Source organism: Nicotiana tabacum, chromosome 1 (genome assembly GCF_000715075.1).
Source record: "Nicotiana tabacum cultivar K326 chromosome 1, ASM71507v2, whole genome shotgun sequence".
NCBI lineage: Eukaryota > Viridiplantae > Streptophyta > Magnoliopsida > Solanales > Solanaceae > Nicotiana > Nicotiana tabacum.
The window spans coordinates 132,531,144-132,819,501 of record NC_134080.1 but is presented as its reverse complement, the minus strand read 5'-3'; positions in this window follow the sequence as shown (position 1 = coordinate 132,819,501).

Sequence of the window (288,358 nt, the reverse complement as noted above, 5' to 3'; positions counted from 1 at the left end):
GGGTGGGGATAGGGGTGGGAAAAGTTAATCTTTATCCATTTATTAGGTAATTAGGTAATGTCTCGTTATCCGGTAATTAACCAAGTACACGCATAATTAAGAATTGTCTCGCATTACTTAAAACTCTACTCAATTTTAATACACTCTACACATCACACTATCGAGGTCATATGGTATCTTGTATGGTACTAGTCCATAAATATTGGGTATTATAGCTCGGACCGTATTTTATCCCAAATCGATAACCTTCAACTAAAATCATTTTCCTTGATTCGTTTACCCTTTATCCTTCATGACACTTGCTTGTCGCTTGTTATAAATAGCATAAATACGTTAACCTTAAGATAGTCTCATCCCCGAGTCTCTGTTGATTAACTGAAGACGAAAATATAACGTACGAAAATGCGGGACCTAACAGATTCTTTATGGGGTTTTCAAGCAAAACGATTGGGTAAGTGTTCTTCACCTAGAATTTATTATATTCCATAATTTTTTTCTTTATTTTTATCATTTAATTATCGTGTTGGGTTAAGGGAAAATGGGGATTTTGAAGAAAACTTTTAAAAAATGAAAATTGATGATTTGAAGGACCAAATGGTATCGGATTTTTATAATTTTAGTATGGTTGAACTCGTATCGAAATGAGTGTTTGGATTTTGTGAAATCTGTTCGAAATAGTTTCTTAAGAGTTTTATTTGTGCTTTGAAGTTATTCTGGTTAGATTTGGGCCGTCTGGAGGTCATCTCACCCGAGAAGTTCATTTTTGAGTATCGGTTTGTCTTCTTTGAGGTAATTATCTTGCCTAACTTCGTGTGGGGAAACTACCCTATAGGATTTGAGTCTTTTATGCTAATTGTAGTCCATTTATGTGAGGTGATAAGTATGTGCTCGGGCTTATTTGTGATAATTTGTCTTGTAGGGTCTTACATTCTGGTGTTCATTGAGTATGAAGGCGTTTTGTTATGATTAAGCTTTCTAAATTGTTAGTTTCACTCTGCTTGCTTAAACTAGGTTTAATTGCTTTGTGATTTACTCTTACTGCCTATTTGGCTCTTATTTGACTTAACTGAAGATTTTTGCTTCTCCTATAGTCATGCTATCTTTTCACAACTGCATTCCTTTGTTTGAAATTATTATTATCCCTCCTATAATTGTTTAGTCTTTATTGAGGTTATGATTATCTTTCCGCTGCTTAGCCTTAACTGAATTTGTTGTATCTTCTTCGTAATTGCCCAACCTTAAAAGAAGTTTAGATATTCTTTACCTTAGTCGACATGTCCTTATTTGGAATTACTTGACTCGTGTTAGCTCCCTTATTGTTGAACTGTATATTGTGAAATCATTGTTACATATTACTTTCTCGCTCGTTGAGCTGTTACGCCTATTATTCTCTATTGTGTTTATTCCTTGTGAAATGGTTCTACCATTTCTTTGTGATCGGAAGTTCTTGAGTTGATTCACTTGCCGTACTCTTGTATATTATTGTTTTTGTATTTGTTGTTGTGATGTGCGAGGTTTATGCTATGCGGTTATTATTGTGATGCACGACGTTTCTGCCGTGTGGTTGTTGTTAATGTGATAAACGAGGTTTCTGCCGTGCGGGTGTTATTGGGTTGCCCAAGGTTTCTGCTGCGCTATTATTACTATTGATTATGCACATGCGACATGACAAAGCAGGCTATATATGTGTTTTTGCACATGTGGTGAGATAAGGTGGGAATATTATTATGCATGTGCGGCCAAACAAGGTGGGCATTTATATTATTATTACACACGTGGCGAGACAAGGTGGGTTGTGTCAGAGATTGATTTGTGATGGCCTGGGGCATTCTTGTTGTTGATATCTGTAAAGTGATGTACTTACCTATGTGAGCCCTATTTGTGGAAAATTATGGGAAAACATTCTACGTATTGTCCGTTTATTCTTCTAATACTTACTAGCTGGCATGAACTATGTTAGAAAACTTGCACAAGAACACACGTAGCTACTCACTCCTATCGGTTAAGAGGATGGATGTTGGTATTGTTAAGTACTAAATTGTTAAAGAAGGCACAAGATGCCAAGTGTTTAGGGTTCCGGAATTTGTACCCATATGTTGTGCATATTCTGAGGTTCGGTTCCTCGTGATGGTTATTGGCTAAAACCTGGTGAAAAAGCTGTCTTTTTGTTAAGTAGTTACTTGTTTTTACTTTACCTGTGATCACCGGATTTAAACTGTGTTCCGCTCATTCTTGGGAGTCAACTTCTAGTTTTTTTGTATTACACTGTTTATCCTTATTTCTGAACAGTTGTATTTAGTAGTTTTCTAACAAACACTCTGTAGATCTTATGACTTGTACTACCGGTTTTGGAGTTGTAAATTTTAAAGAAATTTCTCTTTCAAATTGTCAGATGTTATTTAAATATTATTGTTGTTTCAATTAATATTAGGTTTACCTAGTCCCTAAGTGTAGGTGCCATTATGATACCCGACGGAGGGAAATTTGGGTCATGACATATACTATTATATAAAACAAATGCATAAAGAAAAAATTGAAATGATTACATCTTACACATGCATAAAGGAAAATAAAAAAAAATCAAGACATTGTACTATTCTACTATTACTAAAGAAAAATCAAATAGTGTACCAATTATATATTGCTAATACAACTAAAAAATGTTCCAACTAACATATGATATCAGTATAGTATATAGATATACCAACAGGTATATCATTATACGCTAAGAGTTTAAAATAAATTTTAATTCAATTATTTAACTGAAATAATATCAATTATCAATAAAAAAATCAAAAAATTCTAAAAGGAGTCAATTGTAAGAGTATACCGTTACATTATATAGTATACTATAATAGTATATCATTAGAATAAATTGTATACCAAAATGGTATATGGTATATCATTTTGGTATACAATACAATTTCTTCTTCGCAAGTTCAACGCAATAACTTATACACTATTAAATTAACCAAAACATTATATAATGTGTTATTTTGGTATATAGAGGATTGGTTTATTCCTTCAAAAAAAAGTAGTAGTATACTATTGTAGTTAATTATATAGTCTTGAATTAATTATTGTATACCAATACAGTATACAATTTAACATTTTTGTATACAAACCAATTCTGTCTTCTTTAATAGTTCAACTAAATTTCAACCCAAAATTTTTTATACAATAGACCCAATGGAAAAGTTTAAAAAGGACCAAATTATAACAATATACTATTATATTATATTGTATAATATAATAGTACATGTTGGAATAAATTTTATACCAAAATGGTATATTTGTATGCTATTTGGGTGTACAATACAAATTCGTCTTCTTCTCTAGTTCAACTATATTTCAACCTAGATATCTAAAATCTACTATACAATCTCCACCAAATTGACTAAAACTTTAGATACAACCTCTAATCAACATTCAAAACAAACAAAGCAGGATCAGATCAAAAAAATTAAAAACTCAGACAAACCAAGTTATGAGTTCCAAGATTCAAGGTCTTTCAATTGTGGATTTAAATTTTTGTACAATAAATCTCCGAAAACCAGCATCAAAGGTACAATCTAAACAACAAAGAACAATAACTAATGAATTTAAACAATAAAACACTATAAAAAATTAGATCTAGCATTTTGACTCATTCATACAGGGTTTCAATTTTTTTTCCAAATTTGAAATTACATCCTGTAACGACCCGTATGATTTATTATGACTTATGTAAATTGTCGGTTTTGGTTTTCAGGTTAATTGGAACAGATATGGAAGAATGATTCTAAGCTTGAAGCTTTAAATTTGAAAGGTTGACCAAGTTTTGACTTTCTAGTAGATGATCTCGGATTTTAATGATTTGGTTAGCTTCGTTAAGTGATTCTGGACTTGGGAGCGCGTACGGAATGTGATTTGGAGGTCCGTGGTAGAATTAGGCTTGAATTGGCGAATTAGAAATTTGGCGTTTCCCGGTCTGTAGTGAAAATCTTGATATCGGGGTCAGAATGGAATTTCAGAAATAAGAGTAGGTCTGTTGTGTCATTTTTTATGTTTGTGCAAAGTTTGGGGCCATTCGGACGAGGTTTGGTAGGTTTTTGCATCAGTTTAAGAATTCGAAAGTTTGGAAATCCTTCGACTTAAATCCGAGCGTGATTTGGTGTTTCGATATTGTTTTGAGTGTTCTGAAGGTTTGTATAAGTTTGAATTATGATATATGACTTGTGGTCCCGAGGGCCTCGGGATGGATTCAGATGGTTGATGGATTGGTTTTTGAGGTTTGTGGGTTGATTAAATTTCTAGTGTGTTTCAGCTGTCATAACTGCACCTGTGGAGTGGGAACCGCAGGTGCGGCAACGCAAAAGCGGAGGATCAACCTCAGAAGTGGCCATTGTGAAGAGGGAAAGAGGCGCAATTGCAAACATCGTACCGCATCTACGAGACCACAGTGGCGAGAAGTCGGCCGCAGAAGCGGGTCCTGGAATTTAGGTGAGGACCGCAGATGAGATGGATTTTACGCAAGTGAAGTGTCGCAGATGTAACTAGAAGAACACGGGTGTAGAAGTGCAGGGCAGAAAGTATATAAGTTCCCCTTCACGAATTTCTGTCATTTCTTCACCATTTTTGAATGAGTTGGAGCTTGGGAGCTATGATTTCAAAAGGGAATCAAGTATTTTCAATGAGGTAAGCTACTTTGGCCATGTATCTTGTGTTTATGGCGATTATTCCATTGTTTAATCATGATATTAGTGTGAAATTAGGAAAGAAACTAGGAGATTAGGGTTTGAAATTGGAGAGTTTAAATTGGTGATTTAAGAGGACATATGAGGTCCAATTTTGAGGATTTGGTGTAATGACCCGGCCGGTCGTTTTAATATTTAATGCCCTGATCCCCTATTAATTGCTTTCCCCGTGTTTGTTTCTGCTATTTTGATTTGCCGGGATGTTTGGTTTTGAGTTTCGGAGAGTTTTGGGACACTTCGTCCCTAAATGAGAGTTTAAGTTTTAGAAATTGGACCGTCATCAGAGCAGTGTGAAGACGACCTCAAAATGGAATTCTGGTTGTTCCATTAGCTCTGTTGGGTGATTTCGGGTTTAGAAGCGTGTTCGGATTGTGTTTTGGAGGCCTGTAGCTAATTTAGGCTTGAAATGCCGAAAGTTGAATTTTTAATGTTTCTGGTTGATAGGTAAGATTTTGATCTATGGGTCGGAATGGAATTCTGGAAGTTGCAGTAGGTCCGTTGTGTCATTTGGGATGTTTGTGTAAAATTTCACGTCATTCAGACGTTGTTTGATAGAATATTTCATCAAAAGAGTAGTTCGAAAGCTTTTTGTATTCTTAGGCTTGAATCCGATGTAAATTTAGTGTTTTGATGTTGTTTTGAGTTTTTCGAAGGTTGGAACAAGTTTGAATGATGTTATGACATATGTTGGCATGTTTGGTTTAGGTAACGAGGTCCTTGGGTGAGTTTAGGGTGGTTAAACAAACCAAATTGTTGTTTTGAAAGTTGAAAATTTCTTCAGTTATGTGTTGCAGAGATTTGGCCTTCGCATTCGCGAGAGGTCACTCGCTTTCGCGAAGGGATGTGGTGTGAGGCAGGAGAAATTGCCCTTCGTGTTTATGATGTTGGTCCCACCTTCGTGAAGGGTATGGCATAGTGTGCATCGCGAACGCGAGTTAGGTCCCGCGTTTGCGTAGAGTACTTGGGGCAACTGGGATCCCATGAGCTTTGTGCTTCGCGTTCGCGTAGGTGGAGTTGTGTTCGTAAAGGCTTGGAGATTTTGAGCATCGCGTTTGCGAAAGAGGAGTTGAATTGGTCGGTGATTTTGTGCTTCGCGAACACGAGGTAGTGTCCGCGTTCGCGAAGAACGAAATGTTTGGGCAGAAACTTTAGGTTAAAAAATGAGGGTTTAGTCCATATTTTCATAAACTCATTGGAGAGCTCGGGAAGAGGTGAATTTGGAGAGGAATTTCAAAAGATTAATTGGGGTAAGTATTCTTCACTTGTCTTGGGTTAAATTCCATAATCTAGTCTTGATTCTTATCATTTAATTTGAGAATTTGGGGTAAAATTAGGGAAAATGGAGGAAAATTGGAGAGTGAACTTTGATGATTTGGAGGGTCATTTGACGTCATATTTGGATGAACTTGATATGGGTAGACTCGAAAGTGAATGGACTTTATAGTTTTGTAAAATTTGCCCCATTCCGAGACGTGGGCCCGAGGGACATTTTGGTCATTTTGCCTAATTTTGCGTATTAGCTTAGAATTTATTAGTTGAATTAGTTACTTGAAGTGTTATTTACATTATGCAATTTAATTGAATATATTTGAGCCATTTAGAGTCGAGTACTCGTGGCAAGAACGTGGTTTCGGGTTGATTTTGAGCTAGTTTGAGGTAAGTGTCTTGCCTAACCTTGTGTGGGGGAAACTCTCCTTAGGATTTGGTATTATGGATAATTCAAATTCATTGTACGTGAGGTGACGAGTGCGTACTTGTGCTAATTGTTGAGAATCCAGTTTTCATTAAGTAATTACCATTATGTTTCTTTTCCTGTTTATACTACTTGCAAATTTAAGCCTTTTGTTAACCTAGGAAAGCATGTCTAATTGACTTAATTGCCTTACTTTGTGACTACGGGACGATATCCCGGGAGATCCCCCTGTATGTTTACTTTGGGACTACGGGACGGTATCCCAGGAGATCCCCCTACATATTTACATTGGAACTACGGGACTGCATCTGGTAGATTCTCCCTGTACTGAGTATTTACATTTGGGACTATAGATCGGTATTTCGGTAGGTCCCCTCGCATTATGAGTTGGACTACGGGATGGTATCCCAGGAGATCCACTGGATATTTATATTTGGGACTATAGGACGGTATCCTGGGAGATCCCCGGTTGTTATACTTGAGTTGAGGTGTATTCTTTTCTGTGTTTATTTTACCTTAGTAGTAGTTCTTGCTGTTCTTTCTATCATGTGTTACTTTTACTGTTGTACTTATTTATACTGTTTGTTCTACACTGTTAAGCCTTATATTTTATTTAACCTCAGTAGGCCCCAGATCTTCCTCGTCACTAAATGACCGAGGTTAGGCTTGGCACTTACTGAGTACCACTATGGTGTACTCATGCCCTTTCTGCGCATGTTTTTCATGTGCAGATCCAGGTACATCCACTCAGACTTATCACGCTTGAGACGAGACGCTTGTAGAGACTCCGAGGTATATCTTCCGCGTCCGCAGACCGAAGAGTCCCTTTCTATTCTCCTTTTAAGTATTAGCCCTTCTTTATTTCTTTCTTTGTTAGATATTCTAGAGTTAGACACTTGTAGACATTCAAAAGCTTGTGTTTCATGAGATTTCGTGTTTTGGAAAATGTTGTTAGTTTTGAGAGTTGTTGTTGTATATGTCGAGCGGTATCTTAAACACTGTTTTATTTTACTATTTCGAATTTTAATTATTTCTTCCGCAATTTTTGTTTGTTTTCCACATTGTTAGGCTTACCTAGTCATAGACACTAGGTGCCATTATGATGGTTCACGGAGGGCGAACCAAGGTCGTGAAATTTTGTATCCATAGACTCGGGAGTAAAAGGAATTTCTAGTTTTGTAATTTTTGTTAGATTCCGAGACTTGGGCCCCGGGGCAGAGTTTGAGCAATTTCGAGAATTTTTATTTAATTTGATAATTTTTGCATGGGCTTTGTTCCTTTAGCATGTATTGATGATATAATTCTGATTTTGGATATATTCGGGGTGATTTGAGGCCATGTCGAGCGGCAAGGGCATCGCGGTGTATATTTTTGTCCAGTTTGAGATAAGTAATGATTGTAAATCTAGTCCTGAGGGTATGAAACCCCAAAATTTCGTGCTATTTTGATAAATGAGGTGACACGCATTCCAGGTGACGGGCGTGTGGGCGTGCACCAGTAGGGATTGTGACTTGGTCCGTCCCATGGCAACCAAAAAGTTGCATATGTTGATAAAGTCTATATGATATCTATGTGTTTTAGAAATGACTCTGTTAACTTGGACTGAATGTCATGTTTGGGGACTTGTGCCGTACTGTTTGGATCCTCATGAGTATTTTACTACTATCCTCATACTGTTTTGATTCGAAAGTGTCACGACCCTAGTTCACCAACCGTGAACATGTCATGACGACACCTAGTCTCCGTGACCAGGTAAGCCTAACACTTGCAGAAATATAATAATTGCGGAAAAATAGAATACCATATTTAATTATCTAAAAGGAAATTGTACTGAATGCCGCTCGGCATATACTACTCAATATCTCAAGACTAAAACAAATCGCAAAACCCGGAAACTCACGAGAAAACACAGGCTACAGAAATGTATAGTGAGGCTCCAAACTCTAGAATATCTAACAAACGGAAGGAAAGAGAACTATGTACCAAAGATAGAATAAAGAGTGAAACTCGTCGGTCTGCGGACACAACAGATCTACCTCGAAGTCTCCGTAGTCCTCCTACCTCACTGATAGTGCGCCTGAATAGAGGTACCTGCCTCACCGCTCGAATCTAGTCACAAATTGCTTGAATGCATTAATAATTACTATTGGAACTAATCCCAATTCATAAAAATAGTTTTTACAAGGTTTTTCCCAAAAAGGTCAAAAATACCCCCGGACCCACGTGGTCGAAACTCGAGGTTCGGACCAAAACCCGGTTACCCATTCTCCCACGAATCCAAATATATGTTTTGTTTTGAAATCGGACCCCAAATTGAGGTCCAACTTCTCAATTTGTAGAAAACCTAGGTTCTACCCAAAACACCCAATTTCTCCATGAAAATCTTTGATTTGAAGTTGAAATCATGTTAAAAGAGGTTAAGAAGTGAAGAAATTAAGTTAGAAATCACTTACCAATGGTTTTGGAGAAGAAAAGTTGTTTGGAAAATCGCCTCTTAGGTTTTGGGTTTTTGAAAAGTGGAAAAAATGACTGAAGTCCCGAATATATATACTTTTGCTGGGGGCTGGCGCGGACCGCGAAGAAATGCACCGCGGTCGCGCCGAGGGAGGGAAGAAGTGGGCTTTCTCTGATCCCACCCAGCGCGGACCACACTGATTTAGTGCTCGGCCGCGCTGTTCGACCCTCTGAACTCCACCACGCGGACCGCACAGAAAAGCACCGCGGCCGGGTGGCTGCCAGCGCGGACCGTGCGGAAATGACCGTGGCCGCACTGGGGCTGCAACATCTGAACCTGCATTTTTTAAGCCTAAGACCTCTCGGGCCCCATTCAAAACTCACCCGAGCCCTCGGGGCTCCAAACCAAACATTCATATGATCTCGAAAAGACCTTACGGACTTAGTCGTGCGATCAAATCGCCAAAAACGACATCATATACATAGGATCAAGCCTCTAAACACATGATTTTCTTTCAACTTTCATAAAACTCAAATTCCCCATTTTAAGTCCGAAACATGTCATATGACGTCCGTTGTTAGCCAAACTTTACAGATAGTGCTTAAAACATATTTAAGACTCGTACCGGGCGTCGGAACCAAAATACGAGCCCGATACCATAGTTTTCTGATCAACTTTCTTTTTCCTTTTCCTTAATTAATTTTAGAAAACAATTTCACACAAAAATTCGTTTCTCGGGCTTGGGACCTCGGAATTTGATTGCAGGCACACTCCCAAGTCCCATATTTTTCTACGGACACTCTGGGACCATCGAATCATAGGTCCGGGTCCATTTACCCAAAATGTTGACCGAAGTCAATATTATGCATATTAATATCAAAATTCATCAAATTTTTCATATAATTCGCATATTTCAACATAAAAGCTTTCCGGCTACGCGCCCAGACTACGCACGCAAATCAAGGTAACTAACAACGAGGTTTTCAATGCCTCGGAAGCACAGAACAAGGAAGAATTACGGTGATGACCCTTTGGGTCGTCACATTCTCCACCTCTAAAACAACCGTTCGTCCTCGAACATGCAAAAGAAAGAAGTACCTGAGTCGGGAAATAAATGAGGGTAACGGCTCCGCATATCAGACTTTGACTCCCAGGTCGATGCCTCAGGAGGCTGACCTCTCCACTGAACACGCACTAAAGGAAAACATTTCGACCTCAACTATCGAACCTGCCGGTCTAGAATAGCCACCGGCTCCTCCTCATATGACAGATCCTTGTCCAATTGGACAGTGCTGAAATCCAACACGTGCGATAGATAACCGTGATACTTTCGGAGCATAGATACATGAAACACGGGATGCACAGCTGACAAGCTAGGTGGCAAGAAAAGTTTATAAGCCACCTCTCCCACACGATCAAGAATCTCAAATGGACCGATAAACCTAGGGCTAAGCTTGCCCTTCTTCCAAAATCTCATCACGCCCTTCATAGACGATACACGGAGCAATACCCGCTCACCAAACATGAAAGCAACATCTCTGACCTTGCGGTCTGCATAACTTTTCTGTCTGGACTAAGGTGTACGAAGTCTATCCTGAGTAATCCGGACTTTATCCAAGGCCTCCTGAACCAAATCAGTACCCAATAATCGAGCCTCTCCCGGCTCAAACCATCTAACTGGAGATCTACATCGTCTCCCATATAAAGCATCATATGGTGCCACCTGAATACTTGACTGATAGCTGTTGTTGTAAGTAAACTCCGCTAAAGTTAAAAACGGGTCCCACGAGCCTCCAAAATCAATAACACAGGCTCAGAGCATATCTTCAAGAATCTGAATAGTCCTCTCGGACTGACCGTCTGTTTGGGAATGAAATTCTATGCTCAACTGCACCTGGATGCCTAACTCTCGCTGAACTGCTCTCCAGAAATGCGAGGTAAACTGCGAACCCCGGTCCGAAATGATTGATATGGGCACCCCATGAAGGCGGACGATCTCCTTGATGTAAATCTCAGCTAATCTCTCGGATGAATAGGTGGTTGCAACGGGAATAAAATGCACTGACTTGGTCATCCTATCAAAAATAACCCAAACCGCGTCAAACTTCTTCCGAGTTAACGGAAGTCCAGTAACGAAGTCCATAGTGATTCGCTCCCACTTCCAATCGGGAAGCTCAATCCTCTGAAACGACCCACCAGGTCTCTGATGCTCATACTTAACCTGCTGACAATTCAAACACCGTGCCACATATGCCACAATATCTTTCTTCATTCTACGCCACCAACAATGTTGCCACAAATCCTGATACATCTTCGCGGCGCCCGGATGAATAGAGTACCGTGAGCTATGGGCCTCCTCTAAAATCAATTCCCGAAACCCATCCATGTTAGGCACACAAACTCGACCCTGCAATCTCAATACACCATCATCTCCCAAGGTTACTTTTTTGGCACCTCCATGCTATACCGTGTCTCTCAAGTAACACAAATGGAGATCATCGAACTGCCGATCACGGATATGCTCCAATAACGAAGAACGAGCGACCGTGCAAGCTAATACTCGACTAGGCTCAGAAATGGCCAACCTCACAAACTGATTTGTCAAAGCTTGAACGTCCAAAGCAAGCGGTCTCTCACTGACCGGGATATAAGCAAGACTGCCCATACTGGCTGACTTTCTACTCAAGGCATCAGCCACCACATTGGCCTTTCCCGGGTGATATAAGATACTGATGTCACAATCTTTCAACAATTCCAACCACCTCCTCTGCCTCAAATTCAACTCCTTTTGCTTGAACAAATACTGAAGACTCTTATGATCTGTGAACACCTCACACGTCACACCATATAAGTAATGGCGCCAAATCTTTAGGGCGTGAACAATGGCAGCTAACTCAAGGTCGTGAACAGGGTAGTTCTTCTCATGTATCTTCAACTGTCTGGACGCGTAGGCAATCACCCTACCATCCTACATCAACACTACTCCGAGGCCAACCCTCGAGGCATCGCAATAGACTGTATAAGGCCCCGAACCTATAGGCAGTATCAAAATTGGGGCTATGGTCAAGGCTGTCTTGAGCTTCTGAAAGCTCGCCTCACACTCCTCCGTCCACTGAAATGGAGCACCCTTCTGGGTCAACCTGGTCATAGGGGCTGCAATTGATGAAAACCCCTCCATAAAATGATGGTAGTAGCCAGCCAAACCGAGGAAACTGTGGATCTCGGAGCTGAGGATGGTTTGGGCCAACTCTGCACGACCTTTACCTTATTCGGATCCACCTGAATACCTTCACTCGAAATCTCGTGACCTAAGAATGCCACTAAATCCAGTCAAAACTCACATTTCGAGAACTTAGCATATAACTTCTTATCTCTCAGAGTCTGAAGCACAGTTCCCAGGTGCTGCTCATGGTCTTCCCGACTCCGGGAATACACCAGAATATCATCAATAAAGACAATGACGAACGAGTCAAGATATGGCCGGAACACACTGTGCATCAAATGCATAAAGGTTACTGGGGCATTGGTCAGCCCAAATGACATAACAAGGAACTCGTAATGGCCATACCGAGTCCTGAAAGCGGTCTTCAGGATATCTGGTTCTCGAATCTTCAACTGATGGTAACCAGAGCGCAAATCAATCTTAGAAAACACCCGTGCGTCCTGAAGCTCGTCAAATAGATCATCGATACGAGGCAAAGGATAACGGTTCTTAACTGTAACTTTGTTCAACTGGCGATAATCAATACACATATGCATAGAACCATCCTTTTTCTTTACAAACAAGATAGGAGCACCCCAAGGCGATACACTGGGCCGAATAAAACCCTTATCAAGCAATTCTTGCAACTGATCCTTCAACTCCTTCAACTCAGGAGGAGCCATACGATATGGGGGAATAGAAATGGGCTGAGTGCCCGGCAACAGATCAATGCCAAAATCAATATCTCTATTAGGCGGCATGCCTGGAAGATCAGTTGGAAACACATTGGTAAAATCTCGTACTACTGGAACTGAATCAACAGACGGAGTATCAATACTGATGTCTCTCGCATAAGCTTAACACGCGGCACACCCCTTTCCAACCATACGCTTAGCTTTAAGAAAAGAGATAACTCTACTGGGAGTGTGATCTAAAGTAACACTCCAATCAACACGCGGAATACCTGGCATAGTCAGCGTCATGGTCTTGGCGTGACAATCAAGAATAACATAATGGGGCGACAACCAGTCCATGCCTAGAATAATATCAAAATCAACCATGTTGAGTAACAATAGATCTGCTCTAGTCTCAAAACCACGAATAGTGACCAAACACGACTGATAAATGCGGTCCACAACAATAGAATCTCCCACAGGAGTAGATACATAAACAGGAGAACTCAACGAATCTCGGGCTGCACCCAAATGTGGAGAGAAATAAGAAGACACATAAGAATAAGTAGAGCCTGGATCGAATAGAACCGATGCATCTTTGTGAAAAACCAGTATAATACCTATGATGACGGAATCGGAGGCAATAGCCTCGGTACGAGTATGAATGGCATAATATCTGGCCTGGCCTCCCCCTCTAGGGCAACCTCTACCTCCCCGACCTCCACCTCTAGCTGGCTGAGTAGGTAGGGTAGCAACTAGAGCTATAACCATAGCCTGAGAACACTGTGGGGCACGTTGTGGCTAAGAAGTCTGTGGAGGTGCACCCCTCCTAAGTCTGGGAAAATCCCTCACCATATGGCATGTGTCACCACACACAAAACTAGCTCTAGGAGGACGTGGTGGTTGTGACTGGCTAGGGCCAGGTCTGCTAGACTGGCCTCTGAAAGCACCCCACGCAGGAGGCGCGCTAGAAACCGGAGGTGCATAATATGGCTCCTGAGATCTGGGAGGAGTTGGAGCATTGCTAGATGCTGGAAGAGCTGAATGAACGGGGTGACTCAATAGCCCCTACCATGACGACCTGCAGCTGGGGTATGGGCACCAGAATAATGGCCCTACTCACGAGACCTCTTGGCCTCCCTCTCCTCTCTCTCCCTAGCATGCATACCCTCAATCCTCCTAGCAATTCTCACCACCTGCTGATAAGAAATGTCCATCTCCAACTCACGAGACATGCTAGATCTGATGGGAGGAATAAGCCCCTCAGTGAACCGGTGAACCCTCTCGCGGACAGTAGAAACCAAGGATGGTGCATGCCTAGCCAATCTGGTATAACGAATAGCATACTCTGAAAGAGTCATAGCACCCTGGCGCAAATGTTCAAACTCTGCACGCCATGCATCCCTGAGGCTCTAGGGACGAACTCTCTCAAAAACATGTCTGAGAACTGGGTCCAAGTCAGTGAAGCAGCCTCGTCCGGACTGTCTAACTCATAGGTGCGCCACCACTCATAGGCGGCTCCCCGAAGTTGGAAAGCAGTGAAGGAAACCCCACTCGATCCGGTAATACCCATAGAACCAGAGGCATCAGCTGTCGCTAGTCCACTGAAAACCGGAGGATCATACTTCTTGAACCTCTCGAGTCTGCACTGCTCATCCTCAGAAGCAGTTGCGCCATCCTCGGGCTGAACTGGTACTACAGTCTGTACAGGAATGATCTCTCGGGCCTGCTCAACCTGCACTCGCTGCTTAGTAGTGCGGGCGGAGGGAGTCTGTGCCCCTCCCCTGGCCTGGGATGTGGCTGCAGCAAGGGGAAGCAACCCTGCCTGAGCCAGCGTGGTGTACATACTCATAAACTTTGCAAATGTCTCCTGAAGGGATGGAGTAGTAGTGGTTGTAGGCGTGTCGGGTGCCTGAACTCTGGCTAGATCTGCTGGCGGTACCTCAGCGGTAGCTCGCGCAGGTGCTCTGGCTGCACCCCGTGCGCGTCCACGGCCTCTGCCCCGACCCCTGCCTCTGACGGCTATAGGAGGGGGTGCGGGTGCCTGATCGTCCCGAGTAGCATGTGTCCTCACCATATGTGAGAGAATAGAAGACAGAAGTTTAGAATTGATGTCAAAAATATCGCACGACAAGGAGATCAATAAAGTGAAGAATTTTTCCTAAACAGTTACATAGTGTCTCGTAGATAAGTACAAACATCTCTGTACCGATCAGCGAGACTCTAATAAACCGGCCTGTGTTCCGTGACTCCTATGAACTTAGAGCTCTTATACCAACTTGTCACGACCCTAGTTCACCAACCGTGAACATGTCATGATGGCACCTAGTCTCCGTGACCAGGTAAGCCTAACACTTGCGGAAACATAATAATTACGGAAAAATAGAATACCATATCTAATTATCTAAAAAGGAAATTGTACTGAATGTCGCTCGGCATATACGACTCAATATCTCAAGACTAAAACAAATTCCAAAACCCAGAAACTCATGGGAGAACACAGGCTACAAAAATGTATAGTGAGGCTCCAAACTCCAGAATATCTAACAAATGGAAGGAAAGAGAACTAAGTACTAAAGATAGAATAAAGAGGGAGACTCGTCGGTCTGCGGACGCAACAGATCTACCTCAAAGTCTCTGTAGTCCTCCTGCCTCACTGATAGTGTGCCTGAGTAGAGGTACCTGGATCTGCCCATGAAAAAAATACATGCGCAGAAGAGGCGTGAGTACACCACAGCGGTACTCAATAAGTGCCAAGCTTAACCTCGATTGGGTAGTGACAAGGAAGGTCAGGGCCCTACTGAGGTTAAATAAAATATAAAGATGGTAGGATAAGATAAGAAGTGCAATTGAGAACCTAGAGTAAGAATCTATGCAGGATAATAAGAGTACAATAACAGAAACAATGATGAAAGCAAACCATAAGGAAAGTAACCGGGGATCTCTAAGTATCCTGAGGATCTCTTAGTATCCTCGTCATGTACTAGGGATCTCTTGGTATCCCGAGGATCTCTCGGTATCCTCAATACATATGCCGGGGATCTCCCGAGAATCTAACCCGTAGTCATAAAGTAAATGTGCAGGGGGAATCTCTCGAGAATCTCACCCGTAGTCCCAATTTAAAACACAGAGCAACAACATAAGAATATTAAATTAAACGCTAATTTCGTACCAAGTAAACATTTACTTCTAGCCTAACATGCTTCACGTAATGCAATTAAGGCAATTTAAGCAAATATGCAATTAAGTCAACTAAACATGCCTTTCTAGACTAGCAACATGCTAAATTAACAAGTAGAATAAAACAAGAAAAGAACTCAATTGAAATACTTAAGGAAAAATCGGATTTTCAACAATTAACTCAAGTGCGCGCTCGTTACCTCCTGTACATGCATTTCAATTATCAAATATATCACATCCTAAGGGGAAAGGTCCCCCACACAAGGTTAGACAAGTCACTTACCTCGAATGCTCCAAACTCAACTCACGCTTCTAGAATATCTTTACCCCTCGAATTCACCACAGCTCGAATCTAGTCACAAATTGCTTGAATGCATTAATAATTACTATTGGAACTAACCCGAAATCATAAAAATAGTTTTTACAAGGTTTTTTCCAAAAAGGTCAAAAATACCCCCGGACCCACGTGGTCGAAACTTGAGGTTCGGACCAAAACCCGGTTACCCATTCTCCCACGAATCCAAATATATGTTTTGGTTTGAAATCGGACCCCAAATTGAGGTCCAACTTTTCAATTTGTAGAAAACCTAGGTTCTACCCAAAACACCCAGATTTCCCATGAAAATCTTTGATTTGAAGTTGAAATCATGTTAAAAGATGTTAAGAATTGAAGAAATTAAGCTAGATATCACTTACCAATGGTTTTGGAGAAGAAATGTTGTTTGGAAAATCACCTCTTAGGTTTTGGGTTTTTGAAAAGTGGAAAAAAATGACTGAAGTCGCGAATATATATACTTTTGCTGGGGGCTGGCGCGGACCGCGAAGAAATGCACCGCGGTCGCGCCGAGGGAGGGAAGAAGTGGGCTTTCTCTGAACCCACCCAGCGCGGACCGCACTAATTTGGTGCGCGGCCGCGCTGTTCGACCCTCTGAACTCCACCACGCGGACTGCATAGAAAAGCACCGCGGCCGCGTGGCTGCCAGCGCGGACCGTGCGGAAATGACCGCGGCCGCACTGGGGCTGCAACATCTGAACCTGCATTTTTTAAGCCTAAGACCTCTCGGGCCCCATTCAAAACTCACCCGAGCCCTCGGGGCTCCAAACCAAACATTCATATGATCTCGAAAAGACCTTACGGACTTACTCGTGCGATCAAATCGCCAAAAACGACATCATATACATAGGATCAAGCCTCTAAACACATGATTTTCTTTCAACTTTCATAAAACTCAAATTCCCCATTTTAAGTCCGAAACATGTCATATGACGTCTGTTTTTAGCCAAACTTTACAGATAGTGCTTAAAACATATTTAAGACTCGTACCGAGCGTCGGAACCAAAATACGAGCCCGATACCACAGTTTTCTGATCAACTTTCTTCTTCATTTTCCTTAATTAATTTCAGAAAACAATTTCACACAAAAATTCATTTCTCGGGCTTGGGACCTCGGAATTTGACTGCAGGCACACTCCCAAGTCCCATATTTTTCTACGGACCCTCCAGGACCATCGAATCACAGGTCCGGGTCCGTTTACCCAAAATGTTGACCGAAGTCAATATTATGCATATTAATATCAAAATTCATCAAATTTTTCATATAATTCGCATATTTCAACATAAAAGCTTTCCGGCTACGCGCCCAGACTGCGCATGCAAATCAAGGCAACTAACAACGAGGTTTTCAATGCCTCGGAAGCACAGAACAAGGAAGAATTACGGTGATGAACCTTTGGGTCGTCACATTGTCCACCTCTAAAACAACCGTTCGTCCTCGAACAGGCAAAAGAAAGAAGTACCTGAGTCGGGAAATAAATGAGGGTAACGGCTCCGCATATCAGACTTTGACTCCCAGGTCGATGCCTCAGGAGGCTGACCTCTCCACTGAACACGCACTGAAGGAAAACATTTCGACCTCAACTGTCGAACCTGCCGGTCTAGAATAGCCACCGGCTCCTCCTCATATGACAGATCCTTGTCCAATTGGACAGTGCTGAAATCCAACACGTGCGATGGATCGCCGTGATACTTCCGGAGCATAGATACATGAAACACGGGATGCACAACTGACAAGCTAGGTGGCAAGAAAAGTCTATAAGCCACCTCTCCCACACGATCAAGAATCTCAAATGGACCGATGAACCTAGGGCTAAGCTTTCCCTTCTTCCAAAATCTCATCACGCCCTTCATAGACGATACACGGAGCAATACCCGCTCACCAAACATGAAAGCAACATCTCTGACCTTGCAGTATGCATAACTTTTCTGTCTGGACTAAGCTGTATGAAGTCTATCCTGAATAATCCGGACTTTATCCAAGGCCTCCTGAACCAAATCAGTACCCAATAATCGAGCCTCTCCTGGCTCAAACCATCCAACTGGAGATCTACACCGTCTCCCATATAAAGCATCATATGGTGCCACCTGAATACTTGACTGATAGCTGTTGTTGTAAGCAAACTCCGCTAAAGTTAAAAACGGGTCCCACGAGCCTCCAAAATCAATAACATAGGCTCAGATCATATCTTGAAGAATTTGAATAGTTCTCTCGGACTGACCGTCTGTCTGGGGATGAAATTCTATGCTCAACTGCACCTGGGTGCCTAACTCTCGCTGAACTGCTCTCCAGAAATGCGAGGTAAACTGCGGACCCCAGTCCGAAATGATTGATATGGGCACCCCATGAAGGCGGACGATCTCCCTGATGTAAATCTCAGATAATCTCTCGGATGAATAGGTGGCTGCAACGGGAATAAAATACGCTGACTTGTTCAGCCTATCAACAATAACCCAAACCGCGTCAAACTTCTTCCGAGTTAACGGAAGCCCAGTAACAAAGTCCATAGTGATTCGCTCCCACTTCCAATCGGGAAGCTCAATCCTCTGAAACGACCCACCAGGTCTCTGATGCTCATACTTAACCTGCTGACAATTCAAACACCGTGCCACATATGCCACAATATCTTTCTTCATTCTACGCCACCAATAATGTTTCCACAAATCCTGATACATCTTCGCGGCGCCCGGATGAATAGAGTACCGTGAGCTATGGGCCTCCTCTAAAATCAATTCCCGAAACCCATCCACGTTAGGCACACAAACTCGACCCTGCAATCTCAATACACCATCATCTCCCAAGGTTACTTTCTTGGCACCTCCACGCTATACCGTGTCTCTCAAGTAACACAAATGGAGATCATCGAACTGCCGATCACGGATATGCTCCAATAACGAAGAACGAGCGACCGTGCAAGCTAATACTCGACTAGGCTCAGAAATGTCCAACCTTACAAACTGATTTGCCAAAGCCTGAACGTCCAAAGCAAGGGGTCTCTCACCGACCGGAATATAAGCAAGACTGCCCATACTGGCTGACTTCCTACTCAAGGCATCGACCACCACATTGGCCTTTCCCGGGTGATATAAGATAGTGATGTCATAATCTTTCAACAATTCCAACCACCTCCTCTGCCTCAAATTCAACTCCTTTTGCTTGAACAAATACTGAAGACTCTTATGATCCGTGAACACCTCACACGTCACACCATATAAGTAATGACGCCAAATCTTTAATGCGTGAACAATGGCGGCTAACTCAAGGTCGTGAACAGGGTAGTTATTCTCATGTATCTTCAACTGTTTGGACGCGTAGGCAATCACCCTACCATCCTACATCAACACTGCTCCGAGGCCAACCCTCGAGGCATCACAATAGACCGTATAAGACCCCGAACTTGTAGGCAGTATCAAAATTGGGGTTGTGGTCAAAGCTGTCTTGAGCTTCTGAAAGCTCGCCTCACACTCCTCCATCCACTGAAATGGAGCACCCTTCTGGTTCAACCTGGTCATAGGGGCTGCAATTGATGAAAACCCCTCCATAAAATGACGGTAGTAGCCAGCCAAACCGAGGAAACTGTGGATCTCGGTAGCTGAGGATGGTCTGGGCCAACTCTGCACGACCTCTACCTTCTTCGAATCCACCTGAATACCTTCACTCAAAATCTCGTGGCCTAAGAATGCCACTGAATCCAGCCAAAACTCACATTTCGAGAACTTAGCATATAACTTCTTATCTCTCAGAGTCTGAAGCACAGTTCCCAGGTGCTGCTCATGGTCTTCCCGACTCCGGGAATACACCAGAATATCATCAATAAAGACAATGACGAACGAGTCAAGATATGGCCGGAACACACTGTGCATCAAATGCATAAAGGCTGCTGGGGCATTGGTCAGCCCAAATGACATAACAAGGAACTTGTAATGGCCATACCGAGTCCTGAAAGCGGTCTTCGGGATATCTGGTTCTCGAATCTTCAACTGATGGTAACCAGAGCGCAAATCAATCTTAGAAAACACCCGTGCGTCCTGAAGCTGGTCAAACAGATCATCGATACGAGGCAAAGGATAACGGTTCTTAACTGTAACTTTGTTCAACTGGCGATAATCAATACACATACGCATAGAACCATCCTTTTTCTATACAAACAAGACAGGAGCACCCCAAGACGATACACTGGGCCGAATAAAACCCTTATCAAGCAATTCTTGCAACTGATCCTTCAACTCCTTCAACTCAGGATGAGCCATACGATATGGGGGAATAGAAATGGGTTGATTGCCCGGCAACAGATCTATGCCAAAATCAATATCTCTATCAGGCGGCATGCCTGGAAGATCAGCTGGAAACACATTGGTAAAATCCCGTACTACTGGAACTGAATCAACTGAAGGAGTATCAATACTGATGTCTCTCGCATAATCTTAATACACGGCACACCCCTTTCCAACCATACGCTGAGCTTTAAGAAAAGAGATAACTCTACTGGGAGTGTGATCTAAAGTACCACTCCACTCAACACGCGGAATACCTGGCATAGTCAGCGTCACGGTCTTGGCGTGATAATCAAGAATAACATAATGGGGCGACAACCAGTCCATGCCTAGAATAATATCAAAATCAACCATGTTGAGTAACAATAGATCTGCTCTAGTCTCAAAACCACGAATAGTGACCAAACACGACTGATAAATGCGGTCCACAACAATAGAATCTCCCACAGAAGTAGATACATAAACAAGAGAACTCAACGAATCTCGGGCTGCACCCAAATGTGGAGAGAAATAAGAAGAAACATAAGAATAAGTAGAGCCTAGATCGAATAGAACCGATGCATCTTTGTGAAAAACCAGTATAATACCTGTGATGACGGAATCAGAGGAAATAGCCTCGGTACGAGTATGAATGGCATATCTGGCCTGGCCTCCCCCTCTAGGGCAACCTCTACCTCCCCGACCTCCACCTCTAGCTGGCTGAGTAGGTAGGGTAGCAACTGGAGCTATAACCATAGCCTGAGAACTTTGCGGGGGCACTATGGCTAAGAATTGTGTGGAGGTTCACCCCTCCCAAGTCTAGGGCAATCCCTCACCACGTGGAGTGTGTCACCACACTCGAAACTAGCTCTAGGAGGACGTGGTGGCTGTGACTGGCTAGGGCCAGGTCTGCTAGACTGGCCTCTGAAAGCACCCCACGCAGGAGGCGCGCTAGAAACCGGAGGTGCATAATATGGCTCCTGAGATCTGGGAGGAGTTGGAGCATTGCTAGATGCTGGAAGAGCTGAATGAACGGGGTGACTCATATAGCCCCTACCATGACGACCTGCAGCTGGGGTATGGGCACCAGAATAATGGCCCTACTCACGAGACCTCTTGGCCTCCCTCTCCTCTCTCTCCCTAGCATGCATACCCTCAATCCTCCTAGCAATTCTCACCACCTGCTGATAAGAAATGTCCATCTCCAACTCACGAGACATGCTAGATCTGATGGGAGGAATAAGCCCCTCAATGAACCGGTGAACCCTCTCGCGGACAGTAGAAACCAAGGATGGTGCATGCCTAGCCAATCTGGTATAACGAATAGCATACTCTGAATCAGTCATAGCACCCTGGCGCAAATGTTCAAACTCTGCACGCCATGCGTCCCTGAGGCTCTAGGGACGAACTCTCTCAGAAACATGTCTGAGAAGTGGGTCCAAGTCAGTGAAGCAGCCTCGTCCGGACTGTCTAACTCATAGGTGCGCCACCACTCATAGGCGGCTCCCCGAAGTTGGAAAGCAGTGAAGGAAACCCCACTCGATCCGGTAATACCCATAGAACCGGAGGCATCATCTGTCGCTAGTCCACTGAAAACTGGAGGATCATACTTCTTGAACCTCTCGAGTTTGTGTTGCTCATCCTCAGAAGCAGTTGCACCATCCTCGGGCTGAACTGGTACTCCAGTCTGTACAGGAATGATCTCTCGGGCCTGCTCAACCTTCACTCACTGCTCAGGAGTGCGGGCAGAGGGAGTTTGTGCCCCTCCCCTGGCTTGGGATGTGGCTGCAGCAAGGGGAAGCAACCCTGCATGAGCCAGCGTGGTGTACATACTCATAAACTTTGCCAATGTCTCCTGAAGGACTGGAGTAGTAGTGGTTGTAGGCGTGTCGGGTGACTGAACTCTGGCTAGATCTGCTGGCGGTACCTCAGCGGTAGCTCGCGCAGGTGCTCTGGCTGCACCCCGTGCGCGTCCACGGCCTCTACCCCGACCCCTGCCTCTGACGGCTATAGGAGGGGGTGCGGGTGCCTGATCGTCCCGAGTAGCATGTGTCCTCACCATATGTGAGAGAATAGAAGACAGAAGTTTAGAATTGATGTCAAAAATATCGCACGACAAGGAGATCAATAAAGTGAAGAATTTTTCCTAAACAGTTACATAGTGTCTCGTAGATAAGTACAAACATCTCTGTACCGATCAGCGAGACTCTAATAAACCGGCCTGTGTTCCGTGACTCCTATGAACCTAGAGCTCTTATACCAACTTGTCACGACCCTAGTTCACCAACCGTGAACATGTCATGATGGCACCTAGTCTCCGTGACCAGGTAAGCCTAACACTTGCGGAAACATAATAATTACGGAAAAATAGAATACCATATCTAATTATCTAAAAAGGAAATTGTACTGAATGTCGCTCGGCATATACGACTCAATATCTCAAGACTAAAACAAATTCCAAAACCCAGAAACTCATGGGAGAACACAGGCTACAAAAATGTATAGTGAGGCTCCAAACTCCAGAATATCTAACAAATGGAAGGAAAGAGAACTAAGTACTAAAGATAGAATAAAGAGGGAGACTCGTCGGTCTGCGGACGCAACAGATCTACCTCAAAGTCTCTGTAGTCCTCCTGCCTCACTGATAGTGTGCCTGAGTAGAGGTACCTGGATCTGCCCATGAAAAAAATACATGCGCAGAAGAGGCGTGAGTACACCACAGCGGTACTCAATAAGTGCCAAGCTTAACCTCGATTGGGTAGTGACAAGGAAGGTCAGGGCCCTACTGAGGTTAAATAAAATATAAAGATGGTAGGATAAGATAAGAAGTGCAATTGAGAACCTAGAGTAAGAATCTATGCAGGATAATAAGAGTACAATAACAGAAACAATGATGAAAGCAAACCATAAGGAAAGTAACCGTGGATCTCTAAGTATCCTGAGGATCTCTTAGTATCCTCGACATGTACTAGGGACCTCTTGGTATCCCGAGGATCTCTCGGTATCCTCAATATATGTACCGTGGATCTCCCGGGAATATAACCCGTAGTCATAAAGTAAATGTGCAGGGGGAATCTCTCGGGAATCTCACCCGTAGTCCCAATTTAAAACACAGAGCAGCAACATAAGAATATTAAATTAAACGCTAATTTCGTACCATGTAAACATTTACTTCTAGCCTAACATGCTTCACGTAATGCAATTTAGGCAATTTAAGCAAATAGGCAATTAAGTCAACTAAACATGCCTTTCTAGACTAGCAACATGCTAAATTCACAAGTAGAATAAAACAAGAAAAGAACTCAATTGAAATACTTAAGGAAAAATCGGATTTTCAACAATTAGCTCAAGTACGCGCTCGTCACCTCACGTACAGGGCATTTCAATTATCAAATATAGCACATCCTAAGGGGAAAGGTCCCCCACACAAGGTTAGACAAGCCACTTACCTCGAATGCTCCAAACTCAACTCACGCTTCTAGAATATCTTTACCCCTCGAATTCACCACAGCTCGAATCTAGTCACAAATTGCTTGAATGCATTAATAATTACTATTGGAACTAACCCCGAATCATAAAAATAGTTTTTACAAGGTTTTTCCCAAAAAGGTCAAAAATACCCCCGGACCCACGTGGTCGAAACTCGAGGTTCATACCAAAACCCGGTTACCCATTCTCCCACGAATCCAAATATATGTTTTGGTTTGAAATCGGACCCCAAATTGAGGTCCAACTTTTCAATTTGTAGAAAACCTAGCTTCTACCCAAAACACCCAGATTCCCTATGAAAATCTTTGATTTGAAGTTGAAATCATGTTAAAAGATGTTAAGAAGTGAAGAAATTAAGCTAGAAATCACTTACCAATGGTTTTGGAGAAGGAATGTTGTTTGGAAAATCGCCTCTTAGGTTTTGGGTTTTTTAAAAGTGGAAAAAAATGACTGAAGTCCCGAATATATATACTTTTGATGGGGGCTGGCGCGGACCGCGCAGAAATGCACCGCGGTCACGCCGAGGGAGGGAAGAAGTGGGCTTTCTCTGAACCCACCCAGTGCGGACCGCACTGATTTGGTGCGCGGCCGTGCTGGTCGACCCTCTGAACTCCACCACACGGACCACATCGAAAAGCACCGCGGCCGCGTGGCTGCCAGCGCGGACCGTGTGGAAATGACCGCGGCCGCACTGGGGCCTGCAACATCTGAACCTGCATTTTTTAAGCCTATGACCTCCCGGGCCCCATTCAAAACTCACCCGAGCCCTCGGGGCTCCAAACCAAACATTAAATAATCTCGAAAACACCTTAAGGACTTACTCGTGCGATCAAATCACCAAAAACGACATCATATACATAGGATCAAGCCTCGAAACACATGATTTTCTTTCAACTTTCATAAAACTCAATACGAGCCAAACTTTCATAAGTCCGAAACACGTCATATGACGTCCATTTTTAGCCAAACTTTACAGATAGTGTTTAAAACATATTTAAGACTAGTACTGAGCGTCGGAACCAAAATACGAGCCCGATACCACTATTTTCTGATCAATTTTCTTCTTCCTTTTCCTTAATTAATTTCAGAAAATAATTTCACACAAAAATTTATTTCTCGGCCTTGGGACCTTGGAATTTGATTTCGGGCACACTCCCAAGTCCCATATTTTTCTACGGACCCTCCGGGACCATCGAATCACAGGTTCGGGTCCGTTTACCCAAAATATTGACCGAAGTCAATATTATGCATATAAATATCAAAATTCATCAAATTTTTCACATAATTCGCATATTTCAACATAAAAGCTTTTCGTCTACGTGCCCGGACTGCGTACACAAATCAAGGCAACTAACAGTGAGGTTTTCAAGGCCTCGGAAGCACGGAACAAGGAAGAATTACGGTGATGACCCTTTGGGTCGTCACAAAGAGCATATTCTCATTTATGATTTTTACTTGTTTATTGTCTGATTCAGTTTCATTACTCTGTTTTTAAATATATGAAAGTTGTTTGGACTGAGTTCCCTGATTTTTATCTGAAATTCCTAAGTGGATTGTGAGGTTGATGACTGAGAGAGGCCGAAGGCCTGTTGGAAAAGATTATATAATTATGGATCGAGGCTGCACGCCACAACAATATATATATATATATACACGTCGTAATGATATAGCGCTTGGGCTGTAGGAGCACCTCAAAAGTCTTCACACCCCCAATGAGTGATGTCAACTATATATTTATGGATCGGGCTACACGGCGCAACGATTATTACAAGGTACCTATTGAGCGTGAGTGCTGAGTGTGAGCACTGATTGCTGAGAGTTGAGTCGCGAGTAACTGAGAGGTTTGCCCGAGGGGCTATAGATATATGTGTAATACTTTGCCAAAGAGGCTTGTGTTTACGAAATTACTGTTTTAACTCTTCTTTTATACTGAGCCTCTATTGAAAATGTTGAACAAATGTTTTAAACAACTTTCATTGTAACTAGAATTTTTACGAGATGTTCGAAATTTAACTGCTGATTTGAACCTTGTTATTTTCAATATGGTTTTTATGTTATGAGATATATATAATTTTTAAACACCCGTCACTATACTCAGTCTTTATTTACCTTTGTTACTTAGTGAGTTAGCGTACTCATATTACTCCCTGCACCTTGTGTGCAGATTCAGGCATCTCTGATCTTGGTAACGGGATTTGATTACTCAGTGGCAGGTTCATCGTAGTTAGCAAGGCAGCTGCCTGGCAATTGCAGCCCTACTTTCCTCCCTCCTTATTCTCCGTTAGTTGTATTTAGTGATTTTTTTTCTGGCTATGATGATCTTGATGTTGTTAGATGGTTGTAGTAGATGATCATGATTAGTAACACCCCGATGTCGGGCTTTCTTTCTGCACTGTTGTTTTGCTTTAAACATTTTATAAAGGTTTATTGTTAAATAGTTTTGATTTTATCCTAAGAACAAAAATATTGATTGGTTTTGTGATTGTGTCACCTGCCTAGTTCCATGATAGGCTCCATCACGACCAGGTTGGTTTTGGGGTCGTAACAAGTTGGTATCAGAGCCTAGGTTATATAGGTCTTACGAGTCTTGAGCAGGTTTAGTAGAGTCTCGCGAATCGGTATGAAGACGCCTGTACTTATCTTTGAGAGGCAGCAGAACTCTAAGGAAAAATCACACATTGTTGAATTCTTATTGTGCGAATCCGTTTATTTAGCCAAAAATGTAACACTTTGAATTCCTTTCATGTATTCGAATGTGCGCGTGAGCGCTCGATATCAGTTGTGCATTGACGGATTGTGATTTCCAAGGGTGAGGTGCGAGATATGATTTTAGCATGTTGATAATAGGCCAGTCTGGAGGACATGAGGCTAGGTTTGGTCTATGGCTTGAGTGCTGAGATTTTGAATGTGTGAGCATGAGCATTTGGAACTTATATGTCCGTTTGTGTCCTTATTGGTGGGATTTTGTGACTGGATGACTATGTGGTGAGTGTGATTTGACGGTGAAATGTGTTCAGATTGTTTGACTGTAACAAAAGAATTGGCTAGAGATGTAGAATGAACTATTGAATTTTTGACTTCTGTCTTAAGTTGGCATATAGCCTTCAGTTGTGGGTATATTGAAGGAACTCTCCTATAGTTTAGTTGAGAAGTGAAGTGGACCTTCCTGTTGTGTTATGAGTTCATAGTAATGTCTTTTGAGCTGATCAATACCCTAGTAGTGTTCATGTATCTTACTAATAGTGTATTTTTGCCATATTTGGATTCCTTCGTTATTATGTTCATTGATGACATCCTGGTGTACTCCCGTAGCTAGGAGGAGCATGCTCAACATTTGAGAGTTGTATTACAAAGATTGAGAGAGGAGAAGCTTTATGCAAAGTTCTCCAAGTTTGAATTTTGGCTCGGTTCAGTAGCATTCTTGGAGCACACGGTGTCCAGCAAGGGTATCCAAGTGGTCTGAGAGTGTGGAGAGAGCTTTCAGAAGCTCAAGATTGCTTTGACCGCAACTTCAGTGCTAGTTCTGCCATCAGCTTTCGGTTCTTCTACCGCGTATTGTGAGCCTCGAGGGTAGGCGTTGGTTGGGTTTAAATGCAGAAGGGTAAAGTGATTGCATAATAGCTATGACAATAGGAAGGGTGTAGATATATATTAGTTTGAGGCTAAGTAGGCGGGGTTACTTCCGCGGGGGGTCCTGAGGGCATGTGAACCCTATGTTGTTTATGGTTAGTCCTCTTTTACAAGTGAAATATGTGTGTTGCTATTTGAGGTTGGATCGCGTATGAGAGTGGACATGACTATTATGAGGATGAATGTGAGAGTTGTATATGATTTGAATTATTAGATGGTTTGGGTTACACGGTCTTATGAAAGATTTAGTATAATTCACCATAGTAGTATGGCAGTAATAGAACATGGGTATCGTGAGTTATTGTGTGTTGATTTATGGCTTTGAGCCAAGTGGGGGAGTCTGTTGGTGATTACTTGATTGCACGATTATGTATTGTATGGGTTTCAGTTCGAGGTATACTTGTCGATCATTTATGACTTAGAGAGGTTGAGATCAAGGATGACTCGTGTAAAGGAAATTCTAGATAAGGGTTGTCTTATGCCTTATGTGTATATGAAAAACGCTGGAAGAATTAGTTATTGTTGTAAGGAATGTAACGGGTATGGAATAGGATATCACTCAGCTGCATAAAATGATGGGTTACTTCCAAGTGTATCAGAGTGCTAATTAATCATACGCTGCTTGGACCGCTTGATTTGTCTAATTGAAACTTGAGAAGAGTGGATGACTACCGAGAATGTTCTGACGGATTCAAGATTTATATGTAACAATTGGGAATTCTTCAAGATGTGTATTTGGCTAGATATTGGGACTTACATTGGAAGGCGTCAAGATTTGTGGCATTTCTATATCATAGCGGATCCTACGTTTCGGTATTAATGAAGGGAAAGGATAGCTAAATTCATAGGAAGTCTCTTCAATGTAAGTAATTGAGTTATGTTACTATTGGGATGCTTAAGAGGAACATTAAGTAGCTTATGAGACTTAGACAGTGTGGTTTTATGTCTGAGTCTCGTATGGTGCATCTAGGTTGAGGATTTCAGAATTTTGGTAAGGGGTATGATTAGTTCTTTGGGTGCTTATGAGGTTACGAGTTTCTACAGGTGTCTCAGGGCAATGCTCTTAGGTTTTTAGTGACCTGTGTAGCTTGGTTGAGTTAAAAGGAATAGGTCATGACAGTTTAGTTTTGGTGCGAGTGGGATTCAGAGAGTTCTTGATGGTTCCTACCACGGTTAGGATGTATATCGTCTACTGGCATAGAGATCATGTGATGTATAATGATTTTCTTCTAGATGGAATCAAATGGAAAGTTCTTGGCTAGTCGAGTATGTAGTTGCTTGTGACTTGGAATGGATTAAGATGTTCTCATAATTATCATAGGATGGCATGGTATATACGATATGTTGTCTAGGGTTGAAATTTGCATGTGTTAGGTCACGGTTCGGTTATGGAAGGAAAGTCATAAATTCCTAGGTAGCATGGACAACTTCAGATGACTAAGTAAATGTTATTACTAATTGGTGTGGCTTGATGGTGGTATACATTTCAGAAAGGGGCAACATGCTCGTGTTAAGGATACTTCATTAGTATTGCGACACTCTCTTGTTTGATCGACGATTGATATTCGAGGTTGCTTAGTGGAATAGATGAATTTTAGCAGTATCCCTCAAGGAATGATTGAGTATTAGAGGTGTGCTAAATATTCGAGCGGTGGAGTTGGGATTAGATTTTGTGATTTGTGCGGTTTATGGATTTCGAGACTACGAGTTCTCACAAACAGGTTATTTCAGGGTTGTGGACTGTGAAGATGTGGGCAAAGCTAGTCAGGTGATGGTATGTGTCATGATTCAGTCATTGTGAACTTTCGGAGTGTTAATTATCTATTATGGTTGTCCAATGTTGATTTAGGGTTCATTGGTAGGCCCAATATGGATGTCTGTTCTACATCGGGTCGGAATTGTTGACTCCAAGTTTCTATTGTTGAGGGATGTGACATTCGATTGTCATTGAGCTTATTCACATTCTGGAGTGATCTATGAGTTACCATTCTGTGTTGCGAGGAGTTGTGATTATTTGATTTATGCACAAGTGATATGGTTTTATTTGGGTCTTTATAGCGGAATTTGAATGAGACAGGTATTTGGGTGTTGCATGATTGATTGCGCATTTGATATGTTCTTTCAGGTTGGTATGGCATTGCGTCATTTTCTTCTCCGTGGGTATGGTGATTCACTATTGGTACTAGATATCAAATTGTGCCTGGTTGATGATTTTGAGCATGGTGACTTGAGATGTCTCGTGTGAACCAGTGTTTGGATAGGGTCGCGCATTGCAGCGAAGTTATGTGGAGGTATGATCCTTCGGGTTAGATTCGTGTGTTCTAGTTTTTCGATATGTGATGTGTTCTTAGCATTGTGTTGTGGTTGTACTGGTGAGCTTGTGGTATAGCTCTTTTATTTGAGTCATTTTCCATGATTTGAGTACATTTGGACTGTTGCTTATTGGTGTGCAGGTCGCATGAGTTGTGGCTTTAGATTGTATCGATATGTCATGTCACTAGAGTAGTCATGTTGGATGAGATGAGGCCCTTTGGATCTAGATGAATACTATTGGATTCGACTCCAGCATGTTGGAAGGATAATATCGGGATTTGTCTTAGAAATTTACTTTGGTCCTTGCCGAAGGAGAGGGAGCCCCATGACTAGTTAGTGTGAGGAATGGTTATAACTTTCTGCGTGTTTTGTTTATCATGGGCAGTATACGAATTTTTTTGAATGAGGCCTTGTTTGATAAGAGGGTCTATTACAAGTATTGAGTTGTTTGAGCACCTGCTGTGATTAGGAGTTATTGCGACAAGTGATTGAGTTATGTGGTATATCATGTGATTACATATTGAGTTACAGTTATGTTGTGTTACAACTTGTTCGGACTTATACATTGTATAGATGTGAGATTCTGATCTTATAGATAATTTCGTAAATGGAGATATGGTTCTAACGTTATGGGCTATGGTGAATTGTGAAATTCCAGTTATATTGTTGTGATCGGACCTACATAGGATGGGGTGACGTGGGATCAACCCCTGGGTATGTGCATGGCAAGGTTATGCAATGATTTGATGGCTTTTGAAACAACTCTGGGCACGTTCGAGGACAAACAAATGTTTAAGTGGGGGAAGATGTAACCAATCGTTTTGAGAATTTACACTTTGCTCGCCAGTTCTCGGGCATGACTAGCCCCGTATGATGTACTATGACATATGTAAATCGTCGGTTTTGGTTTTCATCGTAATCGGAACAGATATGGAAGAATGATTCTCAGTTTGAAGCTTTAAATTTGAAAGGTTTGACCATGTTTTGACTTTCTAGTATTCGATGTCGGATTTGGATTTTTATGATTTGGTTAGCTCCATTAAATGATTTTGTACATGGGAGCATGTCCGGAATGTGATTTGGAGGTCTGTGGTAGAATTAGACTTGAATTGGTGAAATTGGAAATTTGGCATTTCCCGGTCGGTAGTGGAAATATTGATATCGGGGTCAGAATGGAATTTCAAAAATTGGATTAGGTCCGCTGTGTCATTTGTGACGTGTGTATAAAATTTTTGGTCATTCGGAGGAGGTTTGATAGGTTTTTGCATTGTTTGCGGAATTCGGAAGTTTGGAAATCCTTAGGCTTGGATTCGAGAGTGATTTGGCGTTTCAATGTTGTTTTGAGAGTTCCGAATGTTTGTATAAGTTTGAATGTTTATATGTGACTTTTTTGCATGTTTGGTTGAGGTCCCGAGGGCCTCGGGATGGATTCGGATGGTTGATGGATTTGTTTTTGAGGTTTAAGAGTTGATGAAATTTCTAGTGTGTTTCAGGTGTCATAACCGCACATGCAGAGTGGAACAGCCGCAGAAGCAGCCATAGCGGAGAGGGCAAGAGGCGCAGGTGCGAAAATCGTACCGCACCTGCGAGACCGCAGGAGCGAACATCGTACCGCACCTGCGAAACCGCAGGAGCGAGAAGTTGACCGCAGAAGCAGGTCCTGAAATTTAAGTGAGGACCGCACCTGCGATGGATTTTCCGCAGGTGCGACTAGAAGACCACTTGTGTGGAAGTGCCTGACAGAATGTATATAAGTTCCCCTTCGTGAATTTCTGTCATTTCTTCACCATTTTTGAGTGAGTTGGAGCTCTGGAGCTGTGATTTCAAGAGGGAGTCAAGTGTTTTCATTGAGGTAAACTACTTTGGCCTCGTATCTTGTGTTTATGGCTATTATTCCATTGTTCAATCATGATATTAGTGGGAAATTAGTGAAGAAATTGGGAGATTAGGACTTGAAATTGGAGAGTTTAAATTGGGGTTTTGAAGGGCCATCTGAGGTTCAATTTTGATGATTTTGGTATGTAAAGACTCGGGAGTGAAATGAGTTTCTAGTTTTGCGATTTTTTTGTATTCCTAGACATAGGCTCGGGGGGCCGGGTTTGACCAATTTCGTGAATTTTGATTTAATTTGATAATTTTCGTGTGGGATTTGTTCCTCTAGCATGTATTGATGACATGATTCTAATTTTTGAATAGATTAGGGGTGATTTGAGTCCGAGTCGAGTGGCAACGGCATCGCAGCGTAGATTTTCGTGCAGTTTGAGGTAAGTAATGATTATAGTCCCGAGGGTATGAAACCCTGGAATTTAGTGCTATTTCTATAAATGAGGTGACGCACATACTAGGTGACGGGCATGCACCAGTACGGATTGTGACTTGGTTCGTCCTGTGGAAACCGTAAAGTTGCATATTTTGATAAACTCTATATGATATCTATTCGTTTTAGAAATGACTCTGTTAACTTGGGCTGAATGCCATGTTTGGGGTCTTGTGCCGTACTTTTTGGATCATCAGGGGTATTTTACTACTATCCTCACACTGTTTTGATTCGAAAGCATATTCTCAGTCATGATTTTCATCTGTTTATTGTCTGATTCAGTTTCATTACTCCGTTTTTAAATATATGAAAATTGTTTGGACTGAGTTCCCTGATTTTTCACTTAAATGCCCGAATGGCTTGTGAGATTGATGACTGAGAGAGGCCGAGGGCCTGTTGGTGAGGATTATATAATTATGGATCGGGATGCACGCCACAGCGATATGTTGGATCGGGCCGCACGCTGCAGCGATATAGTACTTGGGCTGTAGGAGCCCTTCCGGAGTCTGCAGACCCCAAGAGAACGCAGTTGACTATATATTTATGGATCGGGCTACACGCCGCAGCAGTTATTATGAGGTACCTATTGAGCGTGAGTGCTGAGTGTGAGCACTAATTGATGTGATTTAAGTCACGAGTGACTGAGAGGCTTGCCCAAGGGGCTATATATATATGAGTGATACTTTGCCCAAGGGGTCTGTGTTTATGAAATTACCGTTTTTACTCTTCTTTTATACTAATCCTCTATTGAAAATATTGAACAAATATTTTAAACAACTTTCATTGAAACTGGAACTTTTACGAGATGTTCAGATTTTAACTGCTGATTTGAACCTTGTTATTTCCACTGAGTTTTTTTGGTTATGATATGTAAATGATTTTTAGACGCTTGTCAATGAACTCAGCGTTTATTTACCTTTATTACTTACTGACTTAGCGTACTCACATTGCTCCTTGCACTTTGTGTGTAGATTCAGGTATTTTTGAACTCGGTAGCGGGTGTTGATTACTTAGTGGCTGGTTCATCGGAGTTAGCAAGGTAGTTACTTGGCGATTGCAGCCCTTCTTTCCTCCCTCCTTATTCTCCCTTGCTTGTATTCAGTGATTTTTTTCCAGCTATGTTGGTCTTGATGTTGCCAGGCGATTGTAGTAGATGATCATGACTAGTGACACCCCGATGTCGGGCTTTCTTTCCGCACGATTGTTTTGGTTAGAACACTTTATAAATGTTTACTGTTAAATAGTTTTGATTTTATCCTAAGAAGGACAATATTGATTGATTTTGGTATTGTGTCAGTTGGCCTAGTTCCATGATAGGCGCCATCATGACCGGGTTGGTTTTGGGTTCGTGACACATCCATTAAATTTATGTGATTATGACTAATAATGACGATTTTATGTTCATTCCGGGGCTCCAGATATGCACCTCCTAAAACACGAGGAAGGGCCCGATGTAGAGTTTCCAAAATGCTTGGCTCAGAGACAATCTGGATCGACGACTGCCATAGAAAAATGCTAGTTCCCTAGGCACTTGATGAAAGTTGACAAGCTGATGTGCGCCCTTACCGAGGCATTAAATATCTATATCAACCTCATATCTTTGTAATAAATGTATTTGTACTATGTTGGGTTTCCCCCTCATATATAAAGGGGATCCTGGTCATTTTGTAAGACACAATATACTTATTCAATACAAGAACATTCTTTCTGCTCTCTAACAAAAACATACTCTTTATTTGGCTCTATTGCTTACATTTATTGCTTTATTTACATTTATTATACCTCATTAATTGTTCTTCATTTATTGCTTGTTATTGATCATAACAGGCCTCCAACAAAGATATCATAACTTTTAACCCCCCCTCGATTTCTCCTAACCGAGCATCAGACTCGACCTCGAGGCCCGTATATGCCAGCTCGAGGCCCGTATACGCCAGCCCTTTGGTTTGGTCATTATACTATCTACAAGCATTTATCTCGTTTCCTAATCTCTTACTTAGCATCTACTGCCTAAAAACTAGCATAAAAACAGATCATGTATTTTTAGAACCACAAAATAAAATTTAATTGTAATTACCATTTTCAAGGTAAACAGTTTGTCGCCCACCTTGGAGCTAAAAATAATAGTGATTATTTTCTTGCTGGATCACTCCATAATGCAAGTTATCTTTCACACTTTTTCTAGTCCAAGATGTTTGATTTCATGTCAAAATGTATAACTCAATGAATGCATGTGAAAACAACGGTCTTGAGGACGACAAAGAAAATGGTGTAGTTGTTCCAGGTATTGGTGCACCACCACTAAACCCTAGGGACGCGCCATAGCCTATCCCCATAGTTGTGGTCTCACGTGATGCCCAAAACGTCGATATAAGATCCCACACTAATAGGAGCATACGCTAGGGAGACCAACAAGAAGCTCATAAAACCCCAGCGAGGGAAGAACAACAGATTAGCCTTCATGTTATTTTGGAAATGTTACAGGCACAACAGCTTGCAATTGCTCAGCTGCAAAACCACCAAAAGACCCATATCACGGTAGCTCTAGAAACGACTACCCGACTGGAGCAGCTACTAGAAAGATCAAGAAACAATGGGTCTTCAGCCGACCCTGCCATCATAAATATGATAGAGGACCTCACAAAGAAGATCGAGTCGGGCGAGAAAAAAATAGAAGCCAACGATAAGAAGGTAGAGACCTACAATTCTAGGGTCGATAAAATTTCGGACTCACCCCCGGTCCTGAAGGGTGTAGATTAAAAGAAGTTTGTACAAATGCAATTCCCGTAGGAAGCTGCTTCGAAACCCATTCCAAAGAGTTCAGAATGCCCGAACTTCCGAAGTACAATGGAAACTTAGACCCCAACGAGCACGTCACTACTTACACTTGTGCGGTGAAAGGCAACAACCTGAGGGACGATGAGATCGAATCTATCCTGCTAAAGAAGTTCAGGGAAACACTCTCGAAAGCGGCAATGATGTGTATCACAACCTAGCCCCAACCTCGATAGATTCATTTGCCATGCTGGCAGATTCTTTCATAAAGGCACATGCTGGTGCCATCAAAGTAGCTACAAGGAAATCCGACGTCTTTAAGATCAAGCAAAGGGAGAACGAGATGCTGCAAAAGTTCGTATCTCTCTTCCAAATGGAACGAATGGAACTACCATCGATCTCTGATGACTTGGCAGTGCAGGCCTTCACTGAAGGTTTGAACAAGCGAAGCTCGATATCTTCGAAGCAGCTAAAGTAGAACTTAGTCGAATACTCCGCCGTGACTTGGTCGGACGTCCACAACCGATACAAATGAAAGATCAGGGTCGAAGATGACCAACTAGGAGCCCCCTCGGACTCGGTGTATCCTAGCAGGCTTCGGTAAAAGAATCAAAACCGAATAAAGAGAGATACCAACCATACACTGAAGATAGAAGAAATACCCCAAGGCATAACATACCTCGCAATTACCAGACGATGGATCGAGGCCAAAATCCTCGGGGACTTGTTAATATACCTGGGTTCGATAGGCACATGGGGCCAACGGAGGCACCTTGCTTATCAGAATTCAAATTCAACGTTGATATTTTAGACATCGTATTCCACATTAGTAAAATCAGAGACACCAGGTGGCCAAGGCCTGTACAATCAGATCCATCACAAAGGAACCACAATAGTGTGTGAATTTCACAACACGCACGGCCACAGGACCGAAAATTGCCAACAACTCCGGGAAGAAGTAGCTCGACTACTCAACAAATGTCACCTCCTTAGAATTCCTCAACGACCTAGCTAAAAATAAGTTCCAGGAAAATGAGGCGACCAAAAAGAATGAAATGGATGAGCCACAACATGTCATCCACATGATCTTAGGAGGCATTCATTCTCCACAAGAACACATGATTAGAAGAACAAAAATATCCATCACTAGAGAAAAGCAAAGTTGAGGTTACATACTCGAGGACGCTCTCACATTCAGCGATGAGGACATCGAGACCTTGTCTCAACCTCACAATGACGCACTGGTAATCTCTTTTTCTTGTAAATACATTTCAAATTAAACATGTACTTATGGATCCAGGTATCTCGGGTAAGATTATCAGGTCGAGGGTGGTAGAGTAGCTTGGACTACTTTACCAAGCCATGGCCACCTTTCGAGTCCTCAACGGGTTCAACATGGCAAGCGAAACAACGAAAGGGGAAATGACCCTCCCAGTCAACGTGGCCAGCACAACCCAAAATGCCAAATTCCATGTTATCGAAGGAGACATGAGGTACAACACCTTGTTCGAAAGGCCGTGGATACACTGCATGAGAGCAGTACCGTCCAACCTCCATCAAATAATGAAATTCCAAAAAAAAGGATGGGATAAAAACCGTCTACGGGGAACAACATGCGGCAAAAGAGATGTTCGCGGTGCATGATATGGCACCGACACCAACACCTACACTACCGAAGGAGCCAAAGGATAAGCAAACAATAGGATAGCGATAACGAGCTACATTCTCAGCTAAGCCCGACTAAACAAAATGAAGGACCGTACCGAGTCCTCACAACAAACGATTGAACCACATCAAGGTCCGAAACGCCGTCAGCGCTAAGGTATGGTCATCTCCCTTTTTCAGTTACATTTTATACTAACCTGAATGCAGGTGTCCGATCGAAATGGTCGAAGCTCTTTCCAACTCGAAGGCCTTAGGTTCCGAAAGCGTACGTTGCACTCTTTTCCTTCGATTGGGTTTTTATCCCAAGAAGGGTTTTACCGGCAAGGTTTTTAACGATGCAACATCTATATGCTATCTAAGTAAGACTCAACAATTATTCAAGGCTTCTTTTCAATCAACCTCGAATACTAGGGGGCATCCCCCCTAAAGAAACACCTTCTCAGAGAAGACAAGATGCGCTAAATGGGGTCTCGATAGGAAAATAATGTACCGGGCCAAACGGTCGAACGAATCGTGCCCGTATAGAATAACTGAGCCCTTAAAAGCGAAAACATGTATACTTCATCCAAATAATCGAAGAATACTTTCCATCAAAGCATTTTTAGTTTCAAACGACTCCGCTATAGATTGAATAAATGGCCCCAAAGCCAAATAAATCCCCAACACTCAGGGACTGGCGTCAACAATTCGAAGTCGTATGACCTTCGGGTCAGAGCTTTAAACTCATAAGCCATTAATGAGGCAACAACAAGATTACAAAAATGGCTCCTAAGCCAAAAAACGTTCCAAACACTCAGGGACTAGCATCAAACACTCAAAGCCACATGAACTCTGGGTCGGAAACTCCGAACTCATAAGCACTCAATGAGGCAACACCTACAAGAAATGGCTCCCGAGCCAGGATATATTCGATAACTCGGGGACTGCCGCCAATAGCCACCCCTATCGACTTATCAAAAACCAGAGACCATAAGACCCTATGTGGGCAACCTCGGTCTTGTAAGGCATATATAAGGCAGCAAAAATATCTGTAAAACCTCAAGCAAGGCATGAACCTTACTTGTACCAAATAACAATATCTGTAAGATCTCAGGCAAGGCATGAAGCATACTTGTACGAAGGAACCAGAACTATAAGACATCAAGTAAGGCATGTAGAGATTTGTAAGACCTTACAAAAGGCACAAACCCGATCATAAAGTTAATGCGATATGTCGAACTTGTAAGACCGCTAAAAAGGCATACCCTCGATATAGACGCCGAAACTACTTCACTCGAGGACTGAAAGACTCCGACCAAACGCAATGATATGGTCACAAGGCTGTACCGACCAAACTAACACGACTCGGAGATGCCCGACTATCGTTATAAAATCATAAGCCTTCAATTACTTCGAAAAGAATCGGTTAAACAGGCTACCCTCGACATAAGCAAAGAACTTCAACCATATCAGCTCCAAACTATAGGCTTCGAGATACTTAGCCACTGAGCCAAAACCTCCCAATGTGCTCGATCATCGCCACATAATGACTCACAATCGAGGTTCTACCAAACCATCGAAGAGTCAGGCAAAACACAATCTTAAAGGTCCTTAACGAGGGAAAAATAAATCCTATATTAGAGGTCGCACCGACCCAATGCGTAAGAGCCACTACTGCTAGCCCATATAAAAGGTCGTACCGACCTAAAGCGTAAGAGGCACTACCGCCAGCCCATACTAGAGGTCGTACAAACCCGATGCGTAATAGCCACTGCCGCTAGCCCAAAAAAAAGGTCATACCGACCAAACACGTAAGAGCCTAAAGGACATCATTAAATCCAAAACCTTAAGGGTTAAAAGAGATGGAGTTGAAACCCGACTCGAACATTGAACCCGAAATAGTTAACTAAATATGCCTAAGCATAAGAGGTCAAACACAGGCTTATACTAAAAGGTCGTACCGATCAAAGCGCGTAAGACCCTACGGGCCAGCTCAATAAGCCCCAAGGTCGTTCTATGAATAGGAGGATTCCCTTTTAACTCAAAGACCATTTCTTCTGGCTGATGGCTAACAAACATTGAGAAGTGCATGAAAAATGAAGCTGCATGGCTTCTTTTTGTACGTATATATGAAAAAGTACAAAGCTCCATTTACGATATTGGTATTACATACAAAATCGGAAAAGGAAAATCCAATCTACTTCCCCCTCATGGACTATGACCCCTCGACCTCTTCCTCGCTATCCTTGGCATCAGACAAAAGGAACTTAGCATCATACTCATTCACCTTTGCCTGCTCTATCTCTTTCGAGAGATCGAACCTCTGTGCATCTCCTTGAGGGTTTTCCTCCGAGATCTAAATCTAACATACTCTTTTCTCCTACTCTCAAGGTCGAGAGCCCTTCTCAACTCAGCTCGAGTGTCAGCGGCCTCTTGCAAAAAGACGACCACTTTCTTATCAGCAATGATTCCAACCACTTCGGTTTCAGTCCGAATATCTATAACCTTTGTCTTCATATTTAAAATTTTAGACTCAAGCTCAGGCTCATTTGAACTGGGCTAATTGTACGAGCGTTCTGGAATTGCACTTCAAGTGCAGAAGCCTTGGCTAAAATATCCCTCTAGTCTGCAACTTGGGCTTCTAGCTCGTTACACTCACACTTAACCTAGTCAACTTTGCCCCATAGTCATTCCAGAACTTACGTTTTTCTCTATAGCTTAACAGGAGAATATTAGCCTACATAAGCAGAAGGAGGAGCATACATAGTCTCAAAACAAGGGTTACCTAATTTTCTATACAACCCTCGTATTTTCGACATCGATCCGCCTTATAAAGCAGGTATATCAGCTCATTTCCCATTTTCTTGCAAAGAAGCCTGAGGGATTGCTCCCCATCAAAAGCTTTCCATAGCCTGGCCTAACGGCGAAGTAGCTCGGACTTAAGCTTGTCAAAGGCCTGCAAAAAAAAGGCTCAATAAGGAAGGAAAGACATGAAACTAAAAAAGCCTATAACATCTGCCAAAACTCACCATAAAACTGAGCTATTGAGCATCGTCAAAGGTTGAACACACATCTACTGGCTTGGCCTCATTGCCCCCAATAAAATAATTCCCGAAGGGAGTACGACTACCTGACGCTTTATTCGATTCGCTCGGCCCCTGCCCTCGAATGCCCCTCGAAGTACCTTCGATGGGAATGGAAGACGGCGACAAGAAAGAAACTATCTTTCCAAAAATGGAGGACTCAGAGGAAACATGATCAACCAGCATGTCTCTTTTGACCTTCCGAGCGGGGCTTGCTTCACTGCAAGCGCCCTCGCCCTTCGAGGTTTCCTTCTGTTTGTTATCAATCCCCAATCCCGAGGTTGGCAGTTTTTCCTCTTCCTCGAGGGTACACGAACTCATCTCGGAAAACCCTCCAACACCTGCGGCGGCGGAGTTAGTGCGTTAAAAGGAAAGTAACTTTCTAAGAAAACAAGCCATTATTCACCTTGTATGCGATGAATCCGGGGGCCCAATTTCCCTGTCATTAAGTCATCTCGTGGTCATGCTCTGCAAGGATCGAAGCCGAGGGTGAGACTCACCCTTGGAGGTCATCAGGTACTAGCCCCAGAGGGCATTGCGTTCTAACGGCTATAGTATGCGAGGGGGAATTCCAAGGCACACGGCTTAATCTGATAAAGCTGATCTATCTGGGGCCTATCTTAAGATGTCACGTCCAACTGTCTCCTCTCCATGCCTTTACAGTTAAGCATTTTGTACTATAACGGGATTCCCCTCCTATATAAAAGGGATCCCCATCACTTTGTAACTCTCGACTGCTGTAACTCCAACCATTCTACACAAGATCAATAATATATCTCTCTATCTCTTTTCTCTCTAACTTACACGCCCGAGGCTAATCTTTCCATTTATCGCTTTCGTACTTGTTCTTTATTTATTGCTTGATATTGGCCATAAAGAGCCTCTTTTAATTATATCATAATTGTTATCTCCTTCCCGGTTACCCCCGATAGCTCAAGCTCAAGCCGGGTATCGACCTCGAGGCCTTTCATAGATCAGTCCGAAACCCGGATGGCAAGCCCCTATGTTTGATTGCTACCCCTAGCATCAACTGCTCTAACAACTAGCATAAAAATAGATCACGTATTTTTACAGTCCCATTTACAAATTTAATTATTATTACCATTTTCACGGTAAACAGTTTGGTGCCCACCGTGGGGCTAAAAATAATAGTGATTATCTTCTAGCTGGTTTCATTACACAACTCAAGTTATCTTTTATGATTTTTCTTGCCCAAGATCTTAGATTTCATGATAGAGCGCCTAGCTCGGTGAGCAAAATGGGAAACCAGAACCTTGAAAACAACCGAGAAAAGGACACGACTGCTCTAGATGTCGATACATCACCGAACTGAACCCGGGCGGAAGGGAAGGTTCTCCGACAAGACGTCCACATAATTATTGGGGGAACCAACGTTCCCCAAGGACCCATGTTCAAACGAACGTGAACGTCCCTTAAGGAAGAAGGACCGACCCAAAACCGCGTACCCGAAGACACCCTCATATTCAGTGAGGAGGACCTCGAGGGCATGATAGAACCATATATCAATGCGCTGGTGATCTCGTTTCTCTTAAACAATACCAGGATAAAGCGCGTGCTCGTGGATCCAGGCAGCTCGGCCAACATAGTTAGATCAGAGGTAGTAGAACAACTGGGGCTGCTCAATCAAGTTGTTCCCATCCCTCAAATCCTCCATGACTTCAACATGACCGGTGAAGTAACGAAAAGAGAGATCACCCTCCCGGTCCACACATCCGACGCGATTCAGAACACCGAGTTCCAGGTCATCGACAATGACATGAAGTACAATGCATTACTCAGCAGGCCTTGGATACACAACATGAGGACAATACCCTCAACCTTGCATCAGGTGATAAAATTTCCCACGAGGGATGGCATCACAACCATACATGGAGAACAACGGGTAGCGAAAGAAATATTTGCGGTCCACCACGAGGCACCAATCCCAATGTGCCCGATCTCAGACGAGGATAGAAACATACAGGCACCCCGAGGACGACGATGAAGATTTCTTCGCCCAACGAACCTTCATCACCTCCGAAGAATTGGATGCGACCAAATCTACAATCGAAGATTTGGAGCAGATCATTTTAATCAAGCACCTCCCGGATCATAAGGTATACCTGGGAACGGGGTTGACCCCCGAACTCAGGACAATGTTTATTCAATTTCTTAGTTACAATATCGGCTATTTCGCATGGTCCCACCAAGATATGATAGGAATCCTATCGGAAATAACCTCCCATATGCTGAGCGTTGATCCTAAATTCAAACCCGTAAAGTAGAAGAGAAGATCACAGTCCGAGGTAAAACATACCTTCATTAAAGAAGAGGTAGCGTAACTTTATAAAATCGGATCCATTAGAGAGGTAAAGTACCCCAATTGTCCGGCCAACGTAGTAGTAGTGCCCAAAAAGGGGAACAAGCTAAGAAAGTGTGTGGATTAAAAATACTTGAATAAGGAATGCCCCAAAGATTCCTTCCCATTGCCTAATATCAATCGTCTGATTTATGCTACGGGCGGCCATGAGACCCTCACTTTTCTTGATGCCTATTACGGGTATAATCAAATCCAGATAAACCCCAAGGACAGGGAAAAAACCTTTTTCGTCACAAATTATGGTACATATTGCTACAATGTAATGCCCTTCGGGCTAACAAATGTGGGGGCAACACACAAGCGCCTAGTTAATAAAATGTTTGAGCATCATGTAGGTAAATCAATGGAGGTATATACTGATGATATGCTTCCCTGCGTGCGGAGGACCATAGGAAACTTTCAACATCCTCAAAAGCTACAACATGAAGCTCAACACCGAGAAGTGTGCCTTTCGAGTGGGTTCGTGTAAGGCCCTGTGAAAATTTTTGCTCAAAACCCGAGATTAAAAAGATAAGGAATAATGTTTTTCAGAAGAGCGCATTTTTGCGGTCCATAATGCGGTCGCATAATAGCTATGCGGACCGCATAGTCGCCGCAGAGTGAGGCAGTTTGATGGTTAATTTTGAGGTCAACTATGAGGCCAATTATGCGATCGTATAATCAATATGCGGGACGCATAGTCATCGCATAATCTCCTTTGGAATTTTTCGAGTGGCAGTTCTGTGGTGCATTATGCGACTGCAGAATAGGTATGCGGACCGCATTCTTATCGCATACGCGGGCAGTTTGTTCATGTTTTGGGAGCTATTTCACGGTCCCTTTTGCAGGCCGCATGTCAATTATGCAATCGCAGATCTGTTCCGGGGTTCCAAATTTCTAATTTTCTTACCCGAACCCATGTCGATATAATATACACTACCCTTCATTCTAGGCCTATTTTCTGAAGCATTTAGAGAGAGGGAGAGGGTCCTAGAGGGACACAGGGTTCTTCATCAACATTTCTCGTATGATCTTCCTTAAACCTTGAAGATATGTCAAAAAAGGCACCTAGGTCTTCTTCCTAAAAGGTAAGGTTTTATAACCCAAGCTCTTAATTACTAGATATAGCTAAGATAGACCATTAGAAGGGTAATCCATAAGGATGAGAGTGGATATCTTGCATGCATGAGTTCTTAAAGTATTTGGTGAGGTTTTGAGGTAAGGATGGGATGAGGGATGGTAGGATCATTCACAAATAGTTTTAAAAGCATAACGCCCACTTAGTGTTTGAAAATATGCTCAAATGAGCAAGAACTATGATCACCTCTCTAATTTGTGGTTCGATTTGCCATGTTCCTAAGAGATTGACGTTGCTAAGAGTCTTGGGATGTAGTAGGACTTAAGGAAAGCTCAATCGAGGTATGTAGGCTAAACTTTCTCTCTCGGAAGTGAATTCCATATTGTTTTGTAAGCTTAAGTGTGGTTTGTCTACCAAAATGGTATAGCCTTGAGTCACATTTTAAATGAAGGTTAGTATACTAATCAGGTGAGAAGAATTCGATCTTTTTAATGCTCCTAGTTGCTCTTATGTGTATTAAATGCCTTGATTGAATGTGCCTATTTGTTGATAAACTGTAAAGATGTTTGGAAATTAATCGAATGAGAAAATGTGAAACAAATTATGAAATAATCCTCGACTAACTCTTATGAACTAACTTCAAAAATAGAATGGCGTAAATGCCTTGTACCTGAACTATGCCCATAAGTGGCTGTTTTAGATAATGCTTTGCCTTATAAATACATCAATGTAATGCTAGTTCTTACCCATTCCGATGTTGAAATTTTGCATTTGTAATGATGTAAAAAGGGGTAATTCAATGATAATTGAGGTGATTGCTTGCTTATAAATTCAATGTGTATTTCAATTACTGGTTGGCATGCTTCCCTTTGGGAAGAATCCTTTGTGTTTGATGATTTTATTACTATTGACTCGAAAATATATGATTCCTTGAATATTCGGTACATTAATATTGGTTGGTGATCCTTGGAAATAAAGGAGATGGAAAATGTGGAAAACCAAATGTAGCCTTCGTGCCATGAAAAAGATGAATCTTGTGATAGGCCCAAAGGGCCAAAGAAAAACTGTTATCGAGTGAGATTGAGGACATTAATAAAAACTATAAAATGTGAAAGGTATTAAGGTAAGAATGGTTGTGTTTATGCTATATTTGTATACTTGTATTAATACTATAGTTGTGTTCAATATCAAATCAAATCAAAAATATTTTTGGGAGTATCATTAGCAAAACCGAGGAAGGGTGGGTCATAAGGCTCACAACTGAAACTACACGTGCCGGTGTAGGGATGGATCATGGTTATTCCCCTTAATTGGGATGAACTTGGTGACATTTGTAAATTGGTAATGCCAACCCACACGGCATATGTGGGAAGGCAGCCTAGCTGATCTGACCGTAGTCGGACGCCATGCCGCACACATAGTGGTATTGTGATGGGAATCAAAAATTGGAAATTGTGATCGTGGCACATGTATCTAAAGGGACGACCTAGCCAATCAGGTCGTGATCGAACTCCGTGCTAACAAAGACGGTGGTATAACTCATATCGGTGCTAATGATGTCCCAACCAAACTTTATATATAGTATTTTCGTAAACTAAAAGACTTTCATGTTGCTAATTGGAAGCTTGTATGTTGTTGACTCGACTTATTGTTTCATGTTTCTTTGCTTGTATGGTTATTCTATTCTGAAAGAGGACTTTTTTCCTTACATAGTAGTGCTATTCGACGGTGCTAACGTCCCTTTTGCCGGGGGCGCTGTTTTGTTTAATGATACAAGTGGTTCTACAACGAGCAACATCAGCCAGTGATAGCGATACTCTCTTCCCAGCAGTCTCGGTGAGCCCCACTCCATCCTGGGGTCTTGTCATGTATCTTTTGTTCATTTTCTCATCACATTTTGAGGTATAGCCGGAGCCTTGTTGTCGGCATTTCCCTATTACTATTCTATTGTATTTAGAGGCTCTGTAGATTGTTTGTGGGTGGTGGTTGAAGTTGGGAGTCTAGACTAGAAAAGTTGGTACTTGACAAACATGTTTTTCATTATACTTGTAAACTTGTAATATTTTGTAAACTATGAATGAAGTCATTACGGAAATGAAATGAAAGTTTCTAATGGAAGATTGCTTAGTGTTTTGATAAATGGGATAACATTCCCTATTTATTCATGAAATAGCTTGTGTAGAATGAAAGTTAACAGGCTTGCTCATTCGGGTTTACTCAGTTGAGTGCTGGTCGCGTTCCACGGATTTTGGGGCATGACAAACTTGGTATCAGAGCCTAAGGTTTTAAAGTGTCCTAGGATATCTCAGAGCCATGTCTAGTAGAGTCCTTCTTATCGGTGCGTTGTCGACCACATCTATAAGTTGGAGGCTATTTGGACATTTAGGAAATTCCACCCTTCATTGATATTCTGGATCGTGCTATAGAGCTCGGGATAGAGATCTAATTTCCTTATTATGGCCCATTTTCTAGATGAGTAATCCACGAGTCCGAAGAAGCAAGGAAAGAATAACCTCGCCATTGAATTTGGGGGAAATTGCACATGAGTTCATAGGGAGGATGCGTCATGAGTTCACCAGAGCGTGTGGTGAGAGCATCTAATAAACCAAAGTGGGTTGTTGGTGCTCATGAGCCGAATTGTTCATTTTGCAAGAAGCGTCACTTGGGAGATGTTGGATGACTCTTGAGATATGTTACTATTGTGGAAAGAGGGGGCACAAGAAGAATAAATGCCCTAGGTTGGGTACACCTATCGCGGTCTGCCCAGACTTAGTATGTGGAAAGATACATTTAATATCGTGTCGTGAGTATGCCCAACAACGTGTTTGGGGTGGTAGATCAGGGAAATTCCAAGGGCCCACACAACAAACCAATACTGGAATCGGTACTCCCGCATTGGAAGCTTGGAGGAAGGATAAAGGGGAAGTTTGTAATGTATACAAAAATGGTGAGTATCAGGTAGGTGGGGCAAGTCAGTTTAGTGGACCTCATCACCGTTGTGTGAAATGTGGGAAATATTATCCAGGAGTATGTCGATATGGTACCAATGTATGCTACAGGTGTGGTATGTCAGGTCACCTACAACGATATTGTCATTCATCTCGCCAGATCATGGGCAGGGGTGTGGTGCAGCCAGCCAGTTCTTCAACGACTTCATCTATAGCACCTTCAGGATATGGAGCAGTCAGGGGGTGGTATTCAGAGCTCGGTAGGGCCTAACAGGTTCTATGCTATGAGGGGGCATCAAGGGTCGGAAGATTTCTCAGGTATGGTTACAAGTATGTTGACTTTTCAATCTCATGATGAGTATCCCTTATTGACTCTGGCTCTACTTTGTCATATATCAATCCTTATATTACTGTGGAATTTGGGATACAGTCAGGACGACCTTATGGTCCATTCTGTGTATCTACTCTTTGAGTGAGATGTATTATTCGTGAAGCCTCTTTATTACAATTATCTTACTTGCAACCTCTTGTGGAATTGAGTTCTATGATGATTTACTGATCTGAGTCAGAATCCGAGGGAAACTATTTTCACTTGCTTTCCTAGACCCTCGCCAATGAACTATATCTGATAAATTTCTTACAGGTCGTTTTTTTCAAATGGATAATATCTACTCACTTGTGTTTATGCATGAACGGTCATAAAATTTGCCTATGTTGTGACCCCTCCTGCGTCACTCATTTCTCCCTGGTGTAGATGGCTTCTATGGTTCAAATAATCACCTTGCTCTTTCGTCAATATTATTATAAAGACTTATTACTAACTAGTAACATAAGAGACTATCTCATCTCCTATCATATGTGTGCATATCAGTGGAAGTAGATCATTTGTATGTATAAGTTTCTGAGAAATTTGAGATTTTCACAATCCGCCACAAGAAGATCATTTCTCTGCCCATTGTAGTATGACTTTCGTGCTGTCACGACCCAAACCGATGGGCCGCGATGGGCACCCAGTACCTTACTTGACTGAGTACCAACTTAATGTACCTTTCTTATTACATCATTATATACATGTGACATATGGGCCTAATAGGCTAACATAATCATTTATAAACTCAACATAGGCCGATAGGGCCATACAATATTTCACATACATGACATAAGTCTTCAAGCCTCCAAGAGTACATAAGTGTCATATAGGTCGATACAGAGTCCCGCCATACCAAACAATACACATCTAAATCATACTAACCAAATACGCAACTCTGAAGCAAATGGAGCGCACCACCATCTTTCTCTGAGCTGATAGCCTACTTGGAGGGCTCTCGACCTGTCTATCAGGACCTGCGGGCGTGAAACGCAGCGTCCCCAGGCAAAAGGGACGTCAGTACGAATAATGTACCGAGTATGTAAGGCACATAAATAAATACATAGGAGACATGGAAGACATATGGAATACATGCCTCAACCCGTACGTCTGAATAACTTTGTAAATCATAAACTACTTTCAGCGTCATGCATATGCGTATGAATGCCATGTCGTGCATAGGTATATAATTCATAACATCAACAGCCTCTGAGGACATCCCATCATATCATATCAGCCACTGTGGGCAAAATCATCATCTTATACCAGCTTATCAGGTGGTGGTGCGTATATAACGCCATAACCTTTCCCATATCCCATATAGATATATATACATACATATATACGCGTATATAACGCCGTTTGAATACATACATATATATGCGTATATAACGCCATTTGAATACATACCCATATATGCGTATATAACGCCGTTTGAATCATATTTCAGCCACTGTGGGCAACATCATCATCATATACCAGCTGATCAGGTGGTGGTGCGTATATAACGCCATAACCTTTTACCATATCCCATATACATATATTTACATATATACGCGTATATAACGCCATCTGGTCACGGGTCAGTGCACATGAATGCAGTGAATAAAAAGTACGTCAATAAAATTATTCGGAATGTCATAAGACCATTTTGCCTCTGAGTAATATCATAAAGTAAACTCTTTTCAACTTTCGTATTTTTCTAACCCCCATAAACAGATGATAAAATATTATGACACATGGGAATTAAAGAACATAGATATTTCTATTACTTCTATGAGTAGAGTCACTTATGGAATTTGTGCATTTGCACGTTTCGTTCATATCGTATGGATCATGCTAAAAGAAAGAAGGGATAGCCTTAACATACCCGGACCCCTTAAGAAATTGAGACCTGAGCCGCTGAATCCAACAATATATTTATGGCATGTAGGTTTTTTGCGCTTTATTGACCCAAACAACGCACAGTTGGCTATAGGTTTGGTGCTAGAGCTTATCCTATTTTAGAAATGAATAATGCACTTAACCTTCACTTTTCTTGTTGATCATTTTGTGCATTTGCTGCTGAAATGAACGTATCCTTTTTATTTTATGTACACAAACATGAAACAATGGGTGTTTCTGAAGCTTTGTAGTCAAATAGTTAGAAAAAAGAAAAATATATTGTACTTTGGTGATTTTCTTGGAGTACATTTTTGTAAGGCATATAGTTGTTTCCACAGAGAATCTGTAAATGGAAGATTTTTAGTTTCACTTTCAAAATAGGAAAGATGCTTATAGTTTAAAAAAAAACATATCTTGTTTATCCAAAAAATTGAAGTTGTTTATCTATAATATTGTACGTGTAAATAAGGCATTTCATGCCTTATGACTCATCAAGCCTCTTATTGCCACCTTGGGCTTAGATTGATGCCAAGTGGCAGCCCCACAAAGATTCTTTATCCATTTAATTATAATTATCCCCACAATTAATCAACTACCTAAATAATTAAGAATTTCCTCAAATTACTTAAAATTTTACTTATTTTTAATATACTTTATACAACTTACTATTATGGCTATGGGGTACCTTGCATGGTACTAGTCCATAAATATCGAGCATTTTAACTCGGGTCGTATTTTATCTCAAAATGCCAAACTTCGACAAAAATTCGATTTCTTCGATATTACTTACCCTCTTACCTTCACGAATTTACTCATCACTTATAATCCTTATTATCCCCAAATAATCTTTTCCTTGGACTAATGGAAATTACCTTACGACAAACTTAATGTACAATACTACAGGGTGTAACATCATCGTAACCTATTACTGCGAAGCGTAACATCATCGTAATACTGTGGGGCGTAACATTATTCCCCCCTTTGGAACATTCGTCCTCAAATGTTGACTGATGCACTTATAATTTTCATAACTTATATCTTCTGAACACTTTAGAACTTCCCTTGCTATCTAGGCGACTATTCTGTGAATGAGTCCAAAGTCCAGGGCATTCCCCCCCTTAGGCCTCCTTCTCACATCACAACTTGTAGTCGAAATCCTCCCAATCTCGTAACTGTTACTACATTTCATCATGCAGCCTGTACAATTTTGACTTTGTAAGTGTGCCCAATCTCTAGGATTCATATGTAGAGCTTGATAAGATGTCCCTTTGGGGTATATATGAGTATACTGAAGTTCTTCGCTCGGTACTTTGTTGAATTCACGAATATTGCTATATCTCATCGCATAGGTCCATTTAGCCATCCGTATGAATTTACTGCCATAACTCTTACTTTAATTTATCGTTGCTGAGGTCTGCTACCACATCCCAACTTACTCTCATTGATTATTTCATATGTATAAATTTAAGTCCTTTAATGCTTCCTCATTACTGCTCATCTTTAGAATGACGATCCAATCTCATCTTATACTTTGTGACTTTTTTCCATTTATTGTTAATTCTCCTCAATATTGATCTACAATATACCATTGATAACTTAAAACTTCTTACGTAATATTTTGCCACTAGGGGTTAATCCTACTGACTTATCCATTCTCGTCACCTTTTCATTTGTCATTCCTCATCCTTACTTATGCTTCCTTAAAACTTTATCGCTCTACCATACTTTAGCTTGCGACCTATACATATCCGTTTATGAACTTTCCTTCAACTTTCTTGCACCATAGATTTTCTTATGTTATTCTGGAACGTCAAGCGAGACATCACATTGTCTCTAACTTTTTCCTATTTTGTTAACTAGATCTCCCAGTACTTAGAAATCAAAGGCTGGAAGACATTCCGCCGACCATGGCGCTATCATTCCCAGTTATTGGATCCACATGCTTATATCCTTCTATCCAAAATAAGGACTATCCACAGCTTTCTGCGTTTAAGTATCTCGTACGTTGTTCACCTTTACCTTACTTAAAATCCCGCATCGTATCTTCTATCTCTTTCGTGACCTTCCTTCCATCTTGGTGTAATTCATGTCCATAACTTGAAGCTCTATTATAATACTTGCACCTATAGTACATACACAATCGTGTGGGAGCTTCGTACTGACTTCTTATGAGGCTGGTACATCTTATAACTAGCTTCCTTGTAGAGTCATTATAGATTATGGTTGTTGTGTTATTTCTCTTGAACGTCTGATATTTAGAGTGATTCTATCATGTTCTCAAGCAAAACTTCTATAATTTTTCTGGATCCAATAATCAGACTCCTAATTTACTTGGGTGATGTAATTATTTAGTTTCCTCTTCCTTCTGATCAGCCTTTACGTAGGCTTAAGCTGTCTTCCAATCTGTGGCTCATAGTATCAGTTATTACCTTAGCTTTCCATGGGCGTTATGGAATATCCATGATACAATCTTTTGTTTATGCCTTGAGCTTAATTCTTTCTTTTAACTTATACCGGAGTCTTTTATGGTTGTATAATTGTCAACAAATATGCTGCCTGGATAATGTTCCAAAATCTTGAGTGTATCCATAACGTACTAACTCTGGATAATTGATCAAATAATTCTTTCATTCTATCTTAGCTTATCTTAGTGCACACACTTGCTAGAGTTTTTATACAACTCATATGATCTCGAATATTACTTTTAATTCTTACTTTCCATTCATTAGCCACGGTAGGTGCCATTTTCCTTTGGAATGCTTACAATGTGGTTGCGAGATTGTTGTTACGCGACCATTTCTTTTTTTTAGGTTGTTGTGCTTAGGCTGAAGCCTTCTTTCTTATCTCCTCAGGTAGTATTTCATTGTAGTACTTAGGTATAACCCTTGACTCTCGTAAAGTTGTGGGCTTATTACGGACCTTTTTGATGTCCTTACTTGCCTTTAATCATCTGTAGTTGCTTACTTCCATGCCCTTGTGCTTGTATGGTTGCTTTTGAACTGATATTTTGACTGCCTTTCTAGTGGCACTTTTTTTCTAATCCCCGTAACACTTATACGGTACCTTTAACTATCCCGACTTTTGTTTGAACATATCTCAAGTATTATAATGATATTCTTCGAAGCTGAACTCTCCATGTTGGGTTCTACTATGTTTATCTTACACGATCTGATGACTCGTCTATAACCTCCTGTTTAGCCATAACTGGGATCTTCCTAAAAAATTACTAACTACTTGTTGGCTCGTTCTCATATCAATATTCCTCGTAATCATTCTTGGGTTATTTCCTTTGTCTTAACTTACGTCTCGCATTGGCTCCTTATTTATTAATAACAGCTCGGGCAGGAACCTTTACTTCCTTTCCTTGATGTCGTGCTTGCACAATATTTTTGAATCGTAGCGTATTTGTAAGATTTGGATAAGTTCCATCTCATTCCTCTTTCATTTATCGCATTATTCCTTTACCATTCTATAGTCACTAGAACCACTTAATTCTGACTTAATTCCACATCACTCCATATTCCTCCTTTAGGGGTGTACTAAGAGTTGAAGCCACGAGGATCTACCTATAGATGTGTTACCTCTTAATCATTGGTGTCTTTTCTCATCATCGATGACCCTTACTCGCCTTGCGGCAATCCTTCTGTACCAAGGATAACAAATTTCCTCACTCGCAATGGTGAAATTGAGTATAGCTGGCACATACAGTCCCTTAAGCTGAACTTTGCTCACATTGCTTGTTATAAGGAAGCGTCTTCCTGAATAACCATTCTCTGAGTTTCTCATGAATCGTCCTCTGTGGTCCATTCTATTATCGCCGAAAAGCAATATGAAGTTCTTATGATGCCGACCACTATCAAATTACTCAGTCCCTAATTCATGTTTAGTTCATATTTTTCCACCAGTCCATGTTGACTTCAATTACTCTGGGGTCTAACTTTTTCTTCTGAATCACGTTAGCGTCGCGAACTTGTTTCTCGAAGTGAGGATATGACTTTATGACCTATACGCTTTTGTTGTCCTAAGGCATGTCACTTCTCGTTTCTTCCTTCACTTGACTATAGATTTTGTAACATTGTCATCTTTTGATATACCGTTGTCATACATGTATCACATCTTACTCATATTTCTTTATTAACTATTTTCTTATTTCCCGCTAACATTTATGCTTATCACTTTATTATAAAAACTTGAACAAGAGATTCTTTTGCTCTTAGCTTCCCTTTGCTCTATCCAATGGCTCTTCAAGTTGCTTAACGTTCTCTCTTTACTAGAGACACGAGCCACACTAAGATAATATTTATTCTGTTAAGGCTTATAGTGCATGTCTTTGTGGTACTCATAACTGGCTGCACTATTTTAGAGTGCACCATCTAGGTGTCTCATAAAGAGATCTATTAGCACATTTGCACTATCCTTCGGAATTGTCAACTGACGCAATCAATTCATCCATCATATCTTCTTATACTACCCTTGTTAACCCACATAGGGCATATCTGGGATAGATGTGGCCGATTGTACGTACATTTGTTACTGTTGAAGGTAACCTAAAAAGCTTATGTTCTTCTGCATCAATTATAAACGTTGTTAACCTTCATTAATTGGGTGCCTCGTACCTTTCTGCATCTTGCTTCTTTTGCTTGTTGAAACCTGTATTTATCTTCTTAATCTCTCATTTTCTTTCACCATAAAGGTGGTTAAACATTCTTACCTTAAGTCTCCATATCAAGAGGCTTACACCTTTCAGTACTCACATGATCTACTGAAGGCCTCATATTTACTTATCATAAGCATGATACAAAGTCGAGTTCCTCTAATTCCACACTTCCACAGCTATATCTCTTATCGATCATCTTTTTGAACATAGGCATCGTCTTATTACGAATAAAATGGAATTCCGAAATATGAATTCTTATAACTGAACTCTACCACACGATCTAGAGTAAGAAGAAAGAGTGACAATCCTAAATGCCCTGTAGCTTCCTGCTTATAAGTGTGGTGCACGACACACCCATAAACAAGACTCTACTAGACACGGCTTGTAGACTCCCTAGGATAGAACTGCTCTGATACCACTTTTGTCACGACCCAAACCGATGGGCCGCGACGGGCACCCAGTACCTTACTTGACTGAGTACCAACGTAATGTACCTTTCTTATTACATCATTATATACATGTGACATATGGGCCTAATAGGCTAACATAATCATTTATAAATACAACATAGGCTGATAGGGCTGTACAATCTTTTACGTACATGACATATGTCTACAAGACTCTATTTTATGTACACAAACATGAAACAATGGGTGTTTCTGAAGCTTTCTAGTCAAATAGTTAGAGAAAAGAAAAATATATTGTACTTTGGTGATTTTCTTGGAGTACATTTTTGGAAGGCCATATAGTTGTTTCCACAGAGAATCTGTAAATGGAAGATTTTTAGTTTCACTTTCAAAATAGGAAAGATGCTTATAGTTTATAAAAAACGTATCTTGTTTATCCAAAAAAATTGAAGTTGTTTATCCATAATATTGTACGTGTAAATAAGGCATTTCATGCCTTATGACTTATCAAGCCTCTTAGTGACACCTTGGGCTTAGATTGATGCCAAGTGGCAGCCCCACAAAGGTTCTTTATCCATTTAATTATAATTATCCCCACAATTAATCAATTACCTAAATAATTAAGAATTTCCTCAAATTACTTAAAATTTTACTTATTTTTAATATACTTTATACATCTTACTATTATGGCTATGGGATACCTTGCATGGTACTAGTCCATAAATATCGAGCATTTTAACTCGGGTCATATTTTATCTCAAAATGCCAAACTTCGACAAAAATTCGATTTCTTCGATATTACTTACCCTCTTACCTTCACGAATTTACCCATCACTTATTATCCTTATGATACCCAAATAATATTTTCCTTGGACTAATGTCAATTACCTTACGACAAACTTAGCGTACAAAACTACAAGGTGTAACATCATCGTAACCTATTACTGCGAAGCGTAACATCGTCGTAATACTGCGGGGCATAACACGTGCTCACTTAAATCGTTCCAAAATAAGTAGCTCACTTTATTCTTAGTATTGAAGTTTCCCGTGAAGTGGCCCAGTATTGCAACTGGAGAATTATGATAACAGAACCGTGTTAATCTCGTAGAAAAGAGTTTATTCCTTCTCTAGCCAACACATGACCACCCTCCATATTTTTAATAAGTCCTAGCAATGTGGATTCAATCGTGAAAGGTTTGTATTAGATGTTTTGAATTTGGCACATATCATATTAATGCGAAAGGCAAGTTGTCGTATCTTCAGCACTCTCGTATAGGATCAAATATCGGGAAGGGTTGAGCAGTTCGAATTATAGTACCCCCACGAATGTTTAACTTCTATTTCATTCTCATGGTCTTGTGGCACAGATTCCTTGTGTCAATTAATATTAGGAGTGTAGTTTAACTTCATACTTCAAAACCCCTATCTCATTCAAGGTGCCAGAGTATTCCCATTCTTGATAAATTGATCTTCCCTACACTCTAGGAGTCGACCGGTGGTACATACCTGAATAGTCCTCTGTGAATGATTTCTATTGCCGATATGCTATCTAAACTCCATGCCTCATTATTTGAAACCAACTATTTCATCGCAATGATTAATCGTTTCATCATAATCCGTAGTATGTATTATGTTTCCTAAAACAAAATGTAACCTCATGAAATACCCTGCTCAATATATCTACACTGATGGATTCTTGAAATACTTCCAGTCCAATCTCGAACCTCGTTATTCCTATTTGTGGTAAATATGTTAAAGGTATGGGTTCAAGAATGTCAAAAGGTAGCATCGTTCCATGGTCAATCATATTGGGTAGGAACTCTATGGTCGTATATATTCTATCCCCTCGCAGAATAAAGATTAAAAATCGCCGAGTGTTCAACTCGGGTGTCCGCCATAAAGATTTAGAGTTAAAGAAAGTAAGCAGGCTTTCTCAAGGTTCCCTCTAGGAATATTCTATATGAATTGTCCCTAAGGGTAAAGTAGGTATAGTGCACTTCAGAAGTTATGGAACATTGAAAAAGATGGGTCAAGTTATGAGTATGATGTCCCCCCACCATCGTATCGTTGCCCTCCATGGTTCCGTTGTTCCATGTATCTATGTCTAAAAAGGTAATTGGGAATCTTTGCTATATCATCCGGTGAGAATTGTTGAAGGTGGAATCAATGGATAGTCGGCTTATAGGGAGTAGCTAATCGCAATCCGAGATTAAACTAGGTTGATAGTCGTGGAAGGGAAAATATTTATTCGCTTAATTGTATATCATATGGTCATGATTTGAGAGGTGCTTTCTATGTGTGACGTCTTAAATATGTGCAACTCATGTGCAGGTATTGTCTTTGATAATGAAATGTTAGATGTGTGGAAAATCTGTGTTATTTGTATATTGTACTAGTTGCTCAGTTATGGATGTATTGTTAAACTGTATTTTTTAGGGTCTCTCATCGGTGGATGAGCCCAGTTACAAAGGAAGTTCTGGAAAAAATTTCATATATTTAGGGAGTTAGTCAAATTTGGAATTTTTGGGGTGTGAATGAAGAGTCGAATCCAATATAAAGGGACACCGCCAAGGTGGAGGGTCAATTGTTGTTGATGATGTTGTTGGTAAAAGTAAGAGTAGTGTTGAGGCTATGGCAAAGCTTGTAGTTTTGGTACACCAACTGAGCTGGTGGTAACGGCTTATAAATCTGGTGTGGAAGAGAAAGAGGACGATAATGTATTAGGCTTTTCTCAAAAGATGGCTTCTACCCTTTGGCTTCTAGATTTAGTTCTGTTGTTTCCATTGATACTGTCTAGAGCTTATTCTTGTTCGGGGTTTTAATATGAACAAGTTAGTTCTCAGTTCTCGGTAGGATACTATAAGTAGTTTAATGTATAGATTAGGGAAGAGCAGGAGAATCACCTGATAAGTATATCACTATGCATAATTAAGGGGCATGTGAAATTAGGGAGCTTGAGGTATGTAAGGAAATAAGTCCTGTTGGGGTGTTTGGGGAGAGCCATGATCCTCATTCGAGGATGAATTATGTTAAGTGGGTGAGGATGTAAGGCCTTGTGAAAATTTTTGCTCAAAACCAGAGATTAAAATGTAAAAGAATAATGTTTTTCGGAAGAGCGCGTTTCAGCGGTCCATTATGCGGTCGCATAAAAGCTATGCGTACCGCATAGTCACCACAGAGTGACGCAGTTTGATGGTTAATATTGAGGTCAACTATGCGGCCAATTATGCGACTGCATAATCAATATGCGGGCTGCATAGTCATCACATAATCTCCTTGGAATTTTGCGAGTAGCAGTTCTCCGGTGAATTATGCGACTATAGAACACGTATGCGGACCGCATTCTTGTCGCATACCCGGGCAGTTTGTTTATGTTTTGGGAGCTATATCGCGGTCCCTTTTGCGGGTCGCATGTCAATTATATGCGATCGAAGATCTGTTCCGGGGCTCCAAATTTCTAATTTCTTACCCGACCCCATGTCGATATATTATACACTGCCCTTCATTCAAGGCTTATTTTTTGATGCATTTAGAGAGAGAGAGAGAGAGAGTCATAGAGGGAGAAGGGGTTCTTCATCAACATTTCTCCGAAGATCTTGCTTAAACCTTGAAGATATGTCAAGAAAGGCACCTAGGTCGTCTTCCTAATAGGTAAGGTTCTACAACCCAAGCTCTTAATTACTAGATATAACTAGGATAGACCATTAGGAGGGTAATCCATGAGGATGGGAGTGGATATCTTGCATGCATGAGTTCTTAATGTATTTGGTGAGGTTTTGAGCTAAGGATGGGATGAGGGATGGTAGGATCTTTCACAAATAGTTTTAAAAGCATAATGCCCACTTAGTGTTTGAAAATATGCTCAAATGAGCAAGAAGTATAATCACCTCTCTAATTTGTGGTTCGATTTGTCATGTTCCTAAGAGATTGACGTTGCTAAGAGTCCCGGAGTGTAGTAAGACTTAAGGAAAGCTCAATCGAGGTATGTAGGCTAAACTTTCTCTCTTGGAAGTGAATTCCATATTATTTTGTAAGTTTAAGTGTGGTTTGTCTACAAAAATGGTATAGCCTTGAGTCACATTTTAAATGAAGGTTAGTATACTAATCGGGTGAGAAGAATTTGATTTGTTTAATGCTCCTAGTTGCTCTTATGTGTACTAAATGCCTTGATTGAATGTGCCTATTTGTTGATAAACTATAAAGATGTTTGGAAATGAATCGAATGAGAAAATGTGAAACAAATTATGAAATAAGCCTCGACTCAACTCTTATGAACTAACTTCAAAAATAGAATGGCCTAAAGGCCTTGTACCTGAACTGTGACCATAAGTGGTTGTTTTAGATAATGCTTTGCCTTATGATCGCTGCCGACTCGACACTTCACTATGGTAGGAAGAGCGGATTGCAATAGCTTTTACCTGAATAGAGGTCCGGGATCGAATTCCACAGGGAGCTAGTAGTGGAGTTGTATTTTCTGTCTAGCCTAGAGTTACGGTTGTGCTTCTAATGTCACTTCAAGCATCTTTTGAGTTTTTTTATTTATATACTATTATAAAACTACGGATTAAAGCTAAGATTATGCTAGGAGAATATTGCTAAGTTGCAATTATTGGGAAGGAAGAGCACTAGGGTCGTGGCATTACCTTGGTGGCTAATTGAAGGGTAGATGTTACTTAGGTTCGATTGACTTATTTGGGGCTTATGTTATAACGGTTGCACAATATTACCCACTCTCACACCTTTCAGTAGAGAAAGTGATTTTTTACAATTGACTCTCTCGAGACCACTTGGGTTGGCAAATATGACCAAGCAACTAGGGTTCAAGTAGGGTGATTAATCTCTCGATATTTAACCCGTTAATTTGGACTATCATTTCTCATGAGTCCATCCCAATTCTTTGTTGGGTCAATTTTGAGGTCATAAACTCTCTTTCTCAAGAAGAGTTAAACCCACAAAAATTGAATCAGTGTTTGCAACCACCAATTCTAAATTAAATCATAAAATCAACCCAAATAAAAAACACCCATAGTCAATCTAGCCCTAGATGGCAACACCCATCAATTACCCACACTAGGGTTGAGCCACAACCCTAGCTAATGGGTTTAGCTACACATAATTAAAGAAGAAACTGAAGAAATAGATGAAGAAGTACACATATTAATTAATTACTAAGAAGAAACTACAATAATCTAATGTTAATGGGAAGCAAATTTGCCAAAAATGGCTACAACACCAAGCGCAGCTGTTCTTCTATTCTCAGATCTGACCGCTCTCTTAAAAAAATAGTAAAATGTTCTATTTATACTAGGCTAGAAAAACTGGACAAAAATACCCCTGTGTGGTCAGTGCAGGCCGCACAAAATGGACCGCGACCGCACTGGCTCTCGGGCTTCTATTGTTTGATGACTTGAACTGGCAGATGCGGACCGCGTGGGAGTGTATCGCGGCCGCGAAGGCAACTGGCGCGGTCCGCGCAGACGTGACCGCGAACCACGTGAGGACAAATGCCCTTTCCTGAACCTTATGAATGCGGACCGCACAGAGCATGAGTGTGGCCGCGAAGCTTCTCCGTGGGCCGCATGAATCCTACCGCGGCCGCGTGACCCTAAGCTTGAAAATGTCCAGTCTCTGAACCTCCTAGTGCGGCCGCGGTCATTGTTATGCGGTCCGCACTAGGCCCCTTTTTCTTCACTTCTCTTGGTCTTTGTTACTTGAGCAGGTTTCACTCCTTTTTGAGCCGAACTTTGACATTTCGTCACTTTGTCAATCAACCCTTCAATCAAGAACAACTTGTGAGCATTTTGGGACTGTTTTTGTATCAATTTATACTCAAAGCATAGGCAAGTAGGGACATAAACACTTTAAAATCCTAACTTATCAACTCCCCCAAACTTAAACCTTTGTTTGTCCTCAAGCAAACAAAATAAGACCCACCCCTTAAAGGAACATCCAAGTAATTCCAGCTATCGTAAAATAACCTTAACAAGCATCAATTTGGGACTAACAATTGCCCTCAATACGAATGCATCATTAACACATTTAAATCTTTGAAAACTTTGGATCAAGTGTGACACAAGAGCATCAAGAGTTGACACATTTCATCAAAGAGTTTTTCTCACTTACTTTGGTCATTCTGGAACCCAAACTCTCACATCCTCAACTCTCCCTAAGCGAACCTCACCTTTTAAATATTGACACACAAATCGAAGCAAATGAAATTTCACTCCTCTCTCTCAAAAAGGAAGGTCACAAGTCCGGCTTTAAGTACCATATGCTTGCCCCTTATGTAAGTATCCACTAATGTAAGCTCCCTTTAACTTGAGATCAAATATTGCTTTTGTGGAGTCATTGTGAAGGCTTTTAGGCAAGGGTAGGACATATTTTTATTCACATGGGTTCAATCTTCCCTTAAGCACTTCTTTTGATACATTTTGGCGCAATTTTCTTGGCTCTTTTTGAGGATTTCACTTCTTCACAAGGGGTTAGAGACACACATTGTCACTCTTTCTAATACAATTCAAAAACATTTCTCCTTTTTGTACTTTCTCCACAACTTTTTCACTTTTGTTTTCCTTGAATCCCTTTTTATTCTTGTTCACATGGGACTTTCTTTTTGTCCTTTTTCTTTTCTTACTTTTTCATTGCCTTCTTTTCTTTCTTTTGTACCTTACTTCTTTGCTTCCTTTTTTGTCTGTCCCCCCAAACTTAGATTTTTGCCATTACTCAAGGGAAGATTTGGGTGCCGAGAGAGGGTAATAGTTTAGAACGGGTATAGGCTTGTAGCATTGGTTCTTGAAAGAAAAAGGTTTAAGGCTCAAGAGGGTTAACTAGGGATTATTTCATTGGAAGACTATGAAATTGTTCAACTTAGTATTTGGATCAAGGAGAGCCTATAATCATTTCTCAAGTCAAATTTCACCTAGGATTTTGCCTCAACAGACATTCAGGGCAAGTTCTAGACCATTGGCTCGGGACTTGGACTCAAATTTCAATTCCTCACCACACACGCTAGGGATTTGCTAAAGACATCGAGTCGAGGGCCCACAACGACCTTAGTTATAATTTAAACACACAATGGTCCAAAAAGACCACATGATGATCGTTTGGTCAATGCAAGAGTCTCAAAGCCACGACTTTCACCATCCTGAACACAATATTATGTATTTGACCATGGGATCAAAGGCAAATGTGCTAGGCCAAGTGAAGCTTTGCTTGAGGTGCCTTTAACTACACTATCAAAAACAAAAGAAAAATCAAAGAGACTGACTCAAACCCTTAAGAAGGTTGTCACACCATCTATCATTGGGAAGAGCCACCCGGTTCGCACAATACTCCACCCTTGGAAAGAACCGTGACATTAAGAAAACCAAGGGCTTATTGGAAACGCCAAAATCAAAACAAGCGGCTATGAGCCTAACTACAAAGCTAAAAATGAAAATTTTGCGAAAATAGAAAATAGAATGAATATGTACAATAGGGGAGTAGAATATACAACGGGGGATGAATATATACAGAAATGTAAAGTTATATATAGCCCAAAGTAAAAAAAACACAAAATCAATAAAAATAAACTAAGAATCTATATATATACAGTTATCCAGAAAAAATTAGGGTGCACCCCCACGAATAAAAGTTGGCGTTGTCCTCAATGCCAACTATCAAATAAATATCAAAGCAAAAGAAATGATATAGGATCTCCCTAGGTCTGGTCCATCTGCATGGGATCATCATTGGTCCCCAAGTCCTCTGTATGTACGGGAACCTCAGACTGGTTCCCGATCTACCTGCTGCTCAACTGCTGGGACAAGGGCCTGCTCCTGAACCGGCTGACTGATAGGTGCATCACTGGAGGGGGTCTCCTGTGGGTCTGGTAGCTCAATAACTGCACCAACTGAACTGGGGAGCTTCCTCTTCTTTCTTGGGGGCTTGGGTGCCTGCTCCTGCTGTGGCTGTGGCACTGGTGCTGCTGCTGAGGCTGGATCCCCGAATAACAAGTCTAAAGGCATCTAGTCTGCCAATAGCTTGTCCACATCAATCCGTAGCACTCTCACCAACTCCTTATACGCCCTTGACTTCCTCATCTTCTTGTGCTCCTTGGAAATATCCCTCAAAGCCTTGCCATGTGAATCCACCGCCATAGTCAAGGCGTCCCGAGTCCTCCTATTTTAAGTACTGGTTAGAAATTCGAAAACATATAAATATGTCCAAAATAATATTAGAAAAAAATATAGAAGAATATCAAAAAACTAAAGATATTAAATACTTAGAATACACACTTGAAAATATAAAAGAAATTTCAAGGTTAATTTCGTTAGCTACAGATAATCATGAAAAAGCATTTAATTCCACAACTACATGAAAAAGATCCTATGAAAAATAAGATGAACTCAAACAACCCCCCCCCCCAAATTGGTATCAGAACTATGAAAAATAAACATTTATTTTAAGAAACAAATCATGAAAAATAACACTGAAATTAATGTTACAAACCGGCAAAAAAGTGAAACAACTAAGAAATCGCAGAAAATTAGGAAGAAACTAAAGAAACTATATATAGAATATGAATACTTAAGTATCACAAAAATAAACAAAGCTAGGCTGTCCAAATTAATCGATATAATATCTAAAACAGAATATAAATATGTTTGTTATCTAAAGGATAAAAGATGAATAAAGAAGAATTCGCATTAGAAGAGAAAACATATGAGAATCCAGAAGGATTAAAAATAACAATAATATTTTCTAACTTAGGAAGAAGATATAAAAAAATAGGAAATAACCTAAACTTAATGTTAGAAAAAGAAACTGTAAAACTAGAGGATAGTTTAACCGCCATGGTTAGAATAACAAAAGAAAATGAAGAAATAGATAGAAAACGAGAGTAAAGAAATACAACAGCAAGCTAAAGAAAAAATACAACAGGTAGAGGAAGTAAAAAACACTAAAATAACAGAATTAGAAAAAGAATTAGAAATGCTAAAACAAATGTATGCAAATAAACTAAAAGAAAAGGAAAAACGTAAAGAAGAAGAAGAAGAACTAAAACTAACAAATGAAATAGAAAGATTCAAATTACAGTTAGAAGAAGTACAGGAGAGTCCATCAAAAATAAGTATAAACGAAATAAATGACCAAAGTGATAAAGACACAGAACTAGGAGAAAACTATTCAGAAACAAGTGAAACATACACAGAACTTATAGAAAAAACAGAAAAGATAAAAATAAACCCAGAAATAAATACAGGAGATATGAACGAAGATAAACCAAGCATATCAGGAATAAAAAATCCAAAACAATTAAACCCAACCTATTACAGAGTAAGTTATGATGCATATGACAGAAACAAAACATTATGGGATAAAAGGTTAAATAAGAAATGGGCACCAAGACAGATAACTGAACAATATAATTTTTTAGATCTGGATTGTGTAGCAGATATAAATAAAACAATACAATTATGGATAGGATATATCTCAAAACAACTAATAGATAATAAAATAACAATAACGGAAACACCGGGATATATAGAAAGAACATTAATAGGAACTGTAAAATTATGGTTACAAAATTTATCAAGTGAAAGCTTAGACACATTAAGGAGTAATAAAAAACTTGACGGTACAACTACAACAACAGTTACAGATATATTAAATAAATATGAAATAGCAATAAGAAATGAATTTAGTAGTATGACAACAGAAGTAGAAGAACAAAATAAAGAAAAAATTACAAATAGAAATTTAATGACAAAATTAGCAATATGTAATATGTGTTATATAGATGAATATACTTGTGCATTTAGAGACTATTATTATAAAGGAACATATAGTCCAGATGAAAGTAAAGAGATAAGAAAATTATATTTTACAAAATTACCAGAACCCTTTAGCTCAAAAATAATAAAAAGTTGGAACGAAGCAGGACTAGCAGATACATTAGGAGTAAGGATAAAATTTCTACAAAACTGGTTTATAGAATTATGTGAAAAATATAAAGAAAACATGAAAATGGAAAAAATATTAGTAAAAAATTTGGCATGTTGCAAAAGTAGAATAGCACCCCAATTTGGCTGCACAGATAAATATTACAAAAAAGAAGGAAAGAAAAAGAAATTTAAATCAAAATATTCAAAGTATAAATATAGGAAACCAAGAAGAAGATATTATGTAAAAAATTATAAACATAAAAAACCATATAGGAAAAAGAAAAAAACTAACAGAATGTACTTGCTATAATTGTGGAAAGCTAGGACACTTAGCCAAAGATTGTAAATTACCAAAAAACCCAAAGAAGAAACAAATTACCGAAATATTGATAGATAATGATAAATATACACAAATAGAATATGTAGATTATGAATTAAGCAGTGAAGACAGCATATATGAGATATCAGAAAATGAGTTCTCTGAAAATGAAATAAACAAGGATATAGAAGAGTCAGATGAAGAAAATTATGACTGAAAAAGATATACAAATTATACAACAAGAAGAACACCAAGATGAACAATCTTCAGAACAAAAAATAATATTTGACGCTAATATATTTGAACAAATAAAAGGAAAAGAATTGGATCTAAGTATAGACAAAATATTAGAAGTACCAACAATAAAGAATTGGTTTAAAAGACAAAAAGAAGAATACTATGTAGTAAGCCAAAGAGAACATATAATAGATTGTAAATACATCAAAGGTAAAGCACAAATACCAATTTTAAATAAAAGACTACTAAATAAAGAAATACAAGATATAAAAGCAAAAAATCCAATAAAATATGTACACTTAGGAGGAACGGAGATCCTAATAAAAGCATGTTTTAGGGAAGGAATAGATACCCCTATAGAAATATACTTGGCAGATGATAGGATTGTACAACCTATAGAAAAGAGTATAATAAGTGCTGTAAGAGGTAACTTAATATACCAAAAATTTAAATTTATAGTAAGTGCTAACTATTCAGTAGCAGTAGATGATAAAAATATAGATAAATCATTAGTATTATACTGGAAAATGTCTGGAATAGAATTAGCACCAGGAAGTAAAATATTCACAGCAAGATGTAAAAATCTATATGTCTTAACAACAAAACATAAGATAACAGCTAAAAATAAAATAAATAAAATAAAAATAGAAAATCCATTCGAAAGAATAGTATCAGTTATAGACAACAATGATTACAGTTATACAGAAATAGACATGGATGAAGATTTAGAAATAGTAAAAGAAAGATTAAGCACATCAAAACGAATAAATAATGAAATGCCAGAAACATCATCAAGAAGCACATCAAGAAGTACATCAAAAAGAATAAATTATACCACTCCACAAAAATTAATAGAACAAAAAATAGAAGAAATAAACCCACATCATTATTATATAACAGGAATAATGGACCAAAGAAAATATTTAATACTAATAAATACAGGGCAGGAAGAGAATTATGTTATAAGAGAACTAATACCAGAACAAGAGATAGTAACAATAGAACAACAAAATTCAGAACTACCAAAAGCGTTAAGAAAAAACGAAGAAACAACTGAAAAAGAATTAATTATTGGAGGAATACCAATATTAATAAATTTTAAAATATATCAAGGAGATAAAAATATTACACTAGGGATAAAATGGTTAGAAAAAGTCAAACCATATAAATTAGAAGATAGGCAATTAACAATAAGTTATGAAAATAAGAAAATAATAATAAAAAGAACTTTGATATAATGCCAAAGATATACATACTTTCTAAAATAATAGTAGAAGGATATTATAATAGATATTATACACCTATGGTGGATACAGGAGCAGAAGCTAATATGTGTAGACATAATTGTTTACCAGAAAGTAAATGGGAAAAGCTAAAAACCCCCATAGTAGTAACAGGATTTAATAATGAAGGAAGTATGATAACATATAAAGCAAGAAATATAAAAATACAAATATGGGATAAAATATTAACCATAGAAGAAATATATAGTTACGAATTCACAAATAAAGATATATTATTAGGAATGCCATTTTTAGATAAATTATACCCACATATTATAACAAAAACACATTGGTGGTTTACTACCCCGTGTAAACAAAAATTAGGAGCAAAAAGAGTAAATAATAAAGTAAGAAAAACAACACCCTGGATTAAAGGAAGTGAAAAGATTACCCAAAAATTAGAAAATGTAATACAAAGTAACCATAATATAGAGATAATCATTTTCTCAATAAATAAGATAAAACCACTACAAGATAAACTAGAATTACTATATAATGATAATCCACTCCAAGGATGGGAAAAACATCAAACAAAAATAAAGATTGAACTAATAGATGAAAATAGCATAATAACACAAAAATCTTTAAAATACAATTTTAATGATTTAACAGAATTTAAAATGCATATAAAAGAATTATTAGATAATAACTACATACAAGAAAGTAATAGTAAACATACTAGCCCAGCATTTATAGTAAATAAGCATAGTGAACAAAAAAGAGGAAAAAGCCGTATGGTTATAGATTATAGAAACTTAAATGCAAAAACAAAAACATATAATTATCCGATACCAAATAAAATACTAAAAATTAGACAAATACAAGGATATAACTATTTTAGTAAATTTGACTGTAAATCAGGATTTTACCATTTAAAACTAGAAGATGAATCTAAAAAGTTAACAGCATTCACAGTACCACAAGGATTTTACGAATGGAACGTATTACCTTTTGGATATAAAAATGCACCAGGTAGGTATCAACATTTTATGGATAATTACTTCAACCAATTAGAAAATTGTATAATATATATAGATGATATATTGCTATATTCTAGAACAGAGAACGAACATATAAAACTACTAGAAAAATTCATACACATTGTAGAAATATCAGGAATAAGTTTAAGTAAAAAGAAAGCAGAAGTAATGAAAAATCAAATAGAATTTTTAGGTATACAAATAGATAAAAACGGAATAAAAATGCAAACCCATGTAGTACAAAAAATAATTAACTTGAATGAAACACTTGATACAAAAAAGAAGTTACAATCATTTTTAGGATTGGTTAACCAAGTAAGAGAATATATTCCTAAATTAGCAGAAAACTTAAAACCATTACAGAAAAAATTAAAAAAGGACATAGAATATCATTTTGACGAAAAAGATAAAATACATATACAGAAGATAAAAAATATGTGTAAAAAATTACCAAAACTATATTTTCCAGATGAAAAGAAACAATTTACATATATTGTAGAAACTGATTCTAGTGATCACAGCTACGGAGGAGTTCTAAAATATAAATATGATAATGAAAAAATTGAACACCATTGTAGATATTATTCCGGATCATACACGGAACCACAATTAAAATGGGAAATAAATAGGAAAGAACTATTTGGATTATATAAATGTTTGTTAGCATTTGAGCCATATATTGTTTATAACAAATTTATAGTAAGAACAGATAATACACAAGTAAAATGGTGGATAACTCGGAAAGTACAGGATTCAGTAACTACAAAGGAAATAAGGAGACTTGTATTAAATATACAAAATTTTACATTTACAATTGAAGTAATACGGACTGACAAGAATGTTATTGCAGACTACCTATCAAGACAAAGGTACCCAAACAGATGAAAGCCAAGAATCAAAAGACATATTTACAATCCTTACTACTCTATCCTTACAGATGGAGAGTATGGGAAAAAGATTACAACAGCTAGAAAGTCAGCAGCATGACTATAAAAATGCGGAGCTAAGTCGATCGGAAGACTCTAAACTTCCAGAGGTAGAAGGAGACGTTGGGAAACTCCAAAAAACCCATAACACAGTTGCTTTATATACAGCTGCAGGTACAAGCAAACAAGTTAGCAAAAAACCACATATCAATGTAAACCTAAATACCGTATTTGATAAGCCATTTACATCAAAAAAGCCAAGAGAAGCAATAGTTATAGCCCCACAAACTTCAACCTATGCTAATAGCCTACACCACAACAAAAAGGTATATAACCATATTACTCAAACATATATTGAGAATATATATAAAATCCAGACATTTCTAAACCTAAACCCTAGATCAACGACTACTACAGATCCAACACAAGATTATGTAACCCAAAAACTACAGGGATATAATAGGCTTATAGCCCAGCCAAAAACAAAAGCAAACCTAGTAAAAACATGTTACAACTACGGACTTCTTAGCACAGTATATACCCATGACGGAGAAGAAATAATTGAAATACCAGAGCTATACAAAGCATTTGTCACCTTCAAGAGAATTACAAAAGGCAACCTATTCTTCATCAAATTCTATACAGCACCAGCGGAAATACTATATGATGAAATAAAACCCATAATACAGGTGATAAAGATAGGACTAACACGAGATATGATAATACCAGAAGAGATAGAGAAACAACCGGAGATACAGAAAATGGAGATACCAAGTTTCTATGCCAATAAAAGAATAATTGGTATAGCAACTATTATTCAAGAACTAGCTAACAATTATCTACAAGGAAATGCTATCTGGAGCTACTATTCCAGAGACCAGTTGATGATATATGCCAACTCGAAGGAACTACGACAAGGAGATATGGATGAAGTCCAGAAATGGATTTTATCATTATTAAAACCAGAAATGCAACCAACTACCAGAGCATTGAAAAAAGAATTTATTTCAAACGAGTTATTAACAAGATACTGCAAACTAGTAGGACACAAATATCCAGACCACATATGTTCAAAATGCAACGGAGATGATAACTATGTACCAGAAGTCCAACTAGAATGAAGGTATCAACAAGAAGACAAAAGAAGAAGACAGCTACTGGAAACATATAATGTAAAGTAAATAGTACTAGTCGCATTCATGAACAGTAAAGGTCGTTCATGAATAGTAAGAGTCATGTAAAAAAGTCGTAAAGTAAATAGTATATGTCATAATCATGAACAGTAAAGGTCGTTCATGAATAGTAGGAGTCATTTGTAAACAGTAGGAGTCATTTTAATTTTCTTTATATAGAATGTAAATCCGAGGAAGGAAGGACATCCTCAGACATCCTCACCCTTACCTTCTCTCTCTAATATTCTCTCTTCTCTCTTAAGAAATATCTGAGTTATTTACAAGTATCTAATACAGCTATGGAGCCTTTAAACGAGTTACAAAACCAGGTAAGTTTATTCATAATCATGTTTAACTAAACTCTTATATTCCTTATAATCTCTTGAATATCATAATTGATTATCATATTATAGTACTGTTATAAAGAACATCTTGAGAAAGTTTGCCTGTCTAATAATGCTGAGAGTAGTTAAGCCCAGACTATGCCATCCTAAAGTGGAAACCAGTAGGCAAGGAAGCCGTTTAGGGGAGTACACAGAGTTGAGGCGCTGTTAGGGTAAATGATTGAAGCATGAAAAATATGGTAGTGACCAGAAAAGATTGTTCAGTATAACTTATTAAAATATGATAAACTCTATGATAAACAAAGAGGTTAGAGGGAATATGTTTAGTAAACACATGATAAGGATAAATAGAAATCTGAATGAACAACCACACGTATTTATTAGAAGAAAATATTGACTACAAAATACTTATGTTATATATCTTTAAGAGACTTAATAACGATGTTAAAAGAAAAATTTACGATATTTTAGTTACTTTTGAAATAATATATGTAATGGAACAAGCATTTACGGAACTAATTGTATCACATGAAATAGATATATTAGATCTATATGAACTAGATTTATATTCAGACTAATGATCACATATCAAGTTAATAAAATCTTTTTATAAATGAAACATAACACTTTTCATTATATAAGATTCTATAATACCCAGAAATGGAAACTTCTTAAAAACCTCAGTAACATAAATAGAAAAATAGATTGTGTTAAATACAATATTAAAACCTGCAAAGATATTATTAGATATAATAAATTACGTAATAAAGCTTTACTAACTATAGAAAATGAAATTGAATTTTATGAAGATAAACTTGAAAGTTATCAACACAGAAAAGAAATAACACTGAGAAATATAGAAACCATGGATATATGTATCAACAGGTATACATCTCAGTATTAATATGAACAAATCAAAAATTGATAGTTACAAATATTTTAAGTACTGGTTAGAAATTCGAAAACATATAAATATGTCCAAAATAATATTAGAAAAAAATATAGAAGAATATCAAAAAACTAAAGATATTAAATACTTAGAATACACACTTGAAAATATAAAAGAAATTTCAAGGTTAATTTCGTTAGCTACAGATAATCATGTAAAAGCATTTAATTCCACAACCTTGAAATTTCTTTTATATTTTCAAGTGTGTATTCTAAGTATTTAATATCTTTAGTTTTTTGATATTCTTCTATATTTTTTTCTAATATTATTTTGGACATATTTATATGTTTTAGAATTTCTAACCAGTACTTAAAATATTTGTAACTATCAATTTTTGATTTGTTCATATTAATACTGAGATGTATACCTGTTGATACATATATCCATGGTTTCTATATTTCTCAGTGTTATTTCTTTTCTGTGTTGATAACTTTCAAGTTTATCTTCATAAAATTCAATTTCATTTTCTATAGTTAGTAAAGCTTTATTACGTAATTTATTATATCTAATAATATCTTTGCAGGTTTTAATATTGTATTTAACACAATCTATTTTTCTATTTATGTTACTGAGGTTTTTAAGAAGTTTCCATTTCTGGGTATTATAGAATCTTATATAATGAAAAGTGTTATGTTTCATTTATAAAAAGATTTTATTAACTTGATATGTGATCATTAGTCTGAATATAAATCTAGTTCATATAGATCTAATATATCTATTTCATGTGATACAATTAGTTCCGTAAATGCTTGTTCCATTACATATATTATTTCAAAAGTAACTAAAATATCGTAAATTTTTCTTTTAACATCGTTATTAAGTCTCTTAAAGATATATAACATAAGTATTTTGTAGTCAATATTTTCTTCTAATAAATACGTGTGGTTGTTCATTCAGATTTCTATTTATCCTTATCATGTGTTTACTAAACATATTCCCTCTAACCTCTTTGTTTATCATAGAGTTTATCATATTTTAATAAGTTATACTGAACAATCTTTTCTGGTCACTACCATATTTTTCATGCTTCAATCATTTACCCTAACAGCGCCTCAACTCTGTGTACTCCCCTAAACGGCTTCCTTGCCTACTGGTTTCCACTTTAGGATGGCATAGTCTGGGCTTAACTACTCTCAGCATTATTAGACAGGCAAACTTTCTCAAGATGTTCTTTATAACAGTACTATAATATGATAATCAATTATGATATTCAAGAGAGTGAAAACATTTTCTAATTTGAATCTTTCTATTTCATTTGTTAGTTTTAGTTCTTCTTCTTCTTCTTTACGTTTTTCCTTTTCTTTTAGTTTATTTGCATACATTTGTTTTAGCATTTCTAATTCTTTTTCTAATTCTGTTATTTTAGTGTTTTTTACTTCCTCTATCTGTTGTATTTTTTCTTTAGCTTGCTGTTGTATTTCTTTAATCTCTCGTTTTCTATCTATTTCTTCATTTTCTTTTGTTATTCTAACCATGGCGGTTAAACTATCCTCTAGTTTTACAGTTTCTTTTTCTAACATTAAGTTTAGGTTATTTCCTATTTTTTTATATTTTCTTCCTAAGTTAGAAAATATTATTGTTATTTTTAATCCTTCTGGATTCTCATATGTTTTCTCTTCTAATGCGAATTCTTCTTTATTCATCTTTTATCCTTTAGATAACAAACATATTTATATTCTGTTTTAGATATTATATCGATTAATTTGGACAGCCTAGCTTTGTTTATTTTTGTGATACTTAAGTATTCATATTCTATATATAGTTTCTTTAGTTTCTTCCTAATTTTCTGCGATTTCTTAGTTGTTTCACTTTTTTGCCGGTTTGTAACATTAATTTCAGTGTTATTTTTCATGATTTGTTTCTTAAAATAAATGTTTATTTTTCATAGTTCTGATACCAATTTGGGAGGGGGTTGTTTGAGTTCATCTTATTTTTCATAGGATCTTTTTCATGTAGTTGTGGAATTAAATGCTTTTTCATGATTATCTGTAGCTAACGAAATTAACCTTGAAATTTCTTTTATATTTTCAAGTGTGTATTCTAAGTATTTAATATCTTTAGTTTTTTGATATTCTTCTATATTTTTTTCTAATATTATTTTGGACATATTTATATGTTTTAGAATTTCTAACCAGTACTTAAAATATTTGTAACTATCAATTTTTGATTTGTTCATATTAATACTGAGATGTATACCTGTTGATACATATATCCATGGTTTCTATATTTCTCAGTGTTATTTCTTTTCTGTGTTGATAACTTTCAAGTTTATCTTCATAAAATTCAATTTCATTTTCTATAGTTAGTAAAGCTTTATTACGTAATTTATTATATCTAATAATATCTTTGCAGGTTTTAATATTGTATTTAACACAATCTATTTTTCTATTTATGTTACTGAGGTTTTTAAGAAGTTTCCATTTCTGGGTATTATAGAATCTTATATAATGAAAAGTGTTATGTTTCATTTATAAAAAGATTTTATTAACTTGATATGTGATCATTAGTCTGAATATAAATCTAGTTCATATAGATCTAATATATCTATTTCATGTGATACAATTAGTTCCGTAAATGCTTGTTCCATTACATATATTATTTCAAAAGTAACTAAAATATCGTAAATTTTTCTTTTAACATCGTTATTAAGTCTCTTAAAGATATATAACATAAGTATTTTGTAGTCAATATTTTCTTCTAATAAATACGTGTGGTTGTTCATTCAGATTTCTATTTATCCTTATCATGTGTTTACTAAACATATTCCCTCTAACCTCTTTGTTTATCATAGAGTTTATCATATTTTAATAAGTTATACTGAACAATCTTTTCTGGTCACTACCATATTTTTCATGCTTCAATCATTTACCCTAACAGCGCCTCAACTCTGTGTACTCCCCTAAACGGCTTCCTTGCCTACTGGTTTCCACTTTAGGATGGCATAGTCTGGGCTTAACTACTCTCAGCATTATTAGACAGGCAAACTTTCTCAAGATGTTCTTTATAACAGTACTATAATATGATAATCAATTATGATATTCAAGAGATTATAAGGAATATAAGAGTTTAGTTAAACATGATTATGAATAAACTTACCTGGTTTTGTAACTCGTTTGAAGGCTCCATAGCTGTATTAGTTACTTGTAAATAACTCAGATATTTCTTAAGAGAGAAGAGAGAATATTAGAGAGAGAAGGTAAGGGTGAGGATGTCTGAGGATGTCCTTCCTTCCTCGGATTTACATTCTATATAAAGAAAATTAAAATGACTCCTACTGTTTACAAATGACTCCTACTATTCATGAACGACCTTTACTGTTCATGATTATGACATATACTATTTACTTTACGACTTTTTTACATGACTCTTACTATTCATGAACGACCTTTACTGTTCATGAATGCGACTAGTACTATTTACTTTACATTATATGTTTCCAGTAGCTGTCTTCTTCTTTTGTCTTCTTGTTGATACCTTCATTCTAGTTGGACTTCTGGTACATAGTTATCATCTCCGTTGCATTTTGAACATATGTGGTCTGGATATTTGTGTCCTACTAGTTTGCAGTATCTTGTTAATAACTCGTTTGAAATAAATTCTTTTTTCAATGCTCTGGTAGTTGGTTGCATTTCTGGTTTTAATAATGATAAAATCCATTTCTGGACTTCATCCATATCTCCTTGTCGTAGTTCCTTCGAGTTGGCATATATCATCAACTGGTCTCTGGAATAGTAGCTCCAGATAGCATTTCCTTGTAGATAATTGTTAGCTAGTTCTTGAATAATAGTTGCTATACCAATTATTCTTTTATTGGCATAGAAACTTGGTATCTCCATTTTCTGTATCTCCGGTTGTTTCTCTATCTCTTCTGGTATTATCATATCTCGTGTTAGTCCTATCTTTATCACCTGTATTATGGGTTTTATTTCATCATATAGTATTTCCGCTGGTGCTGTATAGAATTTGATGAAGAATAGGTTGCCTTTTGTAATTCTCTTGAAGGTGACAAATGCTTTGTATAGCTCTGGTATTTCAATTATTTCTTCTCCGTCATGGGTATATACTGTGCTAAGAAGTCCGTAGTTGTAACATGTTTTTACTAGGTTTGCTTTTGTTTTTGGCTGGGCTATAAGCCTATTATATCCCTGTAGTTTTTGGGTTACATAATCTTGTGTTGGATCTGTAGTAGTCGTTGATCTAGGGTTTAGGTTTAGAAATGTCTGGATTTTATATATATTCTCAATATATGTTTGAGTAATATGGTTATATACCTTTTTGTTGTGGTGTAGGCTATTAGCATAGGTTGAAGTTTGTGGGGCTATAACTATTGCTTCTCTTGGCTTTTTTGATGTAAATGGCTTATCAAATACGGTATTTAGGTTTACATTGATATGTGGTTTTTTGCTAACTTGTTTGCTTGTACCTGCAGCTGTATATAAAGCAACTGTGTTATGGGTTTTTTGGAGTTTCCCAACGTCTCCTTCTACCTCTGGAAGTTTAGAGTCTTCCGATCGACTTAGCTCCGCATTTTTATAGTCATGCTGCTGACTTTCTAGCTGTTGTAATCTTTTTCCCATACTCTCCATCTGTAAGGATAGAGTAGTAAGGATTGTAAATATGTCTTTTGATTCTTGGCTTTCATCTGTTTGGGTACCTTTGTCTTGATAGGTAGTCTGCAATAACATTCTTGTCAGTCCGTATTACTTCAATTGTAAATGTAAAATTTTGTATATTTAATACAAGTCTCCTTATTTCCTTTGTAGTTACTGAATCCTGTACTTTCCGAGTTATCCACCATTTTACTTGTGTATTATCTGTTCTTACTATAAATTTGTTATAAACAATATATGGCTCAAATGCTAACAAACATTTATATAATCCAAATAGTTCTTTCCTATTTATTTCCCATTTTAATTGTGGTTCCGTGTATGATCCGGAATAATATCTACAATGGTGTTCAATTTTTTCATTATCATATTTATATTTTAGAACTCCTCCGTAGCTGTGATCACTAGAATCAGTTTCTACAATATATGTAAATTGTTTCTTTTCATCTGGAAAATATAGTTTTGGTAATTTTTTACACATATTTTTTATCTTCTGTATATGTATTTTATCTTTTTCGTCAAAATGATATTCTATGTCCTTTTTTAATTTTTTCTGTAATGGTTTTAAGTTTTCTGCTAATTTAGGAATATATTCTCTTACTTGGTTAACCAATCCTAAAAATGATTGTAACTTCTTTTTTGTATCAAGTGTTTCATTCAAGTTAATTATTTTTTGTACTACATGGGTTTGCATTTTTATTCCGTTTTTATCTATTTGTATACCTAAAAATTCTATTTGATTTTTCATTACTTCTGCTTTCTTTTTACTTAAACTTATTCCTGATATTTCTACAATGTGTATGAATTTTTCTAGTAGTTTTATATGTTCGTTCTCTGTTCTAGAATATAGCAATATATCATCTATATATATTATACAATTTTCTAATTGGTTGAAGTAATTATCCATAAAATGTTGATACCTACCTGGTGCATTTTTATATCCAAAAGGTAATACGTTCCATTCGTAAAATCCTTGTGGTACTGTGAATGCTGTTAACTTTTTAGATTCATCTTCTAGTTTTAAATGGTAAAATCCTGATTTACAGTCAAATTTACTAAAATAGTTATATCCTTGTATTTGTCTAATTTTTAGTATTTTATTTGGTATCGGATAATTATATGTTTTTGTTTTTGCATTTAAGTTTCTATAATCTATAACCATACGGCTTTTTCCTCTTTTTTGTTCACTATGCTTATTTACTATAAATGCTGGGCTAGTATGTTTACTATTACTTTCTTGTATGTAGTTATTATCTAATAATTCTTTTATATGCATTTTAAATTCTGTTAAATCATTAAAATTGTATTTTAAAGGTTTTTGTGTTATTATGCTATTTTCATCTATTAGTTCAATCTTTATTTTTGTTTGATGTTTTTCCCATCCTTGGAGTGGATTATCATTATATAGTAATTCTAGTTTATCTTGTAGTGGTTTTATCTTATTTATTGAGAAAATGATTATCTCTATATTATGGTTACTTTGTATTACATTTTCTAATTTTTGGGTAATCTTTTCACTTCCTTTAATCCAGGGTGTTGTTTTTCTTACTTTATTATTTACTCTTTTTGCTCCTAATTTTTGTTTACACGGGGTAGTAAACCACCAATGTGTTTTTGTTATAATATGTGGGTATAATTTATCTAAAAATGGCATTCCTAATAATATATCTTTATTTGTGAATTCGTAACTATATATTTCTTCTATGGTTAATATTTTATCCCATATTTGTATTTTTATATTTCTTGCTTTATATGTTATCATACTTCCTTCATTATTAAATCCTGTTACTACTATGGGGGTTTTTAGCTTTTCCCATTTACTTTCTGGTAAACAATTATGTCTACACATATTAGCTTCTGCTCCTGTATCCACCATAGGTGTATAATATCTATTATAATATCCTTCTACTATTATTTTAGAAAGTATGTATATCTTTGGCATTATATCAAAGTTCTTTTTATTATTATTTTCTTATTTTCATAACTTATTGTTAATTGCCTATCTTCTAATTTATATGGTTTGACTTTTTCTAACCATTTTATCCCTAGTGTAATATTTTTATCTCCTTGATATATTTTAAAATTTATTAATATTGGTATTCCTCCAATAATTAATTCTTTTTCAGTTGTTTCTTCGTTTTTTCTTAACGCTTTTGGTAGTTCTGAATTTTGTTGTTCTATTGTTACTATCTCTTGTTCTGGTATTAGTTCTCTTATAACATAATTCTCTTCCTGCCCTGTATTTATTAGTATTAAATATTTTCTTTGGTCCATTATTCCTGTTATATAATAATGATGTGGGTTTATTTCTTCTATTTTTTGTTCTATTAATTTTTGTGGAGTGGTATAATTTATTCTTTTTGATGTACTTCTTGATGTGCTTCTTGATGATGTTTCTGGCATTTCATTATTTATTCGTTTTGATGTGCTTAATCTTTCTTTTACTATTTCTAAATCTTCATCCATGTCTATTTCTGTATAACTGTAATCATTGTTGTCTATAACTGATACTATTCTTTCGAATGGATTTTCTATTTTTATTTTATTTATTTTATTTTTAGCTGTTATCTTATGTTTTGTTGTTAAGACATATAGATTTTTACATCTTGCTGTGAATATTTTACTTCCTGGTGCTAATTCTATTCCAGACATTTTCCAGTATAATACTAATGATTTATCTATATTTTTATCATCTACTGCTACTGAATAGTTAGCACTTACTATAAATTTAAATTTTTGGTATATTAAGTTACCTCTTACAGCACTTATTATACTCTTTTCTATAGGTTGTACAATCCTATCATCTGCCAAGTATATTTCTATAGGGGTATCTATTCCTTCCCTAAAACATGCTTTTATTAGGATCTCCGTTCCTCCTAAGTGTACATATTTTATTGGATTTTTTGCTTTTATATCTTGTATTTCTTTATTTAGTAGTCTTTTATTTAAAATTGGTATTTGTGCTTTACCTTTGATGTATTTACAATCTATTATATGTTCTCTTTGGCTTACTACATAGTATTCTTCTTTTTGTCTTTTAAACCAATTCTTTATTGTTGGTACTTCTAATATTTTGTCTATACTTAGATCCAATTCTTTTCCTTTTATTTGTTCAAATATATTAGCGTCAAATATTATTTTTTGTTCTGAAGATTGTTCATCTTGGTGTTCTTCTTGTTGTATAATTTGTATATCTTTTTCAGTCATAATTTTCTTCATCTGACTCTTCTATATCCTTGTTTATTTCATTTTCAGAGAACTCATTTTCTGATATCTCATATATGCTGTCTTCACTGCTTAATTCATAATCTACATATTCTATTTGTGTATATTTATCATTATCTATCAATATTTCGGTAATTTGTTTCTTCTTTGGGTTTTTTGGTAATTTACAATCTTTGGCTAAGTGTCCTAGCTTTCCACAATTATAGCAAGTACATTCTGTTAGTTTTTTCTTTTTCCTATATGGTTTTTTATGTTTATAATTTTTTACATAATATCTTCTTCTTGGTTTCCTATATTTATACTTTGAATATTTTGATTTAAATTTCTTTTTCTTTCCTTCTTTTTTGTAATATTTATCTGTGCAGCCAAATTGGGGTGCTATTCTACTTTTGCAACATGCCAAATTTTTTACTAATATTTTTTCCATTTTCATGTTTTCTTTATATTTTTCACATAATTCTATAAACCAGTTTTGTAGAAATTTTATCCTTACTCCTAATGTATCTGCTAGTCCTGCTTCGTTCCAACTTTTTATTATTTTTGAGCTAAAGGGTTCTGGTAATTTTGTAAAATATAATTTTCTTATCTCTTTACTTTCATCTGGACTATATGTTCCTTTATAATAATAGTCTCTAAATGCACAAGTATATTCATCTATATAACACATATTACATATTGCTAATTTTGTCATTAAATTTCTATTTGTAATTTTTTCTTTATTTTGTTCTTCTACTTCTGTTGTCATACTACTAAATTCATTTCTTATTGCTATTTCATATTTATTTAATATATCTGTAACTGTTGTTGTAGTTGTACCGTCAAGTTTTTTATTACTCCTTAATGTGTCTAAGCTTTCACTTGATAAATTTTGTAACCATAATTTTACAGTTCCTATTAATGTTCTTTCTATATATCCTGGTGTTTCCGTTATTGTTATTTTATTATCTATTAGTTGTTTTGAGATATATCCTATCCATAATTGTATTGTTTTATTTATATCTGCTACACAATCCAGATCTAAAAAATTATATTGTTCAGTTATCTGTCTTGGTGCCCATTTCTTATTTAACCTTTTATCCCATAATGTTTTGTTTCTGTCATTTGCATCATAACTTACTCTGTAATAGGTTGGGTTTAATTGTTTTGGATTTTTTATTCCTGATATGCTTGGTTTATCTTCGTTCATATCTCCTGTATTTATTTCTGGGTTTATTTTTATCTTTTCTGTTTTTTCTATAAGTTCTGTGTATGTTTCACTTGTTTCTGAATAGTTTTCTCCTAGTTCTGTGTCTTTATCACTTTGGTCATTTATTTCGTTTATACTTATTTTTGATGGACTCTCCTGTACTTCTTCTAACTGTAATTTGAATCTTTCTATCTCATTTGTTAGTTTTAGTTCTTCTTCTTCTTCTTTACGTTTTTCCTTTTCTTTTAGTTTATTTGCATCCCGTTTCCTCCCTGGGAGGAGTCACATCGGCCGGGTTGATTAGCACCTCTTCCTCATTGTTTTACCATTGTCTGCAAACAAACACATATAACATTGTTAGTTGAACCATAGGCAGTGAAACATGTGACTGAATTAAAATTGCAGAAGCAAAATGAAAGTTGCAGACACTGCTGCAGAACCAGGCACTGCGGACCGCACCATCAGGAATGCGGCCGCGTTGAAGGCACCGCGGACCGCGCTAAGGCGAACGCGGGCCGCACTGAACAAAACCCCAGGAAGGGTCTTCTCTGAATCTCACACCGCGATTCGCACAAAATGGGGTCACGACCGCGGTGGGCCAGCGCGGACCGCACAAAAGTTACCGCGGCCGCGCTGGACACAAGTTTTTCCTCAGTCATTCAAGCATCACAGACCGCGTGGAAGCTTAAAGCGGACCGCCTTAGGGCACCGCGGACCGCGCTAAGGCGACCACGGGTCGCACTGGGTTAGGTTCAGTGAGTAAGCTAGGGAATGCATGCTTTTGTTCTATTTTTGTTCAACTTTTTACCCGTACTTGTACCTACTCATGTACCCAATCCTTAGTTATTTCAAACTAACATGGAAGCTACCCTAGACTAACAATTCGAAGACAATTGTGAAGGCAAAAAAGTTACATACTACTAGCATGCAATTAAAATAAAACTAAAAGAGTAATAATAAAAAATTCATGAAATGTTACCAGGATTATGAAGAATGAATGCAATCTATCCACACAAGCAAGAATCTCAGTCTTGGACGGGGATGAATAGTAGAATTAGTGTTCTAGGTTTCCAATTTGCAAAAAGGGTAAAATGAGACCCTTGGTCTCTATTTATAGAGCCCTAGTAGGACCCATACTTACCTACCAGCGCGGCCGCACAAAAGTGACCGCGGACTGCGCTGGGTTTATTTGTGTGACCCCTCATGATGAAACCTACGCGGGCTACACGAACGTGTAATGCGGCCGCGTCAGCCCACTGCGGACCGCACTAACTTGACCACGGGTACAGTGAAGAACTTCAGAGAGTCTCCCTTTTGACTCATGCCAGCGCGAACCGCACAAAATGCACCGCGGCCGCGCTAGAAATCTTCAGAGACTATGCCATTTTCCAACTTTGTTTTGCACTGCTTCAACACAAACCTTGCAACATCTCATAAATAGTTAGCTGAAAAATCCTAAGCTACACATGGGTTTCCTCCCAAGAAGCGCATGATTTAATGTTGCGGCACGATGCATGTTACCACCATATCACTTTAGATGAAGAAGCGCCACTACGTGGCTGCCATCGAACTTTCCGAGATAACGCTTGACCTGGTGACCATTGACTCTAAAGACTTAACTATTTTTTTTAGATCAAGAGCATCAAACGGGGTCACGAACACAACTTCAAATGGCCCACTCCACTTTGACTTGAGCTTACCCGCAAACAGACATAACCGGAAATTAAATGAGAGAACCATATCCCCAACTTTGAACTCCTTGCCCCGAGCATATTTGTCGTGAAGGTACTTCATTTTGTCCTTATACAAGCACGACCTGGAGTATGCATTGAATCTAAACTCATCGAGCTCATTAATTTGTTCAACCCTCAGATTTGCAGCAACATCCCATTCTAAGTTCAACTTCCTCAAGGCCCACATAGCCTTGTGCTCCAATTCCACCGGAAGATGGCAAGCTTTCCCTAATACCAACCGGTACGGGGACATACCAATCGGAGTCTTGTAAGCTGTCCGATAGGCCCAAAGAGCATCATCCAAATTTTTCGACCAATCAGTCCAATTTGCATTTACAGTTTTAGACAAGATACTCTTAATCTCTTGGTTGGAGACTTCCATATGACCGCTAGCTTGAGAATGATAGGGGTGGTTACTTTGTGATTAACTCCATATTTGGCTAGCAATGAATCAAAAGCTTTATTGCAAAAGTGAGATCCCCCGTCACTAATGATAGCACGGGGATTGCCAAACCTCGTGAAGATACTCTTTTAAGAAATGCCACAACACTCCGGGCTTCATTGTTGGGCAAAGCCATGGCTTCAACCCACTTGGATACATAATCTACCGCCACAAAAATGTAAGTGTTTTCACAAGATCTCACGAAAGGACCCATGAAGTCAATGCCCCAAACATCAAAAATGTCTACCTCGAGAATTGTATTGAGGGGCATTTCATCCCTTTTTGAAATTCCACCGGATCGTTGGCATTCATCACATCTTCTGACCACATCACCAGCATCTTTAAACAAAGTAGGCCAATAAAATCCGCAACTAAGCACTTTAGAAGCCGTTCTCGCCCCGCTATGATGGCCACCATAGGGTGAGGAATGGCAAGCTTCCAAAATACCCAATTTCTCCTCTTCTGGGACACATCGTCGAATCACACCATCAGTGCAAATCTTAAACAAATAGGGCTCGTCCCAATAATAATCCAAGATATCCCGTTTTAGCTTCTTCCTTTGGTAAGAAGAGAGCTCACACGGGATGATTCCGGTAACAAGATAGTTTGTAATATTGGCGAACCACGGTATTCCACTCATTGACACCGCAAGGTGTTGCTCGTCGGGAAATGTATCATTGATCTCAAGGTTGTCACAAGGCCTCCCCTCCTCCTCCAAACGGGACAAGTGGTCCGCCACTTGATTCTCACTACCCTTCCAGTCAACAGTCTCTAAGTCAAACTCTTGAAGGAGAAGAACCCATCTCATCAATGTTGCCTTTGAATCTTTCTTGGTAATCAAATACCTAAGGGCGGCATGGTCGGTGTGCAGAATAACATTAGCCCCATAAGGTAAGGATGGAAATTTTCCATAGCAAAAACAATAGCCAACAACTCCTTTTCGGTGACTATGTAGTTCCTTTGAGCCTCATTCAAGGTCTTGCTTGAGTAGTACACCGGATGGAACATCTTGTTGATCATTTGGACTAAAACCACCCCCACCGCAATGTCACTCGCGTCACACATGAGTTCGAATGGTAAGATCCAATTTGGTGCGGTGATGATGGGGGTAGTTGTCAACTTTTGTTTAAAGAGATCAAAAGCCTCCATGCATTTCTCATCAAAAACAAACTTGGCATCTTTCTCTAACAATTTGCACAATGGGTTAACTACCTTAGAAAAATCTTTGATGAACCTCCAGTAGAAACCCGCGTGCCCAAGAAAACTCCTCACCCCTTTGACAGAAGTAGGGGGAGGAAGCCTTGAAATAACCTCGATCTTGGCCTTATCAACTTCAATGTCGCTTCGAGATATTGTGACCCAACACTATACCCTTTTCTCCCATAAAATGGCACTTTTCCCAGTTTAGAACAAGGTTGGTATCTTCACACCGGGCCAACACTCTATCCAAGTTTACCAAGCACTCCTCAAACGAATTCCCAACCACGCTAAAATCATCCATGAAGACCTCCAAGATATCCTCCACCATGTCGGTGAAAATAGCCATCATGCAATATTGGAAGGTCGCTGGAGCATTACATAATCCAAATGGCATTCTGGAGAAAGCGAATGCGCCATAATGACATGTGAATGTCATCTTCTCTTGGTGCTCTGGGGCAATGAAAATTTGTTCGTACCCCGAGTAACCATCCAAAAAATAATATAAAGCCCGGCCCGCAAGACGATCAAACATTTGGTCAATGAATGGCAATGGGAAATGATCTTTTCTAGTCACCTTGTTCAGCTTCCGGTAATCCATGCAAACTCTCCAAACGTCACTGTCCGAGTCGGAATAAGCTCATTGTTGTCATTGGTCACTACAGTCATTCCACCTTTTTTCGGTACGCATTCCACCGGAGAAGTCCATGAACTGTCAGAAATAGGATAAACCACACCTGCGTCAAGCCACTTGATAACCTCTTTCTTTACCACTTCTTGCATAGCCTCATTTAGTATTCCTTGATACTCAAGTGAATGCCTCACATCCTCCTCAAATATGATTTTATGCATGCAAAAGGCAGGGCTTATACCCCGAATATCAGCTAGAGTCCATCCGATTGCCCTTTTTCGCTATTGAAGAACCCCCAAGGTGGCCTTAACCTGCATGTTAGTAAGGCAAGAAGAAATAATGACAGGAAAAGTAGAATTTGAACCCAAGAATTCATACCTGAGGTGTGGAGGAAGTGGCTTCAACTCTAACACCGGTGGCTCCTCAATCGATGTCTTCGTTGGTGGAGTTTTACGGTTTTCAAGATCTAAAGATAGCCTTCTAGGCTCATAAGAATATGAACCCATACCATGCAATGCATTCACGCACTCCACTCTACTAGCATCATCATTGACATCCATGTTAAGAAGCACGGCCTCAAGAGGATCTTCAACATTGATCATGGAACTTGTGTCATACACTATCACGGCTATGACAATGTCCACAAAAGAACACACCTCCGTGCTATTTGATTGTCTCATTGATTTGCAAACATGGAATACCACATTCTCATCTGCCACTCGGAATGTCAACTCACCCGCTTCAACATCAACTAATGCCTTCCCCGTAGCTAGGAAAGGTCTTCCAAGAATAATCGGCACTTCAAAATCCACCTCACAATCTAATACGGCAAAGTCGGCCGACAATATGAATTTATCAACACGGACAAGAACATCATCGATTATGCCCAAGGGCTGCTTCATCAATCGATCCGCCATTTGAAGTTTCATTGAGGTAGGTCGAGGTTGCCCAATTCCCAATGTCTTGAGGACCGAGTATGGCATCAAATTAATACAAGCCCAGAATTCACAAATGGCTTTAGCAAAATCCGCACTTCCGATAGTACATGGGATAGTAAAAGCTCCGTGATCCTCAATCTTGGATGCCATTGAATGCACTATGGCACTCACTTGATAAGTCATCTTAATTGTTTCACACTCTATCGACCTCTTCTTTGTAACCAAATCTTTCATGAACTTTGCATACCCCGGCATTTGCTAAAGTGCCTCAACCAAAGGGACATTGATTGTGAGGATCTTCATCATGTCAATGAATTTTTTGAACTGATTGTCACTCTTTTGCTTTGCTAACCGTTGAGGATAAGGTGGAGGTGGCCTAGGCAAAGGAGCCTTGGCTTTTTGTACAACCGGCTCGAGCATGTCAATCACGTGTTCCCTAGACGGGTTCATGGCATCTTGAGTCTCTACCTCAGCCTCATCATTAATATCAATCTGCACATCATTTTTCGCATTTTGATTAACCACATCATCAATAATCAAAGGTACATCATCATCCCGCAACTCAACATCTTCATCCATAACTTTCTTTTGCAGTGAAGCATTCACATCACCGCCTCTCCCACTTCTTGTTGTAACCGCCACATGATTATTATTCCCACCCTTCGGATTCAACACCGTATCACTTGGTAGCGCACCATTAGGACGACTATTCAATGCTTGAGTGATTTGGCCTAGTTGCAGTTCCAAGTTCCGGATAGATGTGTTATGCGAAGCTAGTTGGGCCTCAGAATCTTGGTTCTTTTTCATCATTTGCTCGAACATGCTTTCAATTCTCCCCATATCACTTCCGGACGAACTCGGACCTTCAGAAGGAAAGGGAGGTGGGTTGTTCGGTTGTTGGTACATGGGGGGCCTTTGAAAGCTTTGCCCCCGATTACCTTGGTTCCTGCTAATTTTCCACCCTCCTTGATTGTTGTTGTTGCCCCAATTATTGTTAATACAATTCCAATTTCCTTGGTTTCTTTGATTACCCCAATTGTTGTTTTGGTTGTTGTTATTCCAATTACCCCCGCCTTGTTGTTGATTGCCCCAATTTCCTTGAGGATGCCATTGTTGATTTGAAGAGTTACATCTATTCCCTTGGTAGTTGTTGACATATTGGACCTCTTCGCTTTGATCATCACAGCACTCATTTGAATAACCACCACCATCATTGTTGTTGTCATATTGTTCACAATTACCTTGAGGTTGTTGTCCTCTTTGCCTCCTTTTCAACATAGAAACACCTTCCATTGCATTGACTTGGAGCGGGTTTTGGACTTGTTACAATTGCACCTTTGCCAATTGATTCATAGTTGTTGTAAGCTCGGCGATGGCTTGGCCATGATCGTGCAATTCCTTATGCAAATGGATAACTGTGGGGTCAACTTGGGGAACATTTGCTCGGCTTTGCCATGCCGAAGAGGTGTCGGCCATTTCATCAAGTACATCACATGCCTTTTGGTAAGAAAGTTTCATAAAGTTCCCTCCAGTCAATTGGTTCACAATACATTGATTTATGGTGTTGATGCCCCGATAAAAAGTTTGTTGAATTATAGCCTCGGTCATGTCATTATTAGGGCATTCTTTCACCATTGTTCTATATATTTCCCATATCTCGTGCAAAGGTTCCATTGGCTCTTGCTTGAAAGCTAGAATTTCATCACGAAGAGCTGCCATATGACTTGGAGAGAAGAATATGGGAATAAATTTTTCCGCCAATTCATCCCATGTTGTAATAGAATGATTGGGGAGCCTTTCTAACCAATCCAATGCTTTACCCCGAAGAAAGAACGGAAAAGCCTCAATTTCAACGCATCTTCAGACACGTTTGTCTGCTTGCTACCCCAGCATGTATCTACGAACCCCTTCAAGTGCTTGTAGGCATTTTGATCGGAGGCACCCGTGAAATACCCTCTTTGCTCGAGCAAGGTCAGCATAACATTTGTGGTTTAAAAGTTCCCCGCCCGGATTCGAGGAGGAACAATAGCACCAGCGTATCCTTGATTTGGTAAAACTCTGGGAGCCACTCTCGGTGGTGCCGGAGGAGGGTCTGGAATGTTGTTTTTCTCATTTGCATTTACATTGAAATGTCGGCCTATCTGTGGAACTTGAGGTAAGACCTCATCTGGTTCTAGATCTTCTACCTCCTCCCCCGCTATCACATTGTCGAGAGGGTCATTTGCATTAAGAGCCATTGTACCTGATTGATCTACACAAACAAAATTAGTAAACAAGAAGGCATTACCTTGGTGGCTAATTGACGAGTAGATGTTACTTAGGTTCGCTTGACTTATTTGGGGCTTATACTATAACCGTTGCACAATTTTACCCACTCTCACACCTCTTTGTAGAGAGAGTGATTTTCCCAATTGACTCTCTTGAGACCAATTGGGTTGGCAAATTAGACCAAGCAACTAGGGTTCAAGTAGGGTGATTACTCTCTCGAGATTTAACCCGTTAATTGGGACTATCATTTCTCATGAGTCCATCCCAATTCCTTGTTGGGTCAATTTTGAGGTCATAGACTCTCTTTCTCAAGAAGAGTTAAACCCACAAAGCTTGAATCAGTGTTTGCAACCACCAATTCTAAATTAAATCATAAAATCAACCCAAATAACAAACACTCATAGTCAATCTAACCCTAGATGGCAACACCCATCAATTACCCACACTAGGGTTGAGCCACAACCCTAGCTAATGGGTTTAGCTACACATAATTAAAGAAGAAACTGAAGAAATAGATGAAGAACTACACATATTAATTAATTACTAAGAAGAAACTACAATAATCTATTGTTAATGGGAAGCAAATATACCAAAAATGGATACAACACCAAACGCAATTGTTCTTCTATTCTCAGATCTGACCGCTCTCTTAAAAAAATAGTAAAATTTTCTATTTATACTTGGCTGGAAAAACTGGACAAAAATACCCTTGTGGGTTAGTTTGGGCCGCACAAAACGGACTACGGCCGCACTTGCTCTTGGGCTTCAGTTGTTTGATGACTTGAACTGGGGGATACGGACCGCGTGGGAGTGTACCGCGGCCGCAATGGCAACTGGCGCGGTCCGCGCATCGCGTGAGGATAAATGCCCTTTGCTGAACCCTATGAACACAGACCGCATAGAGCAGGAGTGCAGCCGTGAAGCTTCTCCGCGGGCTACGTGAATCCTACTGCGGCTACGTGACCTTAAGCTTGAAAATGTCCAGTCTCTGAACCTACTAGTGCGGCCGCGGTCATTGTTACGCGGTCCGCTCTACGCCCCTTTTTCTTCACTTCTCTTGGTCTTTGATACTTGAGCAGGTTTCACTCCTTTTTGAGCCGATCTTTGACATTTCGTCACTTTGTCAATTAACCCTACAATCAAGAACAACTTATGAGCATTTTGGTATTGTTTTTGTATCAATTTATACTCAAAGCATAGGAAAGTAGGGACATAAACACTTTAAAATCCTAACTTATCACCTTATAAATACATTTAATGTAATGCTAGTCCTTACACATTCCGATGTTGAAATTGTGCATTTTTCATGATGGAAAAGGGGGTAATTCAAGGATAATTGAGGTGTTTACTTTCTTATAACTTTAATTTGTATTTCAATTGTTGGTTGGCATGTTTCCCTTTGGAAAGAATCCTTTGTGTTTGATGATTTTATTACTATTGACTCGAAAATATATGATTCCCGAAATATTTGGTACATTGATATTTGTTGGTGATCCTTGGAAATAAAGGAGAAGAAAAATGTGGAAAACCAAAATCGCCCTTCGTGCCGTGAAAAAGATGAATCTTGTAAAAGGCCCAAAGGGCCAAAGAAATACTGTTATCGAGAGAGATTGAAGACATTAATAAAAACTATAAAGTGTGAAAGGTATTGAGGTAAGAATGGTTGTGTTTATGCTATAGTTGTATACTTGTATTTAAACTACAATTGTGTGCAATATAAAATCAAATCAAAAATGTTTTTTGGAGTATCATTAGCAAAACCGAGGAAGGGTGGGTCATAAGGCTCACACCTGAAACTACACGTGTCGGTGTAGGGATGGATCGTGGTTATTCCCCTTAATTGGGATGAACTTGGTAATATTTGTAAATTGGTAACGCCAACCCACACGGCATATGTGGAAAGGCAGCATGTCTCCAAAGGGACGACCTAGCCGATCGGGTCGTGATCGGACTCCGTGCTAACAAAGACGGTATTATAACTCATATCGGTGCTAATGATATCCCAACCAAAAATTATATATAGTATTTTCGTAAACTAAAAGACTTACATGTTGCGATTTGGAATCTTTTATGTTGTTGACTCGACTTACTATTTCATGTTTCTTTGCTTGTATTATTCTATTTTGAAAGAGGACTTTTAGCCTTACATACTAGTGCTATTCGATGGCCCTAACGTCCCTTTTGCCAAGGGCGCTGTATCGTTTAATGATACATATGGTTCTACAGCGAGATGCATCGGCCAGTGATAGTGATGTCTTCCCAGCAGTATTGATGAGCCCCACTCCATCCCGGAGTCATCTCATGTATCTTTTGTTCATTTTCTCAACACATTTTGAGGTATAGCCGGAGCCTTGTGTACGACATTTCCCTATTACTCTTATATTGTATTTAGAGGCTCCGTAGACTGTTTGTGGGTGGTGGATGATGTTGGGAGTCCAGACTAGAAAAGTTGGTACTTGATAAGCATGTTTTTCATTAAACTTGTAAACTTGTAATATTTTGTAAACTATGAATGAAGTCGTTAACGGAAATTAAATGAAAGTTGCTAATGGAAGTTTGCATAACGTTTTGATAAATGGGATAACATTCCCTCTTTATTTATGGACTAGCTTAGGTAGAATGAAATCTAACAGGCTTGCTCAGTCGGGTTTACTCGGTTGAGTACCGGTCGCGTTCCACGATTTTTGGGGCATGATAGTTCGGGCAAATTCCTGGGCTACATGGTTTCAAACAGGGGGATCAAGATCAATCCCGACAAGATAAAATCCCTGGAAGAGATCGTGGTGCTGAACAATGTAAAGGCCGTCGAACGGCTAACAGGGCGGATAACGGCCCTGGGCAGATTCATATCAAGGTCATCAAACAAAAGTCACAATTTCTTCTCTCTACTCAAAAGAAATAGCAACTTCAAATGGACTACAGAATGCCAACACGCTCTAGAAGAACTGAAACGATACCTGACTAGCCCACCAAAATCCTCATCCGAACCTTGGGGGATGCCGAAACCCGATATCCCTATTTATGAAAATTGGCTCTCGCATTGATAAGCACCTCGTGTAAGCTGAAGCCATATTTTCACGTACCGCCTCCAGAGCATACTACATAAACCCAAGTTATTAGGTCGATTGGCCAAATAGGCCATTGAACTCGGAGGGTGCGACATCGAGTATCAACCTCGAATGGCCATCAAGTCCCAAATCCTGGCAGACTTCGTGGCAGATTTCTCATCGTCCCTTGTACCCGAGGTAGAGAAGGAACTTTTGTTGAAATCAGGCACATCCTCCGGGGTATGGATCCTGTTCATAGACGGTGCCACAAACATAAGAGGATATGGACTCGGTATAGTTCTAAAGCAACCCGTTGGCGGTGTAATTAGACAATATATAAAAACCGCAAAATTAACTAACAATGAAGCTGAGTACGAGTCTATAATTGCAGGTTTAGAATTGGCCAAAAGTTCGGGGGCCGAGACTGTCGAGGCAAAATGTGATTCGCTCCTCGTAGTAAGCCAAGTGAACTGGAGCTACGAAGCTCGAGAGGACAGGATGCAAAGGTACTCGGACAAAATCCAAGTCGTATTACGTCGCTTCAAAGAATGGACCTTAGTCCATGTACCCCGAGAGCAGAACAGCAAGGCTGATGCCCTCGCGAATCTGGGATCTTCTACTGAAAAGAAAGACCTACTCCCCCAAAATTGTTGTCCAATTGTTTAAATCAGTGGTCGAGAAAGGTCACACGGAGATTAACTCTACCAGTCTGACATGGGATTGGAGAAATAAATGTATTGTTTATCTAAAAGATGGGAAGTTGCCCGCAGATCCAAAAAGATCGAGGGTCATGCGAACCAAAGTAGCCCGGTTCTCACTCGATGAAAAAGGGACTCTGTACAGGAAAACTTTCGATGGCCCCCTGGCGGTATGCTTAGGACCAGGCAACACAAATTATGTACTCCAAGAGATCCACGAGGGAACATGCGAAAATCATTTCGGGGCCGATTCCTTGGTCCGAAAGGTGATCAGAGAGGGCTACTATTAGGATAATATGGAAAAACACAACAGAGAATTCGTCCGAATATGCGACAAATGCTAGAGGTTCGCTCCCGTGGTCCACCAACCCGGCGAGCAACTACATTTTGTTTTATCACCATGGCCGTTCAAGAAATGGGGAATGGACATTGTCGGCCCCTTGCCGACGACACTAGGTGAGGCTAGCTTCATTCTATTTATGACTGATTACTTTTAAAAATGGGTGGACCCACAGGCCTTCGAGAAAATAAGAGAGAATGAAGTCATCAATTTCATCAATAAGAGAGAATGAAGCCATCCGAAATAATATGCGATAACGGGAGGCAGTTCATCGGGAGCAAGGTAACACAGTTCCTTGAAGATAACAAAATCAAGAGAAACCTGTCAACGCCTTACCATCCATGTGCAAACGGCCAGGCCGAATCCACGAATAAAACCATTATTCAGAACATAAAAAAGAAACTGGAGAGCGCCAAGGGAAAGTGGAGAGAAACGCTGCCCGAGGTGCTATGGGCATACCAAACAACTTCAAAATCAAGTACCGGGGAAACACCCTTCTCTCTACTCTATTGCACCGAGACGTTGATACCAGTGGAAGTCGGGAAACCGAGCACTAGATTCTAGCACACAAATGAGGTCTCGAATAATAAGGCCATGACAACGGCCCTCGAGCTACTAGATGAAAGGCGGGAAGCCTCGCTTTAGTCGGATTTGCTGCCTAGAAGCAAAAAATCGAAAGATACTATAACAGAAGAACAAATCTCCGACATTTCGGGATAGTGCACTTAGTCCTAATGAATGTTACTCTCAACACCCGAAAACCTAATGAAGGAAATCTTTGCCAGAATTGGGAAAAACCGTACAGTGTCCTCGGGATAGTTGGCAAGGGATCTTATAAGCTTGGCACCATGGAAGGAGAAAAGCTTCCGAGCAACTAAAATGTATCGATGCTTATGAGGTATTACTGCTAGGGAACCCGATCGGAAAATTTTGCAAAGATCCTCCAGCAAACGTTGCACTATTTTCCTTCGACCGAGCTTTTTTCCCGAAATGGGTTTCTGCCGTCAAAGTTTTTAACGATGCAATGTCCACGCACTTCCTAGGAAGGACTGAACAAGCCTACCAGATTTTCTTTGCAATAAACCCTGTACCGGGAAATGACAAATGAGGTTCCAATAGGAAATGATGTACTGGGCCAAACGATCGAATGAACCGTGTCCACATAAGTCGGGCTTACGACTACACAACGACATGTATTTATGCCAAGCAATCAAAGAATATCTTTCGCCAAAAGCATCTCGTACTCTAAAAGAAAATTCAGCATGCTCAACAATTTGGCACCCACACGACCTTAGGGTCAGAACTCCATGCTCATAAGACCAAAATGTGGCAATTCCAAGCTCACGAGTAACGGCCTTCGAGCCTAAGCAAACTCGATTACTCGGATACTGTCATCAATCGCAATTCACTAGAAAACCCGAGGCCGTAAGAACCCTAGCAGGCAAACTCAGTCTAGCCAGATCTATTTTACATAACAACAAAAAACTGTAAGACCTCAACATGCACGAAAAAAATGTAAGACCTCAATAGACATGAAGAAACTATAAGACCTCAACATGCATGAAAATTTTGTAAGACCTTACTGCAGTCATAAAATTCAATCCCGAAGTTTAGGCTATGTGTTGCATTTGTAAGACTCCCGAAAGGGCATACCCTCGATGCAGACGCCAAAACTACCACACTCGGGATCAAAAACGGCTCAGGCCAAACACATATAACTACGGTCAAAATGGCTGCACCAGCCAAATTAACGCGACTCGGGGATGCCCGACCATTGCTAACAAAATCGCAGGCCATTACTTCGAATCTACTTCGAAAAGAACCGGTTAAAATAGGATACCCTCAACAGGCAAAGGAACTTCGACCATGTCAGCTCCAAATCACAAGGCTTCGAGCTACTCATCCTACGAGCTAAACCTTACGAGGTTCTCGAACATCGCTGCAAGCGATTTGAAATTGAGGTTCTTACCGAACCGATGGCGGTTCAGGCAAAATTATTTCAAAATGTCCTTAATGAGGGAAAAACAAAGCCTACATATGCCTAAGGGCATAAGCGTAAGAGCCATAGTCGCCAGCCAAACGAGCCTCAAGGCCACACATTAAAAGGTCGCCAGCTTAAAATTTGAAAACTTGAGGGTAAAAGTGAGCTCGAGTCGTAACCCGATTCGGAGACCGAATCCAAAATAGTTAACTATATATGCCTAAGGGCAAGAAAGTAAGAGCCATTTCCGCCATCTTCATAAGCCTCAGGGCCACATACATTAAAGGTCACTTTGACCCAAGGCATAAGAGCAAAAGTATAAGAGCTCTAACGGCAGTTTACATTAAAGATCGCATCGACCAGGTGCATGAATGCCCCCGAGCTTGCCTAACGATCCATAGGGCCATATCGCAGGTCTAAGGTTTATTGACAATTCTTGCTGGATTTCGGGGAAAGAGGGGAATAAAGGAAATAAAGCCACATGATTCAATTTATACATATGCCAATATGAAAATACTATGTACAAACGGGAAGATCAACCAAAAACCGACAAGAAAATCAACAAACATCCTAATCTATTGCCAAACCGGCATCCTCAATGGCTCCACAAGGGGTTCACCCAGACAATTATGAGTCCCCCAACGACCCCTTCTTAACGGCATTTTCTCTCCCCGGGGATTCGCCACCATTTTTAGCACCACCTGAGCTACCTTCTAACGTGCCCACAATGGTCTGCTTTTAGGAAACGGGCCAGGAACGATCCGCAGCTTGAGGTAATGTCGGGCTAACCCCCTCAAATGCCTTCTCAATGCAAGAATCTTCGACAACAGCTCCCTCCCTATGCGAGGATATAAGCGCCTCAGCCTCGGCTTTGATCAGAATCAGCCACCAGTTCGGAATGAAGACCCTTGTACTTATCACTATCCTCCTTCACATCCTGGAGATGACGCTCGATCAAGGTTACCTTTACCTGGAGGCTGTCCCTCTCGGAAACCATTTCATTTATGTACCAACTATACTCGAAAATTTCGGCATCTTTGGCCCGAAGCTCCCCTCTAAGCAGGGCGTTTTCCATATCAAGTTGCACAAATTAGGCCCGAGAAGTTAAAAGCGGTGGAATCTCACAATGGCTCAAATAATAGTAAAAATTGGGGATGAGTGACCTGCTTGGTAAGATAGTCTTTCTCACGCTCGTGGCGGCTCACCTCATCGTGATGCTGGGTGAAAGCCTGGTTATAAAGCACTTTAGCCTGAAGTCACGTAAAAAGACAAGTTAGAAAAACGAAGACTGGAACAGCCTAGAGCGACGGACAAGGTTAGCAAAAATTACCCGCACGCAAAGTTTGCCCATCTCGTCGAAAATGAATGAAGCATCAACCTCAGGATCTCCCTCGAGAATGGTCAGCGACCTCTCGAGTGCATCTCCGTCTTTGACTAGTGCTCCTACTTCAGAAGGCTCTTCACACGGGACATCTTGCACTTCATGAGATGGTAGGATCTTTCCCCGAGGAGAATCAACAACAACCAAAGGGTTAACAGGATCAGCCAAAATCTTCGTCCCTTGTTCAACCTGGACCCCGGATCCAGGCCCCTCCGAACTGACCACCAAGGGTATCCTAGCTCGGGAAGAATTTCGGCCACCTTCCAACTCGGGGGTTGTGCTCGATACTCCATCCATTGCCTCACCACCACAAAGCTGGGCCACATCAGCATCAGACTCCAGATCGGGAGCATCCATCCGCATGGCCCGAGGGTCGGTCGAGTCTATACACTCTTCGGGAACCGCTGAGAAGCTGCTTTCTCCCTTACCTTCAGCTCGAGGGTTCAACCTTGAAATCTTCCGCCTTAACCCTCTTGAGCTCCGGAGGCCCAACCAGCAGACTCCACTGCCTTTTATTCTTCTCGCCAAGTACCAGGGCATCCCCTCCAATGGGCAGTGCCTCCTTCGTCAAAGGGATTTCCACCAGACCTACATAAATGCAGAGGTTAAATGCAAAGGATGAAGAACGCTACTAATAGCGATCTATGTCAAAGTATGCGGATACAACAAGGCTCGGGGCTCACCACGGTCTTTCGCTTCCCACCGAGGTCAGGATAAATCTCGCCACACTCGTTTGGTATATGGGCAAATTGAGCATAAGCGGGCGACCCAACCCCGAAGATCCGACACCATGCCAGGGTAGATTGCTACTGTTGAAAAGGCAAGAAAATAAGAGTTAGATGCTTGAAGAAATATCGCCAAAAAGAAGCAAGGACAACACGTTTACTTATGCCCAGTGTTCCACTTCCAAGGGAAAGACATATTTTCCATTGGAATCAGGTTAGACTTCCTCACTCGGACGAATCAGCTTACCTGTCCCTCATCCCTGAGCTCCTTGGTGCAGGCAAAAAGGGATTTCGCGGCTTGGAAGCAAAGCTTTATTAAGCCCCCACAGAGAAGATGGTGACTATACATATGGATCAGATGGTTGAGGGTAAAGGGCATCTCCTTTATCATGTTCGAGTAATGCCTGATCATATACATCACGTGCCAGAACGAAGGATGAATTTGGCCTAGAGTCACTTGATAACTCCGGTAGAAGTCGAGAATCACGGGGTCGATCGGGGGAGAAGATGGCCTCACCGGCCCCAAGGTAAATGGGTAGGTGTATACACTCAGAACTCAGCTTTATGAGCTGTAATATCTTACTCCCGATAAGGAATCTCCACAAGCATGGTATCCCCCCAGTGACAGTCAGTCCTCACTCTCTCGATGTCCGTTATGGAGTTGATATACCGAGTTATAGGCTCACGATGCCCTAGCTTCGTGGAAGGTCTCTCGACCTTGAAATCGGAGGTCATCGCAAAGGATACTGCGATGCATTCCTCAGCATAAAAGGGAGCAACCACTTCGCCTTGAGAGAAAAATGAAGAGGATGAGCCCGCAACCTTATGGGAAGCAGAAGTGGAAATTTTCGCCATCCTTGGGAGATTTTGAAGGAAGAAATGAGTTAATTTCCAGAAAAAGAACAAGAATGAAGGAAGAACAAACCTTATTAGGGGTTTTGGCATGAGATGGGGTATAAAAATAAAGGGGGGAGTATTTATAAAAGCACGGTCTGTACATTGAAGGAAGCCAAAGGGCAGCCAACCGCCGCAGTCAATGCTAAAACCTGCAGGAACAACGTGTATGTGCATCTTGGCACCTCGTAGCCGTCGCCGATTGAAAGAACATCAAAGGAGACTATCTGTATGAGGTTAATCCGAGGGCCTGATTTCCTCGTCATTAGGTCATCTCGCCGTCATGCTCCTCGAGGATCGAAGTCGAGGTCGATACTCACCCTCGGAGGTTGTCAGGTACTGGCCCCAGAGGTCATTGAGTTCTAACGGTTATATTATGCTAGGGGTAATTCCAAGGCACACAACTTAATCTAACAAAGCTGATCTATCCAGGGCCTATCTCAAGACGTCACGTCCAACCGTCCCGTCTCCATGCCTTTACAGTTAATGTATTTTGTACTATAACGGGATTCCCCTCCTATATAAAGGGGATCCCCATCACTTTGTTACTCTCAGCTGCTGTAACTCCACCCATTCTATACAAGATCAATAATACCTCTCTCTCTCTCCATCTCTCTTTTCTCTCTAACTTACTCGCCCGAGGCTACTCTTTCCTTTTATCGCTTTCATACTTGTTCTTCATTTATTGCTTGATATTGGCCATAAAGAGCCTTCTTTAATTATATCTTAACTATTATCCCCTTCCCAGTTACCCCCGATAGCTCGATCTTGAGCCGGGTATAGAACTCGAGGCCTTTCATCGATCATTCTAAAGCACGGATAGCAATCCCCTCGGTTTGATTACTGCCCCGTTTTAACTTGTATTTCGTCATTAAACTTCATACGCCTAGCGTCAACTGCTCTAACAACTAGCATAAAAATAGATCACGTATTTTTAGAGTCCCATTTACAAATTTAATTGTTATTACCATTTTCACGGTAAACACACCTACCATGATGTTTTGCCTCGCATCTCCCCTTGGACAGATCTCACCATTTGCACTCATCATAAATCGAGCAAGCTACCAGCTTACGAGACCATTCCGCCTGATCGGGAACCTCGTTCGACAGCCTAGGGATCTATACAAAAAGCAATAAGGAGAACATCTTTATGGATCTCGACTCCACTATGGACAAAAACAGTAAAAGCACAAGTGTACCACTTACGTGTGAAATTCCATTTCTCAGGAAATGGCAGCAACTCTCTATGGATAATATCGACCGTTTGTGCCCGAACAAATCAACTCATCCACCCCTAGTCCTTTTCCTCTTCGTTGTTAATGGCAAGGGGTTGGGTGGATCGATGTCACAGAGTAATAAAGCTCCGTAATGCAAAGGCCGATATAACCTCACGAGATGGCTAAGGGTGAATTTGAGCCCAGCCTTATCCTCAAAGTAGCTTATCGTCAGCAGTATCTTCCAAAGGCATGGGTGAGTCTACGCCAACGTAACCTTATACCTTCTACAAAATTCGAGCAAGACCCTGTTGAGAGTTCCCAATGTAAAGGTGTACGTATACATGCTCAAGAACCCCTCGACATGAGCCATGATGCCCTCCTCCGGGGAAGGTGCCTGCAATGCCACCTCTCTCCCCCATCCACAGTCTTTTATGACTGCCTCGAGATGATCCTCCCCTATCTAGGAGATAAACCTCGAAGCATGCTCCCGATGATCCAGGGCATTGGGAGGTCTCTCTAATGAAAAGTCCCTTTTCGAGACAAAGCACCTCTATGCTAGCTCACCAGACGCCAATGGTGTACCACTGATCGAGCACGAAACTAAGGAAGAAGCCTCCTCTTATTGTCAAGTGGACGTAGGCACAACAGCCATGGCTATTGTAAAGCAATGAAAGGGGAAATGAGAAGACTTAAGCAAAAGCTTTGAGGTTAAGAGAAATTGGCGCAAGAAAGTGGAGCCTTATAAGTGAGATAGTCATTCAATATAGTAGTATCTTCAAAGAAGGGAAGGCAAGCACATATATAAAACAGGTGGTGACCGTTCGCCTGCCCTAACGACCAATAAAATCTGACCATGTCAGTATCGTTTAATTGGGAAATACACTGGTGAGGCCACCTCGGTCATTTCACAAACATATCACTTAAGTGATACTGTCGTGCCAGCGCCCGAGAGTCATTCAACCCCGAAAGATTTCGACATTTGCAGGGCATCGACCCTGTAAAAACTTCTCAGCCCTATCTTGAGATGGTACCCGATCTCAATGGCCTCAACTGCTTCGAGCATATGTTCCAGAGAACCAACAATCAGAATTTGAAGACAAAAACAATAAAACGTAGCGCTCAAATACTGGAAGCAGAAAGAAAAATATTGTATTCCAAAAAACTACATGCACAATGGGGGTAGCATTTACAAAGTCTTTCCCTGAGAAACCCTGAGACAAAAACGGGAAAGGACGACCTTAATTTACTCTTCACCCCCGGAATCATCATCGGAACCCTCATTTGCTGCATCCGAATAGGCAGTTTCTTCCTCTATGATTCGGGCCTCCTCGATCTCACTGAGAAATCAATGCACTTGCCAGTAGCTTCCTCAAAGTCCCACTTCCGTGCTTATTCATAAGCGCGAGCAACAGCTCGAGTCAACTTCTGCTCGACCCCCGCTATTATGTCTTGAGCCTTTTCATTCGCAATAGCGGCATCTTTCTTATATGAGGACGCCTTTCCTCTACCATAGACCTAGATGAAGACATCGCTACAATCTCCTCTTTGGTACTCTTTAAGAGGTCTCGGGACGATGACAGCTCCGTCTGTAGAGAGTCCCTCTCCGAGGCCACGGCCCCATTTTGCCTCCTCACGTCAAGGACCTCCGCATCCTTGACAACTATCTCCTCCTGAAAACGCCCCACGAGAGCATTCTTTTGCCCAACTTGCAAAAGGGGAAACAAGTTGATAAGTACCAAGTGAAAATAAGGCAAGTTCGTAAATTACAATACTAGCTGCTCAACAAGGTTGTCTTTGTCTCGGCTTATTTCTTCCAACCATGCCCGGAGCTCACTCAGCTCCTCCTCCCTTCGGGAAAAAAGGGTCTCCGATTCCTTTAAACTCGAGGCAAGATTTTCGACTTCCTTCTTACGACTTATAAGCTCATCTCACAGCTTGGAGACGACATTGTCGTACAACCTTTTATCCTACAACAAAACGAAAAAATCAGAGAAACAAAGAAAAATACATGAAAGCACCAAAATATATCAAGGTATTACCTGTCGTAGGCATCCCCCCGCTTCCTCGATGGCACCGAGAGCGTCAAGTCCAATATTCTCGCCAACTCCATCGAGGATGTTTCCGAGCTCGCCTTCCCCCTTATGAGAGCCTCCCGCTTTGGCGATGTTCGGGTCCTGTGCATCCCTAAGCTCTCCGGATGAGAATCAAGGACCCAAAGTAAGGCCCTCCAGAACATGAAAGAACCCAAAGGACATGTCCTGTCCCCGAAAAGCTCCAACCATGGGCCCTTTGGAGCCGACAACAACGAGTTCTCCGGCAGGGACCGTGCTGTGTCTGGTCGATAACCCAGGGACCGTATCCGCACCCTCCTTGAGGTATTCCAAAGCATGGGCCCGAGCTGAATTAGTCGTTCCCAATTCAGCGGCCCTCGGCACAGACACTTGGAAGGCATCCGTGCCCGACCTCTTCCTTTGTACCAAAGGGTTATCGTCGTCGTCATCACCCTTATTATCGTCATCAAAACTTGCTCCAGAAGCTGACGACGAGACATTGGCCGCAGTTGTCGCCTTTTTCCTCTACTTACCCTTATCGGGTTTAGATGGCCCTCCCTGGCCGGTAGCAAGTGATCTCATCTGCACTCCATCACCAAGGCATGCGCAAACATATTAATAAAAATTTATCATCATGGGGGATATAGGGAAGAAATATGAAAATGTGGTCCCAATCCATTCACGAACAAATGCACCCTATCACTCATCTCGGCCACCATATGGGGAGCATACCTTGATAAAGAATGGAACTGCATATTGTACTCTCGCACACTCATATTACCTTGTCTGAGGTTCAAGAACTTATCAGCTCTAGCTCGTCGTATCTCAACTGGCAAGTAGTGACGAAGAAAGGCCTCAGAAAATTCCTTCCACATAGCTGGAGGAGCGTTCGAACCCCTGGATCTCTCCCAACTATCATACAGAGAACGGCTAAATCCCGTAGCCGATAATAAGCCAACTCTACTGCCTCTGTATCACTAACATGCATAACCCGATGTGTACAATGAACCTGGTCAATAAAAGTCTACGGGTCCTCCTTGGGGTATGATCCGGTAAACACTGGAGGGTCTAAATTAAAAAAATCAGGAACTCTCGTACTAACTGGTTTCTCAACAGCACCTGTATTCTGCCTCTGAGCCTGAACAACTACAAGCTAGTCAATAACTGCAAAGCACTCTGCATATCCTGGTCTATAGCGCCATACGGAGGAACTGGAGCTACTGGGTGCCTCCTAATATCCTCTGGAGGAGATGGGGTAGCTGAGGTATGAGACGGCATCTCACTCTAAGCCTCACTTTGGCCTGCTCTAGCTTGGGGCACCTGACCGGTACCCTCTCCCGTAGCGGTATCAAGCCATCTACTGATTGTTTGCTTCCTAGTCGAAGGCATAGCTGAAAGAAAACAAGGTGAATATTAGAGACAAACACTTACGACTCAACTCTACGCACGATCTAGATTCAGGAAGAAGGTAACAACCCTAGATGTCATGTAGCCTCTTGATTATAAATGTGGCACGCTACACATCCATAATCAAGACTCTACTAGACACGGCTCATAGGCAATCCCTGGGACAGACTTGCTCTGATACCAAGTTTGTCACGACCCAAACTGGAGGTCCATGACTAGCACCCTACCATACTTGCCGAGCACCAACGTACATTTTATCTAACCTTTTTTTATTATCTTTTAGGGTTGACGAGATCAATATAAATGGTAGACCTGGATCATGGACAACCAACAATAAAATATGATGGCATGAACATACATAGCAGGGGATGACCAGACAATCAAGAAACTACATATAAGGTACGAGCTACCACGCTACCATGAAAGACTATACAACAAAAACCAGCCGACAAGGCATACCAAACTATACATGAGTCGACACTTGTCTATGAGCCTCTAAATGAACATAAGTGCTGCAACATAGCCGAACAGGGCCCCGACATACCCATAATGTCTATAACAAAAATGCATAACAAGACCACGGCAAGTCCGGAGAAGGGATCTCGCAAATCACTGCTGAACTAGACAACCTAATGTGGTGGGGGAGTTGCACCTGCCTGTCTATTAGGGCCTGCAGCACGACATGCAGCGTCCACAAACAAAAGGACGTCAATACGAATAAAGTACTGAGTATGTAAGGCAGGGAACCATAAATATGAACAGTAATGTAAGCAGGGATAGAGAATATACAACCTGGAACATCTGAGTACCTCTGAGGGCTACTGACATGAAATGCATGATACATATGTATGTATATGTAAACTTTTAAAACATACGCCTCTGTGGGCATCATCATCATCATATCGTACCCAGCCATAATAGGCTTGGTAAAAACGTACCCGGCCGTCATAAGGCTCGATAGAATCGTACCCGGCCACGTGGAGCTTGGTAAAACCCAACTGATCAGTGGTTGCACAATATGTGTCGTACCCGGACAACTATAGCGCGGTTTGGTAGAGTAAAATAGATACATATATATAATGCATGCTCGACTCATGGAATCACATTCTAAACCTTTCGGAGTGACGTAAGGTCGGTATACTCCGTACACGTTATTAGGACCAACTCTTCATTATGAACCTTATAAGAGTCAGGAAGTACCAACAACATTGATAACATAAGAATAAGAGGAGCAACATTAACATCAATCGCTCCATAAGTGGGAAAGCAATGTAAGTACTGCTAGCTTCTAAGAGTAGAGTATCTTTGGAAGCTCGTTCATTACATTATGTACAATCGGAGTCGTGCAAAAGAAGAAACAGGATAGCCTCACATACCTTGTATATACTGCCCCAATCACAAGCTATGAAATTGTCACAACTCCTTAGTCTTACTTATTGGATAACTCAGCCCTTCCCTTGGTTCTTCAAACTCTAGGTTTTACCTTCAAATAGAACTTGAAAGAGTGGGAAAATCGATTAGGGTTTGTGTGGGATATTTGGGGAGGAGTTGTAGGGGTTAACTTTGGTTTTGAGGGTCTGAAATATGGATGAAATAACTGAGTTCATAACCCCTTAAATGTCCTCTCTTGGCCGACTTAGGTCTTTTAATTTTGTCCTATCATTTTGGCAAGTAGGTGATGCACCTACTTGTCATCTACCAATCTGCGCAGGCTTGTGAAAATAAGAATATCTTTATACTCCGAGATCGTATTGACAAATGGTTTAATGAGTTAGAAACTAGACTTGTAGATATTTAATTTGGTGGGTAGATTACCCCGTAATTCCTTGTAAACTAGGAGAACAGTTTAGAAACATTTAACCTAATGTTTAAGTAAAATTATGAACCTAAGTTGCGACAATGTTTGTTGACTTTTGTTTCAATAACTCGTTTGACTTCAAGACTTATGATACGGATATTATATGATTCAAACACTTTAATACATGACCTTGAGTGTATTAAGAACCTCTAGGTTTACCTGAAAATACGAGTTACAACATCCTCGATTCGTTTAACTTCTAATACTTGTTAATCACCCTTATACACCCTTGTATCACTTAAGACCAATAGGATTAACTTCTTATCGTCTCAAAGGTAATTCCTTACTGAATTTATGTTAACTAATATATGGAATGAACTAACGCGTGTGGATATGGGATGTAACTGTTTTGTTCTTCAACTAAAATATCAAAATATTAATCTCCAAAAGCAGAAGGGGGAGCATACATCGACATGAAGTATAGGTTACCTGTCTTTCGACGTAGCTTTCGTAGTTCCGACTTCAATCCTCCTCATACCTCAGATATACCAGCTCATCTTCCTTTTTCGTGCAAAGAAGCCTAAGGGACTTCTCCCCATCCAAAGCTTTCTGCAGCCTAGCCTCATGGCGAAGTATCTCTAACTTAAGCTTGTTAAAGCCCTGCAAAAAAAAGCTCGATAAGAAATACGCGAAACTGAAAGAATCATATACCAGCTATCAAAACTTATCATGGAGCTAAGCCGCTGAGCCTTACCAAAGTTCGAGCATATATCTGATGGCTTAGTTTTCCCAGAAGTGCCTTCAGTGGAAGAAGAGGGATGAGCCAGATGACCCTTCTCCCTCGAAGTACCTTCGATGGGAACGGGAAATGTTTTTTTTTGAAAATAGAGGCCTCACAAGCTGGAAGATCGGCCGACTCTTCTCTTTTGAATTGCATAGAAGGACTCACACTACCGCGAGCATCCTCACACCTCGAAGACTATTTTTGTATATTATTGATCATCGACCCAGAGGTCGGCAATCTCTCTTCCTCCCCCAGGGGACGCGGCCTCAAACCGGAAAAACCTCTAACACCTGTGGCAGTAGAGTTAGTGCGCTAAAAAAGAAAGTACCTTTCTAAGGAAACACACCACTAAACACCTACCATGATGATTTTCATCCCATCTCCCCTTGGACAGGTCTCACCATTTGGGCTTATCATAGGTCGAGAAAGCTGCCAGCTTACGAGACCATTCAGCCAAGTCAAGATCCTCGTTTGGCAGCCAAGGAATCACTAAAAAGAATGAAATGAAAAAATATCTTTACCGAGCCCGCCTGCGCTATGGACAAAGCAATAAAAATACAAGTATACCACTTACGTGTGAAATTCCATTTCTCAGGAAATGGCAAAAACTCTCCAGGGATAATATCGCCTGCCCGTGCTCGAAAAAGTCAACTCATCCACCCTCAATCCTTGTCCTCTTTGTCGTTATCGGCAAGGGACTGGTTGGATCGACGTCACAGAGTAATCAAGCCCCAGCAATGTAGGGGGCGATATAACCTGACAAGGTGGCTAAGGGTGAATTCAAGCTCGGCCTTATCCGCAAAGTACCTTTTCATCAGCACTATCTTCTGAAGGGATGGGTGAGCCTATGCCAGGGTAACCAGATACCTCTTACAAAACTCAAGCACGACTCTATTAAGGGAGCCTAACGTGAAGGGATATGTGTACGCATTCAAAAACCCCTCGACATGGGTTATGATGCTCTCCTCCATGGAAGGTACCTGTAGTACCACTTCTTCTCCCCATCCGCAGACTTTCCTAATCATCTCGAGATGTTCCGCCGCTATTGAGGAGATGAGCCTCGATGCATGCTCCCGATACCCGTGAACGTTGGGAGGCCTCTCCAACGTAGAGTTTCTCCTCAAGACAAAGCACCTCAAGGTCAGCTTACCGGATACTGACGTTGTACCACCAACTGAATGCGGAAGAGAGGCAGAACTCTCCTCTCCTTGATGAAAGGATTTTGATGTAGCATCCATGGCTACGTTAAAATAGGAAGAGGTGGATGAAGGTTTGGGCGAAGGCTTTGAGTTGAAATGACGAGAGAACTAGCCCAAAGAACAAAAGTTCTATGAGAGGGATAGTTACCTAGAATAGCAGAATCTCCAATAAAGAAATGAGCTAATGCATATATAGAGGCAAGCGACAACTATTCGCCTATCCAGAAAACCAATTAGGTATGTCCATGACAACACCACTTTTTGGGAAATGTACTAGTGGGAACACCGGGGGGCCCACTACTGTGTCGCATGAATAATTCTGTCGCGCGGTGCTCGGGAAATATCGAAACCCCGAGGATTTCTGCTATTATAAGCATCGACTCCAAAAAAGCTATCGACCTAATCTCGGGATAGTGCCCAATCTCGAGGGTCCCAATTGCCCTCAAATAAAAACTCCTAAGAGTCGACATGAATAGGCCAAACTAGAATCCCCATGATCAGTGAAAAATAAAGAATGCATGGATGGAAACAAAAAATTCTTTACATTGCCAAAAATATGTTCATTAAGCTGATTGTTAGACCTAATTGGTTTTCTGGATAGGCAAACAGATTCGTAGTGGTGGTGCCCCTTGAGGGGCACCTCAAGGTCTAACAATGACAAAACCAATCAAGGTCACCCTTACAAGACCTATTTCCCTAGAAATACATACGCAAAAAGAAAAAAGAGAAGGAAAGGAGACGCAGGATTACTCTTCATCGCCACTACCCTCTGAACCATCTCCGAGATGCTTATCCAAAGTGACCAAGAGAGCCAATTCTTCCTCCAAATCTCGGGCCTCCTCGATCTCAGCGAAGAGATCGACACCCTTAACACTGGCTTCTTCTAAGGCTTGCCTCCTTGCCTTTGCACAGGCATAAGCGATAGTCCGAGTCAGCTTTTGCTCGGTCTCATCTGATATCTCTCGGGCTAGCTGATTCGTAGTGGCGGTGCCCCTTAGATATGTAACGACAATCTTTTCGACCTGAGCCTTGGCCGCAAATAGCGCAACAACCTCTTATCGAGCATTTTGGAGAAGACCCTGGGTCGATGCCAACTCCGAGGTTACGACCTCGTTTTTCCTCCTCAGCTCGAGGATCTCCGTGTTCTTAGCAACACCTTCTTCCCGAAGTCACCCTGCGAGAATATCCTTCTTCCCGATCTGCAAAGGAAAGGATAAATCAGTAACATCGAATTGTGAGGATGGAGAATGAATTTATGAATAACAAGTTACCTGCTCAGCAAGGCCAGATTTTTTCTCGGAGTACTCCCTCCAAACTCGCCCGAAGCACGCCTAATGCCTCCTCCTTTCGGGCACAGGAGACCTCTAACTCCTGCAGTCCCAAGGTGAGCATCTCGAGCTCTTTTCCACGGTATGAAAGCTCATCTTGGAGCCTAGAGAAGGCGTGATTGTACATCTTCTTGGCCTACAACAAAACAGAAGAGTCAGAAAAATGAGGAATGGTACTTGAAACTAGAAAAAGTATACATAAAAACCTCTCTACTTCCTCGATAGCGTTGAGAGCGTCGAGATCAATATGTTCACTAACAACATCAACGCTATTAAGGAAGTTGTCAAGACCATATCTCCCCTTTACAAGACCCTCCACGTTGGTAGCCTTTGGGTCCTGAGCGTCCCTGAGTTCCCCGGGCAAAAATCGAGGACCCAAATTAAGGTCGCCCAGGGCGTCGATATCGCTAAGGGGCAAGCTCTGTCCTTGAGAAGCTTCAGGCCCGTGCCCTTTGGAACAAACAACAACGGTCTCCTCCTAAGGGGTTGCATCACGTCCGGCTAAAGGCTTGTAGACCATATCCGCACCCTCCTCGAGATCATCCGAAGCATGGGCTCAAGCCGAATGAGTCGTTCTCGACTCAGCGGCCATCAGCACAGACACTTGGGGGTATCTGCTGAAGCAAACCACCCGATCTCTGGTGCTCACACTTTACCTGCTGATAATTGAGGCATTGAGTTACAAACCCAACTATATCTTTCTTCATCTGCTTCCACCAATAGTGTTGTCTCAAATCTTGGTTTATCTTTGCAGCACCTGGATGGATGGAATACCGCAAACTATGGGCCTTCTCTAGACTCAACTACTGAAGCCCATCAACATTGGGTACACATATCCGACCTTACATCCTCAATACCCCATCATCACCAATGGTCACATCTCTAGCATCACCATGCAGAACCTTGTCCTTGAGGCCGAGCAAATGAGGGTCATCATACTAACGCTCTCTAATACAATCAAACACGGAATACGGGTAAATCAAATAAGCTAGAATTCAACTAGGCTCCGAAATATCCAATCTCACAAACTGGCTAGATACGGCCTGAACATCCATCACCATGGGACTCTCCGCTGCTGGTTGATAAGCCAAACTCCCCAAACTCTCCGCCCAGCGACTCAAAGCATCGGCCACCACATTGGCCTTGCCCAGGTTATACAAGATAGTGATATTATAGTCCTCCCGCAGCTCTAACCACCTCCTCTGGCGCAAATTAATGTCCTTCTACTTGAACTGATGCTGCAAATTCCGGTGATTAGTATAGATCTCACAAGGAACACCGTATAAATAATGATGCCAGATTTTTAAGGCGTGAACAATAGCAGCTAACTGGAGATCATGAATAAGATAATTCTTATCATGTCCCTCCAACTGTCTGGACGCGTAGGCAATCACCCTACCATACAGCATCAATACCGCTCCAAGTCCAATCATCGAGGCATTACAATATGTAGTATAAGACCCAAACCTGTAGGCAATATCAATATTGGGGTTGTAGTCAAAGCTGTCTTGACCTTCTAGAAGCTCTTCTCACACTCTTTCGTCCATTGGAACGGAGCATCTTTCTGGGTCAGCATGGTCATAGGGGCTGCAATAGATGAAAATCCATCACCAAATGACCTTAGATCTCTGTAGCTAAGGATGGTCTGGGCCAACTCTGCACTACTTCCACCATCTTCAGATCCACCTTGATCCCTTCATTCGATACCACATGACCCAAGAATGCCACGGAATCCAACCAAAACTCACATTTTGAGAACTTCACATATAATTTCTTTTCTGAAGCACTGCCCTCAAGTGTTTCTCATGATCTTCTCGACTCCGGGAGTATACCAGAATGTCATCAATAGAGACAATGGTGAACGAGTCAAAATAGCGCCAGAACACACTGTGCATCAAATGCATAAATGTTGTTGGGGCATTGGCTGCCAAAATGACATAACAAGGAACTCGTAATACCATACCGAGTCCTAAAAGCTGTCTTCGGGATATTTGGCTCCCAAATCTTTATTTGATGGTAACCTAAATGCAAGTCAATCTTAGAAAACACTCATGTACCCTATAACTTGTCAAATAGATCATCAATGCGAGTCAAAGGATACTGGTTCTTCACTGTAACTTTGTTCAACTAGCGATAATCATTGCACATATGCATAGAACCATCCTTTTTCTTCACAAACAAGATAGGAGCATGATGAGTAGTGATTTTACCACTCATTCTAGTCTCATTTCTTTAGCTTTTATGTCCTTTAACTATAATATGAGGTCGTTTATGATGTGTATTATTAGATTTTTAGGTAAATGATGCCATAAAGTGATTGAATTCAATTGAAGTGAAATTAAGCAAAAAAGGGTGAAAACAATACAAAACTCTCATGTGATTACGCATCTGCAGAAGATTGGTCGCAGAAGCGACCTCGCATCTGCGTGAAATTTCCCGCATCTGTGGAGTTGGGAATACTCACCTTGGGACTGCTTTTGCGAGTCAAGAACTGCATCTGCGATTGCGCATCTGTGCATGGAGGACCGCATCTGCGAAGACAGAAATCACTTCAAATGCTCGCATCTGCGGAGCCGCACCTATAAGGATTCTTCCGCAGGTGCGGTCAAGGTGGATCAAACATGGACTGCAATGACATACCACATTTTCTCAATTCCAAACCCATAAATACACGACCTAGCCAATATTTTGCAAATCTTTTGGCTTATTTTTAGTTCCAAACACAAGAGAGAACAAGTTTTGGGAGCTAAGGTTTGCACACACACTTTGGTCTTGAAGATTTGAAGCTTTTGGTTGAAAATTCTTACCCATTTATGTTTATTTCCTTATTTCCTTGATTTGTATTGAGTATCTAAGTATGTAGTATTTATTCCAACACTTGAATCTTGTTTATGGGAATATTCATAATTAAAGTGTGGATTAAATATCTTGTTGTGCATATGTATTGTATGATTTTTATCTTTTTATGAAGTGAGTTATTGTTACTTTAATTATTCTTGTTCTTTAGTGTTTTCAAAAGGATTAGCTAAACCTAGGACTCACCCATTAACTCCGAATTAATTTTGGGAAAGATTATTTGGGGTTGGGAAAAATTAATTAGCAAGAACTTGAGGCTTTAACCCTCATTTTATAGATTCTACCTAGCGATAGGATTGAACTACTTGTAGTCATATTCGGGTGTGCTTAATCTCTTCATTATTTTAGGGATAAATCAATTAGGATGTCTTGTTAGTATTCGAAAGAAACTAATATAGATTTGTTACCTGAGGCTAATTAACATAAACTAGCCCAAATTTGTAGAATCGTGAAATACATTGGATCGCTACTTGAGTATAATTCCCAATGCATCCATACTTGTAGTCGTTGATCATTTTACTTGATTTCTATGTTAGTTACATTTTCGTATTTAGCTATAAATATTTTCCAAAAACCAATTATAAGTGTTTGGGATTGCATAACAAGTGATAATTCTCTTACATTCCTAATCGCCTACATATTGTTCTCTATGGCATTCGACCTCGACTCATAGTTGGGTAAATTTTATTTCATGCGACCGTGTCCATTTACTTTTTAGTAGTGGATTTGTATGTCATAAAAATTGGCGCCATTGCCGGGGAACAATTTGGCGTAATTTAGGTTGTTTGAGAAATAAGCGTAAGTGCTTTGGTCCAAACTTGTGAATACTTGTGTAATTATTTTTCTTACTTTGGTCTATTTTTCTTGTTTGTTTCTTGTTTATTTTCTACACAATGTTATGATCAAAGTAGTATAGGCTGGATTTGCGATCAATTTCGTGATAGCAAAACGAGTATGCGGACCGCGTACGCATCGCATAGTGAAGAAGAGTCGGGCAGAAATTATGTTGTCGCATATTGATTAAGTTGTTGTATAATTGATTATGCTCTCTCATAATGATTATGCTGCAGGTCTGCTGCCCACATATCGATTATGCTATAGCAGAATTGCACCACATAATTGACTTCGGGGGTCATTTTTGGAAATTTTCATATCCGAACCCACTTTGATAAATAAGCTTTGGGGCTTCATTTGGGGCTATTTTATACTAAATCTTGAGAGAGGTAAGAACATTTTAAAGAGAGAAGGAGGAAGCCTAACATTATAACCATTCAATCTTTCATCAATCTTCAAGAATCAAGGAAACCAATCACAAGATCTTCATCTAAGAGGTAAGGTTCTATATACTAGACTTTAATTTTGAGTTTTTGACTATAAGATGAGTTATTGAGGTATGATTCTTGGGTGTAACAGTATTATGCATACATGCATTTACAAATTAGGGTTGTGGGAAGATTTTTAAACATAAATAAGTAAAGATTGGGTTGGGAATGAAGGAAATCTTGTAGACAAGCTTTGAAATCAAGATGCACAACTAGTGTTTGATAAAATGCTCAAATGAGATGAAACCACGAATATCTTTCTAATTTGTATTCGATTTTGTTATGTCTCAAAGTAGATTGGGATTGCTAGAATTTCCGGAACGTTGTAGTAACGTAAGAAAAGCTTAAACAAGGTATGATAGCTAAACTTTCTCTCTTAGAATCGAATTCCATAAATGTTTTCATAAGTTCAAGCATGGATGCTCAAAGTTCATAAATCTTATATTCCGAGTTATTATCCATAAACATGACTATTCCGAAATGAGCCTTATGAATATATATATATATACACACACTAAGTTTATACACACACACACATACTATGTATGAGTTGCATATTAAAATGTTACGGCTTGAGTCATGTTTCAAATAAAGACTAGTATGCCAAATTGTCTGAGAAAACACGATATGGTTGATACTCCTAATTGCTCTTATGTGTACCTAATGTATTTAATTGATTGTGTCTAGTTTTTGGTAATCTATAAAGATGTTTGAAATGAATTAAATGAATTTAGGAAATAGAGTGTGGCCAATGTGCCGAGAGCTTGAGTTATAAATTGTGCATGGTGATGCCTATGACATGAGAAAATGTGAACATATTATGAAATGAGCCTTGACTTTACATTCCGCAAATGACTTCAAAAATAAAGTGGCCTGAAGGCTTTGTACTCAATTTATGCCCATAAGTGGCTGTTCGAGATAATGTTTTCACTTATAAGTACATCCGATGTGATCCGAGTTGTTACATACTCCGATGTTGAAAATGGTATGTTGTCGTGATTGGAAAAGAGTAATTCAGTAATAATTAGTGTAATTGCTTGTTTATGACTTTGACCTGTGTTCCTAGTGTAGTTTGGTGTGTCCCCTCCTTTGGAAGAATCCTTTGTGTTTAACGTTCCATTGCATTAACTTGAGGTGTATGATTTCTAAAATATTCTATATGACCATGATTCATGTTTCGTCTCATGTGTACTTGACATATTGAATTGAATGGCTTGTTGTTGAAATTGATATTGATGAGAAATATTTGAAACGAACTCGAATTATCAAATGCGGCCAATTGCCAAGTATGATGTAATGATTGTGGCCCCAAGTGCTGATGAATTGATATGTGTGATATAAACCTAAAAGGAGATAATTGATGGAAAAATGTAAACGTCTTGGTAAGACGGCTTAGCCGATCGAACGCCATGCCGCACACATAGTGGTATGGTGCTGATATTGAGATTGGAAAGTGACAATGAAATTGTTATTGAGGTACACGTCTCAAATAAGACGGCCTAGCCGATTGGGCTGAGATCAGACTCCGTGCTAAGATTCATGATGGAATATGTATATGTATATATTGGCAGAGAAATTGGGATTGAAATTGGGAGTTGGTCATGATGTGCATATTGTGGACAATGGTATTGTGAACAGTGGTATTGTGAATTGTGGTAAATCGGTATTAAATATCTTATATCCAATAATAGTATTGTCTTCATATCCCGAGTTTCATTTCTTTTTACCTTATGAACTTTCGTATATTGAAAAATTGTTATGCTTAACTTGGTCTTTGGATATCATTGATTGATACTTGTTGTTTACTTGTGTCACGACCCTGACCCTGAACCCAGTCGTGATGGCGCCTCTCGTGAAGACAAGGCCAGCCAGACCAAAAGAGAACACCTCATTTAAACAATTAAATACCATAAATAGTTCTAAAACATGATATAATAGCCATAATTTGCAGAAATAACGATAACAACAGTAGAAACTATCCCGACACAGCCCATACCGGGGTGTCACAAGTCATGAACAACTAATAAATCCGGATACCCGTCTACTAGATATGAAATCATATACAGAAGTTCAAGAACACAAAAATAGTAAAATAAGGGAGGCACGGGGGCTGCGGACACCAACAACTACCTCGTAGTCTCCGAAAAACACTGCCTGGACTGGGAGGATCAACACTCAGGAGCGGACTCTTAGATTCCTGAATCTGCACACACGGTGCAGGGAGTAATGCGAGTACTCCAATTCAGTGAGTAATAATCATAAATAATGGATGAAAGCGAGAAAACACGTAAAGGCACAAAGCAATTCTATATCAAGCAGTAAGATCACTTAAAGTAGTAAATCCATGAAGAAATCAAATGAAATTCCTTTAAACCAAGTAAAACAAGTAATTTAGCAGGTAAATAACAAGTAGAAATCCGCCCCTCGGGCATAGTAGCAATCACTCAAAACAGTATCAGCCCCTCGGGCTCACTCTCAAATCATGATGGGTACCAACGCTCACTGTGGGGGTGCAGACTCCGGAGGGGCCCCTTACGGTCCAAGTGCTATATCAAGCTACTTCGTGGCATCATATCTCGGCACACAGACTCACATCACTCAAGCCACCTCGTGGCATATAATGTATCTCAGTCCATCGGCCTCATATCACTCAGCATATCCTCACATATGGCCCTTGGCCTCACTCAGTCAAAAAATCATCACAATCCCCTTGGGCATTCGTAAAACAGTAGTTCTCAGCCCAAACGTCTTTTAGAAATATCATTTAAGTTTCAAATATGAGTAAAAGTGGCTGAGTTTGTAAAACAGTAAATATCAATAGGACTGAGTTCAAGTGATAAATCAATACAGTGAGGAAATAGTGATAAAAATCCACGGAGGGTTCAAATAGTTGGCACGAATCCCAAATATGGCAATCAACCGAAATCATGATGATAGCAAACAAGTTTCAGTCAAATATGCGGTAAAATCACCAATCGGGACATACCAAGTCAAAATCCCCAATAGTAAACGACCTCACGCTCATCATCAAGTGCGTGTCTCACCTCAATATAGCACTACGATGTGCAATCAAACCCTCAGGACATCATTTACAATTATAACTCACCTCGAACCGGCTAGAACTCTAGCTCGCGACGCCTTTACCCCTCTAATCGGCCTCCACGCTCGTCAAATCCCAATTCTAAGATCTCTTAAGTCTAAAATATTCCCGTTAACCATCCGGATTCACCCCGAGGCCCCTGGGACCTCAACCAAAAACATCAACATGAGCCGATAACTTATTCAAACTTGTTCCAATCATTAAAGCACCTCAATCAACATCAAATTACCCGAAACACATAGGATTCAAGCCTAGTTTTTGAGAAATCTTCCGAAATACGTTTTTGATCAAAAACCCAACCAAACCACGTCTGAATGACCTGAAATTTTGCACACACATCCCAAATGTCATCACGAAGCTACTACAACTCTCGGAATTCCTTTCCGACCTTCAGATCAAAATCTCACCTACCAACCGGAAATCGCCAAAATACTAACTTCGCCAATTCAAGCCTAATTCTACACTGGACCTCCAAAACTAATTTCGATCACACTCCTAAGTCATAAATCATCTCCTGAAGCTAACCGAACCATCGGAACTCACATCCGAGCCCTATAACACATAAGTCAACACTCGGTTAACTTTTCCAACTTAAACCTTCTTAAAAGAGACTAAGTGTCTCATTTCTTACCAAATCCACTCGGAACGCAAACTACCCAACTTGATCACATAAAACACGGATAACGAAGTATAATGAAGCAGAAATAGGGGAAATAGAGCGGTAATTCATGAGACGACTGGCCGGGTCGTCACATCCTCTCGAACTTAAACAAACGTTTGTCCTCCAACGAGTCAAGAAACATACCTAAAGCCTCAAATAGGCGAGGATATCTGCTCTGCAACTCCCGCTCATTCTCCTAGGTAGCCTCCTCCATGGGCCGACCTCTCCACTGCACCTTCACTGAAGCTATATCCTTTGACCTCAACTTTCAAACCTGACGTCCCAAAATAGCTACTGGCTCCACATCAAAGGTCAAATCATCATCCAACTAAACAGTGCTGAAGTCCAAAACATGAGACGGGTCCCCAATATACTTCCAGAGCATAGAAACATGAAATACTCCATGCACGCTAGACAAGTTGTGTGGCAAATCAAGCTCATAAGCCACCTCCCAAATCCTCTGAAGCACCTCAATAGGCCCAATGAACCGCGGACTCAACTTCCCTTTCTTCCCAAATCTCATAACACCCTTCATGGGCGAAACCTTCAACAAGACCTTCTTACTAACTATGTAGGACACATCTCAAACCTTTCGGTCCGCATAACTCTTCTGACGCAAATGTGTTGTACGAAGCCTCTACTGAATCACCTTCACCTTCTCTAAGGCATACTAAACCAAATCTGTTCCCAATAGTATATCCTCGCCAGGCTCGAACCAACCAACTGGAGATCCACACTGTCTCCCACACAAAGCCTCATACGGAGCCATCTGAATACTCAACTGGTAGTTGTTGTTGTAGGCAAACTCTACAAGCGGTAAACATCTATCCCATGACCCTCCGAAATCCATAAAACAAGCACGCAACATGTACTCCAATATCTGAATTAGTACACTCGGACTGCCCATCCGTCTGAGGATAAAAAGCTGTGCTCAACTCCACCTGAGTACCCAACTCTCGCTAAATAGACTTCCAAAACTGGGAAGTAAACTGAGTGCCCCAATCTGAAATGATGGAAACTGGGACACCATGCAATCGAACAATTTCCTGAATATATATCTCTGCCAACCGCTCTGAAGAATAAGTAGTATAGATAGGAATGAAGTACGAGAACTTGGTCAACCGATCCACAATAACCCAAATAGCATCAAACTTCTTCAAAGTCCGTGGAAGTCCAACAACAAAGTCCATAGTGATCCTCTCCCATTTCCACTCAGGAATAACCATCTGCTGAAGTAAGCCACTCGGTCGATGATGCTCATATTTCACCTGCTGACAATTGAGACACCGAGCTACGAATCCCACAATATCTTTATTCATTATTCTCCACCAGTAGTGTTGCCTCAAATCCTGGTACATCTTCGTAGCACCTGGATTAATAGAATACCACGATCTATGGGCCTCCTCCAGAATCAACTCCCGAAGCCCATCTACATTGGGCACACAAATCCTACCCTGCATCTTCAACACACCATCAACACCAGTGGTCACATCCCTAGCATCATCATGCCGAACTTTGTCTTTAAGGACAAGCAAATGTGGATCATCATATTGGTGCTCTCTGATGCGATCATATAAGGAAGACCGATAAACCACACACGCTAACACCCGACTAGGATCCGAAATATCCAACCTCATGAACTGATTGGCCAAGGCCTGAACATCAACTGCAAGAGGTCTCTCCCCAACTGGAATATATGCCGAACTCCCCATACTCACTGACTTTCGGCTCAAAGCATCGGCCACCACATTGGCCTTTCCCGGATGGTACAATATAATGATATCATAATCCTTAAGCAACTCCAACCACCTCCACTACCTCAAATTAAGATCCTTTTGCTTGAACAAATGCTGAAGACTGTGATGATCGGTGAATACCTCACAAGATACACCATACAAATAATGCCTCCAAATCTCCAATGCATGAAGTATGGCAACCAACTCCAAAACATGAACGAGGTAGTTCTTCTCATGGGGCTTCAACTGTCGAGAAGCATAAGCAATAACTCTATCCTCCTGCATCAATACACAACCAATCCGAACTCTCGAAGCATCACAATATACAGTATATGAACCTGAAGCTTATGGCAATACCAATACTAGAGCCCCACCTCTATCTTCTTCGGATCAACCAGAATACCCTCGCTGGACACCACGTGCCCCAAGAAAGCCACTGAACTAAGCCAAAACTCACACTTGAAGAACTTTGCATAAAGTTTCTCCTCCCTCAATTTCTGCAACACAACTCTCAAATGCTCTGCGTGCTCCTCCTGACTACGCGAGTACACCAGGATATCATCAATGAATACTATAACGAACGAATCAAGGTAAGGCCGGAACACGCTGTTCATCAAATGCATGAATGTTGTTGGGGCATTGGTTCATCCGAAAGACATCACAAGGAACTCATAATGACCATAGCTGGTCCTGAAAGCAGTCTTAAGAATATCTGAATCCCTGATCATCAAATGGTGATAACCCGAACGGAGATCAGTCTTGGAGAACACTCTCGCTCCCTGAAGCTGGTCAAATAAATCATCAATGCGAGGCAAATGATACTTGTTCTTAATTGTTACTTTGTTCAATTGCCTATAATCAATGCACATATTCATGGTGCCATCCTTCTTCTTCACAAACAGAACGGGCGTACCCCAAGGTGACACACTAGGCCAAATGAACCCCTTATGTAGGAGTTCCTGAAGTTGCTCCTTCAATTCTTTCAACTCTGTTGGTGCCATACGATACAACAGAATAGAAATGGGCTGAGTGCCCGGCACCAGGTCAATACCAAAATCATTATCCCTGTCCGGTGGCATGCCCGGCAAGTCTGCAGGAAACACATCGGGAAAATCCCTCACAACTGGGACAAAATCAATACTGGGAGTCTCAGCTCCAACATCTCTCACAAATGCTATATATGACGGGCAACCCTTCCCAACCATATGCTGGGCCTTCAAGAAAGATATCACTCTACTAGTAACATAATCAGTCACACCACGCCACTCGATCCGCGGTACACCCAGCATAGCCAAAGTGACTGTCTTAGCATGATAGTCTAGAATAGCACGACACATAGATAACCAATCCATGCCCAAAATGACATCAAAATCCACCATGCTTAATAGCAATAGATCCAGTCGGGTCTTTAGACCCCCAATAGTCACCACACATATTGAAAAATTGTTATGCTTAACTTGGTCTTTGGATATCATTGATTGTTACTTGTTGTTTACATGTGTCACAACCCTAACCCCGAACCCGATCGTGATGGTGCCTCTCGTGAAGACAAGGACAGCTAGACCAAAAGAGAACACCTCATTTAAACAATTAAATACCATAAATAGTTCTAAAACATGATATAATAGCCATAATTTGCGAAAATAACGATAACAATAGTAGAAACCATACCGACATAGCCCAAACTGGGGTGTCACAAGTCATGAGCAATTAATAAATCCGGATACTAGTCTACTAGATATGAAATCCTATATAGAAAATCAAGAACATAAAAATAATAAAATAAGGAAGGCACGGGATCTGCGGACGCCAACCACTACCTCGTAGTCTCCGAAAAATACTGCTTGGATTGGGAGGATCAACATTTAGGAGCAGACTCTTCGATGCCTAAATCTGCACACACGGTGCAGGAAGTAATGTGAGTACTCCGACTCAGTGAGTAATAATCATAAATAATGGCTGAAAGCAAGAAAACATGTAAAGGCACAAAGCAATTCAATATTAAGCAGTAAGATCACTTAAAGCAGTAAATCCATGAAGAAATCAAATGAAATTCCTTTAACCCAAGTAAAACAGGTAATTTAGCAAGTAAATAACAAGTAGAAATCCGCCCCTTGGGCATAGTAACAATCACTCAGAATAGTATCAGCCCCTCGGGCTCACTCTCAGTACAATATCAGCCCGTTGGGCTCACTCTCAAATCATGATGGGTACCCGCACTCACTGTGGGGGTGCAGACTCTGGAAGGGCCCCTGACGGCTCAAGCGCTATATCAAGCCACCTCGTGGCATCATCTCTCAGCAATCGGCCTCACATTACTCGGCACACGGCCTCACATCACTCAAGCTACCTTGTGGCATATAAAGTATCTCAGGCCCTCGGCCTCGTATCACTCAACATATCCTCACATATGGCCCTCCGCCTCACTCAGTCCGAAAATCATCACAAGCCCCTTCGGCATTCGTAAAATAGTAGTTCTCATCCCAAAACATCTTTTAGAAATATCATATAAGTTTCAAATATGAGTAAAAGTGGTTGAGTTTGTAAAACAGTAAATATCAATAGGACTAAGTTCAAGTGATAAATCAATATAGTGAAGAAATAGTGATAAAAATCCCTGGAGGGTTCAAATAGTTGGCACAAAGGACAAATATGGCAATCAGCCGAAATCATGATGATAGCAAACAAGTTTCAGTCAAATACGCGGTAAAATCACCAATCGGGACAGACCAAGTCACAATCCCCAATAGTAAACGACCCTACACTCATCATCAAGCGCGTGTCTCACCTCAATATTGTCACGACCCAAACCGAAGGGCCGTGACGGGCACCCGGTGCTTTACTCAACCGAGTACCAAAGTAACATATCTTTCTTATCATATTATCATGAGTAAATGAGCCAGAAAACCCGTCATGAGATAACAAGAATAAAACATAAGGGAATCCTCAACATATAAAGACCCAATATGATATACAAACTTATATATGTGACATATGGGCCTATAAGACCGACATGACCATTAGTAAACTCGAAACATAGGCCGACAAGGCCATACAAGTATCCATACACCTGACATCTGCCTACAAGCCTCTAAGAGTACATAAAATCATAAAGGTCGGGACAGGTCCTCGCCATACCAATCAATACATATCTAAAGCATACTGACCAGATAGGCAACTCCGGAGCAAGTGGAGTGCACCAACACCTTCGCTGAGCTGATAGCCTACTAGAGGACTATCAACCTATCACTCGAGACATGCGGGCATGAAATGCAGCGTCCCCAAGCAAAAGGGATGTCAGTATGAATAAAGTACCGAGTATGTTAGGCAGGAAAGCATAAACAAGAACAGTAATGTAAAGAGAGAGATAGAGGAGATACAACCTGTAACATCAGAGTGCCTCAGGGGGTTACTGATATGAAATGCATAATACATATATATACATAAACTTTTTAAAACATTCGCCTATGTGGGCATCATCATCATCATATCGTACCCGGCCTCAAAGAGGACTCGGTAAAAGCGTACCCGACCATCATAAGGTTCGGTAGAATCGTACCCAGCCACGTGGAGCTCGGTAAACCCAACTGATCAGTGGTTGCACAATAGGTGCCATACCCGGCCGACTATAGCGCGGCTCGGTAGAGTAAAATAGATACATATATATAATGCATGCTCTCATGGAATCACGTTCTAACCCTTTCGGAGTGATGTAAGGTCATTGCACCTTCGATTAACATTATGGACATCCCTACCATCAATATGAACCTTAGTGGGATTTAAGGATCATACACACTTGTTTAGAATAACTTTATAAGGAAAGAACAACATGGACAACCTTAGTTTCTAGGAGTAGATCCGTTATGAATTAGCGTACCGTTTATGTTCATGTCACTTTAGATCATGCCAAAAGGAAGAAGTAAGTGCCTTAACATACCTTAAACCCGTTGAGTCCTTAATCACTTCCAAGAAACTCTTCAAACAAGTCAACTCAATCTATCATAGTATAAGGAGATCCAAAATCAGTGCCGAGCAAAGGCTAAGTCTATAACTTAAGCTAGTAGCTCGTTTACGTAAATTTTGGCAGCATCTCCCTTGTAACAAGGGCCTCCTCCAATACCATATACAAACAGCAATGACCAGAGCAATCCATCAATACATAATTATCAATATCAAGACACCATATAACAACAACAAGTCACAACTACATTACGACGAGCGGCAAGCTCCGATTGGAATCTGTATACCCCTTATCAATCCTTATAGACTTCTTACTTCAACATAAAAGTATCATTAACTTGATAATGAAGTTATTAATAAATGATTCCAGCCTTATACCATATATTTATAACAACGAAAATAATCCACAACTTCAACTATCCCCAACTAGCAACTTTATTCACTAGTTCATGTCTAGCCCATCCATTTAACTTAATCAATATCAAGATAACCTTAGGCACAAGAAAACATAATGTACATACCTCCTACAATAACTTCAAGTCAAAATCCAAGTTATATTTATTTTACAACAACCCTTAATAGCAATACAACACCATAGAAGTGACTTAAGCTAATCCAAGTATTATCTTGTAGTTTATCATCCTAACAACTTAACCAACATACAAGCAAGCTTAAGCACAATTTGTAGGCTGTTGTACTCACCTTAGACAGCAGCAACAACTTGGAATTTCATCCAAATACAGCCCACAACAATCCTCAATGACAACACAACCTCAAAGAGGTGTTGTTCTTCACTAGAACTAAGTTTTGATGTTGAAATATGGTGTAATCACTTTGGAATCACTTCAAACCCTTGTGGTATATGTTTAGGAGGGTTAGGAGAGGTTTGGAGACGAATTTTAGTTGAAAAATGAGCAAATATAGGGGTCCAAATCGTTTATAAATTGAAGTAGGTCAACCACCGCCTAAGTGGGTCCCATTGGGAGCTGCTTGCGCAATCTTGTGAAAATACGAATATCTCTCTACTTCGATGTCGTATTGATGAACGGTTTAATTCGTTAGAAACTAGACTCGTATACCTTTAATTTGGTAGGTATAACACCCCATTATTCCAAGTATATTTGGAGAAATGCTCAGATACATTTGACCTAAATTTCAGCAAATTTATGAATGTAACTTGTGATGACCTTTGCCAACTCTTGTTCCACAACTTGCTTGCCTTCAAAATGTAGAAAATGAATATCATAAGACTAAAATAACTCATAGAATAACCTCCTTATCATGTTAAGAACCCTAGTCTCACCCCAAAGTACATGTTATAACATTCGAAACTTGTCGATTTCGACAATACTTATTTTCTTCAATTGGTTTAGCTTCTAGGATTTCCAACCCTCTTGGTACTCGTTATTCATGATCTTAAATATTTGTAACCTCCAAGGTAACATGATTAACTTACTTTATTTGCTTCCAAATAGAATCTCATTTCCGAGCTTACATCAATGACTTACGACGTACTCTCACGTATGAAAACTTGGGGTGTAATATCATTCCCCCCTTTGGAACATTCGTCCTCGAATGTTGACTGATGCTCTTATCAGTTTCATAAACTATGGCTCTTACGAATACTTTAATGCTTATCTTTCCATCTAAGCAACTGTTTTGTGAATAAATCCAAACGCTTGGGCATTCCCCCTTTTAGGCCTCTTTGTCACACCATGACATGTGGTTGGAATTCTTCCAACATCGTAACATTTGATACCTTATATCATGCAGTATGTACGACTGTGTCCTTGTATGAGCGCCTAGCGACTCGTATTCTCTTTTTCCTCCATCTTTTAGCCAATCTCTAAGCCTCACTTTATGAACATATATAGAATTATAACAAGTTGTCCCTCTAGGCATCTATAGGTGTACTGAAGTCTATTGCTTGGTACTTTATCGAACTTAAGACTATTCCAATCTCATCTATCCTTTGGAACTTGTACCCATCTATTGTTTATTCACCTTAATGTTGATCTATAATCTATCACTGATAACTTGCAACCTCTTACGTAATACACTATTACTAGGGCTCACATCTTATCGGGGAACATATGAAGTGATTTTCCTGATCCACCTAGGGATAATACTATACTTCAATAACCGTGTTTCATTGCATCCCAATGCGATTCATCTTATGGGGGTATTCTAATCCCGTGCAATTAATGAAATCCCTTTCTCGTTAAATCGTTACTCAATCAAAGGCCTAAGTATCATCCTCTTATCTATCACAATTAGACCCTTATTGTACTACCAGGGCAGCATTCCATCTCTTCTAAATGCACCTAGTCTCAGACTCCTCTATGTTCATTCAAGCTGTACCGAGCTTTTTATTACATATGGAAATCATCAGCTCCCTTAATTTGATGGGTTTAATCCCGAGGACATACATATTCTCGTCACCTTCTCACTAACCTTTTCATATCCTTACTCCTATCAACCTAAAACCTTGTTTCTCTACAATACTTTACCTTAGGACCTACACCGATCTATTTATACTACTCGCAACCTTCATTTAACTTGCTAGCACCATAAATTTCCTTTTGTGCCTTCTCAGTTGTCCTTAAATGTAAGCAATTACTTTTGCTGGTCGTTCTATCACTTGTTGCATGAATACTTGGCTTGTCATTTTGCCTACGAATACTATAATTTCTTGTACCTCATATGATCTCAAACATCACCTTTGATGGCTTTTTTTTACCATTCATTAGCCATGATAGGTGCCACTTTCTTATGGAGTGTATACAATATTGTAGTGAGACTGTTGTTACAGGATAATTTACTCTTTAGCTCACTATGCTTAGGTGGAAACCTTCTTCCTTATTTCCTCAGCTAGTCTTTCATTGTAGTACTTAGGGAGACCTTCTGGCTCTTGTAAAGTTGCGAGCTTGATATATTGTACACCCGAAGGTAATTTTCGTTATTCTTACTCGCCCATAATAATCCTTAGTTACATAAATTTATGCCTTTATGCTCGTAGGGTTACTTCTAAGCTCAAATTTTCATTGTCTCCTTAGTGGAACTCTCTTTTATTTTTATAAACCTTAAAAATGATACCTTTAATTGCCACAACTCCTATCTGAATTTTTTTCAAATGATTGTGATCTCGTATCTGCGAGACTGAATTCACTATGTTGCGGTTCACTACATTTATCTTATGATCTATTGATTTATCTGTGACCTCTTGTCTAGCCATAACTGGGTTCTTCCTGAATCAACTACTAATTACTCGTTGGTCCATTCTCATATATATATATATATATATTCTGCATAATCCCTCTTGGGATAATCCCTCTTGGGATATATCCTTTGTCTTAACTTATCTCTCGCCACTAGCTCCTGATGTATCAAGTGTCCATTCACACTTATTTATCAATAACATCCTGGCCGGAAACTTTTACTACCTCTCCCCGGTGTCGTGCTTGTATAATGTTCTGGAGTCGCAACATATCTGCAGGAACTGAATAAATGCAACATCATCCCTTTCTCCTTTTTACCACATTCTTCCTTTACCATTCCATAGTTAACTGAACCGCTTAACTCCAACTTAATACCATATCACATCATATTCCCTCCTTTAGGGGAGTACTAAGATTTAGTACTACGACGATCTACTTATCGTTGTTTTACCTCTTCATCTTTGGCGTCTTTTCACATTATCAATGAACCTTATTCACCTTATGGTAACCTTCTGTACCAGGGATAACTAAATTTCTTACGCACGAAGGTGACACCTATGGTAACTGGCACACTTAGTCCCTTAAGATTAACTCTGCTCAGAGTGCTTGCTTTAGGTAAGAGACTTCCTAAATAACCTTTAAAGGTTATTCGTCTGTTGTCTATTCTATTATTGTTGAAGCACGATCTTTGAAATTCTCACGATGTTGACCATTATCAAATCCTCCGGTCCCTAATTCATGTTCGGTTTTATCTTGTTCACCAGCCCATACTGATTTTTATTACTCTGGGGTCTAACCTTTCCTCCTGGTAATCACGTTGAAGTCATCAAATCATTTCTCGAAATAATGATATGACTTTATGGCTTATACTCTTTTATTGCCTCAAGGCTTGTCACCTCTTGTATTTTCCTTCACTTGACTATAGACTCTGTCATCATGTCATATTTTGATTTACTGTTATCACTCATATATCACATCTTACTCATGATGCTTCATTTATTTTCTTCTTATTTTCCGGATAATATTTTTTTTTGTCTATCACTTTATTCTGAAAACTTCAACAAAAAGTTCTTTCCCTATAAGCTCCCCTAGCTTCATCTCACTGGCTCTTGGGAATGCCTAACATTCTTTTTTTTTACTTCGGGCTAGAGTCATACTAAGGTAAATATTTGTCCCTTCTAGGATCCCACTACCTATCTTCTGAAATTTTTGAATATTCTAGTATTCATATCTGATTGTACAACTCTAGAGTTCACCATTTAGGTGTCTTAGAAGGAGATCTATTACCACATTTGCACCACCTTTGGAAACATTAGTTAATGATACCAATCTATCCACAATTTTTGGGTTACTCTAACTCCAACTGGATCCTGATATCCCATCTTTCTCTTAAATAATATCTGTTAGCTCCCATAGAACATAACTGAGATGGGTGTGGCCAATTGTACTTACCTCTATCATTGATGAAGGTACCAAAATGCTTATATTTCTCTGCCTGATTTGAAAATATTGATAATCTTCATTATCTGGGTGTCTCGTACCCCTCTTCACCTTACTTCTTTTACTTGTTAAAACTTGTATCTAGCTTCTGAATTCCTCATAGATTTTCACCATATTCGTGAATAGATATATGTGCCTTAAGGCTCCTTATTAAGAAGCATACACATCTTAGTACACACATGATCTGTTGAAGACCTCATATTTACTCATCATAAGCATGATGTGAAATCGAGTTCCTCTGACTCAACTCTTCAACATCCACATGCAATCTCTTACCAACTGTCTTTGTGGATGTAGGTATCATTGTATTATGACTAATGTCAAATTTAGGAGTTTAAATTCTTACAACTGAGCTCTACTACACGATCTAGAGTAAGAAGAAAGAGTGACAGACCTAAATGCCCTGTAGCCTCATGCTTATAAGTGTGGTGCACAACACACCCATAAACAAGACTCTACTAGACATTGCTTGTAGACTCCCTAGGACAGAACTGCTCTGATACCACTTCTGTCACGACCCAAACCGAAGGGCCGCGACGGGCACCCGGTGCTTTACTCAACCGAGTACCAACGCAACATATCTTTCTTATCATATTATCATGAGTAAATGAGCCAGAAAAACCGTCATGAGATAACAAGAATAAAACATAAGGGAATACTCAACATATAAAGACCTAATATGATATACAAACTTATATATGTGACATACGGGCCTATAAGGCCGACATGACCATTAGTAAACTCGAAACATAGGCCGATAAGGCCATATAAGTATCCATACACCTGACATCTGTCTACAAGCCTCTAAGAGTACATAAAATCATAAAGGTCGGGACAGGGCCCCGCCATACCAATTAATACATATCTAAAGCATACTGACCAGATAGGCAACTCCGGAGCAAGTGGAGTGCACCAACACCTTCGCTGAGCTGATAGCCTACTGGAGGACTATCAACCTATCACTCGAGACCTGTGGGCATGAAATGCAGCGTCCCTAGGCAAAAGGGACGTCAGTACGAATAAAGTACCGAGTATGTTAGGCAGGAAAGCATAAACAAGAACAGTAATGTAAAGAGAGAGATAGAGGAGATACAACCTGTAACATCAGAGTGCCTTTGGGGGTTTACTGATATGAAATGCATAATACATATATATACATAAACTTTTTAAAACATTCGCCTCTGTGGGCATCATCATCATCATATTGTACCCGGCCTCAAAGAGGACTCGGTAAAAGCGTACCCGACCATCATAAGGTTCGGTAGAATCATACCTGGCCACGTGGAGCTCGGTAAACCCAACTGATCAGTGGTTGCACAATAGGTGCCATACTCGGCCGACTATAGCGCGACTCGGTAGAGTAAAATAGATACATATATATAATGCATGCTCGACTCATGGAATCACGTTCTAACCCTTTCAGAGTGATGTAAGGTCATTGCACCTTCGATTAACATTATGGACATCCCTACCATCAATATGAACCTTAGTGGGATTTAAGGATCATACACACTTGTTTAGAATAACTTTATAAGGAAAGAACAACATGGACAACCTTAGTTTCTAGGAGTAGATCCGTTATGAATTAGTGTACCGTTTATGTTCATGTCACTTTAGATCATGCCAAAAGAAAGAAGTAAGTGCCTTAACATATCTTAAACCCGTTGAGTCCTTAATCACTTCCAAGCAACTCTTCAAACAAGTCAACTCAATCTATCATAGTATAAGGAGATCCAAAATCAGTGCTGAGCAAAGGCTAAGTCTATAACTTAAGCTAGCAGCTCGTTTACGTAAATTTTGGCAGAATCTCCCTTGTAACAAGGGCCTCCTCCAATACCATATACAAACAACAATGACCAGAGCAATCCATCAATACATAATTATCAATATCAAGACACCATATAACAACAACAAGTCACAACTACATTACGACGAGCGGCAAGCTCCGATTGGAATCCGTATACCCCTTATCAATCCTTATAGACTTCTTACTTCAACATAAAAGTATCATTAACTTGATAATGAAGTCATTAATCAATGATTCCAGCCTTATACCATATATTTATAACAACGAAAATAATCCACAACTTCAACTATCCCCAACTAGCAACTTTATTCACTAGTTCATGTCTAGCCCATCCATTTAACTTAATCAATATCAAGATAACCTTAGGCGCAAGAAAGAACACAATATACATACCTCCTACAGTAACTTCAAGTCAAAATCCAAGTTATATTCATTTTACAACAACCCTTAATAGCAATACAACACCATAGAAGTGACTTAAGCTAATCCAAGTATTATCTTGTAGTTTATCATTCTAACAACTTAACCAACATACAAGAAAGCTTAAGCACAATTTGTTGGCTGTTATACTCACCTTAGAAAGCAGCAAAAACTTGGAATTTCATCCAAATACAGCCCACAACAATCCTCAATGACAACACAACCTCAAAGAGGTGTTGTTCTTCACTAGAACTAAGTTTTGATGTTGAATATGGTGTAATCACTTTGGAATCACTTCAAACCCTTGTGGTATATGTTTAGGAGGGTTAAGAGAGGTTTGGAGACGAATTTTAGTTGAAAAATGAGCAAAAATAGGCGTCCAAATTGTTTATAAATTGAAGTAGGCCAATCACCGCCTAAGTGGGTCCCATTGGGAGCTGCTTGTGCAGTATCGTGAAAATGCGAATATCTCTCTACTTCGATGTCGTATTGACAAACAGTTTAATTCATTAGAAACTAGACTCGTAGACCTTTAATTTGGTAGGTAGAACACCCCATTATTCCAAGTATATTTGGAGAAATTCTCAGATACACTTGACCTAAATTTCAGCAAATTTATGAATGTAACTTGTGATGACCTTTGCCAACTCTTGTTCCACAACTTGCTTGCCTTCAAAATGTAGAAAATGAATATCATACGACTAAAATAACTCATAGAATAACCTCCTTATCATGTTAAGAACCCTGGTCTCACCCCAAAGTACATGTTATAACATTCGAAACTTGTCGACTTTCGACAAAACTTATTTTCTCCAATTGGTTTATTTTAAAATAGTATATTTTGATTGTTTCACTGTTTTGCGGGTTTGTACTATTAATGTCAGTGTTATTTTTCATGATTTGATTCTTAATATAAATGCTTATTTTTTATAAAAATATTTATTAAGTATTCATTCTGCGATTTATTCATATTCAGTGTTATAGCTCTGATACCATTTTGGGGGGTCATGTTTGAGTTCATCTTATTTTTCATAGGATCTATCTTATGTGGTTGTGGGATTAAATGCTTTTTCATGATTATCTGCAGCTAACGAAATTAACCCTGAAATTTCTTTTATATTTTCAAGTGTGTATTCTAAGTGTTTAATATCTTTAGTTTTTTGATATTTTTCTATATTTTTTTCTAATATTATTTTTGACATATTTATATGTTTTAGAATTTCTAACCAATACTTAAAATATTTGTAACTATCAATTTTTGATTTGTTCATATTAATACTGAGATGTATACCTGTTGATACATATATCCATGGTTTCTATATTTCTCAGTGTTATTTCTTTTCTGTGTTGATAACTTTCAAGTTTATCTTCATAAAATTCAATTTCATTTTCTATAGTTAATAAAGCTTTATTACGTAATTTATTATATCTAATAATATCTTTGCAGGTTTTAATATTGTATTTAACACAATCTATTTTTCTATTTATGTTACTGAGGTTTTTAAGAAGTTTCCATTTCTGGGTATTATAGAATCTTATATAATGAAAAGTGTTATGTTTCATTTATAAACAGATTTTATTAACTTGATATGTGATCATTAGTCTGAATATAAATCTAGTTCATATAGATCTAATATATCTATTTCATGTGATACAATTAGTTCCGTAAATGCTTGTTCCATTACATTTATTATTTCAAAAGTAACTAAAATATCGTAAATTTTTCTTTTAACATCGTTATTAAGTCTCTTAAAGATATATAACATAAGTATTTTGTAGCCAATATTTTCTTCTAATAAATACGTGTGGTTGTTCATTTAGATTTATTATTTATCCTTATCATGTGTTTACTAAACATATTCCCTCTAACCTCTTTGTTTATCATAGAGTTTATCATATTTTAATAAGTTATACTGAACAATCTTTTCTGGTCACTACCATGTTTTTCATGCTTCAATCATTTACCCTAACAGCGCCTCAACTCTGTGTACTCCCCTAAACGGCTTCCTTGCCTACTGGTTTCCACTTTAGGATGGCATAGTCTGGGCTTAACTACTCTCAGCATTATTAGACAGGCAAACTTTCTCAAGATGTTCTTTATAACAGTACTATAACATGATAAACAATTATGATATTCAAGAGATTATAAGGAATATATGAGTTTAGTTAAACATGATTATGAATAAACTTACCTGGTTTTGTAACTCGTTTGAATGCTCCATAGCTTTCTGAAGTTTGTATATAATTAGATATTTTATTGAGAGAAGATAAGAGAGAGAGTGAGGATGAGGATGTCTGAGGATGTCCTTCCTTCCTCGGATTTACATTCTATATAAAGAAAATTAAAACGACTCCTACTGTTTACAAATGACTCCTACTATTCATGAACGACCTTTACTGTTCATGATTATGACATATACTATTTACTTTACGACTTTTTTACATGACTCTTACTATTCATGAACGACCTTTACTGTTCATGATTATGACATATACTATTTACTTTATGACTCTTACTATTCATGAACGACCTTTACTGTTCATGAATGCGACTAGTACTATTTACTTTACATTATATGTTTCCAGTAGCTGTCTTCTTCTTTTGTCTTCTTGTTGATACCTTCATTCTAGTTGGACTTCTGGTACATAGTTATCATCTCCGTTGCACTTTGAACATATGTGGTCTGGATATTTGTGTCCTACTAGTTTGCAGTATCTTGTTAATAACTCGTTTGAAATAAATTCTTTTTTCAATGCTCTGGTAGTTGGTTGCATTTCTGGTTTTAATAATGATAAAATCCATTTCTGGACTTCATCCATATCTCCTTGTCATAGTTCCTTCGAGTTGGCATATATCATCAACTGGTCTCTGGAGACCTCAAGATAGCATTTCCTTGTAGATAATTGTTAGCTAGTTCTTGAATAATAGTTGATATACCAATTATTCTTTTATTGGCATAGAAACTTGGTATCTCCATTTTCTGTATCTCCGGTTGTTTCTCTATCTCTTCCGGTATTATCATATCTCGTGTTAGTCCTATCTTTATCACCTGTATTATGGGTTTTATTTCATCATATAGTATTTCCGCTGGTGCTGTATAGAATTTGATGTAGAATAGGTTGCCTTTTGTAATTCTCTTGAAGGTGACAAATGCTTTGTATAGCTCTGGTATCCCAATTATTTCTTCTCCGTCATGGGTATATACTATGCTAAGTAGTCCGTAGTTGTAACATGTCTTTACTAGGTTTGCTTTTGTTTTTGGCTGGGCTATAAGCCTATTATATCCCTGTAGTTTTTGGGTTACATAATCCCTGTAGTTTTTGGGTTACATAATCCTGTGTTGGATCTGTAGTAGTAGTTGATCTAGGGTTTAGGTTCAAGAATGTCTGAATTTTATATATATTCTCAATATATGTTTGAGTAATATGGTTATATACCTTTTTGTTGTGGTGTAGGCTATTGGCATAGGTTGTTGTTTGTGGGGCTATAACTATTGCTTCTCTTGGCTTTTTTGATGTAAATGGCTTATCAAATACGTTGTTTAGGTTTACATTGATATGTGGCTTTTTGTTAACTTGTTTGCTTGTACCTGCAGCTGTATATAAAGCAACTGTGTTATGGGTTTTTTGGAGTTTCCCAACGTCTCCTTCTACCTCTGGAAGTTTAGAGTCTTCCGATCGACTTAGCTCCGCATTTTTATAGTCATGGTGCTGACTTTCTAGCTGTTGTAATCTTTTTCCCATACTCTCCATCTGTAAGGATAGAGTAGTAAGGATTGTAAATATGTTTTTTGATTCTTGGCTTTCATCTGTTTGGGTACCTTTGTCTTGATAGGTAGTCTGCAATAACATTCTTGTCAGTTCGTATTACTTCAATTGTAAATATAAAATTTTGTATATTTAATACAAGTCTCCTTATTTCCTTTGTAGTTACTGAATCCTGTACTTTCCGTGTTATCCACCATTTTACTTGTGTATTATCTGTTCTTACTATAAATTTGTTATAAACAATATATGGCTCAAATGCTAACAAACATTTATATAATCCAAATAGTTCTTTCCTATTTATTTCCCATTTTAATTGTGGTTCCGTGTATGATCTGGAATAATATCTACAATGGTGTTCAATTTTTTCATTATTATATTTATATTTTAGAACTCCTCCGTAGTTGTGATCACTAGAATCAGTTTCTACAATATATGTAAATTGTTTCTTTTCATTTGGAAAATATAGTTTTGGTAATTTTTTACACATATTTTTTATCTTTTGTATATGTATTTTATCTTTTTCGTCAAAATGATATTCTATGTCCTTTTTAAATTTTTTCTGTAATGGTTTTAAGTTTTCTGCTAATTTAGGAATATATTCTCTTACTTGGTTAACCAATCATAAAAATGATTGTAACTTCTTTTTTGTATCAAGTGTTTCATTCAAGTTAATTATTTTTTGTACTACATGGGTTTGCATTTTTATTCCGTTTTTATCTATTTGTATACCTAAAAATTCTATTTGATTTTTCATTACTTCTGCTTTCTTTTTACTTTAACTTATTCCTGATATTTCTACAATGTGTATGAATTTTTCTAGTAGTTTTATATGTTCGTTCTCTGTTCTAGAATATAGCAATATATCATCTATATATATTATACAATTTTCTAATTGGTTGAAGTAATTATCCATAAAATGTTGATACCTACCTGGTGCATTTTTATATCCAAAAGGTAATACGTTCCATTCGTAAAATCCTTGTGGTACTGTGAATGCTGTTAACTTTTTAGATTCATCTTCTAGTTTTAAATGGTAAAATCCTGATTTACAGTCAAATTTACTAAAATAGTTATATCCTTGTATTTGTCTAATTTTTAGTATTTTATTTGGTATCAGATAATTATATGTTTTTGTTTTTGCATTTAAATTTCTATAATCTATAACCATACGGCTTTTTCCTCTTTTTTGTTCACTATGCTTATTTACTATAAATGCTGGGCTAGTATGTTTACTATTACTTTCTTTTATGTAGTTATTATCTAATAATTCTTTTATATGCATTTTGAATTCTGTTAAATCATTAAAATTGTATTTTAAAGGTTTTTGTGTTATTATGCTATTTTCATCTATTAGTTCAATTTTTATTTTTGTTTTATGTTTTTCCCATACTCGGAGTGGATTATCATTATATAGTAATTCTAACACAATATTATGTAACCCAAAAACTACAGGGATATAATAGGCTTATAGCCCAGCCAAAAACAAAAGCAAACCTAGTAAAAACATGTTACAACTACGGACTACTTAGCACAGTATATACCATGACGGAGAAGAAATAATTGGGATACCAGAGCTATACAAAGCATTTGTCACCTTCAAGAGAATCACAAAAGGCAACCTATTCTACATCAAATTCTATACATCACCAGCGAAAATACTATATGATGAAATAAAACCCATAATACAGGTGATAAAGATAGGACTAACACGAGATATGATAATACCGGAAGAGATAGAGAAACAACCGGAGATACAGAAAATGGAGATACCAAGTTTCTATGCCAATAAAAGAATAATTGGTATAGCAACTATTATTCAAGAACTAGCTAACAATTATCTACAAGGAAATGCTATCTGGAGCTACTATTCCAGAGACCAGTTGATGATATATGCCAACTCGAAGGAACTACGACAAGGAGATATGGATGAAGTCCAGAAATGGATTTTATCATTATTAAAACCAGAAATGCAACCAACTACCAGAGCATTGAAAAAAGAATTTATTTCAAACGAGTTATTAACAAGATACTGCAAACTAGTAGGACACAAATATCCAGACCACATATGTTCAAAGTGCAACGGAGATGATAACTATGTACCAGAAGTCCAACTAGAATGAAGGTATCAACAAGAAGACAAAAGAAGAAGACATCTACTGGAAACATATAATGTAAAGTAAATAGTACTAGTCGCATTCATGAACAGTAAAGGTCGTTCATGAATAGTAAGAGTCATAAAGTAAATAGTATATGTCATAATCATGAACAGTAAAGGTCGTTCATGAATAGTAAGAGTCATGTAAAAAAGTCGTAAAATAAATAGTATATGTCATAATCATGAACAGTAAAGGTCGTTCATGAATAGTAGGAGTCATTTGTAAACAGTAGGAGTCGTTTTAATTTTCTTTATATAGAATGTAAATCCGAGGAAGGAAGGACATACTCAGACATCCTCACCCTTACCTTCTCTCTCTAATATTCTCTCTTATCTTCTCTCAATAAAATATCTAATTATATACAAACTTCAGAAAGCTATGGAGCATTCAAACGAGTTACAAAACCAGGTAAGTTTATTCATAATCATGTTTAACTAAACTCATATATTCCTTATAATCTCTTGAATATCATAATTGTTTATCATGTTATAGTACTGTTATAAAGAACATCTTGAGAAAGTTTGCCTGTCTAATAATGCTGAGAGTAGTTAAGCCCAGACTATGTCATCCTAAAGTGGAAACCAGTAGGCAAGGAAGCCGTTTAGGGGAGTACACAGAGTTGAGGCGCTGTTAGGGTAAATGATTTAAGCATGAAAAACATGGTAGTGACCAGAAAAGATTGTTCAGTATAACTTATTAAAATATGATAAACTCTATGATAAACAAAGAGGTTAGAGGGAATATGTTTAGTAAACACATGATAAGGATAAATAATAAATCTAAATAAACAACCACACGTATTTATTAGAAGAAAATATTGACTACAAAATACTTATGTTATATATCTTTAAGAGACTTAATAACGATGTTAAAAGAAAAATTTACGATATTTTAGTTACTTTTGAAATAATAAATGTAATGGAACAAGCATTTACGGAACTAATTGTATCACATGAAATAGATATATTATATCTATATGAACTAGATTTATATTCAGACTAATGATCACATATCAAGTTAATAAAATCTGTTTATAAATGAAACATAACACTTTTCATTATATAAGATTCTATAATACCCAGAAATGGAAACTTCTTAAAAACCTCAGTAACATAAATAGAAAAATAGATTGTGTTAAATACAATATTAAAACCTGCAAAGATATTATTAGATATAATAAATTACGTAATAAAGCTTTATTAACTATAGAAAATGAAATTGAATTTTATGAAGATAAACTTGAAAGTTATCAACACCGAAAAGAAATAACACTGAGAAATATAGAAACCATGGATATATGTATCAACAGGTATACATCTCAGTATTAATATGAACAAATCAAAAATTGATAGTTACAAATATTTTAAGTACTGGTTAGAAATTCTAAAACATATAAATATGTCAAAAATAATATTAGAAAAAAATATAGAAAAATATCAAAAAACTAAAGATATTAAATACTTAGAATACACGCTTGAAAATATAAAAGAAATTTCAGGGTTAATAAAAATTCAAATTACAGTTAGAAGAAGTACAGGAGAGTCCATCAAAAATAAGTATAAACGAAATAAATGACCAAAGTGATAAAGACACAGAACTAGGAGAAAACTATTCAGAAACAAGTGAAACATACACAGAACTTATAGAAAAAACAGAAAAGATAAAAATAAACCCAGAAATAAATACAGGAGATATGAACGAAGATAAACCAAGCATATCAGGAATAAAAATCCAAAACAATTAAACCCAACCTATTACAGAGTAAGTTATGATGCATATGGTAGAAACAAAACATTATGGGATAAAAGGTTAAATAAGAAATGGGCACCAAGACAGATAACTAAACAATATAATTTTTTAGATCTAGATTGTGTAGCAGATATAAATAAAACAATACAATTATGGATAGGATATATCTCAAAACAACTAATAGATAATAAAATAGCAATAGCGGAAACACCAGGATATATAGAAAGAACATTAATAGGAACTGTAAAATTATGGTTACAAAATTTATCAAGTGAAAGCTTAGACACATTAAGGAGTAATAAAAAACTTGACGGTACAACTACAATAACAGTTACAGATATATTAAATAAATATGAAATAGCAATAAGAAATGAATTTAGTAGTATGACAACAGAAGTAGAAGAACAAAATAAAGAAAAAATTACAAATAGAAATTTAATAACAAAATTAGCAATATGTAATATGTGTTATATAGATGAATATACTTGTGCATTTAGAGACAATTATTATAAAGGAACATATAATCTAGATGAAAGTAAAGAGATAAGAAAATTATAATTTACAAAATTACCAGAACCCTTTAGCTCAAAAATAATAAAAAATTGGAACGAAGCAGGACTAGCAGATACATTAGGAGCAAGGATAAAATTTCTACAAAACTGGTTTATAGAATTATGTGAAAAATATAAAGAAAACATGAAAATGGAAAAAATATTAGTAAAAAATTTGGCATGTTGCAAAAGTAGAATAGCACCCCAATTTGGATGCACAGATAAATATTACAAAAAAGAAGGAAAGAAAAAGAAATTTAAATCAAAATATTCAAAATATAAATATAGGAAACCAAGAAGAAGATATTATATAAAAAATTATAAACATAAAAAACCATATAGGAAAAATAAAAAACTAACAGAGTGTACTTGCTATAATTGTGGAAAGCTAGGACACTTAGCCAAAGATTGTAAATTACCAAAAAACCCAAAGAAGAAACAAATTACCGAAATACTAATTGATAATGATAAATATACACAAATAGAATATGTAGATTATGAATTAAGCAGTGAAGACAGCATATATGAGATATCAGAAAATGAGTTCTCTGGAAATGAAATAAACAAGAATATAGAAGAGTCAGATGAAGAAAATTATGACTGAAAAAGATATACAAATTATACAACAAGAAGAACACCAAGATGAACAATCTTCAGAACAAAAAATAATATTTGACGCTAATATATTTGAACAAATAAAAGGAAAAGAATTGGATCTAAGTATAGACAAAATATTAGAAGTACCAACAATAAAGAATTGGTTTAAAAGACAAAAAGAAGAATATTATGTAGTAAGCCAAAGAGAACATATAATAGATTGTAAATACATCAAAGGTAAAGCACAAATACCAATTTTAAATAAAAGACTACTAAATAAAGAAATACAAGATATAAAAGCAAAAAATCCAATAAAATATGTACACTTAGGAGGAACGGAGATCCTAATGAAAGCATGTTTTAGGGAAGGAATAGATACCCCTATAGAAATATACTTGGCAGATGATAGGATTGTACAACCTATAGAAAAGAGTATAATAAGTGCTGTAAGAGGTAACTTAATATACCAAAAATTTAAATTTATAGTAAGTGCTAACTATTCAGTAGCAGTAGATGATAAAAATATAGATAAATCATTAGTATTATACTGAAAAATGTCTGGAATAGAATTAGCACCAGGAAGTAAAATATTCACAGCAAGATGTAAAAATCTATATGTCTTAACAACAAAACATAAGATAACAGCTAAAAATAAAATAAATAAAATAAAAATAGAAAATCCATTCGAAAGAATAGTATCAGTTATAGACAACAATGATTACAGTTATACAGAAATAGACATGGATGAAGATTTAGAAATAGTAAAAGAAAGATTAAGCACATCAAAACGAATAAATAATGAAATGCCAGAAACATCATCAAGAAGTACATCAAGAAGTACATCAAAAAGAATAAATTATACCACTCCACAAAAATTAATAGAACAAAAAATAGAAGAAATAAACCCACATCATTATTATATAACAGGAATAATGGACCAAAGAAAATATTTAATACTAATAAATACAGGGCAGGAAGAGAATTATGTTATAAGAGAACTAATACCAGAACAAGAGATAGTAACAATAGAACAACAAAATTCAGAACTACCAAAAGCGTTAAGAAAAAACGAAGAAACAACTGAAAAAGAATTAATTATTGGAGGAATACCAATATTAATAAATTTTAAAATATATCAAGGAGATAAAAATATTACACTAGGGATAAAATGGTTAGAAAAAGTCAAACCATATAAATTAGAAGATAGGCAATTAACAATAAGTTATGAAAATAAGAAAATAATAATAAAAAGAACTTTGATATAATGCCAAAGATATACATACTTGCCAAAATAATAGTAGAAGGATATTATAATAGATATTATACACCTATGGTGGATACAGGAGCAGAAGCTAATATTGTGTAGACATAATTGTTTACCAGAAAGTAAATGGAAAAAGCTAAAAACCCCCATAGTAGTAACAGGATTTAATAATGAAGGAAGTATGATAACATATAAAGCAAGAAATATAAAAATACAAATATGGGATAAAATATTAACCATAGAAGAAATATATAGTTACGAATTCACAAATAAAGATATATTATTAGGAATGCCATTTTTAGATAAATTATACCCACATATTATAACAAAAACACATTGGTGGTTTACTACCCCGTGTAAACAAAAATTATGAGCAAAAAGAGTAAATAATGAAGTAAGAAAAACAACACCCTGGATTAAAGGAAGTGAAAAGATTACCCAAAAATTAGAAAATGTAATACAAAGCAACCATAATATAGAAATAATCATTTTCTCAATAAATAAAATAAAATTACTACAAGATAAATTAGAATTACTATATAATGATAATCCACTCCGAGGATGGGAAAAACATAAAACAAAAATAAAAATTGAACTAATAGATGAAAATAGCATAATAACACAAAAACCTTTAAAATACAATTTTAATGATTTAACATAATTTAAAATGCATATAAAAGAATTATTAGATAATAACTACATACAAGAAAGTAATAGTAAACATACTAGCCCAACATTTATAGTAAATAAGCATAGTGAACAAAAAAGAGGAAAAAGCCGTATGGTTATAGATTATAGAAATTTAAATGCAAAAACAAAAACATATAATTATCCGATACCAAATAAAATACTAAAAATTAGACAAATACAAGGATATAACTATTTTAGTAAATTTGACTGTAAATCAGGATTTTACCATTTAAAACTAGAAGATGAATCTAAAAAGTTAACAGCATTCACAGTACCACAAGGATTTTACGAATGGAACGTATTACCTTTTGGATATAAAAATGCACCAGGTAGGTATCAACATTTTATGGATAATTACTTCAACCAATTAGAAAATTGTATAATATATATAGATGATATATTGCTATATTCTAGAACAGAGAACGAACATATAAAACTACTAGAAAAATTCATACACATTGTAGAAATATCAGGAATAAGTTTAAGTAAAAAGAAAGCAGAAGTAATGAAAAATCAAATAGAATTTTTAGGTATACAAATAGATAAAAACGGAATAAAAATGCAAACCCATGTAGTACAAAAAATAATTAACTTGAATGAAACACTTGATACAAAAAAGAAGTTACAATCATTTTTAGGATTGGTTAACCAAGTAAGAGAATATATTCCTAAATTAGCAGAAAACTTAAAACCATTACAGAAAAAATTACAAAAGGACATAGAATATCATTTTGACGAAAAAGATAAAATACATATACAGGAGATAAAAAATATGTGTAAAAAATTACCAAAACTATATTTTCCAGATGAAAAGAAACAGTTTACATATATTGTAGAAACTGATTCTAGTGATCACAGCTACGGAGGAGTTCTAAAATATAAATATGATAATGAAAAAATTGAACACCATTGTAGATATTATTCCGGATCATACACGGAACCACAATTAAAATGGGAAATAAATAGGAAAGAACTATTTGGATTATATAAATGTTTGTTAGCATTTGAGCCATATATTGTTTATAACAAATTTATAGTAAGAACAGATAATACACAAGTAAAATGGTGGATAACACGGAAAGTACAGGATTCAGTAACTACAAAGGAAATAAGGAGACTTGTATTAAATATACAAAATTTTACATTTACAATTGAAGTAATACGAACTGACAAGAATGTTATTGCAGACTACCTATCAAGACAAAGGTACCCAAACAGATGAAAGCCAAGAATCAAAAGACATATTTACAATCCTTACTACTCTATCCTTACAGATGGAGAGTATGGGAAAAAGATTACAACAGCTAGAAAGTCAGCAACATGACCATAAAAATGCGGAGCTAAGTCGATCGGAAGACTCTAAACTTCCTGAGGTAGAAGGAGACGTTGGGAAACTCCAAAAAACCCATAACACAGTTGCTTTATATACAGCTGCAGGTACATGCAAACAAGTTAACAAAAAGCCGCATATCAATGTAAACCTAAACAACGTATTTGATAAGCCATTTACATCAAAAAAGCCAAGAGAAACAATAGTTATAGCCCCACAAACTACAACCTATGCCAATAGCCTACACCACAACAAAAAGGTATATAACCATATTACTCAAACATATATTGAGAATATATATAAAATTCAGACATTCTTGAACCTAAACCCTAGATCAACTACTACTACAGATCCAACACAAGATTATGTAACCCAAAAACTACAGGGATATAATAGGCTTATAGCCCAGCCAAAAACAAATGCAAACCTAGTAAAGACATGTAACAACTACGGACTACTTAGCACAGTATATACCCATGACGGAGAAGAAATAATTGGGATACCAGAGCTATAAAAAGCATTTGTCACCTTCAAGAGAATTACAAAAGGCAACCTATTCTACATCAAATTCTATACAGCACCAGCGGAAATACTATATGATGAAATAAAACCCATAATACAGGTGATAAAGATAGGACTAACACGAGATATGATAATACCGGAAGAGATAGAGAAACAACCGGAGATACAGAAAATGGAGATACCAAGTTTCTATGCCAATAAAAGAATAATTGGTATAGCAACTATTATTCAAGAACTAGCTAACAATTATCTACAAGGAAATGCTATCTGGAGCTACTATTCCAGAGACCAGTTGATGATATATGCCAACTCGAAGGAACTACGACAAGGAGATATGGTTGAAGTCCAGAAATGGATTTTATCATTATTAAAACCAGAAATGCAACCAACTACCAGAGCATTGAGAAAAGAATTTCTTTCAAACGAGTTATTAACAAGATATTGCAAACTAGTAGGACACAAATATCCAGACCACATATGTTCAAAGTGCAACGGAGATGATAACTATGTACCAGAAGTCCAACTAGAATGAAGGTATCAACAAGAAGACAAAAGAAGAAGACAGCTACTGGAAACATATAATGTAAAGTAAATAGTACTAGTCGCATTCATGAACAGTAAAGGTCGTTCATGAATAGTAAGAGTCATAAAGTAAATAGTATATGTCATAATCATGAACAGTAAAGGTCGTTTATGAATAGTAAGAGTCATGTAAAAAAGTCGTAAAGTAAATAGTATATGTCATAATCATGAACAATAAAGGTCGTTCATGAATAGTAGGAGTCATTTGTAAATAGTAGGAGTCGTTTTAATTTTCTTTATATAGAATGTAAATCCGAGGAAGGAAGGACATCCTCAGACATCCTCACCCTTACCTTCTCTCTCTAATATTCTCTCTTATAAGAAATATCTGAGTTATTTACAAGTATCTAAAACAGCTATGGAGCATTCAAACGAGTTACAAAACCAGGTAAGTTTATTCATAATCATGTTTAACTAAACTCATATATTCCTTATAATCTCTTGAATATCATAATTGTTTATCATGTTATAGTACTGTTATAAAGAACATCTTGAGAAAGTTTGCCTGTCTAATAATGCTGAGAGTAGTTAAGCCCAGATTATGTCATCCTAAAGTGGAAACCAGTAGGCAAGGAAGCCGTTTAGGGGAGTACACAGAGTTGAGGCGCTGTTAGGGTAAATGATTGAAGCATGAAAAACATGGTAGTGACCAGAAAAGATTGTTCAGTATAACTTATTAAAATATGATAAACTCTATGATAAACAAAGAGGTTGGAGGGAATATGTTTAGTAAACACATGATAAATAATAATTATAAATGAACAACCACACGTATTTATTAGAAGAAAATATTGACTATAAAATACTTATGTTATATATTTTTAAGAGACTTAATAACGATGTTAAAAGAAAAATTTACGATATTTTAGTTACTTTTGAAATAATATATGTAATGGAACAAGCATTTACGGAACTAATTGTATCACATGAAATAGATATATTAGACCTATATGAACTAGATTTATATTCAGACTAATGATCACATATCAAGTTAATAAAATCTGTTTATAAATGAAATATAACACTTTTTATTATATAAGATTCTATAATACCCAGAAATGGAAACTTCTTAAAACTCTCAGTAACATAAATAGAAAAATAGATTGTGTTAAATATAATATTAAAACCTGCAAAGATATATTAGATATAATAAATTACGTAATAAAGCTTTATTAACTATAGAAAGTGAAATTGAATTTTATGAAGATAAACTTGAAAGTTATCAATACAGAAAATAAATAACACTGAGAAATATAGAAACCATGGATATATGTATCAACAGGTAGACATCTCAGTATTAATATGAACAAATCAAAAATTGATAGTTACAAATATTTTAAGTACTGGTTAAAAATTCTAAAACATCTAAATATGTCAAAAATAATATTAGAAAAAGATATAGAAGAATATAAAAAAACTAAAGATATTAAATACTTAGAATACACACTTGAAAATATAAAAGAAATTTTAAGGTTAATTTCGTTAGCTGCAGATAATCATGAAAAAGCATTTAATTCTACAACTACATAAAATAGATCCTATGAAAAATAAGATGAACTCAAACAACCCCCAACCCAAAAACTACAGGGATATAATAGGCTTATAGCCCAGCCAAAAACAAAAGCAAACCTAGTAAAGACATGTTACAACTACGGACTACTTAGCACAGTATATACCCATGACGGAGAAGAAATAATTGGGATACCAGAGCTATACAAAGCATTTGTCACCTTCAAGAGAATTACAAAAGGCAACCTATTCTACATCAAATTCTATACAGCACCAGCGGAAATACTATATGATGAAATAAAACCCATAATACAGGTGATAAAGATAGGACTAACACGAGATATGATAATACCGGAAGAGATAGAGAAACAACCGGAGATACAGAAAATGGAGCTACCAAGTTTCTATGCCAATAAAAGAATAATTGGTATACCAACTATTATTCAAGAACTAGCTAACAATTATCTACAAGGAAATGCTATCTGGAGCTACTATTCCAGAGACCAGTTGATGATATATGCCAACTCGAAGGAACTACGACAAGGAGATATGGATGAAGTCCAGAAATGGATTTTATCATTATTAAAACCAGAAATGCAACCAACTACCAGAGCATTGAAAAAAGAATTTATTTCAATCGAGTTATTAACAAGATACTGCAAACTAGTAGGACACAAATATCCAGACCACATATGTTCAAAGTGCAACGGAGATGATAACTATGTACCAGAAGTCCAACTAGAATGAAGGTATCAACAAGAAGACAAAAGAAGAAGACAGCTACTGGAAATATATAATGTAAAGTAAATAGTACTAGTCGCATTCATGAACAGTAAAGGTCGTTCATGAATAGTAAGAGTCATAAAGTAAATAGTATATGTCATAATCATGAACAGTAAAGGTCGTTCATGAATAGTAAGAGTCATGTAAAAAAGTCGTAAAGTAAATAGTATATGTCATAATCATGAACAGTAAAGGTCGTTCATGAATAGTAGGAGTCATTTGTAAACAGTAGGAGTCGTTTTAATTTTCTTTATATAGAATGTAAATCCGAGGAAGGAAGGACATCCTCAGACATCCTCACCCTTACCTTCTCTCTCTAATATTCTCTCTTATAAGAAATATCTGAGTTATTTACAAGTATCTAAAACAGCTATGGAGCATTCAAACGAGTTACAAAACCAGGTAAGTTTATTCATAATCATGTTTAACTAAACTCTTATATTCCTTATAATCTCTTAAATATCATAATTGTTTATCATGTTATAGTACTGTTATAGAGAACATCTTGAGAAAGTTTGCCTGTCTAATAATGCTGAGAGTAGTTAAGCCCAGACTATGCCATCCTAAAGTGGAAACCAGTAGGCAAGGAAGCCGTTTAGGGGAGTACACAGAGTTGAGGCGCTGTTAGGGTAAATGATTTAAGCATGAAAAACATGGTAGTGACCAGAAAAGATTGTTCAGTATAACTTATTAAAATATGATAAACTCTATGATAAACAAAGAGGTTAGAGGGAATATGTTTAGTAAACACATGATAAGGATAAATAATAAATCTAAATAAACAACCACACGTATTTATTAGAAGAAAATATTGACTACAAAATACTTATGTTATATATCTTTAAGAGACTTAATAACGATGTTAAAAGAAAAATTTACGATATTTTAGTTACTTTTGAAATAATAAATGTAATGGAACAAGCATTTACGGAACTAATTGTATCACATGAAATAGATATATTAGATCTATATGAACTAGATTTATATTCAGACTAATGATCACATATCAAGTTAATAAAATCTGTTTATAAATGAAACATAACACTTTTCATTATATAAGATTCTATAATACCCAGAAATGGAAACTTCTTAAAACCCTCAGTAACATAAATAGAAAAATAGATTGTGTTAAATATAATATTAAAACCTGCAAAGATATTATTAGATATAATAAATTACGTAATAAAGCTTTATTAACTATAGAAAGTGAAATTGAATTTTATGAAGATAAACTTGAAAGTTATCAATACAGAAAAGAAATAACACTGAGAAATATAGTAACCATGGATATATGTATCAACAGGTTTATATCTCAGTATTAATATGAACAAATCAAAAATTGATAGTTACAAATATTTTAAGTACTGGTTAAAAATTCTAAAACATATAAATATGTCAAAAATAATATTAGAAAAAAATATAGAAGAATATCAAAAAACTAAAGATATTAAATACTTAGAATACACACTTGAAAATATAAAAGAAATTTCAAGGTTAATTTCGTTAGCTGCAGATAATCATGAAAAAGCATTTAATTCCACAACTACATAAAATAGATCCTATGAAAAATAAGATGAACTCAAACAACCCCCAACCCAAAAAATTACAGGGATATAATAGGCTTATAGCCCAGCCAAAAACAAAAGCAAACCTAGTAAAGACATGTTACAACTACGGACTACTTAGCACAGTATATACCCATGACGGAGAAGAAATAATTGGGATACCAGAGCTATACAAAGCATTTGTCACCTTCAAGAGAATTACAAAAGGCAACCTATTCTACATCAAATTCTATACAGCACCAGCGGAAATACTATATGATGAAATAAAACCCATAATACAGGTGATAAAGATAGGACTAACACGAGATATGATAATACCGGAAGAGATAGAGAAACAACCGGAGATACAGAAAATGGAGCTACCAAGTTTCTATGCCAATAAAAGAATAATTGGTATACCAACTATTATTCAAGAACTAGCTAACAATTATCTACAAGGAAATGCTATCTGGAGCTACTATTCCAGAGACCAGTTGATGATATATGCCAACTCGAAGGAACTACGACAAGGAGATATGGATGAAGTCCAGAAATGGATTTTATCATTATTAAAACCAGAAATGCAACCAACTACCAGAGCATTGAAAAAAGAATTTATTTCAATCGAGTTATTAACAAGATACTGCAAACTAGTAGGACACAAATATCCAGACCACATATGTTCAAAGTGCAACGGAGATGATAACTATGTACCAGAAGTCCAACTAGAATGAAGGTATCAACAAGAAGACAAAAGAAGAAGACAACTACTGGAAACATATAATGTAAAGTAAATAGTACTAGTCGCATTCATGAACAGTAAAGGTCGTTCATGAATAGTAAGAGTCATAAAGTAAATAGTATATGTCATAATCATGAACAGTAAAGGTCGTTCATGAATAGTAAGAGTCATGTAAAAAAGTCGTAAAGTAAATAGTATATGTCATAATCATGAACAGTAAAGGTCGTTCATGAATAGTAGGAGTCATTTGTAAACAGTAGGAGTCGTTTTAATTTTCTTTATATAGAATGTAAATCCGAGGAAGGAAGGACATCCTCAGACATCCTCACCCTTACCTTCTCTCTCTAATATTCTCTCTTATAAGAAATATCTGAGTTATTTACAAGTATCTAAAACAGCTATGGAGCATTCAAACGAGTTACAAAACCAGGTAAGTTTATTCATAATCATGTTTAACTAAACTCTTATATTCCTTATAATCTCTTAAATATCATAATTGTTTATCATGTTATAGTACTGTTATAGAGAACATCTTGAGAAAGTTTGCCTGTCTAATAATGCTGAGAGTAGTTAAGCCCAGACTATGCCATCCTAAAGTGGAAACCAGTAGGCAAGGAAGCCGTTTAGGGGAGTACACAGAGTTGAGGCGCTGTTAGGGTAAATGATTTAAGCATGAAAAACATGGTAGTGACCAGAAAAGATTGTTCAGTATAACTTATTAAAATATGATAAACTCTATGATAAACAAAGAGGTTAGAGGGAATATGTTTAGTAAACACATGATAAGGATAAATAATAAATCTAAATAAACAACCACACGTATTTATTAGAAGAAAATATTGACTACAAAATACTTATGTTATATATCTTTAAGAGACTTAATAACGATGTTAAAAGAAAAATTTACGATATTTTAGTTACTTTTGAAATAATAAATGTAATGGAACAAGCATTTACGGAACTAATTGTATCACATGAAATAGATATATTAGATCTATATGAACTAGATTTATATTCAGACTAATGATCACATATCAAGTTAATAAAATCTGTTTATAAATGAAACATAACACTTTTCATTATATAAGATTCTATAATACCCAGAAATGGAAACTTCTTAAAACCCTCAGTAACATAAATAGAAAAATAGATTGTGTTAAATATAATATTAAAACCTGCAAAGATATTATTAGATATAATAAATTACGTAATAAAGCTTTATTAACTATAGAAAGTGAAATTGAATTTTATGAAGATAAACTTGAAAGTTATCAATACAGAAAAGAAATAACACTGAGAAATATAGTAACCATGGATATATGTATCAACAGGTTTATATCTCAGTATTAATATGAACAAATCAAAAATTGATAGTTACAAATATTTTAAGTACTGGTTAAAAATTCTAAAACATATAAATATGTCAAAAATAATATTAGAAAAAAATATAGAAGAATATCAAAAAACTAAAGATATTAAATACTTAGAATACACACTTGAAAATATAAAAGAAATTTCAAGGTTAATTTCGTTAGCTGCAGATAATCATGAAAAAGCATTTAATTCCACAACTACATAAAATAGATCCTATGAAAAATAAGATGAACTCAAACAACCCCCAACCCAAAAAATTACAGGGATATAATAGGCTTATAGCCCAGCCAAAAACAAAAGCAAACCTAGTAAAGACATGTTACAACTACGGACTACTTAGCACAGTATATACCCATGACGGAGAAGAAATAATTGGGATACCAGAGCTATACAAAGCATTTGTCACCTTCAAGAGAATTACAAAAGGCAACCTATTCTACATCAAATTCTCTACAGCACCAGCGGAAATACTATATGATGAAATAAAACCCATAATACAGGTGATAAAGATAGGACTAACACGAGATATGATAATACCGGAAGAGATAGAGAAACAACCGGAGATACAGAAAATGGAGATACCAAGTTTCTATGCCAATAAAAGAATAATTGGTATAGCAACTATTATTCAAGAACTAGCTAACAATTATCTACAAGGAAATGCTATCTGGAGCTACTATTCCAGAGACCAGTTGATGATATATGCCAACTCGAAGGAACTACGACAAGGAGATATGGATGAAGTCCAGAAATGGATTTTATCATTATTAAAACCAGAAATGCAACCAACTACCAGAGCATTGAAAAAAGAATTTATTTCAAACGAGTTATTAACAAGATACTGCAAACTAGTAGGACACAAATATCCAGACCACATATGTTCAAAGTGCAACGGAGATGATAACTATGTACCAGAAGTCCAACTAGAATGAAGGTATCAACAAGAAGACAAAAGAAGAAGACAGCTACTGGAAACATATAATGTAAAGTAAATAGTACTAGTCGCATTCATGAACAGTAAAGGTCGTTCATGAATAGTAAGAGTCATAAAGTAAATAGTATATGTCATAATCATGAACAGTAAAGGTCGTTCATGAATAGTAAGAGTCATGTAAAAAAGTCGTAAAGTAAATAGTATATGTCATAATCATGAACAGTAAAGGTCGTTCATGAATAGTAGGAGTCATTTGTAAACAGTAGGAGTCGTTTTAATTTTCTTTATATAGAATGTAAATCCGAGGAAGGAAGGACATCCTCAGACATCCTCATCCTCACTCTCTCTCTTATCTTCTCTCAATCAAATATCTAATTATATACAAACTTCAGAAAGCTATGGAGCATTCAAACGAGTTACAAAACCAGGTAAGTTTATTCATAATCATGTTTAACTAAACTCATATATTCCTTATAATCTCTTGAATATCATAATTGTTTATCATGTTATAGTACTGTTATAAAGAACATCTTGAGAAAGTTTGCCTGTCTAATAATGCTGAGAGTAGTTAAGCCCAGACTATGCCATTCTAAAGTGGAAACCAGTAGGCAAGGAAGCCGTTTAGGGGAGTACACAGAGTTGAGGTGCTGTTAGGGTAAATGATTGAAGCATGAAAAACATGGTAGTGACCAGAAAAGATTGTTCAGTATAACTTATTAAAATATGATAAACTCTATGATAAACAAAGAGGTTAGAGGGAATATGTTTAGTAAACACATGATAAAGATAAATAATAAATCTAAATGAACAACCACACGTATTTATTAGAAGAAAATATTGACTACAAAATACTTATGTTATATATCTTTAAGAGACTTAATAACGATGTTAAAAGAAAAATTTACGATATTTTAGTTACTTTTGAAATAATAAATGTAATGGAACAAGCATTTACGGAACTAATTATATCACATGAAATAGATATATTAGATCTATATGAACTAGATTTATATTCAGACTAATGATCACATATCAAGTTAATAAAATCTGTTTATAAATGAAACATAACACTTTTCATTATATAAGATTCTATAATACCCAGAAATGGAAACTTCTTAAAAACCTCAGTAACATAAATAGAAAAATAGATTGTGTTAAATACAATATTAAAACCTGCAAAGATATTATTAGATATAATAAATTACGTAATAAAGCTTTATTAACTATAGAAAATGAAATTGAATTTTTTGAAGATAAACTTGAAAGTTATCAACACAGAAAAGAAATAACACTGAGAAATATAGAAACCATGGATATATGTATCAACAGGTATACATCTCAGTATTAATATGAACAAATCAAAAATTGATAGTTATAAATATTTTAAGTACTGGTTAGAAATTCTAAAACATAAAAATATGTCAAAAATAATATTAGAAAAAAATATAGAAAAATATCAAAAAACTAAAGATATTAAATACTTAGAATACACACTTGAAAATATAAAAGAAATTTCAGGGTTAATTTCGTTAGCTGTAGATAATCATGAAAAAGCATTTAATCCCACAACCACATAAGATAGATCCTATGAAAAATAAGATGAACTCAAACATGACCCCCCAAACGCGTCACTAAACACCTACCATGATGATTTGCCTCCCATCTCCCCTTGGGAAGGTCTTACCATTTACGCTTATCATAGGTCGAGAAAGCTGTCAGCTTACGAGACCATTCAGCCAGGTCAGGAACCTTGTTTGGAAGCCAAGGAATCGCTAAAGAGAATGAAATGAAAAAGTATCTTTATGGAGCCCGCCTTCGCTATGGACAAAGTAATAAAAATACAAGTATACCACTTACATGTGAAATACCATTTCTCAAGTAATGGCAAAAACTCTCTAGGGATAATATCGGCTGCCCATGCTAGAAAAAACCACTCATACACCCTCGGTCCTTGTCCTCTTCATCGTTAACGGCAGGGGACTGGGTGGATCAACGCCGCAGAGTAATCAAGCCCTAGCAATGCAGGGGCCGATATAACCTAACGAGGTGGCTAAGGGTGAATTCGAGCTCGGGCTTATCCGCAAAGTACCTTATCATCAGCACTATCTTCCGAAGAGATGGGTGAGCCTATGCTAGGGTAACTAGATACCTCTTACAGAACTCAAGCACAACTCTATTAAGGGATCCCAACGTGAAGGGATATGTGTACGCATTAAAAAAACCCTCAACATGGATTATGATACTCTCCTCCAGGGAAGGTACCTGCAGTTCCACTTCTTCTCCCCATCCGCAGTCTTTCCTAATTATCTTGAGATGTTTCTCCCCTATTGAGGAGATTAACCTCGATGCATGCTCCCGATGCCCTTGAACGTTGGGAGGCCCCTCCAACGTAAATTTTCTCCTCAAGACAAAACACCACGAGGTCAGCTCACCGGATACTGCTGGTGTACCATCGACCGAACGCGGAACAGAGGCAGAACTCTCCTCTCCTTGATGAAAAGATTTCGATGTAGCAGCCATGGCTACGGTAAAATAGGAAGAGAAGGATGAAGGTTTGGGCGAAGGCTTTGAGTTGAAATGATGAGAGAACCAGCACAAAGAATAAAAGTTCTATGAGAGGGATAGTTATCTAGAGTAGAAGAATCACAAATAAATAAATGATCAAATGCATATATAGAGGCAAGCGGCAACTGTTCCCCTATCCAGAAAACCAATTAGGTCTAACAATGACGAAACCACTTTTTGGGAAACGTACTAATGGGACCACCTCGAGGGCCCTACTATCATGTCGCATGAATAATGTTGTCGCGCGGTGCTCGGGAAATATCGAAACCCCGAGGATTTCTGCTATTATAAGCATCGACTCCAAAAAAGCTATCGACCTAATCTCGGGATGGTGCCCAATTTTGAGGGTCCCAATTGCCCCTAAATATGAACTCCTAAGAGTCGACATGAAGAGGCAAAAACTAGAATCCGCATGACCACTGAAAAATAAAGAATGCAAGGCTGGAAACGAAAAATTCTTTACATTGCCAAAAATATGTTCACTAAGGGCACCCTTACAAGACCTATTTTCCCGGAAATACATACACAAAAAGAAAAAAGAGAAGGAAAGGCGACGCAGGACTACTCTTCATCGCCACTGCCCTCTAAACCATCTCCGGGATGCTTATCCAAAGTGACCAAGAGCGCCAATTCTTCCTCCGAATCTCGGGCCTCCTCGATTTCAGCCGAGAGATCGACACCCTTAGCACTGGCTTCCTCTAAGGCTTGCCTCCTAGCCGTTGCACATGCATAAGAGATAGTCCAAGTTAGCTTTTGCTCGGCCTCATCTGATATCTCTTGTGCTAGCTGATTCATAGTGGCGGTGTCCCTTAAATATGTAACGGCATTCTCTTCGACCTCAGCCTTGGTCGCAAATAGTGCAACAACCTCATCACGAGCATTTTGGAGAAGATCCCGGGTCGATGCCAACTCTGAGGTCACGACCTTGTTTTTCCTCGTCAGCTTAAGGATCTCCGTGTTCTTAGCAGCAACTTCTTCCCGAAGTCACCACGTGAGAATATCCTTCTGCCCGATCTACAAAGGAAAGGATAAATCCGTAAACATCGAATTGTGAGGATGGCGAATGAATTTATGAATAATAGGTTACCTGCTCAGCAAGGACATATTTTTCTTGGAGTACTCCCTCCAAATTTGACCGAAGCGCGCTTAACTCCTCCTCCTTTCGGGCAGAGGAGACCTCCAACTCCTACAGTCCCGAGGTGAGCATCTCAAGCTCCTTTCCACGGTATGAAAGCTCATCTTTGATCCTAGAGAAGGCGTGATCGTACATCTTCTTAGCCTATAACGAAACAGAAGAGTCAGAAAAATGAGGAAAGGTACTTGAAACTAGAAAAGTATAAATAAAAACCTCTCTGCTTCCATAATAGCGTTGGGAGCATCGAGATCAATATGTTCACTAACAACATCAGTGCCATTAAGGAAGTTGTCAAGACCATCTCCCCCTTTGATAGGACCCTCCATGTTGGTAGCCATTGGGTCCTGAGCATATCTGAGTTCCCCGGGCGAGAACCGAGGACTCAAATTAACACCGCCGAGGGAATCGATATTGCTAAGGGGCAAGCTCCGTCCCCTAGAAGCTCCGGGCCTGGGCCCTTTGGAACAAGCAGCAACGGTCTCCTTGGAAGGGGCTGTATCACGTCCGGCCAGGGGCTTGTGGACCGCATCCGCACCCTCCTCGAGATCCTCCGAAGCATGGGCTCGAGTCGAATGAGTCGTTCCTGACTCAGCGGCCATGGGCAGAGACACTTGGGGGGCATTCGTGCTCGACCACTTCCTTTTTACACAAGGGATATCGTCGTCATCATCGTCCTTATCCTCGTCATCAGAGCCCTCTTTGAAAGCTGAAGACGAGACCTCAGCCTCAGCTCGAGGCCTGCGAGTCTTGGGTTTCTTTACCACAGGGGACTCAATGGCCGCCCCTTTTTTCCTCTTCTTGCACTTTTTCAGGCATCAAATCCTCTTCCTCGCCATCATGAGGCGGTCTCATCTATACTCCATCGCTGAGGCCTGAGCAACTATAGTAATCAAAATCTATTAGCACGGAGGATGTGGGGAGGAAATATATAACATCATACAAGCGGAAAGAATGAGTTTACCATGATTCTTGGCCACCCACCATGCTTTAGCCAACTCAAGCCAAGAACACTCGAGATACGGGAATGAGGAATTTAATCCACTAATCGACCCCAACATGTCCGGAACAGATTCGGGATACCAAAGGGTGGCTGTATGAGCAAAGGGGAAGTTAGCTTTTGAGAAAAAAAGTAAGAAGACAATAAAGAATACTCAAAGAAGAGGCACATACGCTTCATGTTCCACTCCTCCGGGAATGGCCACTTGGCCGAAATAATTTCCGAGGTCCTTACTAGGACAAACAGGGTCATCCACCCCGATCCTTATGTTCGTCGATACTTTAAAAAAAGGGATTCAAAGATCGAGGTTTAAGCTTAATCAGGCCTCGGAAAAGATGAAGGTTGTACAGCCTGATTAGATGATCAAGAGTAAAAATCGTACTCTTGGCTTTGCTGGAACAGTAGCGGAACATGTAAACTATCCTCCAGAAAGAGGGGTAAATCTAGCCAAGTGTCACCCGGTACTTACAATAGAAGTCGAGAATGACCGGGTCAATGGCCGGAGAAGAAGGGTCTGAGGAGTCGACATGGCCCAACGTGAACGGGTATGTGTACACATGAAGAAATCCGGCCTTATAGTCTGTTATGCTCTCTTTAGGGCTAGGAATCTCGACCAAGACCTTTTTATCCCATTGGTAATCCGTCCGCACTTTTTCTATATCTTTCACAACGTTGATGAACTGGGACACGTGCTCGCATCGACCCGGCGTAGATTAAAGTCTCTCAATGGAAATATCCTTCCTACTATTGAACCTAGTGGGTGTACACTGTTCAGCAATAGGAGCCACTTTGGGCTTACCCTTGGATTTATTCTTGGATATTCGAGATGAAGAGGAAGCCTCATCTTTCCGAGGCACTGTCTTGGAGGTTCTGGCCATGGCAACAAGAAATTTTCTTTTTCTTGAGAAGGGAAGCAGGAAACAAAGAACAAAAGAAAGGTGGTCATAGAGGAAGATGGATTTGGCTCTAAAAGAATAAAGGCATCACAAAAGTGTGGTTCATTTAACAATTGGGGTATTTATAGGATCCATATGGGCAGCGGAAAAATAGAACCAAAAACGGTTTGTGGGATTCTCGATAGTCGTGTTGACAGTGACCCTTACGCAGATTTTGGGTTATGGCATTTAATGCTCTGATAGGCTGACATCATGATGATAGTGCCTAAGGAATAGCAATTCAAAGCCGTTTCCTATCATTTTATTCTAGGAAACGCGGGGACTATCTGTATACAGCAAAAATTGGCGGTTCGATGTTTTGGTAACCAACGCGCCTTGAAGGAATTGCCTCCTCTAAAGGATCGAAGCTTAGCTCGGGGTCCTATCCTTGAGGGTTCTCGGTAATATACTTCGAGGTAGCTTAAGCAACGGTCGGCCTCGAGGCAAGGTAAATCAGGGACATCGGTGGATAGGTGTGAGGTTCCCAAGGCAAGTGACTAGAGCTGACAAAGTCTATTACGTTAGTCCAAACCCCGTACCATAGTATTAAAAGGCTGTATCAGCCCCATATCTTTGTAATAAATGCATTTGTACTATGTTGTGATTCCTCCTCATATATAAAGGGGATCCTTGTCATTTGGTAGACATCTGATGCTCAATATTGAAAATACAAGGACATTCTCTCTGCTCTCTGACATATTCTCTTGATCTCGTAACATCCATTTATTGCTTGTATTCATTATTTTATATTTATTGTTCTTTATTTATTGCTTATCATTGATCATAAAGATCCCCCACTGTATCTCTCATAATTGTTTAATCCCCCTTTCATTGCTCTATGCCGGTCACCCAACTCAACCTCGAGGCTTCATATACGACAGCTCGAGGCCCCGATCTCCACCAATTTGGTTTGACTATTACATTGTTTCAGGCTACAATCTTGCATCCTAGTCTTTTACTTAGCATCGTTTGACTTACAACTAGCATAAAAATAGAACACGTATTTTTAGAACCACACAATAAAATTTAATTGTTATTACCATTTTCACGGTAAACAATATCGTATTCTCGAAAGCTTTCTGAAGCTTTCTTTTTGAGGTTGGACGAAGAACTTTTGTCCGGAGCTATGTCCACATGATATTGGTACTGCCTTACAAAATCCCGGGCTAGGTCGTCCCATATGTGCCAATGGGAGATGTCTTGGTCCATATATCACTCCGAAGCAATTGCAGTCAAACTCTCTCCGAAATAGGCCATCAAAAGTTCTTCCTTCCACATACCCCCCTCAATTGATTACAAAATCTTTTCAAATGGGCGATTGGGTCTCCATGGCCGTCGTATTTCTCGAATTTTGGTGTTTTAAAGCCAATGGGTGCATGTGAGGAAACATGCACAATTCAGCATATGACACGCTTTGCTGGCCACTCAGGCACTACATATTCCTGAGGTTTTGCTTAATGCTTTTCATTTTTTGTGCCATCTCTTCTTATTCAGGATTCCTCATGGCTCTCTCATGTTCTATAGGAGACCCATATTATGTGTGGGGAGGATAGGAATTTGGAGTAACACGAGTAGTGCCAAATTTCAAGTGGGGCACTTGGAAAGTGAAACTTGATAGTTCAAAGCTTTGTTGAGGCATTGTTGGTAGTGCCATAGTAGATACTGTCGGTGCGATGAATAATGTAGAAGATATTCCTGTAAATGGTATCTGGGGGCGAACCTCGAAAGGCATACTAGTGAAAGTTGTTGACACGGTGGGGTAACCAAACAGGATGAATGAGTTAGTTACAGGAATATGGACGTTGGTGGTTCCACTTGTCCTTAGAAGAAACTCAGTGAATCCAGAGATTAAACTGGGCGATTCTTTTCCATTTGACTAAGCGTCCCACATCTCCATCATGTGGCAATGCAGTATTCTATTTTGTTTAGTAGTTGTTGATTTTGACATTAGGATAACCGATACCGAGCTATCCTCGGAGGGATTAGTTATAGGTAAGTGACATTTTGATGTCATGGTGATGCTTCCTTTAGATATCTTGAAACAAGGGTGTGAAGCCAGGTTATCACACAAAACCAACCACCGAAAAATAGAACCTATCCTTAATAGCATACACAACTAACCAGTTAGTTTGAGACACTTAACACATAGGGAATCTCACATTGGGGAATGCAATACACCTAAACAGTTAAACTATTTTCTAAATGCTTTTGCAAGGGCTGTGTGTTTCATCTCGACTTTGCTATTAACTTTTGAATCCTGAAACTTTTCTTTCTTTGTGATGTGCCGGAGAATATCGGCGCATGTCAATACTAATTGCTTAGATTTTAGCTTGTTTTAATGCAATTATCTCCGTTACTTATGTAGTTTTGTTGTTTCTATAGTACATAAGGACTGAGAACCAAGAACAGGTAAATGGAAGCAAAAAGACAAGAAAAGAGCAAAATATGGCAAAAATGCTGGTCTGCGATACACTATGCGATCGCAGATCAGACATGCGAGCCGCAGAATGCATGTCAAATCGCAGACAAAAGCAAAGATCTGGGTTAAATCTCAAGTCAAGAATGCGGTCCATTATGCGACCGCAGAACCAACATGTGAGCCGCAGAGTGAACCGCAAACCAACCATGAAGGAGACTGAAGGACGAAGATACGATGCAAAATCCGATCGCATTTCTGCAATGCGATCCGCATAATTGGAATGCGAAGAAGACCTGTAAACTAGGGTTCCAGTCTGCGATGAGGATGTTCAAGATGCGGACCGCATACGTGCTCTGCGACAAGAATGCGATCGCATATTAGACCTGAAAAGGCATTTTTATCCGTTTTCTGTCCCGATTTTGAGTCCACTATAAATAGTTTTATGATGTCTTTGTGGGCTCATCTTGTCTAGTCTTTGAACCACATTCCAAGACATTAATATTCCTCACTTTTGGAAGCTTTTGGGTGAAGATTCTCTACTTTGTAAGATTTTATGACATTAAATACTCTTTGGTTTTTGTATTGTAGTATGAGTAGCTAACTTTAAATACTAAGGTTGTGGACCCTAAATGGGTGTTTAACATTGAATATATATATATATATATATAATGATTGTTTGATATTTATTTACTTCTCATTCTTCATTATTGTTGGTGGTTGCAAACATTAACAAGTGCCATTAAATTCTTGCTTTGCTTGGGAAAGTGGGTTAGAATTTGGTAGAAGTAAATATCAATGACTCAAGGCTTTAAACCTTGTTTAATAGAATCGCTTAGGAATAAGTGGGTTTTACTTTGCATATATTGATGGTTCTAAATTGCAACTCTTTTATATTTGGGAAAATTATAAAGAGGAAATACTACTCAACTATTGGCAAATATTGGGTAGTCACTTAGACATCATTTGCATATCAAAAGAACCTTCCATTAGAAATAAATCATATTAACACCGATAAGCATTACACTGCATTAAAGGGGACACAACCTTAGTTTCTTTAATCCAATTAATTACTCTATATATATTCCAATTAGTTGATACTTCCAAACAAACTCAATTCATACTCTTGTTACTATAAAACCATTCTCTTGTTACTGTTAACCGAATAGAGATACGACTTTAGTCGAGCAACACACTATAAGAGTAACCTTTTCACACCTATTCCCTGTGGGATTCGACCTCAACCTTGTTGGGTTATTATATTTGACACCGACCGCCTTACACTATTTATTAAAGTGTAATTTGAGCGTATCAAATTTTGGCGCCGTTGCCGGGGAATACGGTTTTGAAATTACTATTTAGTGTGTACTTTACTTAACGTCTATTTCTATTCCATCACACTTTGCTTGCTTTGCTTGGTGTTGATAGGAAAACATGTTTGAATATGGTGATGATGCGAAGACAAAAATGGGAGAGAATCCTTTTGCAGACATCGAGAAGTACATTGAGGATACTAACGCCATTGTACCACCAACTGTTGGAGCTGTAACATTTAAAGTGGAACATGGTCTAATTCTAATGCTCAAGGTAGAAGGATTTTTCAGAAACTCCACAGATGATGATCCAACACAACACCTTAGGAATTTCTTGGGTATGTGTGCAATGCACAAACAAAACAATGTCTCTAACGATGCCCTGAGGTTGAGATGCTTCAAGTATTCTCTAGCTGGGGATGCGAGGAAATGGCTCCAGAATCTACCACCCAACACTATCCAGTCTTTTCCCAAACTTGTCCGGGCGTTTTTGTCCAAGTGGTTCCCGCAGAGCAAAAAGTCTGAGTTGCGGGATAAGATTTTCTTCTTCAAGCAGATACAGGGAGAGTAGTTGCATGAGGCATGGGATAACTTCAAATTATACTTGGTGAGGTCTCCAAACCATGGTTTTCCGGATACCATGTTGTTGGAAATTTTTTATATGGGTTTGGATCCCATGAACCAAGCCATCGCCAAGAATGCAGCTGACGGATCTTTCATGGACTAATCATTTGCAAGAATGACACAAATCCTGGACAAAATGGCAAAGCACAACCAATCATGGCATTCAGAGGATACTACCGGAGGAATCTCATATGGCTCTCCTTCCTTGAGCAACTTAATCAAGGAAATCAAGAGAGGGATCAAGTGATTACCGGGCTTGCAACAAATGTAAATGTGCTGAGAAAGATGTTTACCGAGAATCAGACAAAGAAAGTGAATGCAGTGGAAGATGTCCAACCCATCTTAGATGAAAATTTTGAGGAAGCAAATTATATCAACAACCCTCAAGGAGGGTATCAAAGTCAACCCTACCATGGTCAAGGGCAACAAAGCCAGTGAAGGCCAAACCCGCAAGGGCAAGGCAACCAACAATGGAGAAATGATCAAGGTAACTCACATCAAGGAAATTGGAACAACAACAACAACTTGGCAAACCGAAGCTCCAACCCGTATGTTCCCCCAAAAGGTCATTATGCAAATCAAGGGTCGTCAAGTGAGTCAAAGTTAGAAAGCATGCTTGAAAGAGTATTGAAATACCAAGAAAAGTCTGACGCGTCCATGAGAAACATGACCGAAGTTGTTGGCTCTCACACCGCATCTATCCAAAAGTTAGAGATGCAAATGAGAGACCTTTCAAGAGAGAAAAGCCCAAAGCAAAAAGGGCAACTTCCTAGTGATACCATTGCGAACCCGAAGAGTGGTGGAAGTGGCTCAACTTCTCACGTCATGGCAATAACTACTAGAAGTGGGAAGGTTTTACAAGGTGACATTGAGGAAGAGGTTGTTGGGGAAGAAGCCGAACAAGAAGTTGAAGCAGAAGAGCAAGGGGTTGTTGAAGTTGAAAGGGTGCCGGAAAAAAGAGAAGGTGCAAGAAGTGAACCAAGAAGGGGTGAAGGAAAAGGAGAAGGAGACATCAAAAGCTCCACCTCCTATTCCTAGACCTCCTCCGCCTTTTCCTCAAAGACTTATTAGAAGGGGTGATGATAGCAAGTTTGAGAAATTCTATGATATTCTAAAGCAATTGTCGGTGAACATTCCATTCTTGGAGGCTTTTCAAGAAATGTTGGGGTTTGCCAAATATTTGAAGGATTTGATCACCATAATGAGGACCACAAAGAATGAGGTGGTAAACATGACTCACCGGGTTAGCTCTATTATTGCCACAAGCCCTGTCCAAAAGAAAAAGGAACCCGGGAGAATTTACTATTCCATGCACTATCGGGGAGCGTGACTTTGCAAAAGCCCTTTGTGACAATGGGGCTAGCATCAATTTCATACCACTTGCCATCTACAAGCAAGCGAGATTAGGGATGCCGAGTCCAACAAGCATGAGGTTACAAATGGCTGATCGATCTATTAAGTGAACGGTAGGAATTGTTGATGATGTGATTGTGAAAGTTGGAAAATTCCATTTGCCCGCCGACTTTGTAATTCTTGACTGTGCTGTTGATAAAGAGATCCCTATAATCTTGGGGAGACCATTCCTAGCCACGGGAAGAGCACTCATTGATTCAGAGCGAAATGAAATTAAGTTCCGGGTGAATGATGAAGAAGTCACATTTCAAGCGAGCAAGGGTATGAAATTACCCCATGAGTATGAGAGCATTTCAGTGATAGATGTGGTTGATGAGGTTGAAGATACCATCGAATTGAAAATGGAAGAACAATGCCTTGGTGAGGCATTGGCGGCTATCTTGGTAAACTTTGATGGTGAGGACATGGATGGGTACATGGAATTGGTAAATGCATTGGAGGGTCTTGGATCCTATACTTACACTCCGGCAAAGCTTTATCTTGACATGGATAATAGGGCCACACCTCCCGCCAAGCCATCAATCATTGAGCCACCACAACTAGAGCTCAAGCCTCTCCCGCCGCACTTAAGGTATAAATTTCTTGGCTCTAATGATACTTTACCCGTAATCGTTTCGTCTTTGCTAAATGATGTGCAGGTAAACCAATTGTTGGAAGTCTTGAAAGAACATAGGCAAGCCATTGGATGGACCATTGCGGACATTCGTGGAATCCCCGCGGGAATTTGTGAAAATAAAATCCTATTGGAGAGCGAAACAAAGCAAAGTGTGGAACATCAAAGGAGGTTGAACCCGTCAATGCAAAAGGTAGTAAAGAAGGAGATTATCAAGTGGTTAGATGTCGGGGTAGTTTACCCCATTGCCGATAGTTCGTGGGTGAGCCCAGTACAATGTGTGCCAAAAAAGGTTGGCATGACCGTGATCGAAAATGAGAAGAATGATCTCATTCCAATGCGAATTGTGACGGGATGGCGAGTTTGTATGGACTATCGGAAACTTAACAGTGCTACTTGCAAGGACCACTTCCCTATGGCTTTTATTGATCAAATGCTTGATCGGCTAGCGGGGAGGTCATTTTATTGTTTCCTTGATGGTTACTCTGGCTACAATCAAATCAACATCGCTTTGGAAGATCAAGAGAAAACTACGTTCACTTGCCCGTATGGCACTTTTGCTTTTAGCCGGATGCCATTTGGCTTGTGAAATGCTTCGGCCACTTTCCAATGGTGTATGATGTCCATCTTCTCTAACATTGTTGAGGACTTTCTTGAAGTCTTCATGGATGATTTCTCGGTGGTTGGTGATTCGTTTGAGCACTGTCTTAACAATCTTAGACAAATGCTTAAGCGATGCGAAGAGACCAACCATGTGCTAAATTGGGAGAAGTGTCACTTCATGGTTGACGAAGGCATTGTGCTTGGGCACAAAATTTCAAAGCATGGTATTGAAGTCGACCGGGCAAAGATTGAGATTATTTCTAGACTTCCTCCACAGACCTCCGTGAAAGGTGTTAGAAGTTTTCTAGGGCATGTCGGGTTTTACAGGCGCTTCATCAAGGACTTCTCCAAGACTGCTAACCCCATGTGCAAACTCCTCGAAAAGGATGCCATGTTTGTGTTTAATGAGAACTGTCTTAAAGCTTTTGAGGAGTTAAAGCAAAGGCTCACCATGGCACCCATTATTGTCACGCCCGATTGGTCACTTCCTTTCGAGCTCATGTGTGATGCCAGTGGTATAGCCATTGGAGCAATGTTTGGCCAACATCACAACAAAGTTCTGCACCCGATGTACTATGCAAGTAAAACTCTCAATGGAGCACAAATAAACTACACGGTAACTGAGCAAGAGCTTCTTACTATTGTGTATGCTTTTGAAAAATTCCGGGCTTATTTGTTGGGGTCCAAGGTGGTGGTATACACTGATCATGTGGCTCTTCGATATCTCATGGCAAAGAAGGATGCAAAACCTCGATTATTTCGATGGGTCTTGTGGTTGCAAGAATTTGACTTCGAAGTCAAAGATCGCACGGGAACTCAAAATCAAGTGGCGGATAATTTATCAAGGCTTGAGGAAGCAAGGAGACCACAGGGAGATCTTGAAATCAGCGATGCATTCCCTGATGAGCACATATTGGCATTATCTAGCACTTTTGCTCCTTGGTAAGCCGATATTGCTAACTACTTGGTTAGTGACCTTATCCCAGACGAATTGGAATCTTATCAAAGAAAAAAGTTTTTGAGAGACTGCCGGCAATACTATTGGGACGAACCATACTTGTTTCGTGTTTGTGCTGACAATATTATCAGAAGGTGTGTTCCCGAAAAAGAGGTTATGCCAATTCTCAAGGCATGTCATGACTCACCGGTTGGGGGTCATCATGGAGGAAATCGGATGGCGGCTAAAGTTCTTGAATGTGGGTATTATTGGTCTTCCATCTACCATGATGCCAATCAAATAATCAAGGCTTGCGACCAATGTCAACGACAAGGTTCAATCTCCAAGAGGCATGAAATGCCAATGCACTTTGTGATGGAGATAGAGATCTTTGACATGTGGGGAATCGACTTTATGGGCCCCTTTGTAAGTTCTTGTGGGATGAAATACATCTTGGTAGCTATGGACTACGTGTCCAAATGGGTTGAAGCAGTTGCCTTACCAAACAATGAGGCAAGGAGTGTGACCTCCTTCTTGAAGAAAAACATATTCACTCGGTTTGGCACTCCTAGAGCCATCCTTAATGATGGTGGATCTCATTTTTGTAACAAGGCATTCTCGGGCCTGCTTGAGAAGTATGGCGTAAAGCACAAGGTGTCCACACCTTATCATCCATAGTCAAGTGGTAAAGTTGAGGTTTCCAACTGGGAGATCAAGAGCATTCTAGCAAAAACTGTGAACGCAAATAGGACCGACTGGTCAAGGAAGCTAGATGATGCATTGTGGGCATACCGCACGGCCTACAAAATCCCTATTGGTACTTCTCCTTATCGGCTAGTCTTTGGTAAAGCATTTCATCTACCTGTGGAATTGGAACACAAAGCTATGTAGGCATTGAAAAGGCTGAACTTAGATTGGGCTGAATCTACAAATTTGAGGTTAACACAACTCAATGAAATGGAGGAATTCCGGTTCCATGCTTATGAAAGTGCAGTTGTGTACAAAGAATGCATCAAGTTTGTCCATGACAAGAAGATCTTGAAAAGAGAGTCAAGACGGGTGATTTGGTCTTGATCTTTAACTCAAGGCTCTAATTGTTTCTAGGCAAGCTTAAATCAAAATGGTCTGGTCCATTCAAAGTGGTCAATGCCTCTCCTTATGGAGCGGTGGAATTAGAATCAATAGATGGGTCCCGTACATTCAAGGTAAATGGCCAACACATCAAGCACTACTTGGGCACTGATGGAGAAAAACATTTGGTGGAGTAGCTGGCTCTCAAAGATGGTCCATGACCTACCATTGAGTGAAACCAAAGAAACATCAACTTCGTCGTGCCGCGATGTTAAATCAAGTGGTTCATGGGAGGCAACCCATGTGTGGTAACACTCTTTTGTTCTATGAATTTTTAGTTTTTGATAGATAGATTTATTTGATCAATTTAAAGTGTGTGTCAGAGTGCAGGGGGTTCAAAAGATCACAACAATTGTTACGAATGCATAAAAAGTGGAAGAAAAACCACTAGGTGAATTCTCCTGCACAAATGCGGTCGCATTTTAGCTATGCAGACCGCACTCTGACCGCAAACCTAAGCAGAGATTTGGGTTAAAATTGTGGTTGAAAATGCGGTGAGGTGGTGCATTATGTTGTCCGCATTTAATTTATGCGACCGCATTTTGCACCGCATTTGCCTCCCTTCAGCTTGGTCCTTAACCTCATCGCATAACACACATGCAGTTGCACTATGTGTTATGCGGTGTCCTATCCATCGCAAATCGACAAGGTAAGTCTGCATAACCCTTTCGTCTCTCACTCACTTAACCTCAACTCCTGCTTTGGACCAGCCTGAGAGCATTACTCCATCAGTAGAGGTCACTCCTTAGACCGAGCTCTCATCGGTCCCAGCTTCCACATCCGTGGGTGACCCATCCAGTACTCAGCTAGCTACTGACTCCCAAAGCACTTAGTGTGCCTCAGGGAGCCCCCCTCAAACTCATCTCTCTGTTTTTATGCATTGGGGACAATGCATGCTTTTAGTTAGGGGTGGAGGGTAGCATTGTAGATATTTTTGTTATATTGGAAACTGTTGTACATATGCATATCTTTATGTTACAATCATACTCTTGTACTTATGTGTATTTTGTGTTCTGTATATATTAGTATGACTTCGGTACATGAGTTGTCTTATGAGATTCGTGATGATGTTAATATTAGTGTTTGTTTTGTGTTCATAATAGCATTGTGTAAATATGATACCGTTGTCCATATAAAAGAAAAACAACAAAAACAAGTAGATAGTGATTAGGAATCAATTCCTCTTGGTTTTTCTTCTCCCGGTTAAATATGATACTGTTGTCCATATAAAAGAAAAACAACAAAAACAAGTAGATAGTGATTAGGAATCAATTCCTCTTGGTTTTTCTTCTCCCGGTTCTTTTCCAAGGGTGTAATAGTAGAACCAGGATCGTAGAATGAATCATTTTGACCGGCTTGGTATAATTGCCTAGTATCAAGCATGTGTGTCTGTACATAGCATATACCCTTCCACATATAAATAAAAATTGTTTTTGTCGACTTTTCCCGATGATGGATAGATTGACAACTTTCTTAAGGGAATTAGTCTTTGTGATCAACTTTGTGAACTTGAGGCTCGCTCTGTGACTCTATGGCGACCTAGACTTATACATGTGTCTATGATGAAAGCCTTGAGTTGCCAAGTGTTGACTCGAAAGTGTCAATTTATGTGAATGAAACAGTTCGTGTACCATGTGTGTGTGAGTTCTCTATGTGCATATAACTCTCGGGTTTACTTCTATCATCTAGAACTTGTCCGGTTGGTCTTTCAATGCTAATGATAGTATGTTTGGTTGGAGGGATGATCTTAGGCATTCTTTGTCTTATTTGCTAGACCTCTGTAGCCTTTTAAGACGACCTGTACATAAATAATATCACTAGTACCCAATTTGAGCCTTTAAGCCTTTTCTTTGGCCAACTCATTAAAAACCTCTCCCTTTTTTTGTAAAATAATCCCCTCTCTTGAACCCGTCCCTCCTTGAACATTGAGAACGAGGCTAAAAGCCTAAGTTGGGGGTGGTGTCACAGTGGAGATTGGTAAGGTTGTACGTTGAGTTAGGACCACATGCCTCAAAAGTGTTTGTTTTAGATTATTCATGCTCCAAAAGAGAACAAAAACAAGAGAAAGATTTGTGTAAAAAAAAAAGAGAAAATATGTGTATGTATATAAAGTATGGAGCCTTGAATAAAATTAGAAGAGGTATGTAGGGTGGTTCTATATTGGAAATTAGATGAAAATGAGGCTATGAGGGTTTGAAAAGATGCAAAGTAAAAACAAATGGAAAATTGTGAGTAGTGTTCAAGGAGGATGAAGTCACTTGTACCCAAATGTCTATCCAACCCTTCCCGAAACCTACATTACAAGCTTAAAAAGTCCTTATGAGAACTCCAACCGAACATTCTTGAATAAGTTGTGAATTAAAATAAGGGCAAGTTTATGGTATGAAATGTTGTAACACTTGAAGTTCTTTCTGAGAGTGAGTGTATTTGTAAACTCTCCCTTTTTGTTGTCCTTGTAAATATTCTGATTTTGGGACCTTTTTTCTAGTGAGAGTACATGAAATGTGGAGTTAAACAAAAGTTGAGCTTTTGAGTCAAATGCAATTTCACTCAGCTGAGGGTAACATTTTGTCGCAATGTCTGAGGCTCAAGGTTCACAAGTTGATTAGTTTTCCTTGTATATACTATCAGTTCAGGAAGGGTAAAACAATTATAGATGCATTCTTGATGTACTAGCAATGAACACCACCCGTAGTCATTATCGTTTCATGTTTTGTAAATAAAGTCTAAAATAGGCTAAGTTTGTTTTAGTTGCTTGAGGACAAGCAACAGTTTAAGTTGGGGGTGTTGATGTGCCGGAGAATTTCGGCACATTTCAATACTAATTGCTTAGATTTTAGCTTGTTTTAATGTAATTATCTCCGTTACATTTGTAGTTTTGTTGTTTCTATAGTACATAAGGACTGAGAACCCAAGAACATGGAAATGGAAGCAAAAAGACAAGAAAAGAGCAAAATGTAGCAAAAATGTTGGTTTGCGATACACTATGCGATCGCATATCAGACATGCGAGCCGTAGAATGCACGTCAAATCGCAAACAAAAGCAGAGATTTTGGTTAAATCTCAAGTCAAGAATGCGGTCCATTATGCGACCACAGAACCAACATGTGAGCCGCAGAGTGAACCGCAAACCAACCATGAAGGTCACTGAAGGAAGAAGATGCGATGCAAAATGCGATCGCATTTCTGCAATGTGATCCGCATAATTGGAATGCGAAGAAGACCTGTAAACTAGGGTTCCAGTTTGCAATGAGGATGTTCAAGATGCAGACCGCATACGTGCTCTGCGCCAAGAATGCGATCGCATATCATACCTGAAAGGGCATTTTTGTCCATTTTCTGTCCCGATTTTGATTCCACTATAAATAGTTTTATGATGTCTTTGTGGGCTCATCTTGTCTAGTCTTTGAACCACATTCCAAGACATTAATATTCCTCACTTTTGGAAGCTTTTGGGTGAAGATTCTCTACTTTGTAAGCTTTTATGACATTAAATACTCTTTGGTTTTTGTATTGTAGTATGAGTAGCTAACTTTAAATACTAAGGTTGTGGACCCTAAATGGGTGTTATGCTAATGGGTGTTTAACATTGAATATATATATAATGGTTGATTGATATTTGTTTACTTCTCAATGGTTGGTTGATATTTATTTACTTCTCATTCTTCATTATTGTTGGTGGTTGCAAACATTAACAAGTGCCATTAAATTCTTGCTTTGCTTGGGAAAGTGGGTTAGAATTTGGTAGAAGTAAATATCAATGACTCAAGGCTTTAAACCTTGTTTAATAGAATCGCTTAGGAATAAGTGGGTTTTACTTCGCATATATTGATGGTTCTAAATTGTAACTCTTTTATATTTGGGAAAATTATAAAGAGGAAATACTACTCAACTATTGGCAAATATTGGGTAGTCACTTAGACATCATTTGCATATCAAAAGAACCTTCCATTAGAAATAAATCATATTAACACCGATAAGCATTACACTGCATTAAAGGGGACACAACCTTAGTTTCTTTAATCCAATTAATTACTCTATATATATTCCAATTAGTTGATACTTCCAAACAAACTCAATTCATACTTTTGTTACTATAAAACCATTCTCTTGTTACTGTTAACCGAATAGAGATACGACTTTAGTAGAGCAACACACTATAAGAGTAACCTTTTCACACCTATTCCCTGTGGGATTTGACCCCAACCTTGTTGGGTTATTATATTTGACACCGACCGCCTTACACTATTTATTAAAGTATAATTTGAGCGTATCACTTTGCACTCTTTTGTTTTCTTCACTCCTTCTTTCTTTTTATTCGATATTTTTTTACTCAAGTTGTCTATAACTATGATAGAATCTGATGAACATTGCCTACGTATCACGCCACCGAATGAATCAGATCATTACTTAGTTCAGGGAAATAAATGCAGAAGAAAAAACAAGAAAATTTTGGGGTTTTTCAATTTTCATTAAATAAAATCTTTTTGGTTTTTCTATTATAGGGACTAAAAAGGACTGACGACTATTAAAGGAAACATACAGACTCGATATAAACAACATAGCTTGAAAAGTAAAGTATAGACTCAACACGGAAAACTTAAAAGCACATAAGAGCTTCTATTGGTACTCTATGAGCCTCTGGGTCATTAGCCGGTCATTGTGCGGGCCTTTATGCAATATGTACTTAGAGATGGTCGAAATCATCCATCACCTGGTGAACGAAGGTCATCATGGTAGCAAAAAACATAGACCTAGTCATGTCTTCACATTTGTGAAATTTCATCACGACATAGTCATCTATCTCCTCGATCCTTGTTTTGATAATTCCTTTTTATTGTATAAGACGCCCGATTTACTGTGCCCTGGATTCCAACACTTGTGTGTCCGTGTTGTTTTGGTCTTGTAGATGTTGCACACTTTCTTCTAGTCGGCAAATTAATACGTAGCAACGCACTTTTTCTGTCTTAAAATCTTTGGTTTACTGGACCATCTCATTTTCAAGGGCAAACAACTTTATCTTTAGAACTGTTACTTGTTGGTCATATTTCTTCTTCAACTGATTACGAAAGAGTCATTGTTACAACTTGTATGTGAGGCCTTTTGGCGGGCCTCTCAGGCTCGGGCTCTGGCTCCTCATTAATGTAGTTTCTTTTTTCAAACCATGTGGCATAGACTGGATCTACTTCACTTTTTGTGAATGTCGTGGAATTGGGTATCCTCTTTAAAATATCAAAAACATCCCATATTTGTTGGACTAAAGCCTTAGGAATTGGGGCTTCAGGGTGTAGTTCAATGCCTTGGACACTCAAGTCTTCATCCTCAGGCACCTCTTGATATCTTCCCAATTGCCTTAGAACCCTTTCTAGCGCATAAGGTTGGACACTCTTCAAACCCATCAATAACAAATAATTCTTTGTGGCGAACATGTATATGACTTCCCTCATCGGGAGCCATCCTAAAGTCTACTCAATTTTATTTGCCTTTAAAGTTCTCAGGTGGATAATCCAAGATTCGACCCCTTTCCGGAGAGTCGTAATCTTTCACTCTTTCGTCATAGCTTTTAATGAAGTTTCTCTTGCTTGGGCCGTATTTTATGAATTTTGGATGATGGCGAAGGTGTTCAATTAGCCACATTTGTAAAAGGATATTGCAACCTTCGAAGAATGTCGCTCCCGACTTACACTATGTCAGTGCCCGATAGATATATGACAATATTAATGGAGCAAGTGTGTGATCTTCCTTGGCAGTTAGGACTTGCGCAATTTTAGCCATACGGATATCAATTGTCTCATTATTAATTTGGGAAGACCATGACGCCTAGAAAGGCTACTATGAAGGCCAAACAACGATGAAATTCCCAAGTTTCTTTGCTTTGCTTGCTGGTCAACCCTTTTCCATGCGTCTCAAACCCCTCTGGATGCCTGTACCTAAAGTACAGGAAGTAAAATGAACAACAACCCTTGCTTACACGGTTCGTTCTTATTTACTTACTGATGTTCAAAGTATCAAAGAAATGGAGCACTAACATAGGCCTCGGGAATATAAGCTTTTGATTTCTTAAATCCCTGCCGAAACCTATATACCCGGCTATTTCTTCTAGGGTGGGCTGGGCTCGAAGTTCGAGAAGCAGAAAACATTGCGGACAGGATCCCAAAAGGTCACCAAAGCCTTAATTAGATCATTCCAGGGTTTGACATTCATGATATCAGTGAGAGCACCCACATGTTCAACTACCCAGTCTTTCCCCTCTTGGTCCAAATCATACCACCACATTTGAAGATATAGTGTAGCTTGTTCTACGACATTCAATGGCAGATTCTGGACGGTATTCATCATGTACCTGTGAATGGGTAAGGTAAGGGTTGACTATAATTTTGAAAGACAAACCAGCAGACTCTTTTTTTGTAAGAACTAGTTTTCAATTTCAAAGAGAGATCACCTAAAAGTTGCTATTTGTGCAACATTAACCAGGATGGTTATTTTGCAATAGTGGCCCTTTCCTACTTTGGTTAAAGTTTTGAGGCCGAAGTAATACACTTTTCTGGGAAAAGTGAAGATTTATTGACCGATAGTTGTTCTTAGCTAAAATAGCCCTTCGACAATGTAATGTGTTCTAAGGTTATTTCGGTAAAAATGGCGCAAGACATAACCAAATATCATGACCCAAGTTCTCCCTCTGTGAACTGTCGTGACGGCACCTAGTCTCTACGACTAGGTAATCCTAACAATTTGCGCAAAAAGGAAATAAAAATACGAAACTAGCAATTTACCGGTAATATAGTAGAGAAGTTTAAAATGCCGCTCGACATATACAATAATAACACTCTCAGCCTATAATAACATTCCCAAAACCCGGAATCTCATGAATAACAAAATAGAGGAAATACATAGTGTTCAAACTCCAGAAGTCCAAACAAAAGTAATTACAGAAGGTCTATAGCTAAAGGGAGAATAGAAGGGGACTTCTCGGTGTGCGGACGGGGCAGATATAACTCGAAGTCTCTAAAAAATTGCCTTGCCTCATAGATGGTATGGCTGCGCAGAAGAAACTAGATCAGCACACGAAAAACATGTGTAGGAAAGGGCATGAGTACACCAAATCGGTACCGAGTAAGTGCCAAGCCTAACCTCGGTCGAGTAATGACGGGGAAGATCAGGGCCCTACTGGTTATATACACATAATAATGTAAAATAGTACAAAATGTGACAGTGTAATTAAAATACTAACATTCGATAAAGAATCAAATCACAGAAAGAATTTAACTCTGTACACAGAGATAGCAACAGGGTATCTCCTAGGATATTATCCCGTAGTCCCAAACAAAAATGTACAAAGGATCTCCCGGGATATCACCCCGTAGTCCGAATCATAAATATGCAGGAGAATCTCCCAGAATACCAATCCATAGTCCCAAAATAAATATCCATTACAGGGGAAATCTCCCGGGATATCGTCTCGTAGTCCCAAATATAAATGTGCAGGGGGATCTCTTGGAATACCGATCCGTAGTCCCAAAGTAAACATGCAGGGGGATATCCCAGGATATCATCCCGTAGTCCAAAAGTAAATACACGACAGTCTCAAGAAAAGAATCTACAGTTCTATTCAAGTTCGTACCAAGAAAACAGAGATTTCTATCCTAAACATGCTGCATAGAATTCAAGTGAACTGTTTAAGCAGATAGAACAACTAAATCACTTAAGCATGCTTTCCTAAGCTAAACAGTAGGCTTTAAAAATACAAGTAGTGTTCAACAAAAGGAATACGCAAATATTTACGTAATGAAAATGGGGTTTTTCAAAAATTAGCACATGTACACACTCGTCACCTCACGTACACGACACTCATATAACAATAGTACCAAAAATCCTAAGGGGAGTTCCCCCACACAAGGTTAGACAAGCCACTTACCTCGAACCAACTCAAAATCAATCTGAAACCACGCTCTTGCCACGAGTATCCAACTCCGAGTGGCCCAAATCTAATCAAATGAATTTCATAATGTAAATATAACTACAAACAACGAATCTAGCTAAAGGAATCGAAGCTAACGTAAGAAAATAGAAAAATGCCCAAAGATCCTCCTCATGCCCACATCTCGGAATCAGGTAAAAATTTCGGATTATGAACACCCATTAACTCACGAGCACTCTCGAACAAAAATCAACAAAATCCGATGCCAAAATTTCACTCAAAGATCAAATTTTCAATTTGGGAATTTTTCTCCCATTTTTTAAACTTTTACCCTAAATTTCCTTAATTAGGAGAGGAAAACAACAATAGATTATAGTATTATGATCAATATCAAGTTAGAATTCGTTACCCAAATATTCTCCTTCAAAACCCCACAAAAAATCATCTCTCGCCGAGCTCCAATTTGATTTTTATGTTATGAAATTTCAAACCCTCGAATTTTCTATATCTGCCAAGCGATTACCGCATATACTGTTCATGGGGTCGGACCTGCGGTCCTGCACCTGCGTCTTGGGCTTCGCATCTATGGAATTTCATTATCTCCCTACGCATTGCACCTGCTTTCCCTTCTTCGCAGATGGAGTCCGCTTCTACGGTCCTTGAGCCACATCTGCGATTACTGGCTTTTGTGCCCAAAAATGCATCTGTGACCTCTCTCCATGCTTTTGTGGGCCTAACCTGTGGGCTTCTCACTGCAGGTGCGAAAATACTAGAAGTAGCAAAACTGTAGAATTTTCCTAAGTCCAAATTCACCTTTGTTAAGCATCTAAAACTCACCCGAGGCCCCAAGTAGCTCAACCAAGCATACCAACCAATCCTAAAACATCATAGGAACTCAGTCGAACACTCAAATCACATCAAACAATGCTAAAACCACGAATCACCCTCCAATCCAAGCCTAATGAACTTGAAATCTCAAGAATTCTGCAACCGATGCCGAAACCTGCCAAAACAATGTCTGATTGACCCCAAATTTTGCATACAAGTCGCATTCAACACAACGGAGATATTCTAACTTTCAGAATCGGATTCCGACCCCGATGTCAAAATTGCACTATTGATCCAAAAACTTCAAAAATTCAACTTTCGGCATTTCAAGCCTAAATAAGTGTCAGACCTCCAAAACACAATCCAAACATGCCCCTAAGCTCGAAATCACCCCACGGAGCTAACAAAATCAACGAAATTCCATTCTGAGGCCGTCTTCACACTACTCCGTCTACAGTCCAAATTTTAAAGCTTAAACTCTCATTTATGGACTAAGTGTCCCAAAACACTTCAAAACTCCTAATGAATCTTCCCGGTAGCTCATAATAGCATAAATAAACATGGGGAAAGCAGTTAGTAGGGGATCGGGGCATTAATTCTAAAAATGACCGGCCGGGTCGTTACATCCTATCCCTTTTAAAACATTTGTTCATCCTCGAACGAGCATAGAGACATACCTGAAGTAGTGAAAAGATGAGGGTAACGGCTGCGCATATCCTGCTCGGTCTCCCAAGTCTCCTCCTCGATCGGCTGTCCCTGCCACTGAACCTTCACTGATGCAATGTTCTTTCACCTCAGCTTTCGAACTTTCCCGTCCAATATCGCCATTGGCTCCTCAACATAAGATAGTTCCTTGTCCAAATAGACTGAACTTAAATCTAACACGTGTGACGGATCACTGTTATACTTTCGAAGCTTCGAAACATGAAATACCGGATGAACTCCTTCCAAGCTGGGAGGTAAGGCAATATCATAAGCAACCTCCCCAAAACGTCACAATACCTCAGAAGGACCAATAAACCTCGAACTCAATTTTCCTTTCTTCCCAAATATCATAACGCCCCTCATAGGTGAACCCAAAGCAAGACCCGCTCTCCAACCATATAGAAAACATCAGGAACCTTCCGGTTTGCATAACTATTCTGTCTGGACTGGGCTGTATGGAGTCTATCCTGAATCTCCTTAACCTTCTCCAAGGAATCATGAACCAAGTTTGTGCCCAATAATCTAGCCTCGCCCTGCTCAAACCAACCCATCGGGGATCTACACCTCCTACCATACAAATCCTCATACGGTGCCATCTGAATGCTGGACTGATAACTATTGTTGTAGGCGAACTCCGCCAGTGGCAAGAACTGATCCCAAGAACCCCCAAACTCCATCACACACGCACAAAGCATATCATCAAGAATCTTAATAGTGCACTCGGACTGTCCGACCATCTGGGTGAAATGATGTGCTCAACTCCACCCGAGTACCCAACTTATGTTTTACAGCCCTCCAGAACCGTGATGTGAACTGAGTACCTCTATCTGAAATGATGGAAACTGGAATACCATGCAGACAAACAATCTGCCGGATATAAATCTTCGACAACCACTCCAAAGAGTAGGTATTATGCACATGAATGAAGTGTGTGGACTTGGTCAGCTGATCCACAATCACCCAAATGGCATTGAACTTCCACAAAGTTCGTGGGAGTCCAACTATGAAGTCCATGGTGATACGCTCCCACTTCCACTCCAGAATCTCTATCTTCTGAAACAAACCACCCGGTGTCTGGTGCCCATATTTACCTACTAATAATTGAGGCACTGAGTTACAAACCCAACTATATCTTTCTTCATCCGCTTCCAAGAATAGTGTTGTCTCAAATCCTTGTACATCTTTGCAGCACCCGGATGGATGGAATACCACAAACTATGGGCCTTCTCTAGACTCAACTCCTGAAGCCCATCAACATTGGGTACACATATCCGACCCTACATCCTCAATACCCAATCATCACCAATGGTCACATCTCTAGCATCACCATGCAGAACCTTGTCCTTGAGGATGGGCAAATGAGGATCATCATACTAACGCTCTCTGATACGATCAAACACGGAAGATGAGTAAATCACACAAGCTAGAATTCAACTAGGCTACGAAATATCCAATCTCACAAACTGGCTAGCTACGGCCTAAACATCCATCGCCATGGGCCTCTCCGTTGCTGGTTGATAAGCCAAACTCCCCAAACTCTCCGCCTGACGACTCAAAGCATCGGCCACCACATTGTCCTTGCCCAGGTGATACAAGATAGTGATATTATAGTCCTTCAGCAGCTCTAACCACCTCCTCTGGCACAAATTAAGGTCCTTCTACTTGAACTGATGCTACAAATTCCAGTGATCAGTATAGATCTCACAAGGAACACCGTATAAGTAATGGCGCCAGATTATCAAGGCGTGAACAATAGTAGCTAACTTGAGATCATGGACAAGATAATTCTTATCATGTACCTCCAACTCTCTGGACACGTAGTCAATCACCCTACCGTTCTGCATAAATACCGCTCCAAGGCCAATCCTCGAGGAATCACAATATGTAGTATAAGACCTAGAACATATAGGCAATATCAATATTGGTGTTGCAATCAAAGCTGTCTTGAGCTTGTAGAAGATATCATCACACTCTTCCGTCCACTGGAATGGAGCATCTTTCTGGGTCAGCATGGTCATAAGTGCTACAATAGATGAAAATCCATCACCAAATCGATGGTAATAACCCGCCAAGCTAAGAAACCTACAGATCTCTGTAGCTGAGGATTGTCTGGGCCAACTTTGCACTGCTTCCACCTTCTTTAGATCCACTTTGATCTCTTCATCCGATACCACGTGAGCCAAGAATGCCACGGAATCCAGCGAAAACTCACATTTCGAGAACTTCACATATAATTTCTTTTCTGAAGCACTGTCCTCAAGTGTTGCTCATGATCTTCTCTGCTCCGGGAGTATACCATAATGTCATCAATAAAGACAATGGTGAACGAGTCAAGATAGCGCCGGAATACACTATGCATCAAAATGCATAAATGTTGTTGGGGCATTGGTTGCCAAAATGACATAACAAGGAACTCGTAATACCATACCAAGTCCTTGAAGCAGTCTTTGGGATATATGGCGCCCGAATCTTCATTTGATGGTAACCTAAATGCAAGTCAATCTTAGAAAACACTCGTGCACCCTGTAACTTGTCAGACAGATCATCAATGTGAGGCAAAAGGATACTGGTTCTTCACTGTAACATTGTTCAACTAGAGATAATCATTGCACATACGCATAGAACCATCCTTTTTCTTCAAAAACAAGACAGGAAACATGATGAGTAGTGTATTTACCACTCATTCTAGTCTCTTTTCTTTAGTTTTTGTGTTCTTTAACTATAATATGAGGCCATTTATGATGTGTATTATTAGATTTTTAGGTAAATGATGCCATAAAGTGATTTGAATTCAATTGAAGTGGAATTGAGCAAAAAGGAGTGAAAACAATGCAAAACTCTCATGTGATTCCACATCTGCAGAAGATTGGTCGCAGAATCGACCTCGCATCTACAGAGCTAAGCATACTCGCCCCAGGACTGCTTTTGCGAGTCAAGAACTGCATTTTCACTTGCGCATCTGTGCATGGAGGACCGCATCTACGGAGATAGAAATCACATCAAATGCTCGCATCTGCGGAGCCGCACCTGTAAGGATTCTTCCGCAGGTGCGGTCAAGGGGGATCAAAACTGTACTAGAATGACATTTCTATAAAATACACTACCTAGACAATCTTTTGCATATCTTCTGGCTTATTTTCAGTTCCAAACACTACAGAAAACAAGTTTTGGGAGCTAAGGTTTGCACACACACTTTGGTATTGAAGATTTGAAGCTTTTGGTTGAGAATTTCTTACCCATTTATGTTTATTTCTTCGTTTCATTGATTTGTATTGAGTATCTAAGTGTGTAGTATTTATTCCAACACTTGAATCTTGTTTATGGGAATATTCATAATTAAAGTGTGGATTAAATATCTTGTTGTTCTTATTTATTGTATGATTTTTATCTTTTTATGAAGTGAGTTATTGTTACTTTAATTATTCTTGTTCTTTAGTGTTACTAAAAGGATTAGCTAAACCTAAGACTCGTCCATTAACTCCGAATTTATTTTGGGAAAGATTATTTGGGGTTGGAAAAAACTAATTAGCAAGAACTTGAGGCTTTAACCCTCATTTTATAGATTCTACCTAGGGATATGATTGAACAACTTGTATCCATATCCAGGTGTTCTTAATCTCTTCATTATTTTAGGGATAAATCAATTAGGATGTCTTGTTAGTATTCTAAAGACTTGTTAGAAACATGTTAGTTTCTTGTTAGTATTCGAAAGAAACTAATATAGAATTGTTACCTGAGGCTAATTAACATAAACTAGCCCTTATTTGTAAAATCGTGAAATACATTGGATCGTTACTTGAGTGTAATTCCCAATGCATCCATACTTATAGCCACTGATCATTTTACTTGATTTCTATGTTACTTTACATTTTTGTATTTAGCTATAAATATTTTCCAAAAACCAATTCTATGTGTTTGGGATTGCATAACAAGTGATAATTTTCTTACATTCTTAATCACCTACATATTGTTCTTTATGGGATTCGACCTCGACACATAGTTGGGTAAATTATATTTCATGCGACCATGTCCGTTTACTTTTTAGTAGTGGATTTGGACGTCATAATAATTGGCGCCATTGCCGGGGAACAATTTGGCATAATTTAGGTTGTTTGAGAAATAAGTGTAAGTGCTTTGGTCCAAACTTGTGAATATTTGTGTAATTATTTTCCTTACTTTGGTATATTTTTCTTGTTTATTTTCTTATATTTTGAATAATGGCATCATATTATGAAAATGGGCCGGATGGTAGTTGTTCATACTGCGATAACCCATGTCCTTGTTGTGGAGGACCAACTCGTGGCAAAATTGTTTAAATTCACCTGGGGGTGGATTGTGCGCATAATCTCAAACCCATGAATGGAGTATTTATGACAAGTGTTGTCCTCAAAATGGTCATAGGGAGTATTGTGCTTATTTTTCCTTCCCTTCCCCAAACCCCCAGTATGATGATTCTAATTTTTTTGATGAAAATGATAGGAATATGGAGGTGGAAGAAATTGAGCATGGACAAAATGGAGAGTTCATGCCCATGTTAGAATGCCTAATTGAAGGAGGAAACAAAGAACAAAGTGCCTTGGAGCAGCTTTCGGAAAATTGTCTCCAAAATGACTTGGCTCTTGAAAGGTTGAACATGCAAATGGATGAAATGCTTGAAGCTTTAGAGGTCCAAAAAGCCTTGGAAGTTAATAATAACCAATAATCTTCCTTGGAGGTTGAATCCGAAAATCATTCCTTGGCACTTGATCAAAACAAAGAAGAACTCTCAAATGCTCAAAATAAGAAGATGATGCTCATGTTGGAGACCATTCTTGAAAATGTGGAGAAGCAGAACTTTGCACTCGAGGACTTGAAGAAAGTCTTGACTGAAAATGATGATAATGTCCGCACTTTTGAAAGTCCAAAGAAGATATTGGTTGAGGCTCACTATGCCCACCAACTTGAGAGTGTGAAAACAAGTCAAGAAGAGTCCGACTACGAGGAAAAAAGTGAGCTCTACTTTGAGGAATCAAGAATTGAACATCCGCCAACCAATTCCATGAGTGTTAATAATGCCAAGAAAAATATAGAATTAGCGTCAACCGGTGTGAATGAAAATTGGGCTGAGATTGACTCTAGTTCGAGGGAAAAAGAGGATGTAAAAATCCGAATAAATTGAAATTTGGAGGTTTGATGTCACATTCCAAGCATTTATCAACATTTGAATTATATGGTGATATGTGAATTGAACTACACGAGTCAATGAAGGAATTCAAGGAGGAAAGGGGAAAACCATACATCTTACAATTTGAGGGAACAAGAAGGAAAAATGGCATTCTTCACATGAAAGCCAAGAAGTGCAAAATGAAGAAATTAACTCTTGGCTTGATCATCTAATTACTACCCCTACTACTCGTGGTCTCAAGTTTGACTCCAAGTTGGGTGCCCAATTCATATCGTCCAAGTAGAGAGAAAAGTGGTAAATTTGATTCGCGTCATGCCACGATGTTAAATGCGGTGCTTGGTCGGAGGCAACCCATCATTTTAAAAAACGTTTAGTCATTTTTGAAATTTTCTTATTTAGAATACCTTAGTATGTTATTGTTAACTAATCTGCCAAGTTTCAGATTTTTTGGAGTTGAATTAAGGAGTTTGAGGATTTGGTAAGCACAAAATAGTGACTGCAAAAACTGGGCACCGGTCATCTGGTGTAACCGCATTTGCTGCATTTTTCTCGCAGATGCATGCACACAAAAGTGGTTTTCAAGCCGCATATGCGGACTCTAAGCAGGAGCGGTTGCCTTTACGCTGAAGCGTTTGCGCAAAAGCGCTTTATTAACCGCAGGTACGGCATCGGGCAGGTTTAATGAATAAATCTCTCATTTCATCAGGTAGTCTCTAAAATTTTTCTTTTCCCAAAACCCCAAACTCCCCCTATCTCACAGACTCAAAAATACTCCTCTCTTGATTTCTACTTCCCTTGCACAAGACACCATAGATATTTCCCATGTACTCCTCTCTTCTACTTCCCTTTTCTTCTTTTTCTTCCTCATTTCTGAGTTCCCATGGTTGCTTCCCCTAATTCCCCGTTTCCCTTTGATTTATGTTGAGATTAGGGTGAGAAAATTTGTTGAGAGTAAGATTGTGTGTGTTGCTAATGAAGAAGAACAAATTTGCGGGAAATCTAGGAACCAAATTTGTGTAAAAATAACATAAACTCTCACTGCATGCAATTTGTTTGATAAATTATCCAAAAGAAAATTATATGCTACAAAATCAGACTTAATAAAGTCATAGGTTCTTGAATTGAACCAACTTAGAAGTCTTGAGTATAAATTAGATGCCAAAATCAGGTTTAAGAATTGATAAGTGTTGAAAAATTCTGGGTGTTTGAACCCTTGTACAAACACCGTATATGCGGAAAATTTGCCGCAGATGCGGCCTCGCACCTGCGTTGACCGTTCTGCAGGTGCACTTTTTGGCATGATGAGCAAAACCACAAAAACGGAGAAAATTTCACATATGTGGTACCACACCTGCTATGATATTTCCGCAGGTGCGGAAACTGGGCAGCTTCATCAAATTATAGTAGCTTTGCAACTAGAGCTTCCCGGGCACGTTCAGCTTGATTCTTTTGCATAATTGCTGTATTTTAAATTTCTTAACATGATTCTATTGCCCGACTAACATTGTTTTTATTTTGTGAAGGTGCTTTGAGCTAAAATAGACCCAAACATGAACAATAATACTCCGCAACATCTTGAAATTGAGGATGAGGCTGATGAACCATTTGATAACTCCCGCTTCATGTCGGCTGATTGTCAACACCAATATTATGACAACCTCATCACCAAGAAGATAGTGCTTGAAAAAGGGATCACCGAGAATAAATTGGTCGGGCGGCTCGTAGAATTCTATGCCCGTCTCAAAGCCTTCAGATGGTCATGTTTTATTCCCACTCCGTGCAAAGCCAATGAGGAGTGGGTGCGTGAATTCTATGCAAATCTTAAGCGCACAAACTTTGCTGACCCAATTTAAGGCCCTGAAAATTTTAGCTAAGTAATTTAGGATTTCATGGTTCCAGGTAGGCTAATTATAATATTTTATGTACTATTAACATGAAGGGCATCAATTGGATTTGGTGAATAAGTGTATAAGTAATATAATAAGTAATGTGGGGTCTAATGAGAAGTCTAAGTCTAAGTCAAGTTAGAAATTTACATAATGGGCTAAAATTCAAAATGAGTTCGCATAAGTCCCCACTTTGGACGAGCATATATATATATATATATATAGTGTTATGTGATGAACAACCTATCAAATGAAAGAGATTCGAGTCTAGTTTTTAAAGCTTCAAACCTTTCGTCATTTGGACATTCCTACCAAAGTTATGATCAAAGTAGCAAAGGCTGGATTTGCGATCAATTTCGCGATAGCAAAATGACTATGCGGACTGCATACGCATCGCATAGTGAAGAAGAGGCAGAAATTATGTTGTCGCATATTGATTATGTTGTCGCATAATTGATTATGCTGTCGAATATGCTATCTCATAATGATTATGCTTCATGTTTGTTGCCCACATATCGATTATGCTATAGCAGAATTGCACCACATAATTGACTTCGGGGGTCATTTTTGGAAATTTTCATATCCGAACCCACTTTGATAAATAAGCTTTGGGGCTTTATTTGGTGCTATTTTATACTAAATCTTGAGAGAGGTGAGAGCATTATGAGAGAGAAGGAGAAAGCCTAACATTATAACCATTCAATCTTTCATCAATCTTCAAGAATCAAGGAAACCAATGACAAAATCTTCATCTAAGAGGTAAGGTTCTATACACTAGACTTTAATTTCGAGTTTATGAATATAAGATGGGATATTGAGGTATGATTCTTGGGTGTAATAGTATTATGTATACATGCATGTACAAATTAGGGTTGTGGGAAGATTTTTAAACATAAATAACTAAAGATTGGGCTGGGAATGAAGGAAATCTTGTATACAAGCTTTGAAATCAAGATGCACAACTAGTGTTTGGTAAAATGCTCAAATGAGCTGAAACCACGAATATCTCCCTAATTTGTATTCGATTTTGTTATGTCTCAAAGTAGATTGGGATTGCTAGAATTCCCGGAACGTTGTAGTAACTTAAGAAAAGATTAAACAAGGTATGATGGCTAAACTTTCTCTCTTAGAATCGAATTCCATAAATGTTTTCATAAGTTCAAGCATGGATGCTCAAAGTTCATAAATCTTATATTATGAGTTATTATCCATAAACATGACTATTCCGAAATGAGCCTTTTGAATATATATATATACTATGTATGAGTTGCATATTAAAATGTTACGGCTTGAGTCATGTTTCAAATAAAGGCTAGTATGCCAAATTGACTGAGAAAACTCGATATGGTTGATACTCCTAATTGCTCTTATGTGTACCTAATGTATTTGATTGATTGTGTCTAGTTGTTGGTAATCTATAAAGATGTTTTAAATGAATTAAATGAATTTGGGACATAGAGTGTGGCCAATGTGCCGAGAGCTTGAGTTATAAATTGTGCCTAGTGATTCCTATGACATGACAAAATGTGAACATATTATGAAATGAGCCTTGACTTTACTTTCCGCAAATGACTTCAAAATAAAGTGGCCTGAAGGCATTGTACTCAATTTATGCCCATAAGAAGCTGTTCGAGATAATGTTTTGCCTTATAAGTACATCTGATGTGATCCAAGTTGTTACATACTCCGATGTTGATAATGGTATATTGTCGTGATTGGAAAAGAGTAATTCAATAATAATTAGTGTAATTGCTTGTTTTTGACTTTGACGTGTGTTCCTATTGTAGTTTGGTGTGTCCCCTCCTTTTGGAAGAATCCTTTGTGTTTAACATTCCATTGCTAATGAACTTGAGGTATATGATTTCTAAAATATTCTATATGACCATGATTCATGTTTCCTCTCATGTGTACTTGACATCTTGAATTGAATGGCTTATTGTTGAAATTGACATTGATGTGAAATATTTGAAAAGAACTCGAATTATCAAATGCGGCCAAGTGCCAAGTATGATGTAATGATTGTGGCCCCAAGTACTGATGAATTGATATGTGTGATTTAAACTTAAAAGGAGATGATTGATGGAAAAATGGAAACGTCTTGGTAAGACGGCTTAGCCGATCGGACGCTATGCCACACACATGGTGGTATGGTGCTGATATTGAGATTGGAAAGTGTCAATGAAATTATTATTGAGGTACACGTCTCAACTAAGACGGCTTAGCCGATCGGGCCGAGATCTGACTCCGTACTAAGATTCACGGTAGAATATGTATATCTATATATTGGCACAGAAATTGTGATTGAAATTGGGAGTTGGTTATGATGTGCATATTGTGAACAGTGGTATTGTGAATTGTGCTAAATCGATATTAAATATCGTGTATCCAATAATAGTATTGTCTTCATATCCCGAGTTTCATTTCTTTTTACCTTATGAACTTTCGTATAATGAAAAATTGTTATACTTAACTTGGTCTTTGGATATCATTGATTGTTACTTGTTGTTTACATGAGTCACGACCCTAAACCTGAACCCGATCGCGATGGCGCCGCTTATGAAGACAAGGCCCTCCAGACCAAAAGGGAACACCTCATTTAAACAATTAAACACCATAAATAGTTCTAAAACATGATATAATAGCCATAATTTGCGGAAATAACGATAACAACAGTAGAAACCATCCCGACACAGCCCAAATCGGGGTGTCACAAGTCATGAGCAACTAATAAATCCAGATACCAGTCTACTAGATACGAAATTCGATACAAAAGTTCAAGAACATAAAAATAGTAGGATAAGGGAGGCACAGGGGCTGCGGACGCCAACAACTACCTCGTAATCTCCGAAAAACACTGCTTGGACTAGGAGGATCAACACTTAGGAGCGGACTCTACGATGCATGAATCTACACACATGGTGCAGGGAGTAATGTGAGTACTCCGACTCAGTGATTATAATCATAAATAATGGCTGAAAGCGAGAAAACACGTAAATGCACAAAGCAATTTTATATTAAGCAGTAAGATCACTTAAAGCAGTAAAACTATGAAGAAATCAAATGAAATTCCTTTAAACCAAGTAAAACAGGTAATTTAGCAGGTAAATAACAAGTCGAAATCTGCCCCTCGGGCACAGTAACAATCACTCAGAACAGTATCAGCCCCTCGGGCTCACTCTTAGTACAATATCAGCCCCTCGGGCTCACACTCAAATCATGATGGGTACCCAAGCTCACTATGGGGGTACAGAATCCAGAGGGGCCCGTTACGGCCCAAGCGCTATATTAAGCCACCTCATGGCATCATCTCTCGGCATTCGACCTCACATCACTCACCAATCAGCCTCACATCACTCAAGCCACCTCGTGGCATATAAAGTATCTCAGGCCCTCGGCCTCATATCACTCAACATATCCTCACATATGGCCCTCGGCCTAACTCAGTCAAAAAAGCATCACAAGCCCCTCGGGCATTCGTAAAACAGTAGTTCTCAGCCCTAAACATGTTTTAGAAATATCATTTAAGTTTCAAATATGAGTAAAAGTGGCTGAGTTTGTAAAACAATAAATATCAACAGGACTGAGTTCAAGTAATAAATCAATACAGTGAGGAAATAGTGATAAAAATCCCCGGAGGGTTCAAATAGTTGGCATGAAGCCCAAATATGGCAATCAACCCAAATCATATTGATAACAAACAAATTTCAGTCAAATACGCGGTAAAATCATCAATTTGGATGGACCAAGTCACAATCCCTAATAGTAAATGACCCCACGCTCATCATCAAGCGCGTGTCTCACCTCAATATAGCACTACGATGTGCAATCCGGAGTTTCAAACCCTCAGGACAAAATTTACTATCATTACTCACCTCGAACCGGCTACAACTCTAGCTCGCGACGCCTTCGCCCTTGGAATCGACCTCCACACGCGTCAAAATCTATCCAAAATCAGAACGAATACATCACAATATGCTAAGGGAACAAAACCCGGGCGAAAACAATCGAAAAATATTGAAAATCCCAAAATTAGCATAACCCGAGCCCCGGGCCCACTTCTCGAAACTCAGAAATTTTCACATCATTAGATTCCTTATCACCCCACGAGTTCATACATACCAAAAGTTCTCAATTCCGACCTCAAATGGTCCTTCAAATCTCAATTCAAAAGTTCAAAATCCCAAGCCCTAGTTCCTCCATTTTTATATAAAGTTCCAAGAATTTCTAGGTTAATTTCACAATAGATTCGAGTTTAGGATTCGAAAATCTTACCTCCAATCGATTCTCCTCGAATCCCTCTTTAGTCACCTTCAAAAAGCTCTCAAAATACTCAGCTATGGAGGAAAAATGGCTCAAAATTGCGGATAAAATGACTTATAAACTTTCTGCCTAGGGGTTTTCGCATCTGCGATCCCACCACTGCTCCTGCGGTACCGCTTCTGCGGTAATTCCTCCGCATCTGCGGAAATCACTTGGGGGCCAGGTTCTGCATCTACGGTCCATGAGCCGCATATCTGACTCGCAGGTGCGGTCCATATACCGCATCTGCGGTCCCTGGCTATTCTTCGCAAACCGCTTTTGCGGCTCTTCTTCTGCATGTGCGGCACCGCACCTGCGGTCCCCAATCCGCAAGTGCGGAAATACCAGAAGCAACAACTTCTGAGATCTCTTAAGTCCAAAATCATCCTGTTAACCATCCAGATTCACCCCGAGGCCCCCGGGACCTCAAACCAAAAGCACCAACATGACCCAATACCTTATTCAAACTTGTTCCAATCATCAAAGCACCTCAAACACATCAAATTAGCCGAAACACGTCGGATTCAAGCCTAGTTTTTGAGAAATCATCTGCAATACGTTTTTTTATCAAAAACCCAACCAAACCACGTCCAAATGACCTGAAATTTTGCACACACATCCCAAATGATACCACGAAGCTACTGCAACTCTCGGAATTCGTTTCCAACCCTCGGATAAAAATCTCACCTACCAACCAAAAATCGCTAAAATACTAACTTCGCCAATTCAAGCCTAATTCTACATCGGACCTCCAAAACCAATTTCGATCACACTCCTAAGTCATAAATCACCTCTCGAAGCTAATCGAACCATCGGAACTCACATCCGAGCCCTCTAACACATAAGCCAACACCCGGTTGACTTTTCCAACTTAAACCTTCTTAAAAGAGACTAAGTGTCTCATTTCTTACCAAATCCACTCCGAACACAAACTACCCAACTCGCTCAAATAAAACACGGATAACGAAGCATAATGAAGCAGAAATGGGGGAAACGGAGCGGTAATTCATAAGATGACCGGCCGGGTTGTCACATCCTCCCCAGCATAAACTACGTTCGTCCTCGAACGAGTCAAGAAACGTACCTGAAGCTTCAAATAGGTGAGGATATCAGTTCTGCATCTCCCGCTCAGTCTCCTATGTAGCCTCCTCCACGGGCCGACCTCTCCACTGCACCTTCACTGAAGCTATATCCTTTGACCTCAACTTTCAACTGAACCGTGCTGAAGTCCAAAACATGAGACGGGTCCCCAATATACTTCCGGAGCAGAGAAACATGAAATACTGGATGCACGCTAGACAAGTTGGGTGGCAAAGCAAGCTCATAAGCCACGTCCCCGATCCTCCGAAGCACCTCAAAAGGCCCAATGAATTGCGGACTCAACTTTCCTTTCTTCCCAAATCTCATAACACCCTTCATCGGTGAAACTTTCAGCAAGACCTTCTCACTAACCATGTAGGACACATATCGAACCTTCTGGTCAGCATAACTCTTCTAACGCGATTGTGTTGTACGAAGCCTCTCCTGAATCACCTTCACCTTCTCTAAGGCATACTGAACCAAATCTGTCCCCAATAGTCTAGCCTCACTAGACTCGAACCAACCAACTGGAGATCTACACCGCCTCCCATACAAAACCTCATATGGAGCCATCTGAATACTCAACTGGTAGTTGTTGTTGTAGGCTACTCTGCAAGTGGTAGAAATCTATCCCATTAACCTCCGAAGTTCATAACACAAGCACGCAACATGTCCTCCAATATCTAAATAGTACATTTGAACTGCTCGTCCGTCTGAGGATGAAAAGTTATGCTCAACTCCACCTGAGTACCCAACTCTCGCTGAACAGACTTCCAAAACTAGGAAGTAAACTGAGTGCCCCGATCTGAAATGATGGAAACTGGGACACCATGTAATCGAACAATCTCCCGAATATATATCTATGCCAACCGCTCTGAAAAATAAGTAGTACAGATAGGAATGAAGTGTGCGGACTTGGTCAGCCGATCCACAATCACCCAAATAGCATCAAACTTCTTCAAAGTCCGTGGAAGTCCAACAACAAAGTTCATAGTGATCCTCTCCCACTTCCACTCAGGAATAACCATCTGCTGAAGTAAGCCACCCGGTCTTTGATGCTTATATTTTACCTGCTGACAATTGAGACACTGAGCTATGAATCCCACAATATCTTTCTTCATTCTTATCCACCAATAGTGCTGCCTCAAATCCTGATACATCTTCGCAGCACCCGGATGAATGGAATACCACGAGCTATGGGCCTCCTCTAGAATCAACTCCCGAAGCCCATCCACATTGGGCACACAAATCCGGCCTTGCATCCTCAACACACCATCATCACCAATGGTCACGTCCCTAGCATCATCATACTGCACTCTGTCCTTAAGGACAAGAAAATGCGGATCATCATACTGGCGCTCTCTGATGCCATCATATAAGGAAGACCGAGAAACCACACACGCCAACACCCGACTAGGCTCCGAAATATCCAACCTCACAAACCGATTAGACAAAGCCTGAACATCAACTGCAAGAGGTCTCTACCCAACTGGAATATATGCCAAACTCCCTATACTCACTGCCTTTCGGCTCAAAGCATCGGCCACCACATTGGCCTTTCCCGAATGGTACAATATAGTGATATCACAATCTTTAAGCAACTCCAACCACCTCCACTGCCTCAAATTAAGATCTTTTTACATGAACAAATGCTGAAGACTGCGATGATCAGTGAATACCTCACAAGATACACCATACAAATAATGCCTCCAAATCTTCAATGCATGAAGTATGGCAGCCAACTCCAAATCATGAACGGGGTAGTTTTTCTCGTGGGGCTTCAACTGTCGAGAAGCATAAGAAATAACTATGAACTTGAAGCTGATGGCAAAACTAATACTGGAGCTGTGGTTAAAGCTGTCTTGAGCTTCTGAATGCTCTCTTTACACTCGTCTGACCATACAAATGAAACTCCCTTCTAAGTCAACTTGGTCAAGGGCGATGCGATAGATGAGAATCCCTGAACAAACCGGCGATAATAGCCTACAGCGTAACAAAGCATCGAATCTATGTGGCTGTGGATGGTCTGCCAACTCTAAACCGCCTCTATCTTCTTCGGATCAACTTGAATACCCTTGCTGGACACCACGTGCCCCAAGAAAACCACTAAACTGAGCAAAAACTCACACTTGGAGAACTTTAAATAAAGCTTCTCCTCCCTTAATTTCTGCAAAACAACTCTTAAATGCTCCGCGTGCTCCTCCTGACTACGCGAGTACACCAGGATATCATCAATGAATACTATAACGAACGAATCAAGATAAGACCGGAACACGCTATTCATCAAATGCATGAATGCTACTACGGTATTGGTTAGCTCGAAAGACATCACATGGAACTCATAATGACCATATCTGGTCCTGAAAGTAGTCTTAACAATATCTGAATCCCTGATCTTCAACTGGTGATAACCCGAACGGAGATCAATCTTTGAGAACACTCTCGCTCCCTGAAGCTGGTCAAATAAATCATCAATGCGAGACAAGGGGTACTTGTTCTTAATTGTTACTTTGTTCAATTGCCTATAATCAATACACATTCTCATGGTGCCATCCTTCTTTTTCACAAACCGAACGAGCGCACCCCAAGGTGACACACTAGGCCGAATGAACCCCTTATCTAGGAGTTCCTGAAGCTGCTCCTTCAATTCTTTCAACTCTGCTGGTGTCATACAATACGGTATAATAGAAATGGGCTGAGTTCCCGGCACCAGGTCAATACCAAAATCATTATCCCTGTCCGGTGGCATGCCCGGTAGGTATGCAGGAAATACATCGGGAAAATCCCTCACAACTAGGACAGAATCAATACTGGGAGTCTTAGTTCCAACATCTCTTACAAATGCTAGATATGACAGGCAACCATTTCCCAACCATACGCTAGACCTTCAAGAAAGATATCACTCTACTAGGAACATAATCAGTCACACCACGCCACTCGATCAGCGTTACACCAGGCATAGCCAAAGTGACTATCTTAGCATGACAGTCCAGAATAGCACGACACAGAGATAACCAATCCATGCCCAAAATGACATCAAAATCCATCATGCTCAATAGCAATAGATCCATCGGGTCTTCAGACCCCCAATAGTCACCACACATGACCGGTACACATGGTCTACAATAACAGTATCATCCACCGGGGTAGATACATAAATAGGTAAAGCAAAAAACTCACGGGGCGTACCCAAATAACGAGAAAAGTATGATGACACATAAGAAAAGGTGGAACCGGAATCAAATAACACAGAGGCATCTCTGTGGTAGACTGAAACAATACCTGTAATGATAACATCTGAAGCAATGGCGTCTAGCCTGCCTGGAAGTGCATAGAAACGGGCCTGACTGCCCCCTGATCGACCTCCCCCTCAGGGGAGACCCTGACTGCCTGACTCCCACTCCTATTGGCAGGGCAGGTGGTGAAGTAACTGGAGCAGAAGTCGAGGGTTGACCCCTCTACTAGAAAGAACTAGAAACACGATGAGGACACTACCTCCACACATACCCAAACTCTCCACGCTTAAAACAACTCTTAGGTGCTGGAGAAGGGGACTGGAGAGAACTCCTCGCACCGAAGTGACTAGCTGATGCACAATGCATAGAAGAACCTTGAGCTGATGGGGCACGCGATGAAATTTGAGCTAGGAGGGCACTGAGTGAAGGCTGGCCCTGCTGAGACCCATGATAACCACGATCTGATGATGCCCCGTGATACTCTGGGTAGGCTGACTGAGCAGGCCTGAAAGAACGACCTCTACCATGCTAAAACTGCCCCTCGAAGGAGCACCACCATAACTGCCCGATCCTCGAGGCCTCTTGGCCTCCCTCTCCTCTCGATCCTGACAACGAACTGTCTCAATCTCACGAGTGATATCAACCACCTCCTCAAATGTAGCACCCAAAACCCTCTCTCGAGTCATAAGAATACTGAGATGATAGTTAAGGCCATCAACAAATTTCCCGATCCTCTCATGATCAGTCAGAACCATCCAAACGGCATGACGAGCCAACTCAGAAAACCTCGACTCATACTATGACACAATCATATCCCCCTGTCGCAACCACTCAAACTGTCTACGCAGCTCCTCTCTGCGGGACTGTGGTACATACTTCTCCAAGAAAAGAGTGGAGAACTCCTGCCAAGAAAGGGGTGTTGCACCAACCGGCCTATGCCTCTCATACACCTCCCACCAAGTGAAAGCAGCCCCAGTAAACTGAAAGGTTGTAAATGCCACACCACTAGTCTCAAGAATCCCTGCTATACGGAGCATCTGCTGACACTTATCAAGAAAACCATGGGCATCCTAGCCCTCTGCTCCGCTGAATGTCGGATGCTGGAGTTTACCAAACCTCTCAAGACAACGCTGCTCATCATCTGGCATAACTGGCATAATAAACTCCTAAGCTGGTGCAACTGGCTGGGCTGGAGGTGCCCCCGGTGTCTAAAGTCCCTTCACTACCTGCTCAGGGGTGCGAGCAGTGGGGGTCTGATTGCCTCCCCCGGCCTGTGAATTAGCTGCTGCTGTAGTGGCTGAAACTGCCTAAGTCAGGCCAGTGCAAACTGATAAGATCTATGCCAAGGCCTCCTGAAGACCCAGAATCATGGTGGGCATAGCTGGTGCCTGATCTGGTGCTGCTGGAGCATCTATAGTTGGAGTCTGATCCGGAGCTAGGGCAGCTGGTGGATCTACAGGTTCTGCCCTCGCTGCTCTAACTCTGCCGCGACCACGACCGCATCCATGGCCTCTAGTGGTCTCAGCTGGTGGCACTGGTGGTTGTCTACCTTGTCCGGTAGCTCGCGTACTCACCATATATGAGATAATGGAATAACAGAAGTTTAGTACTCGGACCAACAAGTTCGCATAACAAGAATTTCAAGAATGTGAAGTTTTTTCCTAAATGTTCTACAGCCTATCGAGGATAAATATAGACGTCTCCGTACCGATACGCAAGACTCTACTAACCTGCTCATGACTCGTGAGACCTATGTAAGCTAGGCTCTGATACCAACTTGTCACGACCCTAACCCCGAACCTGGTCGTGATGGCGCCTCTCGTGAAGACAAGGCCAGCCAGACCAAAAGAGAACACCTCATTTAAACAATTAAATACCATAAATAGTTCTAAACATGATATAATAGCCATAATTTGCGGAAATAATGACAACAACAGTAGAAACCATCCCGACACAGCCCAAATCGGGGTGTCACAAGTCATGAGCAACTAATAAATCCTGGTACCAGTCTACTAGATACGAAATCCGATATAGAAGTTCAAGAACATAAAAATAGTAAGATAAGGGAGGCACGGGGGTTGCGAACGCCAACAGCTACCTCGTAGTCTCCGAAAAACACTGCTTGGACTGGGAGGATCATCACTCAGGAGCGGACTCTTCGATGCCTGAATCTGCACACACGGTGCAGGGAGTAATGTGAGTACTCCGACCTAGTGAGTAATAAAAATAAATAATGGCTAAAAGCGAGAAAACACGTAAAGGCACAAAGCAATTCTATATCAAGCAGTAACATCACTTAAAGCAGCAAATCCGTGAAGAAATCAAATGATATTCCTTTAAACCAAGTAAAACAGGTAATTTAGCAGGTAAATAACAAGTAGAAATCCGCCCCTCGGGCACAGTAACAATCACTCATAACAGTATCAGCCCCTCGGGCTCACTCTCAGTACAATATCAGCCCCTCGGGCTCACTCTCAGTACAATATCAGCCCCTCGGGCTCACTCTTAAATCATGATGGGTACCCGCGCTCACTGTGGGGGTGCAAACTCCGGAGGGGTCCCTTACGGCCCAAGCACTATATCAGTCCACCTCGTGGCACCATCTCTCGGCACTCGGCCTCACATCACTCAAGCTACCTCGTGGCATAAAAAGTATCTCAGGCCCTCGGCCTCATATCACTCAGCATATTCTCACAAATGGCCCTCGTCCTTACTCAGTCTGAAAATCATCACATACCCCTCGGGCATTCGTAAAACAGTAGTTCTCAGCCCAAAACATCTTTTAGAAATATTATTTAAGTTCTACTATGAGTTAAAGTGGTTGAGTTTGTAAAATAGTAAATATCAAATGGACTGAGTTCAAGTGATAAATCAATACAGTGAGGAAATAGTGATAAAAATCCTTGGAGGATTCAAATAGTTGGCACGAAGTCCAAATATGGCAATCATCCCAAATCAAGATGATAGCAAACAAGTTTCAGTCAAATACACAGTAAAATCACCAATCGGGACGGACCAAGTCACAATCCCCAATAGTAAACGACCCCATGCTCATCATCAAGCGCGTGTCTCACCTCAATATAGCACTACGATGTGAATCTGGGGTTTCAAACCCTCAGGACATCATTTACAGTCATTACTCACCTCGAACCGGCTACAACTCCAGCTTGCGACGCCTTTGCCCCTTGAATCGGCCTCCACCCGTGTCAAATCTATCAAAAATCAAAATGAATACATCACAATATGCTAAGGGAACAAAACCCAAGCGAAAACAATTAAAAAATATCGAAAATCCCAAAATTAGCAAAACCCGAGCCCCGGTCCCACTTCTCAAAACTCAAAAAAATTCAAATCATTAGATTCCTTATCACCCCACGAGTTCATTCATACCAAAAATTCTAAATTCCGACCTCAAATGGTCCTTCAAATCCCAATTCAAAAGTTCAAAATCCCAAGCCCTAGTTCCTCCATTTTTAGCTTATGTTCCAAGAATTTCTAGGTTAATTTCACAATAGATTCGAGTTTTAGGTTCGAAAATCTTACCTCCAATTAATTCTCCTTGAATCCCTCTTTAATCACCTTCAAAAAGCTCTCAAAATACTCAGCTATAGAGGAAAAATGGCTCGAAATCGCGGATAAAATAACTTATAAACTTTTTGCCCAGGGGTTTTCGCATCTGCGATCCCACCACTGCTCCTGCGGTACCGCAGCGGAAATCACTTAGGCGGCCAGGTTCCGCATCTGCGGTCCACCAGCCGCATCTATGACTCCGCATGTGCGGTCCATATGCCACATTTGCGTTCCCTGGCTATTCTTCCCAAACAGTTTTTCCGCTCTTCTTCCGCATGTGCGTCACCGCACTTGCGGTCCCCAATCCGCGGGTGCAGAAATACTAGAAGCAGCAACTTCTAAGATCTCTTAAGTCCAAAATCTTCCCTTTAACCATCCGGATTCACTCCGAAGCCCCCGGTACCTCAACCAAAAGCACCAACATGACCCAATATCTTATTCAAACTTGTTCAAATCATCAAAGCACCTCAAATAACATCAAATTACCCGAAACACATCGGATTCAAGCCTAGTTTTTGAGAAATCTTCTGAAATATGTTTTCTATCAAAAACCCAACCAAACCACGTCCGAATGACTTGAAACTTTTCACACATATCCCAAATGACACCACGAAGCTACTGCAACTCTCGGAATTCCGTTTCAACCCTCGGACTCACCTACCAACCGGAAATCGCCAAAATACTAATTTCGCCAATTCAATCCTAATTTGAAACTAGACCTCCAAAACCAATTCCGATCACACTCCTAAGTCATAAATCATCTCCCAAAGCTATCCAAACCATCGGAACTCACATCCGAGCCCTCTAACACATAAGTCAACACATGGTTGACCTTTCCAACTTAAACCTTCTTAAAAGAGACTAAGTGTCTCATTTTACCCAACTCGCTCACATAAAACAGGATAACGAAGCATAATGATGCAGAAATGGGGAAAACAGAGCGGTAATTCATGAGAGGACCGGCCTGGTCCCCACAAAATGATTGTATTTCCTTATATTGGCATTCTATTTTGAAACAGGATTTTTAGCTATTCATGCTAGTGCTATTCGACGGCGCTAACGTCCATTTTGCCGGGGGCACTACATCTTTAAATGGATGTAGGTGGTTCCATAGTAGGTAGTGTTGGTTGCATCTAGTGGCACATCCTATTTTCAACCGACTTGGTGATCCCCACTTCATTTCGGGGTCCTATATCAGTTGTTTATCTTGTACTTGTACTTTGAGGTATAGTCGGAGTCTTGTTGCCAGCATTTCTATATTATTCTTCAGTTGTATTTGGAGGCTCCGTAGACAGGTTGTGAGCGGAGTTTGATAATGGATAATTGAATTAGAAATTTTGATATTTGGCAAAGATATATAAGACTTGTAATATGTTGAAAATTATGAACGAAGTTGCCTATGGAAATGAAATGGAAGTCCTTAATGATGTATTTACAAAGTATGATTAATGGGGTTCATCTCCTCTTTTTATTCATGAATTAGTTTTGGTGGAATGAAACCTAACAGGCTTGCTCAGTCGGGCTTACTCGGTTGAGCACCGGCCGCGCTCCTCGATTTTTGGGGTGTGACACCCACAACTCATCATTAGAGGAAAAATAGTGAGGTTTGGGATGGAGCAGATTAATGACACACTCGGGATTCATAACTATCCACTTGAGCCAATGCGAGAAAAGGATCAGTGCGACAACGGGGAATGACTTATCTCTAAACTCTACCCTACAAGCATGAGAGTAAAATGGGGAAACAAGAGAAAGGGTTTGAAGTCAATTGACTTTATAGCTGAAGTAAAAATGTGGCTCTACATCCTCTGCAACAAGGTGTCACCTTGTGGAAATGTTTCGGATGTCTCCTACACCAGAGCCTTGATCATTCATTTATTTTAGATGGCATTCTTGTGAATGTTGATTACCATATCCTACGGGAGTTGAGAGAGTATTTGTTGGACGATGATGCAGGGTTGATATTTCCTTCACTAATCATAGAGTTGTGCAGCGGGGCAGAGGTTAAGGTGCATAGCACCGATCATTGGTTGCTAGCCAATAAACCCTTTTATCCACTGATAATAACGGGTGAGGGTAGTGCAGTAAAGAGAAAAAAGAGGAAAGTCACCACTACTACTGTCGGGCTAGAGTCATCCTCACAGGTAGCTGCACCTGCGGGACCATTTAGAGTGCTAAACTCCTAGCTTGCATCAATCAAGGAGTTAGTGTCACAGCTCCCTAGTGGGCCCTTATCATCCCAGCCTAGGCCCGAGTACTTCTCTAGGGAAGACAAGAGGAGATACTTAGACGCACATAAAAGTCAGGCAGAGTCTTAGGAGAAGATAGTAACATCAGTTGGCAGACTCAAGATAGCCTATGGCAACTTGGCCAAGGCGCATGTAGATATTCGGTTATACTTCCAGAAGGAGAATGTGAAGAACAAGAAGAAAGGCAAATTTATGATCAAGATGTGGATAGGCAAAAAGGCCATCTTCAAATGGTGGCAGCCGGACAGGAATATACCAGTGGATGAAAGAGATCATAGCAAGGAGTATTCTTTCATGTCAGACGTTGCTGGTGATGATGATGATGAGACTGATGATGATGAGGTTGTGAGTTCTTCACCGTAGTGATTCGCCTTCCTCCCGCAGTCTGCTAGTCTGATGCAGACCTCAGGGAGACCCTCAAACTACTTGTATTTTCATTTTGATAATGTGCAGTGAGGACAGTGCAATATTATTAGTTGGGGATGGCTTTAGGGAGTACACTTTGTTTATACATTGCTACTTTGACTTGTGCCCTTGCCAAGCTTATTCTGTTGTATGGATATTGTGTGCTCTTGCCGGGTTTATTTTGTTATTGCTTATCATGTGCTCTTGTCAAGCGTAGCTGTGAGTAGCTACATATGTGCAAATTAGTCACTTTTGTTGTCCAATTTTATTGTTTTCTTTCTTCCTTTATTTATTCTTTAGTATTTTATAGTTTATGTTATTATTTTTTGCTCCTTTAATATTAGTTGTTGTTAATTATTTTTTTACTAGTTTTTATTATTTTATTTCTTTAGTAGTATTTCGTTGGGTTTTCTTTATACTATTATTCTTTCCCAAGGATCATTTTTGTGTTGAACCGGGTGACTTTCCCTATGATGGATGGCGTGACGACTTTCTTAAGGGAATTAGTCTTGTTTTGTTATATGAAGACTTTTGGATTATTTGGTACTAATAGAATTAGTCTCTTGCATGTGAAAGGTGAATTAAGAATACCCCTCCGAATTTTGGTTTTAAATTGAAATAGTAAATGCATGGGAAGGAATGAATTCTATGATAACTTTTTGGCTCTTTTAGTTACTCTTTGCCCACTAGGTTGAATGATATTGCTCTAAATGCTATTAAAAAAAAGTGAAATCAAATAATCTTGACAAGTTCATCTGCCATGTGTGTTAGTTTTTGTTAGAAATAATCCTTGTGTTTACTTATATCATCTAGAACTTGCCTGGTTGGTCTTTCAATGCTAATATTAGTTATGTTTTGTTGGAGGGATGACCTTAAGCATTCTTTCTAATATCTGAAAAACCTCTTTAGCCTTTCGAGTCTACCATTGCATAAATATTATCACTAGCTTACCCCATTTGAGTCTTTAACCTTTTCTTTGGCGACTTCATTATAAATTTTTACCCTTTTGTGAAATAATTCCATCTTTTGAACCTGTCCCTCCTTAAATATTGAGAATGAGGTTCAAAGCCTAAGTTGGGGATGTTGGTGTCAAAGTGAAAATTGGTAAGGTTGTATATTGAGGTATAATTACTCAAGCTCCAAAAGGAAATAGCTATATATATATATATATATATATATATATATATATATATGGAGTCTTGAGAAAATTAGAGAGGAACCTTAAGGTAGTTCAATGTTGGTAACTAGATGCCAATAAAGGTTATGTGGTTTAAAAAGAAGCAAAATGCAAAAAGAAAGACAAGTGAGAGTAGTGTTCAAGGAGGGTGTAGTCACTTGTACCCAAATACTTATCCTACCCTTTCCTAAACCGACATTACAAGCTTAAAAAGTCCTTATGGGATCTCCAACCGAATGTTCTTGAATAGGCGGCGAATTAAAATAAGGGCAGGTTTATGGAATCATATTTTGTAACACTTGAAATTCTTTGTTGAGAGTGAGCGTCTTTGTGCATTTATCCCTTGTGTTGTTATTGTAAATTTGGTGATTTTGGGACTTTCTTTCTTGTGAGGGCACATGAATTAGGTTGGAATGGTAACATTGTTGTATCCGAAAATGAGTAAATAAAACATATGTAGTAGACTAGTTCTTCTGAGTCACTTCTTGAGGCTTTTTGTTGTCACTTGATTACTTTGAAAAACCTTTGCATTTCTTGAAAGTGTTTTTTTAATGAGGGAGTTATCTGGTAAAGATTCGCGTGGTTGAGCCTAATAATTAGTACCAACCAAATCAATAAGTATGGTGCTTAATTGGAGAATGTGATTTGTAAATGTTAGCAATACTACTTGAGCTTTAAATGTTAGAGCCTCATTGAATTGTTGGCTTTGATTTGCTTCAGGACAAGCAAAATCTTTAAGAATTAAGATAGGGGTGTTGATGAGTGGTGATTTTACCACTCATTCTAGTCTCTTTTCTTTAGTTTTTATGTCCTTTAACTATAATATAAGGTCGTTTATGATGTATATTGTTAGATTTTAAGGTAAATGATGTCATGAAGTGATTTGAATTTAATTGAGAAAAAAGGGTGAAAACAATGCAAAACTCACATGTGATTCCACATCTAGAGAAGATTGGTCGCAGAAACGACCTCATGTCTGTGAAGCTGTGCATACTCGCCCTGGGACCGCATCTGCGAGTCAAGAGCCGAATCTACTGTTGCGCATCTGCACATGGAGGACCGCATGTGCGGAGACAAAAATCACTTCAAATGCTCACATTTGTGTTAAGTTATCCGCATATGCGTTAACGTATCCGCATTTGGTGCCTTTTCTGCAAGGATTCTTCCGTAGTTGCAGTCAACGGGCATCGAAACTGGACTGGGATGACATTCACATTTTCTCAATTCCAAACCCACTAATATATCACCTAGCCAATATTTGGCAAATCTTTTGGCTTATTTTCAGTTCCAAACCCTAAAGAGAACAAGTTTGTTGCACACACACTTTGGTCTTGAAGATTTGAAGCTTTTGGTTGAGAATTGCTTACCATTTATGTTCATTTCTTCATTTTCTTGCCTTGTATTGAATATCTAAGCATGTAGTATTTATTCCAACACTTAAATCTTGCTTATGGGAATATTCATAATTAAAGTGTGGATTGAATATCTTATTGTGCTTATGTATTGTATGATTTTTATCTTTTTATGAAGTGAGTTATTGTTACTTTAATTATCCTTTTTCTTTAATGTTTCCAAATGGATTAACTAACCCTAGGACTCGCCCATTAACTCCAAATTAATTTTGGTAAAAATTATTTGGGGTTGGGAAAGATTAATTAGCAAGAACTTGAGGCTTTAACCCTCATTTTATAGATTTTACCTGGGGATAGGATTGAACTACTTATATCCATATCCGGGTGTGCTTAATCTCTTAATTGTTTTATGGATAAATCAATTAGGAAGTCTTGCTAGTCTTCGGAAGAAGCTAATATAGAATTATTATCCGGGGCTAATTAACATAAACTCGCCCATATTTGTAAAATTGTGAAATATATTGGATCGTTACTTGAGTGTAATTCCCAATGCATCCATACTTGTAGCATTTGATAATTTTACTTGCTCTCTAGGTTAGATTACACTTTCGCATTTAGCTATAAATATTTTCCAAAAACCAATTCTAAGTGTTTGGCATTGCATAACAAGTGATAATTCTCTTACATTCCTAATCGTCTACATATTGTTCTCTGTGGGATTCGACCCCGACTCATAGTTGGGTAAATTATAATGCATGCGACTGTGTCCATTTACTTTTTAGTAGTGGATTTGGACGTCGTTAGAGCACCCCCAAGGTGATACACTAGACCGAATAAATCCCTTATCAAGCAATTCCTGTAACTGATCCTTCAACTCCATCAACTCAGGAGGGGCCATACGATAAGGAGGAATAGAAATAGGTTGAGTGCCTGACAACAAATCAATGCCGAAATTAATATCTCTGTCGGGTGGCATACCCAGAAGATCAGTTGGAAACACATATGGGAAATCTGTACTACTGGGACTGAATCAACTGTAGAGTTATCACAACTAACATCTCTCATATAAGCTAGATACGCGTCATACCCTTTCTCAACCATTTGCTGAGCCTTAAGGAATGAGATAACCCTACTATGAGTGTGATATAAAGTATCCCTCCACTCTATTCATGGTACGCCTAGTATAGCCAGCCTCACAGTTTTGGTGTGACAACCAAGAATAACATAATGGGCCGAAAACCAGTCCATGCCCAAGATAACGTTAAAATCTACCATGCTGAGTAATAATAAATCGGCTCTGGTTTCAAAACCACTACGATCAATCAAACATGACCGATAAACGTGGTCCACAATAAGAGAATCTCCCATAGGAGTAGAAACATAAATAGGAGAACTCAAAGAATCCCGAGATACGCCCAAATGTAGGGAAAGATAAGAGGACACATAAGAATAAGTGGAGCCTGGATCGAATAAAATCGATGCATCTCTATGACAAACAAGGACAATACCTGTTATGATAGAATCAACCTCAGTACGAGCAGGAATGGCATAATATCTGGCCTGGACTCTCCCTCTAGGGCAACCTCTACCTCCCCGACCTCCACCTATAGCTGGATGGGCAGGTGGGGCAGCAACTACTGCTGTGATCATAGCTTGGGAACTCTGCGGAGCACGCTGTGGCTGAGAAGTCTGTGGAGGTGCATCCCGACTTTGTCTGGGGAAATCCCTAGCCATATGGTGTGTGTCGCCTCACTCTAAACAAGCTCTGGGAGGATGTGACAGCTGTGACTTGCATGGGCTAGGTCTGCTGGAGTGACCGCTGAAATCACCCCGTGCAGGAGGCACACTAGATACTAGAGGTGCATAATAAGGCTTCTGAGGTCAAGGAAGAGCTGGAACACCACTGTCTTCTAGAAGATCTTAATGAACGGGGCGACTCATATAACCCCTATCATGATGAACTGCAGTTAGGGCACGTGCATAAGAATAATGGCACGATTCTCGAGACCTCTTGGCCTCCCTCTCCTCTCTATCCCAAGCATGCATACCCTTTACTCTCCTATGCTCACCACCTGCTGATAAGAAATATCCATCTCCAACTCCCAGGCCATGCTAGATTTGATGTTAGGAATAAGCCCCTCAATGAACTGGTAAACTCTATCGTGAACCGTAGCGACCAACGCTGGTGCATGTCTAGTCAAGTTAGTGAAAGCGAGAGAATACTATTAAACAGTCATAGTACTCTGGCGTAAATGCTCAAACTCTATGCCATATGTCTCTGAGGCTATGAGGGACATACTCCCTCAAAAACATATCTGAAAACTAGGTCCATGTAAGGGAAGCTGCCTCTGCTGGGCTGTCCAACTCATAATTACGCCACCACTGGTAGGCTGCTCCTCAAAGCTGGAAGGCAGTGAAAGAAACCCCACTCGATCCTGATATAGCCATAGTGTGGAGGATACGGTAGAACTCCTCCAAAAATCCTAGAGCATCATGTGATGCTAGACCACTGAATATAGTAGGCTTGTACTTCTTGAACCACTCGAGCCTCCACTTTTTATCATCTGAAGTTGTTTCCCTATCCTCGGGCTGAACTAGGGCTACAAGCGGTAACGGTATAACCTCTAGGATCTGATCAACTTGGAACCACTATTCTAGGGTGCGGGCGGCGGGATTCTGTGCTCCTCCCCCGGCCTGGGATGTGGCTGCAGTAAGGGGTATCAACCCTGCCTGAGCTAGAGTGGTGTACATACTCACGAACTGTGCAAAGGTCTCATGAAGAGCTGGAATAGTAGTAGCAGTAGGCATATCAGGTGCCTGGGCTCCTGCTAGAGCTGCTGGTGGCTCCCTTGTGGTAGCTCGCGCAGGTGTTCTGCCTTTACCACGTACACATCCTCGGCCTCTTCTCCGGCCCTGACCTCTAGCGGCTCTAGTAAGGGGCGCAGGTGCCTGATCATCCAGTAGCACGTTTCCTCACCATCTTTTAGAGAATAGAAGATAGAGGTTTAGAATTTTGATATCAAAAATCTCGCATGACAAGGGAATCAAATGACATGGAATTTTCCTAATAGTTACATAGCCTCTCGTAGATAAGTAGAGACATCTCCGTACTGATCCGCGAGACTCTAATAAATCGGCTTGTGATTCATGGCTCCTATGAACCTAGAGCTCTGATACCAACTTGTCAAGACCCAAGTTCTCCCTCCGTGAACTGTCGTGACGGCACCTAGTCTCTATGACTAGGTAAGCCTACCAATTTGTAGAAAAAGGAAATAAAAATACGAAACTAGCAATTTACGGGTATTATAGTATATCAGTTCAAAATGTCGCTCGTCATATACAATAATAACACTCTCGACCAATAATAACACTCCCAAAACCTGAAATCTCATGAATCATAAACTAGAGGAAATACATCGTGTTCTAACTCCAGAAGTCTAAAAAAATAATTATAAAAGGTCTATAGCTAAAGGGAGAATAGAGAGGGACTTCTCAGACAGCGGAGTTGGTAGATATACCTCGAAGTCTCTGAAAAATTGCGTCGCATCACTGATGGTATGGCTGAGCAGAAGAACTGTGAGGCCCCGTGAAAAATTTCCACCCTAAACGCAAAAGATCATAATGACAATTATGATCATGTGTTAGAGATGCGTAAAATGTTTTCTAGAAAATGTGATTTTGCGGTCGAGTATGTGGTCGCATATCAGCTATGCGGACTGCATAATCGCCGCAAAATGAGTCAGTGTGTTGGTACAATTTGAGGTTAAATATGCGGTCCATTATGCGATCACATAACTGATATGCGGACCGAGACGTGGTCCCGGGGGTCGGGTTTGGCCAATTTCGGGATTTGCGTTGTAATTTGATTACTTTCGAGTGGGCTTTGTTCCCTTAGCATATTTTGATGGTTTTGCACTGATTTTGGTTAGATTTGGAGCATCTGAAGGCTGATTCGAGAGGCAAAGGCATTGCGGGCTAGAGTTTGCCACTGCTGCTGGATGGGCAGCAGGAGATCCCATTAGCAGGGTTGGTCAGGAGAGAGGTTCCAGCAATAGCAGAGGTCCCCGTACCCATGGTGCGGGAAAATGCACTCAAGGACTTGCTATCTAGAGTTACCTATATGCTATGGATGTGGGATAAGGGTTGTATTCAAAGACATTGTCGTGCATCCCGCAAGGGAGCGGGTAGGGGTACAACTCAGTTATCCAACCAGGCAGCTGCTCCCCTACTCGAGGTACCCCACCACCCGCAGGACGTGGTGCAGCTAGGGGTGTGCGCAGAGTTTAGGAGGACCCAGCCGGTTTTATACTATGAGTGGTTGCCAGACTGCAGAGGCTTCTCCAGATGTTGTTACAGGTATTCTGACTGTCCAATTTCATGATGTGTATGCACTTATTGACCCTGGTTCCACCTTGTCCTATGTTACCCCTTTTATTGCTATGGGATTTGGGATAGAGCCAGATCAGCTTCATGAGCGCTTTTTGGTGTCTACCCCAGTTGGTGAGTCTATTATAGTTGCTCGGGTTTATAGAGGATATGTTGTAACGGTACCCCGGGGTAGGGATATCGTGGTCGATCTTATTGGGTTAGGGATGGTTGACTTTGATGTAATAATGGGAATGGATTGGCTTTATTCATGCTTTGCCAAACTTTATTATTGGACTAGAACAATTAGGCTTGAATTTCCTAATGAGCATGTTATTGACAGGAAAGGAGATAATGTAATGGCTAGAGGTCAGTTTATTTCCTACTTTAAGGCCGCGAAGATGATCAAGAAGGAGTGTATCTATCATCTAGTTCGAGTCACGGACACCAATGCCGAGGTGCTTAGCCTTGAGTCTGTACTAGTTGTGAATGAATTTCTGGATGTCTTTCCAAATGAAATCCCTAGGATTCCACCGGACAGGGAAATTGATTTTGGGATCGATGTGATTCCAAGCACGCAACCTATATCAATTCCACCTTACAGAATGGCATCGGCAGAATTGAATGAGCTAAAGGAACAACTGAAGGATTTGCTAGAGAAGGGTTTCATCCAGGCGAGTGTGTCGCCAAGGGGCGCACCGGTCTTGTTTGTTAGAAAGAAAGATGGATCGCTGTGGATGTGTATTGACTACTGGCAACTCAACAAGGTCACAATCAAAAACAAATATCCTCTGCCGAGAATAAATGACTTATTTGATCAATTGCAAGGTTCTACATGTTTCTCAAAGATTGACTTGCGGTCTAGGTACCATCAATTGGAGATAATGGAGCAGGATATTCCAAAAACAACCTTCAAAAATCGGTATGGGAACTTTGAATTTATGGTAATGCCTTTTGGGCTAACAAATGCCCCGACAGCTTTCATGGATCTTATGAATCGAGTCTTCAAGCCCTTTCTAGACTCCTTTGTGATAGTGTTTATTGATGAAATCCTTGTGTATTCCCAAAGTCGGGAGGATCATGCTGCCTATCTCAGGGCAGTTTTGCAGACTCTTCAGCAACATCAATTGTATGCAAAATTTTCGAAATGTGAATTCTGGCTAGAATCTGTCGCGTTCTTGGGCTATGTCATTTCCAGGGAAGGAATTCTGGTTGATCCTCAAAAGATTGCAGCAGTGAAGAATTGTCCTAGACCTACCACTCCAACTGAGATTCATAGTTTCTTAGGCTTGTTGGGTACTACAGGAGGTTTGTGGAGGGGTTTTCTACTTTTGCCTCTCCATTTACTAAATTGAAGCAGAAAGCAGTTAAATTCCAGTGGTTCGATGCTTGTGAAAAGAGTTTCCAAGAATTGATGTCAAGATTGACAACATCACTGGTGCTAGCCCTGCCAGATGGTACAGAGGGGTTTGTAGTGTATTGCGATGCTTCGAGAGTCGGTCTTGGGTGTGTGTTAATGCAACACGGCAAGGTAATAGCTTATGCTTCTAGGCAACTCAAGAATCATGAGAAGAACTATCTAACCCATGACTTAGAGCTGGCAGTAATGGTGTTTGCGCTAAAGATTTGGTGACATTATTTGTATGGGGTCCATGTGGATGTTTTTACGGATCATAAGAGCCTTCAATATATTTTAAAGAAGAAAGAGTTGAATCTATGAAAAAGAAGATGGCTAGAGTTACTCAAGGACTATGACATTGATATTCTCTATCACCCGGGAAAGGCTAATGTTGTGGTAGATACACTTAGTCAAAAATCCATGGGAAGTTTAGCTCATTTTGAGGTCCATCAGAGGCCGTTGGCCAGGGAGGTTCACTATTTGGCTAGTTTGGGAGTTCGCCTTGCGAACTCTAATGAATGATGGGTAATTGTGCAGAATAGGGATGAATCATCGCTTGTGGCAGAGGTGAAAGAGAAGCAATTTGTGGATTTGTTGTTAGCACAACTGAAAGAGGGGATTCTCAAACACAAAACCACAGCCTTTTCCTTTGGAATGAATGATGGTACCCTACAGTACGAAGAACGCCTATGTGTTCCTGATATCGACGGTCTTCGGGAAAGGATCATGGCAGAAGCTCACACTTCCATGTATTTCTTGCACCCAGGTTCCATGAAAATGTATCATGATATCAAGGAAATTTATTGGTGGAATACCATTAAGATAGATATGGCAGACTTTGTGGCAAAATGTCCGAACTATCAGCAAGTAAAGGCCGAACATCAAAGGGCTAGTGGATTGGCTGAAAGCATAGAAATTCCAATGTGGAAATGGGAGATGATCAACATGTACTTTGTGGTAGGGTTACCACGCACTTCGCGCATGTTCGACTCAATTTGGGTGATTGTTGATCGACTTACAAAGTCAGCGCACTTCCTGCCAATCAAATCTACCGACACAGCAAAACGGTATTATCAGTTTTATATCAAAGAAATAGTCAGGTTACATGGCACTCCAGTCACAATCATATCAGATCGAGGGGCTCAGTTCACAGCCAACTTTTGGAAGACGTTTCAGCAAGGTTTGGGTATGCAGGTAAATCTTAGCATAGCTTTTCATCCACAAACCGATGGTCAAGCAGAGAGGACGATTCAGACGTTTGAAGACATGTTGCGCACTTGTACCCTTGATTTCAAGGGTAGTTGGGATGACCATTTGCCAGTCATAGAATTTTCTTACAACAACAGCTTCCACGCTAGTATCCAGATGCCACCATTTGAAGCACTGCATGGTAAGAGATATAGGTCTCCCATTGGGTGGTTCAAGGTTGGAGAAGCAGAATTGATAGTGCCGGACCTCGTGCATCAGGCCATGGAGAAAGTTAAGATTGTTAAGGAGAGATTGAAAACTACTCAGAGTCGCCAAAAATCCTATTCGGATGTGCGTCGCAGAGATTTAGAGTTCAAAGAAGATAATTGGGTATTTCTGAAGGTTTCCCCTTTGAAAGGCATCATGCGATTTGGAGAGAAGGGAAAATTGAGTCCGAGGTATATCGGACCATACAAAATCATTCAGAGGATTGGTCAAGTGGAATATAAGCTCGAGCTGCCACCCAAAATGTTATTAGTACACATGGTCTTCCATGTGTCCATGTTGAAGAAGGTAGTGGGAGATCCGTCCACTATTGTGCCAGTTGAAACTATGGAGGTAAATGAAGAACTGTCATATGAAGAAGTTCTAGTTGCCATTCTTGATAGGCAGGTTCAAAAATTGAGAAATAAGGAAATCACATTCGTGAAAGTATTATGGCGAAACCAGCAAGTTGAGGAAGCCACTTGGGAAGCCGAGGATGAAATGAAAAGGAAGTATCCACATTTGTTTGAATAGTCATGTAATAGCTTTTATGCATTTAGCTCCTATGAACTCTTATCTTTAGACTTGATCTATGTAAAACTGTCCCCTTTTTGGTAAAATGTTGCCTATACGGCCATGGTTGATTATTGTACAAGTTATGTTACATTTTTGAAATATGGTTATGCTGTTAGGATATGTTATGGGGCTCTCTGACCGGTGGATAAGGGCTAGATACAAAGGAAACTCTGGCAAAATTTTTGGAAATTCAGGGAGTTGACCAAATTTGGAGACTAATAGTATGTAAGAAGTAGGTTCCATAGAGATCGCTACTAAGCGAACCATGATCCTCATTCGAGGACGAAGAATCTTGAGTGGGGAAGGATGTGAGGCCCTTCGAAAAATTTCCACCCTAAACCCAAAAGCTCGTAGCAGGAAGTGCTTCCCATCAAATTACTCCATGAAACCTTGCCAAATCTTTGAAGATAATCAAGTGAGGGCACCTAAATCTTCATCCCAAGAGATCGAAGTGCTAAAAGCTCTGGAATTTTGTAAGGAATAATGAAAGCTTTATTGAGGTATGTATGGCTAAAACCCCGTCTTTTAGAAATTGAGCTTCATCGTTGGTTGTGTGAGTACGGTAAGATTAAATTGAATTGTTGTATTGATTGCTATTTCACTTGACTTGGTGTTTCAACCTTATATGCATGGAGACTGTGTCTCAAATAGATCAACGTGCTATTCTTGATAATTTGAAAAGGTGCAAGGACTATGAATCATGTATCTAAATGCTTAGACCTTAGATTGAAATTGAAGTGCGTTGTTGTGCCATTTACATGAAGTCTCATCTATGCCTACAACCTTATTTTCTCTTGTGTGCCATACTCTCTTGAATTACAAACCTAATGTTTAAAATGGGAACAATGTGAAACGTGAATTGAGGAATGTGAAAATTGTGGCCCCAAGTATCGGTAAGCTAATACATGTGTAACTAAAGATTGGAGTGGAATGAATAATGGAAAATGGTAATACCTCGGTAAGGCGGCCTAGCCGATTGGGCCGTGATCGGACGCCATGACATATACACATTGCGGTTATGCATTGATGATTAAAATTGGAAAGTGTGAATAGAATATTGGTAACGTCTCCAGGAGACGGCCTAGCTGCTCGGGTTGAGATCAGACTCCGCTCAAGATAGCGGTTGTAATGTGAGCGATGTGGAATAGTATGAAATGCCCAACTAAAGGCTATAGAAACATGATGTGAAGGTTGTGTAATTCTTTCATGTCAATAATGTTGTGATCGCTTAAAGCTTTGGAGTGATACCTGTGATTTCCTTATTTGTGTATGAAAGTTTTTCTAATTTGATGGGGTTTAGTAATACATACTAGTGCTATTCCATGGTACTAACATCCCTTTTGTCGGGAGCGCTACATTTTTAAATGAATGTAGGTGGCTCCACAGCGGATAGTGCCGATCGTGTGTAGCAGAGCATCCTTTTCTCAAAATCTTGGTGAGCCCCTTCCTCCTTCAAGGGGTCATGTGGTACACCTTTTGTTATAGATATCCATTTTGAGGTATAGTTGGGGCCTTGTTGCCAGCGTTGTTATCACTATCTTTGGTATCCTTAGAGGCTCCGTAGACATTTGTGTGGATTATGTACGGGTATTGGATAGGTCAATGAACCATGTTGTAACCTTGTACTCTTGATTTTTTTAAACTATAACTATATGGAATCTTGGACACTTAACTACGATTTAATGTTGTGATATAAAATGAACTAAAATGTTGAATATACTATCTTTCCTTGTCTAAATAAATGAAAGCATGCTTTCCCTATTCATATTGAGTTGGATGGGAAGTGTTTGATAAGGCTTGCTCAGTTAGGTTCACTCGATTGAGCATCGGTCGCGCCTCCTGAGGTTGGGACGTGACAAGAACCTAGATCTGCACACAAAAAACATGTACAGGAAAGGGCATGAGTACACCACAGCGGTACCCAGTAAGTGCCAAGCCTAACCTCGGTCGAGTAATGACGAGAAAGGTTAGGGCCCTACTAATTATGTACATATAACAAGGTAAAATAGTATGAAATATGACTGTATAATTAAAATACAAACAGTCGATAAAGAATCAAATCATAGAAGGAATATAACTCAGTACACAGAGATAGCATCAGGGGATCTCCCAGGATATTGTCCCGTAGTCCAAAATGAAAATGTGTAGAGGATCTCCCGAGATATTGTCTTGTAGTCCGAATCATAAATATGCTGGGGAATCTCCCGGAATACAAATTCGTTGTCCAAAAATAAATATCCAGTACAGGGGAAATCTCCTAGGATGTTTTCCCGTAGTCCCAAATATAAATGTGCAGGGGGATCTCCCGAAATACCGATCCGTAGTCCCAAAGTAAACATGCAGGGGGATCTCACGGGATATCGTCCCATAGTCCCAAAGTAAACACACAACAGTCTCAAGAAAAGAATCTACAGTTCTATTCAAGTTCTTACCAAGAAAACCGAGATTTCTATCCTAAACATGCTGCACAGAATTCAAGTAAATAGTTTATACAGATAGAAAAGCTAAATCACTTAAGCATTCTTTCCTAAGCTAAATAGTAGGCTTTAAAAATACAAGTAGAGTTCAACAAAAGGAAAACACAGATATTTACTTAATGAAAACGGGGGTTTTCAACAATTATCACGTCTACACACTCGTCACCTCAAGTCCACGTCAGTCATATAACAACTGTACCAAAAATCATAAGTGGAGTTCCCCCACACAAGGTTAGGCAAGACACTTTAGGAAAAGCATTTACCTCATATCAACTCAAAATCAATCAAAAACCACACTCTTGCTACGAGTATCCAACTCCGAGTGTCCTAAATCTAATCAAATGAATTTCATAATGTAAATATAACTACAAACAACGAATTTAGCTAAAGGAATCAAAGCTAAGGTAAGAAACTAGAAAAATGCCCAACAATCCTCTCTGGGCCCACATCTCGTAATCGGGTAAAACTTACGGATTATGAACACCCATTCACTCTTGAGCACATTCAAACAAAAATCATCAAAATCCGATGCCAAAATCTCACTCAAAACTTAGATTTTCAAATGGGGAACTTTTCTCCCACTTTTAAAACTTTTACCCTAAATTTCCTAAATTAGGAGAAGAAAACAACAATTGATTATAGTAGTATGATCAAAATCGAGTTAGAAGTCATTACCCAAATATTCTCCTTCAAAACCCCTGGAAAAATCGTCTCCCACCGAGCTCCAATTTGATTTTTGTGTTATAAAATTTCAAACCCTCAAATTTTCTATATCTGCCCAGCAATTATCGTATCTACGGTTCATAGGGTCGCACCTACGGTTCCGCACCTACGTCTTAGGCTCCGCATCAGAGGAATTTCATTAACTCCCTACGCACCACACCTGCATTCCCTTCTCCGTAGATGCGGTCCGCTTTTGCGGTCACTGGCCTTTGTGCCCAAAACTGCACCTGCAACCTCTCTCCTTGCTTTTTCTGGCTGCACCTGCGGGCTCTTCACCGCAGGTGCGACAATACCAGAAGCAGCAAAACTTCAGAATTTGACTAAGTCCAAATTCACATCCATTAAGCATCTGAAACTTACCCAAGGCCCCCGGGACCTCAACCAAGCATACCAACCAATCCTAAAACACCTTATGAACTCAGTCGAACCCTCAAATTACATCAAACAACACCAAAACCACGAATCACCCTCCAATCCAAGCCAAATGAACTTGAAATCTAAAGAATTCTACAACCGATGTCGAAACCAACCAAACCATGTCCGATTGACCCCAAATTTTGCACACAAGTCGCATTCAACACTCTGGAGCTATTTCAACTTTCGGAATCAGATTCCGATCCCGTATCAAAATTTTACAATCGATCCGGAAACTTCAAAAATTCAACTTTCGGAATTTTCAAGCCTAATTAAACTACGAACATCTAAAACACAATTCGAACATACATTTAAGCTCGAAATCACCCAACGGAGCTAACGTAATCGACGGAATTCAATTCCGACGTTGTTTTCATATTGCTCAGACTACGGCCCAAATACTAAAGCTTAAACTCTCATTTAGGGACTAAGTGTCTCAAACCACTCCGAAACTCCAAACGAATCCTCCCAGCAGCTCACAATAGCAGAAATAAACACGAGGAAAGCAGTTAATAGGGGATCGAGTCATTAATTCTCAAAACGGCTGGCTGGGTAATTACACCGAAATTGGGTCGGCTTTATTTTTTGGCCAATGGACACATTTTATTCATTTGGTTTGAAAAAATTGGGGTTGACACCAAAGAGGTTTGCCTACATATTTCACATCCAGTGAGAATCAGACCCGTGTAGTTCAGTTAGTTTTCACATAATTGGAAAAACATGGTATTGACTCACTTTTATCTTCCTATCTCATTTTTTTCAAAAATATTGGTAGGGTTTCGAGGTATTTTCAAATACCAGGGTTTTCAGAACTGGATTGTCACAACCCTAAACCCAGACCCGGTCGTGATGTCACCTCTCGCGAAGATAAGGCCAGCTGACACAATACCCAATTCATTTTAACAATTAAACTTACACAATATAAGTCATTAGCATGATTAAATCCCAAAAGAAACAGTGAAACAGTAAAATTTGCGGAACAAACACAGCCCGACATTGGGGTGTCACCAGTCATGAGCATCTAAACATGTGTCTTAGAGTTTGAAAGAGTTTATACAGTCTATTACAGAACTAGAAACAGAGAGTAAGATAGGAGAGAGAAGCACTGGGCTGCGAACGCAGAGCAGCTACCTAGTGGACTCCGAATGGCTTGCTGGGAGCAAACAACCCTCACTGACGAGACCTGATGCTCCTGAATCTGCACATAGGATGCAGGGAGTAAAGTGAGTACTCCAACTCAGTGTGTAATAACAACAAATGAAGACTGAGCGATAAGAAATCACGTAAAGCACAACACCATACTATAAAGACAGAGTGTAAAACCAGTAAAATGCAATAAAATAGTGAAATCTTATAAACACACCTTAGTTCAGAATAAGCTTCTTTAAAACACCTTTTTAATAGTTAAACGAGTAAATGAAAAGCTGCTAGAAAAGATAACCACATAAAATCCGCCCCTCAGGCACAATGTCAACAGAATCAGCCTATTGGGCAATAACATAGAACAACACTAGCTGTTTACCGTGAAAATGGTAATAACAATTAAATTTGTTGATGGGACTCTAAAAATACGTGATCTATTTTTATGCTAGTTGGTTAAGTAGCTGATGTTGTGTGTGAAGTTTAGAAACGAGATAAAAAGCAAAAATTGAAGTGATAACCAAACCGATGGGCCAATTATCGGGGCCTCAAGCCTGTCAATTCAAGGCCTCGAGGTCGATTCCAGAGTTCGACTGTGAGCTATCAAGGGGGGTCAAAATATGACTAACAGTTATAATAAGATTGGCGGAGGCTCTTTATGGCCAATGATAAGCAATAAGTGATTAACAAATATGAAGATAATAAATGAAGGCAATAATATCAAGAGAATATGTTAGAGAGCAAATGGAATGTTCTTGTATATTTCGTGTGGAGCAATTGGAGAAACAGAGTTTAACAGAATGGTAGAAATGCCCCTTATATAGGAGGGGGATCTTACCATAGTACAAAATACATTAACTACCAGGATACGGGGATGGGAAATCTAGATATGATGTCCTGACACCCTACATTTTGTTTAGAATAGCCCGCTAGGCTCTGTCAGTCTTAGCCAAATGTTTTGGGAACTTCCCTTTTTTCTTATATACCTGTTGGTCTGCACTGACCTGAGATCGTGCCCCGATGACCCTTGACAGTAAACCTCGAACTCGATCTCGAACCTCGAGAAACACGTTCGCGGGGCAACATGATAATGACAAAATTTGTTACCCCCAGTTTTACCATACATAGATAGTCTCCGCGTTTCTTAGATTGAAAGTGATAAGAAATGACCTTGAATTTCTTCCTCCTTCGATGGTCTTGTAACGACTTTAGGCAAAAAGCGCAAAGACATGATGCACACGCATCCCCTAAAGATTTTCACATTGACTATGGCAGTTGGCTGTCTCTTGGCCTTCTTCAATGCGCACGCAGGGTTTCTATAAATACTCCCCTTCTTATTTCCTGCAACTCATTATATTCCCAAACCTCAGAAAAAGGTTCGTTCTTCCTTTGCTTTCTCTTTTTTAGGAACGTAACTCTCCTTCTTCTTCCGGAAATTTCTAGAAATGGCAAAAACTTCTGCATCTGCTTCTTAGGAGGCTGTGGCCTCGTCCTCTTTGCTCCTATCTCAAGGTGAAGTGACGATTCCTCCTCATGCGGAGGAATGTGTTCCAGGGTCTTTCGTGATGGCTTCTGATTTTAGGGCCCAGAGACCTTCCTCAAAGCTGGGGAGCAGCGAGCCCGTGACTCAGTATATTACCTCGATAACAAACATTAGAAGAGTGAAAGCTGATTATCACTGGGGCGACACGGTGCTTGTGGATATCCCTTCTCTGGAGGAGGATATTATGACAACACAAATAGGTTTCCTCAGTGTGTACACCTATCCGTTTACTCTAAGGCCGGTGGGGCCATGTTCGCCCCCGATCAACCCCGTGATCCTCGACTTCTGCTAACGATGCCAAGTGACCCTTGGCCAGATCCATTATTCATTATGGCTTGTTGTTTACATGATCAGGTACTACATGAACATGATCGGGGAGATGTCTCTCACTCTTGATCATCTGTTCAGGAGGTAGAGCCCCCGTCTTCTGTGGGGGTTTGGTCAAACTCTGCTACCGAGCCCCGAGTTCCCTCTTTGCCAGTACCGAGTAGCTCGAAAAGGGGGATGGATAAGCTAATTTGTCCGAGTTAGGACTTCTGACCTGATCCCGGTGGAAAAGATACCGTTCCGAGAGAGATGGAATGTGGAGCATAAGTAGACCTGCTACCTTGGCTTCCCTCGCTTCTCTCCAACTATGTTCTTTCAAGCACTTAACATGTATTCTATTTTTGTTACTGCAGCCACAACAATTTACCCCGGTGCAGTTTTGGACCACCAAAATTGGGTTGGTCGTCTGTACTAGATTTGCCCGTATGCTGAGCGAGTGTGGAGTAATTTATCCTAGTCCCGGTGGGAAGCCAAGGAACATGGTGAGCATCTACCCTTGCCGTAGTTATCCCTTTCAACTTAAATCGCGACTGGCAGTGCTCTCATTCCCTGTGCTTACCTTTTTGCCTTTGTGTAGGCTTGGGGGAAGTCCCCTTGATGAATGGAGCTTTACTCGGCAGGGAAGGCACTTTGGTACCCGATGAAGGGAAGAAAAGACAAGGGAATCCATTGGATGGACCTTCTGAATCTAAGAGGATTAAGGCAGAAGAGGCTAAGGCCAACTCGGCAGATCTAACCCCGAAAACAGCGGGAAACCCTTGAGTTGAGGGGGAGGAGGAAAACAACTTCTTGACAACGCCCGAGGGAGGGATAAACCTGGTCGATCCTAGGGCCATAAAGATGGTGGCTTTCGAGTCGGAGATTGATACTGTTGCGGCCACACATTGTGGCGGAGAGACAATTGAAGGAGTATTGGGTTCTTTCCCTGAGCTAGTCGGTGGTCAGAGTTCTCCTTGATCTGAGGAGCCCTCGTTAGGTAGTTTGGAGGGGACTAGTTCAGGGACCCCGGATAGACAAGGGATGGCCCTGACTGACCTTGCTAGTGCTGTGGTCATGATTGATTCTCCTCAGGGAACGATCCTACCTTTTAAAGTAGTGCAGAATGCCCCGTCCAAAGAATCTTTTGATGCTGGGATGCCTGTCAAAGACAGAGATGTGCCTGAAAGGCTCCCAACCATTTCCCGATGGTGTTACTGAGGTCGATGCTTCCCTCGTCTTTGGTGAAATGAGTAGGCTTTGCGAGCAGGTAACCTTCGTTTTCCCTGTCCTTCGCTCGGGCCTCGGTTTTCTTGACCTTTTTATTTCTAACTTGTCTTTTTTGTGGCTTTAGGACAAGGTGCTTTACAATTGAACTTTCAGCCGGTATTAAGTCGAGGTGACCCGCCTCGAGCGTGAGAAGGATCTCCTTACTGAGCATGTTATCTAGTCCTCGTTTTCCTTTATCTGAATGTTTTGCCAGAACCCATTGTTTTAACATCTCGGATCTGATTTGTGTAGTTTGAGAAAAAACACGCCCTAATAAGGGAGGACCTTCAGGCCAGAGATTCTGAAGTCTCCGAACTTAAACGGCGTGAGAGAGAGATTCCCTTCAGCAGAGGGTGATATTAGTTGGGCGTTAGGTTAGTGAGGCGTGGGAGGATAGTGAAAAGCACAGAGGTCTCAATTGTGAGCTGGTGGCTGCATTATCTAGGATCATGACTGAAGTCGAGACGTTTATATGTTTGCATTGAGAAGATGCCATTAAGACAAGTGCCCAAGCCGAAGGGGCACCCGAGGGGACCGAGCCAAGGTCATCTCGAGAAGTGGATATACGTCTGGGAGATATCATTTTGCCTGCTGAGTTCGGGAGGATGGAGACCCTGGAGAAGGGACATGCTGCCTTGCTTGCTTTTGGGGGTGCGCCGAGCAGTGGCTCAGGATGTGACAAAAGAGAAGGAGGAGCCCTTGGAGGGGAGGAGGCCATCGAAGAGAGGCTGGTGAAGGACTCGTAGTCGTTAGGATGCAACTTTTGGTAGAGACACCGGAGACCTCCCTTTCGATGGTAGATTAAGATCCTGTTTGGTTCTCTTTTTGTAAGGGTTTTTTCAAGACTTGTAAACATCCCCCTGGAGGTTATAAGAAGGGTTTTTATTTCTTGTTCCTCCCATACTTTTTTCTTTTCGGAAATACTATGTGATGTTCTTTTACTTCAAACTAGGGTCCTGTCTTTGGGCAAGACCCCCGGGCTTCATCGTCATCGATACTGGTGACAATGACTTATACACACTGAATCGGTTACTTCTTAGAGTAAGTTGGCATTTGAGCTATTGTGTTATTGCTTTCAGGCATTTTTATTAGGTCGAGTTCAGTCTTCGAGTCGGATCTCGACTTGAGTTCATCTGAACCTCAAGTTTTTAGGATTTCGAGTTGGCCCTCGGGCTCTTACGCATTCGGTTGGAGTGACCTTATGTTTGGGTGGCCTTATGTCTCATTAGGATTGCGACAATGGCTCTTACACTTTGCCCTTAGGCATATATAGTTAACTGTTTTGGGTTCAGTCTTCGAATCGGGTTTCGACTCGAGCTCAATCTACCCTCAAGTTTTCGAATTTGAGTGGGTTGGTGATAGTGGCTCATATGCCTTAGGTCGAAGTGTCCTTTTATGTGTGCGTCCTTGAGGATCATTAGGCTGGCGACAATGGCTCTTGCGCTCTACCCATAAGCATGTATAGTTAACTATTTTGTTTCCAGTCTCCGAATTGGATTACGACTCGAGCTAATTTTGACCCTCAAATTTTTAGATTTCAAGTTGGCGACAATGGCTCTTACGCTTTTGTAACGACCCTAGTTCGCCCTCCATGTACTGTCATGACGGCACCTAGTCTCTATGACGATGTAAGCCTAACAAGTGCGGAAATAAAATTGAAACTTGCGGAAATATAAATTAAGGAAAACCAAGAATAACCAAAGAGGGAAGCAATATATAGAAAGTCGTTTGGCATATACATCAGGACATCTCAAACTTCTACAACACTATCCCAAAACCCGGAAACTCACGTGAACACAAGCTAGAAGAAATATAGTAAAGTGCTCTAATATCCAGAATGTCTACAACAACAGTAAGATAGAAAGGCTAACACTACATGATAGAATAAAGATAGAGACTCCTTGGTATACGGACGCGGCAGATGTACCTCGAAGTCTCTGAAAGATCTCCAAGCCTCAAGGGTGATAAGCCTGAGTAGAGGTACCTGGATCTGCACATGAAAAACATGCACATAAAGGGGCATGAGTACACCACAGTGGTACTTAGAAAGTGCCAAGCCTAACCTTGGTTGGGTAGTGACGAGGTAGGTCAGGGCCCTACTGAGGTAAATAATAATAAACATCACAGGATAAGATAAATAGTATAAATGAGAATCTACAGTAAGAATCTATACAGTATGATAAGAGTACAATAACTAAAACAGAAATAAAGGCATAACACAAGGAAAACACCGCTCACATCAAGGACAATAACCGGGGATCTCTTGGTATCGTCAATATGTACACTAGGGATCTCTTGGTATCCCACACCTCAGTCCATATCATAAATACGTGCAGGGGATTTCCCGGGATGTCGTCCTGTAGTCCCAAATTAAAACACACAGCAGCAGCTCAAGAATATCAAAATAAATTCTAAGTTCGTAACAAGTAAACAGTTAATTCTAGCCTAGCATGTTTCACGTAACGCAAATAAGGCAGTTTAAGCAAATAGGAAATCAAGTCAACTAAGCATGCTTTTCTAAACTAACACAGACTAAGTTTTCAAGTAGAATAAAACCAGATAATAAAGGAACTCAGTTTAAATACTTAAAGTAAAACCGGATATTCAATAATTAGCTCATGTACGCGCTCGTCACCTCACTTACAAGGAATTTCAACTATCAAATATCATATCATAAGGATAAGGTCCCCCACACAAGGTTAGACAAGCCACTTACCTCGAACCGGCTCAAAATCAACTCGAAACCACACTTTTGCAACGAGTATCCGACTCCAAATGGCCTAAATATATTCAATTCAATTGCATATTGTAAATAACACCTCAAGTAACTAATTCTACAATTAAAGTCGAAGCTAATACGCGGAATTATGTAAAATGATCAAAACACCCCTCAGGCCCACGTCTCGGAATCGGGTGAAATTTACATTTCCCAAAACCTCGAACTCTCACGAGTCTATACATAACAAGAATACTGAAATCGAAGACCAAATTGTTCCCTCAAATCCTCTTAATTCTTAAGACAACCGTCCAGGTCATCACATCCTCCTACACTTAAACATTCGTTCGTCCTCGAACGAGCATAGAGACATATCTGAAGTAGTGAAAAGATGAGGGTAGCGGCTGCGTATATCCTGCTCGGTCTCCCAGGTCGCCTCCTCGACCGGCTGACCCTGCAACTGAACCTTCACTGATGCAATGTTCTTTGACCTTAGCTTTCTGACCTGCCTATCCAATATCGTCACTGGCTCCTCAACATAAGATAGATCCTTTCCAACTGGATTGAACTAAAATCCAACACATGCGACGGATCACCATGATACATCCGGAGCATCGAAATATGAAATACCGGATGAACTCCTGCCAAGCTGGGAGGTAAGGCAAGCTTATAAGAAAGCTCCCCAACACGTCTCAATATCTCAAAAGGGCCAATAAACCTCGGACTCAATTTCCCTTTCTTCCCAAATCTCATAACGCCCTTCATAGGCGAAACTCGAAGCAGAACCCTCTCTCATACCATATAGGAAACATCACGAACCTTCTGGTCCGCATAACTCTTCTGTCTGGACTGGGATGTACGAATTCTATCCTGAATCGCCTTTAACCTTCTCCAAAACATCCTCAAACAAATCTATGCCCAATAGTCTAGCCTCCCCCGGTTCAAACCAACCCACTGGGGATCTACACCGCCTACCATATAAAGCCTCATACGGCGCCATCTCAATACTAGACTGATAACTATTGTTGTAAGCAATCTCCGCCACTGGCAAGAACTGATCCCAAGATCCTCCAAACTCAATCACACATGCATGGAGCATATCCTCAAAAATCTTAATAGTGCTCTCGGACTATCCATCCATCTGAGGGTGAAATGTTGTACTCAACTCTACCCGAGTACCTAACTCACGCTGAGTGGCCCTCCAAAATCGTGATGTAAACTGAGTACCTTTATCTAAAATAATGGAAACTTGAATACCATGCAGACGAACAATCTCCCAAATATAAATCTCTGCCAAACATTCCAAAGAATAAGTAGTAATACACATGAATGAAATGAGCAGACTTGGTCAGCCGATCCACAATCACCCAAATAGCATCAAACTTCTTAAAAGTCCGTGGGAGTCCAACTACAATGTCCATGGTGATCTGCTCCCACTTCCACTCTAGAATCTCTATCTGTTAAGCAACCCACCCGGTCTTTGGTGCTCATACTTTACCTGCTGGTAGTTGAGGTACCGAGCTACAAATCCAACTATATCTTTCTTCATCCGCCTCCACCAATAGTGCTGCCTCAAATCCTGATACATCTTTGCGACACCCGGATGGATGGAATACCGCAAATTATGGGCCTCCTCTAAAATCAACTCTCACAGCTCATCAATATTGGGTAGACAAATCTGACCATGCATCCTCAATACCCCATCATCACTAATAGTCACATATTTGGCATCACCGTGCTGAACCTTGTCCTTGAGGACAAGTAAATAGGGGTCATCATACTGCCGCTCCCTAACACGGTCAACTAAAGAAGACTAAGAAACCACGAAAGCTAGAACTCGACTGGGCTTCGAAAGATCCAATCTCACAAACTGGCTGGCTAAGGCTTGAACATCCATCGCGATAGGCCTCTCCGATGCTGGTAAATATTCCAAACTCCCAAAACTCTCTACCCGGCGACTCAAGGCATTAGCCACTACATTAGCCTTTACCGGGTGATACAAAATGGTGATGTCATAGTCCTTCAGCAACTCCAACCACCTCCTCTGGCAAAAATTTAGATCCTTTTGATTGAACAAATGCTGCAAGCTACGATGGTCAGTATAAATCTCACAGGGAACCCCATATAAATAATGGCGCCAAATCTTCAGGGTGTGAATAATGGCAGCTAACTCAAGGTCGTGAACAGGGTAGTTCTACTCATGAATCTTCAATTGTCTAGATGCGTAGGCAATCACCCTACTGTCCTGCATCAACATCACTTCAAGGCTAATCCTCGAGGCATCACAATAGACCGTATAAGATCCTGAACCCGAAGGTAATACCAAAACTAGGGTTGTAGTCAATAATGTCTTGAGCTTCCTAAAGGTCGCCTCACACTCCTCCGTCCATTAAAATGGAGCACCTTTCTGGGTCAATCTTCTCATAGGGGCTACGATCGATGAAAACCCCTTCACAAAGTGACGGTAATATCCCGTCAAGCCAAGGAAATTGTAGATCTCCGTAGCTGAGGATGGTCTGAGCCAACTCTGCACTGCCTCTATCTTCTTCGGATCCACTTGAATACCCTCACTCGATACCACGTGAACTAAGAACGCCACTGAATCCAACCAAAACTCACATTTCAAGAACTTTTCATATAACTTCTTCTCTCTCAGAGTCTGAAGCACAGTCCTCAGGTGCTGCTCATGATCTTCCCGACTCCGGGAATACACCAAAATGTCATCAATAGCTGTGAGTAGCTATATATGTACAAATTAGTCACTTTTGTTGTCCTATTTTATTGTTTTCTTTCTTCTTTTATTTATTCTTTAGTAGTTTATAGTTTATGTTATTATTTTTTTCTCCTTTAATATTAGTTATTGTTAATTATTTTTTTACTAGTTTTTATTATTTTATTTCTTTAGTAGTATTTCGTTGGGTTTTCTTTATACTATTATTCTTTCCCAAGGAGCATTTTTGTGTTGAACCGGGTGACTTTTCTTATGATGGATGACGTGACGACTTTCTTAAGGGAATTAGTCTTGTTTTGTTATATGGAGACTTTTGGATTATTTGGTACTAATAGAATTAGTCTCTTGCATGTGAAAGGTGAATTAAGAATACCCTTCCGAATTTTGGTTTTAAATTGAAATAGTAAATGCATGGGAAGTAGTGAATTCTATGATAACTTTTTGGCTCTTTTAGTTACTCTTTGCCCACTAGGTTGCATGATATTGCTCTAAATGCTCTTAAAAAAAAGTAAAATAAAATAATCATGACTAGTTCATCTGCCATGTGTGTTAGTTTTTGTTAGAAATAATTCTTGTGTTTACTTATATCATCTAGAACTTGCCCGGTTGGTCTTTCAATGCTAATGTTAGTTATGTTTGGTTGGAGGGATGACCTTAAGCATTCTTTCTAATATTTGAAAAACCTCTTTAGCCTTTCGAGTCTACTATTGCATAAATATTATCACTAGATTACCCCATTTGAGCCTTTAACCTTTTCTTTGGCGACTTTATCATAAATTTTTACCCTTTTGTGAAATAATTCCATCTTTTGAACCTGTCCCTCCTTAAATATTGAGAATGAGGTTCAAAGCCTAAGTTGGGGATGTTGGTGTCAAAGTGGAAATTGGTAAGGTTGTATATTGAGGTATAATTACTCAAGCTTCAAAAACAAATAGCTATATATATATATATATGGAGTCTTGAGAAAATTAGAGAGGAACCTTTAGGTAGTTCAATGTTGGTAACTAGATGCCAATAAAGGTTATGTGGTTTAAAAAGAAGCAAAATGCAAAAAGAAAGACAAATGAGAGTAGTGTTCAAGGAGGGTGTAGTCACTTGTACCCAAATACTTATCCTACCCTTTCCTAAACCGACATTACAAGCTTAAAAAGTACTTATGGGATCTCCAACCGAATGTTCTTGAATAGGCGGCGAATTAAAATAAGGGCAGGTTTATGGCATCATATTTTGTAACACTTGAAATTCTTTGTTGAGAGTGAGCGTCTTTGTGCATTTGTCCCTTGTGTTGTTTTTGTAAATAGGGTGTTGATGAGTGGTGATTTTACCACTCATTCTAGTCTCTTTTCTTTAGTTTTTATGTTCTTTAACTATAATATGAGGTCGTTTATGATGTGTATTGTTAGATTTTCAAGTAAATGATGCCATGAAGTGATTTGAATTCAATTGTGAAAAAAGGGTGAAAACAATGCAAAACTCACATGTGATTCCACATCTAGAGAAGATTGGTCGCAGAAACGACCTCCCGTCTGCGAAGCTGTGCATACTCGCCCTGGGACCGCATCTGCGAGTCAAGAGTCGAATCTGCTATTGCGCATCTACGCATGGAGGACCACATGTGCGGAGACAGAAATCACTTCAAATGCTAGATAAGGGAAACACATAAGGGAAATTTGTACTACTGGGACTGAATCAACTGTAGAGTTATCAAAACTGACATCTCTCATATAAGCTAGATACGCCTCACACCCTTTCTCAACCATTTGCTGAGCCTTAAGGAATGAGATAACCCTACTAGGAGTGTGATATAAAGTATCCCTCCACTTTACTCATGGTACGCCTAGCATAGTCAGCGTCAGGTTTGACAAGCAAGAATAGCATAATGGGCCGAACACCAGTGCATGCCCAAGATAACGTTAAAATCTACGATGCTGAGTAATATTAAATCGGCTTTGGTTTCAAAACCACTACGATTAATCAAACACGACCGATAAACGTGGTCCACAATAAGAGAATCTGCCATAGGAGTAGAAACATAAACAGGAGAACTCAAAGAATCCCGAGATACGCTCAAAGGTAGGGCAAAATAAGAGGACACATAAGAATAAGTGGAGCCTGGATAGAATAAAACTGATGCATCTCTATGAAAAACAAGGACAATACCTGTTATGATAGAATTAGCCTCAGTACGAGTAGGAAGGGCATAGTATCTGGCCTGGACTCCCTCTCTAGGGCAACCTCTACCTCCCCAACCTCCACCTCTAGCTGGCTGGACAGGTGGGGCAGCAACTGCTGCTGTGATCATAGCTTGGGAACTCTGCGGAGCACGCTGTGGCTGAGAAGTCTATGGAGGTGCATCCCATCTTTGTCTGGGGAAATCCTCACCATATGGTGTGTGTCGCCTCACTCTAATAAAGCTTTGGGAGGATGTGGCAGTTGTGACTGGCATGGGCTAGGTCTGCTGGAGTGACCGCTGAAAGCACCCCGTTCAGGAGGTGCACTAGATACTAGAGGTGCATAATAAGGCTTCTGAGGTCAAGGAGGAGCTGGAACACCACTATCTACTAGAAGAGCTGAATGAACGGGGCGACTCATATAACCCCTAACATGATGAACTGCAGTTAGGGCACGGGCACAAGAATAATGCCCGACTCTCGAGACCTCTTGGCCTCCCTCTCCTCTCTATCCCGAGCATGCATATCCTCTACTCTCTTATGCTCACCACCTGCTGATAAGAAATATCCATCTCCAACTCCCAGGCCATGCTAGATTTGATGTTAGGAATAAGCCCCTCAATGAACTGGTGAACTCTATCGTGAACCGTAGCGACCAACGCTGGTGCATGTCTAGTCAAGTTAGTGAAACCGAGAGAATACTATTAAACAGTCATAGTACTCTGGCGTAAATGCTCAAACTCTATGCCATATGTCTCTAAAGCTGTGCGGGAAATACTCCCTCAAAAACAAATCTGAAAACTAGGTCCATGTAAGGGAAGCTGCCTCTGCTGGGCTGTCCAACTCATAATTACGCCACTACTAGTAGGTTGCTCCTCAAAGTTGGAAGGCAGTGAAAGAAACCCCACATGATCGTGATATACCCATAGTGCGGAGGATACGGTAGCAGTCCTCCATAAATCATAGAGCATCATGTGATGCTAGACCACTGAATATAGTAGGCTTGTACTTCTTGAACCTCTCGAGCCTCCACTTCTTATCCTCTGAAGCTGTTTCCCTATCCTCGGGCTGAACTGGGGCTACAGGCGGTACCGGTATAACCTCTAGGATCTGATCAACTTGGAACCACTACTCTAGGGTGCGGGCGGCGGGAGTCTGTACTCCTCCCCCGGCCTGGGATGTCGCTGCAGTAAGGGGAATCAACCTTGCCTGAGCTAGAGTGGTGTACATACTCACGAACTGTGCAAAGGTCTCATGAAGAGCTGGAATAGTAGTAGCAGTAGGCATATCAGGTGCCTGGGCTCCTGCTAGAGCTACTGGTGGCTCCTCTGTGGTAGCTAGCGCGGGTGCTCTGCCTGCACCACGTGCGCATCCTCGGCCTCTACTCCGGCCTTCACCTCTAGCGGTTCTAGTAAGGGGCGCAGGTGCCTGATCATCTAGTAGCACGTTTCCTCACCATCTTTGAGAGAATAAAAGATAGAGGTTTAGAATTTTGATATCAAAAATCTCGCATGACAAGGGAATCAAATGACATGGAATTTTCCTAATAGTTACATAGCCTCTCATAGATAAGTAGAGACGTCTCCGTACTGATCCACGAGACTCTAATAAATCGGCTTGTGATTCATGGCTCCTATGAACCTAGAGCTCTGATACCAACTTGTCACAACCCAAGTTCTCCCTCCGTGAACTGTCGTGACGGTACCTTGTCTCTATGACTAGGTAAGCCTAACAGTTTGCGAAAAAAGGAAATAAAAATACGAAACTAGCAATTTACGGGTATTATAGTAGAGCAGTTCAAAATGTCGCTCGTCATATACAATAATAACACTCTCGACCAATAATAACACTCCCAAAACCTGAAATCTCATGAATCATAAACTAGAAGAAATACATAGTGTTGTAACTTGAGAAATCTAAACAAAAATAATTACAAAAGGTCTATAGCTAAAGGGAGAATAGAGAGGGACTTCTCGGATGGTATGGCTGAGCAGAAGAACTGTGAGACCCCGTGAAAAATTTCCACCCTAAACCCAAAAGATCGTAGTGACAATTAGGATCATGTGTTAGAGATGCGTAAAATGTTTTCTAGAAAATGTGATTCTGCGGTCGAGAATGCGGTCGCATATCAGGTATGCAGACTGCATAATCGCTGCAAAGTGAGTCAGTGTGTTGGTAAAATTTGAGGTTAAATATGCGATCCATTATGCGATCGCATATCCGATATGTGGACCGCATAGTCGTCGCATAATTTCCTTCGGATTTTGTAAGGAGCAGTTCTGCGGTGCATTATGCGACAGTAGAACGGGTATGCGGACCGCATTTCTGCCGCATACCTATACATAATGTTTAGATATCGTACAGTCTTCAGCCAGTGCACCACCGTTAGTTCCCAACCAGTAGCAGTGGAGTTGTTTCAGGCCCAGTCAGGGCAGCAGAGGATCCCATTAGCAGGGTTGGTCAGGAGAGAGGTTCCAGCAGCAGCAGAGGTCCCCGTGCCCATGGTGCGGGAAAATGCACTCAGGGACTTGCTATCTAGAGTTACCTATATAATATAGATGTGGTATGAGGGTTGTATTCAAAGACATTGTCGTGCATCCCGCTAGGGAGCGGGTAGGGGCACAACTCAATTATCCCGCCAAGCAGCTGCTACATCTTTAGCCCCCTCCCCTGCTCGAGGTACCCCACCACCCGCAGGGCATGGGGCAGCTAGGGGTGGTGCGCAGAGTTTAGGAGGACCCAGCCGGTTTTATACTATGAGTGGCCGCCAGACTGCAGAGGCTTCTCCAGATGTTGTTACAGGTATTCTGACTGTCAAATTTCATGATGTGTATGCACTTATTGACCCTGGTTCCACCTTGTCCTATGTTACTCCTTTTGTTGCTATGGGATTCGGGATAGAGCCGGATCAGCTTCATGAGCCCTTTTTGGTGTCTACCCTAGTTGGTGAGTCTATTACAACTGCTCGGGTTTATAGAGGATGTGTTGTTACGGTACCCCAGGGTAGGGATATCGCGGTCGATCTTATTGAGTTAGGGATAGTTGACTTTGATGTAATAATAGGAATGGATTGGCTTTATTCACTCTTTGCCAAACATTATTGTAAGACTAGAACAATTAGGCTTGAATTTCCTAATGAGCCTGTTATTGAAAGGAAGGTAGATAATGTAGTGCCTAGAGGTCAGTTTATTTCCTACTTTAAGGCCACAAAGATGGTCAAGAAGGAGTGTATCTATCATCTAGTTTGGGTCACGGACACCAATGCCGAGGCGCTTAGCCTTGAGTCTATACTAGTTGTGAATAAATTTCCGGACGTCTTTCCAAATGAACTCCCTGGGATTCCACCGGACATGGAAATTGATTTTTGGATCGATGTGATACCAGGCACGCAACCTATATCAATTCCACCTTACAGAATGGCACCGGCAGAATTGAATGAGCTAAAGGAACAACTGAAGGATTTGCTAGAGAAGGGTTTCATCCAGGCGAGTGTGTCACCATGGGGCGCACCGGTCTTGTTTGTTAGAGAGAAAGATGGATCGCTGCGGATGTGTATTGACTACCGGCAACTCAACAAGGTCACAATCAAAAACAAATATCCTCTACCGAGAATAGATGACTTATTTGATCAATTGCAAGGTGCTACATGTTTCTCAAAGATTGACTTGCGGACTGGGTACCATCAATTGAAGATAAGGGAGCAGGATATTCCAAAAACAACCTTCAGAACTCGATATGGGCACTTTGAATTTATGGTAATGTCTTTTGGGTTAACAAATGCCCCGATAGCTTTCATGGATCGTATGAATCGAGTCTTCAAGCCCTTTCTAGACTCCTTTGTGATAGTGTTTATTGATGAAATCCTTGTGTTTTCCCAAAGTTGGGAGGACCATGCTGCCCATATCAGGGCAGTTTTGCAGACTCTTCAACAACATCAATTGTATGCAAAATTTTCGAAATGTGAATTTTGGCTTGAATCTGTCGCGTTCTTAGGCCATGTCATTTCTAGGGAAGGAATTCTGGTTGATCCTCAAATGATTGCAGCAGTGAAGAATTGGCCTGATGGTGAAGCCCGGGGGTCTTGCCCAAAGACAGGACTCTGGTTTGAAGTCAAAGAACATCACATAGTATTTCCGAAAAGAAAAAAGGATGGGAGGAACAAAAAATAAAAACCCTTCTTATAAGCTTCAGGAGGATGTTTACAAGTCTTGAAAAAATCCTTACAAAAAGAGAACCAAACAGGATCTTAATCTACCATCGAAAGGGAGGTCTTTGGTGTCTCCACCAAAGGTTGCATCCTAACGACTACGGGTCCTTCACCGGACTCTCTTCGATGGCCTCCTCCCCTCCAGGGGCTCCGCCATCTCTTTTATCACCTCCTGAGCCACTGCTCGGCGCCCCCCCAAAAGCAAGCAAGGCATCATCTCCCTTCTCCAGGGTCTCCATTATCCCGAACTCAGCAGACAAAATGATATCTCCCACACGTATATTCACTTCTCGAGACGACCTCGGTTTGGTCCCCTCGGGTGCCCCTTCGGCTTGGGCACTTGTCTTAATGGTATCTTCTCAATGCAAACATATAAGCGTCTCGGCTTCAGTCATGATCCTAGATAATGCAGCCACCAGCTCGCAATGGAGACCTCTGTGCTTTCCACTATCCTCCCACGCCTCACTAACCTGACGCCTAACTAATATCACCCTCTGCTGAAGGGCATCTCTCTCGGAAGAGATCTCTCTCTCACGCCGTTTGAGTTCGGAGACTTCAGAATCTCTGGCCTGAAGCTCCTCCCTCATTAGGGCGTGTTCTTTCTCAAACTACACAAATCAGATCCGAGATATTAAAACAATGGGATCTGGCAAAACATTCAGATAAAGGCAAACGAGGACTAGATAACCTTCTCAGTAAGGAGAGCCTTCTCACGCTCGAGGCGGGTCACCTCGACCTGATACCGGCTGAAAGTTCGATTGTAAAGCACCTTGGCCTAAAGCGACGAAAAAGACAAGTTAGAAAGAAAAAGGTAAAGAAAACCGAGGCCCGAGCAAAGGATAGGGAAAATGAAGGTTACCTGCTTGCAGATCCTACTCATTTCACAAAAGACGAGGGAAGCCGCGCATCAAAAGATTCTTTGCACGGGGCATTCTGCACTCCTTTAAAAGGTAGGATCGTTCCCTGAGGAGAATCAATCATGACCACAACACTACCAAGGTCAGTCAGGTCCATCCCTTGTCTATCCGGGGTCCCTGAACTAGTCCCCTCCAAACTACCTAACGAAGGCTCCTCAGATTAAGAAGAACTCTGACCACCGACCAGCTCGGGGAATTAACCCAATACTCCCTCAATTGTATCTCTGCCACAAAGTGGGGCCGCAACAGTATCAATATCCGACTCGAAAGCCACCATCTTTACGGCCCTAGGATCGGCCAGGTTTATCCCTCCCTCGGGCATTGTCAAGAAGTTTTTTTCCTCCTCACCCTCAACTCCAGGGTTTCCCGCTGTTTTCGGGGTTAGATCTGCCGAGTCGGCCTTAGTCTCTTCATTCTTAATCCTCTTAGATTCGGAAGGTCCGTCCAATGGATTCCCTTGTCTTTTCTTCCCTTCATCAGGTACCAAAGCGCCTTCCCTGTCGGGTAAAGCTCCCTTTATCAAGGGGACTTCCCCCAAGCCTACACAAAGACAAAAAGGTAAGCACAGGGAATGGGAGCGCTTCCAGTCGTGATTTAAGTTGAAAGGGATAACTACGGCAAGGGTAGAGGCTCACCATGTTCCTTGGCTTCCCATCGGGACTAGGATAAATTACTCCACACTCTCTCAGCATACAAGCAAATCGAGTACAGACGACCAACCCAATTTTTGTGGTCCAAAACTGCGCCGGGGTAAATTGCTGCGGTTGCACTAACAAAAAAAGAATACATGTTAAGTACTTGAAAGTACATAGTTGGAGAGAAGCGAGGGAAGCCAAGGTAGCAGGTCTACTTATGCTCCACATTCCACCTCTCTAGGAACGATATCTTTTCCACCGGGATCAGGTCGGAAGTCCTAACTCGGACAAATTAGCTTATCCATCCCCCTTTCCGAGCTCCTTGGTACATGCAAAGAGGGAACTCAGGGCTTGGTAGCAGAGTTTTACCAAACCCCCACGGAAGACGGGGGCTCTACATCCTGAACAAATGATCAAGAGTGAGAGGCATCTGCCCAATCATGTTCACATAGTACCTGATCATGTAAACAACATGCCAGAATGAATGATGGAACTTGCCAAGGGTCACTTGGCATCGTTGGCAGAAGTTGAGGATTACGGGGTTGATCAGGGGCGAACATGGCCCCACCGTCCCTAGAGTAAACGGATAGGTGTACACACTAAGGAAACCTATTTGTGTGTCGTAATATCTTCCTCCAGAGAAGGGATATCCACAAGCACCGCGTCCCCCCAGTGACAATCAACTTTCACTCTTCTGATGTTTGTTATCGAGGTAATATACTGAGTCACGGGCTCGCTACTCCCCGGCTTTGAGGAATGTCTCTGGGCCCTGAAATCAGAAGCCATCACGAAAGACCCTGGAACACTTTCCTCCACACGAGGAGGCATCGGCACTTCACCTTGAGATAGGAGCGAAGAGGACGAGGCCTTAGCCTCCTGAGAAGCAGAAGCGTAAATTTTTGCCATTTCTAGAAATTTCCAAAAGAAGAAGGAGAGTTACGTTCCTAAGAAAAAGAGAAAGCAAAGGAAGAATGAACCTTTTTCTGAGGTTTGGGAATATAATGAGTTGTAGGAAATAAGAAGGGGAGTATTTATAGAAACCCCGCGTGCGCATTGAAGAAAGCCAAGAGACAGCCAACTGCCATAGTCAATGTGATAATCTTTAGGGGCTGCGTGTGCTTTATCTCTTGGCGCTTTGTGCCTGACGTCGTTACAAGACCATCGGAGGAGGAAGAAATTCAAGGTCGATGCGGAAACTATCTGTGTACGGTAAAATCGGGGGTAACGAGTTTTGTCATTATCATGGTGCCCCGCGAACGTGTTTCTCGAGGTTCGAGATCGAGGTTGAGGTTTACTGTCAATGGTCGTCGGGCCACGATCTTAGGGCAGTGCAGACCAACGGCTATATTAGAAAAGAGGGAAGTTCCCAAAACATTTGGCTAAGACTGATAGAGCCTAGCGGGCTATTCTAAACCAAATGTAGTGTGTCAGGACATCATATCTAGATGTCCCATCCCCGTATCCGGGTAGGTAATGTCCTTTATACTATGGTAAGATCCCCCCCTATATAAGGGGCATTCCTACCATTCTCTTAAACTTTGTTTCTCCAATTGCTCCACACGAAATATACAAGAACATTCCATTTGCTCTCTAACATATTCTCTTTATATTATTGCCTTCATTTATTGTCTTCATATTTGTTAATTCATTGGCCATAAAGAGCCTCCGCCAATCTTATTATAATTGTTAGTCATATTTTGACCCCCCTCAATAGCTCACAGTCGAACTCTAGAATCGACCTCGAGGCCTTGAATTGACAGGCTCGAGGCCCCGATAATTGGCCCATCGGTTTGGTTATCACTTTACTTTTTGCTTTTTATCTCGTTTCTAAACTTCACACACAACATCAACTACTTAACCAACTAGAATAAAAATAGATCACGTATTTTTAGAGTCCCATCAACAAATTTAATTGTTATTACCATTTTCATGGTAAACAACTGGTGTTGTTCTATGTTATTGCCCAATAGGCTGATTCTGTTGACATTATGCCCGAGGGGCGTATTTTATGTGGTTATCTTTTCTAGAAACTTTTTGTTTACTCGTTTAACTATTAAAAAGGTATTTTAAAGAAGCTTATTCTGAACTAAGGTATTTTTATAAGATTTCACTGTTTTATTGCATTTTACTGGTTTTACACTCCCTCTTTATAGCATGGTGTTGTGCTTTACGTGATTTCTTATCGCTCAGTCTTCATTTATTGTTATTACACACTGAGTTGGAGTACTCACTTTACTCCCTACATCCTATGTGCAGATTCAGGAGCATCGGGTCTCGCCAGTGAGGGTTTTTTGCTCCTAGCAAGCCATTCGGAGTCCACTAGGTAGCTGCTCAGCGTTCGCAGCCCAGTGCTTCTCCCTCCTATCTTACTATCTGTTTCTAGTTCTGTAATAGACTGTATAAACTCTTTTAAACTCTTAGACACATGTTTAGATGCTCATGACTGGTGACACCCCGATGTCGGGCTGTGTTTGTTCCACAAATTGTATTGTTTAACTGTTTCTTTTGGGATTTAATCATGTTAATGACTTATATTGTGTTAGTTTAATTGTTAAAATGAATTGGGTGTTATGTCGGCTGGCCTTGTCTTCGCGAGAGGCGCCATCACGACCGGGTCTAGGTTTGAGGTTGTGACAATTCAGTTTTGAAAACCCTGGTATTTGAAAATACCTCGAAACCCTACCAATTGTTTTGAAAAAAATGAGATAGGAAGTTGAAAGTGAGTCAATACCATGTTTTTCCAATTATGTGAAAACTAACTGAACTATGCGGGTCTGATTTTCACCGGATGTGAGATATGTAGGCAAACCTCTTTGGTGCCAACCCCAATTTTTTCAAACCAAATGAATAAAATGTGTCCATTGGCCAAAAAATAAAGCCGACCCAATTTCGGTGTAATTACCAAGCCGACCGTTTTAAGAATTAATGACTCGATCCCCTATTAACTACTTTACCCGTATTTATTTCAGCAATTGTGAGCTTCTGGGAGGATTCGTTTGGAGTTTTAGAGTGGTTTGAGACACTTAGTCCCTAAATGATAGTTTTAGCTTTAGAATTTGGGTCGTAGTTAGACCAATGTGAAAACAACGTCAGAATTGAATTTTGTCGATTGCGTTAGCTCCGTTGGGTGATTTCGAGCTTAAAAGTATGTTCGAATTGTGTTTTAGATGTTCGTAGTTTAACTAGGCTTGAAAATGCAGAAAGTTGAATTTTTGAAGTTTTCGGATCTATAGTAAAATTATGATATCGGGAATCTGATTCTGAAAGTTGAAATAGTTCTAGAGTGTTGAATGCGACTTGTGTGCAAAATTTAGGGTCAATCGGACATGGTTTGGTTGGTTTCGACATCGGTTGCATAATTCTTTAGATTTCAAGTTCATTAGGCTTGGATTGGAGGGTTATTAGTGGTTTTGGTGTTGTTTGATGTGATTTGAGGGTTCGACTGAGTTTATATGATGTTTTAGGATTGGTTTGTATGCTTGGTTGAGGTCCCGGGGGCCTTGGGTAAATTTCAGATGCTTAATGGAGGTGAATTTGGACTTAGTCAAATTCTGAAGTTTTGTTGCTTCTGGTATTGTTGCACCTGCGGTGAAGAGCCCGCAGGTGCAGCCCACAAAAGCAAGGAGAGAGGTTGCAGGTGTAGTTTTGGGCACAAAGGCCAGTGACCGCAGATACGGCTCAAGGACCGCAGAAGCGGACCGCATCTACGGAGAAGGGAATGCAGGTGTGGTGCGTAGGGAGTTAATGAAATTCCTCGGATGCAGAGCCCAAGACGTAGGTGCGGGACCGTAGGTGCGACCCTATGAACCGTAGATGCGGTAATTGCTGGGCAGATATAGAAAATTTGAGGGTTTGAAATTTCATAACACAAAAATCAAATTGGAGCGCGATGGGAGACGATTTTTCCAGTGGTTTTGAAGGAGAATATTTGGGTAATGACTTCTAACTCGATTTTGATCATACTATTATAATCAATTGTTGTTTTCTTCTCCTAATTTAGGAAATTGAGGGTAAAAGTTTTAAAAGTGGGAGAAAAGTTCCCCAATTGAAAATCCGAGTTTTGAGTGAGATTTTGGCGTCGGATTTTGATGATTTTTGTTTGAATGTGCTCAAGAGTGAATGGGTGTTCATAATCCGTAAGTTTCACCTGATTACGAGATGTGGGCCCAGAGAGGATTGTTGGGCGTTTTTCTAGTTTCTTACCTTAGCTTTGATTCCTTTAGCTAAATTCGTTGTTTGTAGTTATATTTACATTATGAAATTCATTTGATTAGATTTAGGACACTCGGAGTTGGATACTCGTGGCAAGAGTGTGGTTTTGAATTGATTTTGAGTTGGTTTGAGGTAGGTGTCTTTCCTAAAGTGTCTTGCCTAACCTTGTGTGGGAGAACTCCACTTAGGATTTTTGGTACAGTTGTTATATGACTGACGTGGACTTGAGGTGACGAGTGTGTAGACGTGATAATTGTTGAAAACCCCCGTTTTCATTAAGTAAATATCTGTGTTTTCCTTTTGTTGAACTCTACTTGTATTTTTAAAGCCTACTATTTAGCTTAGGAAAGCATGCTTGAGTGATTTAGCTGTTCTATCTGAATAAACTATTTACTTGAATTCTATGCAGCATGTTTAAGATAGAAATCTCAGTTTTCTTGGTACGAACTTGAATAGAACTGTAGATTCTTTTCTTGAGACTGTTGTGTGTTTACTTTGGGACTATGGGACAACATCCTAGGAGATTTCCCCTGTACTGGATATTTATTTTTGGACTACAAATTTGTATTCCGGGAGATTCCCCAGCATATTTATGATTCAGACTATGAGAGGATATCTCGGGAGATCCTCTACACATTTTCATTTGGGACTATGGGACAATATCTTAGGAGATCCCCTGTTGCTATCTCTGTGTACTGAGTTATATTCCTTCTATGATTTGATTCTTTATCGACTGTTAGTATTTTAATTATACTGTCACATTTCATACTATTTTACCTTGTTATATGTACATAATCAGTAGGGCCCTAACCTTCCTCGTCATTACTCGACCGACGTTAGGCTTGGCACTTATTGGGTAACGCTATGGTGTACTCATGCCCTTTCATGCACATGTTTTTTGTGTGCAGATCTAGGTTCTTGTCACGCCCCAACCTCGGGAGGTGTGACCGACGCTCAATCGAGTGAACCCAACTGAGCAAGTCTCATCAAACACTACCCATCCAACTCAATATGAATAGGGAAACCATGCTTTCATTTATTTAGACAAGGAAAGATAGTATATTCAACATTTTAGTTCTTTTTATATCACAACATTAAATCGTAGTTAAGTGTCCAAGATTCCATACAGTTATAGTTTAAAAGAAAGCAAGAGTACAAGGTTACAACATGGTTCATTGACCTATCCAATACCCGTACATAACCCACACAAACGTCTACGGAGCCTCTAAGGATACAAAAGACAGTGATAACAACACAGGCAACAAGGCCCCAGCTATACCTCAAAATAGATGTCTATAACAAAAGATGTACCACATGACCCCTTGAAGGAGGAAGGGGCTCACCAAGATTTTGAGAAAAGGATGCTCTGCTACACACGATCGGCACTATCCAATATGGAGCCACCTACTTTCATTTAAAAATGTAGCGCCCCGGCAAAAGGGACGTTAGTACCATGGAATAGCACTAGTATGTATAACTAAACACCATCAAATTAGAAAGAACTTTCATACACGAATAAGGAAATCATATGTATCACTCCAAAGCTTTAAGCGATCACAACATTATCAACATAAAAGAATTACACAACCTTCACATCATGTTTCTATAGCCTTTAGTTGGGCATTTCATATTATTCCACATCGCTCACATTACCACCGCTATCTTGAGCGGAGTCTGATCTCAACCCGTTCAGCTAGGCCATTTCCCGGAGACGTTACCAATATTCTATTCACACTTTCCAATTTTAATCATCAATGCATAACCGCAATGTGTATATGTCATGGCGTCCAATCACAGCCCGATCGGCTAGGCCGCCTTACCGAGGCGTTACCATTTTCCATTATTCATCCCACTCCAATCCTTAGTTACACATGTATTAGCTTACCGGCACTTGGGGCCACAATTTTCACATTCCTCAATTCACGTTTCACATTGTTCCCATTCTAAACATTAGGTTTGTAAATCAAGAGAATCTGGCACACAAGAGCAAATAAGGTTGTAGGCGTAGATGAGACTTCATGTAAATGGCACAACAACTCACTTCAATTTCAATCAAAGGTCTAAGCATTTAGATACATGATTCATAGTCCTTGCACCTTTTCAAATTATCAAGAATAGCACGTTGATCAATTTGAGACACAATCTCCATGCATAAAAGGTTGCAACACCAAGTCAAGTGAGATAGCAATCAATACATCAATTTAATTTAATCTTACCGTACTCACACAACCAACGAAGAAGCTCAATTTCTAAAAGACGGGGTTTTATCCATACATATACCTCAATAAATCTTTCCTTATTCCTTACAAAATTCCAGAACTTTTAGCACTTCGATCTCTTGGGATGAAGATTTAGGTGCCCTCACTTGATTATCTTTAAAGATTTGGCAAGGTTTCATGGAGTAATTTGATGGGAAGCACTTCCCACTACGAGCTTTTGGGTTTAGGGTGGAAATTTTTCAAGGGGCATCACATCCTTCCCCACTCAAGATTATTCATCTTCGAATGAGGATCAAGGCTCGCTTATTACCGATCTCTATGCAACCTACTTCTTACATAATATTAGTCTCCAAATTTGGTCAACTCCCTGAATTTCTGAAAATTTTGCCAGAGTTTCCTTTGTATCTAGGCTTATCCACCGGTCATAGAGCCCCAGAACATATCCTAACAGCATAACCATATTTCATAAATGTAACATAACATGTACAATTATCATCCATGGCCGTATAGGCAACATTTTACCAAAAAGGCGACAGTTTTACATAGATCAAGTCTAAAGATAAGAGTTCATAGGAGCTAAATGAATAAAAGCTATTACATTACTATTCAAACAAATGTGGATACTTCCTTTTCATTTCATCCTCGGCTTCCCAAGTGGCTTCCTCAACTTGCTGGTTTCGCCATAATACTTTCACAGATGCAATTTCCTTATTTCTCAATTTTCGAACCTGCCTATCAAGAATGGCAACTAGAACTTCTTCATATGATAGTTCTTCATTTACCTCCACAGTTTCAACTGGCACAATAGTGGACGGATCTCCCACTACCTTCCTCAACATGGACACATGGAAGACCAGGTGTACTAATGACATTTTGTGTGGCAGCTCGAGCTTATAGTCCAGTTGAACAATCCTCTGAATGATTCTGTATGGTCCGACATACCTCGGACTCAATTTTCCCTTATTTCCAAATCGCATGATGCCCTTCAAAGGGGAAACCTTCAGAAATACCCAATTATCTTCTTTGAACTCTAAATCTCTGCGACGCACATCCGAATAGGATTTTTGGCAACTCTAAGTAGTTTTCAATCTCTCCTTCATAATCTTAACTTTCTCCATGGCCTGATGCACGAGGTTCGGCCCTATCAATTCTGCATCTCCAACCTTGAAGCGCCCAATGGGAGACCTACATCTCCTACCATACAGTGCTTCGAATGGTGACATTTGGATACTAGCGTGGAAGCTGTTGTTGTAAGAAAATTCTATGAGTGGCAAGTGGTCATCCCAACTACCCTTGAAATCAAGGGTACAAGCGCGCAACATGTCTTCAAGCGTCTGAATCATCCGCTCTGCTTGACCATCGGTTTGTGGATGAAAAGCTATTCTAAGATTTACCTGCATACCCAAACTTTGTTGAAACTTCTTCCAAAAGTTGGCTGTGAACTGAGCCCCTCGATCTGAAATGATTGTGACTGGAGTGCCATGTAACTTGACTATTTCTTTGATATAAAATGTATAATACCGTTTCGCTGTGTCGGTAGATTCGACTGGCAGGAAGTGCGCTGACTTTGTGAGTCGATCAACAATCACCCAAATTGAGTCGATCTTGCGCGGAGTGCGTGGTAACCCTACCACAAAGTCCATGTTGCTCATCTCCCATTTCCACATTGGAATTTCTATGCTTTGAGCCAATCCACCAGCCCTTTGGTGTTCGGCCATTACTTGCTGACAATCGGACTCGTACTATTTACTTTACGACTTTTTTACATGACTCTTACTATTCATGAACGACCTTTACTGTTCATGAATATGACTAGTACTATTTACTTTACATTATGTGTTTCCAGTAGATGTCTTCTTCTTTTGTCTTCTTGTTGATACCTTCATTCTAGTTGGACTTCTGGTATATAGTTATCATCTCCGTTGCACTTTGAACATATGTGGTCTGGATATTTGTGTCCTACTAGTTTGCAGTATCTTGTTAATAACTCGTTTGAAATAAATTCTTTTTTCAATGCTCTGGTAGTTGGTTGCATTTCTGGCTTTAATAATGATAAAATCCATTTCTGGACTTCATCCATATCTCCTTGTCGTAGTTCCTTTGAGTTGGCATATATCATTAACTGGTCTCTGGAATAGTAGTTCCAGATAGCATTTCCTTGTAGATAATTGTTAGCTAGTTCTTGAATAATAGTTGCTATACCAATTATTCTTTTATTGGCATAGAAACTTGGTATCTCCATTTTCTGTATCTCCGGTTGTTTCTCTATCTCTTCCGGTATTATCATATCTCGTGTTAGTCCTATCTTTATCACCTGTATTATGGGTTTTATTTCGTCATATAGTATTTCCGCTGGTGCTGTATAGAATTTGATGAAGAATAGGTTGCCTTTGGTAATTCTCTTGAAGGTGACAAATGCTTTGTATAGCTCTAGTATTCCAATTATTTCTTCTCCGTCATGGGTATATACTGTGCTAAGTAGTCCGTAGTTGTAATATGTCTTTACTAAGTTTGTTTTTGTTTTTGGCTGGGCTATAAGCCTATTATATCCCTGTAGTTTTTAGGTTACATAATCCTGTGTTGGATCTGTAGTAGTAGTTGATCTAGGGTTTAGGTTCAAGAATGTCTGAATTTTATATATATTCTCAATATATGTTTGAGTAATATGGTTATATACCTTTTTGTTGTGGTGTAGGCTATTAGCATAGGTTGTAGTTTGTGGGGCTATAACTATTGCTTCTCTTGGCTTTTTTGATGTAAATGGCTTATCAAATACGTTGTTTAGGTTTACATTGATATGTGGCTTTTTGTTAACTTGTTTGCTTGTACCTGCAGCTGTATATAAAGCAACTGTGTTATGGGTTTTTTGGAGTTTCCCAACGTCTCCTTCTAACTCTGGAAGTTTAGAGTCTTCCGTTTGACTTAGTTCCGCATTTTTATAGTCATGCTGCTGACTTAGCTTGCTTTCCTCTAGCTGTTGTAATCTTTTTCCCATACCATCCATCTGTAAAGATAGAGTAGTAAGGATTGTAAATATGTCTTTTGATTCTTGGCTTTCATCTGTTTGGGTACCTTTGTCTTGATAGGTAGTCTGCAATAACATTATTGTCAGTTCGTATTACTTCTATTGTAAATGTAAAATTTTGTATATTCAATACAAGTCTCCTTATTTCCTTTGTAGTTACTGAATCCTGTACTTTCCGTGTTATCCACCATTTTACTTGTGTATTATCTGTTCTTACTATAAATTTGTTATAAACAATATATGGCTCAAATGCTAACAAACATTTATATAATCCAAATAGTTCTTTCCTATTTATCTCCCATTTTAATTGTGGTTCCGTGTATGATCCGGAATAATATCTACAATGGTGTTCAATTTTTTCATTATCATATTTATAGTTTAGAACTCCTCCGTAGCTGTGATCACTAGAATCAGTTTCTACAATATATGTAAATTGTTTCTTTTCATTTGGAAAATATAGTTTTGTTAATTTTTTACACATATTTTTTATCTTCTGTATATGTATTTTATCTTTTTCGTCAAAATGATATTCTATATCCTTTTTTAATTTTTTCTGTAATGGTTTTAAGTTTTCTGCTAATTTAGGAATATATTCTCTTACTTGGTTAACCAATCCTAAAAATGATTGTAACTTCTTTTTTGTATCAAGTGTTTCATTTAAGTTAATTATTTTTTGTACTATATGGGTTTGCATTTTTATTCCGTTTTTGTCTATTTGTATACCTAAAAATTCTATTTGATTTTTCATTACTTCTGCTTTCGTTTTACTTAAACTTATTCCTGATATTTCTACAATGTGTATGAATTTTTCTATTAGTTTTATATGTTCGTTCTCTGTTCTAGAATATAGCAATATATCATCTATATATATTATACAATTTTCTAATTGGTTGAAGTAATTATCCATAAAATGTTGATACCTACCTGGTGCATTTTTATATCCAAAAGGTAATACGTTCCATTCGTAAAATCCTTGTGGTACTGTGAATGCTGTTAACTTTTTAGATTCATCTTCTAGTTTTAAATGGTAAAATCCCGATTTACAGTCAAACTTACTAAAATAGTTATATCCTTGTGTTTGTCTGATTTTTAGTATTTTATTTGGTATCGGATAATTATATGTTTTTGTTTTTGCATTTAAGTTTCTATAATCTATAACCATACGGCTTTTTCCTCGTTATTGCTCACTATGTTTATTTACTATAAATGCCGGGCTAGTATGTTTACTATTACTTTCTTGTATGTACTTATTGTCTAATAATTCCTTTATATGCATTTTAAATTTTGTTAAATCATTAAAATTGTATTTTAAAGGTTTTTGTGTTATTATGCTACTTTCATCTATTAGTTCAATCTTTATTTTTGTTTTATGTTTTTCCCATCCTCGGAGTGGATTATCATTATATAGTAATTCTAATTTATCTTGTAGTAATTTTATTTTATTTATTGAGAAAATGATTATTTCTATATTATGGTTGCTTTGTATTATATTTTCTAATTTTTGGGTAATCTTTTCACTTCCTTTAATCCAGAGTGTTGTTTTTCTTACTTTATTATTTACTCTTTTTGCTCCTAATTTTTGTTTACACGGGGTAGTAAACCACCAATGTGTTTTTGTTATAATATGTGGGTATAATTTATCTAAAAATGGCATTCCTAATAATATATCTTTATTTGTAAATTCATAACTATATATTTCTTCTATGGTCAATATTTTATCCCATATTTGTATTTTTATATTCCTTGCTTTGTATGTTATCATACTTCCCTCATTATTGAATCTTGTTACTACTATAGGGTTTTTTAGCTTTTCCCATTTACTTTCTGGTAAACAATTATGTCTACACATGTTAGCTTCTGCTCCTGTATCCATCATAGGTGTATAATATCTATTATAATATCCTTCTACTATTATTTTGGCAAGTATATATATTTTTGGCATTATATTAATGTTCTTTTTATTATTATTTTCTTATTTTCATAAATTATTGTTAATTGCCTATCTTCTAATTTATATGGTTTGACTTTTTCTAACCATTTTATTCCTAGTGTAATGTTTTTATCGCCTTGATATATTTTAAAATTTATTAATATTGGTATTCCTCCAATAATTAATTCTTTTTCAGTTGTTTCTTCGTTTTTTCTTAACGCTTTTGGTAGTTCTGAATTTTGCTGTTCTATTGTTACTATCTCTTGTTCTGGTATTAATTCTCTTATAACATAATTCTCTTCCTGTCCTGTATTTATTAGTATTAAATATTTTCTTTGGTCCATTATTCCTGTTATATAATAATGGTGTGGGTTTATTTCTTCTATTTTTTGTTCTATTAATTTTTGTGGAGTGGTATAATTTATTCTTCTTGATGTACTTATTCTTGATGACGTTTCTGGCATTTCATTATTTATTCGTTTTGATGTGCTTAATCTTTCTTTTACTATTTCTAAATCTTCATCCATGTCCATTTCCGTATAACTGTAATCATTGTTGTCTATAACTGATACTATTCTTTCGAATGAATTTTCTATTTTTATTTTATTTATTTTATTTTTAGCTGTTATCTTATGTTTTGTTGTTAAGACATATAGATTTTTACATCTTGCTGTGAATATTTTACTTCCTGGAGCTAATTCTATTCCAGACATTTTCCAGTATAGTACTAATGATTTATCTATATTTTTATCATCTACTGCTACTGAATAGTTAGCACTTATTATAAATTTAAATTTTTGGTATATTAAGTTACCTCTTACGGCACTTATTATACTCTTTTCTATAGGTTGTACAATTCTATCATCTGCCAAGTATATTTCTATAGGGGTATCTATTCCTTCCCTAAAACATGCTTTTATTAGGATCTCTGTTCCTCCTAAGTGTACATATTTTATTGGATTTTTTGCTTTTATATCTTGTATTTCTTTATTTAGTAGTCTTTTATTTAAATTGGTATTTGTGCTTTACCTTTGATGTATTTACAATCTATTATATGTTCTCTTTGGCTTACTACATAGTATTCTTCTTTCTGTCTTTTAAACCAATTCTTTATTGTTGGTACTTCTAATATTTTGTCTATGCTTAGATCCAATTCTTTTCCTTTTATTTGTTCAAATACATTAGCGTCAAATATTATTTTTTGTTCTGAAGATTGTTCATCTTGGTGTTCTTCTTGTTGTATAATTTGTATATCTTTTTCAGTCATAATTTTCTTCATCTGATTCTTCTATATCCTTGTTTATTTCCTTTTCATTTTCAGCGAATTCGTTTTCTGATATCTCATATATGCTGTCTTCACTGCTTAATTCATAATCTACATATTCTACTTGTGTATATTTATCATTATCTATCAATATTTTGGTAATTTGTTTCTTCTTTGGGTTTTTTGGTAATTTACAATCTTTGGCTAAGTGTCCTAGCTTTCCAAAATTATAGCAAGTACATTCTGTTAGTTTTTTCTTTTTCCTATATGGTTTTTAATGTTTATAATTTTTTACATAATATCTTCCTCTTGGTTTCCTATATTTATATTTTTAATATTTTGATTTAAATTTCCTTTTCTTTCCTTCTTTTTTGTAATATTTATCTGTGCAGCCAAATTGGGGTGCTATTCTACTTTTGCAATATGCCAAATTTTTTACTAATATTTTTTCCATTTTCATGTTTTCTTTATATTTTTCACATAATTCTATAAACCAGTTTTGTAGAAATTTTATCCTTAATCCTAATGTATCTGCTAGTCCTGCTTCGTTCCAATTTTTTATTATTTTTGAGCTGAAGGGTTCTGGTAATTTTGTAAAATATAATTTTCTTATCTCTTTACTTTCATCCGGACTATATGTTCCTTTATAATAATAGTCTCTAAATGCACAAGTATATTCATCTATATAACACATATTACATATTGCTAATTTTTTCATTAAATTCCTATTTGTAATTTTTTCTTTATTTTGTTCTTCTACTTCTGTTGTCATGCTACTAAATTCATTTCTTATTGCTATTTCATATTTATTTAATATATCTGTAACTGTTGTTGTAGTTGTACCGTCAAGTTTTTTATTACTCCTTAATGTGTCTAAGCTTTCACTTGATAAATTTTGTAACCATAATTTTACAGTTCCTATTAATGTTCTTTCTATATATCCTGGTGTTTCCGCTATTGCTATTTTATTATCTATTAGTTGTTTTGAGATATATCCTATCCATAATTGTATTGTTTTATTTATATCTGCTACACAATCTAGATCTAAAAAATTATATTGTTCAGTTATCTGTCTTGGTGCCCATTTCTTATTTAACCTTTTATCCCATAATGTTTTGTTTCTATCATATGCATCATAACTCACTCTGTAATAGGTTGGGTTTAATTGTTTCGGATTTTTTACTCCTAATGTGCTTGGTTTATCCTCGTTCATGTCTCCTGTATTTATTTCTGGGTTTATTTTTATCTTTTCTGTTTTTTCTATAAGTTCTGTGTATGTTTCACTTGTTTCTGAATAGTTTTCTCCTAGTTCTGTGTCTTTATCACTTTGGTCATTTATTTCGTTTATACTTATTTTTGATGGACTCTCCTGTACTTCTTCTAACTGTAATTTGAATTTTTATTAACCCTGAAATTTTTAGTTCTTGTTCTTCTTCTTTACGTTTTTCCTTTTCTTTTAGTTTATTTGCATACATCTGTATTAGAGTACACTAGGGATCTCTTGGTATCCCGAGGATCTCTTGGTATCCTCAATAAATACACTAGGTATCTCTTGGTATCCTCAATATATATGCCAGGGATCTCTTGGTATCCTCAATATGTACACTAGGGATCTCTTGGTATCCCACACCTCAGTCCAGATCATAAATACGTGCAGGGGATCTCCCGGGATGTCGTCCCGTACTCCCAAATTAAAACACACAGCAGCAGCTCAAGAATATCAAAATAAATACTAAGTTCGTAACAAGTAAACAGTTAATTCTAGCCTAGCATGCTTCACGTAACGCAAATAAGGAAGTTTAAGCAAATAGGAAATCAAGTCAACTAAGCATGCTTTTCTAAACTAACACAGACTAAGTTTGCATGTAGAATAAAAACAGGTAAGAAAGGAACTCAGTTTAAATACTTAAAGTAAAATCAGATTTTCAACAATTAGCTCAAGTACGCGCTCGTCACCTCACTTACAAGGCATTTCAAATATCAAATATCATATCCTAAGGAGAAGGTCCCCCACACAAGGTTAGACAAGCCACTTACCTCGAACCGGTTCAAAATCAACTCGAAACCACACTTCTGCAACGAGTATCCGACTCCAAATGGCCCAAATATATTCAATTCAATTGCATATTGTAAATAACACCTCAAGTAACTAATTCTACAATTAAAGTCTAAGCTAATACGCGGAATTATGTAAAATGACCAAAACACCCCTTAGGCCCACGTCTCGGAATCGTGTGAAATTTACATTTCCTAAAACCTCGAACTCTCACGAGTCTATACATAACAAGAATACTGAAATCGGAGACAAATGTCCCCTCAAATCCTCTTTTAAAGGCCTCTTAAACTCAAGCCCTAATTACCCATTTTCCCCAAAGTTTTCACCACTAATTAGGTCTTTTAATCACATAAAAACGAGTTATGAAGTCAAAGATGTTACCTCCAAGCGATTCCCCTTTGTTTTCCTCAAAATCACTCTCAAAAGCTTCAAAAACGATTAGAAATGGTGGAAATAAACTCCCAAGTCGTGGAACCCCTTTTTAAAATAATGCTCAATAGTTTCCGCATCTACGGCCCTTTACCCGCAGGTGCGGTACCGTTTCTGCGGAAAATATACCGCATCTGCAGTTACTGGAGAGATGGGCAATTTTCGCTTATGCGGCTCCGCATCGGCGGTCCCCAAACCACAAATGCGAAAATACCAGAAGGCCAGCTGCTGCACAACTTCAACTCTAAAATTTTCTCCGTTAACCATCCGAATTCATCCCGAGGCCCCCGGGACCTCAACACTTCAAACAACATCAAAACAGCAAAAACACTTCGGATTCAAGCCTAAATTTCAAAAATCTTCCGAATTCCGGTTTCGATAAAAAATCCAACCAAAACACATCCGAATGACCTAAATTTTGTACACACATCCCAAATGACATAGAGAAACTATTGCAACTCTCAGAATTCCATTCCGACCCTCGAATCAAAATTTTGCTATCGAACCGGAAACTTCAAAATTGCGACCTTCATCATTTCAAGCCTAAATTAGCTACGGACCTCCAAAACACAATTCGGACACGCTCCTAACCCCAAAATCACCCAACGGAGCTACAGAAACCATCGGATTTCTGTTCTGAGGCGGTCTTCACACTGTTCCGACTACAGTCAACTTTCCAACACATAAGCTGTCATTTACGGATTAGTGTCCAGAAACTCACCGAAATTCAAAACCGAACATCCCGGCAATTCATATTAGCAGAAATAAACTTGGGGAAAGTAGTTAATAGGGGATCAGGGCGTTAATTCTAAAGACAACCGTCTGGGTCATCACATCCTCCTACACTTAAACATTCGTTCATCCTCGAACGAGCATAGAGACATACCTGAAGTAGTGAAAAGATGAGGGTAGCAGCTGCGTATATCCTGCTCAATCTCCCAGGTCGCCTCCTCGACTGGCTGACCCTACAACTGAACCTTCACTGATGCAATGTTCTTTGACCTTAGCTTTCTGACCTGCCTATCCAATATCGCCACTGGCTCCTCAACATAAGATAGATCCTTTCCAACTGGACTGAACTAAAATCCAACACGTGCGACAGATCACCGTGATACCTCCGGAGCATCGAAACATGAAATACCGGATGAATTCCTGCCAAGCTGGGAGGTAAGGCAAGCTTATAAGCAACCTCCCCAACACGCCTCAATATCTCAAAAGGGCCAATAAACCTCGGACTAAACTTCCCTTTCTTCCCAAATCTCATAATGCCCTTCATAGGCTAAACCCGAAGTAGAACTCGCTCTCCTACCATATAGGAAACAGCATGAACCTTCCGGTCCGCATAACTCTTCGGCCTGGACTGGGATGTACAAATTCTATCTTGAATCGCCTTAACCTTATCCAAAGCATCCTCAACAAAATCTGTGCCCAATAGTCTAGCCTCCCCAGGCTCAAACCAACCCACCAGGGATATACACCGCCTACCATATAAAGCCTCACACGGCGCCATCTCAAATCTAGACTGATAACTATTGTTGTAAGCAATCTCCGCCACTGGCAAGAACTGATCCCAAGACCCTCCAAACTCAATCACACATGCATGGAGCATATCCTCAAGAATCTGAATAGTGCGCTCGGACTATCCATCCGTCTGAGGGTGAAATGTTGTACTCAACTCTACCGGAGTACCTAACTCACGCTGAACGGCCCTCCAAAACTTTGATGTAAACTGAGTACCTCTATCTGAAATAATGGAAACTGGAATACCATGCAGACGAACAATCTCCGCAATATAAATCTCCGCCAACCATTCTGAAGAATAAGTAGTAATACACAGGAATGAAATGAGCGGACTTGGTCAGCCGATCCACAATCACCCAAATAGCATCAAACTTCTTCAAAGTTCGTGGGAGTCCAACTACAATGTCCATGGTGATCCGCTCCCACTTCCACTCCAGAATCTCTATCTATTAAAGCAACCCACCCGGTCTTTGGTGCTCATACTTTACCTGCTGGCAGTTGAGGCACCGAGCTACAAATCCAACTATATCTTTCATAATCCACCCCCACCAATAGTGCTGCCTCAGATCCTGATACATCTTCGCGACACCCGGATGGATGGAAAACCGCAAACTATGGGCCTACTCTAAAATCAATTCTTGCAGCTCATCAATATTGGGTAGACAAATCTAACCATGCATCCTCAATACCCCATCGTCATCAATAGTCACATCTTTGGCATCACCGTGATGAACCTTGACCTTGAGGACAAGTAAATAAGGGTCATCATATTGCCGCTCCCTAACACGGTCAACTAAGGAAGACTAAGAAACCACGCAAGCTAGAACTCGACTGGGCTCCGAAATATCCAATCTCACAAACTGGCTGGATAAGGCTTGAACATCCATCGCCATAGGCCTCCCCAATGCTGGTAAATATTCCAAACTCCCCAAACTCTCTACCCGGTGACTTAAGGCATCATCCCCTACATTAGCCGTTCCCGGGTGATACAAAATGGTGATGTCATAGTCCTTCAGCAACTCCAACCACCTCCTCTAGCACAAATTTAGATCCTTTTGATTGAACAAATGCTACAAGCTATGATGGTCAGTATAAATCTCAAAGGGAACCCCATATAAATAATAGCGCCAAATATTCAGGGTGTGAACAATGGCAGCTAACGCAAGGTCGTGAACATGGTAGTTTTTCTCATGAATCTTCAACTGTCTGGACGCGTAGGCAATCATCCTACCGTCCTGCATCAACACCGCTTCAAGGCTAATCCTTGAGGCATCACAATAGACCGTATAAGATCCTGAACCCGAAGGTAATACCAAAACTAGGGTTGTAGTCAATGATGTCTTGAGCTTCTGGAAGCTCGCCTCACACTCCTCCATCCACTAAAATGGAGCACCTTTCTGGGTCAATCTTCTCATAGGGGCTACGATCGATGAAAACCCCTCCACAAAGTGACGGTAATATCCCGTCAAGCCAAGGAAATTGCAGATCTCCATAGCTGAGGATGGTCTGAGCCAACTCTGCACTGCCTCTATCTTCTTCGGATCCACTTGAATACCCTCACTCGATACCACGTGAACTAAGAACGCCACTGAATCCAACCAAAACTCACATTTCAAGAACTTTTCATATAACTTCTTCTCTCTCAGAGTCTGAAGCACAGTCCTCAGGTGCTGCTCATGATCTTCCCGACTCCGGGAATACACCAAAATGTCATCAATAAACACAATGACGAACGAGTTAAGATACGGCTAGAACACACTGTGCATCAAATGTATAAAGGCTGCTGGGGCATTGTTCAGCCTAAATGACATAATAAGGAACTCGTATTGACCATACTAAGTCCTGAAAGCAGTCTTCGGGATGTCTGGCTCCCGAATCTTCAACTGATGGTAACCTGAGTGCAAATAAATCTTAGAAAACACTCGTGCACCCTGAAGCTGGTCAAACAGATCATCAATACGAGGTAAAGGATAATGATTCTTCACTGTAACCTTGTTCAACTGGCGATAATCAATACACATGCGCATAGAACCAATCTTTTTCTTCACAAACAAGATAGGAGCACCCCAAGGTGAAACACTTGGGCCGAATAAAACCCTTATCAAGCAATTCTTGTAACTAATCTTTCAACTCCTTCAACTCAAGAGGAGCCATACGATATGGAGGGATAGAAATGGGCTGAGTGCCCGGCAACAGATCAATGCCAAAATCAATATCTCTTTCAGGCGGCATGCCTGGGAGATACACTGGAAAGACATCGGGAAAATCCTGTACTACGGGGACTGAATCAACCAAAGGGGTATTGATACTGACATCTCTCACAAAAGCTAAATATGCGTCATGCCCCTTATCAACCATATGCTGAGCCTTAAGGAAAGAAATAACTCTACTGGAAGTGTGATCTAAGGTACCTCTCCACTGAACACGCGGTAGACCTGGCATAACCAGCATCATAGTTTTAGTGTGACAATCAAGAATAGCATAATGGGGTGACAACCAGTCCATACCCAAGATAATGTCAAAATCCACCATGTCGAGAAACAATACATCAGCTCTGGTCTCAAAAACACAAAGAGCAACCAAACACGACCGATAAACGCGATCCACAATAAAAGAATCTCCCACATGAGTAGAAACATAAACAGGGGAACTCAAGAAATCTTGGGATACACCCAAATGCAGAGCAAAACAAGAAGACACATAAGAGTAAGTGGATCCTAGATCGAATAGAACCGATGCATCTCTGTGACAAACTAGTATAATACTTGTGATGACAGAATTGGAGGCAACAACCTTGGTACGAGTAGGAAGGGCATAGTATCTGGCCTGGCCTCTCCTTCGAGGGCGACCTCTACCTCCCCGACCTCCACCTCTCGCTAGCTGAGTAGGTGGGGTAGCAACTGGAGCTGTAACCATAGCTTGAGAACTCTGGGGGGCACGCTATGGTTGAGAAGTCTGTGGAGGTGCACTCATCCCAAATCTAGGGCAATCCCTAACCACATGGCGGATGTCACAACACTCATAACAAGCTCTGGGAGGATGTGGTGGCTTTGACTGGCTCAGGCCAGGTCTACTAGACTGACCTCTGAAAGCACCCCGCACAGGAGGCGCGCTAGAAACTGGAGGTGCATAATAAGGCTCCTGAGGCCTAGGAGGAGCTGGAGCACTGCTGGCTGCTAGAAGAGCTGAATGAACGGGGCGACTTGTATAACCCCTACCATAACGACCTGCAGTTGGGGCACGGGAACCTGAGAAATGGCCTGACTCTCGAGACCTCTTGTCCTCCCTCTCCTCCTTCTCCATAGCATGCATACCCTCAATCCTCCTAGCAATGCTCACCACCTACTAATAAGAAATATCCATCTCCAACTCACAAGCCATGCTAGACCTGATGCTGGGAATAAGCCCCTCAATAAACCGGGGAACCCTCTCGCGATCAGTAGCATCCAAGGCTAGTGCATGCCTAGCCAAATTGGTGTAATGGACAACATACTCTAAAACAGTCATAGAACCCTGGCACAAATATTCAAACTCCATGCGCCATGCATCCCTGAGGCTCTAAGTAAAATACTCTCTTAGGAACAGATCCGAAAACTAAGCCCAAGTCAGTAAAGGAGCCTCATCTGGACTGTCTAACTCATAGGTGCGCCACCAATCATGGGCGGTTCCCGAAACTGGAAAGTAGTGAAAGAAACCCCGCTCGATCCTGAGATACCCATAGGATGGAGAATGTGGTAACACTCATCAAGAAATCCCAGAGCATTCTCCGATGCTAGACCACTGAACTCAGGGGGCTTGTACCTCTTGAACCTCTCTAGCCTCAGATGCTCCTACTCGGAAGCCGCTGGTGTGAGGCCCCGTGAAAATTTTCCACCCTAAACCCAAAAGCTCATACTGGCAATTAGGATCATGTGTTAGAGATGCGTAAAATTCTTCGCGGCGAGCAAGCTTACCGCGGTTCGGACCTTTTTGGACTGATCTATGCTATAAAAAGTTAAGAAATAATGTTTTCCAGAAAATGCGATTCTACTGTTGAGAATGTGGTCGCATATCAGGTATGCGGACCGCATAATCGCCGTAAAGTGAGGCAGTATGTTGGTCAAATTTGAGATTAAATATGCAGTCCATTATGCAATCGCATAACCGATATGCGATCCGCATAGTCATCGCATAATTTCCTTGGGATTTTGTAAGGAGCAGTTTTGCGGTGCATTATCCGACCGCAGTACAGGTATGTGGACCGCATTTCTACCGCATACACAGACATAATGTTCATATTTTAGGAACACTTTTGCGATCCATTATGCGGGCCGCATTTCCACTTTGCGATCGCAAATTCAATCACAAACCTGACTCGGGGCTCCAATTTTCTCAATTTTAAACCCGACCCCTTATTGATATATTCGGTGTTATAGCTCATTTTGAACATATTTCCTAATGCTTTTAGAGAGAGAGAGAGTGTCCTAGAGAGGGAAGTGCTTCCCATCAAATTACTCCATGAAACCTTGCCAAATCTTTGAAGATAATCATGTGATTGCACCTAAATATTCATCCTAAGAGATCGAAGTTCTAAAAGTTTCGGAATTTTAGAAGGAATAAGGAAAGCTTTAATGAGGTATGTTCGGCTAAAACTCCATCTTTTAGAAATTGAGCTTTATCGTTGGTTGTGTGAGTACGGTAATATTAAATTGAATTGTTGTATTGATTGCTGTTTCACTTGACTTGGTATTGCAACCTTATATGCATGGAGACTGTGTCTCAAATTGATCAACATGCTATTCTTGATAATTTGAAAAGGTGCAAGGACTATGAATCATGTATCGAAATGCTTAGACCTTAGATTGAAATTGAAGTGCGTTGTTGTGCCATTTAGATGAAGTCTTATCTACGCCTACAACCTTATTTTCTATTGAGTGCCATACTCTCTTGAATTACAAACCTAATGTTGAAAATGGGAACAATGTGAAACATGAATTGTGGAATGTGAAAATTGTGGCCCCAAGTGCCAGTAAGCTAATACATGTGTAACCAAAGATTGGAGTGGGATGAATAATGGAAAATGTTAACGCCTCGCTAAGGCGGCCTAGCCGATCGGGCTATGATCGGATTCCATGATATATACACATGGCGGTTATGCATTGATTATTGAAACCTGAAAGTGTGAAGGGAATATTGGTAACGTCTCCGGGAGACGGCCTAGTCGATCAGGTCGAGATCGGACTCCGCTCAATATTGCGGTGGTAATGTGAACGATGTGGAACAGTATGAAATGCCCAACTAAAGGCTACGTAAACATGATGTGAAGGTTGTATAATTCTTTCATGTTGATAGTGTTGTGACCGTTTAAAGCTTTGGAGTGATAACTATGATTTCCTTATTTGTGTATGAAAGTTCTTTCTAATTTGATGGTGTTTAGTTATACATACTAGTACTATTCCATGGTACTAATGTCCCTTTTGCCAGGGGCGCTACATTTTTAAATGAATGTAGGTGTCTCCATAGCGGATAGTGTCGATCGTGTGTAGTAGAGCATCCTTTTCTCAAAATCATGGTGAGCCACTTCCTCCTTCAAGGGGTCATGTGGTACACCTTTTGTTATAGACATCCATTTTGAGGTATAGTCGGGGCCTTGTTGCCGGCGTTGTTATCACTATCTTTTGTATCCTTAGAGTCTCCCTAGACGTTTGTGTGGGTTATGTACGGGTATTGGATAGGTCAATGAACTATGTTGTAACCTTGTACTCTTGCTTTCTTTTAAACTATAACTGTATGGAATCTTGGACACTTAACTACGATTTAATATTGTGATATAAAATGAACTAAAATGTTGAATGTACTATCTTTCCTTGTTTAAATAAATGAAAGCATGGTTTCCCTATTCATATTGAGTTGGATGGGCAGTGTTTGATGAGGCTTGCTCAGTTGGGTTCACTCGATTGAGCGCTAGTCGCGCCTCCCGAGGTTGGGGCATGACAAATTTGGTATCAGAGCCTAAGGTTTTAAAGTATCCTAGGATGTCTCGGAGTTGTGTCTAGTAGAGTCCTTCTTATCGGTGTTTAGTCGACCACATCTATAAGTGGGAAGCTACTTAGGCATTTAGGAATAACACCCTTCTTTGATGTTTTGGGTCGTGCGGCGAAGTTGTCCCTCTCTAATTAGTGTAATGTTCTATCTTTCAGTAAATGGCAACTAAGAAGAAAGCGAGAATTGGTCAAGCAGCCAATGCCACCTCGGGAGTGGCTGATGATTCACTGCTTGATACTGTGGATGAGGGTAGCCGCCCTGCTATCGCTCTGCCTGATTCTTCTACTCGAGAGCAGACTACCCCAGTTCCCACACCCGTTGAGGTACCACCATCCCTCCCATTGATACTCCTGTCCCGCCTCCAGTTCCAGCTTCTATTCCGGTATTTCTGATGGGGATCATAGGGGAGTTATTCAGATGTTGACCCAGCTAGTGGCCTCCCTGGCCTAGAGGTCGAATGTTGTGCCTAGTTCATCCAGCCAGCAAGGGGATTCTACTAGTTCCAGAGTGAATATATTTTTCAGTTAGACCCTCCGGTGTTTACAGGTGCCAATCCAGAAGAGGACCCACAGGATTTTATTGATAAGATGCACAAGACCATCAGGGTTATGCGTGCATCTGAGATAGAAGGAGTAGAGTTGGCTGCCTACCGCTTGAAAGGGGTGGCCTATTCATGGTTTGAGTTGTGGGAGGATTCCCGAGAGGAGGGTGCCCTCCGGTGAGGTGGAGCGAGTTCGCTAATGCCATTATTGACCATTTCCTGCCCGCTGGGACAAGAGCAGCCCGTGCGACAGAGTTTGAAAATTTGAGGCAAGGTAACAGAAGTGTGTGGGAGTACCACATAGAGTTTTCTTGCTTGTCCAAGTATGCCATTCATATGTTGCCCACAATGAAGGCCAGGGTGCGCCGGTTTGTTCAGGTCTTTAATTCATTGACAACTAATGAGGCTTCTACGACTGCATTGAATTTCTACATGAATTATGGGAAGATGGTAGCATTTGCTCGGGCCACAGAGAACCGTAAATTAAAGAACAGAATGGAGATAGAGGGTAGCAGCAAGGCCCGGTATACGGGCAATATGGGAGAGTCACTAGGTGTGGGAAGATCAGCTTTCAGGGGAGGATCATCAGGGCCTTCCCAGTATATTGTACAGTCTTCAGCAAGTGCACCTCTGTCAGGGCCCAGCCAGCAGCAGTGGAGTCGTTTCAGGCCCATCAGGAAAGCACAGGATCCCATCAGCGGGGTCGGTCAGGAGAGAGGTTCTAGCAGCAGCAGAGGTCCTCGTGCCCTAGGTGCGGGAAGATGCACTCAGGGACTTGCTATCTAGAGTTACCTATATGCTATGGATGTGGGATGAGGGGTCCTATTCAGAGACATTGTCGTGCATAACCCTAGGGAGCGGGTACGGGCACGGCTTAGTCATCCAGCCAGGCAGCTACTACATCTTCATCTCCCTCCCCAGCTCGAGGTACCCCAGCACCCGCAGGGCAACTAGGGGTGGTACGCAGAGTTCAGGAGGAGCCAACCGATCTTATGCTATGAGTGGTCGCCAGACTGCAGAGGCTTCTCCAGATGTTGTTACAGGTATTTTGACTGTTCAATCTCATGATGTGTATGCACTTATTTTCCCTGGTGCACCTTGTCCTATGTTACCCCTTTTGTTGCTATGGGATTCGGGATAGAGCCGGATCAGCTTCATGAGCCCTTTTTGGTGTCTACCCCAGTTGGTGAGTCTATTATAGCTGCTCGGGTTTATAGAGATGTGTTGTTACGGTACGGGGTAGGGATACCGCAGCCGATCTTATTGAGTTAGGGATGGTCGACTTTGATGTAATAATGGGAATGGATTGGCTTTATTCATGCTTTGCCAAACTTTATTGTCGGACTAGAACTATTAGGCTTGAATTTCCTAATGAGCCCGTTATAGAATGGAAGGGAGATAATGTAGTGCCTAGAGGTCGGTTTATTTCCTACCTTAAGGCCGCGAAGATGATCAAGAAGGGATGTATTTATCATCTAGTTTGGGTCACGGACACCAATGCCGAGGTGTTTAGCCTTGAGTCTATACCAGTTGTGAATAAATTTCTGGACGTTTTTCTAGATGAACTCCCTGGGAATCTACCGGAAAGGGAAATTGATTTTGGGATCGATGTGATACTAGGCACGCAACCTATATCAATTCCACCTTACAGAATGGCACCGACAGAATTGAAAGAGCTAAAGGAACAATTGAAGGATTTGCTAGAGAAGGGTTTCATCCGGCCGAGAATGTCACCATGGGGCGAACCGGTCTTGTTTGTAAGAAAGAAAAATGGATCGCTGCGGATGTGTATTGACTACCGATAACTCAACAAGGTCACAATCAAAAACAAATATCCTCTACCAAGAATAGATGACTTATTTGATCAATTGCAAGGTGCTACATGTTTCTCAAAGATTGACTTGCGGTCCGGGTACCATCAATTGAAGATAAGGGAACAGGATATTCTAAAAATAGCCTTCAGAACTCGGTATGGGCACTTTGAATTTATGGTAATGTCTTTTGGGCTAACAAATGCCCTAGCAGCTTTCATGGATCTTATGAATCGAGTCTTCAAGCCCTTTATAGACTCCTTTGTGATAGTGTTTATTGATGATATCCTTGTGTATTCTCGAAGTCGGGAGGACCATACTGCCCGTCTCAAGGCAGTTTTGCAGACTCTTCAGCAATATCAATTGTATGCAAAATTTTTGAAATGTGAATTCTGGCTTGAATCTGTCGTGTTCTTGGGCCATGTCATTTCCAGGGAAGGAATTCTGGTTGATCCTCAAAAGATTGCAGTAGTGAAGAATTGGCCTAGACCTACCACTCCAACTGAGATTCACAGTTTCTTAGGCTTGGCTGGGTACTACAGGAGGTTTGTGGAGGGGTTTTCTACTCTTGCCTCTCCATTGACTAAATTGATGCAGAAAGCAGTTAAATTCCAGTGGTCCGATACTTGTGAAAAGAGTTTCCAAGAATTGAAGTCAAGATTAACAACAACAATGGTGTTAGCCCTGCCAGAGGGTATAGAGGGGTTTGTAGTGTATTGCGATGCTTCGAGAGTCGGGCTTGGGTGTGTGTTAATGCAACACAACAAGGTTATAGCCTATGCTTCTAGGAAACACAAGAATCGTGAGAAGAACTATCCAACCCATGACTTAGAGCTGGCAGCAGTGGTGTTTGCGCTAAAGATTTTCTAACATTATTTGTATGGGGTACATGTGGATGCATTTACGGATCATAAAAGCCTTCAATATATTTTCAAGCAGAAAGAGTTGAATCTAAGGCAAAGAAGATGGCTAAAGTTACTCAAGGACTATGACATTGATATTCTCTATCACCTGGGAAAGGCTAATGTTGTGGCAGATACACTTGGTCGAAAATCCATGGGAAGTTTAGCTCATTTGGAGGCCCATTAGAGGCCGTTGGCCAGGGAGGTTCACCAGTTGGCTAGTTTGGGAGTTCGCCTTGCGAACTCTAATGAAGGAGGGGTAATTGTGCATAATAGGGCTGAATCATCGCTTGTGGCAGAGGTGAAAGAGAAGCAATTTGCGGATCCGTTGTTAGCACAGCTGAAAGAGAGGATTCTCAAACACAAAACCACAACTTTTTCCTTTAGCATTAATGATGGTACCCTATGGAACCAAGACCGCCTATGTGTTCCTGATATCGATGGTCTTCGAGAAAGAATCATGGCAGAAGCTCACACTTCCAGGTATTCCGTGCACCTAGGTTCCACGAAAATGTATCATGATCTCGAGGAAATTTATTGGTGGAATAAAATGAAGATAGATATGGCGGACTTTGGGGCAAAATGTCCGAATTGTCAGCAAGTAAAGGCCGAATACCAAAGGCCCGATGGATTGGGTCAAACCATAGAAATTCCAATGCGTAAATGGGAGATGATCAACATGGACTTTGTGGTAGGGTTACCACGCACTCCGCGCAAGTTTGACTCAATTTCGGTGATTGTTGATCAACTCACAAAGTCAGCGCACTTCTTGCTAGTCAAATCTACCGACACAGCGGAACGGTATGCTCAGTTATATATCAAAGAAATAGTCAGGTTACATGGCACTCCAGTCTCAATCATTTCATATCGAGGGGCTTAGTTTACAGCCAACTTTTGGAAGAGGTTTCAACAAGGTTTGGGTACGCAGGTAAATCGTAGTACAACTTTTCATCCACAAACCGATGGTTAAGCAGACCGGATTATTCAGACGCTTGAAGACATGTTGCACGCTTGTACTCTTGATTCCAAGGGTAGTTGGGATGACCATTTGCCACTCATAGAATTTGCTTACAACAACAGCTTCCACGCTAGTATCCATATGGCACCATACGAAGCACTGTATGGTAGGAGATGTAGGTCTCTCATTGGGTGGTTTGAGGTTGGAGAAGCAGAATTGAAAGGGCCAGACCTCGTGCATCAGGCCATGGAGAAAGTCAAGATTATTAAGGAGAGATTGAAAACTGCTCAGAGTCGCCAAAAATCCTATTCGGATGTGCGTCTCAGAGATTTAGAGTTCAAAGAAGATGATTGGGTATTTTTGAAGGTTTTCCATATGAAGGGCATCATGCGATTTGGAAAGAAGGGAAAATTGAGTCCGAGGTGTGTCGGACCATACAGAATCATTCAGACTATTGGTCAGGTGGAATATAAGCTCGAGCTGCCACCCAAAATGTCATTAGTACACCTGGTCTTCCATGTGTCCATGTTGAGGAAGGTAGTGGGAGATCCGTCCACTATTGTGCCAGTTGAAACTATGAAGGTAAATGAAAAACTGTCATATGAAAAAGTTCTAGTTGCCATTCTTGATAGGAAGGTTCGGAAATTGCATCCGTGAAAGTATTATGGCGGAACCAACAAGTTGAGGAAGCCACTTGGGAAGCCGAGGATGAAATGAAAAGGAAGTATCCACATTTATTTGAATAGTCATGTAATAGCTTTTATGCATTTAGGTCCTATGAAATCTTATCGTTAACTTGATCTATGTAAAACTGTCCCCATTTTGGTAAAATGTTGCCTATACGGCCATGGTTGTTGATTGTACAAGTTATGTTAAATTTATGAAATATGGTTATGTTGTTAGGATATGTTCTGGGGCTCTCTGACAGGTGGATAAGGCCTAGATACAAAGGAAACTGTGGCGAAATTTTCGGAAATTCAGGGAGATGACCAAATTTAGAGACTAATAGTATGTACGAAGTAGGTTGCATAGAGATCGCTAATAAGAAAACCTTGATCCTCATTCGAGGACGAATGATCTTTAGTGGGGGAGGATGTGAGGCTCCTTGAAAAAGTCAAGAAATAATGTTTTCTAGAAAATGCGATTCTGTGGTCGAGAATGCTGTCGCATATCAGCTATGCGGACCGCATAATCGCCGCAAAGTGACTCAGTGTGTTGGTCAAATTTGAGGTTAAATATGCGGGCCATTATGCGATCGCATAACCGATATGTGGACCGCATAGTCGTCACATAATTTACTTGGGATTTTGTAAGAAGCAGTTCTACAGTGCATTATGCGACCGCAGAACGGGTATGCGGACTGCATTTCTGCCGTATACCTAGACAGAATGTTCAGATTTTGGAAACACTTTTGCGGTCCATTATGCGGTCCGCATTTCCACTTTGCGATCGCAAATGCAATTGCAGACCTGACTCGGGGCTCCAATTTCCTAAATTTTAAACCTGACCCCTTATCAATATATTCGGTGTTATAGCTCATTTTGAGAATATTTCTTGATGTTTTTAGAGAGAAAGAGTGTCCTAGAGAGGGATGTGCTTCCCATCAAACTACTCCATGAAACCTTGCCAAATCTTTGAAGATAATCAAGTGAGGGCACCTAAATCTTCATCCCAAGAGGTAAGATTTCATTACCTCAACTCTTGTTCCTATGCATAGCAATAAGGGATCACTAGTGAAGTAATTCATGGGTATAAGAATGAATTTCTTGCATGCATATCACACCATAGAATATTGGAAGGTGGTGAAATAAAAAGAAAGTAAGAGGGGTATAAAATGATAGAAATTTCTCAAAGGGGCCTAAGATCACAATGCACCTTTAGTGTTTGATAGTATGCTCAAAACAAGCTAGAATCTCTTTCTCGTCTCTAATTCTCAGTTTAATTTATAATTCTTACACAATCGATCAAAGTGCTAAAATTTTCGAAATTTTGTAAGGAATAAGGAAAGCTTTATTGAGGTATGTATGGCTAAAACCTCGTCTTTTAGAAATTGAGCTTCATCGTTGGTTGTGTGAGTACGGTAAGATTAAATTGAATTGTTGTATTGATTGATATTTCACTTGACTCGGTATTGCAACCTTATATGCATGGAGACTGTGTCTCAAAATGATCAACGTGCAATTCTTGATAATTTGAAAAGGTGCACGGACTATGAATCATGTGTCGAAATGCTAAGACCATAGATTGAAATTGAAGTGCATTGTTGTGCCATTTACATGAAGTCTCATCTACGCCTACAACCTTATTTGCTATTGTGTGTCATGCTCTCTTGAATTACAAACCAAATGTTGAAAATGGGAACAATGTGAAACGTGAATTGTGGATTGTGAAAATCGTGGCCCCAAGTGCTGGTAAGCTAATACATGTGTAACCAAAGATTGGAGTGGGATGAATAATGGGAAATGGTAATGCCTCGGTAAGGCGGCCTAGCCGATCGGGCCGTGACCGGACTCCGCTCAAGATTGCGGTGGTAATGTGAATGATGTGGAACACTATGAAATGCCCACCTAAAGGTTATGGAAACATGATGTGAAGGTTGTGTAATTCTTTCATGTTGATAATGTTGTGATCGTTTAAAGCTTTGAAGTGATACCTGTGATTTTCTTGTTTGTGTATGAAAGTTCTTTCTAATTTGATGGTGCTTAGTTATACATACTAGTACTATTCCATGGTACTAACGTCCCTTTTGCCGGGGCAGCAACATTTTTAAATGAATGTAGGTGGCTTCATAGCGGATAGTGCCGATCGTGTGTAGCATAGAATCAAGAAAGAATCACTTCGGACAATTAGACTAAGCTTCCCCCTTATCTCTCTTCTTTAGCTAATGATGAAGCAAATCCCTAAAGTCAAAGTAGTCCATGAAAGCATCTATTTTTTCCGTTCAAGAAATTGCTTATGTAAAGATGGGGTGAGTCTCTTATAAGATCTTCCTTTCTTCTCTTTTCTTCTATTAGTTAGCTTGGATTGAGAAAGCTCCGCCCAATAGCGCTTAGCCATGTGTGTGTAGACCGAAATAATATAGAGATAATCATTTTCTCAATAAATAAGATAAAACCACTACAAGATAAACTATAATTACTATATAATGATAATCCACTCCAAGGATGGGAAAAACATCAAACAAAAATAAAGATTGAACTAATAGATGAAAATAGCATAATAACACAAAAACCTTTAAAATACAATTTTAATGATTTAACAGAATTTAAAATGCATATAAAAGAATTATTAGATAATAACTACATACAAGAAAGTAATAGTAAACATACTAGCCTAGCATTTATAGTAAATAAGCATAGTGAACAAATTGCCTTCTTTTAAACTATAACTGTATGGAATCTTGGACACTTAACTACTATTTAATGTTGTGATATAAAATGAACTAAAATGTTGAATGTACTATCTTTCCTTATCTAAATAAATGAAAGCATGGTTTCCCTATTCATATTGAGTTGGACGGGTAGTGTTTGATGAGGCTTGATCAGTTGGGTTCACTCGATTGAGCGCCGGTCACGCCTCCCGAGGTTGGAGCGTGACAGCTGCCATGCCCTCAGGCTGAACTGGCACTGCAGGCGGTACATGAATTATCTCAAGGGCCTACTCAACATGCACTCGCTGCTCAGGAGTGCGGGCGGTGGGAGTCTATGCTCCTCCCCCGGCTTGGGATGTAGCAGCAGCAAGGGGAAGCAACCCTGCCTAAGCCTAAGTGGTGTACATGCTCATGAATTGTGCCAGAGTCTCCTGAAGGGCTAGAGTAGTAGTAGCAGTAGGCGTATCAGGTGCCTAGACTCTGGCTGGATCTGCTGGTGATACCTCGGCGGCTGCTCGCGCAGGTGCTCTGGCTGCACCACGAGCGCGTCCTCAGCCTCTACCCCGGCCAAGGGCTCTTACGGCTGCAGTAAGGGTCGCGGGTGCCTGATCATCTCGAGTAGCACGTGTCCTCACCATCTGTGAGAGAATAGAAAACAAAAGTTTAGAATTGTGATGTCAAAATATCGCACGACAAAGAATCAAGTGAAGTGGAAGTTTTCCTAACAGTTACATAGCCTCTTGTAGATAAGTACAGACGTCTCTGTACCGATCAGCGAGACTCTAAGAAATCGGCTTGTGTTACATGACTCCTATGAACCTAGAGCTCTGATACCAACTTGTCATAACCCCAGTTCACCCTCCGTGAACTATCGTGACGGCACCTAGTCTCTATGACTAGGTAAGCCTAACAAGTACGGAAATAAAATTGAAACTTGCGGAAATATAAATAAAGGAAAACCAAGAATAACCAAAGAGGGAAGAAATATGTAGAAAGCTGCTCGACATATACATCACGACATCTCAAACTTCTACAACACTATCCCAAAACCCAGAAACTCATGGGAAAACAAGCTAGAAGAAATACAGTAAAATGCTCTAATCTCTAGAATGTCTACATCAACAGTAAGATAGAAAGGCTAAAACTACAAGATAGAATAAAGATAGAGACTCCTTGGTCTGTGGACGCGGCAGATGTACCTCTCCGTGCCTCAAGGGTGATAAGCCTGGGTAGAGGTACCTGGATCTGCACATGAAAAAGATGCGCAGAAAGGGGCATGAGTACACCACAGCGGTACTCAGTAAGTTCCAAGCCTAATCTAAGTCAGGTAGTGACGAGGTAGGTCAGGGCCCTACTGAGGTAAATAATAATAAACATGACAGAATAAGATAAACAGTATAAATGAGAATCTACAGTAAGAATCTATACAGTATGATAAGAGTACAATAACGAAAATAGAAATAAAGGCATAACACAAGGAAACCACTGCTCACAGCAAGGACAACAACCAGGGATCCCTTGGTATCCCGAGGATCTCTTGGTATCCTCAATATGTACACTAGGGATCTCTTGGTATCCCGATGATCTCTTAGTATCCTCAATATATATGTCAGGGATCTCTTGGTATCCCGAGAATCTCTTGGTATCCTCAACATGTACACTATGGATCTCTTGGTATCCTGAACCTCAGTCCAGATCATAAGTACGTGCAGGGGATCTCCCACGATGCCGTCCCGTAGTCCCAAATTAAAACACACAACAGCAACTCAAGAATATCAAAATAAATACTAAGTTCGTAACAAGTAAAAAGTTAATTCTAGCCTAACATGCTTCACGTAATGCAATTAAAGAAGTTTAAGCAAATAGGCAATTAATTCAACTAAGCATGTTTTTCTAAACTAACACAGGCTAAGTTTGCAAGTAGAATAAAAATAGGAAAGAAACGAACTCAGTTTAAATACTTAATATAAAACCAGATTTTCAACAATTAGCTCAAGTCCGCGCTCGTCACCTCACATACAAGGAATTTCAACTATCAAATATCATATCCTAAGGGGAAGGTCCCCCACACAAGGTTAGACAAGACACTTACCTCGAACCGACTCAAAATCAACTCGAAACCACACTTTTGCCACAAGTATCCGATTCGAAATGGCAAAAATCTATTCAATTCAATTGAATATTCTAAATAACACCTCAAATAACTGATTCTACAATTAAAGTCTAAGCTAATACGTGGAATTATGTAAAATTACCAAAACACCACTAGGGCCAATGTCTCGGAATCGAGTGAAATTTACATTTCCAGAAGCCCCATACTCTCACGAGTCTATACATAACAAGAACACTGAAATCGGAGTCCAATTGACCCCTCAAATCCTTTTTTAAAGGCCTCTTAAACTCAAGCCCTAATTACTCATTTTTCCAAATTATTCACCACTAATTAGGTCTTTTAATCACATAAAAACGAGTTATGAAGTCAAGGATGTTACATCCAAGCGATTCCCCTTTGTTTTCCTCAAAATCACTCTCAAAAGCTTTAAAAACGATTAGAAATGGTGGAAATAAACTCCCAAGTCACGGAACCCCTTTTTAAGAAAAATGCCTAGTAGTTTCCGCATTTGCGGACCCGCTTCTGTGGAACAAATGTCGCATCTGCGACTTACCACTTAAGGCCAGATTCCGCATCTGCGGCCCTTTACCCGCAGGTGCGGTACTGCTTCTGCGGAAAATATACCGCATCTGCGGTTCTTGGAGACATGGAAAATTTTTGCTTTTGCAACTCCTTAGCGGCTTCTGTTTCTCCGCATCCATGGTCCCCAAATCGTAGATGCGAAAATACTAGAAGGCCAGCTGCTGCACAACTTCAACTCCTAAATTTTCTCCGTTAACCATCTGAATTTATCCCGAAGCCCCCGGGACCTCAACCAAGGGCATCAACATATCCTAAAAGCTTATTCAAACTTGTTCAAATCTTCAAAAAACATTAAAACTGCCAAAACACATCGAATTCAAGTCTAAGTTTTAAAACTCTTCCGAATTCCGGTTTCAATCAAACACCCAACCAAAACACGTCCGAATGACCTGAAATTTTGCACACATATCCCAAATGACATAACAAAATTACTGCAACTCTCGGAATTCCATTCCAACCCTCATATCAAAATCTCGCTATCGAACCGGAAACTTTAAAATTTCGACCTTCGGTATTTCAAGCCTAAATTAGCTTCGGACCTCCAAAACATAATTCAGACACGCTCCTAACCCTGAAATCACCCAACGAAGCTAATAGAACCACTGAATTTCCGTTCCAAGGCCGTCTTCACACTATTCTGACTATGGTAAACTTTCCAACACTTAAGCTCTCATTTAGGGACTAAGTGTCCCGAAACTCACCGAAATTCAAAACCGAACATCCCAGCAATTCACATTAGCAGAAATAAACTTGGCAAAACAGTTAATAGGGGATCAGGGCGTTAATTCTTAAGACGACTGGACAGGTCGTCACAGCTTTTGGTCGATGTGACCTTTTGTGTGGTCGATTTCGAGTAACTTGCGACGATGTTCGAGCACTTGGGTAGATTGTGCTCGGAGACTTAGTAGCTCGAAGCCTGTGATTTGGAGCCGACATGATTGAAGCTATTTTGCCTATGCCGAGGGTAGCTTGTTTAACCGGTTCTTTCTGAAGTAGATTCGGAGTAATTGAAGGCCTGTGTGGGATGGCAACAGTGGCTCTTACGCCTTGTAGCGATGGTCGGGCGTCTCCGAGTCGCATAAGTTCGGTTGGTACAGTCGTGTGACTGGGGTCACTTGTGTCTGGCTGGAGCCTTTTAGTCCCGAGTGAAAACATTTCGGCATCTATATCGAGGGTATGCCTTTTTAGGGGTCTTACAAGTTTGATATATAGCTGAAATTATTACATCTCGCATTTTCGTACGTTATAATTTTGTTTTCAATTAACTGACGTAGACGCGGTGATGAGATAATCTTGACGTACTTATGCTATTTATAACAAGCGATAAATAAGTGTCATGAAGGATAAAATATGCACAAATTAGAGAAAACGGGTTTAGTTGAAAATGGCCAAGTGGGGATAAAATACGAATCAAGTAGTAATACCCGATAATTATAAACTAGTACCATGCAAGGTACCATATGACCACGATAGTGTAATATATAAAGTATATATGAAGTATTTTGAAAATAAATAGAATTTTAAGTATTTTTTATAATTGTTAAATTATGCGGGCAATATATTAATTATCGGGTAACGAAACATTACCCAGTTAATTAATAAGTGAATAAATTTAACAAAAATTACCTCCCCAAGGAGATACGTGGCAGCCCCCCCTCCCCTTATTAAGGTGATTCATCAATCACCTTTAATATGTGTCAAAAGCTTAATTTGAAAGCCTTATCAAGACTTTGTGGTGAGATTTATCAAATCAACAAAGAGATAAAACATTTCACTTAAAAGATCAAAGGTCTATCATTCTGTATGGAGCCAACGTGAATAGGAGAAGCAATACTTTGGCATTTAAGCCAAGAAGCATTTACATTTCGTCCAAAATTCCTTTGGTTAATCAACATTCTGCCGTGGATTTTAAAATCCAAAACTTGGAACAGAAGTTGCTTTCGTCCAAATTATTTAGCCAAAGTTCGATTGGAAATTCAAAAAACAACAATAATTTTGTTCAAATAAATTTAAGGAATAGGTATGTAAAGGCGAAGCTCTTCCTTTATTTTGCATGATCTCATAATTACATAAGTTTGATAATGAGGCATAAAAAGAAATTAATATTCCGGAATTTATTTATGTATATTTTCCTAGTCCCATAAATTACAAAATTCTCCTTATCGGGACTTCATATTCAATTGAGTATTATCTTATGCCAGTCAAGAGAGCGGAGAGCCTATGTATACAGTATTATAGTATTTTTATTACCATCGAGCTATAATCGATGGGAAGGCCCCTATTGGGTAACCTCAGATCAGATGGTAAGTTATATACCAAGCCTACTGTGGCAGAGCGCTTATGAGCGAGCCAAGTTGGTCAAAACACAGAGCCTAGTATGGCCGAGCGCATATGAGCGAGCCTACTACGGTAGAGCAGTTATATATATACCGAGCCTACTATGGCCGAGCGCTTATGAGCGAGCCCAGTTGGTCGAGATACAGAGCCTAGTATGGCCAAGCGCTTATGAGCGAGCCTACTGCGGCAGAGCAGATATATATGTATACTGAGCCTTATAGGGCCGAAAAACTATTTTACTCACTATATTGAGAAAGTTGAGTCAGTATCAGCAGATGAGCATATCTTCATATTTTCTTGACTCCTAGTTGTTTTCAGTTATTATATCATCAGTTCAGTTTCAGCTTCAGTATATTGCGTTACATACTCGATACATTATTTTGTACTGACGTCCCTTTATGGGGGTGTTGCATTTCATTCATACAGGTTCAGACAGATTGAAGGGTAGACGTCCTCAGTAGGTATTGCCCGAGTTCAGCTTTATCGATAAGCTCCCCTTCTTACGGAGTTGCCGGGTCTAGCAGTGTGGTGTGTATCTTGTGTATATATGTAGATAGGTTATGGGTAAGTCGGGGCCCTGTTACGATCACAGTACATCTATCAGTAGAGGCTTGTAGATATATCATGTCAGTTAGTGCAGTATGTTGGGCTGGTAGGCCTTGTACCTATATTTATGTTGGCTTGTCAGTTGTAGTAGTTATGACGGCCTTGCCGGCCCATCTTTATATTGACGATTTAGTCAGCGCTAGTCTCTATTCAGTTTTATATTTCGCATCGCACATTATCTTGCAATGTGTCCCATGGACAAAGTATGATATTACATGTTCAGAGTCTCTTAGTCCAAAGTGATATGTAAGGATAAGTGAGGCACTGGGTGCCGGTCTCGCCCCCAGGCTCGGGGCATGACAAAAATGGTATCAGAGTAGTTCTTTTCTAGGGAGTCTACAAGCCGTGTCTAGTAAGGTATTGTTTATAGATATGTGGCGCACCATATTATATAAGTAAGGGACTACAAGCATTTAGGAGTTGGTTACCCTTCTTTCAAATCTAAATCGTGTTGTAGCACTGAGTTATAGGTAATTTGAGTTAAACTTATGTGGTGACGGTTGCATTCACAAATGACGTTAACTTGGAAGACTACGACTAGCCAGAGTAGAGAAACAATAGTAGGTGAGCGAACTAGCAGGGTACCCCCAGCAGATGGGACCCAATTGGAGTGGCAGATAGAGACCCCTACCCAATAATTACCGGCTCCTCCTCTACCTAAGGAGATTCCTAGGGAGACCACACATCCAGTTCCCCCTCCGCTTCCATCAGATCAGGACTTGAGAAATGCGTTCCATTTGTTGGCACAGTTGGTAGCTACCCAGCAATAGGCTAGGGCATCCGCTAGTGCAGGACATTCTGAGGGATCTGGGAGTTCAAGGGTCTGAGCGTTTATTGCTTTGAATCCCCCAAAGTTCACGGGGACATATTAGAGGGAGGACCCGCAGGATTTCATAAATCAGCTTCATACGATCTTTCAGGTTAAGCATGCCACGAAGAAAGAGGCAGTTGAGTTAGTAGCTTCTCGACTCCGAGATATAGCCATCCTTTGGTATGAGGGATGGGAAAGGTCCAGGGGACGTAATGCACCTCCTGCTATTTGGGAGAATTTTTCAGATGACTTCCTTGACCAGTACTTACCACGAAAAATCTGACAGGCCCGACTCGATCAGTTTCTAGCCCTCAAGCAAGGCAATATGAGTGTTCGAGAATATAGTCTCTGTTTTGACTCATTGGCCAAATATGCATCATCCATAGTTGCTACTATGCAGGATAGAATCCACAGGTTTATTGCGGGGTTGGCCCCAGGGTTGACCGATGTGTGTGCCACCGCTACATTAAATGACAGTATGGATATCTCGCGGATTCAGGCATTTGCCCAAAATATTGAGAGGGGTAGGCATCGACAGTAGAGTACGGAGAGGACTGAGTTAGGGCAATGTAAGAGGATGAGATTTTCTAGGTCTCAGGAGAAGTCGCAGGGTAGTTACAGTCCCCAGTACTTCGAACGGCCACCTAGACCTCCGCCACCTTAGCTACAGGGTTATAGGTATGACAGTTATACTCAATCAGGACCATGTGAGAACTCCCATGCATCAAGTTTTCAGTGACAACGAGGTTCGTGGCAGACAAGGCCATTTTCGCTATGGTGTGCCATCTGTGGTCGAGGACACTTGGGCTAATGCCGAGCCGATTCTGATGCTAGTTATACATGTGGGCGCCCAGGGCATGTGATGCGAGACTGCCCAAATAGAGATTTTAGAGAAATAGCGCAACCAGCGAATTGAGTAACAGGATCAGCTATGTCAGTGCATCCTTTAGGATGCGAGTCTAAGTCTTCGGCTGGTAGAGGTCAACGTAGAGGTAGAGGGTCCAGTTCATGTGGTAACCAGAATCGTATCTATGCAATAGCATGTCAACAGGACCAAGAGTCCTCACCAAAGGTTGTGACAGGTACGTTGACCATTTATTCTCACGATTTTTATGTCTTGATAGACCCAGGATCTACTTTATCATGTATTACCCCATTTGTCGTGCGGAAATTTGGTATAGTGCCTGAAAAACTAAGTGATCCTTTTGTGCTATCTACACCGGTCGTAGAATCAATTATCGCTAGACACATTTACCGAGGTTGTACGGTATCAGATTGTGGTCGTCAGACCTCAGCCGACCTAGTTGAACTAGAGATGTTGGATTTTGATGCTATCATAGGCATGAACTGGTTGGCAGCTTGTTATTACACAGTTTATTGTCGAGCAAAGACAACTAGATTTCATTTTCTAAGTGAGCCAATCCTTGAATAGGTAGGTAATACAGCGACACCCAGAGGCAGGTTTATTTCCTATCTGAAGGCAAGGAAAATGATCGCAAAAGGGTGCATTTATCATATTGTGTGAGTTAAAGATACAGATACTGAGATACCTACACTTCAGTCTATTCTAGTAGAAAAGGAGTACGCGGATGTATTTCCAGATGAACTTCCAAGTATTCCTCCAGAGCGAGAGATTGATTTTAGCATCGATTTGCTTTCGGGAATGCAACCAATATCTATCCCTCCGTATAGAATGGTACCTGCCGAATTAAAGGAGTTGAAGGAGCAGTTAAAAGATTTACTGGAGAAAGGTTTCATCAGACCTAGTACCTCACCTTGGGGTGCACCGGTATTGTTTGTACGGAAAAAAGACGGCTCGTTGAGTATGTGTATCGACTATAGGCAACTAAACAAGGTAACTATTAAGAATAAATATCCACTTCCAATGATAGATGACTTGTTTGATCAGTTCCATGGAGCTAGATGCTTCAAAAATAGATTTGAGGTCGGGGTACCACCAGGTAAGAGTTCGGGAGGAAGATATTCCAAAGACAACCTTTAGGACCCGATATGGCCACTTTGAGTTCCTTGTTATGTCCGTCGGGTTGACGAATGCACCTGCCATATTTATGGACTTGATGAATAGCCTATTCCAGCCATATTTAGATATATTCGTGATAGTCTTTATTGACGATATTCTGGTTTATTCACATTCAGATGATGAGCATATGGATGACCTGCGAGCAGTACTCCAAACCCTCCATGATAATAAATTGTATGCTAAATTTTCTAAGTGTGAGTTCTGGTTGAAATACCTAGAATTCTTGGGGCATATTGTATCCGACGGAGGTATAAAGGTAGACACCCAAAAGATTGAACCTCTAAAATCTTGGCCTAGACCTACCACTTCGACAGAGATTCATAGCTTTCTAGGATTAGTAGGATATTACCGGAGGTTCGTATAGGGTTTTTCTTCTCTTTCAACACCATTAACAAAGCTGACGCAAAAAGCGACTAAGTTTCAGTGGACAGAGGTAGTGAACAGAGTTTCCAAGAGCTTAAGAGCAGGTTGACCTCAGCGCCAGTTCTAGCACTTCTAGAAGGTCCATATGGTTATGCCATGTATTGTGATGTCTCAGGTGTCAGGTTAGGATGTGTCCTGATGCAACAGAGGAAAGTAATTGCATATGCTTCATGGCAGTTAAAGAAGCATGAGCGGTATTATCCGACCCATGGCCTCGAATTAGCTACGGTTGTCCATGCACTTAAGATATGGTGGCATTATTTATATGGTGTTCATGTTGATGTGTTCACATATCATAAAAGCCTGTAATATATTTTCAAGAAAGAAAGAGTTGAATTTACAAAAAAGGCGATGGCTTGAGTTATTGAAAGATTATGATGTTAGCATTCTTTACCATCCAGGGAAAGCTAATGTTGTAGCAGATGCCTTAAGTCGTTGATCTATGGGTAGCTTAGCACATGTAGAGGCCAAGAAAAGACAATTAACTAGAGAGATTCATTAATTGGCTTATTTGGGGTTTCAGTTAGTAGACTCTGGCAATGGAGGAATTGTACTTCAGAATATTGCAAAGTCATCCATCATATCTAGAGTAAATGAGAGGCAGTACGAGGATCCAGAGTTAGTCAAATTGAGAGAGCGGGTTCCACAACAGAAGAAGCCATTGTTAGAACTCAAAGGAGATGGGGTTCTCAGATACAGGGTCCTTTGTGTGTTCCAGATGTAGCAGGGCTACGACATAAGATTATGTCAGAGGCACATTATTCATGGTATTCCATTCACCATAGGTCGACAAAGATGTATCATGACATTAAGGATGTGTATTGGTGGAACGATTTGAAGAAGACCATTGCTGAGTATGTCGCTCAATGCCCTAGATGCTAGCAGGTGAAAATATAGCACCAGAAGCCCGGAGGGTTAATGCAGTCTATAGAGATCACAACATGGAAATGGGAGGCGATAAACCTGGACTTTATCACGAGTTTACCTCTTTCTCAACGTAAGTTCGATTCCGTATGGATGATAGTCGATAGGCTCACGAAATCAGCTCATTTCCTACCGGTCAAATTTACTTATACAGCAGAAGATTATGCAAAGTTACATATTAAAGAAATAGTGCGACTACACGGAGTGCCAATATCTATTATATCTGACCATGGGGCCCAGTTTACAGCACATTTTTTGAGGTCATTTCAGAAAGGTCTAGGAATTTAGGTGAATCTCAGCATAGCTTTTCATACACAAACTGATGGACAAGACAAACGCACAATTCAGACGCTCGAGGATATGTTACGACCATGTCTGCTGAATTTTAAAAGAAGTTGGGATGAACATCTACCTCTTATCGAGTTTGCATATAATAACAGCTACCACTCCAGTCCAGATGGCTCCATATGAGACTTTGTATGGGCGCATGTGCAGATCTCCCATAGGGTGGTTCGATGTTGCAGAATCTGGGTTATATGGGTCAAACCTGGTTCAGCAGGCCATATAAAAAGTAAAGCTTATCGGGGAGCGACTGTTGACAGCTTAGAGTCGTTAGAAGTCATATTCTGACATGTGGCGACGATATTTAGAGTTCAGGGTTGATGACTGGGTATTCTTAAAGGTGTCACCTATAAAAGGTGTGATGAGGTTTAGCAAGAAAGGCAAACTTAGGCCACAATATATTGGACCTTATAGGAGCATTTGGAGAGTGGGCCAAGTAGTTTATAAGTTAGAATTGCCCTCAGAATATAGTCTGTCCATCCGGTATTTCACATATCTATGTTACGAAAGTGCATTGGCGATCCTACCCGAATGGTGCCCACGAATGACATACAAATTACAGAGAACTTATCATACGAGGATGTTTTTATTGCCATCCTAGACCGACAAATCCGCAAGCTGCGGAATAAGGAGGTAGCCTTCGTGAAAGTACATTGGAGAAACAACAATGTAGAAGAGATGACTTGGCAGGCCGAGTAAAGCATGAAGTCTAGATATCCCTATTTATTTCCTCTTTCAGAAAAGGGTCCGACTGAGACATCATAATCATAAGGTACGTGTATAAATTCTTCTATTGGCTATTGTCATTAGTCATGAGAGGCCATTGTCATTATTCATAATTATGGTCTTGTGTGTCGTTGGATTATTAAGCTTCTACGGGGAGAGTTGGTGGTGGTTTTCTTACACATCTCGCGTTTTCGTACGTTATAATTTCATTTCAGTTAACCGACGTAGACACGGGGATGAGATTATCTTTACGTACTTACGCTATTTATAACAAGCAATAAATAAGTGTCATAAAGGATAAAGGATGCACGAATTAGAGAAAACGAGTTTCATTGAAAATGGCCAAGTTGGGTAAAATACGGATCAAGTAATAATACCCGATAATTATAAACTAGTACTATGTAAGGTACCATATGACCACGGTAGTGTAATATATAAAGTATATATTAAGTATTTTGAAAATAAATAAAATTTTAAATAATTTGTGATAATTCTTAAATTGTAACGAAACATTATCCGGTTTTTTAATAAGTGGATAAATTTAACAAAAATCACCTCCCCAAGGAGATATGTGGCACCCCCCCCCCTTTATTAAGGTGATTCATCAATCACCTTTAATATGTGTCAAAAGCTTAATTTGAAAGTCTTATCAAGACTTTATGGTGAGCTTTATCAAATAAAAAAAGAGATAAAAAATTTCACTTAAAAGATCAAAGTACTATCATTCTGTCTGGAGCTAACGTGAATAGCAGAAGCAATACTTTGGCATTCAAGCCAAGAAACATTTCCATTTCATCAAAAATTCCTTTGGTTAATCAACATTCTGCCATGGATTTTAAAATCCAAGAACTTGGAGCAGAAGTTGCTTTCGTCCAAATTATTTAGCCAAAGTTCGATTAGAAATTCAAAGAACAACAACAATTTTGTTCAAATAAATTCCAGGAACAGGTATGTTAAGGCTAAGCTCCTCCTTCGTTTTGCATGATCTCATGATTACACAAGTTTGATAATGAGCCATAAAAATAAATTCATATTCCGGAATTTATGTATATTTTCCTAGTCCCAAAAATTACATATTTCTCCTTATCGGGACTTCATATTCAATTGAGTATTATCTTATTCCAGTCAAGAGTGTAGAGAGCCTATATATACAATATTACAGTATTTTCATTACCATCGAGCTATAATCGATGGGCAGGCCCCTATTGGGCAACCTCTAATCAGATGGTAAGTTATATACCAAGCCTACTATGGCCGAGCGCTTATGAGCGAGCCCAGTTGGCCGAGACACAGAGCTTAGTATGGCCGAGTGCATATGAGAGAGTCTACTACGGCAGAGCAGTTATATATATACCGAGCCTAATGTGGCCGAGCGCTTATGAGCGAGCCAAGTTGGTCGAGATACAAAGCCCAGTATGGCCGAGTGCTTATGAGCGAGCCTACTATGGCAGAGCAAATATATATGTATACCGAAACTTATAGGGCCGGACAACTATTTTACTCGCTATATTGAGAGAGTTGAGTCAGTATCAGTAGATGAGCACATCTTCAGATTTTCTTGACTCCCAGCTGTTTTCAGTTATTATATTATCAGTTCTGTTTCAGCTTCAATATATTGTGTTACATACTTGGTACATTATTTCGTACTGACATCCCTTTATTGGGGTGTTGCATTTCATGAATGCAGGTTCAGGCAGATAGACGGGTAGACCTCCTTAGTAGGTATTGCCCGAGTTCAGCTTTATCGGTAAGCTCCCCTTCTTACGGAGTTGTTGGGTGTAGCAGTGTGGTGTGTATCTTGTGTATATATGTAGATAGGTTATGGGTAAGTCGGGGCCCTGTTCTAATCATAGTACATCTATCAGTAGAGTCTTGTAGATATATCCTGTCAGTTAGTGTAGTATGTTGGGCTTGTAGGCCTTGTACATATATTTTTGTTGGCTTGTCAGTTGTAGTAATGATGACGGCCTTGCTGGCCCAGCTTTATATTGACGATTTAGTCAGCGTTAGTCTCTAGTTAGTTTTATATTTCCCATCACACATTATCTTACAATGTGGCCCATGGACAAAATATGATATTACATGTTCAGAGTCTCTTAGTCGAAAGTGATATGCAAGTATAAGTGAGGCAGTGGGTGCCGATCTCGCCCACAGGCTCGGGGCGTGACAGAAACTTTAGGATCGGGTGTATGCCTTTAGTGAGGTCTTACAAGTTTTACATGTCGTTTAGGTCTTACAGGTTTTTACATGTCATTGAGGTCTTAGAGTTTTTACATGCCATTGAGTTCTTACAAGTTTTTCATGTCGTTAAGGTCTTACAGTTTTTACATGTCGTTGAGGTCTTGCAAGTTTTTCATGCCGTTGAGCTCTTATAGTTTTAACATGCCGTTGAGTTCTTACATTTTTTGCATGTCGTTGAGCTCTTACAGTTTTTACACGTTGTTGAGGTCTTAGAGGTTTTTTATGCCATTGAGGTCTTACAGTTTTTACATGTCGTTGAGGTCTTACAATTTTTACATGATGTCTAGGTCTTACAGGATTTTCATGCCATTGAGGTCTTACAATTTTTACATGTCGTTAAGGTCTTACGGTTTTTGCATGTCGTGAGGTCTTACAGCTTTTACATGTCGTTGAGGTCTTACAGTTTTGATAAGTCGATGGAGATGTCGCTCGACGGCAGTCCCTGAGTTGACGAGGATTTCTTGACTCGGGAGGAATTATTTTCGAAGTTTATATTGCATCATCGAGGAGATCCCGACCCTGAGGTCGCACGTTTTTTGAGATTTTAGCATCAGTCTTCGGGTGTTCATGGCACCATTGATTTTGGAGACATTTTACGATCTTGGTGTTGCCTCATTGAGGGATTATGAGTTTGGAGTTTTGAATCGGGAGTCATTCGGGTGTCGAATTATTGATGCCAGCCTCTGAATGTTTGGGATATTTTTGACAGATGAGTCCTCTTTATTTAAACTTTGAGTTTCGTTTGAAGCATGAAGTGCTTTCATGAAAAGTGTTCTTTGATTACCTGGTACAAATACGCATATTTTGTCGTTAAAAGCTTGGCGGCTATATATGGGCACGGTTTGTTCGACCGTTTGGCCCTGTACATTACTTTCCTGAGTAGATGACCCTCGGGGGAGGGAGCCCCCCAGTATTCGAGGTGGATTTAAGAGAAATCGTGAATAATTGTTGAGTCTTCTTCAGGCACCGTATGGTCGTTTCCTCGTTAAAAACCTTGCTGGCAAAACCTTGTCAGGGACAAAATCTGGCCGAAGGAAAAGAGTGCAACAGATGCTCGAGGATGTTCTCAGAATTTTCCATCGGATGCCCTAGCAATAATATCGTTTTAGCATAAATATGTTCTAGTTACTTGGAAACTATTCGCCCTCCATGGTGCCGAACTTGTAAGACCCTTTGTCGACTAATCCGAGGACGCGGTACGGTCCTTCCCAATTTTGGCCCAGCTTTCCTTCATTAGGATTTCGGGTTTTGAGGGTGACTTTCCTTAGAACCAAGTCCCCAATTCTAAAATATCGGAGGTTTGTTCTCCTATTATAATATCTTTCGATCCTTTGCTTTTGGGAGGCCATTCGGACCAGCGAGGCTTCCCGCTTTTCATCTAGCAATTTGAGGGACGTTGTCATGGCCTCATTGTTCGAGCTCTCAATGGCGCGTTGGACTTTAGCGCTCGGTTCCCCGACCTCCACTGGTATCAAAGCCTCGGTGTCGTATACTAGAGAGAAAGGTTTTTCCCCTGTGCTCGATTTTGAAGTTGTTTGGTATGCCCACAACACCTCTAGCAATATTTCTCTCCACTTTCCCTTGGTGCTCTCCATTTTTTTTATGTTTTGGATGATGGTTTTGTTTGTGGACTTGGCCTGGTCGTTCGCACACGGGTGGTAGGGCGTCGATAGGAACCTATTGATTTTGTGATCCACGAGGAATAGTGTTACCTTGCTCCCAATGAATTGTTTCCCGTTATCTCAGAAAGAATCCCGAATCGGCACATAATATGGTCCCAAATGAAGCTGATGACTTCTTTTTCCCTTATTTTTTCGAAGGCCTGCGCTTACACCCATTTGGAGAAATAATCAGTCATAAATAAAATAAATCTAGCCTTACCTAGTGCCGTTGGCGGGGGTTCAACGATGTCCATCCCCCACTTCATGATTGGCAAGGGCGATAAGATTGAGTGCAGCCGTTCACCGGATTGGTAAATCATCAGGGCAAATCTATGGCATTTGTCACATTTCCGAACGAATTCTTTGGTGTATTTTTCCATGCTTTCCCAATAGTATCCTGCTCTGATTGCCTTTTGGACCAAGGCATCGGCTCCGGAATGATTTTCGCAGATGCCCTCGTAAATTTCTCGGAGTACATACATAATATGTATCTCCTGGCCCCAGACATACGTCTAGGGGGGCATCAAAAGTTCTTCTATATAAAGTCTTGTTTTCATCGAGAGAGAATTGGGCTGCTTTGGTTCGCAGGGCCCTCGATTCCTTTGGGTCCTCCGGCAATTATCCGTCTTTCAAATAATCAAGGTATTTATTTCTCCAGTCCCATGTTAGACTGGTGAAATTAATCTCCACATGACCTTCCTTGATTACTGATTTAGATTGCTAGATGACAGCCTCGGGGAGTAGGTCGCCTTCCTCAATAGATGATCCCAGATTTGCTAGGGCATCAGCCTCACTGTTCTGCTCTCGAGGCACATGGACCAAAGTCCATTCATTTAAGTTACGTAATAAGACTTGGAGTTTGTCCAAATATCACTGCATCCTGTCCCCTCGGACCTCGTAGCTCCCATTCACCTCGCTCACTACTAGGAGTGAATCGCATTTTGCTTCGATGGTCTCAGCTTCCAAGCTTTTGGCCAATTCTAAACCTGCAATCATAGCCTCATACTCGACCTCATTGTTAGTCAATTTTGTAGTTTTTATGGATTGCATGATCACAGCGCCCATAGGTGGCTTTAGGACTATACCAAGTCTAGAACCTCTCACGTTTGTGGCACCGTCAGTGAAAAGGGTCCATACCCCGGAAGACGTGCTTGATTTCAGTAAAAGTTCCTTCTCTACCTTGGGCATAAGGGAGGGCGATAAATAGGCCACGAGGTCTGCCAGAATCTGGAACTTGATGCTTGTTCGAGGTTGATGCTCGATATCATACCCTCTAGCTCGACGACCCATTTGGCCAATCGACGTGATAGTTCGGGTTTGTGCAATATGCTCCGGTGGGGGTATGTCATTAGAACACAATTGTGATGGTATTGGAAATAGGGTTTTAATTTCCGTGATACACTTATTAACGCGAGAGCCAATTTTTCGAGGTGAGGATACCTAGTTTAGCATCACCTAGGGCTTGGCTTACGTAATAAACAGGGAAATGCGTACCTTTCTCCTCTCGAACTAGCACGCCTCTTACTTCTATCTCGGATACGGCCAGGTATATAATGTTTCATCCACCTTCAGTGTGTGGAGCAGAGATGGGCTAATCAGATATCACTTCAGCTCTTCTAATGTGTCTGGCACTCGGGAGTTCATTCAAAGTTGTTCTTTCTTTTGAGTAAGGAGAAGAAATGGTGGCTCTGTCGGATGACCTGAATATGAATCTGCACAGGGCCGCTATCTGACCTGTTAGCCGTTGCACGACCTTTACATTGTTTACCACTATGATTTCTTCAATGGCCTTGATTTTATAGGGGTTAATCTCGATCCTCCTGTTTGACACCATGAAGATTAGCATATTGCCCGAACCTACCCCGAAGGCACATTTATCGTGGTTGAGCTTCATGTTGTAACTTCTAAGGATGTCGAATGTTTCCTGCAAATGAGTTAAATGGTCCTCTACGTGCAGGGACTTAACTAGCATGTCGTCAATATAAACTTCCATATATTTGCCTATTTGACTCTCAAACATTTTATTAACTAAATGATGGTATGTAGCCCCGGCATGTTTTAGTCGAAAAGGCATTACATTGTAATAGTAGGTAGCATACTTTATGATAAACAAGGACTTCTCCCTGTCTTCGGGGTTCATCTGAATTTTATTGTACCACGAATAGGCATCGAGAAAGGTGAGGGTCTCGTGGCAGGACGTAGCATCGATCAGACGATAGATGTTAGGCAACGTGAATGAATCCTTGGAACATGCCTTATTTTAGTCTTTATAGTCTACGCATATTCTTAACTTATTTCCTTTTTTGGGTACCACTACTACGTTGGCCAACCACTCGGGGTATTTTACCTCCCTAATAGATCCTAATTTAAGGAGTTTCGTTACCTTATCCTTGATAAATGCATATTTTATCTCGGACTGGGAGGTTATTTCCGGAGGGATACCTTTCATGTCAAATTGGGACCATGCGAAACAACCGATATTATTGATAAGAAATTGAATAAAATTTTTCCTGAGTTCGGGGGTTAATCATGTTCCCAGATATACCTTATGATCGGGGAGGTTCTCAATCAAAATAGCTTGCTCCAGATCTTGGATTGTCGATTTCGTTGAATCCAACTCTTCAGGGGCAACAAAGGTTTGAGGAGAGAGGAAATCTACTTCGTCATCCTCGGGGGTCTGTATGTTCCCAGACTCATCCGAGGTAAACCGTGAACATTTCTTTCACTACATGTTGTTCTCCGTATATGGTCGTTATGCCGTCCTTTGTCAGAAATTTAATCATCGGGTGCAAGGTTGACGATACTGCCCTCATGTTGTGTATCCACGGCCTGCCAAGCAATGCATTATACCTTATGTCTCTATTGATGACTTGAAACTTTGTGTTATGAACCGTGTCGGACATGTCAACTGGGAGGGTGATTTCTCCTTTTGTTACTTCGCCGGTCATGTTGAAGCCGTGGAGGACCCGGGAGGCGGGTATGATCTGGTTGAGTAATCCGAGCTACTCCACTACCCCTGAGCTGCTCACGTTGGCCGAGCTACCTGGATCCACGAGCACACATTTAACTCGGATGCTGCTTAAAAGAAATGAGATTACCAGCGTGTTATTGTATGGTTCTGTCAAGGTCTCGAGATCTTCTTCGCTTAACGCGAGGGTGTCTTCGGCCACGCGGTCTCGAATTGGCCCTTCTGTGGCGGCAGATTTTTTTGTCCGCTTGATCATGAGCCCTTAGGGAATGTCGGCCCCTCCAATAATCATATGAATGACGTGCTGAGGGATCTCTTTTTGTGCCTAGGCTGGAACAACCACAACACTTTCTCCCTGGTCTCTCGGGTAGTTGTTTTCATCTCTACCTGATGAGTTAAGCATTTCAACCTAAAATTTGAAGATCTTGGACAAGAAAAAGCGTGAAAGATAACTTGCGTGGTGTAACGAAACTAGCAAGAAAATAATCACTATTATTTTTAGCCCCACGGTGGGTACCAAATTGTTTACCGTGAAAATGGTAATAACAATTAAATTTGTTGATAGGACTCTAAAAATACGTGATCTATTTTTATGCTAGTTTGTTAAGCATTTGATGATGTGTGTGAAGTTTAGAAATGAGATAAAAAGCAAGGAGTGAAGTGATAACCAAACCGATGGGGCAATTATCGCGGCCTCAAGCCTGTCAATTCGGGGCCTCGGGGTCGATTCTAGAGTTCGACTGCAAGCTATCGAGGGGGGTCGAAATATGACTAACAGTTATAATAAGATCGGCGGAGGCTCTTTATGGCCAATGATAAGCAATAAATGATGAATAAATATGAAGACAGTAAGAGAAGGCAATAATATTAAGAGAATATGTTAGAGAGCAAATGGAATAATCTTGTATATTTCGTGTGGAGCAATTGGAGAACCGGAGTTTACAAGAATGGTAGGAATGCCCCTTATATAGGAGGGGGATCTTACCATAGTACAAAATACATTAACTACACGGATACGGGGATGGGACAGCTAGATATGATGTCTTGACGCCCTACATTGGGTTTAGAATAGCCCGCTAGGCTCTGTCAGTCTTAGCCAAGTGTCTTGGGAACTTCCGTCTTTTCTAATATAGTCGTTGGCCTACAGTGCCCCGAGATTGCGCCCCGACGACCCTTGACAGTAAACCTAGACCTCGATCTCAAACCTAGAGAAACACGTTCACAGGGCACCATGACGATGAGGAAATTGGTTACCCCTGATTTTACAATACACACCAGCACCTCGAGCTATATCTCATATCACAATGGGTACCCGCGCTCACTGGGGGTGTACAGACTCCAGGAGGGGCCCCTTACGGCCCAAGCGCAATATCAAGCCATCGCGTGGCATAATCAATAGGCTCTCGACCTCATATCAAGCCATATTGTGGCGTACAACTTAGGCCCCCAACCTCATAATCATAATCATTACAACACTCCTGCAGCCCGATCCCATGATAATCCTCACAATACAGGCCCTCGGCCCTACTCAGTCAAAAATATCTAAAAGCCACTCGGGCACAGTAAAACATGACGCTCAACCCAAAATATCATTTAAAGTGTTAAAGTAGAGTAAACATGGCTGATTTATGAAAACAGTAGACTATATCATGACTGAGTACATATATAAAATCAAAACAGTAAGGAAATAGCAGTAAAAATCCCCTAAGGGTCCAAAACAGTTGGCACGAGGCCCAAATATGGCATTCATCCCAAAACATGATGATAACAAATAGTTTTCAATCAAATACGCGGTAAAACAATCATTTGGGATGGACTAAGTCACAATCCCCAATGGTGCACGACCCCACGCTCGTCATCTAGTGTGTATGTCACCTCAATATAGCACAACAATGCTTAATCTGAGGTTTCATACCCTCGCGCCAATATTTACAATCATTACTCACCTCTATCCGGTCCAAACTCTAGCCCGCGATGCCTTTGCCTCTCAAATCGGCCTCCGGATTCTCCAAATCTAACCAAAATCAGTGCAAAACCATCAAAATATGCTAAAGGAACAAATCCCACTCAAAGGAAATAAAATTACAACACTATTCCCAAAATTGGCAAAACCCGACTCCCAGGCCTACGTCTCGGAATCAGATAAAAATTACATCAAAAGACTCCTTATCTCTTCCTGAGTTCATTCATATCAAAAGTACCAAAATCCAACCACAAACGACCCCTCAAATCCCAAATTCTAGGTCTTCAATTACAAGCCCTAGTTCTTCAATATTTAGGCTTAAATTCAACAATTTCCATGATTAATTACGCAGAAATCACATTAGGATTGAGTATTAAGTCCATAAATCTTACCTCCAAGTGTTCCCCCTTGATTCCCTCTTCAATCCCCTTCAAAAAACTTCAAAATTGCCAAAAATGGAGGAACTTAAACCCAAAATCGCGGAAATGGGTCTTTTAAACATTCTGCCCAGGCATCCAAATCCTTATTCGCGAACGCGGTCAAAGCCTCGCGTTCGCGAAGCACAACCTGACGTTGACCACATTTTCATCCTTCGCGAACGCGTCTACCCTCTCGCGAACGCGATGCTTCCTTTCTCCAACACTTCACGAGCGTGGCTCCCCTCTTGCAAACGTGAAGGCCAAATCTTCAACCTCACATGCTAACCCTTCGCGAACGCGAGGGCCCACTCATGAACGCGAAGGCCAACTGGTCTGCAACACACACATCAGTTTTCTACAATTTCCTACAACTTGAAATGATCCATTTAACCACCCGAAACTCACCCGAGGCACTCGTGACCTTAACCAAACATGACAACCTATCACATAATATCATTCAAACATTTTCCATCCTTCGGAATGCTCAATTCAACATCAAAACACCAAATTTGCATCGGATTCAAGCCTAAGTATTCTAAAAATTTCTAAATTATGCTTTCGATCAAAAAGTCTATCAAACCACATTCGAATGGCCTAAAATTTTGCACACACATCCCAAATAACACAACAAACCTACTGGAATTCACGGAATTCCATTCCGACCCCTACATCAAAATCTCACCTATCAACCGGAAAACGCCAAAATTCCAATTTTGCCAATTCAAGTCTAAACATACCACGGACCTCCAAAACACATTCCGATTACACTCCTAAGTCCCAAATCATCTCGCGAAGCTATTCGAACCATCGAAATTTACATGCAAGCTCTTTTTCACACAAGTCAACATCCAGTTGACTTTTCCAACTTAAGTTTACTCAAAAGAGACTAAGTGTCTGAAACCTTACCAAAACCTCTCCGAACCCGAGCCAACCAACCCGATAACACAAAATACACCCTAACAAGGAAATAAGAAGTAGAAATAGGGGAAACAAAACGGTAACTCATGAAGTGACCGGCCGGGTCGTTACATCCTCCCCCTCTTAAACAAACATTCTTCCTCGAACGAGTCAAGAAATATACCTGAAGCCTCAAATAGGTGAGGATATCTGCTCTGTAACTCCCGCTCGGTCTCCCAGGTAGCCTCCACCATTGGCTGACCTCTCCACTGCACATTCACTGAAGCTATGTCCTTTGACCTCAAGTTTCAAACCTGACACTCTAAAATAGTTGTTGGCTCCATATCATAAGTTAAATCACCCTCTAACTGAATCGTGCTGAAATCCAAAACATGAGACAGATCCCCAATATATTTCTGGAGCATAGAAACATGAAATTCCGGATGCACACTCGACAAGCAAGGCTCTGAAGCACCTCAAAAGGCTCAATGAACCGACGACTCCATTTACCCTTCTTCCCAAATCTTATAACACCCTTCATGGGTGAAACCTTCAACAGAACCTTCTCACCAACCATGTAGGACACATCCCGAACCTTCCTGTCAGCATAACTCTTTTGTCTCGACTGCGCTATACGAAGCCTCTCCTAAATTACCTTCACCTTTTCTAAAGCATCACGCATCAAGTCTATCCCCAATAGCCTAGCCTCATTTGACTCAAACCAACCAACTGGAGATCTACACCGCCTCCCATACAAAGCCTCATATGGAGCCATCTGAATACTCAACTGGTAGTTGTTTTATAAGCAAACTCTACGAGCAGTAGAAACTGATTGTATATAGATCCCTGCCAACCGCTCTGAAGAATAGGTAGTATACACAAGAATGAAGTACACGGACTTGGTCAGCCGATCCACAATCACCCAAATAACATCGAACTTCTTCAAAGTCCGTGGGAGCCCAACTACAAAGTCCATGGTGATCCGATCCCACTTACACTCTGGAATATCCATCTGCTGAAGCAAGCCACCTGTCTCTGATGCTCATATTTCACCTGCTGACAATTGAGACACCGAACTACAAATCCCACAATGTCTTTCTTCATTCTCCTCCACCAATAATGCTGCCTCAGATCCTGATACATCTTTGCGGCACCCGAATGAATGGAATATCGCGAGCTATGGGCCTTCTCCAGAATCAACTCCCGAAGCCCATCTACATTGGTCACACATATCCGGCCCTGCATCCTCATCACCCCATCATCACCAATGGTCACATATCTGGTATCATTGTGCTGAATTCTGTCCTTAAGGACAAGCAAATGAGGATCATCATACTGGAGCTCTCTGATGCAATCATATAAGGAAGACCGAGAAATCACACAAGCCAAAACATGACTAGGCTCCGAAATATCTAACTTCACGAACCGATTGGCCAAGGCCTGAACATCAACTGCAAGAGGTCTCTCTCCAAGTGGAATATATTCCAAACTCCCCATACTAACCGCCTTCTGGCTCAAAGCATCGGCCACCACATTGGCCTTCCCCGGATGGTACAAGATAGTAATATCATAATCCTTTAGAAACTACCACCATCTCCACTGCCTCAAATTGAGATCTGTCTGCTTGAACAAGTGTTGGAGGGTATGATGATCAGTAAATACCTCACAAGACACACCATACAATTAATGCCTCCAAATCTTCAACGCGTGAACAATGGCAGCCAACTCCAAATTATGAACAGGGTAGTTCTTCTCATGAGGCTTCAACTAACGAGAAGCATAAGCAATGACTCTACCCTCCTGCATCAATACACACCCAATAACAACTCTCGAAGCATCACAATACATGGTATATGAACCTGAAGTTGATGGCAAAACTAACACTGGAGCTGTGGTCAAGGTAGTCTTGAGCTTCTGAAAGCTCTCCTCACACTTATCCGACTACCTGAATAGAGCACCATTTTGAGTCAACTTGGTCATGGCAATGCGATAGATGAGAATTCCTGAATAAACCGGCGGTAATAACCCGCCAAACCAAGAATGATGTGAATCTCGATGGCTGAGGACGGTCTGAGCCAACTCTGAACCGCCTCTATCTTCTTAGGATCAACCTAAATACCCTCACTGGACACCACGTGCCCGAAGAAAGCCACTGAACTGAGCCAAAACTAACACTTGGAGAACTTTGCATAAAGCTTCTCCTTCCCTAATCTATGAAACACAACCCTCAAATGCTCCGCGTGCTCCTCCTGACTACGTGAATACACCAGGATATCATCAATGAAAACTATGACAAACAAGTTGAGATAAGGTCGAAACACACTGTTCATCAAATGCATGAACGTTGTCGGGGCATTGATCAGCCCAAAAGGCATCACCAAGAACTCATAATGACCATATCGGGTCTTGAAAGCCATATTAAGAATATTCGATTCCCTGATCTTCAACTGGTTATAACCTGAACGGAGATCAATCTTGGAGAACACTCTCGTTTCTGAAGCTTGTCAAACAAATCATCAATACGAGGCAAAGGATAGTTGTTCTTAATAGTTACTTTGTTCAGCAGCCTGTAATCAATGCACATCCTCATAGTTCCATCCTTCTTCTTCACAAATTGGACAGGCGCACCCTAAGGAGACACACTAAGCCGAATGAACCCCTTATCAAGGAGTTCCTGAAGCTGCTCCTTTAACTCCTTCAACTTTGCTGGTGTCATACGATACAACAGAAAAGAAATAGGTTGAGTGCTCGGTACCAGATCAATACCAAAATCAATATCCCTATCCAGTTGCATGCCCGACAGGTCTGCAGGAAACACATTGGGAAAATCCCTCACAACTGGAACAGAATCAATATTGGGAGTCTTTTCACCGACATCCCTCACAAAGGCTAAATACGAAAGACAACCCTTCCCAACCATACGTTGGGCCTTCAAGAATTAAATCGCCCTACTAGGGACAAAATCAATAGAACCTCGCCACTTAATCTATTGCACACCTGACATACTGTCTTAGCATGATAGTCTAAAATATCATGATACGAAGATAGCCAATCCATGCATAATAAAACATCAAAATCCACCATACATAACAACAAAAGATCCACTTGGGTCTCCAGACCCCTAATAGTCATGATACACGACCGATACACACAATCTATAATAACAGTATCGCCTACCAGAGTAGATACATGAACAGGTAAAACAAGAGACTCACGGGGTGTATCCAAATAACGAGCAAAGTATGATGACACATAAGAATAAGTGGAACCGAGATTAAATCATACAGAGGCATCTTTGTGGCAGACTGAGACAATACTTGTAATCACAGCGTCTAAAGCAATAACATCATGCCTAGCTGGAAGTGCATATAAATGGGCCTGGCCGCCACCTGATCGATCCCCCCCCCTCTAGGGAGACCCCTAGCTGACTTACCTCTACCCCTAGGGTGGTGTCAAGGTAAATGATGCTTAAGACGATGGATGACTCATCTGCTGAGCTGAACCCGCAAGACGACGAGGACACTGCCTCAATAAATGACCCATCTCTCCATACTCATAGCAACTCTCTGTTGATGGAGACAGGGACTGAGGGAACCCCTAACACTGAAATGACTAGCAAATGTACCTGGCATAGAAGATCCCTGAACTGAGCACGGGACGAACTCTGATCTGGAAGTGCACTAAGTGATGACTGGCCATAATGAGAACTGTGAGAACCATGACCCGATGAAGCCCCACGATAACCTGGGCGAGCTGGCAGAACATGCCTGAATGGATGGCCTCTGCCGTGCTGAAACTGATCTCTCGAAGGAGCACCACCATAACTACCAGATCCCTGAGGCTATGTGAGGCCATAAACAACCTCCTAATCCTCTCCCTATCTATCGGAACCAACGAAATAGCATGACGAGCTAACTCTGAGAACCTCATCTCATACTGCATCACAGTCATCTCTCCCTGACGCAACCACTTGAACTATCTACGCAGCTCCTCTCTGCGAGACTATAACACATACTTCTCCAAGAAGCGAACGGAGAACTGCTGCCAGGTAAGGGATGCTGCACCAACAGGCCTATGCCTCTCCTAAGCCTCCCAACAAGTGAAGGCAGCTCTAGAAAATTAAAAAGTAGTGAAAGTGACCCGCTGGTCTCCAGAATACCCGTTGTACGAAGAATCCTCTGACACATGTCCATGAGACCCTGGGCATCCTCACCTTCTACACCACTGAAAGTCAGAGGCTGAAGTCTACCAAACCTCTCCAACATGCGCTGCTCGTCCTCTAGCATGGCAGGAGCTATATACTCCTGAGCAGCTACAACCGGCTGGGCTGGATATGCACCCGGTATCTGAAGTCTCTGCATGACCTGCTCAGGTGTGCGAGCGGCGGGAGTCTGAGTGCCTCCCCCGGCTTGAGAAGTAGCTGCGGCTATAGTAACTGAAATCGCTTGAGCTAGGCCAGTGCATACTGATAGAATCTGAGCCAAGGCCTCCTAAAAAATTGGAATCACAGTGGGCACAGTTGGTGCGTGAACTGGTGCTGCTAGAGCATCCACAACTGGGACTTGATCCCGAACTGGGGCGACTGGTGGATCTGCATGTGTTGCCCTAGCTGTTGTGCGGGCCACACCCCTGCCCTTACCGCGACCACAACTGTGTCCTCTCCCTCTAGTGGCCACAATTGATGGTACTGCTGGTCGTCTATCCTGACCAGTAACGCGTTTCCTCACCATCTGTGAGAGATTAGAATAAGAGAAGTTTAGTACTCGGATCAACAGATTCATACCACAAGAATTTCAAGAATATGAAGTTTTTCCTAATGGTTCTGCACCCTCTCGAGGATAAATACAGACGTCTCCGTACCGATCTGTGAGACTCTACTAAACTTGCTCATGACTCGTGAGACCTATGTAACCTAGGCTCTAATACCAACTTGTTGTCTCTCCCCATTTTTTCCTTCGCGGAGCAAGTCTAGGTTTCGACTCCCAGGCCCACGTCTCGGAATCCGATAAAAATTACATCAAAAGACTCCTTATCTCTTCCTGAGTTCATTCATATCAAAAGTACCAAAATCCAACCACAAACGACCCCTCAAATCCCAAATTCTAGGTCTCCAATTACAAGCCCTAGTTCTTCAATATTTAGGCTTAAATTCAACAATTTCCATGATTAATTACGCAGAAATCACATTAGGATTGAGTATTAAGTCCATAAATCTTACCTCCAAGTGTTCCCCCTTGATTCCCTCTTCAATCCCCTTCAAAAAACTTCAAAATTGCCAAAAATGGAGGAACTTAAACCCAAAATCGCGGAAATGGGTCTTTTAAACATTCTGCCCAGGCATCCAAATCCTTATTCGCGAACGCGGTCAAAGCCTCGCGTTCGCGAAGCACAACCTGACGTTGACCACATTTTCATCCTTCGCGAACGCGTCTGCCCTCTCGCGAACGCGATGCTTCCTTTCTCCAACACTTCACGAGCGTGGCTCCCCTCTTGCAAACGTGAAGGCCAAATCTTCAACCTCACATGCTAACCCTTCGCGAACGCGAGGGCCCACTCATGAACGCGAAGGCCAACTGGTCTGCAACACACACATCAGTTTTCTACAATTTCCTACAACTTGAAATGATCCATTTAACCACCCGAAACTCACCCGAGGCACTCGTGACCTTAACCAAACATGACAACCTATCACATAATATCATTCAAACATTTTCCATCCTTCGGAATGCTCAATTCAACATCAAAACACCAAATTTGCATCGGATTCAAGCCTAAGTATTCTAAAAATTTCTAAATTATGCTTTCGATCAAAAAGTCTATCAAACCACATTCGAATGGCCTAAAATTTTGCACACACATCCCAAATAACACAACAAACCTACTGGAATTCACGGAATTCCATTCCGACCCCTACATCAAAATCTCACCTATCAACCGGAAAACGCCAAAATTCCAATTTTGCCAATTCAAGTCTAAACATACCACGGACCTCCAAAACACATTCCGATTACACTCCTAAGTCCCAAATCATCTCGCGAAGCTATTCGAACCATCGAAATTTACATGCAAGCTCTTTTTCACACAAGTCAACATCCAGTTGACTTTTCCAACTTAAGTTTACTCAAAAGAGACTAAGTGTCTGAAACCTTACCAAAACCTCTCCGAACCCGAGCCAACCAACCCGATAACACAAAATACACCCTAACAAGGAAATAAGAAGTAGAAATAGGGGAAACAAAACGGTAACTCATGAAGTGACCGGCCGGGTCGTTACATCCTCCCCCTCTTAAACAAACATTCTTCCTCAAACGAGTCAAGAAATATACCTGAAGCCTCAAATAGGTGAGGATATCTGCTCTGTAACTCCCGCTCGGTCTCCCAGGTAGCCTCCACCATTGGCTGACCTCTCCACTGCACATTCACTGAAGCTATGTCCTTTGACCTCAAGTTTCAAACCTGACACTCTAAAATAGTTGTTGGCTCCATATCATAAGTTAAATCACCCTCTAACTGAATCGTGCTGAAATCCAAAACATGAGACAGATCCCCAATATACTTCTGGAGCATAGAAACATGAAATTCCGGATGCACACTCGACAAGCAAGGCTCTGAAGCACCTCAAAAGGCTCAATGAACCGACGACTCCATTTACCCTTCTTCCCAAATCTTATAACACCCTTCATGGGTGAAACCTTCAACAGAACCTTCTCACCAACCATGTAGGACACATCCCGAACCTTCCTGTCAGCATAACTCTTTTGTCTCGACTGCGCTATACGAAGCCTCTCCTAAATTACCTTCACCTTTTCTAAAGCATCACGCATCAAGTCTATCCCCAATAGCCTAGCCTCATTTGACTCAAACCAACCAACTGGAGATCTACACCGCCTCCCATACAAAGCCTCATATGGAGCCATCTGAATACTCAACTAGTAGTTGTTTTATAAGCAAACTCTACGAGCAGTAGAAACTGATTGTATATAGATCCCTGCCAACCGCTCTGAAGAATAGGTAGTATACACAAGAATGAAGTACACGGACTTGGTCAGCCGATCCACAATCACCCAAATAACATCGAACTTCTTCAAAGTCCGTGGGAGCCCAACTACAAAGTCCATGGTGATCCGATCCCACTTACACTCTGGAATATCCATCTGCTGAAGCAAGCCACCTGTCTCTGATGCTCATATTTCACCTGCTGACAATTGAGACACCGAACTACAAATCCCACAATGTCTTTCTTCATTCTCCTCCACCAATAATGCTGCCTCAGATCCTGATACATCTTTGCGGCACCCGAATGAATGGAATATCGCGAGCTATGGGCCTTCTCCAGAATCAACTCCCGAAGCCCATCTACATTGGTCACACATATCCGGCCCTGCATCCTCATCACCCCATCATCACCAATGGTCACATATCTGGTATCATTGTGCTGAATTCTGTCCTTAAGGACAAGCAAATGAGGATCATCATACTGGAGCTCTCTGATGCAATCATATAAGGAAGACCGAGAAATCACACAAGCCAAAACCTGACTAGGCTCCGAAATATCTAACTTCACGAACCGATTGGCCAAGGCCTGAACATCAACTGCAAGAGGTCTCTCTCCAAGTGGAATATATTCCAAACTCCCCATACTAACCGCCTTCTGGCTCAAAGCATCGGCCACCACATTGGCCTTCCCCGGATGGTACAAGATAGTAATATCATAATCCTTTAGAAACTACCACCATCTCCACTGCCTCAAATTGAGATCTGTCTGCTTGAACAAGTGTTGGAGGGTATGATGATCAGTAAATACCTCACAAGACACACCATACAATTAATGCCTCCAAATCTTCAACGCGTGAACAATGGCAGCCAACTCCAAATTATGAACAGGGTAGTTCTTCTCATGAGGCTTCAACTAACGAGAAGCATAAGCAATGACTCTACCCTCCTGCATCAATACACACCCAATAACAACTCTCGAAGCATCACAATACATGGTATATGAACCTGAAGTTGATGGCAAAACTAACACTGGAGCTGTGGTCAAGGTAGTCTTGAGCTTCTGAAAGCTCTCCTCACACTCATCCGACTACCTGAATAGAGCACCATTTTGAGTCAACTTGGTCATGGCAATGCGATAGATGAGAATTCCTGAATAAACCGGCGGTAATAACCCGCCAAACCAAGAATGATGTGAATCTCGATGGCTGAGGACGGTCTGAGCCAACTCTGAACCGCCTCTATCTTCTTAGGATCAACCTAAATACCCTCACTGGACACCACGTGCCCGAAGAAAGCCACTGAACTGAGCCAAAACTAACACTTGGAGAACTTTGCATAAAGCTTCTCCTTCCCTAATCTATGAAACACAACCCTCAAATGCTCCGCGTGCTCCTCCTGACTACGTGAATACACCAGGATATCATCAATGAAAACTATGACAAACAAGTTGAGATAAGGTCGAAACACACTGTTCATCAAATGCATGAACGTTGCCGGGGCATTGATCAGCCCAAAAGGCATCACCAAGAACTCATAATGACCATATCGGGTCTTGAAAGCCATATTAAGAATATTCGATTCCCTGATCTTCAACTGGTTATAACCTGAACGGAGATCAATCTTGGAGAACACTCTCGTTTCTGAAGCTTGTCAAACAAATCATCAATACGAGGCAAAGGATAGTTGTTCTTAATAGTTACTTTGTTCAGCAGCCTGTAATCAATGCACATCCTCATAGTTCCATCCTTCTTCTTCACAAATTGGACAGGCGCACCCTAAGGAGACACACTAAGCCGAATGAACCCCTTATCAAGGAGTTCCTGAAGCTGCTCCTTTAACTCCTTCAACTTTGCTGGTGTCATACGATACAACAGAAAAGAAATAGGTTGAGTGCTCGGTACCAGATCAATACCAAAATCAATATCCCTATCCAGTTGCATGCCCGACAGGTCTGCAGGAAACACATTGGGAAAATCCCTCACAACTGGAACAGAATCAATATTGGGAGTCTTTTCACCGACATCCCTCACAAAGGCTAAATACGAAAGACAACCCTTCCCAACCATACGTTGGGCCTTCAAGAATTAAATCGCCCTACTAGGGACAAAATCAATAGAACCTCGCCACTTAATCTATTGCACACCTGACATACTGTCTTAGCATGATAGTCTAAAATATCATGATACGAAGATAGCCAATCCATGCATAATAAAACATCAAAATCCACCATACATAACAACAAAAGATCCACTTGGGTCTCCAGACCCCTAATAGTCATGATACACGACCGATACACACAATCTATAATAACAGTATCGCCTACCGGAGTAGATACATGAACAGGTAAAACAAGAGACTCACGGGGTGTATCCAAATAACGAGCAAAGTATGATGACACATAAGAATAAGTGGAACCGAGATTAAATCATACAGAGGCATCTTTGTGGCAGACTGAGACAATACTTGTAATCACAGCGTCTAAAGCAATAACATCATGCCTAGCTGGAAGTGCATATAAATGGGCCTGGCCGCCACCTGATCGATCCCCCCCCCTCTAGGGAGACCCCTAGCTGACTTACCTCTACCCCTAGGGTGGTGTCAAGGTAAATGATGCTTAAGACGATGGATGACTCATCTGCTGAGCTGAACCCGCAAGACGACGAGGACACTGCCTCAATAAATGACCCATCTCTCCATACTCATAGCAACTCTCTGTTGATGGAGACAGGGACTGAGGGAACCCCTAACACTGAAATGACTAGCAAATGTACCTGGCATAGAAGATCCCTGAACTGAGCACGGGACGAACTCTGATCTGGAAGTGCACTAAGTGATGACTGGCCATAATGAGAACTGTGAGAACCATGACCCGATGAAGCCCCACGATAACCTGGGCGAGCTGGCAGAACATGCCTGAATGGATGGCCTCTGCCGTGCTGAAACTGATCTCTCGAAGGAGCACCACCATAACTACCAGATCCCTGAGGCTATGTGAGGCCATAAACAACCTCCTAATCCTCTCCCTATCTATCGGAACCAACGAAATAGCATGACGAGCTAACTCTGAGAACCTCATCTCATACTGCATCACAGTCATCTCTCCCTGACGCAACCACTTGAACTACCTACGCAGCTCCTCTCTGCGAGACTATAACACATACTTCTCCAAGAAGCGAACGGAGAACTGCTGCCAGGTAAGGGATGCTGCACCAACAGGCCTATGCCTCTCCTAAGCCTCCCAACAAGTGAAGGCAGCTCTAGAAAATTAAAAAGTAGTGAAAGTGACCCGCTGGTCTCCAGAATACCCGTTGTACGAAGAATCCTCTGACACATGTCCATGAGACCCTGGGCATCCTCGCCTTCTACACCACTGAAAGTCAGAGGCTGAAGTCTACCAAACCTCTCCAACATGCGCTGCTCGTCCTCTAGCATGGCAGGAGCTATATACTCCTGAGCAGCTGCAACCGGCTGGGCTGGATATGCACCCGGTATCTGAAGTCTCTGCATGACCTGCTCAGGTGTGCGAGCGGCGGGAGTCTGAGTGCCTCCCCCGGCTTGAGAAGTAGCTGCGGCTATAGTAACTGAAATCGCTTGAGCTAGGCCAGTGCATACTGATAGAATCTGAGCCAAGGCCTCCTAAAAAATTGGAATCACAGTGGGCACAGTTGGTGCGTGAACTGGTGCTGCTAGAGCATCCACAACTGGGACTTGATCCCGAACTGGGGCGACTGGTGGATCTGCATGTGTTGCCCTAGCTGTTGTGCGGGCCACACCCCTGCCCTTACCGCGACCACAACTGTGTCCTCTCCCTCTAGTGGCCACAATTGATGGTACTGCTGGTCGTCTATCCTGACCAGTAACGCGTTTCCTCACCATCTGTGAGAGATTAGAATAAGAGAAGTTTAGTACTCGGATCAACAGATTCATACCACAAGAATTTCAAGAATATGAAGTTTTTCCTAATGGTTCTGCACCCTCTCGAGGATAAATACAGACGTCTCCGTACCGATCTGTGAGACTCTACTAAACTTGCTCATGACTCGTGAGACCTATGTAACCTAGGCTCTAATACCAACTTGTTGTCTCTCCCCATTTTTTCCTTCGCGGAGCAAGTCTAGGTTTCGACATTCACGGAGTGTAATGACTCATTTCCTTTAGGGAATTAGGTATTGAAGAGTCGCCACCTAACGGATTATGGTGCGTTAGGGCACCTAGAGTGATTAACTCTTTAGTTAGTTTGCATTACCAGAGATTAGGGTAAAAGCTCGAAGTAACATCGAGGGGAAGGTGTTAGGCACCCCTCTTGGTCCACAATGGTGGGTCCCAACCGAACTTATATTCACAAATAAGTCCAAATAAACAGTTGAATCAAATAAGTTGCTAATAAGGTTGTCACACCCCAACCTTGGGAGGCGTGGCTGACACCCGGTGTCGTACTGGCCCGAGCGAACCACTCTGTAACTCATTCATTCCTTGTGTAACTATCATGGGCCAAATCTCCACAACTCGTAATGTACAATTGTAAGTGGGCCAATATTATGTTAATGAACCGTCATTCATAAACCATTAATACATATGGGCCATCAAAGCCTTTGACATACTGTACAACATGAACCTTTGTCTACAAAGCCTCTAAGATTATTTGACATTAAATGGGACAGGGTACCGGCTGACCCATAAGTATGTAGTAAAATTCTGACACGATGACTCAAAGACTCGGCTGTATTCCGAATAGGGTGGAGTCTTACCGATTCTTCACTGAATGTCAATCTCATCTATAACTGCCCGATCAGCCGTAGCTCGGTGGTAAATGTATAAAGATGCATGTATCATTATATTATAAACATTAATATCTCTATCATATACCTCAATAGGGAACTAGATACATACTTAGACATGCTTGAATATCACTTTAGGGGAATGAATATCATAGACATTCTTAACTGCTAAGAGTAGAAACACTTATGAAATAGCATTACGTTTACGTATGGTTACTTGGATCATGCCAAAAGGAAGAAGGAATAGCCTTAACATACCTGAAGGACACCGCAAAAGAATACATTCTCCATAGAGATCATTGCAGATCCTTCCAAATTTGCTATTAGCAAAAGCAGCCAAAACTCTTAAAACTTCTATCCTATTGTATTGAAGAGTCGCCTTGAAAGCCAAGGAAAATATACTAGTTACAAAAAGTATGTTCTGTACCGGTCTGTACTGTGGTAAATGTTTGCCAGTTCTGCATGGATACACTTTTAGCATCTTAAATTGCACTTCTACCAATCACTTTCATTCCCAAAAGAGAATATTAAAGTAGACTATTCCAGGCACTGATGGTGTTTCACGCAGTACTAGTAAGAACTCAAATAGGTTCTTGTTCCAGTTGCTTATATATCAAAGTGTCCTAAATTTTGACAACCAAGTCAGTTTATCAAATAATAAAGGCTAGCAGACTATCCAGTTCTTTTTGTATCGTGTAGGAGAAATCCAACTTAAGCAATCACAGTACAACTTTGTAGACTTTATAGACCGCTTTCATAATATGGGAAAAAGACTTTATAGACCGCTTTAAATTCTCTCAAATTCTCCACAAAATCCCCCAACTCATTTCAAAACTCATCTGGCATTATTTGCTCGCCAAAGAGGTAGATTTCAAGAGCTATTCTTATGTATTTGGGTGGAAAGAGAATGAAGAACATTACAAATAAAGAGGATGGATGTTAAGAGGCTCAAGTCCAGTGCTATTTACACGTTTCATTTTTTAATCAAGCCACATAGTTAATGAAGGCATGAGTCACAATGTAGGAATTGGGGGCTGCCACGTTATGGGGTGGTCAATTCATATCTAATAATGTATTAATTAATTAATTAATTAGGTAATACATCGCTAATCGGTAATTAATTAATTACCCGTATAATTAAGAATTGTCTCAAATTACTTAAAATTTTACTTATTTTTAATATATTTTATACACTTTACTATAATATATTTTACTATCATGGTCATGTGGTACCATATAACTAATATAAAATTAATACATACAAACACAAGCACGTATTAATGAATTTAATGTACAAAAATATTTGTTTTTATAGAGATTTTTGGAAATAGATCGAGTTATATATTTTTCTCATAAAAAGGTTGTCAGAACATATTCATGATACATGTTTGGATTTTTTATGCTTCTATATAGAATTCTTTTGGAGGCATTTGTTTATTGATTTATTAAAAGAAATTTTAGTTACGTTTGAAACCATGTATGAAAGTAAGGTCGTTATTAGATCTATGAAACTACTAATTATCATATCTCACGGTACGGTGAAACTTTTAACATATGGATGTATATTAATGGATTGAACATTCATTTGTTGAACTCTCGCTAAATATATACTGACATATCGAATAATTCATAAACTTTCTTATTTTATGTGTATAATCTAAAGCATATTTGAAAGTAGTAATATTAATAATTATATAAAATTATATTTTTCTAATTTTTTTTATTATAAAAATTTTCCACTCAAAATACCATATCAAAATGTATCTAATGATATCGAGGTTCTTAAACTTACAGGGTCTCATAATAATAATGTCTTAAACCTCCTAATAGACATAATCCCTTCGAACTCAGGTGGATTTACTACGACACATCCTGATGCTAAGGTACGGGATGTAACATCGGCACATTGGATAGTTCAGGTAGTAAGATAAAGGTTTGATCAAGTTATAAAAGATGAAAGTTTAAATAAAGAGAGAGGATTTGCTAAGGAGGGGTCCTAGGTTGTTTGTCCTATAGGATCACCCCACGCAATGTCCGGTAAACACTCCTTGATGAGGGGCTACATGTGACATTAAAGCGTAGTCATCATATCCCATATCTACCCTTCCCATCCCCTTATTGGTCATGCAACGCGGGTGTTTGGTCACTGATTCCTATTGAGTGTTGCTACCCATCACTTCTTAATTGTCCTGGAGGGGGTTAGGACGTCTACCTATAGGTAGTTCTAGACATACCCCTAAGGTTTAGAAATGCGAAAATTCTAAGGCGATAGTCAAAATATTTAGGACTTTCACATAATGGGAACAATTAAG